General features: G+C 41.7%; 1 protein-coding gene across 8 annotated transcripts; it reads right to left on the reverse strand.

Moving 5' to 3' along the window:
- Positions 1-89,424: 89,424 nt before the first annotated feature.
- Positions 89,425-197,068, reverse strand: SLC6A1 (solute carrier family 6 member 1). Of its 8 annotated transcripts, XM_084632900.1 has the most exons (19): positions 196,057-196,316; positions 191,485-191,653; positions 190,695-191,013; positions 180,981-181,073; positions 168,096-168,162; positions 134,793-135,213; positions 133,989-134,120; positions 132,241-132,341; positions 125,553-125,662; positions 125,293-125,425; positions 122,358-122,492; positions 122,133-122,236; positions 121,638-121,762; positions 108,058-108,170; positions 105,524-105,655; positions 104,742-104,844; positions 103,199-103,299; positions 95,612-95,779; positions 89,425-91,888 (listed from the first exon to the last, which is right to left on the reverse strand). In XM_084632900.1, exons 6-19 carry the CDS (start codon positions 135,028-135,030, stop codon positions 91,784-91,786), a joined length of 1,800 nt encoding a protein of 599 aa, XP_084489026.1. In that variant the 5' UTR covers positions 135,031-135,213; positions 168,096-168,162; positions 180,981-181,073; positions 190,695-191,013; positions 191,485-191,653; positions 196,057-196,316; the 3' UTR covers positions 89,425-91,783. The 8 variants fall into 8 exon arrangements, with proteins under 8 accessions (XP_084489026.1, XP_084489030.1, XP_084489029.1 ...); XM_084632904.1 differs by lacking the exon at positions 191,485-191,653 and having other exon boundaries at positions 190,695-190,794; XM_084632903.1 differs by lacking the exon at positions 191,485-191,653.
- Between the last annotated feature and the right edge of the window lie 91,290 nt (positions 197,069-288,358).

Genomic DNA, 288,358 nt, shown 5'->3' on the forward strand with positions numbered 1-288,358 from the left:
TAGTCTTACTGAAGTCAATGGGAACTGTTTTGTGCTTAAAAGTTAGGCCCATGATTGAGTGCCTAGCTGAACTGGGGGTCTTTATGGGCTGCTCTAAATTACATTAGAGGAACTGGCCCCTGCAACCAGCAGCCTGAGGGTCAGAGCAGAAATATGAGTTTACGGCACATGCATAGCATAATCACACAGACCTCTTCAGGCTGCGCTGCATGCAATTATGCCAGACTGAATCTGGTGCTCTGTCTTTATAAAGTGACACATCAAGGAACAAAGCCATGACTACACCAGCTGATAAGTGCTGTCTGACAGAGTGATTGTAGTAATTCCTGGAAGTTATAGGGATTTGTGGAGGTGATATGTGTATGAATTAAGACAACCAAGATGGTATTTACCCACTGGTTCAGAGGCAGATCTGGTGGGAAAAATAGTTGATCTACTAAGAGAGTGGATACCCAGTTGGAAGCATTCAGAAGTATCCATTCTGAACTAACCCTCTTGTGATTCATCCCTAATGCATGAACATTAGTGTTGTGTAATTCTGGGTTTTTTCCAGGGTCAGGATGGGAGGGGATAATGTGTATTGTAAGGAAGGAATTTAACAGGTTAACTGAGATCCCAGCTGAATTAAATTACTTGTTCCGTAATGGTCAATTTGGATGCTTCATATAGGCAGAATGTGCAAGTTGCCTGTGGATACACTACAATATGTAAAGGCGATTTCACATGGAGGAAATGTAGAGAAATGAAATGATTCATGAGGAATAACACTGGCATTAGCAGTCTGAGGTTATAACCCAAGCAATCCATCATATTTTACTTTGACCCATTTCTTTTGTACTTCTCTTGCCCTGGGGTTTGTTTCTCATTGCAACGAAAGGTCAACATCCAGCACTAAGCAGAGCAGGAGTGGCACAGTTCAAGAAGATGCAAAGCAAAGAAAATGCCAGATGAGGGTTGATATGATAGTAACATTTAATACCTGCTAATAAATCTCGCACTGGCTGGAGTGAGATGATTAAAAAGCAGCATCTGGCATGTAACTTCCACGGCATCCATCAGCTTGAATGTCATGCATGGGGGGGCATCTAAATCCGTTTAACTTGCTCCATGGTATAAATGATTCTTCTAAAACCTGACAAGGTGTGAGCATTTTCCGTGACCCCTAGCTCTAGACAGAGCTGCTATAATTAGAGCTGAGATGTGAGCCTCAAGCCAGTGAAGACTGGAGGCAGCCTTTCACAGCCCACTGTGCTCACAGGTCATTCAAAGCTCATGCAGCTGCTGCCAAACGCTGGTTAAAATTAAGTAATAGACATTCTGAACAGTGCAGTGTGTGTGGTGCTCAGTTAAAGCACAGAGGAGCTTCAGAGCTGAGTTTCAAGCTAAGACATGCTATTTGTGATTTTTTTTAAATTGGTTTAGAATTGGAGTTGTGAACATGGGAAAAATCAAGCCAGTCTAAACTTAAAGGGAAGCCAGTGTCCTGTAATGATGAGGGATGTGTTCTACATTCATTGATGCTTACTGTACTGGAAATTACCATCATCAGGCACAACAATGTTGAGATTAAAATAATCACATCTGGAGGTGCACAAAGACGGGGGACCCAGTTTGATTGCACATCATGTGACCTGCAAGCAATTTTCTGTCAAATTAAATTACTGCTTAAATGCAACCGAAAAAGTTCACTTCCACCCATGGGTGCTTCTGTCATTTTATAACTCTGAATATATTATAGACAGTGGTTTGCTTGCACATATTCTGTATTTGCACATATTGCTGTATTCTATTCATAGTTTCCCATTTCAGTGCAAATATAAATGTAATTGATATGGGGGGGGGGAGCAGAACAGACAAATAAGATGAAATGAAGTGTCACTAGGCCTCCCTTTCCTTAAGCTGCCATGCTGCTTCTCTCTGCTGAATTTCCAGCCCTTCTGCTATGCTTCTCCTCAAAGCAGGCCACTTCTTGTATGCCTGTTGGAGCTGGGGCAGAACTGGAAGAGCCTTTTCTAGCTGACTGAAGGATTTAGACAAAATTGCCTTCTGCCTATGACCTTTGAAGTTTCTGGAGAAAGCCAAGACTGGGCATAATGCGTCATCACTGCACTGCCAACTACATATGTTACAACAAACGATCCATTGTGATGAATTTTATACTTTAACCTCTGATGGAAACACTTTGGTTGTTTACTTAGTGAACCTGACAGCATGTAAAACCCTGATTTATAGGTGATCCATCTAAATAATGAATATTTTTGTTTCTTATTAATTATCATTCCTCCTTTAGTTCCCCATAAAGCATGACCCGTCCCTGCAGCTATCACCTGTGTCCATTCCATCGCAACTATTCTGTCATCATTCTACCCACGGTGTGGTGTGATCCCTGCAGACAAAGATGCATAGAGCTATATTGCAGATGAGTGCAGAATGGATTTTGGCTTTTTTCTCTTGCTGTTGGTATATGATTGATTTTCTGGTCATTATTTTAATATAAAACAAAGCTTCCTGACATCATTATTTGGTGTAGTTCTGTGTGCCTCCATAACTGTACAAAACCACACATTCTCAGTGGGAATTTATGTGTAAATATACTTACCTTAAACCTTAGGTCTTCTTCATGTGCCTGTTCATGTTGATTCCATTCTAGGTGTGTGTGCCCACGTGCATGGTCATTGGAGATTTTTGCCCTAGCGGTAGCCGTAGGGCCAGCTGTGACACCCCTTGAGTGCTGCATTCATGCGTCAGTATATCAGGCGCCTCCGGCCCTATGCCCTCTCAGTTCCTTCTTACTGACCGTGTTAGTCAGAGCACCTTTCCTTGCATAGCAAGGGCTAGTGGTTTTGTCTCTGATTTCAAGCCTGAGGGCCTTGTAAATAGTTTGTTTATAGTAGTTAGTGTTAAGTAATTGTTAAGTGTATTGGGGCATGCCTCGGTCCTTGGGGTTTAAGCCCTGCGTGGACTGTAACAAGCCTATTCCTGTAAGTAACCTTCCTTTCAGCCGCCTTTCTTATTCCATGGTGGGGGTGCTGGTGAATGCCTTCCCACCAGTGCCGTTGATTCACAGGGTCCTTGTGAAAATCAAGCATGAAAGGGTGAGAGTTATCCTAATAGCCCCCACATGGCCTTGCCAGCACTGGTTTGGCACGTTGCTGAGCCTATCGGTAGCAGCCCTGCTGCAGCTGCCCTTCTGGCCAGATCTGCTGTCCCAGAACCACTGCAGTCTTTTGTATCCAAACCTGGCGTCACTGCACTTGATGGCTTGGCTACTGCATGGCTAAGCGTGGATGCTTGGGCACAGGCATGCTTGGCCCTTGTCCAGCGGGTCTTGCTGGGTAGCAGGAAACCCTTCACCAAAGTGACTTACCTAGCCAAATGGAAAAGGTTCACATGCTGGGTCTTGGAATGGCATATTCAGGCTGAGCAGGCCCCACTGCAGGAGATCCTGGATTATCTGCTGCACCTCAAACCCCAAGGTTTGTCCCTGTCATCTATCAAGATCCACCTGGCCACTATCTTGGCTTTCCATCCTTCATTCCAAGGCAGGTGGATCTTCACTTGTGACATGATGCACGGTTTTTGAAAGGTCTGGAGCGTCTCTACCCGCACGTCTAGGATCCTGTCCCCTCCTGGGACCTGAATCTCTCGCTCTCATGGCTCGTGGGGCCTCCCTTTGAGCCTCTGGCTTCTTGCTGTCTCCTGGAAGGTCTTGTTCTTGGTTGTGATAACATCAGCCTGCCAGATGGCCGAGATCAGGGCGCTTGCTTCGGAGCAGCCCTATATGGTATTCTACAAGGATAAGGTCCACCTGCGACTGCACCCAGCATTTCTGCCCAAAGTAGTTTCCCAGTTTCATACTGGCCAGGACATATACTTACCCGTCTTCTTTCCAAAGCCTCCTGTGTCAGATGAGGAGCACAGGCAACATACCCTGGATGTCAGGAGGGCACTGGCCTTCTACATCAGGGGTGGCAAACTTCTTGGCCTGAGGGACACATCTGGATATGGCAATTGTGTGGTGGGCCATGAATGCTCATGAAATTGGAGTGAGGGCTCTGACTGGGGGTTCGGGCTTTGTGGTGGGTCTGGGGATGATGGGTGTGGGGTGCAAGAGGGTGTTCTGGGCTGGGACCAAGGGGTTCAGAGGGCAGGAGGGGGATCAGGGCTGGGGCAGGGGGTTGGGGCGTGTGGGAGAGTGAGGGCTCTGGCTGGGGTGCAGGCTCTGGAGTGGGGCTGGGGATGAGAGGTTTGGGGTGTAGGAGGGTGCTCCGGGCTGGGATCGAGGGGTTTGGAAGGCAGGAGTGAGATCAGGGCTGGGGTAGGGGGTTGGGAGCTGGAGGGGGAACATGCCAGCTGCTTCCCAGGAGCCGCACGGAACAGGGCAAGCCTGCAACCCCGCTCCCTGGAGGGAGCTCCAGGGCCAGATTAAAAATTCTGATGGGCCGAGTGCGGGCCGTGGGCTGTAGTTTGCCCACATACGTGTCTTCTACATAGACAGAACAAAGCCATTTTCTAAGTCAATGCAGTTGTTCATTGTGATGACAGACAGAATGAAAGGTCGCGCAGTGTCTGCTGAGAGGATTTCATCCTGGATCATGGCCTGCATCTGCTACTGCTATCAGCTGGTGAAAGTGCCTCTCCCTGCGATTGTGACGGCACACTTGACTAGGGCACAAGAGTCATCAAAGTGGCCTTCCTGGCACAGGTACCAATCCAAGAGATCTGCAGAGTCACTACCTGGTCATCTGTCCACACGTTCACATCTCATTATGTGCTTAACCAGCAAGCACGAGACGATGCTGGCTTTGGCAGAGCAGTGCTGCATGCTGCAAGACGGTGAACTCTGAGCTTGCCTGCATTTATACTGCTTGTGAATCACCTAGAATGGAACTGACATGGGCAAAACGGTTACCCACTTTTTTCATAACTCTTGTTCTTTGAGATGTGTTGCTCATGTCCATTCCATTACTTGCCCACCTGCCCCTCTGTTGGAGCCGTTGGCAGGAAGGATCTGAGAGGGTGTAGGGCCGGCAGTGCCTGTTATACCGACACATGAGTGCGGCACTCAAGGGGACACAACTGACCCTACGGATATTGCTAAGGCAAAAATCTCCAATGACTGCGCACACACCTAGAATGGAATGGACATGAGGAACACATCTCGAAGAACAACAGTTATGAAAAAGGTGGGTAACCATTTTTTCTTTCTGTACTGCTGACACATCAGGTAGTCCATTTCCTCCATTGATTACAATTGCTCATTAGTTGTGATATGTCTTCCCAGGTAAAGTCAATGCAGTCAATATTTTCTGTCGCTGTCTTCTGCCAGTTCTTCCTTGGCCTTCCCTGCTTTCTCCAATTTAGTGCTTGTTTAGCATGTCTCCCATTTCCACCTGAACCTTCTTTCTTTGTTGCTATTTTCTAGCATGTCCTTCTCTTGGAGCTCACTGACTCTTACACTTGCCATTGTCTTTCCATTAAATATGTAGTATCTTCCTCAGCCATCTGTGATGGGCAGCTTCCAACCTCTTTGTTAGCTACCGGCCAGGTCTCTTCTCCAGACAGTAGTATGCTCAGTACAGTCACATGGTATAATCTGACCTTTAGTTTGGGGTGGAGACCTCTGTTTGACCAGAGATTGTTCATCCCTCCAAAAGGGATTTTTGCTTTTCCTCATCTCATAAGACTATATTTGTCACAGCCACCTTCAAACGTCACCACATTCCCAGATAGCAGAGCTCTTCTGCATGTTCAATTTCTTTTCCGTCCACATATTCCTTTGCATCTGTTGGGAAATTTCCTACCTTCATAATCTTGGTTTTTCTCTACATTTACTTTCAATCCAATTTTTGCTAATTCCTGTTCTACCTGTGATGTAAGGGCAATCATTCCGTTCCACATCATACTTAGTAAAGCAATGTCATTGGCAGAGTCCAAGTTGTGTAGCTTAATTCTGCTAAGCTATTGTATACCATCCAGGATGCCTTTTGTTGCTAGCTTCATCACCCAGTCTATTGCTAATGCATAGAGGGTTTGTGATAACATACACCCTGGTCTAACTCCAGTCACAATATCAAATCACTCACCTAGGCCTTTATTTGATCTTACTGCACATCTCCTTCCATCATATAAACTCCTTATTATGTTGTTCAGCTTGTCTGGTATTCCATAACTTCTAGTGTTATTCCTCAGGGTCACTATCAAACATTGTCTCAAAGTCAAGATGGGTTTTTGCCAAACAGTAGCTTTTTCAATGATTGGTTGAAGAGTGAATGCCTGTTCGCACAACATGATCTATCTGGATGGAACCCAGCTTGTTCTTCTCATAATTTTTAATCAAGGGGATCAATGAAGGGAAAGAAGGGAGCTCTCTGAAAGGAAATAAATAGATAAAAATAGCTAACACCATGCTCCTTAAAATTCCTGCATGTGTAGAAGCAGGACATGCTTTTGGTGAGAGGCTCCACTGCCTCGCCCCTTGTGTTGTCATTTACCCCTGTGTAAAGTGAATGGAAAGTGGGTGTAGTTTGCTGTCAACTCGTGGTGCTGTACACGTAGCCCTTTTAGTGAAGACGTTACTATGCCAACAGGAGAGCTTCTCCTGTCAACATAGTTAATCCATCTCTGCTAGAGGCAGTAGCTATGGCAACGGGAGAAGCCCTTCTGTAGACAGAACACCATCTACACAGGGGTTAGTTTGGTATAATTGTGTCACCCAGAGGTGTGGATTTTTTACACCCCTGAGCAATGTAGTTATACCAATGTAAGTGTGTCGTGTAGACCTGGCCTCAGATTCTCCATTCACTTCCACCGGTGACAGTGTTTTTTAAACACAGCTCTGCACAGTTGTAAATGACAACTGTACAAGGTGTACGGCAGAAGAGGATCAGGTCCTAGATACTGATTAGCAACAGTTAAATAATTTAAAAAAATCTGATGGATATTTTTTGTGAACACAAGTGCTGATTTAATCTTTAAGGTCCTGTTTTTTGTTCATAATGTTAAGACATCAGCTTGGTATTTATGAACATGTTTAGTTCTAAATGCTTCATAAACTTTAGCATGAATGATTATTAACCCAAAAATGCATGCAGTACTAGGAGTGTTAGCCATTATCTTTGAGCATCTAATATTTGGTATTTTCTCATTTAAAAAGACTGTCATCCAATAAGGGAGCCAAAACAATATCATGATTTTTAAGAGACCAATCACACAACACAAATAGTGAGCAGTGGAATATTTCATGAATAATCTTTAGGGTGGAAATTATTCATCCAGTCTATTTGGTGAATGCTTACGAATAACAAATATATCAGAAGAAATTCTTAAATAAGGAGGGGCTAAATCTGAAATACTAATAAATAGCGTGCCTAACTCTTAAGTATTCTAAATACAGATAAACCACCAGGGCCTAGGTTGGATATATAGGCTGTCCAATGCAAGTACATTTTCATTCTATAGAAAAAAATGCTATTTTTAAATAGTAGAATCCATTACCTACCACAGTTAGTGGCTCTTGTTTCTGGGTATTGTGAAGTTTGTCCAAAAGCCCTGATCCTGCAATTGATTTCATCAGGGCACCATTTGGGCACAGCAGTCTGTCTGCATGCTGTCAATGGCAAGATCAAAGCCCGAGAGTAGCAAGTAGACAGGCAGCGATAGGATTTCAGTGCTTAAAGGTCATGCCTGTTCTTTGTGTTACAACTCACAATGATAGAGTCTGTGACCCTTTAATGACACCCTTGCTACAATATGCACTGAAGTGTTTATAGCTGTTATTGGGTAAAAATTACATCAATGAATGATGGGAAGCCCTAACCCTTTAGGTATCACATCCTCATCACCCTCCCTTGGCTGAGAGGTACTAAGGGTATGTCTACACTACAAAATTAGGTCGAATTTACAGAAGTCGGTTTTGTAGAAAGTGTTTTTATACAGTTGATTGTGTGTGTCCCCACACAAATGCTCTAAGTGCGTGTAGTTGGCGGAGTGTGTCCACAGTACCGAGGCAACCGTCGACTTCTGGAGCGTTGCACTGTGGGTGGCTATCCCACAGTTCTCGCAGTCTCCGCCACCCATTTGAATTCTGGGTAGAAATCCCAGTGCCTGATGGGAGTAAAACATTGTCGCGGGTGGTTCTGGGTACATATCATCAGGCCCTCGTTCCCTCCCTCCCTCTGTGAAAGCAAGGGCAGACAATCGTTTTGCGCCTTTTTTCTTGAGTTACCTGTGCAGTCGCCATACCACGGCAAGCATGGAGCCCCCTCAGCTAACTGTCACCGTATGTCTCCTGGGTGCTGGCAGACGTGGTACTGCATTGCTACACAGCAGCAGTTAATTGCCTTTTGGCAGCAGACAGTGCAGTATGACTGGTAGCCATCATCGACGTAGTTCTGGGTGCTCTTTTAATCGGGCACCTGGGCAAACATGGGAGTGACTCAGCCAGGTCATTTCCCTTGTTTCGTCTCGTGGCGATTCAGTCCTACTGACACTGCACTGTCTTTTAACCTCCAGCCAGCAGAAGATGATGGCTAGTCGTCATACTGCACCATCTTCTGCTGAGCACCGAGGAGACGACGATGGCTAGCGGTCACACTGCACAGGCTGCTGCCAGCAAGATGTATAAAGATAGATGAAGTGGCTCAAAACAAGAAATAGACCAGATTTGTTTTGTATTCATTTTCTCCTCCCTCCCTCCTTCCCTCTGTGAAATCAACGGCCTGCTAAACCCAGTTTTGAGTTCTATCCTTGAGGTTTTGAGTTCTATCTATCCTTGAGGGGGACATTCAGTTTCTCGCAAAGCCACCCCCTTTGTTGATTTTAATTCCCTGTAAGCCAACCCTGTAAGCCATGTCGTCAGTCGCCCCTCCCTCCATCAGGGCAATGGCAGACAATTGTTCCGCGCCTTTTTTCTGTGCAGACGCCGTATCACGGCAAGCATGGAGCCCGTTCAGATCACTTTGGCAATTAGGAGCACATTATCCAGCAGTATATTCAGCACCAGAAACTGGCAAAGCGATACCGGGCTAGTAGGCGACATCAGGGTGGTGACGTGAGTGATGAGGACATAGATACAGACTTCTCTCAAAGCACGGGCCCTGGCAATGTGGGCATCATGGTGCTAATGGGGCAGCATTCATGCGGTGGAACGCCGATTCTGGACTCGGGAAACAAGCACAGACTGGTGGGACCGCATAGTGTTGCGGGTGTGGGATGATTCCCAGTGGTTGTGAAACTTTCGCATGCGTAAGGGCACTTTCATGGAACTTTGTGACTTGCTTTCCCCTGCTGTGAAGCACAAGAATACCAAGATGAGAGCAGCCCTCACAGTTAAAAAGTGAGTGGCAATAGCCCTGTGGAAGCTTGCATCGCCAGACAGCTACCGGTCAGTCAGGAATCAATTTGGAGTGGGCAAATCTAGTGTGGGGGCTGCTGTGATGCAAGTAGCCCACGCAATCAAAGATCTGCTGATATCAAGGGTAGTGACCCTGGGAAATGTGCAGGTCATAGTGGATGGCTTTGTTGCAATGGGATTCCCTAAGTGTGGTGAGGCCATAGAGGGGAACCCATATCCCTATCTTGGCACCGGAGCACCAAGCCGGCGAGTACATAAACCACAAGGGGTACTTTTCAATAGTGCTGCAAGCACTGGTGGATCACAAGGGACATTTCACCAACATCAACATGGGATGGCCGGGAAAGGTACATGACGCTCGCATCTTCAGGAACTCTGGTCTGTTTCAAAAGCTGCAGGAAGGGACTTTATTCCCAGACCAGAAAATAACCGTTGGGGATGTTGAAATGCCTATAGTTATCCTTGGGGACCCAGCCTACCCCTTAATGTCATGGCTCATGAAGCCATACACAGGCAGCCTGGACAGTAGTCAGGAGCTGTTCAACTACAGGCTGAGCAAGTGCAGAATGGTGGTAGAATGTGCATTTGGACGTTTAAAAGCGCGCTGGCGCAGTTTACTGACTCTTAGACCTCAGTGAAACCAATATTCCCACTGTTATTACTGCTTGCTGTGCGCTCCACAATATCTGTGAGAGCATATGTGTGTGTGTGTGTGTGTGTGTGTATGTGTAGATATATAATATCTGAGAGGGGAGACGTTTATGGCTGGGTGGGAGGTTGAGGCAAATCTCCTGGCTGCTGGTTTCACACAGCCAGACACCAGGGCGGTTAGACCACAGGAGGGTGCGATGCACATCAGAGAAGCTTTGAAAACCAGTTTCATGACTGACCAGGCTACGGTGTGAAAGTTCTGTTTGTTTCTCCTTGATGAAACCCCCTGCCCCTTGTTTCACTCTACTTCCCTGTAAGCTAAGCACCCTCCCCTCCTCCCTTCGATCATCGCTTGCAGAGGCAATAAAGTCATTGTTGCTTCACATTCATGCATTCTTTATTCATTCATCACACAAATAGGGGGATAACTACCAAGGTAGCCAGGAGTGGTGGTGGCGGAGAGAAGCACCAGGAGGGGTGGTGGAGGAGGGAAGGACAAGGCCACACAGCACTTTAAAAGTTTACAACTTTAAAACTTATTGAATGCCAGCCTTCTGTTGCTTGGGCAATCCTCTGGGGTGGAGTGCCGGGTGGCCGGAGACCCCCCACTGCGTTCTTGGGCGTCTGGGTGAGGAGGCTATGGAACTTGGGGAGGAGGGCAGTTGGTTACACAGGGGCTATATCGGTGGTCTGTGCTCCTGCTGCCTTTCCTGCAGCTCAAGCATACGCTGGAGCATATTGGTTTGATCCTCCAGCAGCCTCAGCATTGAATCCTGCCTCCTCTCATCATGCTGCTGCCACCTTTCAGCTTCAGCCCTCTCTTCAGCCCGCCATTTACTTTCTTCAGCCCGCCACTTCTCCTCCTGGTCGTATTGTGCTTTCCTGCACTCTGACATTGTCTGCCTCCATGCATTCATCTGTGCTATGTCAGTGTGGGAGGACAGCATGAGCTCAGAGAACATTTCATCACGAGTGTGGTTTTTTTCGCCTTCTAATCTTCACTAGCCTCTGGGAAGGAGAAGATCCTGTGATCCTTGAAACACATGCAGCTGGTGGAGAAAAAAAAGGCAGTGGTATTTAAAAAGACACACTTTCTAGAACAATGGCTACACTTTTTCACGGTAAACCTTGCTGTTAACATTACATACACAGCACATGTGCTTTCATTCCAAGGTCGCATTTTGCCTCCCCCCACAACATGGCTAGCCCCTCACCCCTCCACAGGCAAACAGCCCAGCAGGAACGGGCACCTCTGAATGTCCCCTTAAGAAAAGCACCCTATTTCAACCAGGTGACCATGAATGATATCACTCTCCTGAGGATAACACAGAGAGATAAAGAACGGATGTTGTTTGAATGCCAGCAAACATACACTGCAATGCTTTGTTGTACAATGATTCCCGAGTACGTGCTACTAGCCCGGTGTGGTAAAGTGTCCTGTGTGCCTTTTGCAAAGGCTTTGGGAGTACATCCAGGAGAGCCGCAAATGCCAGGGCAAATTAATCATTAAACATGCTTGCTTTTAAATCATGTATAGTATTTTAAAAGGAACACTCACCAGCGGTCCCTTTTCCTCCTGGCGGGTCCGGGAGGCAGCCTTGGGTGGGGTTGGGGGGGACTGCCTCCAGGTCCAGGGTGAGAAACAGTTCCTGGCTGTCGGGAAAACTGGTTTCTCTGCTTGCTTGCTGTCAGCTATCTACAACTTCATCATCATCATCATCTTCCTCGACCCCAAAACGTGCTTCTGTGTTGCCTCCATCTCCATTGAAGGAGTCAAACAACACGGCTGGGGTAGTGGTGGCTGAACCCCCTAAAATGGCATGCAGCTCATCATAGAAGCGGCATGTTTGGGGCTGTGACCTGGAGAGGCCGTTTGCCTCTCTGGTTTTCTGGTAGGCTTGCCTCAGCTCCTTAAGTTTCATGCGGCATTGCTTCGGATCCCTGTTATGGCCTCTGTCCTTTATGCCCTGGGAGATTTTGACAAATGTTTTGGCATTTTGAAAACTGGAACGGAGTTCTGATAGCACAGATTCCTCTCCCCATACAGCGATCAGATCCCATACTTCCCGTTCGGTCCATGCTGGAGCTCTTTTGCGATTCTGGGACTCCATCGTGATCATCTCTGCTGATGAGCTCTGGCCAGCGTGGCAAGCTGCTGGTGACCATGCAAACAGGAAATTTGAAATTCAAAAGTTTGCAGGCCTTTTCCTGTCTACCTGGCCAGTGCATCTGAGTTGAGAGTGCTGTCCAAAGCGGTCACAACAGAGCACTCTGGGATAGCTCCCGGAGGCCAATACCATCTAATTGTGTCCGCAGTACCCAAAATTCGACCCGGCAAGGCCAATTTAAGTGCTAATCCACTTGTCGGGGTGGAGTAAGGAAATCGATTTTAAGAGCCCTTTAAGTCGAAAAAAAGGGCTTCATCGTGTGGACGGGTGCATGTTTGCAGCGATTTAACGCTGCTAAATTTGACCTAAACTCCTAGTGTAGACCAGGGCTTTATGTACTGCAATGACCGTGACAATGACAATAGCAGTAACAGTCCCTGTTTGGGAGGGTATGGGTCACTTGTAAGCCAAAATTCCTTATTTGGGGTAAACAAATGAAACTAAGTTTATGGCTGGAGACTTGTTTTCTGGAAATTATTGTTTTTTCTTAATTGTCTTTTCACCCTCTTCCTCCCCCAGTTCCCCCTGTTAATGTTCCCTGGTCCCAGTCCAGGCCTGTGTTTGAGACATGAAATTCTTGAAAGAATGCTCAGCAGCCTCTAACGTTTTGTCTTGCCAGTAAACTGGGATGCCAGGGGTGGGTGGGAACATGAGATTGGCTCTGCTAGCACTGTCCTTTGGGGAATCATGGAGTGCTGTAGAAGCACGCACACCAGCCTTCCCTTCCCTGGCTCCCTGGCAGGAACACAGTCTGCTATCCTTGACATGTGCTGACTTTCTACTAGCTGAGAGAGAGAATCTGGAATCCATATCTGAGCCTGTGTATCTCTAAGGCCAGGAAAATGGCTGCTAAACTGCTTGGCCCCTCTTCCAAGCATTTTAATTCTTTTTGGGCAGCTTTTTTCTGGCCCTTTCCTTCTGCAATACATAAGCATTCATCTGTTAGCTAAATTTTGTGTGAGTGTGTGTGTGTTTTTTCCTTTGCATATATTTGTTACAAAGTTTACTGGCCTTTCTTGGGTTCGTATGAGATCGTATATATTCATATGATCCTGTGTTCCAGAACTGGTTACACCAATGATTATAACATTCATATGTATTGTAAGGAACTTGTTAGTTTGAGGGAAACGTTACAAATTGGAATCTCTAAACTAATGAAGACTGAAATTTTAAGAAAATATTTGAAATATTTGAGAAAAACATTTGAGGTCAAGCTTCTTCTGATTTCCTACAACATGTGTGTTCATCCCTTTTCCTAAGCACCACATCTTCCAGGCATGGTATTTCAATTCCTGCAAGACTGAGAAATCAGGAATTGCAGCTTTTGCATTTAGGCCCTGATTCAAAACTCATGGAAACCTTCCATTGATTTCGGATTGTGCCTTTAATAAGTAAACTATAGTAAAGTAAATAAATAAATAAACAAACCAGAAATATAATAAACAGAAATGTAAAACTCCAAGCTGAACAAGGGATGAGAGGAATTTTAAATCAATATGGCTTCTATAAAGGACAGTCATGCCCGGTTAATCTATTAGAATTCTTTGAGCACGTGAACAAAATGTCCATGAAGTGGCTGAGTTGCTAACAAAATTTTCAGTCTTATTAAGCGGCACTGGCCTGGGACAATCATGCCGTTCTGATCTCCTAGGATTCTGAGAGCAAGTGTCATCAACACATTGGATAATGGAGAACCAGTTGATATGACTGATTCAACTTCCAAGAGGCTTTTTCAAAAGTTCCTCATGAGAGGCTGTTAAAATTAAGCTGTCAATGGGGTAAGATGTAAAGTACTGTCATGGATTAGAAACCTATTAGGAGACAGAAAAATAGTAGTAATATATGGCTAACTTTCAATATGGCAGATGATTTACTTTGGGGACTGGCCAATGTTCTGTATTAAGACTGGCCTATAATGACCTAGAAAAGGGTGCAATGACATGGCAAAATTTGCAGATAATACTTAAAGAATAGAGAAGTCTATGAGAAATATGAGAGTCCCTAACCAAAGTAGGTGAATGGACAATACTTTGGCAGATAAAATTCAATGGCAATAAATACATAGTAATGGTGACTTGGCAGAAAGAATTTGAACTATTCAGATGCATTTCTGTGGAGAGCTCAGTGAAACCCTCCACTCACTGTGCTGGGCCAGTAAAAAAAAAAAGCATAACATGTTACAGTATTAAATAATGTGATAGAAAATAGCACAGAAAATATGATGATGTCATTCTATAAAACACTTCCTCATTTCCGGTCTGGTCTCGCTCTCTCAAAAAACATATTATATTATAAAATAGATGGGCAGCAAAACTAACTAGCAAACTGGAGAGGCTTCCCTAGGAGAGACTGAAAAGATGTTTTCAGTTTAGATTGATTAACAAGAGGCAACATGACAGAGGTAGAGAGAATAACTAATACTATGGAATCAGTTAATCAGTTGCTACTGTTTCCTTTTCTTTTAGAAGGTACAATCCCTCTATCATGTAGGGTGGGGTGAACAAAGGGTCCTTTGAATAGTGCAACCTGCTCCCTGTAAGGGGTGGGTGTGTTTGTGAGAGGAATCCACAGCACAAAAGAAGCCATGGAAGGGTTAATACAAGCTGCATGAGGGAAACAATTCATATCTTGCCAGCTTTCATCCTCCCACCCCTCCAGCTGTGGATGCCTGACCCCATGAACGGTGTTCTGGTGGGGCCTAGGCTTATTTCTTCCCTCCCCACACTGCCTCTAAATGGGAAGTGGTGGATCTGTACAGAGGTGAACTTATAAACAACCAGGGTTGATGTATGGGACCAATCCTGATCCCATTGAAGGCAGTGGCCAACTCCAGTGGAACCAGAATTTGGGCCTGAATGTGATGAAAAGGAGCAAACTCTTTACTGTATACACCAGAGCTAACAGAATCCCACAGCTTTTGTATGCATTGTCTTCTAGAGAGGCTACTGAAAGCATTGGTCAAAGAATTACAATGGTACTCCGTGTTTTCCACCTGACCTGCCAATACATCCAGGTGCTATAGAACTGGATGACACATGAACAAATGGTTAGAAGCAATTGTTCAACATCACAGGACACACGAGATCAAATTCTCTCCACACTTTATGAGCATGCAATCCCACCAATCAGTCAATGAGGTAATCGCATACAATAAGCAAGGGCAGAATTTGGTCTGTGGTTTTCATAAATTCAAGGTGAAAAAGAAGAAAGGAGGATGGAGACAACTATTTAGGGAGAGTTGGATTTTGAAATCCATGAACAGTTCCTCAGTGAAAGAAAATGGAGTCTAATTTATTCCTATTGTCACACTAATGAAGCCAATAAGAATTACTTTTGCTCAATAAGGGCTTAATCCTGCAAAGTCCCAAATCCTCTGGCCCCTATCCCACAAAGCACATGCATAGTTCCAACTTCTGATACTACACATGCACGTAAGTGATTTGCTGAATCAGTCAGAGTGTTCAGCACCTTGTGGGCTTGAACCCTAAATCTGGACTTGGAATCAGTGCAAGAGTGTCTCTCTAGAACTAAGCTGGCACACAGCACCCTAACAGTCTCTGTTGCTGCTGGCAGAAAAGGCTTCGGATGTTATTTCTCACACCGGCGCACTGATTTTAGAGTTACTTTCACGAGCTGCCCCCTTTTTCCCCTTAGAAAGCTATTTTAGATGTGCCATCAGCTCCTGTTCCCAAGGCCTTATGTAGCTTGCTGTCTGTGCTGCAGATGCTACTGTAAATACCCACACACTAATCAGATAGAGGCGCTGCTGCAGACATGTCTGCTCTTGTCCTTGTGCCTATGACAGTCCTGCTACCATTCCAAGTTCCTCCATGTTTTAGTTTCTGCTGCTTTTTGCAGCCATTTCTGTAGATGAAAATACAACATTGTCGTTTGGGGGTGCTCAGTTAGTACTAACTTTTATTTTTACCCAATTGGGGGGGGAGCTTAGTTTTTTTTTCTATTACAATTTATAGGATGTTTTTTTAAAAATATAAATGTTCTTTTGTTAAGTTATACGGGATATATTTATAAGAGGCACATTGCACTTTTTTTGTAAATTACAGTCCCCTCACCCTAATTCCTCTAATCATAAATTAGCTCTAAAACTCACTTCCCCACTGAGATTTTTTAACACTTAACAGCACTTCACAGGAGCACAGAATGGATTCCACCATTATTTTGAACGACTGGTTTCTGTGAATACTCATTTTCTCTGTGAGCACATCAGTTTCAACCCCTTGACTGTCAAATTAAGAACCTAGTCTCCTCCCAACTTATACAAAATTAATTTGTTACAATGTTCCTGAATGTTGAGGCAAAAGAGAATAGCTTTGATTCAAAGGGTGAGCATGACATCAGCTGATACTGTACTTTTGGATCCTCTCTTTTCACCTAGAGCTGGGAGTTCTGTATATAATTGAAAGGAAAATAAATAATTTTTATAACTGTAGGCAAAATGTCTTACATCTTTCCCCAGCCCCTGCTTTTTGTCTTTATATGGTTATATGAGGGTGAACAAAATGTCTACTATGATCCAGCCATTGCTGCTGTTGCGAGTTATCCGTTCAGATTGTTCCTTCAGTGTTGCTTAATTTTTATAATAATGTGCATTAAAACATTACTGTAGTTTACTCTGCTTTGGTGCATTTGTGCTGATATGTTTAATGATATAAAAACTGTGAACCAAATTGGAATGTTTTTGAACCAGCTAACTACTCAGTAAGTTTTGGAATGAAGGGATACTAAAATCCTAATGACTATTTAGACTAAAATTCTGTTATCAGATTTGCACAGCAGAGATGTAGTCCGATTTTATCCCTCCCTATATGCACACGCACCTGTGAGCTTTATACATGAAGGGAATTCTTATTTCTTTGAATAACAGTAGTGCCTACAGACACCAACTCAGATTTTGGCTACATTGAGCCAGATATTGACTGAACCTATAGTAAGTGCTGCTACTTGCCAGGAACACCGTACTATCTCACGAGATGAGACAGGTGAAATTGTGGCAAAAGAGAGGTTTGTTTCTATTTTACCAATGGAGAATTGAGGCCCAGAAACAGTAAGAGCCAAGTCATCAGCTGGAGCAAACTGGGGTAGCTCTCGTGAAGACAATGGGTGCTCTGCCAATGTATAGTACCTGAAGATGGTGCCCTAACTGATTAAAGTAAGGGAAAACCGAATGTTGGAGTTGATCTCTCCGAACAGCTCAAGGGGTAAGAATTTTGCCCTGGTTGAACCTAAGAATACCACCTACATATACAAGCCAAATTATAAATCTAAACATGTTGGAAATTTATTCTCAAGATCCCCAAAACTAATTGGGTTGCATTGTGTATCAATTACTGGACAAAATGGAAGTGGCTGGGGAAGTGGTACATCTTGTAAAATAATCTTGAAGCAGGATATTATTTTTTTATACTTGAAAAAAGACAAATGATTTTTTTATTTCCTCAAGATTTGGAAGATGTATTGGGGGGCAGAAGGAGTGCACATCAACACTGAGATCTTGGCTTGGAAATAAATTGCAGCCTGGAGCAACTATACTTTATGGTCAAGTTATAGACCTTTGATAATAGAGGTTGTAAAGAAAACAAATTCTACACCATTGCAGCATACAAATAATGCTGTATCAATAATTTACCCTATATTACATGGCATATGTGTGATTTAAATATTTGCAACAATAAAACTTCTTGTTTGTAAAGTCCTGCTATTTTGTCCATAAACCATATTTACTGTCTCTTCAGTTGAAAAGTATTATGGTTCACTAATGACAGGTTTCAGCGTAGCAGCCGTGTTAGTCTGTATTCGCAAAAAGAAAAGGAGTACTTGTGGCACCTTAGAGACTAACCAATTTATTTGAGCATGAGCTTTCGTGAGCTACAGCTCACTTCAGTGGATGCATATGCTGTAGCTTATGAAAGCTCATCTCAAATAAATTGGTTAGTCTCTAAGGTGCCACAAGTCCTCCTTTCCTTTTTATGGTTCATTAATTGATTCTCCTTTTTATACTCTAAGAGCCTTACCAGATGCACACTTTGGCTAAGCAAGGATAGTCCTCCTTGTTTTAGTGCAGAATGGAGAGATGAGATTTTATGTAGTCTGAAAGACACTGAGCACCAGAGAGAGAGAGAAAGTTTCTGCTCCATTCTTGACAGTGTAGTTTTTCCCTTTGAATATCTATTATTTTGCTGTGGACTAGAAGGACCTAGAGCCTGTGAAGCAGCCATGTTGCCTAGCAACTAGAGGTGAACAAACCTGTTTGGAGAAATAAAGGTGAGGGGGAGGGATCATTCACATACATTGACTTGAAATTTCCTGATTTCACTTTTCTGTATTGGAAATAAGACAATGATTTGCTGAGGCTCTTTCTATTAGTCTATTATTTTTTTCTCCACAGCAAACATCCTTTGTGCCTGTCTCGCTAAGCGGCATGCATAATATTGTGAATGTCATGTGGGAAGAAATTTGTTGGCCTGGAAACCACAGAAAAGAAGGCTCCCTGGAGTGAATAAGATGCAAAATATAGTAGGGAGGACTTGGATTCAGTCTGTTTCATTGTTTGAATGCAGAAAGCTAGATCCAGAACTAGCTCATCCCAGCTCTTTTGGCTGAGTTCTGCAAAGCCTGGAACGCAGGTGGGATAATGAAAGGGGAAAGGTAGAAAACACCTAGTTTGGAATTGGTCCTATTTGTTTGCAGATGCCAGAGGAGACTTAAACAGTTAGCAGAACCCTGCATGAGGTCCTTGGGCACTTGATGTATCTTATGCAGTGTTGCTGCAAATTGGACTCTTGCTCTGAATATATAGTAGCTGCAGTAGGAAAACTAAATGAAAGTGCTCCCTGTCCAAACTAGTCTTTCATTTTTCTAAAAAGAAACTGGAAAAATGATTTTATATAATATATAGAATACACAGACCCATGCAAGGATATACCCGTGTGGCCAACTCTTACAATTTTATTGCAGGTATTGTGGTATTTGATGTTTTTTTGTTTTTCTTTTCAAACCCCAGCTCATGGAATCGTGAATATGTAGGAATCTTGGTATGTCTTGTGGGAGGGAGGAAGTAATCTCTGCAGCCATAAAGGTTAGAAAATGATCTTGATCACATGAACCCAATGTACCTTAAAGGCTCAGAAATCAGAAAGGAAATAAAAAGATCCCAAAATGTGTTGTTTAAAAAAAATCTCATGAGTCTTTGGAGCCTGACTTACGATGTTTGAATGCTTGAAGTTGGCAGTATTGTATTACCTCCCTGTATGTCCCCAGCCTCTGCCACTATTGGATATTAAACAAAAATGTGCAAAGGCCGATTACTATTAAGATCAGCTGTAAGAAATGCCTCATTCAGTTTCCAGCTGAAAGAAAGTTAGTATGGCTCCTTCCAGCCGGACCAGAGGAAAACTTCTGGCTCATCTTTTAGGGATTAATGCAGGGGAAAAATGAGTAAGGAAGTCTGTTCCATGTTGTTTACCATGAGACATCTTTTGAGTCTAATAGCATGTCTGATGTGGTTTTAATGTAGGTAGTAAAGAGAGTAGAGTTGGAACAGCAAACTCATTCCACTTACACATTTTGCTGTATATGACCAGAATCACCCGAGTCACTCCAGTAAGGGTTGAATTGGCCTTTGGTATGAAAAGAGACCATTGTCTGTATGTAAACTTCCAAAGATAAAGACAGATCTTGTGTGAAACTGTCAAGGTTCCTTCCCCACTCTGAACTCTAGGGTACAGATGTGGGGACCTGCATGAAAACCTCCTAAGCTTACTTTTACCAGCTTAGGTTAAAACTTCCCCAAGGTACAAATTAATTTTATCTTTTGCCCTTGGAATTTCCACTACCACCACCAAACTTAACTGGGTTTACTGGGAAAACGTAGTTTGGACACGTCTTTCCCCCCAAAATCCTCCCAACCCTTGCACCCCACTTCCTGGGGAAGGTTTGGTAAAAATCCTCACCAATTTGCATAGGTGACCACAGACCCAAACCCTTGGATCTGAGAACAATGAAAAAGCATTCAGTTTTCTTACAAGAAGACTTTTAATAGAAGTAAAGGAATCACCTCTGTAAAATCAGGATGGTAGATACCTTACAGGGTAATTAGATTCAAAACATAGAGAACCCCTCTAGGCAAAACCTTAAGTTACAAAAAAGATACACAGACAAGAATAGTCATTCTATTCAGCACAGCTCTTTTCTCAGCCATTTAAAGAAATCATAATTAACACATACCTAGCTAGATTACTTACTAAAGTGCTAAGACTCCATTCCTGTTCTGATCCCAGCAAAAGCAGCATACAGACAGACACAGACCCTTTGTTTTTCTCCCTCCTCCCAGCTTTTGAAAGTATCTTGTCTCCTCATTGGTCATTTTGGTCAGGTGCCAGCGAGGTTACCTTTAGCTTCTTAACCCTTTACAGGTGAGAGGATTTTTCCTCTGGCCAGGAGGGATTTTAAAGGGGTTTACCCTTCCCTTTATATTTATGACAGAAACAATAAGGGCTACATTAATAAAAATGTGTAGGCAGGTCATTTTGCCCCTGCGGTAAAGTGGGTGGAATGCATGTGTGTTTAAGCATGTTAAAAAGCTGCTGGGCTTTTTGTGTGTAAAGGCAGAGAAGGGACATAAAGATAGTGGAGCACAAATAAAGTATTTTTTACTTTAAATTTTAGCTTATAGACTGAGTGTGAGGTGAATAATCAGTTATCTTTGAAAGCACATCTATAGAATAATTCAAACTGACCTAATGCTGAGACTGAAATACTGTTCAGCCCCCCAAACAGCCCTGGCATCTTATTCCACCTCCTTAGAAAATGTCAGGGTAAACAGAGAGTCATTGTAGTGAGCCTGGAAATTTAACAAGCGCACACAGTGTGGTATGTTGGGGAGGGAGTTAACTAGAGGTTATTAAAAGTACAGATTTCTATTCAAAATCAGAGCCATATACTAACGTGGAGTTACTTCACAACATACTCATAGATCAAAATATCCCTGTGACTAAATCCTGCTTCACTTACTCATGCCAGCAGTCCTATTTACTTCAGTAAGACCTACATTTATTTAGACCTGTCACAAACATAGGCCCTGATCCTGCAATTCAATTCAGTACTACAGACCTCTGTACAGAGGAATGGGGGTCCATTGTATGATCAAGACCAGAATTGATGCAGAAAACTTCAATGTGACCTAAAATAGTTGGGGCCAGATTGAGAGTCCTATGCAACAGCTGACATCGATGTGTGTCCCTCAGACTTTGCTTTATAGGATTTTTTCCTCACAAGGAAGACTTTCCTATATATTTGCTGCATCCCAGAGCTCAATCTATTTAGCTTAACAGAAAGAAGGTTTCTGGGTGACTTGAGCACAGCCTGTACGTATCTATATGGGGAACAGAAATTGCATAATGGAGAGCTCTTCAGTCTAGCAAGCAAAGATATAACAAGATCAAATGGCTGGAAATTGAAGCTAGACAATTTCAGACCAGAAATAAGGAGTAAATTTTTAACAGCAATGGTAATTATTGGAACAATTTACCAAGGATTGAAGTGGATGCATAACTGGCAGTTGCTGGCAATTTTAAAATAAAGATTGAATATTTTTAAAGATATGCTTTAGTTAAAAAGGAATCTCCTGGGAGAAGTTCTGTGGCCTGTGTTATTCAGGAGGCCAGACTAGATGATCACAATGGTCCCTTATGGCCTTGGAATCCATGATTTGCTGAGTCCCAGTGTCCTAACTCTGAGCTCATTTTTGCTTCCTCAACCGCTAAAGTTCTCTGGTAGTCTGGTGGGTCTCAAGATGATCCCGTTCTACAACTGTAAACTGCCACCACAGTATTCAGTTATCAGAGACTTTGGATGTAGGTATTGCCCTGGATAGTCCAAATGCCTGCTTATGGCTTCACTTGGCCTTTGCATAGAAAAACAATTGTGTGGTGGTGGTGGTTGGGTAGGGAATCTGCTACCTTCCCACCCAGTCCCTGTTCAGATTTGATTCATAGTTTGATTTGATTGTGAGACAGATGTTCATGTCTTGAAAACCTCTGGGTTGTGGTTCGCCCCCTTCCCCTTTAAGTGTTGGAGGGGGGAGGCTATTTGTACCTGAGTAGAACTCTAGCGAGTTTTCTCATCAATATTTGAATTTTTAACTATGTTTTCAAAGCCTGTTATCTTAGCACATAATTAATAAACAATCTGTGCATAGCGCTCAGTATGGTTAACACAGGATCACTTTACAGCTGGGGTGTGATTAAAATAGAGCCAAGAAAAGGGCTCATGTTTATATCTGTTGTTCTGATATCTTTCAGATTTACATACAAACAAATCATTTAACAAATGATTTCAGTAAATTAGGTTGATCCCCAATATGTTCCATTTAATAAGATAGTGTTTTAATGTTGAGGCTGACAGGATTAATCAACTTAGCAGAGCAACATCATGCTGCACTTTCATCCAAACTGTCTTTTTAATTGAAGATAATTTAAGCATGAGTTTTTGTAAATAAGACACATAAAATCACATGCTATCCTGATGTTTTTGTGTAGGTCTTTGAAACGTTCATCTAGAGTTAAACCTTTTAACAGGGGGAGCTTTGCTGGTGCTATGTTGTTCTTGACCTTGGTGTGTCCTCCAGAATTACTGAAAGCATAGCTGAATTGCTTTGAGGCTAATCTCAGTGAAGAATCCCATGTAGATATGATGTCAGTTACATGCCCCAAGGCTGGGAAGGTAGCCAGTGCAGAAGAAAAAATAATATTTTCTGCATTTTTGTTTCAAAATCTTCTCTATAAATGTTAGTTTGTGACAAGAACAACTTTTACCTCAGCCTTTTTTGTTGGGGAAATAGAGAGTGGGAGAAAGGAAACAGTCGGTGGGGGAGGGGAGAGAGAGCAGGGACTGTGACAAGGAAAGTCTCAGAGATAATATAGAATATTAACACTTCTAATATATCAACTGCTTAACAGAAGAGGGAATATAACAAACACACACAATTCTTGCAATAAGAGAGGGGAAGACTGCAAAAATCCAAGAACGTTACTGGTTCAGATTATACTGACTGATCCAGTGAAGGGAGTTAAGTTAATGTGGGCAGTTCTGTTCAGAAGCCTGAACTGGATGAATTGTGTCTGTAATTTTGTTTTAATATATATTACATTGCTGTTGCAAGGCTTCTACTTAGAAAAAAGAGTTGCTGGGGAAAAAAATGGAACATTTTGGTTTAAAAATAAAAATAAGATCTGATCTGTAATCCAGTAGATTTTAAAATTCCCAGCAAGAGTGGTGTTTGTTTATGAACAAATGGAAAATACCAGCCCTTCAAGGTCACTTGTATGGGCAGTGTTTTCATCCTCCTCTACGTATTCTAGGCAAATTGAGGGTTAAATATGTATTTCGTAGGTGAGAGTAGAGATGTTTATTATTTCATTCTGTGGCAACTACTCCTAATAAACAGCCAAAAAATAGCAGCGGTATTTTGCCTTCGGCATCAAACGGAACCTGTGAAAATACCAGAAAAGGATTTCTGATGAAAAACTGGGATTAGTCAGTGTTGTTTCAAAGTTGTGAAGACGAGAGTAGTGGATGTCTTCTCTCTTCCTGGGCAAGGCTGCAAATGACACAATGAAAAACATGAGAATAATTGTTCATATATTGTAAGAAATAAAAGCAACCTTTCCCCATTTTACTATAGTCTTGTTTCCATTTAGTAAGTCTGTAATTGTAAAGTATTTGCCAAATGAGGAAAGAATGGTTTAAAAATATCAAACAAGAGAATTATACTCTGGCAGGACTGGCTGTCCCAGGGAATGAGTAATGGAAGATAGGGTCTGTTGTTGCAAATCTTTACTAGTCCCAGGTTTCTAAAGAAACTTGGGCTTCATTCAAACCGGAAACCTTACTAGAAATGAAAGGCTACTGGCATAATGAAAGGTTTGCATGCCTATCTCTAGGTCAGCAATTTAAATCCAGTCAGAGTTAGTAACAGTGATTTGCCCTGATTGAGCAAGACTGGCTTGCTAGCTATCTGACAGATCTCAAAAAGTAGTTGTCAATGGGGGAATCATCACCAATTGGGAGTGTTTCTAGGGTTCTGCAGGAATCGATACCAACCATGATGCTAGCCAGCATTTTCATCACTTCTCTAGAATTAAATATAAAGTCACTACTTATAAAATTTGCAGATGACACAAAGATTGACAGAGGAGTAACGAATGATGAGACTATGCAGAGTGATCTGTATTTGCATGGTAAGTGGGCCCATTCAAACAAAATGCTTATTTAATAAAGCCAAATGCAAAGTTATGCATCTAGGAATGAGGCATGCAGGCCGTACCTAGAGAATGGGGGACTGCAGCCTGGAAAGCAGTGACTCTGAAAAGGATTAAGGAGTCACGCTGGGTAAGCAACTCAGCATGAGCTCCCGATGCAATGCTATGACAAAAAGGGCTAATGTCCTCTACAGTCAAGTGAGGAGGAGTAGGGAGGTGATTTTACCTCCTATATAGGGCATTGATAAGGCCTGTCCTGGAATCCTGCAGGTACCAACATTTGTGTATAAAAGAATGTGCCTAAAAAAGCCACAGAAATGATTTGAGGGTTGCAGAGAGTGCCTTAGAGTGGGGGACTCTAAAAACTTGACCAGTTTACCTTATCAGAAAGGAAATTGAGAGGTGACTTGATTACAGTGTGTAAGTGCCTTCATGGAGAGTAAATACTGGATACTGAAGGGCTCTTGAATTTAATGGAGAAAGGCGTAACGAGAACCAGTGGTGGAAAACTGAAGCCAGACAAACTCAAATTAGAAATCAGTCATTCTCACTGTTTAAAAAAAAAAATAAATTGCCTAATCTTTGGAACAAAATACCAAGGATTTGCCATCTCCGGAACTCTTCCAATCAAGACGGGATACCTTTCTCATAGGTAGGCTTTAGCCAAATACAAATTATGCTTTAGAAGACGGCACGCGAGCCAATTTTTAATGGCACGCTGCTGTCTGCGGGGGACGGCAGACAGCAGGATGTCATTAAAAATCCGGCCCGGCCCAGCCCAGCCCAGCCCGCTCTTCTCCGCCCCCCACCCACCACTCTCTCCTTGCAGGGCAGGCAAGCTTCCTCCTCCCCCCAGCATGCTGGTTCCTGCCCCTCCTCCGTTCCCTCCCTGCGGCCAATCAGCTGGCAGCTCTTGCTATGGAGCGGGAGAGGGAACAGTGGAGCCGCAGCACACTCTCTGCTCTGGGGACCTTGGGGAAGGGGGTGGAATTGGCATATCCCCTCCAGCCCCCCACCGTGAACCACTCAGGGCAGGGGGCTGGGAGCACCCCCACGACCCCAGCCCACACCCCCAGCCCTCTGCCCTAACCCCTGCACCCCCTCACACACACCCATCCCTCTGCCCTCACTCCTGCAACTCCCCACAACCCCAGCCCTGACTCCTGCACCCTCCTCACATACCCCGAGCCCCTTGCCCTGACTCCTGCACCCTCCTCACACACCCCAGCCCCCTGCCCTGACTCCTGCACCCCCCACACATACCCAGCCCCCCCATGCCCTGACTCTTGCACCCCCACATCACCATCCCCACCCTGAGCACCAAACTGGAGCTCCTGCACACACACACCCCCACATTCCCACCTGCACCCCTCGCACCAAATGGGAGCTGCCCACATAAGCGCTCCACACCCAAACCTCCTGAGCCCCCTCCCTCATTCTAGTTCCTGGCCAGACCCTGCACCCCAACCTCCAGCCTGCTCCTTCACCCCCAGCCCTGTGCTCAGCGCACTCCCACCCTCATCTCAGTGCAGAGAGAGGAAGAGAATGGCTAGAACCAGGGAGCAGGTAGGTACCCACTCTATGTGGACAGGCCCGGGACCCCAAACCGGCAGCAGGGCTGAGCGGGGCTGGCACCCAGGACCCTGGCTGGCAGGAGCTAGTGGATGGACCCCCAGGCCAGCAGCGGGCTGAGTGGCAGCAGGCTGAGCAGCGCAGCGCACTGCTGGCCTAGGATCCCGGCTGCCGGCCCCGCTCAGCCCACCGCCGGTCTGGGGTTCTGGCTGCCGGCCCCTTGCCAGCCGGGGTCCCAGCCGCAGGCCCCGCTCAGCCCGCTGCTGGCCTAGGTGAACGGTGGGCTGAGCGGGTCGGCGGCGTAAGATCAGCATTTTAATTTAATTTTAAATGAAGCTTCTTAAACATTTTGAAAACCTTGTTTACATACAACAATAGTTTAGTTATATAATATATAGACTTATAGAGAGAGACCTTCTAAAAAACATTAAAATGTATTATTGGCACGCGAAACCTTAAATTAGAGTGAACAAATGAAGACTCGGCACACCACTTCTAAAAGGTTGCCGACCCCTGCTTTAGTCAAACACAATTTATCAAGTTCAATACATGGGTAACTGGGTGAAATTTAATAGCCTGTGATATACAGGAGGTCAGATTAGATGGTTCCGTCTGGCCATAAGCTATATGAATATATATTTAACCACATGAGTAGTGTCATTGCAATCAGCTTGCTGGTTCAGGGCCTGAAAGTTGTTACTAGTCTGGTAGACTTATGAAAAAGTATTTGATGATGAATCCAATTCCTGCACTACAAAAGACAGAATTACAACTCACCTCTTTCTTGGCACTTTCAGTGGAGAGGCTGACAAATGACTGATGTGGAGACCACTCATAGGTGGTCCCTCCTGACTATAATTATGGTATATCTGTGGAGTACTGTTGGGAAGTACTGCTGTACTTTATTGCTACTTCTGAGGCCAAAAAAGTTTACCAGCAGTCATAAACGTGGAAGATGGGATTAGCTAGAAATTGGCTTACAAAATTTTAATTAATTGTGTCCAAAATCTGAGTTAAATGTTTCCTTAATTATTAAGTGCCTGCATACATTATTGCAGAAAATAGAGCAATCTGATTTTTTTTAAGCCAATCTGGATGCTCTGCTTTGCAGAGAAATGCTTGGGAGGCATTTGTGTGTGTGTGTGTGTGGGGGGGGTATACATGGATGAGGGAATCATAGTTGATTCTGGAGCAAATATTAAACAGAGAGATTCTTAGCTGATGTTTCTGGAATTGTGGGGTCACACCATCAGTGTGATAGGGTGGAGTCCCCACACTAGCCCTGCAAGAGGTGAATAGGGTCAGGTGGGCCCAATGAGCTAATTAGGCTACAAGCAGGAGCAATTTTGCCTGGAGGGAGATAATTAAGGACAGACTCACCTGTGTAGGACCAGAGAGAGCCTGTATAAAGCCAGGTAACTGAGTGTAGGGTTGGGAGCTGATGCTGGGAAAAGCTTTAGGGAAGTAGGCTGTAGTCACTCCCTGAACAGAGGGAGCTGGATGCTGGCAAACCTAGAGAGGCGGGAAGCCAGATATATAGGAAGAAGCCCTGGGAAACAGCAGGAAGAGGTTGGATTGTACAGGGACCATGGCTGCTTTTATAGGGTTTCTGGGCTGGAACCCAGTATAGAGGGTGGGTCTGGGCTCCCCTACCAGCCTCTGGGGAGTAGCAAGGATGTAGGAGGCACCAGCCAGCTAGAAGGTCTGGAAAGACGGTGAATTCCCCAAAAGGGGAGGACTTTAGTGATCTAGTACTTTACTGCCCAACTTACATTGGCATACAGCCACCACAGTTATTAAATTGCTTGTTTATGCACACTTGGCTCCTTGTATTGATAGTGGGTGTCCTCACTAGGAGTGCTTGTATCGATTGTACTGTCAATGTAGGGCATTTTGGGATGGCTCTTGAAAGCCAGCAACTGTCGAGGTAAGCAACACAGTGTCTGCAGTGACATTGCATCAACCTAATTACATTGACTGACTCTACCCAGCTTGGGGAGGTGGTGTTTCTAAATTAGCATAGAGAGGCACTTATGTCGGTGGGAGCCAAATGTAAGTGAAGACGCTTCCACAGCTGGGTCAATGCAAGGCAGCTTATGTTGACCTAACCATGTAGTGTAGATCAGTCCTTAGCATCCTGTTCAGTCCGTCAATTTCTCTTAGGGCTTTCAACTCCCAAAGAAGGGAGGGGGGAAATATTCAAGTCCCAGCTACCAGAGCAGCCTTCACAAAACTGTTTCCACTCCTGGCCCAGCTCTCAGCATCAGCCTTGCTTCTTGGTGCCACTTTCCCCACTTCTCCTGGACTACCAACATCCTTTTAAACTGTTCCTCCACTGAGAATATGCCTTCCAACTGTTGAGGGGCAGGGCATCCCTAGTCTATTATTGCTCTCTTCTCTGCACTGGTTCAGCATGGGGCCTTTGGACCCCATCACAGGAAGATAGTCAATGTGAAGAATGAGTGTCCTATGAATTAGAATTTCTGCATCCTAGTTGATCAGTGGACCCAGTTCTGCTGTAGAAATCTCTAAAGCAATATCATAAGCTTACTAGAATCTGTTGATACTGCAACAAATTGAAGGAAGGGAAATGCAGAAAATGCTCTGTATCTACTGTGTAGGTTATAAGTGCATTTGCAATCACCTCCTTAAGTAGATTAAGAATTTAATCTTCTATCCCTACAGCAAGCTCACAGTGAAACTTTTTCTCCTGGAAAATAAGGTTGCCAACTTTGGTAGGATGAATTCCTGGAGAATTCATCACATGACACAATCTTAATTAAAGATTAATCTTCAATTCCTGGAGACTCCAGGACAATCCTTCAGGGTTGGAAACCCTAGTGGGAAAAAAGCATTTCAGATCTCCAAAGTCCTAAAGCCTGTATGTACAGTTCAAGATACTGTTAATATCTCATTGCTGTGTCAACAGGTATTTTAATTCCAGATTCTTGTATGTGATCTATAGCAGAGCCTTTGAGTGAAAGAGTTGACTTTCCATGACTCTGGATAGTCATGTATGTAACAGATAAAAGCAAGTTTATTCTACGTCAGGAATTCTCAAACTCGGGTCAAGATGCCTCGAGGGTCCCAAGTTTACTACATGGGGGGTTGCAAGCTGTCAGCCTCCACCCCAAAACCCGCTTTGCATCCAACATTTATAATGGTGTTAAATATATTAAAAAGTGTTTTTAATTTATAAGGGTGGGGGGGTCGCACTCAGAGGCTAGCTATGTGCAAGGGGTCACCATTGGAAAAGTTTGAGAACCACTGTTCTGTGTGATTCCACAGACAGCACATATGGGATGAATGAACCTGTGTCTTCTTAGACACATGCAGAGGGGTGGTGAAGGGAAACAGTTGGAAAACAATCACTTTACAGTGGCAATTCTTCAGGCCTGTAACTCTGTTTTTAACACTCTAGGAGAAAATTGGTCTAGGCATGTACACTAAGCAGCATCTCTAGAGTTTGTTTTTCAAACCCAGCTGGTTCCCAAGCCCCCAGATTTGTGCCAGCTGCAAAGCTCATGTGATGTGGCTATTAGCTTGATTGGTAGGCAAAGCAAGATGGTTTAAAGACAGTTTAATGAGGTAAATTATTGTGTTGCTGGGCCTAGTTTTAAAGTACTTTGTGTGCAACAAATTCTCTTAGAACATTGGAAAGAACAGTCTATTCTTCCTTATAATTCATTTTCAGAATGGTCCTTAGTCTTGACCACGTATGAGTGGGCAGACTGTGCATATCCAAAGCGATGAAACCCCAAAGGATCCTATTAAAAAAGCTTATAGAACCTCATGGTTCACTGAAACTTTAGAAGGAGGGATGAGCATCGTGGGGAAACTCTTTTTCGCCCTTTTCTGCCTACTGTTAGTTGGGCAGAGGGGACTTTTTCATTTATCTTCAGGATATCTCAAGTCATGATGACCATCCTGCATTGAGAGCTGGGGATGTTTAAAGAGGCTCTGAACATATACTGTGATTGAGGGGTGGCCAAGAAGAGGCTGTATAGAGCACGATCCCTGGTGAACAGCTCTGGAATGATGTGAAGTAGTTTGTGTGACTTCAGGTGAATTATTTTTCCTGCCACACATGTAGTGTTATTGTTATTAGTATTACAGTAGAACCCAGAGGCCCAACTGAGAGTAGGTCCCCATTGTAATAGGTGCTGTACAAAAACATAGTGAAAGAGACAGCTCCTGTCATGAGGTCCTTAAAGTCTAAGTGGAAAGAGAGACAAAGGATGGAAGGGAATCAGGCAGAGAGGTGACTAGTGTACTTAGGTTTTCAGAAAGCCTTTGACAAGGTCCCTAACCAACGGCTCTTAAGCACAGTAAGCTGTCATGGGATAAGAGGGAAGGATTGGTAACTGGTTAAAAGATAGGAAACAAAGGGTAGGAATAAATGGTCAATTTTCAGAATGGAGAGAGGTAGATAGTGGTGTCCCCCGGGGGTCTGTACTGGGACCAGTCCTTTTCAACATATTCATAAATGATCTGGAAAAAGGGGTGAACAGTGAGGTGGCAAAATTTGCAGATGATACAAAACTACTCAAGATAGTTAAGACTCAGGCAGAGCGCAAAGAGCTACAAAAGGACCTCTCAAAACTGGGTGACTGGGCAACAAAATGGCAGATGAAATTAAATGTTGATAAATGCAAAGTAATGTACATTGGAAAATATAATCTCAACTATACATATAAAACAAGGGGGTCTAAATTAGCTGTTAACACTCAAGAAAGAGATCTTGGAGTCATTGTGGATAGTTCTCTGAAATCATCCACTGAATGTGCACCGGCAGTTAAAAAAGCAAACTGAACACTGGGAATCACTAAGAAAGGGATAGATAATAAGACAGAAAATATCATATCGCCTCAGTATAAATCCATGGTACGCCCACATCTTGAATATTGCGTGCAGATGTAGTCGTCCCATCTCAAAAAAAATATATTGGAATTGGAAAAGGTTCTGAAAAGGGCAACAAAATGATTAGGGATATGGAACAGCTGCCATATGAGGAGAGATTAATCAGACTGGGAATTTTCAGCTTGGAAAAAAGATGACTAAGGGGGGATGTGACTGAGGTCTATACAATCATGACTGATGTGGAGAAAGTAAATAAGGAAGTGTTATGTACTCCTTCTCATAACCCAAGAACTAGGGTCACCAAATGAAATTAATAGGCAGCAGGTTTAAAATGAGCAAAAGGAAGTATTTTTTCACACAATGCACAGTCAACCTGTGGAACTCTTGCCAGAGGATGTTGTGAAGGCCAAGATTATAACAGGGTGAAAAAAAAAAACTAGATAAATTTGTGGAGGATGGGTCCCTCAATGGCTATTAGCCAGAATGGGTAGGAATGGTGTCCCTAGCCTCTGTTTGCCAGAAGCTGGGAATGGGTAACAGGGGATGGATCACTTGATTACCTGTTCTGTTCATTCCCTCTGGGGCACTTGGCATTGGCTACTGTTGGAAGACAGGATACTGGGCTAGATGGACCTTTGGTCTCACCAAGTATGGCCATTCTTATGACTTACCCAAAGTGGCAGACATAGGAATAGAACACTGGTCTCTGTATTACCAGTATCATGCTCTCTCCACTGGGCAACATTCCCTCTCCCAGTCAACATTCACATGTGTCAGATATACCAAGTAAGGGCCTGCAAGCATGTGATGCATGGAAGTCCTGTTGAAGGCAATTGGCATTCTGCATGTAGAGCTCATGCAGGATTGAGTCCTGAAAGGGCAAAGTTGACATAAATTCATCTTGTCAACAATCTTTTTCTATTTGTAAAAGTCGAACATAGCGCTACAAGATACAAACGTGCCGTACAGCCCAGTATCTCTATTCTCTGGGCAAGGGAAAGGAAAACAGTGATGCCTCTGGGGATGACTAAAATGAATTCTACGGTTTCATGTTGAAGTATTTGCTCTGCAAACAGATCTGCAGAAGTGCATTGTGTGCATGTGTCTCATCTGAGCATGTGCAACTCAAAACGTGTGTGTGTGTGTGTGTGTGTGTGCGCAAATACACATACACTGGTTGGTGTTCTGGGTTGTGTGCATGCAAATTCAATATGTGTAAACTTTCACCTGTTAAAAATCTAGCTTAATATGAACTAGTGATGTAACTTCTGGTCAGTTATACTAGAGTTATAAGGGATAAATGAGTTGTATGTGGCCCAGGATCTTGGGAATTAGTGTCAAATGACATTTAGGGGGAACACTTAGCATATGTACAGTGAGATTGCCAATAGTAATAATGGGTGGTGTTTTCAACCTTCTGTTAGAATATGAATTTATATTTGGGGTAAAGGTGCTTTTGCAGGCAGTAAGACATGTTGGAGGTAAAGGTACCTTGACCTCACACATGCCATTGTAAAGATACACTTTTCTGTTGGTGTCAGTCAAATGAAGGGCCTGTACATAGTGGGACATCAAGAAGTCTGAAAAATAAGCAATACGGTAGGAGAAACATCCATTCAAGGACATTTTTCTGTTTCCCACCTCTACCGAGAGACTGATGTTGGCTAATATAAGAACACTTGAATCTACTGACCATGAGTTTGATCCAAATGAAACCTTTCCACTAACTTCAGTGGTCTTTTGACCAGGACATACATGTCATCATGTGTCCCTGAGCCTTACGTATAGAGGAAATAGGATAATGGAGAAGCTGATCACACAAACCAGTCCCTGGCTGTCTTTGGAAATTTTAAAAGAAAATCAATTAAAACAGTTTTCCAAGTTGTGTGTCTACTTCAGGCCACAATGCTGCAAGCCCTCTCGATTTGAAACTGTCACTGAAGTCAGTGGAAGTTCTGCATGCAGAGAGCTTGTACAAGGAAGCCCTCAGTGGGTGTCTCTGCTATGACTGCAATAGCAACTACAGTGATTATGATTACAATTTTGAGGGTACTTTCCATTTTTTGTTTTCTGTAGGAGCTTCAGAAAAGTTTAAAGTCCAACAAAGGCAGAAGCCAGATGCAGCCTTAGTTGTGTTGGAGTCACTATTGCTTCACCATACTATGTGGAAAATGCTCAGCTTTTGTCCCTACAACTGGAATGTAAATTAAAGTTTCAAACAGATTTATTGCTGGGTTGAGGTTTAGCTCTTTGACTTTCAGAATTCATTTCAGTGAGGACAGGGTACTCAAAAACCACTCACCGCTGGTCTGACTCTGCTCTCATTGACACCAGTGGGAGTTTTACTTTCTCCTGCAATAGACAGTGTTAGCTCAATGAGCGGTTTTGATATCCTTGCCCATAGTGTACAATATGATGAGATGGGAGAGAGACATCTTTTTTTTTTCTAGCCATATATACAATATTTCTTTAGCTTCATTTCAGCTTCAAAAGATATTGGCCCTGAGAATGTGACAGCAGTTTTTCATTTCACTTGTGGCAGGTTTGTTTCAGTCAGCAAGAGGGGTGAGGAGGGTGTCTCTTCCTTTTTAGAGCTGCAGGAAAATGTCTTTCTCTTCTGCAATTAGTAATATGTGATTGAAAAAGAGCAAAGGGGATGTTTTGGCCTTAGTTGAACATCATAAAAGCCCATGTGCTTTAATCGCTTATTTAAATGTTATTCCCTGATGCATTAATTGGGGAATGCTCTCTGGGCTCATACAGTCCTTCTTCTATCTACCTAGCTCCCATTCCACAGTGAGAGGAAACAAAGTCAAAATGAATGGTTGGTTTATTTCTGCTGTCTCACCTCCATTTAGAGTAAATATCTCTCTACAGGTCACGCTTTTAATGAAGGATCCTTAAAGTTACGATATCATTCAGATTGTAGTTATTGAATGGGATTTGGAAATTGGGGCTGATAAAATAGGATTACCTTAAACATCCTTCCTTAGCCTGAACTTTCTTAGGGTAAAAAGCTCTCTGAGTTACTTTGAAATTCTAATTTTTATTCACTTTCACATGCCTGCATGCTTCTGTGTGCCAGCTGGGAACAGCAGTGTTGTGGACTGGCTGTTTGCTCCAACCCTCTTTTCACCCCCTGAGTTTCTTCACCTCAGTCGCACTCCACACCTGCACCTCTTATCCTCTCTTCCCCTGCCCTGGCCCAATAACTCCTCCCCCCCCCCCCACACACACTTCCCTTCAGTGTCCCTGTCCCTTCACTTTTCTTTCCATTTATACTCCTGGGGGAATTCTGCGCCACTGCACATGCATAATTAATGAGCTGTGCATACTTTTATTTTTTGCACAGACAAAAGGTTCTGCTGAAAACTGGTTGCAGTTCTGCCTTTTGCCCACCAGAGGAGCTGTGGCAACAGAACACAGCAGCTGCTCCCAGCCAGGTAGGGTAGAGAAATAATATAGCCTTCTTCATAGCGCCTGTAGGGCCAGGTCAGGAGACGGGCTATGGGGAGATAGACAGGATGCTGGGGGGTCAGACGGGGGCTCATAAGGGTTAATGGGGGAAGACAGATTGGGGCAGGGGCTGAATGGGAGTGGAGGTGCAGGGCCATGGGCAGGGAGATGCAGGGCCACATGGGCAGAGGGGGAGTGGGTGTAGGGCCACTTAGGGATGGGGAAGTGGCTGAGTGGGGGCACAGAGACACATGGGGATGTGGAGAGGGTGCAAGGCAACATGGGGATGGGGAGTGGGTGTCTGAGTGGAGGTGGAGGGACACGTGGACATGGGGTGCAAGTCATATGGGGGTGCAGGGACACATGGGGGCATGGGCAAATGTGCCTGACTGAATGGGAGAGACTGAGGTCAGCCATGATCTGCATGGGGGTAGGTCCCTAACAGTCCTTCCCTGCCCCCTCCCCCCCCAAAAAAACCTGTCCTATACTTTTCCCAAGCATACCCAACAGCCTTCCAAGTTCACATGTGCGCTCCTTCCCAGCAATTATTTCTGTCTCTCTCAGCTCTTCTGTTACCCCTGACTCCCCCAGCCTTTGCACTGCTTCTGTGATATGTGGGAAATATGGTTCTGAATTGTAGTTTACATTAATTATTTCTCAAAGTTCTCTACTAAGGAATCTAGTAAGGAATGTATTGGTCAAAAAACATTTTCTGAATCTCTTTTGCTGTCTGTATTGTTACAGACAAATTTGCTGACAGGTATTTTGAAATAAATGACGAAAAATAATTGAAACTGGTGTGATTATATTGTGTTATTTTGCCAAATAAAATATGCAGAATTTTGCAGAATTTGAAAATATTGTGCACAGAATTTTTAATTTTGTGTTGTAGAATTTTTAAATTTTTGGCACAGAAGTCCTCCAGAAGTACATTTAGTTGATCCCCCTCCTAGTCGCACTCAAAACAAGTGCAATTAACATGACATTTGCTGTCACCATATTGTTCACTCTGCTTGTGTGTTCTACCCCTTCCCACACCTGTATCTGTCTTGTCTTGTCTTGTCTATTTAGATTTCAGAGTAGAGATTGTCTCCTACTGTTTGTGCAGTGCCTAGCACCCATTCTTGGGTTAGTCTTTAGGCACTACCTTCATAAACATCATTATTATGAATGAAATAGAAGAGTAATGCTGTTGAAAGACTGTTGGAAGCTGCAGGTCCTAAAAATGTCATAAGAGAACATGTTCTCACTCTAGTTCCAGCCCATGTGACTTGAAGAGTTGTGGTATCCATTAGGTCAGCACATAAAAGGTTGGGTGCTTATCTAAACCCAATTGAAGCTATTACTACTCGGGACCTATAGTTGGTAGTGCTTGAGAAACACTAATTAATTACAGTTGGCAACAGTCCAGTGAGGAGATCCCCAGTTAGGGGAATTTGTGCCCCTCAGATCCAAGTGTGGCAGAAGCCCTCTGCACGTGGATCTCCGAGTGCCCTAAGGAAGGGATGTTCAGCTGCCTCCATGGCTAGTGCCTCCTCATTGTTCCCTCACATTCCATGGCAGGTGGCTGTGGTGTGTGGAGGGCCAGCCAGGCCCAGTACTACGCCTGTTTTACAGTCATCAAGCAGACACAGGGAAAGGCCTATATTTTCAAAAATGTCGACTGCTGTCTCAAATTGGGCTGTCAACACTTAGGGCTTGGTTGTTTTCGGGCTGCTAAGTGCCCACACTCCAATTAGCTTCAATGGCGGGGTGGGTGCCTGGCACTCTTAAAAATAAAAGCTTTATGTGTCTCAATTTGGACACCCAAAAATGGGGAGACATGAAATTAACAGGCTCCTTTTTAAAAGTAGGCTTAGGTAATCACCTCAGGGCACACATCACACAGCTGCTTGGTAGAGACAGGATAAGAACTTGTGTGTGCCCCAGTTGCAATCTTTTGCTTACTTCTTTAGTTAGTACTGCTTCTTCCAACCTCTGACCCTTTCGAGGCTCACCATTGCTAGTCTTGACATCTCTCTAAGCATTGCAAGCCCCAAACTGATGGCCAATCTCTAGCTGCCACTGCTTCTTAAGTGTGCAACATGTGCAACTAGATATGATTGGTTCATAGGGAGTTTAGCAGAGCTTATTGTGCTAAGCAAAGCATGAAATGTGTGTTCTATGAGAGAGGCAATTCTAGCCCTGGCATTTTCATTTAATTATAAGAAAAATGGTAACGATTAACACCTGTGCTACCAACACAGGATATAAAAAAGATGGCAAAGCACTGTCAACAATCAGTAGGGTTCATTTGTGTGTGAAGTCATTTCTAACTTTCCAAGTGAGTGTGGCTTAAGAACACGTTTTAGTCTAGGTCTTCAAGAGAAACATGCATTGCTTAAGCCATTAATACAGCTGAAGAAATGTGTCATCCAGTATAATTTATTCTCAATTTTTTAAATTTTAATTAACTTCTTTCAAATGTTAGATTTGCAAGATATATTTGTGTTACAAAGTCCTTGTTGTTCTGGTTTGTTTAAAATAATAAAAATAAAACCAGCCATCCGTGATCTAAGAATGACTAAGAAATACAAAGAGATCTAATACCCATTCTTCTGTAGCAAACTGGCTTTCATTTTTAATCAGAAATGCTGCCATTCAGAGCCTTTGAATAATTACAATTTATATCAAACTGCCTAATAAATGTACTGTGCGCTGAATGAAGGGGACTAGATTATTTCTGTCTTCTGTTGAAGAGGGCTTGACCAAAGTATCAGAGTTCTGGTACTTCAGTAAGAAAAATAGGAACTTTATGCCCAGTATGTCCACAGCAGAACCACATTTCTTTCCTTTCCGTGACTGCTACTTTTCCTTTTGTGCTGATGACAAGTAAAGGCATAGTTATATACTATGGGACACTGATTAACACAGCAGAAAGATAGCCTTCCGCAAACTCCTTGCCAGAGCTCTGGCTTGAAGGCAAATAAATGAGACAAACATGGATTGACTTATGGATTGACTTATGAGGAGAGGCTGAGGGAGCTGGGATTGTTTAGCCTGCAGAAGAGAAGAATGAGGGGGGATTTGATAGCTGCTTTCAACTACCTGAAAGGGGGTTCCAAAGAGGATGGCTCTAGACTGTTCTCAATGGTAGCAGATGACAGAACGAGGAGTAATGGTCTCAAGTTGCAGTGGGGGAGGTTTAGATTGGATATTAGGAAAAACTTTTTCACTAAGAGGGTGGTGAAACACTGGAATGCGTTACCTAGGGAGGTGGTAGAATCTCCTTCCTTAGAGGTTTTTAAGGTCAGGCTTGACAAAGCCCTGGCTGGGATGATTTAACTGGGAATTGGTCCTGCTTCGAGCAGGGGGTTGGACTAGATGACCTTCTGGGGTCCCTTCCAACCCTGATATTCTATGATTCTATGATTCTGTCCATACCCTTTGAAACTAGGGGTACGTAAGGAGGACGCAATTGCTTTCAATATGTCCACACTACAGTTGCTACCATGTTTTAATGTATATTAATTAATCAAAAGGTTGATTACTACTGTTGACTTTAGTGAAGCAGGATTTAGTGCCAAAGTTAGGTGACAGCCTAATCTTGACCCCATATGAACTGATGGCCTAACTTACATTTGACTTCACTGGCACAAGGATTAAAACCTAGGTGACAAATATGGCTCATACACAATAGAGTGAAATGTGGTTGAGTTCCCCTGCTTCCCCATACCCCCACTTTCACTGCATATGCAACAGAGTATAAAGCACAGTCACTTTAAATTATCAAATGTTATCTCAGTTCTTGAGTTGAATCTTAGCCCTTAGGAAATAAAACAAGAATAAGCATTAAAAAATCCTTGTATCTAGCTGCACATATAGCAAGAATTTCCATAAGATGATTATTCCTGAATAATCACCATCTCATTTTGCTGCACATTAGAGCGATCACATTACCATAAATTTGCAAGGCAATTTCAGGTTTGTTTAAAAAACAAGCTTGACACATTTTTGAGAACAGCAACAAGTTAGTGATTGTTTATTTGTTGATCAAGGTGCTATTCCAAGGTTCCATATAGTGTGATGCCTTAGAGGTTAAGCCAATTACAAATAATCATTCAAAATGCCAACTGGATTAATAAAATTGCCCTATTTGAGGGTAACCTGCAGGCGGTAGAAATGGCTGGAGGATTTTATCACCAGTGAGTAGAGTTGGACACGAAATGGTTTTCCCATCCTGTCAATATTTTTGAGAAATTGACATTTTTTTCCTAGTCTTGAATTGGAACAAAAAAAAATCAAAATCTCAAAAATATTCATGAACTGAAAAAATGAATTTGTGTTAATATCAGGTCAATTGAAATGTTTTGATAAATTTGAAACATTTCATTTTGATTTTGACCTTTTTTTTCAGTCTAATCATCTTAAATTTCAAAACAAGTCATTTTAAAACTAAAAACCAGAATTTTTCTTATAAAAATGTCAAAATGGTTTTTACAATTCTGAAACTTTTTTCTCTACAAATGTTCAAGTTGGGAAATTCATCAAACCCAACGCTGTTCCATGAGCAGTTTCAGTTTTGAATGGTCATTTTTCAATGAAAAAAAATTGTTGAAAAATTCTGACCGGCTTGGCCTATGAGGTCTATTCCAGCTCTGGCTTTTGTGACGGAAACACCATCAAATATTCATTCTCCCCTGCCAGGTGCTTAGTATTTTAATTCATATTTTGCATTTGGTGGGTTATGTGTGTCCTGGCTGCCCTGCCTGTGCGCTCTAGATGTGGAAAGGGTGGATGGGGACTTCCCTCTCTCCCAGTCCACATGTGTAGGAAAAAGCCATAAGATGTGTGACTCCTTGACCTGAACACTCCTGTGGGTTTGTCCAGCTGTTGGTGGCTATGTAGCCATGCCCCTTCCTCTTCCACACTAACCAGCCCCAACAAGGCAGTTATAGGGGGCGAACATGCTGTGTGTGACATCATACCTGGAGGTCGTAATGAAGGGAAGCTCATCTTCATAGACTCTCCATGGTGTGCTGACTGCCATTCAGTGTCTGCGTATGCCTAGATTGCAATCACAGGCCGAGATTGCAGCTCGAGCTGACAGACCCAAGATAGCTTTAATATGGGTTTTGGGCAAGTTCATATAGCCCATGCTGAAGCTCATATTCCTGCAGCTTCAGTGGTTTCGTATCTGAGCTAGCTCGAGTAAAGCTAGGTTGGGTATGTCCTCCCGAGCTGCAATGACATGCCATGATTGCTGTGAGCTCTCATCCTGCAACATCCGGGCCTGTGGGGGTTTCACCATTGATTTGGATGGGAGCAGGAGCAGGATCTAGAAGTGAATATGTAGTGTCTTGATCTGAAGGTCAGTGACGTTCCTTTTGTCTTCATTGTGTTATAGCCTCAGGCGTTTTAATTTCCTTAGGGCTGTTTCTGACTCATATCCTGGAGCCAAATTTATTTCACAATTACATCAGTGCAAGCAGTGGGATAGGACCAGTGTATAGGAGAGGAGAACTTGGCATTGTGGGGTATGTGTGTGAGAGGGGGGAGAGATTGGCGTTTACAGGTTTGGGCAGGAAAGATGGGAGGAGAACACTCTGAACATGCTCATTATAGTCCCCTAATATGTATTCTACAATAACACGTCCACCACATAGTGCAAAAGCTGCACAGAGCAACCAGACAGAGGAATAATATAACTGGCTCCCTAGTGGGAATGGTTTTGAATAAAGCTGTCAAGCAGTTAAAAAAATTAATCGCAATTAATCGTGCTGTTAAGCAATAATAGAAAACCATTTATTTAAATATTTTTGATGTTTTCTACATTTTCAAATATATTGATTTCAATTTCAACAACACAGAATACAAAGTATATAGGGCTCACTTTATATTTATTTTTTATTACAAATATTTGCACAGTAAAAAACAAAATAAATAATATTTTTCTATTCACCTAATACAAGTACTGTAGTGCAATCTCTTTATCATGAAAATTGAACTTACAAATGTAGAGTTATTGCAAAAAAAAAGTATTCAAAAATAAAACAATGTAAAACTTTAGAGCCTACAAGTCCACTCAGTCCTACTTCAGCCAATCACTCAGACAAACAAGTTTGGTTACAATTTGCAGGAGATAAAGCTGCCCGCTTTTTGTTTACAATGTCACCTGAAAGTGAGAACAGTCGTTCGCATGGCACTGTTGTAGCCAGCATCCCAAGATATTTACGTGCCAGATGTGCTAAAGATTCATATGTCCCTTCATGCTTCAACCACCATTCCAGAGGACATGCGTCCATGCTGATGATGGGTTCTGCTTGATAACGATCCAAAGCAGTACAGACCAATGCATTTTCATTATCCGAATCAGATGCCACCAGCAGAAGGTTGATTTTCTTTTTCGCTGGTTCAGATTCTGTAGTTTCTGCATCTGAGTGTTGCTCTTTTTAAGACTTCGGAAAGCATGCTCCATACTCTGTCCTGATCAGATTTTGGAAGACACTTCAGATTCTTAAATCTTGAGTTGAGTGCTGTAGTTATCTTTAGAAATCTCACATTGGTATCTTCTTTGCGTTTTGTCAAATCTACAGTGAAAGTGTTCTTAAAACGAACAACATGTTGGGTCATTATCCGAGACTGCTATAACATGAAATATATGGCGGAATGTGGGTAAAACAGAACAGGAGAGATACAGTTCTCCCCCAAGGAGTTCAGTCACATATTTAATTAATGAGCTTCATCAGCATGGAAGCATGTCCTCTGGAATGGTGGCCAAAGCATGAAGGGGCATATGAACGTTTAGCATATCTGGCATGTAAATACCTTGCAATGCCAGCTACAAAAGTGCCATGTGAACGTCTGTTCTCACTTTCAGGTGACATTGTAAATAAGAAGCAGGCAGCAGTATCTCCTGTAAATGTAAATAAACTTGCTTCTCTTAGCGATTGGCTGAACAAGAAGTAGGACTGAGTGGACTTGTAGGCCCTAAAGTTTTACACTGTTTTATTTTTGAGTGCAGTTACATAACAAAAAAAAAATCTACATTTGGAAGTTGCGCTTTGATAATAAAGAGATTGCATTACAGTACTTGTATGAGGTGAATTGAAAAATACTATTTCTTTTGTTTGTCATTTTTACACTGCAAATATTTGTAATAAAAATAATATAAAGTGAGCACTGTATTTTGTGTTGTAAAAGAAATCAATATATTTGACAATGTAGTAAAACATCCAAAAATCTTTAATAAATTTCAATTGGTATTCTAATCACGATTAATTTTTTGAGTTAAGCATGTGAGTTAACTGCGATTAATCAGCAGTCCTAGTTTTGAATAATGATGTATTGGAAACCTTACAGCTACTGTGAGGTGGTTGCTTTAGTCAAGGGGATTGTCCGTTTTTGGGGTATAGTCCTGATGCTGGCTTCACTGGACAGCAATGGAGCAGAATGATGGATGGGTGATGGATGGGTGATGGGGCAGGGGAATGATGGTTTTTCTAGTAAGCTCCTGACATACCCTGTAATGTCAGAAATGTTATTAAAAAGCTGATAGGTGCTTCCGGAGTGAACAATCAGCTATGAGCTGAAGGAAATATTATCAAGCAGTGGAAGTCTTGGGACAGGCCAGTATTTCCCTATCTACCTATCTCTAATTATACTGCATGGACTCAGTAGATTTCACACCTGTTGTCTCCAGATAGTGTAGCTTGGTGGTGTTCGGGAATGGGCTATTATCTGTATCCTAGTACCAATGCAAAATGTTGTGCACAATGCCGGTATAAGTTTATACACCAACACAGTTTTGTTGAACCATTTGTTGATTATGCAGCTCTTGGTGAAGGTTTTTAGATGGTCCGTCTGTCAAAACCTTTCATGCAGCTTTACAGGTGTTTCTCAGCAATGTTTTCATCTGAAACAGTTACTGTTCTAGCAGTTTGCAAGATGCTACTTTTTGCTCCTGTTCTGATAGGCAGCTTTTCAAGGTGTATATGGAGAAACCTATTCAAGGGAGATATTTGAAAAATGGATATTGAAAGATGCTCATACTGTTCTCACTGAGTTCCCCTTGCTTTAAAGTAGAGGTTGTTACTTGCCAGTCATTTGGTTGCAAAATTAGCTCTTTGTCTGAAAGTTTGCTTGTGTCCTGGTCTTGATTCATATATGTATACATATATTCAGTATTCATAATTCACTGAACAGATTATGTCACCGTTTCAGCCGATGGGGTGTTTGTGTTCACTTAGAATATTCTATATTTACTGTTGGTTGCTTAAGTCACATGGTATTGTTTTGGAAATGTTTTCGCTAGAGGAATAGCATAGGAAGAATAGTAAATCACATGTTACTGGTGCAAGTGATGAATAATTTGACCACAGCAAATCAGACTCTGAGCTTTTATTCACAAAAATATCTATTGAACTATTATAATCTTCAACCAGCTCTACTTCAAAGAAGCAAATAGTGGAATGTATTTATTAAGGCACTGCTATGTCCACTTATGAGAAGATGGGCTGAGCTGCAATATTTTGCATTTACATAGGCAAGATCCTCAGCTGGTGTAAATCAGGCTAGTCCATTGACCGCAGTTGGAAAGCAAATGTAAGCTTGATCAAAGGAGAGAGGAGAAGTTTATTTATAGCAGTTTGGAGCTGAATACACCCTCTACCCCTTACTTTCTGTCACGTGACCACACTTCTTTCTTACCAGGACAAGTGAAGAATGATGTAATGATACCACATTTTCATTCAGAGCATTACTTTTTATTCCAGAATCTCCACTGACCAGGTTGTATTTCAGTGGTTCAGTTTTGGGGAGCCCTTATTAAAATCTGATCTTCCTCATGAGTGTAAGGGCTCACTCAGGCTCCTGACGAAGAACAATTGTGTAACGCAAACTTCAGACAACTTTAGTGGTCATTTGGGAATTTAATAAAGAGTTTGTTGCAGATCCAGTTAAAATGAATCACATGCTGGTCCCTGGTGCCACAATGTTATGGTACATGCTATACTCAGTAATTAAAACAAGTGATGAAGGCTCCCTCTCCTGTGTCTTTTAAAGATTTTGTTAGGTAATTTGAGAACCTTGGTTACTGACTGAAATCCTCTGCTAATGTATAGAGCAAATCCACTCACAAGGTAAACTTCTCCACAGTTCCCCAATACATTTGAACATCTGACTTGTGGTTGCAGCTGCTCACAACGGTGTCAATTAATATTGGTTATGAGGGTGGATTTTGTGCTGGGTGGACAGTTGTCAGCAAGAGACTGGGGTGATAACACCAACTCACAGTTCCCTCATTTATGTCCCTGTTCTTTATGTAGGCTGCCTCTCTCCTAAAGCCAGTATGCGGTGGGAGAGTTGCTAAATATTTTGATGATTCTGTCTTTTTTCCCCCTGATGTTTGTTTTTGACTTTTGTTCAAAAGACAGAAAACTTAAAACCTTTTCAGTTCTCAGTTGTTAAAAACTGAAACATTTTGGGCCTCAAAATGAAAATGTTTGGGTCTAAAACCAAGAATATGTTGGTTTTCTAACTTTTTTGAAGAAAGAAGACATTTTCATTTAGTCAGGAACACAAATGTTTAGATGGACATTTTTCAACTAGTCCTACTCTCTGTGTATCATTCCAATAGTTGAGATCTGCTGAGATGCTCCTGCTAATGGTCCCCATGCCACTTAGAGTTGGGGTATTTGTTTCCTCCTTGGGTCTTTTAACTCTTAGTGTGCACTGGAAATTAAAAACTAACACTTCTCTATTCACTCCAGTTTGTGGCTTGAGTGGCTATAACTTTGTGAATTGAAGAGAGGCTTCTTTGATTGACTTGTTGCCTATTCTCTGTTTTGTTACTTGGGGCTGTCATAAATATAAAGGGAAGGGTAAACCCCTTTGAAATCCCTCCTGGCCAGGGGAAAGCTCCTCTCACCTGTAAAGGGTTAAGAAGCTAAAGGTAACCTCGCTGGCACCTGACCAAAATGACCAATGAGGAGACAAGATACTTTCAAAAGCTGGGAGGAGGGAGAGAAACAAAGGGTCTGTGTCTGTCTGTAAGTCTTGGCCAGGGACAGAACAGGAATGGAGTCTTAGAACTTTTAGTAAGTAATCTAGCTAGGTATGTGTTAGATTATGATTTCTTTAAATGGCTGAGAAAAGAATTGTGCTGAATAGAATAACTATTTCTGTCTGTGTATCTTTTTTGTAACTTAAGGTTTTGCCTAGAGGGGTTCTCTATGTTTTGAATCTAATTACCCTGTAAGATATCTATCATCCTGATTTTACAGGGGGGGATTTCTTCATTTCTATTTACTTCTATTTTTTATTAAAAGTCTTCTTGTAAAACACTGAATGCTTTTTCATTGTTCTCAGATTCAAGGGTTTGGGTCTGTGGTCACCTATGCAAATTGGTGAGGCTTTTTATCCAACATTTCCCAGGAAAGGGGGGGTGCAAGTGTTGGGAGGATTGTTCATTGTTCTTAAGATCCAAGGGTCTGGATCTGTAGTCACCTAAGCAAATTGGTGAGGCTTTTTACCAAACCTTGTCCAGGAAGTGGGGTGCAAGGTTTTGGGAAGTATTTTGGGGGGAAGGACGCGTCCAAACAGCTCTTCCCCAGTAACCAGTATTAGTTTGGTGGTGGTAGCGGCCAGTCCAAGGTGTAATATTTTGTACCTTGGGGAAGTTTTGACCTAAGCTGGTAAAGATAAGCTTAGGAGGTTTTTCATGCAGGTCCCCACATCTGTACCCTAGAGTTCAGAGTGGGGGAGGAACCGTGACAGGGGCTCTATATTGATTGTATGTATATCTAGAGATCACAGTGGATTTAATATATTAAAAATAAATAAATCCACAGTAGGCAGCTGGTCACTGCTAATCTAGGCTAGATTCAAAGCAGTGACCTAAGGCAAAAGGCACCAGGTGGCGGAATCAGGAATCCATGCAAGAGCCATGACCAAGCTGGAAAGGACCAGGGCTTCTGTTAGTATCATCCTTTTCTTTTTGCGAATACAGACTAACACGGCTGCTACTATGAAACATATCAGACCTTGGACATTGTGTTGGGCTATTTAGAGACTTGGACACCTATATTCCTAATAACTGTATGTGTGAGTTCACACCACATAGAGGGAGCCATTTTATAAAGAAACATGTCAGATGCTTCAGAGGGAATGAACAGATCAGGGTGATTTATCAAGTGATCCATCCTCTGTCATCCAGCCTCAGCTTCTGGCAGTCAGAGGTTTAGGGACACTTGGAGCATGGGGTTATGTCTCTGGCCATCTTCATTAATAGCTGTTGTGGCACCTATCTTCCATGAACTTTTCCAATTCTTTTTTTTACCCAGTTATACTTTTCTGCGGCATCCATAACTCTCAGTACATTGCACTAACACATGCTTTTCCATGTCAAAAGTTAACAGGAGGGCCAAAGTTAGTTGTAAAAGGCTGTACAAGTTTTGTTTGTTTGTTTGCTTTGCTGACTCATTCCCCTGTAATAAGTAGAAGGCATGGGCCTCAAGCTCCATAGGTATACCAGGATCCACAGGGCAATCCTACAGGGCTTGGGCCACTTGCAGGATCCTACCTTCCCCAGAGTGCAGCTACGGCCCCTCAGGGCCACATGGAACCCAGAGGTCTGTTCTTCTGCAATGGGTCTGAAAAGACACTCTAGACATTCCTGTGGGTTTGCAGGGGGATTATGCTCCAGAGGGCACCTTGAGTCCTTGGGCCACAGCTAATTAGCCAGCCTAGCACCTCAGACAAAGAAGGCAGACTTCACATGGAGTGGGTGGAGCTGTGGAGACTGATGTGGATAATTCCACTTTGGCTTAGTCTTGCCCCGCCCAATCTGAGATATTTGACAAAACAAAGAGGACATCTTTCTGCTATTTTTCACTATATGTCTGTGGAATTATATGGCCCTTTGAGAATTTGTAAATGTTTAGAAAGAGAGTGTTTTCTTAAGGTTTTTTTTTTTTATTTGTTGAATTGTATCTATTTTGCCTTACATTCTGTGCTTTTCTGGTAAAACTCAGTTGATGCTATTCTATATGAGCAAATTCAAAAAACTCTAATCCTCTTGTCTCCAAAACTGTCAACTTACAGCAGTAGTGCTGTTTTCATTGAACTTCCAAAAGCATTGGTCATGGCGGATCATAGGATTGTACTATTTTAACCCAGGGGTGGGGTAGTGGCTGTTAGCTGTTAAGTTTGAGTTTTCAAATTTCTCCAGGCCAAAATAGATGATACATTTTTCCATAAGAGCTGGTATCAGACTTTTAGCTCGGGATCTATCTGATGTTCTTTGCAAGTGGAAGAAGTCTGTTCAGGAAGTGATAAGCACAGATATGATTTTCCTTGGGATTTTTAAATGATACCAGTCTAATAAATTTCTATTAAATGAGGAGAAAACACCATTGTGATCTTTGACTCCTATGAGCAGCAAACCAAGCATCTTCCCTTTGTCATTTTTTATTTAGAATAGCTCAATTGTGAACTATGAAAAGGGAAGGTAAAAAGGATAGAAGGAAAAGCTGTGATAGAAAAACATATTAGTAGTAGAACTTTTACATACACAAAAGCTTTTGACAAATGTGGGTTTTTTTAAAAATAGAACAAAATGAATATACTGGCTAGATCTGCTCAGAACAGATATAAGAGTTAGCATTCCAGATATGCAGCACATTACATTTGTTCATCATATGTGACAAAATAATAATGTGTCCTCAAATAAAAAATAACAAAAAATAATGTAGAGTTGTCTGAAATTAACAATTATTTTCACATAACTTTCAGGCACTTTTGTGCAAATAAAATCTTGATTTTGGGGGATCACAAAATTGGGGTTTTAACTCCTAAATGCAAAATTTGAGTTTTTGTTGATTTCAGTATAAAAATTAATCTTTGAAAAAATTGAGGTATTTGCAAAATATAGATCTTTTTTCAGAATGAAATAAAAATAGTATAAAAAGATCAAATTTCATTAGATCTTCATTAGTAAAATATGAAAATCTCCAGTTGCAAGGTTTTGCATTTGGTCATGACTGCTTTGCAAAGCCTGATTTCAGGGGATTGTTTTCTTTATTTTTTGGCTATTCCCCAGTGCTTCTCAGGACACAACACTCCCAAGTAACAGAGGGATTTTCAGAATCACTCTGTATTGATCTAACTCTGCTGTCAGTGAACTCACTGGAGTTTTACTGCTGGCTTAAGGGGAGCTCAGTTATATCAATGACAAGGATGTCTGAAAATCCCACCCAAAATAAACATACAAGGTAATATTTTCAAAAGCACTGGAGTGATTTAGGAGCGTATGTACGTACCGCTTTCAAAGGTGACTTTATCAGTTAGGTCTAAATCCTCAAAGAGACTTAGGCAGCTAATTGCCACTTCAGCTCAGCATTGCAATGCGCAAGTCCCTTTATGGTCTTGGAAGCCTATGTCCCACTGACTTTCAATGAGACTGAGGTGTCTAAGGCCAGTTTTTTAAAGGCATTTTGGTGCATAAAGATGCAGATAGGAGCCTAGTGGGATTTTCAAAAGTTCCTATGCAAGTTAAGCACAGAATCAATGGGAGTTATGCATCTAATTCTCAAAAATTCCTATCTGCTTCTTTAGGCACTTAAGTACCTTTAAAAATCTGGCCGTTAGTGCATAAGGGCCATTTTTAAAGGTGCTTAGGCAGTGCTGCTCTTAACGTTGCAACACGTAACTGATTTAAGAACCTAAATTTCATTTTCAAAAGGGATTTAATCACTTAGAAGTGCCTAAATCCCTTTTGAAAATTAAACTGAATTTCTTAAATCAGTGAGGCATGGTGACACTGAGCACTGCAATGCCTAAATAATTAAAAATCTGGGCCTCAGTCAATTTTGCAGATTGGACTTCAGGGCTTTTGAATATTTTATCCAAAAACAGAATTTTATACAGAAGTGTAAAGAGGGCCTAATACTCCACCCACACCATTTTTACACTTACCTGGAGTTACAGCTGATCTACAACAGTGTAAATGAGAAGGGAATTAAGATCATAACCCTTAGACCTCATGCATTGATATGTGCATTCATATCATTATAAGATGGTAGTCAGACATGCCGTATAGTGAGGGAATTGTAAACCTCAGGCAAGGGATGTCTCTTAACATGCGAAGTGCAGTACCTAGCACTAAGATCCTGATTGGAACCTCTGGGAGCTCCTGCAATTTGAATATTAAATCATAAGTCATTTTTCAAAATTCATAATGAAGATGAGTGAAGTTCCTATTCACCAGTTTCTTAATGGAGGTAGAGATGGATTTTCATATCAGTGCATGGGGAATATACCCACAGCAAGCACAGTAGCGCACAGAAAGATTATCCCCAGATATTGTTTTAAACTCTCAATAGGAGGGATTTTCTGTGGTTATAGGCAAGAGGTATTTTGCACGGACTAGGTAAGGATCTAGGAATAAATTTATCCCAGGCATGAGCAAGCAGTTTCCATGTAAATCAATTGAAAATGTTCTCAGTTGCATCAGAGCTAAATTTGGCCATGAGATATGAGCAGTTTTATAATAGTTGATTTCTTAAATGGCTTTCTCTGGGTCTACACCCAGCAGGAAAACAGTGTTTAAACCTTGTAAGCAGAAAGCATTATTAAGTCTGTGTTTAAAAATAGGGTGTTTTTTTTAAAATGGGTTTAAATAATAATAAATATTAATACCTAGCTCTTATGTAGCCATTTCCATCCATAGATCTCAAAGTTCTTTAAAAGGAGGACAGTATCATGACCCCTGTTTTACAGATGAGGAAAGTTGGGCACAGAGAGGGAAAGTGACTCACCCAAGGTCACCTAGCAGACCAGTGGCAGAGGAAGGGATAGAACTCAGCTCCCTGAGTCCCAGTCCAGTGCTTTCGCACAAGTATGGTTGGGTTCTGATATTAAAGGGAATTAGCACACATAAGCCGCCTGTGTTTCACTGAGGCTTTCTATGGGCAAAATTCAGACTTGTTGCTTTTCATCAGTGTAACCCCTTCAATTGCAGCAAAGGTGGAGGTGGTGGTGAAGACATTTTTATCGTTTCCTAACCCAACTTTGAGTAGATATATACATACACGTACACCCCATACAGCATTTCTTCTTTGTAACTTTATGTCCATAAAGCACCTTGTTACATGGGAAGTGCTGTAGCCCTCAGCTATTCAGAGCTAAGTTTTTTTGTTTGTTTTTTTTTATTATGTTGGGGGAATGTGTTTTACAAATTATTTCTATTCTGTGACTATGTTACGTGTACTCAGAATCACATGGCAGCATAGACATTATTTCCTAATGGAAATTATTTTAAAAGTTTTTGCTGTATTTGCATATCTTATAAGAGCATTCATTCACTCTGATAAAGTAGTCTCAATACTGGTTGTCATGGAAATTGTACCCGCTCTGAAGTCTCTTGCTTGATTTAGCTCTTCAAATTATACACTCTGTTTCTTTACTTTGCTCGCTCCAGAAACCAGTGTTTGTATGAGACAACAGAAGAAATCAGGTCTGTTGTTTTTCTTTGAGTATTGAATAACCCCTAGGCCTGAAAATGACACAAGTTTTTAAAAATAAGTTCTTAGGTGTATAATTACATTCTAATCACTATTTAAGAAGACAGTGCAGGCTAGCCATAGACACTGGAATCAAAAATCTTTTAAATACCTTTGCGGGAGGCGTGGGGAATTTCTCGTTTGAAGCCACTTTGTAATTAATCCTCTTTATCCAGTTAGCTGATGCTTATAAGAATATGAAAGGGGGTTTTAGACTAGGCTGACACCAGCTCTGCTGCTGATTAAAGGTAAAATCATCATAATAATTCTTACCTGCTTAAAACAAACAAACAATAAAAGCACCCCAACTTACCATTTTGTACTTGGTGGTTAAATAAAAAAATCTGCACAGCTCTTTGTTAGAGCAGGTTTATTTTGTTTTGCCTCAGGGAAGACACCAATTAATCAGCCATCCAAAATGTTTTTGGAGCTGAACAGAAAACGGCATGTTTTGCTCCAGTAGTCAAGTTGTATCCATTCCAGGACCATGCAGGCTATTGCAAGGTGCTCAGGAGTATGGGAGGAGGCAGGAGATATCACTGAAGTGAAAAAGGGTTTTTGTGCCCTGTGTTGCTGAGGGTGAGGGGGCACACAATTGGCTTCGAAGGCAAGGAAAACCTGGTGCTGGAATATCTTCCAGGACTGCATTCACTTGCGAGGACCTGCCTTCTGTTACTCCTCCCTCAGAGCTGGAGCATTTCTTCTTCCCTGTCCCTGTCGACTGGGTCAGAATCAGGAGCTCATCTCAAGACCTTCTCAGCCCCTAGCTACTCAGGCATTTCTTATCTCTCAATTCAGTTCCCATTTGGTCACTTCCAGCGGCCACGGATAAACCAGGCTCCAGCTCTCCATCGGTGCCAGTGGAGGCCAATGTCCATGTGGGTTGAGATGGTGTTTCCACTGCTGACCGCTTCCCTTCTGCGGGAGCTGTGCCAGAGGAGAAGCAGATTCAGTGTGCAGTGTGGGGTACTTTGGAGTCCTGGCAGTGGAGGTACCTGAGGAATGCCATGAACCAGCCTATCCTCTGGCTTCCTTGGCAATGTCCTCTTCCCTGTTGGGGTTCCTCACCTTTAGGATGCTGTTTGCTGACTGGAATCCTCATGGTAGAGCAGGGATTGAGGTTGTCGCGTATCACTGCAGTCCTTCTCTAGGTTGACTCTCTGCCACTGGGGGCTCTTTGTCCTGGCATAACCTGGAGCTGAATCAAACTCAGGATGGCAGTGACCAAAAACAGCATATGGAACCATAGTAGTAGTGAGTGATGTTTTGATTGTCTTCCACCTTCATCGTAATTCAAGTTGGTCTAAATATTTTGGCAACATATGCGGCTTTGTCAAAGCTAAGATGTTTCACAGATAAAGAACTGGTAAAACTATGAGTCATGATCGCATCTGGTGACTCCCACTGTAATAATAGCTTGGATTACTAATAATTACTTAACAATGGTATTTATAGCCCCTCTCCCATACACACACACACTCACACACACATACACAAAAGAGTATATGTAGCAACCATGACAAGCAAGGAATTTTGGGAAAACCCACTCAAATGTTACAGTGAAGAGGGCCATATAAGTAGGGCCCTAGCAAATTCACGGCCATGACAAATGCTTCACAGACCTTGAAATCTGGTGTCTTGTGTGCTTTTACCATATACTATGCAGATTTAATGGGGGAGACCAATGTTTCTCAAATTGGGGTCCTGACCCCAAAGGGGGGTCACAAGATTATTTTAGGGCAGTCGCGGTATTGCCACCCTTACTTCTGTGCTGCCGTCAGAGCTGGGTGGTCGGAAGGTGGCAGCTGTTGGCTGGGAGCCCAGCTCCGAAGGCAGCGCCTGCAAGCAGCAACGCAGAAGTAAGAGTGGCAATACCATGCCATGCCACCCTTACATCTGCGCTGCTGCTGGCAGTGGCTGTGCCTTCAGAGCTGGGCTTCTGGCCAGCAGCCGCCCGCTCTCCAGCTGCCCAGCTCTGAGGGCAGCCACTGCCAGCAGCAGCGCAGAAGTAAGGGTAGCAGTACCGCAACCCCCCTACAATAACCTTGCGACCCTCCCACAACTCCTTTTTGGGTCAGGACCCCTACAATTACAACACCATGAAATTTCAGATTTAAATAGCTGAAATCATGAAATTTACTATTTTTAAAATCCTATGACCGTGAAATTGACCAAAATGGATCCTGAATTTGGTGGGGCCCTACTTATAAGTAACCAAATAGGTAGAAAGTTAATGAATGTTGTACCTTTGGTGAAAATGAGCTGAATTTGATCTAAGCTAAACTGTAGCCTAGTGTCTCGATCTGTAAATCTTTCTGCTGCACTGGGGAATGGAGGAGCAATAACCACCAAGAAACCATTAAAGAAATACTGTTTACTGTAAGACAGGGGAAGTTATGTACCAAGAGCTTGATCCTGTTCAATGCAGGAGGAGGGCAATGCACACATAAGTGTAAAATAAAAAGTGATGAGGTCAGAGAGCATGGGGGGAGTCTGACCGTGCAGTAAGAAATGCTGCATGGATGCACAGTTGACTTCTAGCTGGTGTTGGTAAACAGGTATTGTGTCACTAGTAAGGAAATGGCGATACTAATGAATTTATGTAATGTCTCTCTGGAACTGACCATGCTAATGGTCATATTAAACCACTGAGTATGCCAGGGATCTAAATGCTTCTAGAAACCTGCATGTTCTTGGGCAATTGATGATAAATGCAGTGCATCCTCTTTTGATCATCTTGCTTCTGGAGTATTTCAATATTTCACCCTAACAAGAATTAAGAGAGTAAAGTGTAGCTTAGCACCTTTCTAGCACAACAAAGATCATGTCTCCTCAGCCCTGTGCAGGCTTCTCCCCATTTAATGGGAGCAAATGCTGAGGGGGCTCAGTGCAGATGATACCTTGCCATTAATCTTATTTATGCCTGGTGTCCTTACGTAGCCTCCACTTACATTTGTAGTAGAGCACAACAGCTGCGTATATCCTGTTGTATGTCACGCATGGGTCTGCAAGATCAAGGTCCAAGCAGCATTCCCCAGTCATACGTTTATTGGATTAAGGCAGGAAGGTACAAGGGGATTCATTTGAGGTTGAAGAGCAAAGGAAGAGACAGTACAAATACCTAAAAATAACTAGAGGAAACGCACTGAATTCTATCATTGCACAAGCTTTATTCAGAGTGGTCTGCACAGTTGCCTAATGCATTAATATTAACTTTACTCTGGGCACTCAGGAAAATGATCCCTAGCAAGAGCTTAAATTTAGTAAAGTCTTGACACTCCTTTGTGGTAATAGAATTTGCTGATGATCATTGTAAGAAACCTTGAAGAGATAACAGCAGCTGGGGCAGCGTGATTTATGCCATTTTCATTGATGTACAACAGGTATGCTGATTGGTTCACAAGGGATTTGTAAGCCAAAGAAAAAATGAAAACGGTAGGTTTAAAAGGGAACTTCTAACACTAAGCATCAGTTGCAGTGATAAATTGCTCAGAAGCAATGTCTGAAGGTTTCTCAAAGTTGACCGACCTCCTGGTTTGAAAATAACTTTACTGAAAAGAATGTAGCTATTACCAAGGCAACTAGTCTAGTGGTAACATTTTCAAAAGCATCTAACTCCAGTTTTCAAAAGTGACCAAGGCACAGCTTGTTTTTTTTTTAATTTTTCACACTTAATATTTTTGCCAAAAAATTTGTATTTTGGTTGTCAGAAACATTTCATGAATTCATGTAGAATTTGCTGAATTGTTTCATGTGGAAAACAAAATTCCAAAAGAGTCAAAACATTTAATTTTGATCTTATCAAACTGAAACATTTTATTCAAAATGACTTTTTGTTTCAATTTTTATTTCCATATTTTAAAAAGGTGTTAAAACCCCTTGAAAATAGAATACTTTGTTTTGGGTCAAACTGTGAGTTTGTCTACATGGGAAAAAAGAACAGGAGTACTTGTGGCACCTTAGAGACTAACTAAGTTATTAGAGCATAAACTTTCGTGGGCTACAGCCCACTTCATTGGATGTATAGAATGGAGCATATAGTAAGAAGATAGATAGATGTATATACATACCGAGAACATGAGAAGGTGGAGTAAGAGGCTGGTTAATTAAGATGAGCTATTATCAGCAGGAGAAAAAAACTTTTGTAGTGATAATCAAGATGGCCCATTTAGACAGTTGACAAGAGGGAGTGAGGATACTTAACATGGGGAAATAGATTCAATATGTGTAATGACCCAGCTATTCCCAGTCTCTGTTCAAACCCAAGTTAATGGTATCTAGTTTGCATATTAATTCAAGCTCAGCAGTTTCTCGTTGGAGTCTGTTTTTGTAGCTTCATCCGATGAAGTGATCTGTAGCTCACGAAAGCTTATGCTCAAATAAATTGGTTAGTCTCTAAGGTGCCACAAGTACTCCTTTTCTTTTTCTGTATGTGTGTGTGTGTGTATATGTATATATATCTATATATCTATCTATATATATATCCTTACTATATGTTCCATTCTATGCATCTGATGAAGTGGGCTGTAGCCCACGAAGCTTATGCTCTAATAAATTTGTTAGTCTCTAAGGTGCCACAAGTACTCCTGTTCTTTTTGCGGATACAGACTAACAATGCTACTTTGAAGTCTACATGGGAAGTTAGCATGCAGTAAGTGAGGGTATGAATGTACAGTGCAGAAGTTACTGTGCATTCCCTGTATGGATATTCTTACTGCACACTAAAAGCGTCTTTGTGTATGAAACTAACCCACCTGAGGACACTTTCAGTGCACACATAAGCGTGCTCACGTAAGGAGTTAGTGTTCACTAGCTTTTCTGTGTAGACAAGCCTTAAATGTTTCATTTGACCCTTTTTGTTTTGCTAACAAATTTTGTTTGGATTTGATTTCATTGAACTGAAAAACTGGTTATTCACATGGCTCTACTCAGGATCCATTATCTTACCTTAGGACTTAAGTCTCATGGAATGTCTACACAACAATTAAATACCTGCAGCTGGCTTGCGTCAGCTGACTGCTCGGAGGGCTTGGGCTGTAAAATTGCTATGTAGACATTTGGGTTTGGGCAGGAGCCCAAGCTTCCTAGAACTCAGGCTCCAGCCCGAGCCCAGACATCTATGCTGCAATTTTTAGCCCTGCAGCCTGAGCCCTGCAAGCCTGGGTCAGCCCTGGCTGTGCTGTGAGTCTTTATTCCAGCGTAGACGTACCCTAAGTCACTTAGGCACTTTGAAAATTTTACCCTACAGCTTGAAACCTTCAGCTACGTCATTTTGTCAAGCATTCTCCTGACCTAACTCAAGGTATTTTTGGAACAGCTAACTTGTATGTCCTGCCAAACTTTGTAGGGATATGTGGCTACTTTTCGTTGTGATGACTGTTTCCGGTCCCATCTGTTCAAAAAGATTTCTATGAGAGTTCTTACAGCATCATTGTTCTCTAGGGCTGTTTCATAGTGTGCTGTGTTGAAGCTGCAGGTATAGCTTTCTCTAGCTGGGGTGATGATCCATGGGGATACTGGAGAGAGACAGTAAGATGTATTGTGCTTTAGAATAGAGGTAGATATTCCATTGTTGAAGGATGTTAAGGCTAGGTAGGATAAAATAATATGTATTGCATTAATAACTGCATTAATATAAGGAATAATTTATTTAAATGTAGCCCCCCCCTCTTCCTGTGGATATTCTGCAAATACATCACTTCCTTATTCTGACTGAGTGGATTTATGGATTATAACAAATGCTTGAAAATGTAGCTGTGCTGCTTAGTTGTGATTGGTCAGATAAGTCCCATAGTGTCTGTCTTTCTTTCCTGACTGCATAAGCATGAAAGCATTTCCTGCACAAATTCTTGCTTGTGCAAATAAGCTAATATTTGGCTTCTGCATATATCTATGCACGTGGCTTTGAAATTTGCTTTCTATGGAGGTTTAGGCTGGTCGAATTTGGGCCCCCAAATGTGCCTCAGTTTCCCCTCTGTAAAATGGGGATAAATCAGGTTTCTCTACCTCATTAGGGGTGTGGTGCGGATAAATAAATTAACATTTGAGGTACTCGGGTACTATGGTGATGGGCACCATATAAGTACCTGTTGTGGTGTAAAGGGATGGGCCAGGATGAGGACTTCCATATGCAATAGTAGATTGTAAGCCCTGGGGGGCAAGGATCATCTTTTTGTTCTGTGTTTATACAGCGCTGAACAAATTGGGGTTCTGTTCCATGGCTGGGGTTCCTAGGCTCTACTGCAATATAAATAACAATAATAATAGTAATAATATCCAAGTGAGCTTACTTAGTTGTGATCGTTTGTGTTATCAAATACACTTTGTCTTCTTCAGTTCTGGAAAATATCAAATGACAAGTGAATAAATTATGGTAAAATGCTTGCACGGTTAAGCAAAATTACTGCCTGATTTTGCTGAAGAAGGGAACACAAATATGAATTAAGTGCCTTCTAACTATGAATAACCTTTCTTTGCTCCTTTAACTTTTTTAAATGACCCCATAATATTCCTTTATGCTTCATCATCTCTCCTTTGTCCTAAGGCAGTCATGTGGCTCAGGGTTCATGAGCAAAATTGACATATTCTAGTTTAACACATTAAAATCACATCTTAACCTTTCAAAGCTGTCCTCGCTCTAGTGTCTCGAGGATGTTGTAATGAAATGAAGTGATAGATTTACCAGGGGTGAAATTCACCTCTGAGCCGAGGATTATTTCAAGGCCCGTGTGTTATACACTGTTCTTTCCTATAGTGTGAGTCTGCCTTCATTTGTCCTACAACGAGAAATATTACTGTACATTTAAAGTTTGTGTGCAGTCATGTAATAGTGAATGTAATGATGACCTTCTGTTTGTAGTACATACAGTGCTGTATTTCAAAATGGATTCCAAAGCACTTTGCAAAGTCAGCAAGCTTGCATGTAAATGATGTGCCAGGATCATTTAATCAACTAAATGTGCCACCTCTGGGGTGGAATGTGCATGGGTGTGGTTTGCTGATCAGTATTATATAATGAAAATGGTGGGGGAAGATTGGTGTTTGCAAGGCTGACTCTATCATATGAAAAGATCAGGCAAGTGGCATCAAAGAGTCAGGCACTAGTTCCTTCTGTGCAGATATGCACTGGGGCAAGAGCTAGGAGTGTGAAGTGGGCATGTGGAGTGGCTGGAATCTCTCTGCTGGCAATCTGTGAATACAAAGGAGCTATTCTGCCTGCATGTGTTTTCCATACACTGCTGGGACAGGTGTGTCCCAACATGGCAGCATCTTTAAAAAACACCTTTAGCTGCTTCATAAGAAGGTGCAAAAGAAACCAGCAGTAGCCAGTAGAAAGATAATCTCCCCCCTCTACCCCACTTGGTAAGTTTCCTCCTGACCCTGAATAATCAGAGGTTGAGTTATGCCATGAAGTATGAGGGTGTATTATGTTGATTATAAAAATCCTGGATATTGTTGTTACCTTTATGAATGTCTAACCCTGTTTTGAATCCTGCTAGCCTCTTGGCCTCAGTCATGTCATGTGGCAATGGGTTCCACAGGCTAATTGTGCATTGGGTGAAAAAGTATTTCCTTTTATTAGTTTTAAATTTGCCATATCTTGATTTCAATGAACGTCCCCTCGTTCTTGTGTTATAAGAGAGGGTGAAAAAAGGTTCCTAATCTATGTCATCTGTACCATTCATTATTTTGGATACTCTTAAGCTCCATGTTATTTCTTTCCTTTCTCAGATAAAAAGTTCCAGACTTTCTTTATATGCACGTTTTTGCATATCCTTAATCGTTAAACATATTTATAATGCATAGATCTTAATACTTGTCAAGGCTAACAAGAGACTCTAACAGGCTGGACAAACCTGTGCATTAGTGGTGTTAGGGGGAGAATGGAATTAAGAAAGACATCTGCATTCTTTGTGCTGTATCTTTTCCATCAGCTAATTTAGAGTGACTTTTAATCCTAATTGCTTGATAGCTGCCAGGAGACTCCTCTGCAATCAAGAATTCCTTTTGAGAACATTCAAGAACTTTCTTTACTTGCTATAAAGTTCTCAGGAAGAACTCCACACTTCAGAGGCTGCACAATTTCCTGAGGCGCTTGCATTTCAGGGCAATTGAGAAGGGATTATTCAAAAATTAATTCCTCTTTATCAGTTGCCAGAATATGATGCTAAAAGATGGCTTTGGGAGAGAGCTGTTTCAGCTCTAATTCAGTTCCTTGACAAAGTGCTAGTGGAATGTGCTGGGTAAAAATATTTCCATTTCGCCAGTCTGCAGGCACAAGTGTGAGAATTTCTTATACAGATTAGGTAGGCAGTTGTAAACCCAGCTTCGAGCTGGTCAAAAAATTTCAGTTAGTATGGTTTTGGTAATTTGTCAAAATTGGCATGTTCCACAAGAATGTGTTGATTTGAAAATTTCATTTTAAAATAATAAAAACAATTTGAAATGGTTTTGGGTTTCTTCTGCATTCCCAATCCTATAATTCTTCTGTGAAGGAAACTCCCTTTGATTTCACACTGTCCCTAGCATATTGTCAGCAAGATCAGTAGGTCATTAATAAGAAGTTTTTAGTACATTTTACACTGATGCCAAAAGCTACAGGCAAGGTACTTGTATTGTATCTTGTACTCTACTGTATACTGAGAAGTCAGCACTTACTAACAGTTACTACACAGCAGTCATGTATTTCAGGGATGCCACATTATTTAGTTATACTTAGAATGATCAAACATCAGTTTCTTAAAAAGTTTGCCTGATTGGAGAATCATGTCGTTTAATCTAAATATAGTAACTTTGTTCATGATTTCTGGTACTTGAATTTTATACTGTAAGAAACACAAACAAAAAGTAATAATCAAATGCTCTTTAGCTGACAAAATGACAGCATTATGATTGCACCAGAAGATGCTGTCATGTGGTATTTTTCAGTGCATGAATGGATAGAGTACTTAGACCAGCCTTTGGTGCAAGGAGACATATTTAGCTATGTTATATAATCAATTGGACCTCCCACAGAGCAACATTCCTAGAAGATGACTGACAGTGTTTAATAAATACAAGCGTCTCCTGCTGTTTTCTTTGGCAGAATTACAGTTGCTCTTTTTAGAGCTTGTATTTTGCACATTATGAATACAGTGGAGTATGTATAACCACTTCGAATCCATGAAGTTAGGAGCCAGTTTTCTAGTAGCTTTCTAGCAGAAAACCCCATAGGTAGTCCTATTGTATGCAGTTGTTGTTCTCAACTAGTAAATAGATATTTTCTTCCAAGTGATAATGAACAGGAAGGAAGGGAACAAATTCCAGTTCAGTAAGAATAGTAATGTCTGTATTTTCAGAAGTCACCAATGATTTTGGGTGCCTCTGGTTTTGAGTGCCCAGCCTGAGTCACCCAAAAAAGGGCCTGTTGTTTTTTTTTTTTGACTGTAGGTGCACATCACTTGCTGAAAATCAAGCCCCTTTCAGATGTGTCTAGTTGAGCACTCATAACTCGAGGCACCCAAAATCACAAGTGATTTTTTTTGACATACATGCCATTTATCTTGTATTTATAATAGTGTAACCCACAGCAGAATGTGTGTTACAGGTCCCCCTTTTTAGTTGATACACCAAAGATGAGTTTTTACCCAGCGCCCTAGCCTTGGCTTTTTAGCTTAAGCTGTAACAGTTCATGCTGTTAGGTCTGTAGAGCCCCAACTCAGTTCCCAGTGTGTCAGGCAAGAGGGCAGCTATCACAATAGCACTAATTAAAGGCCTGCATCTGTGGCCGTTATTCACATTGGGTGGCATTTAACGTGAGTGAGTGTGACTACTTTTGTGAGTAACAACTACGCAGCATAAATATGGATTCAAGGATCAGGCCTGGGGTGCTTTTAGCCCAAGGCTGGCATTTTTAAAGGGTCTGAAGAGAGTTCAGTGCCAAATTGCTGCTCCGGCTTTCTTTACAAACATGAAGGCCCCTATTCAACACTGAAGTGTGTTAATTTACTTTGGCCATACTTTGACTTCATTGGGATTTAAGCATGTACTTAATTGCTTTGCTGATCAGGGATGGGATTACCTGTCTGCTTAAAGCTAAACATGTTGCTAAGTATTTTGCTGAATTGGGGCCTTTTATAGCAACTTGCATCAATAGAGTCCAATATGCTTCAAAAATTGTGCTTACAGCGAGGGTTACATTACTGTGCAAGAAGTCCCATTGGTATCAGGGATGGGCCCCTATATAAGAAGTGCATTCACCTCTTCTGGTGAAAGGTGGCACAGCCCAGTGATGCTAGACATCAAATGAAGAAAGGGAAGGATCTAGTTGAAGTCATAGGAAAAACATAAGTAGGCAGAACGGAATTACCTCAGCTGGGAATTTCACCAAAACTGGGGATTAGCGCCCCCTTGGATGAGACTTTCAAAGATTATCAAGAGATTTATCCACACACCCGCCATTGTCACAAATGGGAGCTGTGTGGTTAAAATCTCCTAGTCTGCTTTGAAAATCTTGATGCTAGTATATTCATTCATATGCAAAACTCAGCTCAACCTTAACTCAGCTGGTGCCTCTGTAACAAACACAGTATGGCAGTGAATGTGTGATGGACACTGGAGTAATGGGATGTTATATTTTAAAGGAATGGGTTTAGGGTTTTATATTTTAGGTTTGAATGGAAAGTTGGTTTCACAGTTAATTTGTATCTCTTAAATTGAAACATTACGCATCCTGATTAAGTTTACACAGTGGCTTTTTGAGTTTATTCCACAATTTACACTGTTTGTTGGTCTTGAGGGATAAAAAAATCATTACTTCTCAGCAGAGTGCTCTGGGAGATTGTCTGCCATGTGGTGTTGGACAGGTGAAGAAAATAACCACCAGAGCAACTCCTACAGAAAATTTAAATGACTGCTGGATCCATGGGGGACCGATCCCTAGAGATGCTGAGCACCTGAGAGATGCTGAGTGCTTCCCTCACCCTTCCCATTGCAGTCCAGACATAGAAGTTTATTGGGACTCTTTTCAGATGACAGGTGTATGTAGGTCAATGGTAGCTTTTTGAATAAGGCCCTGTAGCCTAGAAGGTTAGCTTGCTTGCTTGCTTGCTTGCCTATATATCTTTTCTTATGGTTTTGATTGTTTGTTTTATTATAATAGGTTTATAGATTTATACTAAAATAGTTTGGCTGTAATGAAAGAGACCTACAGGCCATATTCTGTATGTTAAGCTAAGGCAAAGTTAGCATACATATGTCTAGGACCTTTCACCTAGATAGATAGTGATAAGTTAAAGCATAAGGTCCATATATGGCAGTGACCTTTAACTTAGATAGATAAAGGATGCATTGAAGCAGGGGAGCATAGGGGCTTTCCAGAGTTCATGCTCTCTGTAAACAGGTACACCACAAGGAAAGAACCAAAATAACCGGGAGAACAAAAATAACAAATGTGTGAATGATCTAATGTCATTAATACGTATGTGTATGTCCTCAATATGTACAAACATACCAGCCTATGGAGTAAGTGTATCCCAACAGTTTGGTGGGTGAGGAAACTAAGTTTGGACATAGAAGGAGGGCTCAAGCACTCATGCCCTATAAGGGGGGTGACCCACCATGCCACAACTTACCTTTTATCCAGTCTAAGTGTCTATGTGTCTAAGAATCTAAGCTTCAAGCGTCTTTCTGAGTTTATTAGTTTGCTAGCTTAATTTTAAATTTTAAGTCAAAGTGAAATTCTAAGCCAGCTTCAATAGCTCTTAGCTCCAGCTTCTTCTAAACTCTGCACCTCCCACTCAAGAATTGAGGACCCTGAGGTGAGGCTGGTCCTTGGTCTCTTATAACCGGGTCATCAAGGAAGGGTGTGAGTATATTAATTAAAAGATTTATAGTATATAATATCATATATATCTTTAAAATAGTAGTATTGCATTTGTAACTCTGATTATTTTACCATTTGATTACTCTTTAATTATAATTCATTTTTATCTCAATAAAAATCTTTAATACTATATTGGTCTCAGTGTGAATGTCCTGTCATACCCCCCACAGTGTGCATATTCTGTGTAACCTGATTCTGGGACAAGAACCTTATCTTCTGATCAGATTGATTGGTGAGCCTATAACCCATACTACCCAAATTAATACTATTAACCTCCTAAATCAGGCAACTGCCCCATGCATTGGTTTGTGTTTAAGGTTTTCACCATCAATTTTCCTTCATATACCAGAAGCTAATGCTACTTTGTGCTAGGGTCAAATCTAGTGAGCCAAGTGGTACTGGATAAATTGTTTACGTACTTGGAGGTGTAAACAAGTGGCAAAGATTTGGAATTAACAACTTTATGCTCAAGATGAGATTCCATGGGAAAGACGGGACAGAACCGCCTCACTCATTATCTGGCTGTGCAAACTAACAAGGACAATAAGTTCAAACTTAAGTAGCATCTAACACTGATGAGCTTCTATTTTGAGAGAGGATCATTGAATTTAAATTAGTTTCCTTCTTTTATTGTAAAACAGCTGTGGCGGGGGAAGGTAATCCACCTGCTCTTCCTTTACAGCTTTGGCCCCAGTTTCAGTAAAGTTATGACTGCATGACACCTGCACAAAAGTGGAAACAAGAGGTTAGCATGTCTTGTAAGGGCAATCTATCTGAAGACTCTTTACTGTTGCTGAAAGTAGAGTTGAATGAACTCTTCACAGGGAACAATCTGAACTGTTGAACTTAACCCTTTCTCCCTGTTTGTGATCTGTGATGCTACACAAAGGACTGTTTTTTGCAGGATGGGGCTCTGATCTGGTTAAGCCTCTAGGTGTTGTGATACAAACAACAGCAAGTAGTAATAAAAACTGCAGGGAGAGACACAAACATTTGTGGAATGAGAAGTGATGGTGATGTTAGTATATGGATGATTAAAAGGGCTTCGGCAAAATAATACATGGTCTTTTATTAAGGTTCACCGGAATGTTGTCACGCCTCATTAAAGTAATATCTGCGAAATTGTTCTGAACACTCTCCACTAAGACTAAGCTGACATCATTACTCTCATGTCATTGAAGACATGAGCTGACTCTGAGTCATAAAGCTAGAGGTTGAGAGCCACTGAGCTCTCAAGCATATGCATATGCATTTATTAGTGAATTCTCCTCCTTCTTTGCCTTCCATTATTTGCATCAGTCACTAAAAAAATGTACGTGGTGTGTTTGAAGACTTAGCCAGTTTTGGCATTTGTACTTACAGTGACAAAATGCTACTCTATGCAGCGCATTGGAGGAACATTGTTCTGACAGCCCATTGAGTTGTGTATCTCCAAACTTTTCCTGGTTAATGTACCATGGAGCATGTTCTACTCCTACCCCTTCCTGACCCCCCCCCCCCCTTTCTTGTGCTGATGACACTGTTCTCTGAAGCACTATTTGTCATGGAACATGACAAAGAAACACGGCTTTCAGCTGGAAGCATCCCAGCACCCCTGTCTGAAATGCTTTCAGCTGCAAACAATGGGGGATGTATCTTCCCTTATGTTTATTTCACAATACTCCTCACCAGAATAAATCTGGGTACAGCAGTACATTATTTCATTTAATGTAAAAATGGTGGAGATTCTGCTGAAAAGATTTTAGAAAGAAATGCCATGGAGAAGGCAATAAAAATACCCCATTTAAGCAGCACCACTTGAATGTATAACAATTTGACATCAGTACAAGGCTGCAGTGGGCTTTGTTTTAATTTGTGTGCTTATGTTAATGGCACCTTCTAATTAGGGTATCCATTAAACCTCGAAAGTACTAATTTAACAGGGAAACTTTTCAATTAAACGTATCCAAATTGGGCTGCAATAAACCGGATTTTTTTTTTTTGCACAAAGTAACGCCAAGCCCATTATATTCAGTTGCACAGGATTGCACGGCTTCATTGTGTATGATAAACAGGTTATATAAAGCTGGGCTGCGTAGTAACATGCGTTCTTAACCTTAAAAAATACATTATCGAAAGCTTCTGAGGAAGCAAATGTTGCCATAGAAGCACAAAGGTGTATGGAATTCAAGCAACAAAACGTTAAATGCAAGTAACGTGGAGAATGTAAAGATCTAAAATGAAAGGTTGTTACTTGAGTATTACTATATTCTTAGGAATCCGTTGTTCTCCTGTTTTTGGTTTGTTTTATTACCATTTTATAAGAAATACTTCTAAATTCTGGGAAATGGAGCCCATAAAAGAGGAAGGCTTGAAAGCACGACAGCAGTGTGGTCATAATATCGTTTCTGAAAATGAAGACTTACTTCAGACCATTCAAGAAAATACATTTTAATTTTTTTGTATATGTCAAAAATGTATCTTTATGGCAGGAACCTGCAAGGTGCTGAGCATGTTGGCCCCAGTCCAGCATGTGTTTAAAATTAAGCACATGATTGATGAGGGTGAGTGTTTTTCTTTACTGGTACTCTCCCCTCCCCATTAGCACTTGAAGAATGGGTCTGGTCATAACTTCCATGGGACTTTGCATGTGCTTAGTTATACACATGCTTAATTTTGCTTTTCTAGGTTAAAGCCATGACAGTTGGCCACTTGCAGGACTGAGGCCACGAACCTGATCTGTCTAGGATACAAGAGAAGTAGAAATTTTAAGTTGATACTCTGCCATTCAGTTCACAAAACTCATGTAATCTATCATTGTCTGGCACAGCACAACGCAAATTCTATGATTCAACTTGTCATTTTGTTTACATGTTCTTAAACTGAAAAAATTAAAAGAGAGGACTTTTTATGTCAAAAGAAAATGACCATTTTTGTTTAATTTCAAAATGCCTATTTGAAATAAAAACTTCTAGTTCAACATTTCTTGATGTAACTTTGAAAATTTTCACTGGAATTGATACTTTCTCATCAAAACCCAAACCAAACAGATTAAATGAAACTGTACTTTTTGACAAGAAAACTTTCCAGATGAAAAATTTTAATCAATTCTATTGTTCTCTGCTATTAGTTTGCTCAGCCCTAGAAGGGATTAATCAAATCAAGGTAATTAGCCTACATCACAATGGGTTTATGTAACCTGGTGTGGAAAGGCAAGCGAATGAGGTTGTCATTTCAGTCATACCATTTTCCTGGTTAGTCGTCTCTGGCTGGTATTTAGCAATCCTTTTCAGTTTAGACTAATATAATATAATGTAATGGCTTGTGACTACATATATTTTTATTTTCTAAATGATGAAACATGGCAGACTTGTTCATATGCACATAGCAGCCCTCAATACCTGAAGTAGTGCGGACACACTTTTAGTTCACTTCCTGTTTTTCTGATGTTTACCATGAGTTATATCGCCAATATTATGTGTCTGTGATTGGGTAATTGTTATCTGTGAACATAAGTTTGCTGATTGAGGCCCAACTGTTGTATTGAGCTCCAAACTGCAGCTCATAGAAAATGAAAAAAATCATGAACATTTTGAATTTTTTTTTTCAAAACATGAAAAACACGTTATCTAGTTGTTTCTGAATAAAAGTTTCAGGGTTTTGTTGTTTTTTTTTTAAAGCATTTTATCAGTTTAGTTGTATGGTGGGATTTAAAAAAATTTAAGATTTCGAAAAGTCAGATGTCTTATTTGAAAAATTGAAAAATCTTGATTAGAAATTTGTGAAGTTTACAGAATTTCAGAACCATTTTTTGTGAAAAATGTCAATAAAGAGCATTTTTATTAAATATTTTTGTTAAAAATTAACCAGCTCTACTACAAACTACAGATACAGATTTTGCATACAAGTTAAGGATGAGATCTCTCTTAACTGGTCTGAGAAATGTACTAGTTGCATATTGATTTACCAGTCCCCTCTCTTGCAAGGTATGTTAAACTTGTTATACCAGCTATGTCTGGTGGAGTGTTTGGGTTTTTTTCAGTTTATTGGGTAGCTGAAAGTTGCAAGTTTTAGTCCTGATGTTACACATATTCACATTACTGAAGTAGGCTGTCCTGTTTGTACATGTGACCAAAGATTGTAATGGCTCTGACTCAGCAAGGTACTTAAACCCATGCCTAAACTTAAGGAAGTGAGTTGTCCTACTGAAGTATAATATAGTAATGCAAAGTATTGTGCTAATTGAAAGTTCTGTGTAGTAATTGATATTGATGGAGCAATTCATTGTGACCTTTCTCCTTTATTCCTCTTTTTCAATACGGACTATGTGTGTATTTACCATTTCCAGTTAGTAGCAGTCAGTGCCAATATTTTGTTTTCACATAGCCATTCATTTGATCAGAATTAGAAATAGTAAAGTTTTTTTTTTTTTCAACATGTAACTCTTGTAATACAAAATCACCTCTGGCTGGAATACAGCCAGAGTGTTTAGATAAAGTACTAATTTAATTTTGTTTTTTCCATGCCATTCACTATCAAAAAGAATATCCATGTGTTTCATGTTTTCCATTGTGTTGAGTATGTAAATATATGTGCATTTTTTGCTCTCAGCTATTTACTTGGCGTGTACAGGAGATTTTATCTGAGCAGATACATGTATTCACAAATAGGCTACCCTGGACTTTGATCTTGTTGGACAGATGAAATATTTTCATACCTGTTTTGTTTTGTTTTATTTATATTGTTTTGTCTTGTTTTCAATGCTATAAAAAGGAGTTAACCATGAGATATTTACCCTAGATCCTCATTCCTTTACATCTGGGAAATGGCACTAATTTCATGCAGAAATACCATCTTTTCCCAAGGGATTTAGCTGAACACACAATGTTTTCATTATCTGAACCTCTAGCCTTCAGTTACAAACATCATCTCTATATAGATTACCCTTACAAAGAAACAGCTTATCCTTGATACAAATCATCCAGTTTCCACAGTCCCTTTACCACAAAACTACATTATGACTGATGGAAGAGCTGGTAAAACAGCCATCAGCTCAGCCTGCCTTGCCACCACTTCAACGAACAGTTTAATGGACTTACTGCAACTTAGGAGGGGTCTCTTATTTTCAGTCAGCTACATGGTAGCTTTGCTACAGCCCCTGGTGTCAGGGAGCACGTGGAGGTACCACCCCAGGAGAAGCACAGGGACGTGTACCTCTTAGGTTTGTCCACACTGTAAAGCTGCGCAAAGGCTGGCCTGCCTGAACTAGCTTGAGTCCAGCCAGCACGGCTAACAATAGCAGTGAAGTCAGCACAGCATGGGCTTCTGGGCAGGTAGTCCAAGACTGGCACCGATGCTGGGTATATACTCAGCTTGCTAGCCTGCTCTGAAGCTTGCACTGCACTGTCTTTGCTGCTATTGTTACCCGAAGTAGCTGGATTCAAGCTAGCTCAGGTAGCTAGATCCTGCAGAGCTTTTGCAATGTAGACATAGGGTATGTCTACACTGTATACTAAGGCTGGACTTTGACTCTGGCCTGAGCCTCAGCCTGCTTCTGTCTACATGTAGATCAGTCTGGCTTGGGGAAGCAAGCACTCACGACTTGGATCCCAGAACCCTGCTGGGTGGGGTGGATCAGAGCCTGAGTTCCGCTGTGATGTGGGTCCAAGCCTGTCATTTTGCAGTGTGGACACAGCTCAAGCCACAGACCTGAGTCAGAAATATGGATGTGTTCACATGGCTGAAAGGCCCAGCAACTGTAAACCCAGGTTTACAGTGCAGTGTGGACACTCAAGAACTGATTGGGAAACATTGAGTCCACAAGCCCAAGTCCAACAGATCTGGGTTTAGTGAACAGTAATCACATGCCCAAGAGGCCCCAGTTCAGTGGTCCATCCCTATTCAAAGCACATAAGCACATGTTTAACTTTAGGCATATGCTTAAGTCATATTGACTTTGATAGAACATAACCATGGCTTTGCTGAATTGCAGCCCAAGGATGCCAAATTCTCAAAACAATGGGGAAAGGTGTCATTAGACAATGATGTTCATTCAGGCTGAGCCGACTCCTAAAGGTCACAGATTACATCCTATTATAGTGATGCAGGACAATGGACCTAATTAATCACTGTGCCCATCTTCTGTCTTTGATGGAATTAAGCCTGGGATTAATTTAATCTAATTGGTTTGGGAGGGTTTATCCTTAGCTGGGTTTCTACCCAAATTCAGTTAAAAGAAATCTAGATTTTAATTTAAGGATCCTGAAGCAGACATTGAAAAATAGAGCTTTGTTTTCCTTTAGGTACTAGCACAGTTCACTTTGTTGGAAAGTGGCAGTGATTGTCCTTTGTATGCTAAAGATGAGAGTTTTATTTATTGCTAATATATGACAATTGGTAAAGAGGGGATTCAAAATGCTGGGCTATGTCATTTTCGGGGCAAAGTTAGTGTTTCCTTCAGTGTAAATTGGTGTTTCTTCCACAATGTTTTGATTAATTATGTTGGTCACTCATTCAAGGAAACATTTTTGACACAGTGCAGTGAACTGAAATGACCTAGAAATAATTCCCTAACAGAACCTGACACTTCTGTTTATCACTAGATAGATATTTATTGTCTTGCTCACGGAAGATTTTTGGCAAAATACTACTGAGTTGCTCTCAGGGCAGTTGCATACCATCACCTGCAATACCAGATGGCATTAAACAAGCCAAGACATTTAATGACTTTCTGCACCAGAAGTTCTGGAGTTTGGGAATGAAAATTTGCTTGTAAAGATCCAGAGGCTGCCTGTTGTCTCGATGCTTGTAAACATACAGTGGCACCAACAAAAGATGCAGCATATTTTCAGGAATAGCTGTGGCAGCATCAGAATCTTCTGCGCAAATTGGTTGGACTAAATATTTTCCCTTTCTCTGTAATATAAAACCAATGCTGAGCATGAATGGAAGCAGCTCATTGCTGTTATGTGTATAAAGAGCTGTGCGGGTAAAACCTCATATAGTCAACAGAAAGAGAATCTCTCTGCTTGGACATGAAATCTGTGTTCTGTTTTCAATGAAGAGCCTCCATTGAATGCCCACAGCAGTCTAGTCACCACCTTGGTAGTTGCTGAACTCTTGGTAGCCAGTGTATCTGTCCAGTCCAGGAAAACAATCTATTAAAATGAAACATCTGGACAAGAAAAGTCAATTATTAGCAAATAAGTCACTTACCTGTTGACGTGTAACACACTGTACCACTGCTGTACTGTGCTCTTCCAGAGGATCTTTTCTCCAAGGATCTGAAGGCACTTTACAAGCATTAAGGAGGAAATCAAGAAACTGGGGTTAACAAGGGTGGGATCCTATATCTGAGGCTCTCAGCATATCATAATATCAGACCCCATGATGCAGGGAGAGGAGTGGAAATACTGTCTTGTTCACATGTACCATGGTCTCTTCTTTCTTCTCCGTGGACTGCTGTAATTGGCCTAGAAGTTTAGGTGAGTTGTGATGGTATAGGAATTGTGATTATTGCAAAGGCTTTTGAAAATCCTTTTTGGAAAATAAAACCAACCCCCCCAGGCCTTTCAAATTCACCTCTATTTGGCTTTTTTAGAAGTCATTGCTTTTCACTACAGTCCTTGTGTTGGACAGAAACTGTGCTTCTGCAATGTAGTAAACATGCCAGTCAGTTGATTGGGTTTTTACATGTACAGGTTGGGTATTACTTGATTTGCTCCAGTCTTGTTTGTGCAGAGAAAATTCCAGGCCCAAATGTAAAGGAGGTTGTTGTAAAATTTGGCCCTTTTCTATGCAGTGTTGCTTTAAAATGTTAAGTACCTGAGTGCTCCAGTTTTTATTCTATCCAAAGACAGATGATTAAGATATTCCATTATGACTAAAGCATCATTGCTGGCAAAACAAATTAATTTCTAGTTCTTGTGACACTGCCTCATCTGTCCAGTCCTTCTCTAAGGCAGTTTTGGCCATATTTAGCACCATCAAGTACTCATGACTCACAAATAATTCACCAGATTACTTCAGCCTTAACAATCAAAATAAGCATGAAGATCTGCTATTAACCCTAATATCAACCACTGAAGAGCTTGGAAAAATGACACCTGCTAGATGAGATCTTTATCTGGTGTAAATGGGTGCAGTTCCAAATTTAACTCAATGCTCCTTCACTGATTTCCACAGGCTCAGGATCTAGCCCATAGCAATAAGAAGTTTACTGGCAGGCCCTCTGGAGCTCTTCATGCTTAGAGTAGACTTGGCTCCAACACTAGATCTTACCTTGCCATTATCACTGACCAGTGGAGCACCCTTGTGAAACTCTAACCCTGAGGGCCAAATTCAACCATACTCTTTCAGTCTCATTTTGTTATTTGTTTAATTAGGAAACAAAGGGCCAGGACATGCTTGGCAACCTTCAAGCTGTTCTGAGGTAATATGCCACTTAATGTGCATCATCCAGGCAATGCCCTAATTAGGTCCAGGACAGCGGATTTTCAAAGGGAAGCTAGGAAAACAAGGAAACAAATCAGTTTTTCAGCCAGTAATGTGAACAGTAGTTACAATACACTACACATGTTCCCCTTCCCTGCAAGGAGCATTCTGGGTGATTGGCCATTTTGCATCTTAGGAGAGAAGTTGAATCTTTAAGCGCATTATGTTCTTAATTGATTGACATCAAGAATTTTGAGTGCTGCCTGCTCATATATTCATGTTGTTCATGGCTAGTGACAAGTCTTACTCCATTTGTGACCAGAGACTTAGGGGAAAATCCCTCCACAGCCACAATCAGGAATGTCCCTAAAATAGGAGGAGGAGGAAGGAGTCAGGATAGGACGATCCTATATTCCCTGCATAAACGTGGCTGTAGTCCACAGGGTTTCTTTTTGTCGCTGTGCACAGGAGGAATTTGGAAGGCGAAAGTAGCAGGGGCCACTGGGTCCATTGCTGTTGCTCTGCTATTCTTGTGATGTCTGGGGTGGAAAGGTTTCTTCCTTAATGAGTTTCACAGGACTCCAGTGTGACGGTGCCCTGCATAAGGCTTTATGGAAATAAACTTATGAATGTATATATGACATAACTAGAATGTGTTTTATGCTACATATATGGTGTAACATATCTCTGTAAAGGTTATGATCTACTGAATCTATTAATCCTGTTTGTATGCATGTATCATTTTTATATTCAAAGTTATGAATATTGGCTGCATACATGTTTTGATTCTGAGTAAGTTTTAGTGAAGCGGTTGGTCAGCTTCCTGAGAAAAGACTATTCTCAGTAAGTGCCCAATCAAGAAGCCCTTAAGCCAACAATGAACTTGGAGACAAGCAGTTCACATCTGAGCTTTCCCAGGAATGTGGCTTGGCTGGCAAGGAACTCAGTCATGCATGGACATGTGACTTGCCCAGGTGACGCCAAAACTCCATTTTGTAGCTGGACTTTGCATAGGGGAGAGGAGGGGGTCTCCACCCACAAGAGAGAGAGTCTATTTAAGCCCCTGGGAGACTCCTCCATTTTGTCTTCAGCTGGCTAAAGAGAGAGCCTCTCCACCCCCAAGGATACCTGAAAGAAACTGGAACAAAGGACAGTAACTACAGGGGGTGTGAGTGATTGCTGGACCCAGACTAGAAGGAGTCTAGTCTGTAAAAGGAAGCTTACTGGGTGAGGATTTTATCTGTATTCAGTTTTATTACTGTACTAGACTTAGACTTGCATGTTTTATTTTATTTTGCTTGGTAATTCACTTTGTTCTGTCTGTTAATACTTGGAACCACTTAAGCGTTATACAGGGTAAAGAGAGATTTCAGAGTAACAGCTGTGTTAGTCTGTATTCGCAAAAAGAAAAGGAGTACTTGTGGCACCTTAGAGACTAACCAATTTATTTGAGCATGAGCTTTACAATTTTACAGGGTAAAATTGATTTATTTAGGGTTTGGACCCCATTGGGAGTTGGGCATCTGAGTGCTAAAGGCAGGAACACTTCTTAACTTGCTTTCAGTTAAGACTGCAGCTTTGGGGCACGTGGTTCAGACCCTGTGTCTGTGTTAGAGCAGACTGGCGTGTCTGGCTCAGCAAGACAGGGTGCTGGAGTCCTAAGCTGGCAGGGAAAGCAGGGGCAGAAGTAGTCTTGGCACATCAGGTGGCAGCTCCCAGGGGGTTTCCGTCACATCCAGTTTATATGGACTGGGGACAGCATTCAGGATTTAGTCCTTGATCAGTTTTATCTTCTAGTGTTTCCAGAGCCAGAAACCTTTGTTTTTAATAGTGATAATATCTCCGTTTTTTACAGTGTAACGTCCTGCATCCACAAGGAGCCCCAAAACATTCTTCAAACCATGGGCCCAGTCCTGTAGTTTTTTCACAAAGAAAACTCCTCCTGATGTGAATGTGACATCTTGCTTGAGTAATGACTGCGGATGTGACCCCATAGACCAAACTTTCAAAACTAATTTCACCTTGCAAAATATGTTTGTGTTCAACACAAATGTCAACCAGTCTACAGCAGCGCTACACAACTAACCAGGATAGGAAATGAAGAAGAATCCTGCATTTATTTAGTATTTCTGTCCAACACAGATAGTGGCATGTAGAAAATAAAACATTTACTACATGGGGTTAATAAAACTCTGGTTTTGTTTGGGTTTTTGTCTATTGCCATCTAGTCTATGGCTGAGAGAGAACACTTCCATAAAATTATGTTGGGAGGTGGTGTGCTGGATTCAGAGCAAATATGTTTTCCTTTGGATTTTACAAATTTCTAGTCAATGTTAGTAACATATAGAAAGTGCTCTGTGTGCATCATTTTAAGCAATAAAAAAGTAAGTTGTTTTGAGTTGCTGTGATTTTTAGTTTTCATTATTCAGTGCAATTCATTTAGATTTGAATTTCAAAGCACTGATGGCCCTGGGATCATCCAGATAAAACCCTTAGTGTGTCTTCTCCAAACCAAGCCTGTCTGCAATGGCAGTGTGGTGTCTTTGAACATCTCTCTGGATATCAACTGGCACTTTGAAAAATAAATTATTTTAATCCTATGCAGTCAAATCTCGATCAAATCCGCTCCATTAAATTACTTTAAAATGCATGCCATTTTATTTTAAAAATTTCATTTTAAAATATGAACTGTCCAAACTCCGTGTGTGTGTGAGTGAGAGGTGGGGGGAACACACCACACATGAACTTTGCATTCTCTCTGCCCCATCTAAAAAGTATCTTAGTTAGTTAGTTCTATGGCACCCATTATCATAATATCTGAGAACCAGATTTTAAAGGTATTTAGGCACCTAACTCCGGTTGATTTCATTGGAAGTTAGTGGCAAATTTTTAAAAGTATTTAGGTGTCTGAGTGCCTAACAATCTTGAATGTATTTACCCCTGTAAACTAGGGATTTACTGCTTTCTCCATTTTACCGATGTGGAACTGAGGTTCAGAGAAACTAAACCCTGGATCCTCGAAGGATCCTAAGTGACTTGACCAAAATCACAGAGGCATTCTGTGGTGGAACAGGGACATAAGCCCCAGTTTCCCAAGTGATATACTAGTGTCCTAACCACTGGACCATCCTTCCATTCAAAGTATCTATATCTACCAAAAGCAGTGTCTACATGCACACTCCTTTCGGTGATGTGTAGAATACATACACTATACCTTCCCCAAGCATGGATATAAGTAGCAGTATAGTAGATGGGGAGGCACTACATAGGTGAGTAAAGACACACCTGAACCTTGTGGGTATGTACCCCGCACAGCTCTGTACTTGCCCAAGCAGTGACTCCCCTCATCTATACTACTGTTTTTAGCCATGTAATGTCCTCCCTCCACAGCTGCCTCCCTGCAGCAGGAGACTTTCCCTGCTGTGGGGACCTGCTGAAGCCTTTCTTCACTAAAGGGAAAGACTCTGGCAGGGGAAAGGCACCCGGAAAAGGCTCCATCAGCTCCCAGCTGCTTCCTCCCTCCCAGAACCTTTCACTGGCACATGTATACGCCACAGGGTGGACACAGCCTGTTTTCACTGTGGCATGTGGATACACATAGGCTAGATGCCACCACAAGTGGCATGCAGTGTAGGCGTATCCTCAGTCATCACTGAAAGACCACACCTTCTAACAAAATGCTCCAATAACATACAACTCTAAACTGAATGCTGGGGTTTTGCTCAATGTATTTGTTTTCTCCTACAGAATAAAGAATCAGACCCTGCAAAGTAAATGTAAAACATGAAAATATCAGTATCCGCTGTATCATGTTTAAACTAATTTTTGCACAGAAGACCAGCAATACAGACATGAATTAAATCTTCATGAAAAAATGTCAGCCCCTGAAAGGCTCAAACTCATCCCCTTTAGGCTAACAAAGGCCTTTTCAAATCAAATTGAGAATAGAAATTTCAACAAAGGGGGAAAACCGTTATTTTATAAAAATCAGTAAGTATTTTTATTTCGTCACAAGTCTTCTGCCTTTATGTCTGAAGAAAGGAAGAAATGTCTCATCTTATTGCATTCTAGGATTAGTTTGCTGGGTTGACTCCTGTATAGCTTAGAAGGGCAAAAGTAAGCCAGACAGGACAGAACTGACAAACATACAGTGCAAATGCTTAGAGGATTAGTCACTCTCATTCATGATTCATTTCATGATTCTAAGGAATGGAAGGAGTGAGAGCAGTAGAATGAAGACAGTGGACTTCAGAAAAGCAGACTTTAAGAAACTCAGAGAACTGGTAGGTAAGGCCCCATACGAAGAAAGGGATAAAGGAGTTAAGGAGAGCTGGCAGTTTCTCAAGGAAATAATATTAAAGGCAAAGCTGAAAACTAACCTAATATGAATGAAAAATAGGAAGAATAGTACGAGGTCAATATGATCCCATCAGGAGCTCTTTAATGACCTAAAAATCAAAAAGGCCTCCTACAGAAAGTGGAAACATGGATTCATTGCTACGGAGGAGTACAGTAGAATACTACAGCCATATAGGGACAAAATCAGAAAGGCTAAGGAAGAGAGTGAATTACACTAGCAAGGGACATAAAAGGCAACAAGAAGAGGTTCTTTAAATATATTAGGAGCAAGAGAAAGATGAAGGAATGTGTAGATCTGCTACGTACCAAGGAAGGAGAGCTAATAATGGACGATATCAAGACAACTGAGGTGTTTAATGATTATTTTGTTTCTGTCTTCACTAAAGAGGTTAATGGTGACCAGATACACAGCACAATTAGTATTAATAGAAAGGGAGAAGGATGCTAGCCAGAATAGGGAAAGAATATTTAAATAAGTCAGATGTATTCAAGTCAGCAGGGCCTTAGGAAATCATCCTCTGGTACTTAAGGAACTAACTGAAACAATTTCAGCATCATTAGCAATTATCTTTGAGAACTCCTGGAGGATGGGTGAGGTCCCAGAGGACTGGAGAAGGGCAAACATAGTATCTATCTTTAAAGAGGGGAACAAAAAGGACCCAGGGATTTATAGACTCTTCAGCTTAACTTCAATACCTGGAAAAATACTGGAACAAATTATTAAACAAAAACATCATATTCACCTTGAGGCTAAGAGGGTTATAAGGAATAGCCAGATGGATTTGTCAAGAACAGATCATGCCAAACAAATCTAATTGTCTTTGGCAGGATTAGTGGCCTAGTGAATGGGGGGAAAGCAGGAGACATGATATATCTTGATTTTTAGTAAGGCTTTTGCACAGTCCCACATGACATTCACATAAGGAACCTAGGGAAATGTGGTCCAGATGAAATTACTTTTAGGTGAATGTACAACTGGTTGAAATACCCTACTCAGAGTAGATATCAATGGTTTGCTGTCATACTGGGAGGGTGTATCTAATGAGATCCCATGGGGTCAGTCCTGGGTCTGGAACCATTCAATATTTTCATAAATTACTTGGAGTGGAGTGGAGCATATGCTTATAAAATTTCCAGATGCCACCAACCTTGGAGGGAGGAAGGGGCATCAGGCACTTTGAAAGACAGAATTAGAATTCAAAATGACCTTGACAAATTAGAGAACTGGTCTGAAATCAGCAAGGTCAAATTCAGTAAAGAAAAGTGCAAAATATGTTGTTTTATATTCAAGTAATCCACTAGTCTTAATATTAATTCATGGCTAGTAACTTAACAACAGTCTTTATTAGATATGTAGTGATAACCATCTTAACTCAATCAGTCTAACCTAAAACCAACTGCCTGGAGATTCTATCATTCTCTTAAAGCCACAATAACACCACATCTTCTTTCAACTTTTTAGCACAAATTTATTCTTTTATATATTTATCAGAATTATCTTAACTTTCTATAAGTCTTTTAACAGGTCTTATCTGAGGCAATGACTGTCTAATTTCTATATTTGCTGTGTTATTGAATTGGTTCTTATTGCTTAGTGGAATTATGTCATTTTCATTTTCTTGGTGCTCTTGTTGCTGTACTGTATCATTTCTTCTTTCAGCTGAGTGCGGTATTCCAGGTAACCATTGCAAATGTCTCCACTTTCGTCTATACACTTGACCATTATTAGTCATGATGACGTAAGATTGAGATGCTACCTCTTTTGTTATAGTAGCTTTCTAAACCCAATTTCTACCATTATAGCTTCATATTCTATCATTCGGTTTCTAATCCTCAATCATGCAATCCTCTATCATGGCTCCGGATGTCACATTCCTTTTTGAAATATTAACTAATGATTTATGCTCTGTTTCTGCCAGTACAGCTCTACTAAATATTAATATAAGTATGATTTTCTTTTGCCTGCAAAAGCTAATGCCAAAGCATTTTTTTCTGTTTGAGTATGCTGACATTCTGTTTTTGACATAGCTCTAGATTCATAAGCAACTGGTTTCCATGGATCACAATACTTTTGTAGTGGAACTGCTCCTATGCCTTGTTTGGAAGATAGTTTTGAACATATAAATAGAATTATACTGGCGCTATTTTTATTAGTTGCTTAAGCTGCTTAAATTCTTGTTGATGTTGACAGTCCCAGTTCCACTGATTATTTTTACAAAGTAGAACCATTAAATCTGTTGTTTTTTCTGATAGGCTAGGTATGTATTTTCCTATAAAATTAACTATACCCAAAATTTTCTGTAAAGTTTCCTTTTCTTTTGGGTAAACAACGTTATCAATGACTTGTATTCATTGTGGATCAATCTGTAATCCTTGACTGGTCAGTATTTCTCCTAAAAACTTTAATTCTTGCACTCTAATAACATTTATTTCTAATTCTGCTTCTTTTGCTCTAGATAATGCTTTAGTTAATCTTATATCACGCTTTTCTAAAGATCTTCCTCATTATTATATTATCCATGTACCCTTGTGTGACATCTATATTTTCAAAAATCTTTTGTAATTCTCTGTGAAATACCTTTGGAGATGAACATAATCCAAAAGGGAATCTTTTAAAACAGTAATGTCCAAAAGATGTGCTAAACGTACATAGCACGTGACTGTCTTGTGCCAGTGGTATTTGCCAAAATCCATTAAAAGCATGTAAAGAAGAAAAGTATTTTGCTCCTATTTGTCCAAATATTTTTTCCATATGAAATATTTTAAAATGTTCCTTTTTAACATACTACCTTAAGTCTTTTGGATCTAAACGTAACCGTAAGGATCCATCTTTCTTGTTACTATTATTAATGAATTCACCAACTCAGTCAGCTCTTCCACTCTTTTAGTTATATCTAAATTAACTAACCTTTCCAATTCCTTTTGTAGCCTATTTCTTAATAGCTAAGGGTATTTTTCTAGTTGCATGTATAACTGGTTTCTTTGCTTCATTTAACTGTATTTTATACATTGTATCCACTTCACCAATGCCAGGGCATAACTGTAAATTAACGTTCTGTTTCCAGTGTTTCAGAATTCTGAATAATCTGAAATCTACCAATTAGATTTAGTGATAAACCTAAAATAGAAATTCCTTGTCCCTTAACTACTACAAATCTTATGTTTTCTTAATTATCTTTAGCTTACACCTGTAATTCACAAATTACCTATAAGAGGAAGTTACTCACCTTGTGCAGTAACGGTCGTTCTTCGAGATGTGTGTCACTGTAGGTGTATGTGTGCCCCTGCGCCTCTAATCAGAGATTTTTGGTAGCAGTGTCCCATTGAGCCTGCGCATGTGCCCTCCCTCCCTCCTTGTCTGCCTCAAGGCTATTTAGCACTGCATGGGCGAACCCCCTTCACTTCCTTCTCTACCGCAGAGCCCTATAGAGAACTCCAAAATAGAGGGGAGGAGGGCGGGTGGTGGAGCACCTATAGGCACACACATCTCGAAGAACCATCGTTACTGCACAAGATGAGTAACTTCCTCTTCTTCTTTGAGTAGTGTCCCTATGGGTGCTCCACTGTAGGTGACTCCCAAGCAGTACCCACCACTGGAGGCTGGGACTTCAGAGTGGAGTCTTTTGCTACAGAGAGTACCATAGAGTCGAGGATGATGTCAGCGGCCAAATCTTCAGTGATCGCATAATGTTCTGTGAAAGTATGGGCAGAGGCCCAACTCGTTGCTCTATAGATTGCTGAGATAGGAGTATCCCTATGGAATGTGATTGAGGTAGAAACTGACCTCGTGGGGTGCGTATGGACTCTGGACTGGAAGCAAGTTGCTCCCTTGATAAGTGATTAATGCAACTAGAGACCCATTTGGATAGTCTTTGAGCCGATATCACAGAGCTTTTGGATCTTTCTGTGGACAAAAGGAAGAGTTTAGGGGATTTCCTGAAGTCCTTAGTCCTATCCAAGTAGAATGCTAATGTCCTTCTATTATCTAGCATATGCACAGTTATCTCCCAGTTGTCACAATGTGGTTTTGGGAAAAAACAGGGAGATGGATCTGTTGATTCATATGAAAAGTGCAGAGAAAGTAGGGAGAAACTTGGGATATGGCCTTAGAGTTACTTTGTCTTTAAAAAAAAAAAGAGGCCATGAACGATGGATGTGCCATCAGGGCTGCTATTTCTCCTATGTGCCTAGCTGAGGTGATGGCAATTAGTAATGCTGTCTTCATGGACAGGTGTAAGAGAGAACAAGGTGCCCTGGACTCAGAGGGAGGTCTAGTCAAAGCCCTGAGAACTAGGTTAAAGTCCCAGGCTGGAGTGGGTGGTGTCACATGCGGGAAGAGATTCCCAATGCCCTTAAAGAACCTACACATTAGTGGGTGAGTAAACACCAAGAAGGAAGCCGATTTCACCACGAGATGAACCTTAAGGGAGCTGAGTAAGAGTTTAAAATGTAGTGCAAAATCAGAGGGAGGAAAGATGAGGTTGGGTCTGTGTATTTGGAGTCGCTTGGAGTTGTTTCCATTTTGTAGATAAGTATGTCGAGTGGTCAACTTCTGGTTGTGTTACAACACATCTTTCAGCTTGTCAGAGCATTCTGCCTCTAAGCCTTGGAACTAAGAAGGAGCCAAGCCTGGAGGTGGAGGACCCGCAGGTTGGGGTGAAGGGTCAGCCCGCTGTTTTGAGAGAGTGGGTGAGGGATGGGCTGAAGAGAACCAGGAGGGCATATTGTATTCTGTGTCAGTAAGGTAGCCAGACTTGTCATGGTCAAGGGGGGCAATCAGAATAACTCTCGCTATGTCTCGTTGAATTTTCAACAGAATCTTGGATAGAGTAGGAAACTGGGAAAAGACATACAAGTAGGCCCTGTCCCATGGGAAGATGAGGGCAACTGCCAGTGAATGTTTCCCCAGGCCGGCCCTGGAGCAGTAACAAGGACCTTTCTTGTTCCATTAAGTAACAAAGAGATCGATAGTCAGGATTCCCCAAAGGGCGGATATATGTTGAAGCACCTCTGAATTCAGTACACACTCATTGTCATGAGAAAATTGCAACTGAGACTATCGGCTGTGATGTTCTGTATCCCTGGTAGATAGGCAGCTGAGATGAACACATTGTGATGGGTGCATCAATTCCAAAGTTTGAATGGTGTCTTATAGAGGGAGGGAGATCTGGCAGCTCCTTGGTGGTTTATACAAAACATACAGGTCACATTAAGTCCATCATGACCTTTGTGTGTTGATTTTGATGAAAGGCAGAAAGTGTGCACAGGCACTCCTGACAGCCCTTAGCCCCAAAAGAGTGATATGGAAGGTCATTTCTGTGGAAGGCCATTTGTCTTGAACCTTGTGGTTGTGTAGGTGATCTCCCCCGCATATTAGGGAGCCGTGTCCCAGGGTGGTGAATGTGGGTAGCAAGAGGAATGCTCTCGCTTGTACTGCATCAAGGTTGGTGCTGATAAAGTCTAGTCACTGTACCAGGGTTAGTATGCTGCTACAGTGAAGTGAACTTTGGAGACTACCCTGCGTGGAGCAGTCTGTACCTATAATAATCCTGCCCCAAAGGTAAGCAGTAGGAAATCTCCTGTACGGTGGTTGTATTGAGATATGGAAGTAGGTACCCGGTAGGTTCAGGGCTAGAAATCAATCTCCTTGCTTTAGAGCTGGTCCTAACTGCTGTGAAGTAGGGCAAGGTGATTTCTGAGTGGCGAGACAGGTATACAGATTGCTCCTGATGCTGTAAGGTATCACTGTTCAGGCCCTCGACCAGCTCATCAAAAATGCTTATAAGAGGCAGTCTGAGAAGTCACAGACTAGGATGCAGACTGTTCCCATTTTTGAGCCCTGGTCCTCTTACACTGTGGCTCATAACAGCACTTAGATGGTGGATATTGAGAAGATTGTGACTTGTCATGTGGTTGAGAGGTAGATCTTCTCTTCTGTCCCACAGGGTAGATTCTTAACGTGGTCCAAGAATCCTTCAGGATGTGGAGAGAAAATCTGTCTTCTCTGCAAAGAGTTTGGCCCTTCAAACTGGAAGTCTGTAGCTCTTTGGGTAATCTAGAGAGATGTAGCAAAAAAAAATTAAAAAAACCCAAAACCAACACAACCCTCCTCAGTACCACTGTCATGGAGACTGGGCGGGCAGCTGTAACAGCTACATCCAATGCTGTCTCTAGGACCAGTCTGGCTATTAACTGATCATCTCTAAGAATGGTCTGAATCTGTTCTTTTTGTGTTTCCCAGTAATGTTCCAGAAACACACTGGGTTTCCCATAATTAATAAAATTGTATTTGGTCATGACAGTTTGGTGATTTATGACTCTAAACAGTAATGTTGTCTATGATTACGTCATCTTGCCAAGCCTGATCATATGGAGTTGACTTGGCATCATGTTGCTTGCTTCGTGCATTAACCACATCCACTATGATGGAGTTGGGTTGTGGATGTTGAAAACAAAGTCTGCCTCTTTGGGTAGAGATGTAGGGGTTGGGTTTTTTGGGTTTTTTTATGTTTTGTTTTGTTTTTACACTCTGTTGCTGGATGGTGCGATGGAGGCTGGTGTCTGCCAGATGACTTTGGTAGGATCTAGAATTGCCTCATTAATTGGGAGGATAATTCTGGATGAGAATGTGGTATGCAGAATTTCCACTAACTTGTGATGTGAATCTGCCACCTCCTGTAGGGGAATCTGCAGCTCGTCTGCCACCCTCTTGGTAAGATGCAGAAAGTTCTTAAAATCTTCACCTAGTGATGAGGGGTGGGCAGCACAGCCTCATCTGGGAGAGATGAGGAGAAGTGTGCTGGAGGAGTAGCTCAGGTGCTCTGGACAGCCAGGCTGTAGCAAACCATCTGGCGGACTCTCCCTGAGAGACACCGGGGATAGTCACGACATGTGTGTGTACGTCGCCCAAGAATTACAATATGACCTTGGGGGGGGAGGGAGGAAGGCGGGTATGGGCAGTGGGCTTACCTCAGGGGGCCTATACCGCGATTGTAGGTTGGATTGATGGAATTTGGGAGGACCCTTGTAGTGTGACAGTGGGCCACAATGAGGGCTGGGGAAATGATCTCCTGGCCAGTGTCAGATTCGTCAGTGGGTAAGGGTGGTGCTGACTGGGGTATTGGCAGTATACAGCCCACTGCCAAGAGCGATTCTGGGTGCTGGGATGTGCTTGATACCGGGGTCCTGGTACCAAGTAATGGGGGTTGTGGTTCTTCCCCAATCATCAGGTCTCCAGGGTACCAGAGCTCATGCAGTACCATGGGTTCATTTGGTACCACAGAGGAGTGTCTGTGGTACATTGTCAGTACCGATAGCTGGGCAGAGCACTCCCTAAATGAGAGTTTTGTTGTGCAGAAAGTTTGTTGGTGCCACTATTTTAGAGATGGTATGGTAATTGGCTCTCCCTGGGTAATGAGGCCACAGGTCTCCAGAGTACCAGAGCAGGTGTGTTACCATGGGCTCAGGTGGTACCACAGAGGAGTGTCTGTAGTACGCTGTCAGTGTCGAAGGTTGGGAAGGTGCAGAACACTTCCTAGGTGGGAGTTTTGTTGCACCTGGTACCAAAGGGTTTTTCTGTGCCACTCTCCTTAGGGGGCGGTATCGTTGCCTGAGAGCCTGACTGTGGAAGCCCCTCGGTGCTGTGGGGACGGTGCGGCAGCAGAGCTCACAGCAGGGGGCCCCTTGTCAGTGCTTCAGAGCTGCCGGGGTCGTCCTACCGAGGTGGCCGCACTGGGGAACCCCCACTGGCTGGCCAGCTACTCGGAGCCCATGTGTGGGGATCGGTGCCGACATGGCCGCACTGGGGAACCCCTCTGGCTGGCCAGCTACTCGGAGGAGCTCTTTTTACAAGCCTTTCTGGGGGGGTGGGGGTCTGCTGTTTTCTCACCCCCCCCCCAAAAACACACACACACACACAAACTCACTCTCCTGCTGGTAATAGCTTATCCAAAGTGACCACTCTCCCTACAATGTGCATGATAACCAAAATGGCCCACCTTGATTATCATGCACATTGTAGGGAGAGTGGTCACTTTGGATAAGCTATTACCAGCAGGAGAGTGAGTTTGTGTGTGTGGTTTTTGGAGGGGGGGGGTGAGAGAACCTGGATTTGTGCTGGAAATGGCCCACCTTGCTTATCATACACATTGTAAGGAGAGTGGTCACTTTAGATAAGCTATTACCAGCAGGAGAGTGGGGTGGGAGGGGGTATTGTTTCATGGTCTCTGTGTATATAATGTCTTCTGCAGTTTCCACAGTATGCATCCGATGAAGTGAGCTGTCGGTCACGAAAGCTTATGCTCAAATAAATTGGTTAGTCTCTAAGGTGCCACAAGTACTCCTTTTCTTTTAGCCTAACTACTTTTAAGGAGAGCAAAGGTAACAAAACAAACAGTACTTATGCTAATGACACAGATAAGGAAGGGACAACTGCTCCTTCTGTCTGAGGCCAAAGGCTGTAGAGAAGGAAGTGGGGGGGGGTTCGCCCTAGCCTGGAGGCTGACCAGGAGGGAGGGTGGGCACATGCGCAGGCTCAATGGGACACTGCTACCAAAAATCTCCAATTAGAGGCATAGGGACACACCTACACTACACTAGTCGAAGAAGAACAGGATTTTTTTCGCCACTATACAATCATAAATTAGTATGTATTTGTTCCCTTACTAAAGGCTTTACTTTTCGGCATTTTATAATTTCTTCTGAAATTACATTAGTTTGTGCACGAAAACCTATTACATATTAAATAAATGTTCCATCAGTAGACAGTGAAACTGTCCAATCCTCCTGGTAGTTCAGAGTATTTCAAAATACCCAGAACTAAATTTTCTTCATCTGTAATGATAGCGCTGTTTTTCTTACTCAATATCTTCTCTGAAACTTTTGAATTTTGAACTAAAGGAATATTTCTAATTTTTTTCAGATGTCTCAGTTTACAGACAGATTTGAATATATGTTGACTATTATCTAGGTTGGTTTCTCCTTCCACATCTACAACATTCTTTCATATGCTCACATATTTTAACTTTCACTGGTTTCCTCTATAGATTTGTTTTTTAGTTTTTCTTATTAAGTTCATATTCACATCAGTTTGTTTTCTTTCTAAAATGTACAGTTGTTGTTGATTAAGTTCAGCAGATTGACAAATTCTTACTTTTTTGTCCCGGATTTAGATCTAGTTCTTCTAACAAAGTCTTTTTCTTACTCTGATATCTTTTTATACCCATCCCAATTTGATCTCTTATCGTTGACTCAGATTTTGGAAATTACGTGTCTGACTTCTTATCTTTAGAGCTGAAAAATTATTCAAAAGTCTCTTGATCCATTTGATTTCTGGAGTGAAACTGAAATATTTCCAATGTTTCATGTTTCATATTCCTCAAAATGTTTAGAGAGAAACTCATTGTCAGCTTTTTCTATAACAATTAAGCTCAAATGACTTATATAATAAAATTGCTATTTTAAAAAAATATTGCAGGTACTGAAGCAATCTTTTGTTCAACTTCCTCCTGAGTAGATCCTGATGCCCTCAAAATAAATCAAATTCTTGTTTAAACCTTTTCCAATTTTCTGCGGCATTTCTCGGCATTTTTAGAAGTGGAGGAACTCTTAATTGATCCATCTTATTCCATTCAAACTTGTTTTTCACTTCTGAGTAACTTTCACCTCAAGGTTTTTTGTTTTTAACTTCTGGTTCTTTTTATCACTTACCCTAGTTCTGGTACCATGTGTTGTTTTAATATGCAAGTAATTCATTGCTAGTAACTTAACCGTCTTTATTAACATATATACAGAGCATCTTAACTATCAGTTCAACCTAAAAGCAACCGCCTCCTCCCACTGTCAGCTCCCACACTCTGGAGATTCTATTCATTCTCTTAGAGCCACAGTAGCACCATAAAAAAGCACTACACTTGGGAGGGAAAAAAGGGGGCATGTTTAGTCTTGAGAAAAGAAGATTGACTGACATGAAAACAGTCTTTAAATAAGTTAAGGGCTCCTAGAAAGAGGTTGGCGATCAATTATCCTCTATGTCCACTGAATCTATGACAAGAATAAGGGAGATTTAGATTAGCTATTTGGAAAAACTTTCTAACTACAAAAGGTAGTTAAGTGCTGAAACAAGGGAGGGTGTGGAATCCTCATCATTGGAGGCGTTTAAGAACAGGTTGGACAAACACCTGTCAGGAATGGCATAGATATATTTGGTTCTACCTCAGTGCAGGGGGTTGGACTTGATGACTTCTTTAGGGCACTTCCAACCCTATATTTCTCTGATTCCATAGGACATATTTATTCTAGTTAAAATAGAAGTGTATTTCTCCCATTACCTACAGCAGTGTCTCTTAACCTTTCCATAATATTGTACCCCTTTCAAGAGTCTGATTTGTCTTGTGTACCCCCAAGTTTCACCTCACTTAAAAACTTACAAAATCAGACACAAAAGTCTCACAGCACACTATTACTGGAAAATTGTTTACTTTTTCATTTCTACCATAAAATTATAAAATAATTCAATTGGAATATAAATATTGTACTTACATTTCAGTGTATAGTATACAGAGCAGTATAAATAACTCATTGCCTATGAAACTTTAGTTTGTATTGACTTGACTAGTGCTTTTTATGTAGCCTGTTGTAAACTATGAAAATATCTAGATGAGTTGATGTAGCCCTTGGAAGAATTCTTAGTATCTCCAAGGGTACACATACCCCTGGTTGAGAACCACTGGCCTACAGGCTTACTCAAAAGGCATTCTCTTCTGTCTGTTTTATGCTTTCTTCAGATTAGTTGTAGGGAAACAAAGGATCATATTTTCAAAAATAGCCTCTAATTTTTCATACTTAATAATTGACATGTGCAGCCACAAATCAAATACATACGCATCAGAATTCTATTATTTAAGCATGGAAAACTACCAGAAGAAATCTAGTTGTGGCTTAACAGGCCAACAGTGAGGGATACTACTTAAAAAAATATTGGATTAGCATTTGCATTGGGTTGAGGAAAATTCGGTCATGGGATTTTTCTCTCTAGCCTGTCAAAAGCATTGATGTTCACACTGATCTTGTGTCAAGAGCTGGTGCAGCTGAGCATTGAGGGAAGGAGATTATTGGCATGCCTAAAGACTGAAAAATGGAAAAGGATAAAGGACTAATTTGATCCCAAGGTGAACTGTGTTTTCCTAAGGTGATATTCAAGCTTCTTTCTGGTAAATTTTGGCAGGGAAGAGAGCTGGCCTACTTGTTCTCTTTAGCACTGGTTGAAAAACTGAGATTGGGGAACCTTATTTAGCAATCTGAAGGTATGTTATTTACAGCGGTTTGGAAGACAAATGGTTTTTTTTTGTACACTTGTAATTTTTCATGAACATTACAATTTTTTTAACTCTAAGTTTTTTTCACTGTTGCTATATCTCAATTTCCCTGCCTTTCCCTCTGTTTTGCCTCCATTTTTTCCTTTTTTTATTTTGCCACAAAAAAGGAGGGGGGAGGGGAGGAGACAAGGGGGAAAACAATGAAAAATGGAAAATGGTGAAGAAACTTGGAGTAGAACTAGTTGTTTTCCTTCTTATCCTCTATCTTGGTGACCATTTTGTTCCTTTGGTGCCACCCAGGCACCACCAGTGTTTCAGAGACTTATTCTGGCTTGGTGAATGTCCCCTTTTGTGCCACTGTGCATACAATGGGAGAACAAGAATAGGTGTAAATATTTACTCATTGAACTACCCCCCTAAACTAATGATTAAATGTGTGTAAAAATTAACCACTTAACTTTTAGCTTACAGGTGAAAGGGTTCTTAGCTGCTTGTTAAAGAATAGGGGGGCTAGATTCTCCTTTTCACTTTGGTAAGCAAAGCAGAACTGAACTAAATGGAATGTGATTGGCGTGAGGTAGGTTAAAGGCCATCTGGCTCTGTGGCACGCTTCCTTGCACTCTGGGATGCTGTTGAAACCCCATGCCAGGGCTCCATAGGGTCCAGCCAAGGATGCCCATTCAGGAGCCTGCAGGCCTATGACAGAATCATAATCAAAAAGATTTGCAACATGCAATGGTGTCAAAGCCCAGCTACATCCAAAGTTGTGTCATGGCACAAAAGGGCAGGAGTAAACAAGTACATAGCACACAGCATTAGCCTCCAGCATCTGACAAGCCTTTGGTGCCTCTGAAAACTGAGTATAGCAGAACTAGAGTTTCTTTTGCGTGCTGTATTAATTATAGCAATGTAACTGAAAGGAAACCTGGCTAAAAGCACTGCAGCCACATTGGACTCGATCTTGACAATGCTAAACTGTCTTCACTCAGTGTTTAGCACATCTAAATAATTGTAGCTGTTGTACTAATTTTAAGGCATTGCATAGAGGGATCTTGTGTTCCCAACACAGCTTAGATTTTTTTTGTGGCGAATGATAAAACACCCAGCATTATTTTAGACTTAAAACACAAGCAGTTCAACGATACTCCTGATAAACAAAGATAAGAAGTTCCTAGGGGGCGTCCTGTAGAGAAGAAGTGACCTTATTTGCATTTTCTCATCTAGTTGCTGTCAGGACAGGGAGAGAAAGTTCCTCTGGAAGAACATGGAAATATCACTCTGCTAACTAGCTAGGCTTAATCTAGAATTGCTTCCCTTGCTCATGGGCAATGCAATGCAATCCAATCATTACTAAATAATCATAGAATATCAGGGTTGGAAGGGACCTAAGGAGGTCATCTAGTCCAACCCCCTGCTCAAAGCAGGACCAGTCCCCTCAAGGATTGAACTCACAACCCTGGGTTTAGCAGGCCAATGCTCAAACCACTGAGCTATCCCTCCCCCCAAAACAATGCTACCACCTGCCCGAAATGTAACCTTTGCCATGTGATGTTTAATTTAAAGACACTAGGCCACAAAATACCATGAATGAGAATTAGACTTGGTCAAAATTTTTCAAAAGAAACATGTTTTGGAAGGGGGGGGGGAGAGCCATGTTAGCTTGTATCTACAAAAACAACAAGGAGTCCAGTGGCACCTTAAAGACTAAGATTTATTTGGGCATAAGATTTTGTGGGGGGTTTTTTACCCACGAAAGCTTATGCCCAAATAAATCTGTTAGTCTTTAAGCTGCCACCAGACTCCTTGTTATGTATGTGTTTGGAAGTTGCCTCCACCCTCTCAAATAAGTTCCATGTTCTGATAAAATTGTAAAATAAAGTCATTTTCCTCCTAGTGTTTTTTTTTTTTTAAGTAAAAAGGTGAGGGGGAGAAGGCCATTGGAAAAGGGGGGGAAATTAATTTAAAAAAAAACCAACAGGAGCATGTTAAGACTCCAAAGCAGGGTTATGGTACACTCATAATGAAGCCAGCAGCAGCCTCGCTGTAGGCCTTGCTGGACTAGGATTAATTGGGGAAGTGCACCTTTGTCAGGGAAGGGAGTATATGCACCAGCTTTGAAGCAACTGTTTTTCAGAGACCCAGGCAATGGAGAAAAGCCAGGCCTGGGGTTAATCTTCTCCTGCTTCCAGTTTGGGGAGAGAGGTAGCTGCCAGGCCTCTGTGCATCCCAGACAGCATTTTAACATAAAGCGCATGATAGATTTCAGAGTAACAGCCGTGTTAGTCTGTATCCGCAAAAAGAACAGGAGTACTTGTGGCACCTTAGAGACTAACTAAATACATTTGTTAGTGTCTAAGGTGCCACAAGTACTCCTGTTCTTTTTGCTCATGATAGAATGCTTCATTCCATTACAAATGGCTTTCCCTTTGAAAATACACACAACGAGGATTGCATAGTAATCACAAGGGTTTAGCTTTTCAAAGCTGCCTAATTTTAGTGGAGCTTGGTTGTCTAAAGCAGCTTTGAAAATCTCAGTCAATATGTATATATTTAAGGCTTTTCCACAGTTTTTACTTGTGTGGCTTTTTTTAAATGCCTAAACAAGACTGATGCACTCAAACTGCTTTTTTTCACTGCCACGTTTTTCATTTGGATTTTTTTTTTCTCCCCCATGTTTCAACTTCCTAATGGATCAGCACCCACCATGAGTATTTTGTTGTTGGTTCATTGTCATCTCTGATGTGGTAAACTCCTGAAATGTTGTTGAAATTCACTGCTGCATCACAACTGGGAGCAATACATTGCTTTTTGTCAGCATCATAAAACATGATTTGGGTATTTTATTGCTTGGCAATGGAATAGTGTTTTATTTACAAAGAGGATCGGGTAATGCAAAACTGATTCTTACTTTGGTGAATAACTCTTATACAAGTATGTACCTTGGGCCAGATTCTCCATTGCCCTGTATTGTCTGTTGCTTAGGCCTTTATACAGCGAAACATGTGTTAAAGTCCCTCCCTAATCAGCAAAGCACTTCATCCCATTGCCTTCAGTGCTTTGCTGAATCAATGTCTTATGCCTGTCCACTGTGGATACAAAATGCTTCCTATACAAGTTGCAAGGCAGTGGGGATCAGGCCAACTACATTCCCTGAGAATACTTGGGGAAGGGTTATTTATGGTAGTGAGGATTCCACAACTGGTTTCTACTAACTACCAGTAAGGTCAGTTCAGATGATATACTTGAACGTCAATTTGTGTGGTTAGCTGTTGAGTATTAACTTAAAGTATTTATTCCAAATAAAAACCAATAATGGGGACAGTTGCGTGCTACTGCTGCTGAAAGAGACCTGAGATAAACGATTGGTTTGGGAGGGGTTATACAACACCTTTACTGCAAGCCTTGGTTATTGTGTAATTACAGGCAAATTATTGACTAATTTATAATTGCGCCAGACTGATGGATAAATACACATATACAGAATGTGGTAACACTAATTTCTTAAAAGTTTGGAATTTGCTTCATGAGATAAGAAAATAAAGGGACCTGAACAAAACTTGTTTTCACCTAGTGCAGGATATAAAAACAGCACATCATTTAATGTATAATATAGCCTTTATTTTTTTTCTAAACTCTTGGAAAGTTACATAACAACCGTGCTTTAATTATGACACCAAGTATAGACATTTAAAATGCATCTTAATTTATAAATATTTTACATTTGGTCCATAGAACAGGTTGCAATTTACTAAATAATACTGTACTCTTTTAAACAGGCTCTGTATATATTTTAGAATATGTATATATTACATATATATTTTTATATAGAGATAGATTTGCTTGGTGTTCAGAGAATTCCTTATTGCAAAAACATATATGATCATACAATAATTTTTCTTCTTTAGGGTAAATACTACAAAAAGATACAGCTATTCACAGTTTACACACAGTAGTTCTACAACACTATTTTTTGTGCTATATGAGATAATAGTTTGTACAGAGCTCTGCTAAAGAGCAGGTCTGCCAAACATCTGTCAAAATTGTTTACAATCAAACATTAAATACTGCATTTTTCTTAGAACAACATGGGACTTGATTACATTAAAGAGAAAGTTGGAATTTTTATCCTTTGTCTAATGAAAATCACAATTATCATGTGTATGTATGATGTATGGGGTTTTTTTTCCCCCTAAACCCTGAAAACTTACAAGACTTTTGCATTTAGGTATGAATTCAGCTATAGACATTTAGAATGTATCTTAGATTTCAGAATATTTTTACAGTTGACCTACTGTATGAAACAGTTTAGAAGTTACTAAACAATACTTTGTGATTTTATGACATAAGTTGAAATATATGTATATATATATTTTCTACAATTATGTGCTTGACATTCTGAGAATAATACCTTATTGCAAGAACATATGTTTGTCACCTTCAGACAAAAACAACAAAAAACCCAACGTTCACAGTTAGTTAATATGTTTTTCACATAGTAGTTCTACATAAATTGTGTGCTATCTAACATTGTACGTTGCACAAAAGTTTGCTGAAAAAGCATGTTTCATTGCACAGTTCTGTCACAGTCATTTACAATCAATCATCAAATACTGCATTTTCCATAACTCTTGCCATCCTCCTTTTATAGCTGCCAAATAAGAAACACTGAATAGGGCCTGATCTTGCATTCTCTACACAGGAAGAACTTTTATTAGCTTCAGTGGGAGTTTCAGCTGTGTGGGAAATTCAGAGTAATGGAGCTTTTTGTATTATAGCAATAACCTTGTGCCATCATCATCACCACGAATAATATATACATCAATGAAAAAAATCAAGAAAATAAAAAAATTGTCTTCAAAGTGCTAGAGCGGTCCACAACCTATAATTTACTTGTTAGTTACAAACTGTGTTGAAAGACCTTTAAACAGACTGAATACCACAGTCCATGATCTAAAGCCCTAAATTAGAATTATAGGGAGATGGTTCAATATTTAAACTATTGTTTTGGTTTCTATTTTGGTGGCAATACGATATTCTTGTTAATGGTGTAATATAAACAGAAACACTACCTGGCTTCAACTATGACTAGTCTGTACTGCTTTAACCTGGGAATCTTAGTAAGAGCTCATAATAGTTTCATATTATTATGTATTTTGCTAAAACATTATAATGAAACATTGTGCTTCTACAATGTGTATCTGAAATTTATAAATATAAAAATAAAATGTTTTTAAAAGATACAGTATAGTTCACTATAAGACTATATTATGAGTTTGTGGAAGTAAATGCAGAAAGCTGAAGTGTAGATAATGTATTTAGCTAGTATGTAAGAAATTGTTTATACTGTATTTCTATAAATATTAATCGAACATGTATCAGGAATGGTTTATAACATACCTAAACTTAAGTTGCCTGAAAAATAATTATAAGAACCAAAAAAAGAATAGTGTTTGCTAATACGAATTTCAGGGGCGAACTTTTCATTGGAAATCTATCTGTGTACAAAATTATTTGTCTTTAAAAAACAGCTTTCAAATTTAATTGTACTTCCTGCAAAGTCAGAAATAACAGTCTTGGGATTCCGCTGTAAGAAATATTATCATTAAACTACTAAAAATCATCAGCACAAAACATCAAATTGTTATGCTAAAAGATAGATTAAAAATATCCTGCACGTTAGTTTACAAATTCCAAGATAGTTAACTCTTATTGTGAAAGGATAAAAACATTAACAGTCTGTGGATTGCCAGAAAACATAACACTTCCAACATCTGAGCCCCCCAAATGGTTTGATCGTACCCCCATCAATTCCATTATAGTGGTGATGGTCTTTTTTTTTTCTTTTGGCCACTAGAGGTAGGTAATTATATTCTCAGACATAAATTTGTGGTCATATTCAACCATTTTGTTTTTTGTTTTTCCAGAGTAGCATGTGTACCTTTCCAATTCAGAAATTTAGATATATGCCTCTTTGTTTGCGGAGTTGCTTTGCTGGGCCTGGTCCGGACCATTTTCAGGATGAGTAATGTCTTCACTTGGCTGAATCATTACTTGGATGCGCTATTTAAAAAAAAAAAAGTGAGAAGAAGTCACTGAATATTTCTAAACATCTTTCTCTGGCCATTGCTGTTGAGAGACAATCCTGTCCATTCTACCTGCTAATGCAAAGGTTTAAATATCTATGCAGTCACATTTGCTAAACATCTTAGTAACAAACACCATTAAAAGTGAGTTTTTGGTCTCCTGTTAATCATGACAGGAATGGGAATTATTTGTAAATGGAATAAGGTGCATTAACACAAAAACTGAAGCACTCAGTTAAGGATCCTTCACTAAAGTGCTTTAGTGGAATTTGGCTTTATCAAGATGAAAAGGGTTTCTGCTACGCAAATCATACTTTTTTGGAAACAAATCTTGTTCCAATTATTGCATAAGATGCAGCCAGACATCAACGTACTTTGATGGTTTTGATTAGCTTTTGACATTGTGTTAAAGAAAACAATGTTTAATGTAGGTACGTGACAATGAAGATTTTATTCCCCCTGCCACAATGTATGGCTTTAGACCTAACTGAGCTTTAAACAATTTGTAACTTTAAACAATTTGGCTTACATTGTAGATGATTACTATACTTTTTTCCTCCCTTCATGTTTTTATTACTCATGACATATATAAAAAATAAGGTGTCAGATCCTCAGTCACTTCCTGTTGCTCACTTGAAATCATAATCCTGCACTGGTAATGTCAAAGGTCCTGAGTGAGAGTTCTTTAGCAAAAGCCTTGCAGGATTGAATCTGTGATCAGCAAGTAATTTTTAGAGCTGGTCAGAAAATGGAATTTCCATTCTGTGGGAAATCCCAACATTTAAACATTTGTTTTCGTTCTGCAAAAAAGTGAAAAATCTTGACTAGAAAATGTTGACCCTCTACAGAAGTTCACTTAGAGTTTCGGAGAAAGGTTAACATAGTTATAACTTTATCTGCATTGTTTGCCTATCTATAGTTAGCAGTCACACTCTATATTCAGTTACTACTTATAGTTTATAAAGGGTTAATAAATGTTTTAAAAATAGCTAATCAAATGTTATAGATTGTTTGTTTGAGTCCAATTTATAACTACATACAGTCTACTGCTATTCCTTTAAACATCTATAATGTCATGTCTGTAATCATTTATCAATCCTTTCTAAATAGAATTTTAAGATAAAGGGTAACCAAGTTGGTGAACTTCTGTCATGGTATCCTATAGCATGGCCGAAAAGCAGATCTGCTCCTAAGGTTCTATTTCCATGTACATATCCCAGTACTAATACTAATTAGGGAAGAGAGATTCCAAAAATATGACACACCACCATCACAGACTCAAAAAATAGAAAGTTTTTCATAGTCTTCCATGAAACATCAGTGAGGCTTTAAGGCTAAGTAAAGTCAAGTGTTTGGGCAGCAGATTTGAGCAATGTGTGAGTCATCACTAGTCAATTGAGCTTAGGGTCATCTGTCTTCTTGCAAGGATTGCTGTTTATAAACTGATTTAAGGAATATTCTAGAAAATCTGACATGAATCTGGTAAATTTTGGCCCCTACAGTCATGAGGGGAGGAAACATATATTCCTGCAATTTTGCTGAAGAAATCTTTCTCTGAAACAAGAATCACAATGTGTCTCAGCACAGGAAGATGTAAAGTATGTGCTCAGATAAAATCTATTTGGTGATGACGTTAATAGTTATATAATGAAATATATAACATTTTGCCGTTCTATAGCAGCATCTGTCTAATGATCTCAAACAGCTTTAGAAACATTAATGGCATAAGCCTCTCAACACCTCTGTTAAACTGGAAGTGCAGTGGTTAAGAATACACTTGCAGAATGGAAAAAAAGACCTTTATTCAAGTTGTTTAATTGAAAGACTAAACAGTGGTAAAGCATAATTGTATACAATGGTCCTGATTTGGGGGGCTATTTCCCTGCTGCCAGAATAACACTGTGGGGCACTGGGCAGACAAGCATAAATTAAAGCCGCCTCCAGGCTGCTCTAACTATGTCAGGGGCCAGAACAGCTCCAAGACTGGGAGAACAAAAAAATGGACTAAGGCTTCCTTTGCTGCCACCCCTGCCCCCGCACCTCCCATCCTACACCACAGCTTAACCACACCACTGGATCTGGGACAGTATGTATGGGGATACTTTTGGGTGGTCTCAAGACAGATTTCTCTCTCTCAGGTTCAGAGATTCAGGCCAAAAGGGACCATTATGATCATCTGATTTCCTTCATGGCACAAATGATGAAACCTCACCCAGTGATTTTTGCATCAAGCCCATAACTTCTGATTGAGCTATTGCATATCATTTAGAAAAATCTCCCATCTTGAGTTAAAAATCTTCAAGTGACTGAGAATCCATCACATCCCTAGGTCTTCACTTTCCTCACTGCTGGAGGATTTTGGCAAGATCTTTCAGGGTTCAAATAATGATATTGCACAAAGCTTCTCTCCCTCCCCTAGGGAGGGGCCCACTTCAAGAGGCAGAGCTGTCACTCAGATCATGGCCTCGTGTGACATCACTATCCCAGGGAAGTTAGGAGCCTATATATCTTTTGAAGATCTAGGCCTTTCTAAATACACATTTATGATGTCACCTTCATACATGCTAAAGAAGCTGGGACGGGCAAAACCAAACACTTTGCATTGGCTTATATGTCGCCGTTCAGTGACTTGCTCAAGACAGCAGGAACAGATCCCAGACCTCCTGGCGAGGGGTCCTGTGCAGCATGCACTGGCCTATCCTGTAGCCTTTGCTCATGAGAGTAGTCTCACAAAAATAATAGGGCTACAGCATGTGGACTCCAGTTACACCATGCGGGATTTCCAGTCTCATCAAGAGCAGGGATATAGGTAGGAGTGAGCAATTTTTAATTCCTTGTGGGAATCATTATCTGTATCAACTTCTGGGGTTTTTATGTTCTTCAGCAGCAGCCAAGTCCTTCATGCATTACACAGGGAGAATTCTTATTCAACCTCACTGGGAATTTCGCTTGAGGAGGGTCTGCAAGATAAGGCAGCAGAGCCCAGATTTTCCAGTCTGCTAAGGCCACTTTGTGCTATTACATCAATGGGGCAGGAGGGAAGGAGGTGGTGGGTTGGGGTGGGCTGGGGGCTGAGTGAAGCTGAGCTCCACTGCTGTAAGGGCCGTTATGCCAGCACCACAAGTTAGAGCAGGATCCTGCTCTACATTGTGCTGAGGGCAGGCAGCCACAACCATCTCGCTGTAGCCCAGAGCAGGTTGGATGCAGTGGAGAATTTGGGCCCAGGTCTTCAGTAACGTCACAGCCAGAGCCTCAGATGGTGTCCATTTGTCTAAAGCCACTAGAGTCAAGGGAGCTATACTGAATTGCTGCTGTGGATCTGGCCCCCCAGATCCCTAGAACTACGTCAGCCTTATCACTGACATATTGTGCTGCAGCTGCCTACCGTGTTAGGAGTAAATTGCACTTATTGGGCTAACGCTCAGCCATTTTGTTTGCCATCCTCGTACTTCGTAGCTGGCAGGCTTTCAGAGCCGACATTGTTATGGTAGCAAGCTATGTTAATATCTGATGTCTTCAGAAAGCCTAAACTCTGGACAGGAAGAGTAATCATGTTTTCCACGTTCTTCCATTTGCCGCAAAAGGACTGAGCTAAGACAACTGATGCCAAAGCAACTAAGGTCACCAGTCGCATGTCAAGTATCACGGCATGTATAGCTTATAAAATATAATCATGCACACATAAATAAAAAAGACTTACCTGTTTTAAGGAGCCTTTTAAGGTAAGAAACATGTATGCCATGTAACCTGGAATCAGCACCATAGACGAGAGAGCCATGAACCAGCCAACCCCTTGGCCCCATTTTGGGAAAACATAATTGCCCATCTTGAGAGGAGTCATTTGCACAGCACTGAAGATAAACACTCCCTGAAAAAAAAATGGAAAAAAATAGTGAGACGTCTCTGTGATCTACAGTTGTCTCTGTGTTTTCCAAACCACTCTGCTGGACTTACTGGGCTCAATCCTGAGCCTGCCTCCACCCTCATGGAGAGGAGAGGAAAGCAAGGTCGGCAAAAAGTGTCCCCTTACTTCCTGCATGAGCTGCCCGCATCACCAGACCCTGCTTGGGGATGGGGGCCAGAAGCCACTGCTGCAAGGTGGAAGAACCTTGGCTCGGCCTTCTCCACCCCACCCTGTGCCAGCCAGCACTGCTGAGCCACTGCAGAAGGGGCAGTGAACCGAGGCAGGGGAACAGCTGGCATAAGTCACTTCTCCCGTAGAGGTAGGGAGAATTAGGAACTGCATTCTGGCTGAGTCCCATTTTTGGCCCTGCTCTGTGCTTACTGGGGTTAGATTACAAAACTCCAGTCCACCCGTGAGATGCCAAGAAGCATTAGTTTGAGGAATGGGAGGCATTTAACTGCTTTAGACTTTTTACTGTAATACCCTGGAAAATGTTAAACAGTGTAACAGTTACTAAAAGAGATGTGAATCTGCGATGTCCATACTGGCTGCATTGGGCCAAAGTTTGACTTGTGATGACTACTAGCTCATGCCAGAAAACCAACAGCCACCTGTAGCAAGCTGATGCGGAAGTTGTCTGTCTTTGTTTAGTGTCCCTTCAAAAAACCTCCCAGGCAGGGTCCAAAGATGCTCCATGACCAGAGACCATGTTCTGGCCTAGGGGTTCAGCTTTGGTCTGCATGTTTCTGTGCGTAAACTCCTTGACCTTTTAGCATCCTCAATGCATATTCCCTAGGCAGGTTCTCTCTACTCTTAGGAATAGATCCTGGAAGGTATGCATGTGTGGAACTTAGCCAGAAGACAGAACAATGCTTTTGCAGTATATATGATGATATAATTTAAGAGCAAGGTGTTCTTTCTCTCAAATTTTATTAGGCCTTTTTCAAAGCACCTGTCAGAATTTGGCCTATAGGGTTTTAATTAAACACACTTGTTAAAAGAACAGAGCATCCTACAATTAAACAGCTTTGGCACATATTACAGCTGTCAGCCAGGTCAGCTATAACCATTCACTCAGGTCTAAAGCATGGTAGGTAGCATCTTAGTATACCTTCATTTTGGGGCTATGTTGACAGAAACTAACTGAAAAAGAACCAGAGCTTTGGGCCAGCTACTCGCTAGTATAAAATTTCATTGCTCCATTTAAGTTGACAGAGCTACACTGATTTATACCCACTGAGGATCTGGCCACTTATTGAAGCTATAATTGCCCATACAAAGAAAACAGGTTAGATTTTTCACAAGTATGGCCAAATTTTGGTGTTTGTGCCTGCAGGGAACTGCTCCTTCCCTCTTTTGAAAATTTGTCCCTAGTTCGTTCTTATTTCAGTTGCTATCTATTGTATGCATTGGATTTAGGGGATAGATATATTGCATGGGATTCTTGTCAAGATCTTACTCCTGTTCCGTTACAAGAACTGAGGCAAGAGAGCGCAGAGAGAAGAGATCGTGAGTGTGTGTGTGGCAGTTTGGGTGAATGTGCCAACTCAAAAATGTTTTGAAAGATACCATTTCAACATTTTGGCAATAGAAAGTTTGGGGGTTTTTTTGAGTTGCAATAACTTAGTCTAACTTTCTTTTAATCCTCTGTTTGTTTAAACAGGTCAAAATCAAAGCAAAAACATGTCAATTGACCTGAATTGAATGCTTTTTTGGTTTAGTGGTTCACAACAGTGACATTTTGACTCTCCATCCTAATTTGGGATGAGAGAATTTTTGAAATCTCCACTTCTCACTGGATGGGAAAACAGTTTTCTGTCCAGTTCTAGTAGGAGCACAATCTACTGCCACTTGAGGCTAAAGTGGAGTTGTTGCAGATTTTTGTCTATATCACAGAGCAAAGCATGGAATGGAAGGCCAGTACCTCCATTCACCAGGTACAATAGAACTGACTTTTGTTGGTAAGCCAGAGAAAATTTTTCAATATACTGTGTGTGGAATACCATTTGCTTTGTACCACCCTAATGCCATCTTGTACTAATTGAACTTGCACTATCAAGTGATGTCCATATAATCCCCCATTCATCTTGTTGAAAAAAATACCTTTTGATATTTAATGTAGTCATTTTTCTATAAATTCACCAAACACAAAGTCCTTTCTTTCCTAGCCTGCTGCAAGTGGCTAACACAGCATACCTCAGGGGCAACCTTGTTAACTGAATCAAGAAAGAAAGCAAAGCTCACTTTGCTCACAAGTTCAACCTTTATTTGCAAAGGCCACATGTAGAAAGTTTTACCAAAGAGGGAAATGTAAGCTGGCAGCTTTTAGATCACATTATCATCACCTGTGAACTCAACATGAATAATGGATTCCCAGAAATAAAGATTTTTACAATAAAAAGCAATTATGCTCCCCTCACTCCTTCCATTGCAATTTTTACAGTTTCCCAAACAATGTTTCTTTAATAATTATTTTCAGAGAATTGAGAAGTGGGTCACTGCATTTGGGGAATGGGTGAGTGCAAGGAACACTCAAAGTACTGTGTCAGTTCTCTTTAGTATTGTTGATTTGTTTGGCTGTGGCCTTCAGCTATTACAAATGATTGCTCATTAATCCTTTAATGAGAAAGGCACAAACTTTAACTGTACGCATGCCTTTATATATGATTCCAGAATCTGAATGCATGCATCTATATGTGTGCTGTGTCTTGCGCACAACCAAGAGCCAGTTTCGGATTCCCTCACTCACGGTGAGTGGTATCTAAGTAATCCCCCTGGTTTCAAATAGGACCACTGGTGAAGTAAGGTGTTTTTATTTCAATGTAAGGATAGCAGAATCTCCCTCTGAATATGTAATAAAGATCTTCTTTCTAAATAGGTTGTGTCCCTGTAGTGGTGGGGTCACCCGCTCCTGCCTGGAAGGGCTTAAAACAGCCCTGGGAGAGGGCTGGGGCAGGGGCAAAACCAGGCTGATTGGGAGGCAGCCTCAGCTGGGGCCATGTCCCAAACAGACCCAGCTGGCCCTATAAAAGCCAGGGAAGCCAGGAGCAGAAGGACTGTCTCTCCAGCCTGTTGAGAGGGAGGGACCTGACTGGTGGGAGCATGCCAAGGTACCTGAGGTGGAGCAGGGCTGGGGGAAGCCTAGAGGAGCTGGGGAGCTCCAGCCCGGAAACCCCCTAGGCTTCAGGCCTACTGGAAGGCCAAATAGGTACTGGGGTTGAAGAGGGCAGCCCAAGGGGTAGGCAGAGGCATCAAGTCCAAAGCCCCCCTTGCCTATGATGAGTGGTGCTTACACTGCAGTCGGCCCCAGGGAACGGGGGCTAGGTGATGACTGGCCGTGGCCATAGACTGAGGCAAGGTGGGGGTAGAGGGTTGGGGGCCCCCAGAGAGGGGAGACCCAGAGCTGTGCAGGGTACTACAGATGGCATCACCCTGGTGTGAAAGGGGGCACCGGGGACCAGGAGGGACTCGGGGCCCAGCGGCAAGCAGGACACCAGCCTGCAGAGGGCGCTCCGGAGGCTGGAACGCTAATTCCCCAGACAACCAGCAGGAGGTGCTGCAGGGGTGAGTCCCGCCCCGCCACACATGGTGGAGAATGCGGGCATAGTCGATCCGCCCCTGATACAAGGGGAAAGTGCAAGGACGGCAGGACTATTGCCCGGACATTAACAGTTGAAACAGGGGATGATGGATCCCGGATACACCAGGGTGTTCTATGGTGAGACCCCAGGTACTATCCCCTGGTGTCAGCCCCCTGGAGGAAGGGGGCTGATGACCTGTGGGGGGCCGGGATACTCAGAACAGACTATGAGAGGTGCAATGGGCTCTCCAGCAACTGATGGCCCAGCTCGCGGAGGAACAGCGGGCCTTGGTAAAGCTCCTCTGGAAGGAGTTCAGGAGGAACTGCTGAGGGAGGAGGCCAGTGCCGGGGTCAGGAGGCCTGGCACAGAACAAAGGGCTTGTTACGGCTGTGCCAGGCATAGACATATAAGACAGGACGGTCCCTACTGGGTTGGGGGCAGGGTGCCTCATCCAGACATGGGACCGCGGCAAGTCCCTCAGGCAGTCCGCTGGGTGAGGGAACCCAGGCAGCTGCGGGCCTGTGGGCTGAGGGGGCACCTATGGCGGGAGTGCTCTGCCCCAAGGAATACAGCCCAGGGCAACCCAGGGAGGGCTGGCCCAGTGAGGGACAAACCAAAGAAGCCGGGGCCTGGGGCAGGAAAGGGGCGGCAAGCCTGCCGGGAACCGGGCCACACGAAGAAGAACTGCCCCCTTGGAGGAGGGCAAACTCAGCTAGAGGCGGACGAGAGAGTGACTGACCAGCCAGTGGGCCACCCACGAGAAGTAGCAAAGGTCGCAGCCTGGATGGAAGGGACCCCACAGGAGGGCGGGACCCAGACCATCACCAGGGAGGTCTTCACTCAGGAAACCCAGACAGACTGGGCCAGGACCCAGCTGGGGGTAGAGTAGGTGGCAGCGGGAACCCAGACCTGAAGGAAGAGGGCCTGGGGGACCCTAACCTGCGTGCATGACTGGAGGCTGTGGCGGAGGCCCGAGCCTGGGAGGCCTTGGAGAAAAAGTGTGCGAGCCTGGAGGGGTGACCCTGGAGGGCTAATTTTGGGGAGCCAAGGCCAAGAGGCCCCCCTTATCCCCAGGTGTGGGGGTTTTGGGGGGTGTGTAGTGGGGTGGTCACCCACTCCTGCCTGGAAGGGCTTAAAACAGCCCTGGGAGGGGGCTGGAGCAGGAGAAAAGCTGGGCTGATTGAGAAGCAGCCGCAGCTGGGGCCATGCCCCAAACAGACCCAGCTGGCCCTATAAAAGGCAGGGAAGCCAGGAGCAGAAGGACTGTCTCTCTAGCGAGGGAGGGACCTGGCTGCTGGGAGCATGCCAAGGTACCTGAGGTGGAGCAGGGCTGGGGGGAGGCTAGAGGAACTGGGGAGCTCCAGCCCGGAAACCCCCAGGCTGCAGGCCTACTGGAAGGCCAAATAGGTACTGCGGTTGCAGAGGGCAGCCCAGGGGATAGTCAGAGGCAGCAGGTCCAAACCCCCCTTGCCTATGATGAGTGGTGCTTACACTGCAGTTGGCCCAGGGAATGGGGGCTAGGTGATGACTGGCTGTGGCCACAGCCTGAGGCAAGGTGGGGGGTAGAGGATTCCCCGGGGAGGAGAGACCCAGATCTGTGCAGGGTACTGCAAGTGGCAGCACCCCAGTGTGAAAGGGGGCACTGGGATCCAGGGCCCAGCAGCAAGCGGGACACTACCTTGCAGAGGGTGCTCCGGAGGCTGGAACGCTAATTCCCTGGACGACCAGCAGGAGGCACCACAGTCCCATAACCTCCAATTTATACAAGAAAACCAGATAGCAACATGTTTGTACAACAGGCATGGACTCCAATAGCAAACCATTAGCCTCCCAATTTGTAGACTTATTTCTCCATCTAGGCCTTTGATCCAGCTTCTGTGCACATACAGCCAAACACTTTATATTAAAGAATGACGTTAACATGACGCTATGCTGAAGCTTAAACCCCTCAGCCACCGGGAAATCCCATTTATTTGAAAAGTAACTTTAACTTCATCTTTTGTATTTATGCATTATGCAGTTGTTCACTACATGTTTACATAACATTGACCAATGTGAGCTAGAAGGCTTAAAAGTCTGATTTATATGTTTTTGTAATGAGTATAGTGACTTGTTATGAGCAAGCTAATGAAAAATCCTTTTGTAACTTGTAAAACTTTCAGTTTAATTGTTTTTATAACAATTGAAATGAAATGTAAATACATTTAAAATTAGTTTACTGTTTCTCCCTACTAAATATAATATATGATGCAATACAATTACATTTTTAGCTGTTATTAATAAAGTATTAGATAATTTTGTTAACATATTGGCCATAATCATAAACAAAAGTCATTAATTTGACCGGTAGAAAGGATTTTCTGAACTAAGTGAGACTGTTCCATCAAGTCTGCTTTTATCACTGGCTTCCATGCAGATTCACATTAGTATAACATCTAGCAGAATTTGGACCATTAACTTCAAATGGGACTTCCTGCATGATTCATGTGAAAATGATGTGACATTTGATTAACTATTTTTGCATCTCTACACATTCAACTCAAATTTTTAAATGTTCACTAAGATACTCAAGCATGTGTCTGATTTTAAGCATGAGAGTAGTTTCAATAAAGTCACAAGCTTAACCTCGGATACATGCTTCCATATCTTGCTGAAATGGAGGTCTAGGCATTTATTAGAGCTGATCAGAAAACATTTCCTTCCCTTACCTATGAGAAACATCGATAGAAACAAAATTATTTAAGTCAAAACTCTCAGCAGAAATTTTAAACTTTTCATTAAAAGAAGAAAACCCCTAATGCTGAAAGCTTTTGTTTTTTAGCTTTTTGGGTTTCTAATGAAAAATTCCTAAGAAAGTGGACACTCTTTGTCTAAAATTTTCATTTTAGTCAAAACCCCAATCTTCCATTGACCAGCCCTACTGATCATGCCAGGAAAGGTGATGATCATACACTCATACACACACAAGTGGGCAATGTTTCAAGGTTTTTCTGCCTTATTTTCATGGGTTCAAATCTCAAATTTAACACTGCATCAACATTATCATTGTGTTGAGTGCCCACAGAGACAATGAGCTTGGAGATGGGAAGGTTGAGCGAGGAACAGAAAAATGGAGGGCTGAGACACTTCTGATGTAAGGAGACACAGCAATGTTCTTTACATGTTTTCTCCTCAACGTAGCCCTCTATTTCCTCCAATTTGGTTTACTGAAACTCCTTCTAGTTAAAGAAATGCTGCAGTTTGCCTCTCTCTGTTTATGTATTTCTCTGAGAGAAACAAATATGGTTCAAGCTACATCTATAGTACATGATGCACAGAAACTTGTCTGGATTTGTCAGCAAAGCAGATACCAGCAGCTGATGACACAATCTGGTGGCACAGTCATCAGAGTTCCATGAAGGAAGTGACTCCGGCTTGCAGCACTTACACATTCTGTTGTCTCTACTTGTAACGCCCGTGAAGGAATATAGTTTACAGGAAGTGGGCACTTTTGGGGCATTCTAGACTAGGAACAGGACAGCTGTATCATGTTTAACTTTACAGGATTTGCCATCTCCACCATCAAGCTACTCACCACTTCTGAAAGCATAAACCCTAGAATTCTGCAAGTCATTCGTTTCTTAGACCGATTCCAAAAGATTGGCATTCCAGGGGCCTGATTCTCCTGTCTGTCTCCTCTCTCTTACATTAGTCTTAACTGTCAGGATTTGCATAAATGTGCTAAGATAGCATGACTATATTCTAGCACATATTGAAGTCATTTATATCCTTCATATCACAGTATAACAATTTTGTTCCTTACTGCCACAATGATAGGAGTAAAGAAAGACCAGCAAAGTTTCCACCAGATGCAGGGTCTGTATCCCACCATCTCCTGGATGTTGTCATAAAATCTGTTAACGCCTAGAACATAGAAATAAAAAGAAGAAAGAAATTTTTGTCTGACAGATGACGAAAGCACAACTGGTCTGAGATAATAAAGACCCTTTTAATGCACATTCAGTAATGTGGTCAAGGAGCATTTCTCTCAAAGTCTATATAGACTATGGCAAAACTTTGCAATTAACGGAACAGGAGAAAAAATGCATGCAAATGCCATGAAAAACAGGACTTTTATATATCGTTCTCATTGCACCACATTGAGAAAGGAGGCTATGGGTCAAATCAGTGATGTTGTACCCGTTGCTGCCAGCAGTCAATTTAGCTCCATGAGTATGTTGAAAAGTTCCTTAACATCATTAGGTTGCAATGACAACACTATCATTCAGGTTAGCAAAAACTCTTCAAGCTTTGTTAGAATATAAGAGATTTAGTCTGAGATTTTCTAAAGAAGCCTTCATAATCCCAGCCTCAACTAGTAGGAGAGGGAATGAGAGGGTTCTTTAATGCCTTGTACAGATGCATTAATTGCAAACAGCAGTTTTTGTTTACGTGTATGATCTACCACTATTCTGTCATCCTTCAAAAAGTGCAAACCTGCAGACCTGCACATTGTCCACATCTGGGATACCTAGTGTTACATTTCTTTCTTATTCATATGCTGGATTCATATGGTGCATTGTTCCTTTCCATCCAAACATGGTTTATTCCTATTAAAGACCTCATCCAAAGCTCATTACAAGCAATGGAAAGTCTCCCACTGACTTCTGCGGGTTTTTGATCAAGCCCACAATGCAAATCAAAGTTGCTAAATTGTTCCTGTCTGACACAGAAATGATGACTGTTGCCGTTCTGGCTTGGACATGAGGCATACGGTAGTCAGCAAAGCCCTTACATCAAGATTCATATATGGACATGACCATGCTTGGCATAAGCATGGAACTGGGGCCACAACCCAATATCAAGCTCGCAAACACCCCGGGCAGACTAGGGTGTACATTTTGTTGCCTTGCTTATGCACGGGCAGCAACTTTTTTTCGGCAAGGCTTTTAATCTTCAAAAGAAAAAAAATTGGGCCAATCTGTTCTGCATTCCTGTGTATCACTCCAGCAACGAAGAAGCAATTAGAGCTGGATCGGAAGAAAACTTCTTCATTCTAACACAGGATTACAAATAAATATGAAGACACACATGTAACACTTTCCTTCCCACAACTGCTGATATTATTCTCTGGGGTGTTTTAGAGAGTCATACACCATAGACCAAATTCTACACTAAGATGTGCATAACCTTCCGTGCCGTAAGGAGGTTGTACTCATGCAAATGAAAGCAAAATCTGGCCCCATATTTAGATAAACAGATTACTGAACAAAATGGGTCTTAATAAGTGAAACTGGCCCCTCTTTTTCACAAAATTTATAGTCTCACTACCCCATGCAGCATAAAGAGACGAACATATCACATACCATAGCACCAGGATATAGAGATACACTCAAAGAATACAAGAAACAATAGGCTCATTCCACTTGCAGAGTAGTAATCAAACAGCTTGAACACATAAATTCCACCCTATGAGATACAAGAAACAAATGACTGAAGTGAGCACATTTCACCTGATATTTGTTTTGAAGACAGGTTAAGATTTCTCATTAATATTTTTGTAGCTCTCTATTATTATTGGTTTATTTTTATTATGATTACTTTAAAATTGTAGTTTAATTTTCTGAAAAGCTATATAACGCTTAAGATTGTATTGATTGCCTTTTAAGAGATCAGTAGTTATTGAGAACTAGAATAATGTTAACCAATTAGCTTGCATATGTAAATTACAAACTCCTGATTGGCTATGCATTCAGTAATTTTTCTGAACTAATTTGCAACCAGTAAATTCATAATAATAATGATGATGATAATAATAATAATACATTTTTGTTTCATAGTGTTGTCACTTAAGGATTTCAAAGAGCCTTAGGAGCCTTGGGTGAGATTCCCAACTGCGGAAAATCAGCATAGCTCTATTGACTTCAATGTGCTAATCTTTGCATCTTGAGCAAATCTTCAGAGGGTAATGATAGTTTTTGTCCAGCTCCACTTTCTGCCCTCTTTAGTATATTTCCTTATAAATATATTAACCTTATAGTCACAGTGGAGGGTTTTTTCCATTCTTCAGCTTCTTAGTGAACTTGAACAAAATGATAAACATTGTAGGTAAGCTTTCAAAATAAAAATCCCTTTATATAAAACTTACCTGAGTAATATTGGACAGTCCTATCAGATAGGAAACAACGCACACAATAGCAATGAAGATTTCTCTTCGATTGCGTAATAACTTTGGAAATTCATCCACCAAAGCTGTTATGAATCCTTCCACAGTACAGAACTGCAAGTAGAGTTACAGGTTACACACAACACAATGAAGCTGCAGTGTTAGATTTAAAGCAACATTTTGAAAAGCATTCAGTGCTGCCCCCATTGATGTCAATGGAAAATTCAGTAGGTGCAACCATAGGCCGATGCTGAACACTTCTGAAAATCCCTTTTACTGGTTATTAAAATCTATGCAAAAAAATTATCCTTTTGGCACAACTCTTACAAATTACCATATGCTCCATTATGATCAAGTGTTGTTTCTTTTGTGATGGAAGAAGAAGTGCATACAGCCTAAGCAAACAATTGTGCATGTGCTTGATTGGCATTTCTTACATGAAGAACATTAAATATATGCATAAAAGCTTGCCAGACTGGGCACCTCAACTGGAAGGTGAAAAACTCAGGGTTGGATCCTTATTTGGTGTATATCACCGTAGCTCCATTCAGTCAATGGAATAATGCCAATCTACACCAGCTGAGGATCTGAAACCCCATGGGGAAACTTAAGAAAAATTACCAACAGAAAGTTATTTCCATGATGACAACTGAAATCATGCAAGCCTGCTGCATGTGCAGTTACAGTCATTTTTAGAAGTGAAATCATGACTTAGCCAATATTTGCAGTTCTTCTTATAGTGCATGAAATGTTTCATTAATAACTGATGGAGCAGTTAGACAGAAAAAAGAAGAAAGCCTGACAGCCTGTAGACATATCTTGTTTGTAATAATATTAGAGTATCTTCCTCAGCTGTTAAAATAGCCTAGAGACAAGCTCTCTCAAGAATATTTTTGACCCAATTAATTTCACAGTAGTTCCCCAGAGTGAATGTTGTGGTTTATAGTTTTTCAATGAACTCCAGGCTTGACAAAGGAAATAGCAAAAATAAGAATCTTTGGTTTCTTTTCATATCTCTTGGCAAAATGCCTTGCTTTTCTTTTTTGTTTTTTAAACACTTCTTGGCAAGGGCTGCAATCAATCAGTTTGGCTATCAGAAAAACACAGAATTTTGTTCTAATTAATTAAAGACTATTGCAGTACTAGTCATATGTAAGCAGTCCCACAGGTTATGTACCATCAATGCCATATGATTTAGTAATCAAATGGAGAATTGTTGTTTGCAAAGGTCCCTTACGCTGCAACTGTGTGTATGGATCCCTGCATCGATGATGAACTTCAGAATGGCTTTATACAGGACTCTTCATGCTCATGACCAGTGGCAGAATCATGGTCTACAAAGGTATTTTGTAAATTAATGGAATTTATAGAAAATGAAAATACTATCACTCCTTTGGCAATTAAAATATAAACCACCTAGTCCCTTTCTGTGATGGAAATATGTTCTTGAGGCTGTATGAAGTTTTCCAGTCTTTTTAAGCACTCCAAGTCCAGAAAAGATTTTCGCCAAAGTGATTCTTTCGCATCTTGTTTTTCAGTGCGGCAGACTGGCAGAACAGCTAAGCTCTATACTGACTATTCATTCCCAGGTGAAATTCAAGATTAAGGTTAACATGTATAAAGTTCTTCCTGGTTTAAGCCTCAGTATCTCAGAGACCTGCTTCCTTTCCACACGCTACCATGACAACTATGCTAGGCTGTCTCTCTTCTGTTTGTCCCTCAGGTGCCAGAAACAAGGTTTCTCAGTAGTAGCCATTTGCCTCTTGAATTCGCACCTATGGGTTATACTTCCAATCCTGCAATTTACTACATTTAGAATGAGATGCAAGATGGCCTCTTGGTCCATGCCTTCTGCTAGTTGTAGGTTCTCGAGTCTCCTTGCACTTGGTCTACTAGCTAGACTTTTCCAGTTATCAATTTAGCTGTTAAGTCAGGCGCTGCGGGGAGTCATAGCGTATATGATTCCTTTGTCAGGAAATATTTGTTGTGTCTAAACCTTTAAACTGTGTCCAAATATTGCCACAGTGATGGACACCTCAGAAATGTTTATAATCAACAATATAAAATTGTTATTAATTAAGGGGGAGGCCCTTTTGTTTGCAGAGTACACATCCTGCATACTGTACCTACTTTTGTTGCAGCCGCTGACTCTGAGGTTTGGAACTAGCAGTTCCTGTGGAAAGGAAAGTGGCTCAGTACCAGTTGCTGGCCTTCAGAAAATCCCAAACCCTTAGGTCCCCTCCCACAGCTGTCTACCCCATTCCACTAGAAGTGGTCCTGTACTCAATGATAGCTTACAGTGTGAAATGCACAGAAAGAGATACTGTGTGTCATTAGAAAGACAAGGTGAATCACCAATAAAAGATATTTACCTCACTCACCTTGCCTCTCCAATATCCTGGCGCCAACATGGCTACAACAACACTGCATGCTGTGTGTCATGTCATACATATGACAGAAAATAATTAGCCTTCCTTAGTAAGTATTTTAAAAGAATCAACAGTAAGCAACATTACCTGGCTGTCAATTCCAAGCATAAGCAACATGGAGAAGAACAGAATTGCCCACAATGGAGAGATAGGTAACTGTGTCACGGCTTCTGGATAAGCTAAAAATGCCAGTCCAGGACCTGGTAACAGAAACAAGAGATGGGTTATTAATTGTATATCTTTATTTTAGCTTTGATACAATGCAACAGGATGGTCAGGGTATTTGCACTCTATGGTACTTCTGTTTTAGATTTGTTTGCCAGTCTGAAGACTAATGAGGTGCAACTTGGGGTGGGATAGTGAGATCAGGGAAATAATAGAGAGAAAATAGACTCCTCTATAGAGAAAGAAGTAAGTGGTACCTCAGGTTCAAACGTTTTAAATTAGATGTAATTCAAAATGCTGCTCCTAAAAGGCTGCCTTTATGAGTTTCAATACTGCAAATATGCTTGCCTCTCTGGGATAGAATTTGCATCTTCAGTCTCCTTGGTGAACTCTCTCTGCCTTGAACCTACACTCAAACAGCTGGTGATAGCTGCAACAGCCAGAACAGTCCTTAGGAAATGTGGAGACACTTCCCCTCTGATGTATGCAGAACAATAGATAAAAGGAATATAAAAGATAGCTCTGATGGAGATGCAGATTCACTTTCCAGTATTAAGAATAGGACCATTTGCTATTTCATGGAATGATTTCTATTGCAATATACATTACTCTAACATAAGAAGTGTCTTCTGACAGTCATCAGGGCCAGATACTTCAGAGAGAATGAACAGAACAGGGCAATTTTGAATGATCCATCCCGTCGTCCAGCACCAGCTTCTGGCAGTTGGAGGTTTAGGGGCACCCGGAGCACAAGGTTGCATTCCTGGCCATGTGGGTAATAGCCACTGATGGACCTATCCTATATGAATTTATCTAATTATTGTTTGAACTCAGTTCACAACATCCCCTGGCAACGAGTTTCACAGGATGACTTCGCACTATGTGAATAAGTACTTCCTTTTGTTAAAATTAATAGGCAGAAGGTTTAAAACTATCTAGTGATGACTAGTTCTTGTGTTATATGAAGGGGTAAGTAGCATTTTCCTATTCACTTTCTCCAAACCATTCATGATTTTATCAACCTCTACCATATTCCCTCTTAAACATCGGTTTTCTAAGATGAATAGTCTGAGTCTTTTTAATCTTTCCTCATGTGGAAGGTGCTCCATGCCCCTTATCATTTTCTTTGACCTTCTCTGTACCTTTTCCAATTCTAATATATCTTTTTTGAGAGGAAGCAACCAGAACTGCACACTGTATTCAAGGTGTGGGCATACATTGGATTTATATAGTGGCATTAAGATATTTTCTGTTTTATTATCTATTCCTTTCCTAATGGTTCCGAACATTCTGCTCGCTTTTTTGACTGCTGCTGTACATTGAGCAGATGTATTCAGGGAACTATCCACGATCACTCAAAGATCTTCTTGAGTGGTAACAGCTAATTTAGAACCCACAATTTTGTATTTGTAGTTGTGATAATTGTTTCCAATGTGCATTACTTTGCATTTTTCAGCATTGAATTTCAGCTGCTCTTTTGTTGCCCAGTCACCTAGTTTAGGGAGATCCTTCTGTAATGTTTCACTTTCAGCTTTGGACTTAACTATCTTGAGTAATTTTGTGTCAACTGCAAATTTTGCCACGTCACTGTTCACTCCTTTGTCCAGATCATTTATGAATACGTAGAACAGCACTGGTCCCAGTATGCTTGGTCTTTTTACTATGAAACACAAGAAGTGGAAGGTGACGGGGGAAATGACCCTTATTAAAAAAGGAAAGAGTGTGTTTTTGTTGTCTCAGCACATTGGGAACTAGCTGTTCATAGGCTGATGGAGAAACTCATAGTAGTCTAAAGTAATCATAGAAATAAAATTGGAGTGCCTCTTCCTCAAGTGGACATCCTAGTTATTAACTGTAAATTCAATATAATCCTTATTCAGTTTTCACAGAAAATAACTACATTTGTGATAACTGGCAGGGACATACTGTAGCTTTTCGAACAGCGAAGCAGCAAACATTAGATATCTGAATGTTATCATCTTCCAAGATGCTTACCTTCCAATGTCCTCATTGCATATACTTCGACCTTTGCTGATCAGCATTATTAAATATGATTGGAATGCCTCCCACATGGCAAAAATCCCAGAAAGAGAAATATGCCCTTGCTTTTGCTGTGTTCATGTGCATCAATCAAACACAAAGCAAAGGTTGTGATGGTAGTGTCTTTAAAACTCTCACTTCATACTACTTTTTACAAAATGAAACTGGAGCATTTAGAGAAAATGATGTCAGGAATAAATATATTAAGACTCAAAGAGCAAATATTTCAGATGGCAATTTGCAACCCCGTCAAAAAAGATGTGATGAATTATCAAGCCTACATGTTTAAGAAGAATATTAGAGGTGGGCCCAACCCAATACAGCAGATCTGAATTGCTCCATAATTTTGGGTTGTGGATTCTGAACTAGGATCTGCATCCACATTTGGGGGTTGGTTCCTATCTCTGGACCAGACCAAAAATCCCAGCTTGAACTAATGCGCTTATAATTACTGTGTATGAAATCCACATGTGGACCCAAGCTCCTTTCTAATAATGATGATGCTCTATACCTAACAAAAGGGAGCAAATATTATTCATAGCTTAATCCAAATCACAGTCTGATTATATATATAAAGGAGGATATGAACCACATTTTTTCCAGTGTTGCTTCATGAGTTGAGGAGCAAAACAGAGTCTGCTTCCAAAATCAAATCCCAGCAGGAACATGGAACTGCCAAACCAGATCTGGCTATTGCACAGCATCTGTAGTGTAATTGTCAAATGAAATATACATAATATTCCAAAAGCCAGAGCCATAGCAAATATCATAAGATGCCTTTCCCAATTTATGTAGCCTATCTCCTGTTCGTAAAATCTAAGGAATGCCATCTGGCTGGTATTTTTCATTACTATTTGCATATTCTATTATACCAACAACACTGAGAGAAGTAGCATTACAGCACTATACAAACCAGAGAGTCATGTGCTCTCTGATTCTACAGAAAGGCTCTTTACAAGAGCAGCTGCTGATAATATTGACTAAAATCGAAGTCCAAAGACAGCCATATCATAGTTTCATGATACTGCATATTACTTTTTCAGAATCAAGGAGATGTGAAGCTCTGAATATGTGGAAGAAATTTTTTTGACAAATAATACATGGTACCTGTTTTGGATTTTAAGGACTATATCAACATTAGAAGAGTTTACTTCAAGATTAGAAACCAACACAGCTCTCTGAACTAGTCCACTTCTGCCTTAACTCTCTCTCCACTGTCCATACATCACTGGGTAAAGTAGTATTTTGGACCAAAAAAAAAAAAACCCAAACATAATTATGACACAAAACAAACATTACTAGCCCAGTCATAATCTCTTAGCAGATTAACTGTGATTTACTTAACATAGAGTCCTTTCTTTGTAAACTGGGCTGAAAGGGGGGGGGGAGGGGGCTAAATACAGGAAGGTCATTTAATAATTTCCCTGTAAGTGTACTGCTGTCATAACTACTCTGTAATTGTGGGTCACTCTGGTATTTGCCTGATATTTTAAAAATGTAAGAACCAAACTGTAAAGAGAGAATGACCCACTCTGAAACATTCTTGCTGTTTCTGTTTCCTTTCTGCTCATCTCACATCGTAAGGAAGAGCCCACGAGATTTTGCCAAGAGTTGCTAAGTGCACCTGTAAGAATACATATAGTAGCAGATGCACACTCCTATTTTTCAGCATGAAGCAGCTACAGCTGTTAGTTTATCAATCAAAACTTACTTTAATAAGTTAAAGTGACTAATTATCCTATATAATAAAATTGATGTAATATAGATATTGGACATATATGCATATTTGAGTCTACTGAACAAAAAGAATGAGCGAGCAGAAGTCAAAGAACATCATTGCTATTAGAGTTGTGCTCGTCTGGCTGCTTTTGCTTCCTAAAGGTATGAGAGAGCATTTTTGGTTTTAAGTCCTATGGATGTGTAACTTCCAAGTTTTGCTTTGAGATTGTTTGAATTCTTGAACCCATGTCTGTCAAAGCAAAGATCTCAGAAAGTGCACACACACACAAAGGTGAATACTGTAGTCAATTTTAACAGCTGCAGCTACTCAATGAACTGCTTCACTATTTTTTTTAAACCTTCAAGAACCTGACAATTTCAAAGCAAAATTCACTTGATTTTGAGTCAAAACTATGGAAAAACTGACTCATGCAGTTTCAGTACAAACCCATGAACTGACCCAGGTTTATTCCATAGAGCATCCAAGTCCACTTGAAACTGACAACTACATTCTTACGATCCTCAAAGAGCCTCTGAATTAACAGGGAGCTTGTGTGGCAAATTACTTATTACAAGAAAATTATTATTGAACTGGTGTTACGGCATACGCTCAGTACCACCTCTGAAGATACTACAGTTTGGACTAGGAGTGTGTGAATTGCAGTGTGCACCAAAATGCTGCAGAGTGTGAATGCTGTGAACATGAACTGTTTGAAGAGGAGTATGCTAATGCGAACTAGGAACCTTACAGTCACACCTGCAGTCTCCACATGCGGGAGTTAAAGTGCAGAGCTTTGTTGGACATGGCTTTTCACACCCCCATATTCCAAACTGTGGGGCACAGCAGACAAGCCCGAGGACTGCTCTTATTTTGCACTCGCAGTTTCTCTTTTCTATATCTCTGCATCAGAGATTTTTTCACACACACACACACACACACACTCACTAACCTCAAGCCAACCAAGTTTCATGAGGTTCCAGGTTTCCTTTCAAACATTTCACAGATATCTGAACAGTATGAGACAAAGCTGGTATTTCTGTTTAAAATAATTCAGTGCATATTAATTAGTATCCCCCCCAAAATAAAAAAATAAATAAAAAGCTAGATAGTAAACCATTTAACTTTGTATTAAAGTTTGATTTAGAAATGGTTTATAATGGGTTAATAAATGACTAATAGATTTTCTGAGCATGTTACAGACATGAATACTTTGTGTTACAGATCGCTATAAGCACATCAATAGAAGGTGTTAGTAATAAGCCATCTATTGACCTATTGGACTGTATGATGACGGATTAGCAATGTATTAAAACATCTATTAACCCTTTGTAAACTATAAATGGAAGTTGACTGCACAGCTTAACACATTAAACTCTCTTACATTTCCTTGACTGTAGAAATGGTAGCCATTTGAACAAAGCCTGGAAATTCAGCTGGCTATCATTTCCTGCTTCAATATTCTATATGTAATATCCATGCCAAATGGATCTGATCAGTGTTTTTCTTATCCCTCGTCTATAAAACCATTCTGTGATATTCCCAGAAGGGACAATTATAGGTGGAATAATCAGAACAGAAACAGTCTTCTCCTGTTATATTGTCTGAACTTCCTGCTGACACACCAACCCAGCCTCCTTTCAGGCTGCACTTAATAGAGTCATTGTTAGCTAGCAGCAGGAGTGCAGGAAAAGGATTATTGTGGACATCTTCGAACTCAGAGTCTGGTCTTCAGGTGCACTGAAAGCTGGTGTCTAACTTCACTCCTAAAACCCAGGTCTCTGGCATGGTAGCACCATGCACTGCTTCTGGACCACTCTGATAGCTATTACCAGAGTCCCAGAGCACATCTGCATAAATCAAGTCATGCTCTGCCAATTTGTCTTCAGCACATTATTAGCATTTTGATATAAACCATTACCTCAGTGAGCAAATTTTACAGTTTTCTCTACTATTTGTAAATGGTAACTTTAAACTAGGATGTTTCAAGTAATGGTCCAATAGGCTTAGTGAGAACAAGCAAAAATTCATGAATGGATTTTAGTGTGCAAAGGAGTTTCTCTTGCTATACCAAGCAGAAGGAAAGATATATTAACACTACGTGTGTGTGTCAGAGCTATGTTCATGTATTTAAAGATGACTTAGAAGATACTTCAAAGGACTTCTCATAAAATGAGCTCTATGGACCCATGGTGTCAAATACAGTTATGGGGAGAGTTAAGGTCACTGGGCTCTGGATTTTTCTCCCCCTGGAACACCAAGTCCAATATCATGGTAAGTTCCAGTCCAAGACCATTTCTGTTGCCAGAATTACATGAACAGCAGTAAAGTCATTTTTCAGAGTAGCAGCCATGTTAGTCTGTATCCGCAAAAAGAAAAGGAGGACTTGTGGCACCTTAGAGACTAACAAATTTATTTTGAGCATAAGCTTTCGTGAGCTACAGCTCACTTCATCAGATGCAAATCATTGCAATCCTATAATGACAAGGATGTGAAGACCAGATGACCATCTTCAGTTTCTAAGATTCTCTGGAAGGATACGGAAATAATACTGTGTTTGAAGAATTATCGAAAAAAGACATTTACAAACTTTAAAATTCCACCAATTGACATAAAGGCCTAAAGGTCAGCAAACCTAAATTACAATGTAAAAGAGATTGCAAGACAATACGTTGTTTTAGGATAGCTAAAAATCTAAGGAAAGTGCATTTTATATAAGTATTTATTTACTAGTTTGCTATGGACAAGCTAGGGTAATTACAATTAAGTTATTAAAGTAAATCCATATTTAGAGACCTAAATAAAATTGGCCTGTTTTTTAAATGCACTTAGGAACTGCAGCTACCACTGAAATGAATGACAGCAGCCGGTGCTGAGCACCTCTGAATAATCAAGCTATTTATTTAGGCCTGGATTCACAAAGGGACTTTAAGCATTGCAATGCTCAGTGTCACAATTTTTAGGTGTCTAGAAAACACAGGAACAACACTGCAATTCACAAAGCCTGAGTTAGACACCTAGGCTCCCTATACAATACATTGGGGGAGAGACATTTAAGCATGGTAGGTGGGTAACTACCTAAGTTAGCCAGTGGGAGATGCTGATGACAGGGGTATGTCTTAAGCCCTGCCCCCCTCATGGAGATCATAGAATCATAGAATATCAGGGTTGGAAGGGACCCCTGAAGGTCATCTAGTCCAACCCCCTGCTCGAAGCAGGACCAATTCCCAGTTAAATAAGTGCCAAGAAGCACTTATCTCTGTTTGCAATCCATGAACTCCTCCCCTGGAGTCAGGTGGCTTAGGCCTGTAAGCAGTTTCTTGTGAAAGTGGGTCAGGTCCCTGCCACGCTCCACAGAGAACAGCCAGAGAAGGTGGGGGTGATGCTGCCCATCTTAGAACCTTTAGTATAGTATTAATAGGACTCACCTGAGATTTGGGAGACTAAAGTTGAGTTCTCTCCACTACCTGAGGGGGAGAAAGGATTTGAACAGAGGTCTCCCACACCCCTAACAGAATGTTCTAACCACTGAGCCATGGGGATCTTCTGATGGAAAGTCATTGGAGTTGCGGGGACTGGATCCTGGGTCTTCCAAGGTGGGTGACCCAACCACCAGGCTTCACAGTGATGCTCACACACTCTCTAGCCCAAGGACAATTTAATTATTTATCCACAGTGGAACAGCTTCAACAGGAGAGTTTGAGAGAGCCCCTCCTAGCACAATGGGTAGAGCACTCACCTGAGAAAAAGACCCCTGTTCAAATCCTCTTGCCTCCTCAGACAGGGGAGAATTAAACCTGAGTCTCCCACATCCCAAGGCAGTGCTCTAACCACTGGGATAACAGTTATAAGCAGGATATGGCCACCACTACCTCTGGCCTGATTTTGAACAGGACCCGATCCAGTAGGTGGTGACTGAGCGTGAGTATTGGATCAGGCCCTGCACATGAGCGAGGCGGACAAATGCCTGTCTTCCCCTGCTCTGTGGATTGCTCTGGGACTTAGGCATGAGACAGACGACTGTATGCCTAGAGTGAGGCAGCAGTGCAGTTGCCCAAACACAGGAAGGAAGTCTTACTGCAAACACATAGGCACCAAGTGAGTTTAGAGATCTATACTGTTCATGGCAGCCTAGCAGGACTTTTGTGGACCACAGTGGAGCCTAAAATGTGGACTTGAGTGCCTACAGACCTTTGTGCTCTGAGCCTGAGGTGCCTTAGAATGCATTTAGGAGCCTAATGTTTGGCACCCAGGTTTGGAATCGTTGGCAGCTGTTCACAGGCGCCACTGGAAAACTTTACTCAGTCACATAGAAATCAAGTGCACAACTCAAGAAGGTTATTTCTCACACCACTGACTTTCACAGCCATCACATGGGAACTTTACATGTCCTTACAGGTTTCTGGCTTATTCCTCTGTACTTATATTCTGCTTAAGACAGTTAATGTTCTTGGGATTCAAGTTCTATTCATTAGAAGACCAGAAGGTATTTATAATTGGGTTATTCATAATAACATGGTAAGACATACTACTCTGGTGTCCCTCAACCAGTGACTTATAGTTATCAGCATGTTCCTCCTTGAGGTTACAGTTACTGTTTATCTGTATGGATATCTGGCATGGCAACTGAGTCATGGCAAGCATCAGCTCTAGTAAGCTAAGCTTTTTCACTTGAGGTCAAGTCAGTGAATTTCAAGCAAAATACAACAGATTCCTGCTAACCAGGATTCCCAGCTTATTATCCTAATAAAACAACTGTCCGGATAAGGGGCCCAATCCTGTTCCCACTGCTAATAGAAGTTTTGCCATTGACTTGGAGAGGCACAGGGTCGTGTCCCTAGAAAATAAGTCAGTAAGGAAAAACTAATGCTGGATTGGAAAGTCTGACAATAAAATAATGAATGAATGAGTAAAAACAGACAAATGGAACTGATTGTCACTGCATTTTCATCTGTATTTATTCTACTTTGGGAACCACCTCAGCAAAGGGTTGTTGCTCAGATTTTCACACCTGTTTAACACCCAGTTAAGCACCAGACTGCCTGAACGTGTCCCCATTTGTTAATACTGTCTCCTGTAAGTAGCAGTCCCTGTCATCCATTCTCCTTAGCACAAGCTGAATCCCTAGTAGGTGCCCTAAGAGCTGGGTTAGCTAGTAAGCGACTCAGTTAGGCAGTCATCCCATTCAATGTTAACTGCTTTAGGGGCCTATACTGGACTGGACTGCCTTGAGAGACTTGAAACAATTCATATTCATCTCTCTCTCTCTGTATAAGGTGCAACTGAGTTAACAAGGAGCTGAAGGGCCTAATGGGGAAATATTAAATATGTTGATAATCATTTGTGATCAAAAATTTGTCAATAATCAGTAACAAATTAATAAATAACCAATAATCAATAGAATTTTTCATTGCAATTACAAGTTCAATGAATAACATTCCCTCAAGTTCAGATTTGTTCAACAACAATTGACTTTGATTAATACATCCAATGAAAGCTGACTTATCCCAACAGTTAGTAAGACAGCACATGCACAGAGAGGCACATAATTAATAAAAGCTATGGAAGAACATCCCTGTAGTTTTTCATACAGAATCATAGAATATTAGGGTTGGAAGAGACCTCAGGAGGTCATCTAGTCCAATCCCCTGCTCAAAGCAGGACCAACACCAACTAAATCATCCCAGCCAGGGCTTTGTCACGCCAGGCCTTAAAAACCTCAAAGGATGGAGATTCCACCACCTCCCTAGGTAGGCCATTCCAGTGCTTCACCACCCCCCTAGTGAAACAGTGTTTCCTAATATCCAAACTAGACCTCCCCCACTGAAGCTTGAGACCATTGCTTCTTGTTCTGTCATTTGCCACCAGTGAGAACAACCTAGCTCCATCCTCTTTGGAACTCCCCTTCAGGTAGTTGAAGGCTGCTGTCAAATCCCCCCTCACTCTTCTCTTCTGCAGACTAAATAACCCCAGTTCCCTCAGCCTCCCCTCATAAGTCATGTGCCCCAGCCTCCTAATAATTTTCACTGCCCTCCGTTGACTCTCTCCAATTTGTCCAAATCCCTTCTGTAGTGGGAGGTGGGGCGCAAAACTGGATGCAATACTCCAGGTGTGGCCTCACCAGTGCCGAATAGAGGGGAATAATCATTTCCCTCGATCCGCTGGCAATGCTCCTACTAATGCAGCCCAATATGCCGTTAGCCTTCCTGGCAACAAGGGGTCACTGCTGACTCATATCCAGCTTCTCATCCACTGTAATCGCCAGGTCCTTTTCTGCAGCATTGCTGCTTAGCCAGTCAGTCCCCAGCCTGTAGCAGTGCATGGGATTCTTCCTTCCTAAGTGCACAACTATGCACTTGTCCTTGTTGAATCTCATCAGATTTCTTTTGGCCCAATCCTCCAATTTGTCTAGGTCACTCTGGACCCTATCCCTACCCTCAAGCTTATCTACCTCTCCCCCCAGTTTATTGTCATCTGCAAACTTGCTGAGGGTGCAATTAATCCCATCATCCAGATCATTAATAAAGATGAAGAAAACCAGCCCCAGGATCAACCACTGGGACATTCCGCTTGATACTGGTGCCAACTAGACATCGAGCTCTTGATCACTACCCGTTGAGTCTGACAATTGAGCCAGCTTTCTATCCACCTTATAGTCCATTCATCCAATCCATACTTGTTTAACTTGCTGGCAAGAATACTGTGGGACACTATCAAAAGCTTTGCTAAAGTCAAGATATATCACATCCACTGCTTTCCCCATATCCACAGAGCCAGTTATCTCATCATAGACGGTAATCAGGTTGGTCAGGCATGACTTGTCCTTGGTGAATCCATGTTGACTGTTCTTGATCACCTTCCTCTCCTCCAAGTGCTTCAAAATGGATTCCTTGAGGACCTGCTCCATGATTTTGCTGAGGACTGAAGTGAGGCTGACCGGTCTTTCTTCCCTTTTTAAAATATGGGCATTATATTTTCCTTTTTCCAATCATCCGGGACCTCCCCCAATCGCCACAAATTTTTAGAGATAATGGCCAATGGCTCTGCAATCACATCAGCCAACTTCCTCAGCACCCTTGCATTCATTAGCTCTGGACCAGCTTTTCTAAATAGTCCTTAACTGGTTCTTTCACCACTGAGGGCTGCTCACCTCCTCCCCATACTGTGTTGCCCGGTGCAGCAGTCTGGGAGCTGACCTTGTCTGTGAAGACCAAGGCAAAAAAAGCATTGAGTACTTCAGCTTTTTCCACATCATGTGTCACTAGGTTGCCTCCCCCATTCAGTAAGGGTCCCATACTTTCCCTGACCTTCTTCTTGTTGCTAACATACCTGTCAAAACCCTTCTTGTTACCCTTCACATCCCTTGCTAGCTGCAACTCCAATCGTTCCTTGGCCTTCCTGCTTACACCACTGCATGCTTGAGCAATATTTTTATACTCCTCCCTAGTCATTTGTCCATATTTCCACATATTGTAAGCTTCCTTTTTGAGTTTAAGCTCACCGAAGATTTCACTGTTAAGCCAAGTTGGTCGCCTCCCATATTTGCTATTCTTTCTGCACATCAGGATGGTTTGTTCCTGCACCCTCAATAAGGCTTCTTTAAAATACAGCCAGCTCTCCTGGACTCCTTTCCCTCTCATGTTAGCCTCCTTGGGGATCCTGCCCATCAGTTCCCTAAGAGAGTCAAAGTCTGCTTTTCTGAAGTTCGGGGTCTGTATTTTGCTACTCTCCTTTCTTCCTTTTGTGAGGAACCTGAACTCAACCATCTCATCGTCACTGCTCCCTAGGTTGCCACCCACTTCTACTTCTCCTACCAATTCTTCCTGGTTGTAAGCAGCAGGTCAAGAGGAGCATGGCCCCTAGTTGGTTCCTCCAGCATTTGTACCAGGAAGTTGTCCCCAGCACTCTCCAAAAACTTCCTGGATTGTCTGTGCATTGCTGTATTGCTCTCCCAGCAGATGTCAGGGTGATTGAAGTCCCCCATTAGAACCAGGGCCTGTGATCTGGAAACTTCAGTTAGTTGTCCAAAGAAAGCCTCGTCTACCTCATCCTTCTGAAACGGTGGTCTATAGCACACGCCCACCATGACATCACTCTTGTTGTACTCGCCTCTAAACTTAACCCAAAGACTCTCAACAAGCTTTTCTCCAGTTTCATACTGGAGCTCTGAGCAATCATACCGCTCTCTTACATAGAATGCAACTCCTCCACTTTTCCTCCCATATCTGTCCTTCCTGAACAGTTTATATCCACAGCACACGTCCAGTCTGAAGGATGGTCTTTCTTCCTAATAATTTCTTGGGAGTAATTATATCCTTGTTGCCCTTCATTCTTTATTATTCTGGCCAGGGCCATCGTTAGGCATATGCAGCATACGCCACTGCTAGGGCACCCAAAAATTTAGGGCACCCTTGGGTCTTAGTGTCCACCCACCCACCTGTTCCTATCCCTGTTCTGACCCTTCCTGCAGGCTCCCAACACAGCTGGCTGCTGCAGCCTGTTGAGTCTTCCTCCAGAGGGGATCTAGTACTTAAAAGGGAAAAAGCCTTCCAGCCTGCAAGACCTATTAGCACAACATTGAAAGTTTTCAGAGGAACAGCTGTGTTAGTCTGTATTCGCAAAAAGAAAAGGAGTACTTGTGGCACCTTAGAGACTAACCAATTTATTTGAGCATGAGCTTTCCTGAGCTACATTGAAAGTGTTAAAGGGCCATTCAAGTGGTAATGAAGCCCTTTAGTGGGCATTTGCCAACCCCCAGGTAGATACTGTCAGTTTCTTAATTTACTGACAAAAACAGTTGTGCATTACTGCAATATTTACTTTACTCAGAACATGTTAGTCTACAGGACCTTCGTTTAAAATTTGCTTTAAAAATATTTCATTAGTGTGTTGCTGAAGATTATAAAATCACATCTGTAAAAAATCCTTGCATAGATGTTTAGATGCCCAATCTAAGTATTCATCTTTAGCCTTAAATGCTTGGACCGTCAGACATAGTTTTTAAAATAAATCCTTTAAAAGACCACCCTTATCTAAAATACACATAGGAGCCCGGGTTGCCGTCGGGCATAGGGGCACCGGTTTAATAATACTGCATAGGGCACCATAAATCCTAAGGATGACCCTGATTCTGGCCCCTGATGATTGCCTCTTTTGGTACACACAGGTTGTGCAAATGTTTGGAACAAAAATGGTGAAACCAGCCTGATTTTGTTGGAAACTCAAAGTAGGATTGTGGAAAACTTTCTCAATATCACAAGTTTTCTGAGTGAACCTGAGATGATTCGTGGTTTAGCTCCAAACCAGGTGGAAACATGAATATTTCAACTAATCTTCACTTTTATTTTTAGTTCATTGAAATAAACTAAGCAAAATCTCAAAGGTATTTCCAAAGTTCCCTGTTCCATTGCAACTTTCCAACTGTCTCAACACCTGCTAGTTAGTCCTTTCATATGGCCTTTACTGGATAATGTAATCCGTTATAAATCTTGGTGTTAGTACATTGTAAAATTACATTTCAAAATAGGTTAAGGGTTACTACACAATGAAATTCCATTCTTCATTAGACATCTTTATCTTAACTGCAAAGCAGCATGGGAGTCTTGCGCTCCAGCAAGCCCTATAATCTTTCTTGGACTATCTTAAATGTGAACAAATAATTAAATGGAATTATTGGATAAAATATATATTGCTGCAAACAGACTAATGGATGCCACTGAATTGCTTAAAGAAATAGGTTGCCTACCTGATGCTGCAACATCTTCAAGAGGCCTCTTTGTGACATTAGCCATGAATCCAACAATAGAGAAGATGACAAAGCCAGCAAACATACTTGTGCATGAATTTATGCAGCACACTATGATGGAATCCCTGAAACAAAGAAAGAGGTACATTAGACTAATAAACAAAGTAATATTGATTACCTTCCAGGATTTCTATTATCCTCATTGAGAGATGGTCTTATGGTTAAGGCACTTGACTGGGGACTCAGCACTTCTGGATTCAGTTTTTTGACATACTTTCTCTGTGACCTTGGACAAGTCACATCATTTCTCTGGGTCTCAATTCCCTATTAGTAAAATGGAGATATTACTACTTTGGTCTTTTCTATTTAGATTCTTTGATCTTAGGACCCAGAAATGTTTCTTGCTACGTATTTGTACAGCCCCCAGCACAGTAAGGCCCTGATCTCAGTAGGGATGTCTAAGTCCTACTATAATACATATAACAATACATTTACCTGTAAACATTGTTGTGGAAAGGGTTGTAACTTCCAAGAGCAATCAGTGAACCAAGACCCAAACCATAGGAGAAAAAAATCTGAGTGGCAGCATCGAGCCAGACCTAATTGGAGAAAGCAAATTTTTTTACTATGTGTAGATGTACACTTTGGTGGCTGCTTAGGTACTTTGTTAATGGTGAGCAATTAGCATGGAACTTTGGTTTACAAGGATTAAATGTTTACCTCAGAATCAGAAAGCTTACTGAAGTTAGGAGTGATATAGAATAAAATGCCTTCCTTTGCCCCAGGCAGTGTCACTCCACGGAAGAACAGGATTACCAGCATGATGTATGGATAAGTAGCAGAGAAATATACCACCTAATAGAAAGAAACAAGGAATTGTAAGCATGGAGTTAGAATGGGCTCTTTGCATTAACTTTCAGTAGCTTTAGCTATTTGCTTCACAAAAATACAGTGATAGGAACCCAGATTTGTTTTTCAATCTGCAATACTAGGCAAGGGTCAAATATGGTGGGGAAGTGACGGTATACTGCTCTTTATTCCCATACACCAGGTCCAGAATCCTCTACTTACCAAATGTAAATAACATCCCCCTCCAACTGCTCTGCCACCTGCTCTTAGGGCCAGAGGCTGGGGAGAGGTCAGGGTTGCCCCTGAGGCACTGGTTCACACTGCTCTTGTCCTCATTGCTGGCAGTGTGAGCACCAGCACTGTCATGCAGAGCTCTGCCTGGAGGAGAGCACCATATGCCTCTGTTCTTCCCATCCCGTGAGCTCTATCCCTACATCAGGCAGAGGGGAGAGGTGGAAGACATTTGTTGGTGACAGAATTGCCCTGCAGTGGATCTTGACACCATCTGGCTTCCAAAAGCCCTGGGATAGATTGTTGGGAAGACAGGCCACAAAAATGGATTAGCTGCCTCCTTGGAAAGTATGAAAGGAGGAGGAGAAGGGAAATTCTGGATTGCAGCCATTTTCTTTGAACAAGCTAAATCCAACTATCAGCTTAACCTGAAAGTGGAGCATGGCTCTTACTGACCAGTAAGAAGGCCTTCAGTTGGCCACATCAAAGTTTATGTGCGAAGTTCACTTAAGTGCAGTATGGTAACATCACTAGAGTGGAGTCTGAATCTGACAACTATACTATGGCTATGTCTTCACTACCGCTGGATCAATGCACCAGGGGTTGATTTAGCAGGTCTAGCGAACACCCGCTAAATTGATGGCAGAGCGCTCTCCAGTCAACCCCGGTACTCCATCTAGAACAAGAAGAGTAAGGTAAGTCAATGGGAGAGTGTCTCCCGTTGACCCAGCGCTGTGTAGACACTGCAGTAAGTCAACCTAAGCTACGTCGACCTAGGTTGACTTACCACAGTAGCGTAGACATAGCCTTAGTTCTCTCTTCAGATAAGTGACAAATCGTCTGCATGTTGTCATCAGTCTATATGAAGGGAGCAGACATACACTTAGCAGTCACTAAATTGGCTCCTTTCAGTTATGTGTATTTTGCTGCCTAATGATAGTGTTTTATATCTTGTTGGTGTGCCAAATCCTGGTCCCCTGCAATGTCCAATGTGGGGACTGATGGTGTAGAATCCTGCACCCCAACCCAGCAGTAGGCTGCAGCTGCTCCTACAGACAATGAGCTGCAGCAGCACATACCTCCATGGCATTTCTTCCGAGGACTTGCTAATTTGGGGAGATGTTTTTTAGTCACAGAAGAGGTAGTGGGCACAACATAAGAACACGGTGAAGCCCAAGGGTCTATGTTAAATGCTGTTCCCAGTCCCAGGTCATCCCCAGGGAAGTAGGGAGGGAGTAGTCCTTACCTTCCCTGAAGCGCAATGACAGCAATTTTGACTGGCCCCAGCAAGGGCTGTGCAAGGGGGAAAGGCTCTTTGTACCTCTTCCAACCCAGCGTGCAGCTGCATAAAGGCCAGGCCTCAGAATTATACTGTAGCTACATTTCAAATTCATGTAGTTAATGTACAGTGAATGTAGTTTTTGGTAAATACACTGAAATTATATTACTATCACCAGCGGATATTCATAGTATAGGTACATAGTAATGAGAATACAGGAGTGTTGGAAAGTGTAAGTCCTTGTGGCAGAGTTAAGGTTTAACATAAGGCCTTAATTGTCTAGTATGGGATTTATAGGTATTAATGGTCACAGAAGACCCTGAATGAGAATTTCAAAACTGTTGCATGTTTCAGGGGTTTTTTTTTTTGCCTGATTCTCATGTATTCTAAGGCTGTTTTAGCTTGCCCTGGCAGGCTAAAGGGGCCTCAAACTGGATGTTACCAACCTGCTCCCCTTTAAACTGCCATTGTGGTGCAAGGAAGCCTTAGGGTAGCTAAGAATCAAGTCCTTAAACTATAACCTCCCCCCCACACACACACACACAGCTGCTTCATTAAGCAGGCACTTACTTGTTGATCCAAAGTATGAAGTTGTGAATTTCTTCTTATGCACAGGATTTTATGCAAAGTACAGGTGACAGGTACAGGTAGATTACTAAACATATTGGGCCAGATTCACCAACTGTGGTGCAGGGAGGTGTACATCACATCTACATCCATTTTACATGGTTTTAAATTGACGCATTTTTCGTGAAGCTTTCCATTATTTTTGTATGGACATTTTTAGTCATTGTTTGCAGTGTTGTAGCTGTGTTGGTTCCAGGAGATGAGTGGGCAACTGCCCACTTCATTTTAAGTGGAGTTCTACAACGTGTGTGAACTCTTATGCTGAACAGTCTGTCCCATTTTGTATTTAGCTGGGACACTCTAATTGCCTTCTCCAGAGCTGAGGAAGAGCTCTGTGAAGCTTGAAAGCTTGCCCCTTTCACCAATAGAGGTTGATGCTACAAAAGACATTCCCTCACCCATCTGGTGTCTCTCTCTCATTGTTAGTAATTATCAAGTAATTTTTGAATAATTATCAAAACCCTTCATACCCTGTTACAAAGAGATCCAAGGGTGAAAAAATAGAAGATTTTATACTTTATAGTAACGCAGCATTCAATATCTCAGAGGGATTTTCCAGCAAGTGGGCTGTCACTAGTACATCTTACCTTATGAATTTTCAGAATACTTGGTTGAGCAAACTAGGCACAGTTTCAGTGTAAGAGCGTGTACAACAGTTCTAAATCTTACCTTTCCTGTCCAGCCTACCCCCTTCCAGATGCAAAAATACACTAGAATCCAGGCAATTGCCAGTGTAATCGCTAATGGCCATCGGATTTGCCCTGGCTTTTCCAGTCCATCTGTCATTTGGTGCATGTTGCGTCTAGAATCAGCAAAAAGAATGGTGCATTTGACAACTGCTTATTCCAAAGTGAGTATGTATATGTATTATAACAAGCTGAACTATGCATATGCACACAAATGATGTATAGAGATTCTGCTCTGCTTACTCCCAAAATTCGACCACAGCACTTGTCATGTTGGTGGTATTTGCTATGCTGTAATTGGAGAAACAGCACTCTGTGTTCCATGAGTTTCCACAGTGTCTCCAAGGAAGAGTCTATTTAAAAAGAAAAAATATGAGTCAAACTACTGACAATGTTTTACAAGTAAGAATTACCTCAGTGATATCCTCTGACTAGGAATGACAGCTGACTCGAAAACTAATGTAGGTTGAGTTCTGCACTGCACGTATGTCCCTGGGAGAATGCCTGCCATAAAAGTTATTTTTCTTCTCTATTATATGAATCAAATGTAAAAATGTTTCCTCCTTTCTTCACCATATCAGCCAAAAATGTTTCAGAATCAGCTATGCCTCTCACAATGTGAGAGTGTATTGACAGTTCTTTAAGCTATGGCTGCCCTGGAGAGGACCTCAAGAGTCATTGTTACATTAAAGGTAATGAAATGTGACTATTGTTGAGCACGCCATTTCCAAAGGTTTCAGTTTTCCTCTCAGACTGAGGAGGAGAGATGTTTACAGGAACTTGAACTACAGCTGATATTTTCCAGTGGTATTTTATACAACAGTGTTCATTACTTTAAGAATTGATGTTTTGATAAAAACCAGAATCCAGTGACTGAATATCTATGCAAGTAATTTTGGACAATGTTGATCTCAATAAAATATATACCCTGTTGATAGTCATACTTTTGGAAGCCAGTGATTTTATATATTATTGCAGACTACTGCACATGTTACAGCATACAGAGTGACAGGTTTCAGAGTAACAGCCGTGTTAGTCTGTATTCGCAAAAAGAAAAGGAGTACTTGTGGCACCTTAGAGACTAACCAATTTATTTGAGCATGAGCTTTCGTGAGCTACAGCTCACTTCATCGGATGCATACCGTGGAAACTGCATACAGAGTGAGTTTTTCAGAGACTTCACGAGAATTGAAAATCAAAATACTCCAATTTAGACCCCAATCCTACACTCCCAGCATATACCAGACTACCAACAACTTTGTCTTATGAAGAACATGTTATGTAAAATCCAGAAAATGTTATGTGCAAATAGAATATAGTCACAAACAAATAAACTTGGTTCTTTATGAGGGCCAATTGCCCAGAGCTGAAAGCAATCTTGAGCAGAATTGAGTGGGAGGAAAAAATAAAAGTGTGAATGATACTTGGGAATTGTTTAAGAACACTTTAAGAAAATGTTTAAGAAAGCTGAAAGGTATCAATGACAAAAAAAAAATCTATGGCCAGTAAGGTTAAGGAAAATAGGAAGAAATTCTTTAAATGCATCATCAACAAACAAAATCCTAACATTGGTATTGAATCATAGTCTCACAGAACCATAGGGTTAAAAGTGACCGCAAGGGTCATCTAGTCTAACCCCCTGCCAAGACATAGGATTTGTTGTGTCTAAACCATCCAAGACAGATGGCTATCCAGCCTCCTTTTGAAAACCTCCAGTGAAGGAACTTCCATGACTTCCCTAGACAGTCTGTTCCATTGTCGTATTGGTTTTACAGTTAGGAAGTTTTTCCTGAGATTTAATCTAAATCTACAATGCTATAATTTGAACCCATTGCCTCTTGTCCTGCCCTCTGTAGTAAGAGAGAACAATTTTTCTCCATCTTTCTAATGGCAGCCTTTCAAGTATATTAAGATTGCTATCATGTCCCCTCTTAATCTCTTTTCCAAACTAACCATACCCAGTTCCTCCAGCCTTTGCCCATATGGCTTGCATTCCATCATTTTGATCATACTTGTCACTCACCTCTGGATCCTTTCCAGTTTCTCTAAGTCTTTTTTATACAGCGGTGGCCAAAACTGGACACACTACTCCAGCTGAGGCCTAACCAGCGCCAAGTAGAGTGGTACTATCACCTCTGGTGACTTGAATGTTATGCCTCTGTCACTGCAACCCAAAATTGCATTTGATTTTTTTTTGCCACAGCATTGCACTGATGACTCATGTTGAGGTTGTGACCTACCACAACTTCCAGTTATCCCACATTCTGTATTTGTGTATTTGGTTTATCTTCCCTAAGTGTAGCACCTGACATTTGTCTTTGTTGAATTTCATTTTGTTGTTTATAGCCCAGTTCTCCAATTTATCAAGATCCCTTTCAATTTTATTTCTATCCTCCAAAACATTTGCAACCTCCCCTAGCTTTGTGCCATTTGCAAATTTGATCAGTATACTCTCTATTCCTACATCCAGGTCATTAATAAAGATGTTAAATAATACTGGACCCAGAACAGATCTCTGCGGAACCCCACTTGAGACCTCCCTCCTATCTGACATCATTCCATTAATAGTTACTCTTTGTTTGTAGCTGTATAACCAATTATGTATCCACTTAATGGTAGTTCCACTGAGCCCCCATTTCTTCAGCTTACTTATGAGAATGTCACGTGGGACTGTGGCAAAAGTCTTGCTAAAGTCCAGGTATATTATGTCCACTGCATTCCCCCTATCACCAAACCAGTTACCTTGTCAAAGAAGGCAATCAAGCTGATTTGGCATGATTTGTTCTTGTTAAATCTATGCTGGCTGCTAGTGATCACCCCTTCATCCTCCAAGTGTTTGCAAATGGAATCTTTTATACATTGCTCTAGTAGGTTCCCAGGTATCAAGGTCAATATTATATTTGTTCAATATTAGATAATGATGGTACAATTGTCAATCATGAGTGAAAAAAGCAGAAGTTTTCAATAAATATTTACGTTCTGTATTTGTAAAGAAGCAGGATGATGTATTCATATCTTACAGCGATAAGGAAATACTTTCTATTCCATTAATAACTGGGAAGGACGTTAAACAGAAACTGTTAAAGTCAAACCTTTTAAAATCAACAGGACACCCACGAGTATTAAAAGAATTGGCTGAGGGGCTCTCTGAATCACTAAAATTGATTGTTAATAAATCTTGGAACACTGGGAAAGTTCCAGAGGACTGGAAAAAAACTTCATGTTGCACAAATATTTTAAAAGAGTTAATGGGATGACCTAGGACATTATAGGCTGGTTGGCCTGATATAAATGCTGGGCAAGATCATGAAAAGACTGATATGGGATGCAAGCAGTAAAGAAATAAAGGATGGTGAAGAAACAAATTTGATGCCTTTTTGAGATTACAGTTTTGATTGATAAAGGCTGCTGTATTGACTTAACAGACTTAGACTTTTGTGAAGCATTTGACTTAGTCCCATAAAAAATCAGCACTACACAAAATCAGTATAGTGCAAATTAAATTGCTCAACAACTGGTTAGCTAATAAAAAGAACAGGAGCATAAGCTTTCTTGGGCTACAGCCCACTTCATCGGATTCATAGAATGGAACATGTACTAAGATATACATATTCCATTCTATGCATCCGATGAAGTGGGCTGTAGCCCACAAAAGCTTGTGCTCTAATAAATTGGTTAGTCTCTAAGGTGCCACAAGTACTCCTGTTCTTTTTGCGGATACAGACTAACACGGCTGCTACTCTGAAACCTGGTTAGCTGATATATCTCAAAGTAATTACTGTATAAATAAATGGGGAATTATCCTATGGAGTGTTTCTAGTGGGATTCTACAGGAACCTGTTCTTGACTCAATGCTATTCAATATCTTTATCAATAATCTGGAAGAAAATATAAAATCATTTCTAGTAAAATTTGCAGATCACACAAAAAATGGTGGAGAGGTAAATAATGATGAGGACAGGTCAGTTACACATGCTGATCTGGACTGTTTGGTCAAGTACACCTTTGTCTGAAAAATGTGCACTTTAATACAGCTAAATGCCAGTCTTATATCTAGCAACAAAGAACTTGCGTCACACTTACAGGATGGGAGACAATATTCTGAAATGGAGTGACACTGAAAAGAACTTAGGGATAATGGTAGATAGCCAACTGGACAAGTAGGTAAGAGAACACACACAATCTCTGGATGCATAAGAGGAGGAATTTCAAGTAGGAGTAGAGAGGTCGTATTATCTCTGTATACAGCATTACCAAGGTCATTACTGAAATATCGTGTCCAGTTCTTAAGTCCCTATTTCAAAAATAATGTTGAAAAACTGGAAAGGGTTCAACAAAAGAGCTGCAAGAATTATTCAAGGTCTGGAAAATATGCCTCATAGTGAGACACTCAAGAACCTCATTTTATTTAGTTTATCCAAGAGAAGTTTAAGAGGTAATTTGATTATGGTCTACACGTACCTACATGGGGAAGACATTTCTGATATTAGATACAACAGAAAAAGCCTAACAAGATCCAGTGGTTGGAAGCTGAAGCTAGACCAATTCAGACTAATAATAAGGCCCAATTTTTTTTTTTAGTGGTGAGGGTAACTGACCATTGGAACAACTCACTTAGGAATGCTCAAATAAATTGGTTAGTCTCTAAGGTGCCACAAGGACTCCTTTTCTTTTTGGTGGATTCTCTGTCACTTGCAGTCTTTAAATCAAGACAAAAAGATATGGTATAGCTGAAACAGACATTATGAGTTTGATGCAGAAATTACTGAGTGACGTTCTATGGCCTGTGTTATACGGGAGCTCAGATTAGATGACCATAATTGTCCCATCTGGCCTTAAATCTATGAATCATGAAAACACCTTAAGTCCCTAACTAACGAGGTTGTCCAGAAACAAGATGCAAGTTCTGATGGAGTCTGTATTCATTTCAATTTAGTATGTTTGGAAAGTGGCTTTACCAAATTGTATTTTCTACCCATTTTTTAAAATTTATAGAAAACAAAAGTTTCTTAAATATGAACTATAGAAAATAATGAGAAGCAAAGTAAAGCTTCCTTAGAAAAGCCAAGTCAAAAGAGACTAATGAAAGCTGCATTCAGAATTTCCATTGTGGCATGCACAATACTGAACAACAACACATCAACAACCCGAGCCAGATTCTTGGCTCTGCCATGGCCCCTTTCAGACACTTCAGTGGCACAAATTAGTCATACAGCTGGTCTAACTGATCTCCTTAAGTTTCCCCCTATATAGATGATTCCTGGGTAGTACAGAACCATGCTTCCTGGGCCTCCGCATTGGTGGGGGGCATGGTTGGAGTACCACTGCACTTTGGCAATCCGTGGCTTCCAAAAGACCTCTCTGGAGTTACAAACTGCCTTGAGGCTGCTCTAAAGTGCACTGAGGGGAACTGAACCAGTCTCAGGATTGGAGAACCACAAAGGTGCAGAGAAGCTATCTTTGTCCTCCCCCATCCAGTTTTCTGCTGAACAGAGCTTGGCCAGCCCAGAGAATCTGGGCCTCTATCTTATAACAACATGGCAGCATAGAGAAAAATATTTCTAAAGAGGAGTTGTTGTTCTGTGCTGACCAAGTGCTACATTGTTGTTTGTATCTTTCTTTCTGTTTGGGGGAGGAGGGTGGAACATCTTTGTAAATAAGGAACACAAGATCAGACCTGTTTTACCCATACTTGCTCTCATGAGAACTAAATGGAAGGCATCTCATACAATCTATAGATCACACATATGGGTGAAATACCACTTAAATTTCTATGAAATTCCATTCAGCATATAGTGGAAGAGAATGAAGATTGATTTAGACTGCGCTCTACAAGAAGTATGTTATCCTCAGGCAAAACTCTCATTCATTTTAATAGGAGTTTTTATTGGGTAATAACTTCATAAAAACTGCCTGATTGGGTCCAGTTGTACAGCAATGGTGCTTAATACATTATTAATAATAAATATGAAATTAATAAGTCCAAAATGTCAACGTGCCAACTGTAGTTCCAGTTATAATAGACTTTTATTTTAGTGATATTGTTTGTTGACAAAAACAACACTCAACTTTAGAGCTCATTTAAATTTTTCAACTGCAATATTTTTCTGATGAAAAATAGGGTTTCGTTGAACACAATATTTTGACAACATTTTTGGTCTCTAGACAGCATTTTGACAACACTTTTGAAATTTTGAAATGAAACAAAAACTTATGTCAAACTGAAATTTGTTTTGTTTCAGTTTTTGAAAACCAAAAACATTTTGAATTTCCTTTTCCCCGATTTTTCTGCCTTCTTTTTCCCCACTAAGTGCAACAAAATGAATAATGTCTAAAGTTTTTTTCTCCATCACTTTTTCCACTGTATCTTTTCAAAACTTTGTTAACATTGGAAAAGTTACAGAATGGCAAAAGGAAAAATGAAACAATGCAACATTGTCACTTTAACTTTTCCAAAATGTGAGAAGTTTTGAGAAATTACAGAATAAAAAAGGAGAAAAGGGAAGAGAAAAAAAGAGGTGGGTGTCTAAGGGACGCTAGACTTCATTCATTCCATACAATCATGATTGAAAATAGAGAGAAAAAATCTAAAATTCCCATATTTTGGAAATTTTTGGCTTTTATTAAAACTGAATCCAAATGAAATTTTCACCGAGTTTCATTTTGTAATTTTTTTGAATGAAAAACTGTGAATAAATTTTTTTCATTCTAAATTTTTTTGGGGAAAAAGGGAGTTTTTGTGTACTTTGTTTATGTTTTTTAAACTTTCTCTACTTAAATAAAAGAGGTTCCATTCAATTTAGTTCTCAAAAAGATTATTTTTTAAATCCACAATGATGTTTACAAGGAGGTGGATTGGATTAAGCAGCTATCAGCTATCAGCAACAAGTTTTTGCTTCTTCTATTAAAACAAAAGTAAACACACACTTACAGTAGTAAATGAATTATATAGGTAATATATGGCCCAAGAAATAATCACAATGTAGTAAATATTTAGCCAAAAGGACAGGACAGCAGCTGCTAACCCCACACCTGCAGGAAAACAAAACAAAACACAGTGAATATTAAAGATTTTTCTACTATTCTTGGCAATGTTTTTAACAACATCAGCACTAATACAAATGGTGGCATACAAAGGGGAAACATCATACGCAGAACAATTACATTGTATTGATTTATTGATCATGCACCCAGTTGAAACTCTAGAATTAACATTATAACAAGTGGACACTAATTTTGGGTGATTCATGTTTTGGGTGCCCAAACTGAGACACCTGATTCCTGATTTTGTGACATGATAAACACTTGCAGCTTCTATTGACTTCCACTGGAGTTGTGGTGCTTAGCACTTCTGAAAATAACGAAAACAAACATCTCCTAGGTGCCTCTAATTGGCACCCAAAACTAGTGGGTAATTTTGAAAAAATGAGGCCTAGTTGTATGTGCAGTACTATGTTTCAATACATATGAAAAGACTTCCAACCCACAACCCCACACACTCTATCACACTGCTTCCTCAAGTAAGTCACCACACCTCAACCCTGGTACCTCAGAAAATGCCTGTGGACATAGAATGAGTATCCCGCAGTAGCCAGCAAACTCAGGCTGTGTCGGACCAAAGGCAGGGAGCAGAGTTGTGGGCTATCCACTGAGAATGCCCCACCCTCAGCTCCCCACGGGAACCCCTTGAGGGACTGTATGACATTCAAGCTGATCTCAGAGGTACATGGGACCCAAAGCATAAAAGACAGTTGACCAAAGTCAGTACTTTGAATTGTGCCTGGAGAAGATCTGGTGTACACTGTAGAGCACAGATGTAATGTGTTATCTGGGAAAGACCATTATGTAAGCTGTAACCTGCATCACCTGAATTTTCCAAGATGCTCTCCGGCTGTAGTCCTATTGCAGTAATCCAGACAAGAGGGGGACAAGGTGGGAGTAAGTACGGGGAAAGTCACACACATAGATGGCAATGCAGGAAAGCTAAAATGTATACTGTAGTGTGGAGCAGAACTAACTTTTGAATACATATTTGAAACTTGTTTCATTTCAGGTTTCACTACTAACCCAAAGCCTTCGCTCTGGGTGCTGTGGTTTCATTTACAACCAAGACAAAACTCACAGTTTCTCATTGTTGGCATCTCAAACCAGGAAAAACTAAGAAGTTTGGACTAAGTTTTGCTCTGAGGTTCAAACTTAAAGTTATTCTATTGGGGCCTCTAGGCATTATTGTAATGCAAGTAATAATATTAATAAATAATAGGGGCTGAAAACCCATATGAACCAGGATAAAAGGAGGTTGTCTGACACGGCTATGAACTGAAACCATTATGTTTTATACCTCCTCCACACAGTACTATTCAAAACAATCTTTACTATTCTATATTTTGTCAGAAATATAAAATTTATAAGACTAAGTAAAACATTTATTCTGAGATTTTCAGAACTACTCAAGAAATTTCGATGCCCAACTTCTATTAATTTTACTGGAATCAGTGTCTAAATCCTTTAGATGACTTTGAAAGTTTCAGCCCCACTTCAGAAAATCAGATGTTTCTTTAAAAAAATGAGCAAAGTAAAAATGAAGGAACATTGTATCTGCTCTGTAAGTGCTTTGAACAGCTTCTGTGACCTAGAAGTATCAGAACGGTAGATATTAATACAAATCTCATATTGTACCTTTAAACATTGGAGCAAGCTTCCAGACTCCAAGGCCTCCTACAGATGTGAACTGACCAAGGGAACATTCCAAAAGGAATAGTGGAACTCCAGCAAAAATTAAAGTAAGGAAATATGGAATCAGGAATGCTCCTAAAAGGAATACAGTAAGTGGTCCATTACAGTGAAAAGTCATCTTAAATCTACATTTTTATGAAGAGTCCAATACTTCCATAGCTATTATACAGCAGATTTTTTTTCATTTTTATTTTGATTATTCAAAATTGCTAACATGCATGAATGCCTTTCTGAACAACTAGTAGCCCAAAGAGGTAGAAAGCCAAGGAGAAAAGGACTTCACCTAATATAATTTGGATTGCTTGCTTTTAAAATAGTTCAGGTGGCACAAAGGGGAAGGAAAGTAGCTGGATCTGGCTGGATGAGAGTTACCCTGCCATGGGGAAGCTCACAGTTGGTGTAGCCAGCCCTCGCACCATCTCCCCACAAATTCAGCCCAGGTGTAGTGGCTGAGGAGGCGGCACTGCAATGTGCTCCAGCTATGATTAATTAAAGTTGCTGGGCCCCAGGCTGCTCTGACCTCCACAGGCCCCACAGCAGTGAAATCCACCCTGAGAATCAAGGAGCTATAACCAGTTCCTTGATGGCACCCTTCCTGCAACACCAAGCAAACAATTAATTTTCTTATTTTTATTGATGGAAAAAAGATTAGCAGCAACTTATACTTTAATGTTAAAATGAACATTTTGTGGGGCATTTTAGTCTAAATAGATACTGCAGGCTACAAGCATAAAATAAAATGTGTACCTCCACCATTCTTGCCACAAAGGTATGGAAATCGCCACACATTCCCCAAGCCAATGGCATAACCCACACAGGACATAAGAAAGTCAAATCTTCCTTTCCAGGTGTCTCGGTCTGGAATATCTGTTTTCTTCTTCTGTACTTTCACTACCAAGGTTTTAGGCTTGTCATTGGTGATGGAAGCATCACTAAGTTCAGTGGAGATTTGTCCATCTGCAACTTTCGTTCCATTCGTTGCCATGTCTCTGGGTTTAGCTGGAGAGGCTCTGGGAGGCAGACGAGAAATTTCAGCACCAGTCCACGTGGACAGCAGCTTTGCGGCTTTTGATTACCCAACTAGGGGGGTAAGAGTTTGGCAAAATAAAAAAATGCTGGAATAGTTTGTGATCCAATCAAAAATCCCAGAATCAGCTTCTTTATTAATCTGTAAGACATAAGATCAAAACAGAATTCAGAGGTGCTTCTACTGTAACCTCTTGTTTGAAGCCTGATCCAAAGCTGATGAGACGATGTCCATTGATTTAATAGCCTTTAAATTGAGGCCTTTCCTTATGAAAGCTACTTTTGCTGTATGTTTTATCTAAGGGCTTGATCCTGCCTTATGGGAGGTTTGGTGTTGACTCAATGGTAGCAGGATCAAAGGTAAAATAGTGAGAGAGAAAACGTGAAACTACATAGTCAGCTTCAGATCTCATGCTTCTCTAAACATGCATTAAACAATTCCAATAGCACAGCATAACATTTTTTCAGAAAGTGGTGGTACACACTGACTTTATCTTATGCTCCAAGAAAAGCAGCAGAGTGGTGGCAACAGTCATGAAAATTAAACAAAGGCTCTTCACACATCCCAAGTAATGCCCATGCTTTAATAAAGATTAGGAATATTTTTGTCAGCTAGAATTTGGAGCAGTTTCACCTGCAGAAAATAGGAGTTTAACATCAATTTACAGGTTGGTCAGGGACCCAGCATTTCCATATTCCAGTGCATAATTTTGCTCATAGGCATGACGTGTCAATAATGAAATTGCTGCTTTAAGAGTTTAAAAGAGGAATGTTTTCATTGTTCAAATTTTAACAAATCAGTGACATTGTACATTTACATGTTAAAGATTTATTCCCATGATAATTGCAGGTTCTCTTTATTTGCAGGGAGCCATCATGACTATCCCAGTGTTATTTTCTACAGATAATTGCGGCCCTCTTATTATTAAGACGATGCATTTATAACAGCACCTTTGATCCAGGAGACTCCCAAAGGAATTTGCAAATAGTAGGCTACATTGAACCACAAGGCTCAACCCTTAAAGGCTGAAGTAAAGTAAGGCACACACTTACATATTCTTACAATTAACGGCTAGCATACAGAGCGCAGATGATTCACTCCACCTTGTAATTTAAGGTAACTGGCTATAATGATCACACTATCCTTGCCCTGTATTTTCTGGTATGGGTTACACCCTTGGGCCTTTTAAACAGCATTTGCTAGTATTGAATTAATCATTTTGCACAGCTTTACCATGTCCATGTTACTCTTTTGTGGCCTCGGTACACACAAGACAAGCAGCAGAAAATAGGCATGACTGTACTATAAATAACTTGTGACATCTTCTGCAAAGTGCTAAGCATCTGCAATTCCTATTGACTTCAATGCACCAGTCTCCATTCATTTTCCATCCAGGTTCCCCCCCAGCCAACCCATGGCTTGGACCTTACCACCCACCCCCCTCGTAAGAGGGTTAAGGTGAGCTATAAGAATGAGGTGGGATTGGCTCTCTGCCATACCAATCATAGGTGTCCCCAACCCAGCTCCTCTGTTCCATTCCTTTATCCAGCACCTCCTTTTAAGTCCTTTACCAGGCTATTTATCTGGTCACTGGATGCCTTCCCTATGAAGTACCTGCACTGGACTTCCGCCCCACATTTACAAAATAAGTTGTGACATATAGCCTACCACCTTTTCTTTTTACCAGAAAAGGTCCTTCCTGACACCAGCTGTGGGGAAGGTGAAAAAGCCTCACTCCACCGCAGCCAATCTGGTGGTGTGAGAAAAATTCCTTCCCAGCCCCACCTAAAAAGGAGCGACTAGTACAATGCCCACAGGAGGTCCTAACCCAACCTGGTATTCACCACCTCTAGGGGAGGGAGGGTGGGTGCTGCCTTGCCTGCGTGCGGAAAAAGGGGCTTCCAACACCCAGGGCTTGCACCTTTATAGCCTTCTGACCTCACATTCCTGGGGGGTGGGGGGGAGGGGAAGTCAGCGCTGCAAAGCTGACCACCATTCACCTTTTGCAGCAGTTTCTGATCTCATTTCTCTCCTCTCCCCCCACACACACCATAAAGCAATGCTGCCTTCCCTTGACAAGCCCAGATAACGTTCCCCCCTCTTTAAGTGTCGTGGGCCATTTCTTCCATCACAAATTCACACAACTTTATCATTGCAGAATGACTGCTTGGGAGTGCGTGGCTTCTCAGATTCATTCTTTATGGTTTCCATGCACATGGTTTTTTGGGTTTTATTATCCACATATAGAAAGAAGAAAACTGCCTGTGCCAGTCAATAGAAAAAAAATCAGAAGAGACATTTTGGGCTTATCAACCTGAACATTTGTTTTAAAACTTTCACTTTAAAATAGCAATATCTGTGCTGTGGATACAATGGTCCAAATTCCCCCTTCGACAGCTCAAGTGAAGTCAGGGGAGTGATTCATTTGGCCCAGTATTCCCTGATTCTGGCAAAAAAGAATTGTTGGGGGCTAGTTAAATACACACAAATGGTAAAATATTCACCCTACTCCATTATTTTGTAGGATTAAGGTTGAGATTTTCCCAGGAGCCTTTATGGAGACAGGTGTCCAAATCTGTGCCCATCTCCCTTAGGCTGAAATTTTCAAAGGAACTCAAGTGAGTTGGAAAGTCTGTCTCAGGACAATGGGATGGTTTTCTGAATATGGGTGTGATTCTTATGACAATAAGGAATCAAAGTTCCAACTACAGTCAACCACAGTGTGGGAAGATGCTAAGCAACCTTAAGCTGAGCAAGCTTGGGAACCCAGTTCAACCAATGCACTTCAGTCCTGACCTATAACAACTTGTGTCATTGTTCCAGTCTGCGACCACAATGGCTGAGATGGGTGTGATTTGCCTTTTGTGCCCCCTCAAACAGTTCTTTGGATGCTATTTGAACGACCTGCATTGTGACCACATTCCTGAAGCATGGCTATTAGAGAGTTTAGCACAAACTGCAGCCAAGGTAATGTAAATAAATCGGGGAGGGGAGGGACAGGAAAGAGGGAGTGCACTATTTTGCCACTTAATTAACAAAGGCATTAAATCCCCTTCTCCCAAGCTGCAAAGAGCTGTATTTCAAGGGTGCAAGAACTGGCCTCATACAACTCAAGCACACAGTGATATCAGCAACATCTGTTACAAATAGTACTCAAAATCTAGACGGTAGGATATGGAACCAATATGCTCTAGGAATTATTTTGAGGAAGATCTGTAGCCGGTGTTATACAAGAATCAGATCAGATTATCACAATGGTTCCTTTTGACCTTGGAATCTATGAAACTGAAACACATACACTAGCATATAAAAAACCAAAACTTCCTTTTAATGAACGAGCCCTCTATGTCAAGGATTCCATTAGCTTCACCCCATACTGTCCACTGTGTCCCTCCCTGGAGTGTAACAGCTCCTAGGTCCCGGCTCAAGGCCATGTTCTAGCAGCTTAGCTCTATGAAATTCTAAAGAAACATTGCCTTACACACACGCATGCACACAGTTGGCCTGATCTAACTTTCATTGCCTCTTTCCATTGACTTGAGTGGTAGCCGAATTAAGCCTATTGTGAAAGCTTTTGCTAGAATTCTATTTCTACTGGTGAACTATGTTCAAAGGATAGGTTTCAGAGTAGCAGCACACCATGTGTAAGCAACATACCAAAGTAGACTTGGTGCATGAAACTGGGATTGCTGAATCTATTCAAATTGGTCACCTCCCATACCGTGATATCCACAAGCAAGCTCCTCTTAGGGCCAAAATATCATAGCATCATTTACTGCCTGCATAAGTGACCTCTTTACTATGCAATACACATATGCAAAATATGATGCTATACTGCATGTACTATTTTACCACACACATTCATTTGGGCCAGATTTTGAAAGGTCCTTAGGTGCCTAAAGATGAAGATAGGGACCTAGTGGGATTTTCAGGAGTCCTCGACTCCTATCAATAAGATAAGTAATAAGATAATAAGATAATAAGAAGTAAAACTAAGGTCCTGGGTGCTTATTGCATTATAAATCCCATGGAATGTTTCTGGTAGGGGTGATAACTTGGTACCCTAGCTCCACTTCAGTTGCCTAATTACTTTGTGCTTACCTAAAATTCCCCCTGCAGTTTCAGTTGGAGAACAGTCATGTGTTTAGTGTTTTGGATATCCTGATACTGAAACAAGCTTACATATAGGTCAGTCATTTTTATTTCTCTGATGATGCCAATGGCCATAGCTGCCTTATACATTTCTTTTTAGAATATGGCTTTTGCAAGCTCGTTGCCTGGTTCAGGAAGGCCCCTGCTTTAGTCATTGCAACCAGTGACTGCTGGAGGATAGAAGTGCTCTGTCCCAGGGGCAGTTCCTGGAAGGATTCTGGCTGACCCCACAGAGGCATATGCACTCATCCACCCACACAGCAGCAGACAGTACCCAAAAGCACAGCAAGCCCACTCTGCTAGGCAGACAGAAAGGGAGAGATGGTCCGAAGGCTCCAGCAGCAGCACCTCCAGTGGATGGAGGGAGAGGGAGCCCAGAGGACATCAGAGCAGCTGCTGTGCTGATCAGGGAGAGGCTGAGGAGAGAGAACCCCTAAGGCTTGGAAAGGAGAAGCTTCAAGCAAAGATTCCTTGCAGAATCAGAGTAGTTAGGGCAATTCCTGCAAGCCACTAGAGAGGGATTTGCTATACGGAGCTAGACTGCTGCATGCCAGCACTCCCTTTTGTTGAGTCCTTTTTTGAGTCTGCAGGGAGCCTGCAGTCTTCACAGCCTAGCAGATACAAGATGGGAAAGAACTGACCCATCCTGCAGCCTCTGTGGGAAACCAGCCCACCAGGCCATTGCCCTGTAGCTCAGTCTGGTACTGTAATAGTGATCACATTACAGCAATGAATGAGCTTAGAGTCACAATGCTAATAAAAACTGTGCACCATCTACTGCTGTGTGTGAATCTCCTAAATCCCGGATATAAAATACTGCCTTAAATTAAACTGAGATATAAAACACTCTGCCTCCTTTTCTCACAACACACTGATCAGACCTCCAGGTTTTTGGTTTGTTTGAGATCTAGGAGCGTTCCTCATTTGCCAAAGTGTAAAATTATTCTTTTTGCATCAGTTTATTGCTTTAGACAATAACCAGAATAATTAAAAAGACTGACTATTGTGTATCACTTATTTCTTTGATATAGTGTACTGTGTACAGTATATCACTGATGGATATGTTTTACATTGGAAAATGAACTGCTAGCAATTATCAATATTTTATGGAATGTAAGTTATTTTAGTGAAGATGATAAATTACTTGTATAAACAAGAATTCCTTTACCATTAATTACTACTTTTAATTACAAAAGAGTTGAAATTCTGAACACGCATATTATTTATAGGCAGGTTCGTAGGACCACCTATTAAGGTTTCCTGACAATTCCCATTATAAGACACTGTTTTCATTTGCTTATAATTTTGTTGATTTTAACCACTTAAGATGACTTTTTCTCCATACTAGGTGTCTGCTTGACTCCCTGTTCTCAGTGACAGTGCCTGGCTTAGAGCAGCTGAGATCAGCCATTATAAGGAAAGTCCTTCTGACTCTTTGTAGCCCCGAGCAGTTGCTCTGTGGGGATGGTGCATGTGTTTGTCTGGACTCACAAAGGAGCTGTGAGGGGATGGAGCATGCTCAATTGCTCTATGGGATGGCTTATGTGTAATCCCACCACACATAGTAGCTATGAGAGGATGGTCAGGTCAGCACTAGGGGCCGTGAGAGCCACAAGCATGCTCAGTGAGGACAGAATCTTCTGAGATTTTAGTTGCTAAGCTCCAACACATCTCTACTGAATTGCAACTTTTAAAAGGCTTCTGACTTGGCCAAATGTGGGCAGATTTTCATGGGCATGGCAAAAGGCACATCCCTGATACAAAGGCCACCTTCCTGCCAAATTTCAGCTCCCTTCTCCTGAGCACAGGGATGACAAAAGTCACCAGAATTTTTTATCATAGGCAAAATAATGTAATTTTTATTAGCCTCCTTCTTAGAAACATTTTAACTTAAATATTCCAAACAAATTTCATCTGCGCTCTCACTGACTCCTTTGCTAGCACCTCAGGGAGGAAGAGGAGGAAGCTGCCTGATTTGACTGCAGAGGGGACAGAAGCCAGACATGGGGAGGAGGAAAAGGAGTAGATTGGGACAAGAAGTCTGGTGAGATTGGAACTGAGATTGGGAGAGCAAGGGGAGATTGGGAGTCAGTTGGCTGAGAAGAGGGAAACACTGAAATCTAATGAGGAGGTGGAGGGGGGAGACTGGAACTGGCCGGACAAGGAGACTGGGACTAGGAACCAGTGGGAAGGGAACAGGGGTAGTGGGAGAAGGATTTGACAAGGAGTTTGGGTGCAGGGAGACAACAGTGGGTGGCTTGGCAAAGAGAATGGGACAAGGAGACAGCAAGGTGGGAGACTGGGACATGGTGCTGGGAAGGGAGTGATGGGGGCAGGAGACTGAGATTAGACAAGGAGCCCAGGGAGGGAGACTATGACTGGAAGCCAGTGTAGGGGAATAGAGAGACATTTTGCATGATGATCCCGGGGCGGGGAAACTGGGGCTAATTAGGTGAGGATACTGGCGGTAGGTATGGAGAGGGAGAGATTGGGACTCTGGCAACAAGCCCAGAATGGAAAACTAGGACTGGAACTGGGGTGAGAAGCCTGAAGAAGTGGAGACTGGGACTAGGTAGGCAAGGAGCATGGGATTGAGACAGGGAGCCTGGGGTGGCGAAGAGACAGGACTGACTCAGGAACAGGTTGGAGGGGATGGGACAGAGGGGTCAAGCTTGTGAGGAACAGGCAGAAGAATGTATGCTCACTAGAGCACACTCCCCTCTAGAACCTGGAATGGAACCATTCCTCTGTGCCAACCAAGTTGTGACACTCCCTGTCAAAGTGTCTCTCTCATCCCCCTCTGATGCTGGTCTACATAGAGGATGACAACCTACTACTGCTGTCAGTTACTCCGTTAGCTCAAGTGGCAGAATTCGGTGCAGTGGATCTAAAGAGTCCAGCTAGAGTTGGTTGGAAAAATTCCAACTAAAGATTTTTACATCAAACTTTGGTGATTTGTTAAAAATCGAAAGTGTTTCATGGAGATGGTTGGATTTTGACAAAGTTCTCACAGAAACTAGGCATTTTTCAAAACATACCTATCAGGTAGAAGATTGCGTAGTTACCTACCAGCTCACCCACCTGGATCCTTGGCATTATGTGTCTGCCTCTGAGTCAGGGACTGTAGGGCTTAAATGGTTTGTGGCAGCCTGCAAGGTGGACTGTCCCAGACCCATGGCTCCATTCCCTTTCACAAAGAATTTTGAAATTTGTAGTTTTTATTCCAAATCAGAATGAAACCACATCCCAAAATATTGAAATTCTCCACCAAACCAAATTACCATTCTCCACCCAGCTCTAGTTCCAACCCTGCTGATGAGTGTCATTATGATGAAATTTGTTTTTTTTCTGTTTGCTTTTTTAGAAACCAAGGAAATCACACACACACAAAACTTATGTTAAAAGAACATTGTTAAGGTTGCAAAGGCAAGCACAAAAAGTTAGGAAATGCCAGAATTAAGGTTGCCTGTGCAATCTTAATTCAGCCCTCTTGCTCTTATGCACTGTGACAGAGTCTTTAATTGCATTGTCACATACTATTTTTTCCACTGGGCCCCTACCACATTCAGTGCATGGAATGGAACTGCTATGGGGAATCAATCCAGGCTGCGTAGTAAAGGAAGTTGTTGCCCTGTAGTATCCCTGCCTCATTTGGTGCAAAAGTTGGAAGGTGTATGGTGAATGAGGCAGGGGACTGCAAGAAGCAAAAGGACAGTCTGATGGTTAAGGCATGTGAATGCTGCCCTGGAGAACTGGATTCTACCCCTGCCTCTAGCACAGAGTTCCTATGTGATGCTAGGCGAGTCACTTAAGCGTAGGTGCTGGAACTAGGGGTGCTGCCGCACCCGCAGTCTTGAAGCGGTTTCCATCATATACAGGGTTTACAGTTTGGTTCAATGGCTCTCAGCACCCCTGCACTTAAGCCAACATTTTCACAGCTGGTCACTGACTGCATGTTCCTCATTGCCTGGGTGATCAGTCTGATACCCTGAAGTGTGATGAGCTCAGTATTCTCGACTGTACCTGAAGACAGTGGGAGCTGGGCTCTGAACATGTGAAGTGCTATATAATGGTAAGTTCTCTGAAAAATCAGTCATAAGCATCTCAAGTTGGGCACCCAAAATTAGTGTGAACTTTTTACTGACGTGAGTTCTGCACCTGTAAAATGGGAATAATACCACCCTTCCCCTCATAGAGGTGTTGTGAAGATAAGGTAATTAACATTTGTGAAGCACTTGGAGACTGAGTGATGAGCACCATAGAAAAGCCCATGAGATAATGAATTCTGTCTTCCTAGTAGAGTGTGAATGGTGTGCAGTAAATAAGCTCTAGGGCCACACATCGAACAATGAGGACAGTACAAAATATTGAATAGCTGTTCATTTAGTGAGCACCATGCACCCTGTGTACTGAATGAAGCAGGGTGTTTGTGAAAAAATAGTATGTGATCACATAATTAAAGACTAATGCATACACAGGGCTGTGGGGGTATATTAAGGTTGCACATGCAACCTTAATTCTGGAACTTCCAGATCATGGCCTGGCCTGCATTTTGGCATAAGGGAGCGAAGGTGGTATAAGGTGAATGTGCAGAGAAACAGGCTCTGCAGAGCCACGATATTGTTGCATCATGGAAGTGAGTGAAAGGGGGCAGGAAGGGGTGGAGCCCTGCCTCCATCCCACCCCACCCAATGCACCTACTAGCAAAGTTATGCCATTGCATCAGCATCACATTGTATCAGCGTATGCAGAGATGGATATAGACCTGGTCACACTTTGCTCCCTCCCCAGAGCAGCTGAGAGATGAGGAGATTCTGACTTCCCGAGCAGCAGAACAACGCTAATTGGTGACCCAACCCTTCATTTTTATCTAGTCAATGTATTTCTTTTTAACGTACTGTAGCAGGGTAGACACCCGCTCCTGCCCTGAGGGGCTTAGAACAGCCCAGGAGAGGGCTGTGGCTGGGGCAAGCAGCCCAGGCTGAGTAGGGAAGTAGGCCCTCCTTACCAGTGATGAGTGGCTTTTACACTGTAGTCTGCCCCAGTGAGTGGGGGCTAGTTGGTGACTGGCAGTAGCCTTACACTGAGGCAAGGTGGGGATAGTGGGTGTAGGGTGGACCCGGAGAGACAGTGGATGTACTGCCAGGGGGCAGTCACCCAGGAGACAAGGGGCACTGGGTCTGGGAGGGACGCGGGGCCAGCGGTAAGGCAGACCGCCGGCCTGCAGAGGGTGCTCCAGAGCCTTGTAAGCTAATTCCCAACGCAGACCAGCAGGAGGCGCCGCAGGGGTGAGTCCACTCCCTTACATGTAGCTATCAGACTACTTTGCAGAGCTGTGTTCTGGATATGATTAGCAGGTCTTTAAGCATGAGCAGAGCTATAAAGCTGACAAGTTTTCACAGAGTAGTGCCAAAATGAAAATATATAGCACCATACCAATTCAATAACCTCCATCCTTCTAAATGCAATTCTGTTGTGTCAGAAGCACTTTGCAGAAACTGTCACTTTTCAGTGACTTACAGCTCTATGAATAAAATGTATTTTGTGCTGAAACTTGATGTTGTGCATCATTGCAAGGAGCAGCACATCCCGCTAATGGTGTAGCAGCAGTGGCTGCTATACATGCTCCTCTAGCACTCAAAGCCACAAGCTAGCCCTAGGGTTGCCAAGCATCCAGTTTTCAACTGGAATGGCAGGTCAAAAAGGGACCCTGGTGGCTCCGATTGGCACTGCCGACTGGGCCGTTAAAAGTGTGGTTGGTGGCACAGCAAGGGCCCGGGGCTGAGGCAGGCTCCCTGCCTGCCCTAGCTCCGCACGGCGCCTGGAAGCGGCCACCTGATCCCTGTGGCCCTTAGGTGCATGGGCAGCTCTGCACACTGCCCATGCCCCAAGTGCCGGCTCCGCAGCTCCCATTGGCCAGGAACCGCAACCTGTGTCCGCTTGCAGACACGAGGGCAGCCACAGCCTGCAGAGCCTCAGTGATGCCCTCCACATCCCAACCCTCTGCCACATCCCAACCCCCTGCCCCAGCCCAGAGCCCCCTCCTGTACCCCAAACCCTTCATCCCTGGCCCTACCCCAGAGCCCACAGCCCCAGCTAGAACCCTCATCCCCCTGCACACTAACCCCCTGTCCGGAGCCCTCTCCTGTACCCTGAACCCCTCATTTGTGGTCCCACACGGAGCCTGCACTTCCAGCCCAGAGCCCATAGCCCCCTGAACCCCAGCCTCATGCCTCAACCTCAGAGAAAGGGTGGGGCCTCATGGAAGGGGCGGGGCAGGTGTGTTCATTTTTGTGTGATTAGGAAATTGTCAATCCTATCTAGCCCATAGGATCTCATTCAAACTATTGTGCCCAACGGAAAATTCACAAGGTTCTCCCTGTGTGTCATCCTGTAAAAACTATGAATTACATTGAAATTACATGGGCCGAATTCAGACAGGTACAAGTGGACATAATGCAAATTTGGTGCTATATTTTCAGTATTGCCAATCCAGAGTTTAAAAATGAGTCAGGATTCAAAAATATCACGAGACTGACCTAAAAATTATGAGATTTTTTAAAACGGTATTTTGGGTTTTTACTTGCCTTCTCATTGTTGAGCCTTTAGGACCCACTTGGGCTACGTTTTCAAGATTCTCTGTAACTAGGAGGGCTAGAAACATACTTTTTCTAAAAACCTAAAGCTGAGCTTTTCCCTAATCACAGCACAGGAGTTCAGGCTTCAAGGAAAATACCAAATATCATGAGAACTGGCAATACTGCACTTCTGAGCCAAATGATGGGAGTAGCCATCTTGCTGAATGGTGTTATTATTTACAAGTTGAGATTCTGGCTGCACATTCATGCCTCCCTGGCCATTTCCAACTTTTAAACGTGGAGATATTTGGTTTTATAATTTTAATCTAAGAGAGTGACCTCAGATCACTTAAGGGAGAATGTTACCTTCATCATCGATTCCTTATTCATAAATATGCAGGTTTTCAGCCTCGTAATAACAGGGGTGGTATCAAATAGAACCTAACAACCTACTGCTGTCATCTGCTCAAAAGCCCTGGAAACACTATGGGCCCAAATCTTGCTACCATGCAGTTGAGTAACTTTTACTCCCCCATGAGCACTGATAGGGGAAGGATAGGCTAGTGGTTAGGGACCTAGCGTGGGAGAGCAGCTTTCAATTCCCTGTTCTGCCACAGACTTCCCATGTGACTTTGGGCAAGCCATTTAGTTTCACTGTGCCTCAGTTCCCATGTGCTAAATGGGAATAACAGCACTGCCCTACCTCATGGAGGTGTTAGGATAAATATATTAAAGTCTCCTGTGCTCAGATACTGTGGTAATGGAGTCTATACAATACAATAGATAGATTGCAGGAAATCCATGCTGAGCAGTATATGGAATAAGGTCATTTTCCTTGCAGAAAATATTTTGCCAGTAACACACTGCTAACTGTTACTGAACATGCACTTGTTCAAAATAAAACTGCCTTCAAGTAAATTCACTGTCTCTTAGTTGACAGGATCTAAAATTGTTTACAATGTGGTTGTAGCCATGCTGGTCCCAGATATTAGAGAGATAAAAGGGGGGTGAGGTAATATCTTTTCTTGTACCAATGTCTGTCGGTCAAAGAGACAAGCTTTCGAGCTTCACAGAGGTCACTTGGTCTCTCTCAGAATCTAACATTAGAATTTACATAATTACTTACCCTGATAAACATATCCGTGCACATTTTCTTGGCTAACATTTGAACTCTCAAGCACAGATGACCAGAGTTTCCCCACACCAGAGGCCCCATACTGAACATGACTGGTTTGTGGAAGAAATTAACACAAACATATCTAACTTTTACCCCACAATACACATGTAAAGGAACATGAAAATGAACGCATTGCTTAGTCAGCGAGCAACCAGCTATGCACATCTATTTTAGGTTATTTGATAAAGGCCCTGATCCAGCAAAGTATGTAAGTATAGGAGTAGTGACACTAAGTCAAAAGTTAAGCATGTGCTTGAGTGTTTTGCTGGACCAGTGCTGTTAAGGCTAGAGGGTCGTATGCTCAGCAGGTAAAACTGGAGTAGCTCCGTGAATTTCAACTGAGCTACATCAAATTACACCAACTGAAGATTTGGGCCATGAGTGATTTTATAATATAAAAAAGAGACAGCATGTGAAGAATGAAGACAAAAATCAAAAGGACTGGACAGGAGCAGAAAGTTCAAGGTTTACAGCTATCAAACTGTGCATTTGGTACAATGGTTTTGTACTTGCATTTTGGTTTGATTTTGTTCTTTGCATGTTTTTATTAAAAAGGGCTTTCCTGATTCAGTGGGGTGCAAATTGTGCATTCAATACCCAGAAACATAATTTTGTTCCTTAATATTAAGTGATATAGCTGGTAGGATTGAATGTGGTTTTTCAAGTTTGTGGCCCTGGTCCTGCAATGAGTTCTGTGGGGCTCCATCTGGGTGCAGGAGTCTGCTCATGCAGGGCTCCTTGCAAGAACAGGGTCCATCTCATTAGGTGCCGCCCACTGCTGGGTGAAAAGAATGGCAACCCTAGGAACAGACAAGTGGAAGAACCTTGTGGCCTATTGGGAAAAAGCTAATGTACTCAATGCTTTTTTTGCCTCTGTTTTCACTAACAAGGTCAGCTCCCAGACTGCTGCGCTGGGCATCACAAAATGCGGAAGAGATGGCCAGCCCTCTGTGGAGATAGAGGCGGTTAGGGACTATTTAGAAAAGCTGGACGTGCACAAGTCCATGGGGCCGGACGAGTTGCATCCGAGAGTGCTGAAGGAATTGGCGGCTGTGATTGCAGAGCCACTGGCCATTATCTTTGAAAACTTGTGGCGAACCGGGGAAGTTCCGGATGACTGGAAAAAGGCTAATGTAGTGCCAATCTTTAAAAAAGGGAAGAAGGAAGATCCTGGGAACTACAGGCCAGTCAGCCTCACCTCAGTCCCTGGAAAAATCATGGAGCAGGTCCTCAAAGAATCAATCCTGAAGCACTTGCATGAGAGGAAAGTGATCAGGAACAGCCAGCATGGATTCACCAAGGGAAGGTCATGCCTGACTAATCTAATCGCCTTTTATGATGAGATTACTGGTTCTGTGGATGAAGGGAAAGCAGTGGATGTATTGTTTCTTGACTTTAGCAAAGCTTTTGACACGGTCTCCCACAGTATTCTTGTCAGCAAGTTAAGGAAGTATGGGCTGGATGAATGCACTATAAGGTGGGTAGAAAGCTGGCTAGATTGTCGGGCTCAACGGGTAGTGATCAATGGCTCCATGTCTAGTTGGCAGCCGGTATCAAGTGGAGTGCCCCAAGGGTCGGTCCTGGGGCCGGTTTTATTCAATATCTTCATAAATGATCTGGAGGATGGTGTGGATTGCACTCTCAGCAAATTTGCGGATGATACTAAACTGGGAGGAGTGGTAGATACGCTGGAGGGGAGGGATAGGATACAGAAGGACCTAGACCAATTGGAAGATTGGGCCAAAAGGAATCTGATGAGGTTCAATAAGGATAAGTGCAGGGTCCTGCACTTAGGACGGAAGAACCCAATGCACAGCTACAGACTAGGGACCGAATGGCTAGGCAGCAGTTCTGCGGAAAAGGACCTAGGGGTGACAGTGGACGAGAAGCTGGATATGAGTCAACAGTGTGCCCTTGTTGCCAAGAAGGCCAATGGCATTTTGGGATGTATAAGTAGGGGCATAGCGAGCAGATCGAGGGACGTGATCGTTCCCCTCTATTCGACATTGGTGAGGCCTCATCTGGAGTACTGTGTCCAGTTTTGGGCCCCACACTTCAAGAAGGATGTGGATAAATTGGAGAGAGTCCAGCGAAGGGCAACAAAAATGATTAGGGGACTGGAACACATGAGTTATGAGGAGAGGCTGAGGGAGCTGGGATTGTTTAGCCTGCAGAAGAGAAGAATGAGGGGGGATTTGATAGCTGCTTTCAACTACCTGAAAGGGGGTTCCAAAGAGGATGGCTCTAGACTGTTCTCAATGGTAGCAGATGACAGAACGAGGAGTAATGGTCTCAAGTTGCAGTGGGGGAGGTTTAGATTGGATATTAGGAAAAACTTTTTCACTAAGAGGGTGGTGAAACACTGGAATGCGTTACCTAGGGAGGTGGTCGAATCTCCTTCCTTAGAGGTTTTTAAGGTCAGGCTTGACAAAGCCCTGGCTGCGATGATTTAACTGGGAATTGGTCCTGCTTTGAGCAGGGGGTTGGACTAGATGACCTTCTGGGGTCCCTTCCAACCCTGATATTCTATGATTCTATGATTCTATGATTTGGGCACAGTAATAATTCAAACCAGTCTATTTCTATGTGGTTTTCACATCTGCCAGCAGACGGCAGACAACAAAAGTGGTGATGAAATGGAGATTATGTACCATGAAAATGGGTACAGGTGAGTCACATCATATACGCATTTAACTTACGTGAATTCAACTACATGCGCCCGGCACAAAAAAAAAAGAAAAATAACAAGATACCCGTAAATAGTGTGGGCTATTCCATCCACCATTCCACTCAATGAGCGTATGCCCCAGAGTGAGCGCGAGATAGAAAACATGAATCTGCTGTTCCCTCAGTCGGTCTCAGTTCCTGCGTGCCTCTCATAGTGTGAGCATCTCACTGTGCTGAGTGTAATTCTAGTGTTTAAAGAGACGTATTTTGTGTTCAACATGGCCTCTAAACGCAAGCCAACTACTTCATCTGGTGCTCAACCAAAGAAACAGCGATCTGTTCCAACGCTGGAGGAAAAAGTGGCTGTGTTGGACTTACTGAGAGATGGTATGTCGGTCTCCAACGTGGAACGTAAATATGGCCGCAATGAATCTAGCATCTGTGCCATCAAGATTCAAGAGAGAGAAATTCATCAAGCCGTGGCATCAAGTGCTCCAATAACTGCGAAGGTGATGAGGCAAGTGCGTGATAAGACTTTAGTGAAGACTGAAAAGGCATTAAACTTATGGCTGGAAGACATGAACCGTAAACATATGCCTATCGATGGCAACACGTTGTGGGAAAAGGCTCTGAGCCTCTACGCGCTGTTCAAACCTCCCACTGAAGAGGGACAGCCTTCTGATGAGAAGGAATTCAAAGCCAGCCAAGGTTGGCTTAACAGTGTTAGGAACCGCTTCAACCTCAAAAATGTGCAGACTACTGGTGAAGCTGCATCTGCCAATGAAGAATGATTTAATTTCTGAATACGATCCCCCTATGGAACGAAGCCTCAAAATCACACGTAGTATTACGGACGATTTGAGACCATATCAAGAAGTGTTTGAGCAGCTCAGGAGCCAACAGCAACAGTTGCCGATCACCATGTTTTTCAAGGAAAAACAACCAGTAGCAGATGAGCCTACGCAATCAACTTCTCAAGCTGAACCAGAAACAACCACTTCGTCTACGACTCGCTCTCCATCACCCAAGCTCTCCGTCACCTCCGTCTCCTGGATCGACATCAAGCCCTGACGACACCCTGTAATTACCCCCCTGTAATTAAAAATACAATACTGTAAAATTATATTTTGCATATGTACTCTTTATTATATACTGTATATTATTGTATACATTATACATTTATACGTTTTACTGTACAGGGTTGTATACACAAAACCATGTACAGTATACTGTACTTTATGGGCGATTTAAGGGATTTTCAAGTGTAATTTTGACTATACATGATTTTAGCATTACACAATGACTTTAGAACCTAGCCCCTGCGTAAGATGAGACTTTTTAAAGACTGCCCACATTCCACCATGAACTCAATGGAGAGATCAAAGTGCAAATGCATCTCATACATCTCTATCATCCTACAGGGTGTTCTGCCCCTTCCACTTCTTACTCAAACTTCTCCCTTGTACCTTTTTAGGCTCTAAGCTTGTGGGCACAAAGGCAACGTCCTCCTCTCTACTTATACAGTGCCTAGCACACAGGAACCCCCCCCATTCTTGACTGGAGACTTTGGGTGCTACCAATATAAATAAGAAACAGTCTATATAAATGTTGAAACATTAATGTGTTTTAGCTGCCTGTAATTTATCTTTCATGCAATTGTGAGAGTCTGTTTCTGACCTTCCATCCATTCTTTACTGAGATGTGATTATCTGACGTTTTCCCCTTTCATTTAAACCACCACTTAGAAGAAATCCAGAACAGCTGAAATAATGATAGCATACTGTCAAGTCATTTTGGTTTCCATTTGACTCACTTCTACAGCTACTACTAACTACAACGTAAAAATCAATTGCAATGATTCATAAACAGGGATGCACTGGAATGGAGGCTTACAGGCCCAGTTCTGCAAAAATCTGTGTTCCCTCAACTCCCACTGAATTCAGTGTGCACTGGGTCAGCCCCTATGGGAGGAATGAATTTTCCTGGACAGGAAGTGGTAGTTCTCAACAGCTTTGGGGCTTGGTCCTATAATCCTTTTTTCAAGCCAGGCTTCCATTGGCTTTAGTGGGAGTTGAGGTAAGGGCTGGGCTTCGAGTTTGAGAAATGACATAGATTAAAAAGACTCCTTTTCTAATTTTATATGTCATATGGATGCAGATCGAAACTTCCTTGAAGCTGACAGATCAAAACTTCCCTGAAGCTGACAGCATTTAGAAAGGAGGGGGTGGGGTAGGCTTGGTTGATGATAATCTCTATTTCCTAGTCTATCAACTGACACCAGCTGCTGTTAAAGTAGTTTGTTCCAAATGCTTCTAATGTGTTATTTGGCATGTATAAATTTTAGATCTCAGCTTATCATTTTAAATAGCCCTATTTGCTGAACATTACGAAGACCAAGCCTTTGCATTATGCTCTCATGCTTCATCCACGTCATTATGTTTTATATTCCATATAAAAAGCAGGTTATAGGCACATATTACCACATATGGCTTCTTTTGGAGAAACCAGAAGGGATATGCCCTCAAACAAAATAAATTTTGATGGTTACCTTTTCAGCTACTACTTCAAGTTAAAGTCAAATTTCTTTCTATTTTATTTTCTTTGATCCTCAGGCTTCAATCCAGACCTCCAGCTTTAAATGGGATTTCGTTTTGAAATGAAAGCAGTTTAACTGGGAGCAAGAAATTCCCCATCCCCTGTCAAATCATGAATTTAAAACTACGTGCTACTGAAGTGTCTAGAAATCTATAAAACTTTCTGGCTTGAAGTGATAAGGACAAACAATCAGTAAGCTTGTTCTGGAAGTAAGAGATAAACTGAACAATTTACTTTCTTCTTGCTTCAGAAAGTAGAAGCTCAAGATAAGTTTACAAATTTTGAAAGTGGTCAATAGGTGAAAAGTGGTCATCTTTTTCTTTGAGTGGTGCCTGAATTTCATTACTCTACGGACAAAGCAAGGTATGTGTTTCTCCTCTTCTCAGTTATTAAAAGCCGGCAGCATACTTCTTGTGAAAGAAATTATGGGCCAAATTCTACTCTCAGTTACACCACTGTCACTCCAAAGTGACATTACATTACTGAGTATTTTATTGGGTGGCAGTACAGTCTGTATTATATCTCTTAAAGGAGATTATCTATCTCAGGTCAATTCCTCGAGGTGTTGCTCAGTTATTATTTGGGCAAACCTGCCATCGATATCAGTTTCATAGCTGTACAGTAGCCTCAGCAAAGTTTTTGTTAGTTGGGACATCAAATACTCCCCACCCCCCAAAGTAATTTGTCATTTTCATTAAGCAAAGAGTGTGGTGACTCCTTTAGTAAAAAGAACAAAGAATTGCTGACATACTACTTAGAATAAAAAGCAGTAATCTACAATATTTGCAAAATAAAATAAAACCACTTCATTTACTATTCTGTAGCTAGCAGGTAAAAGTTTTCCATCGTATGAGGGTATGAATGAAAAGTTATTTTATATATTTAATTTTATTTATTTTATACATTCCTTTATAAAATACCTCTGTGCAAATACAAGAATTAATATCATCACACATGGCAAACAGATATGGCCATAAAGTCCAATAACTCCAACTCCCACTTTTCCTTCTAAACCATCAATGAAACTGGTAGCAACAAAGAAACAAAGATAAGGACTTTATCCAGTGAGCACTGACACATCCATGAGAACACAACAGTTCTGAGCTGATGGCTTGAATGCGGCAACTCAATCAGCCACATTTTGTCAATTTAACTTGAATAAGCAACACTTGTTTGCATCCTGGTAGCCTCTGCAGCAGCCATACAAGTGCAGCTAGAGGCTGCATCCCCAAAACTAATCCCACACTTGCTGAGCACAGTCCCCAAACCCCAAGCTGGTGATGCTGCTCAGTACCATGTAGACCCAATGCCCACTTTGGGGGAAGATAATTTAGGCCCACAAACAGTCTATGGGGGTCAAAGTCAAAGGCTCATAACCCTAGGAAAACTAGATGTACTATCTGGGCAAGTGAAGTGTCAGGTTTCCTGTTCACCAGCCCAGGCCAACAAGGTTAACTGAATGACAATCATAGCAGCTTGAGTGGTCTCAGTGGTAAGTGGAGAAGGCCTGAGCACAGCACTGGAATGGAAATGCGATTCAGATGGGAAGGGGCAGGACAAGGGGAAGGGCCTAGGTCTGACTGAGGTCAGCTACATAAACAATGGCTTGGAGAAGATGGTGGGACTGGGGAGAAGTGCACTACAAAGCTTCAGTTTCAATGCACTATCCATCTGTGCTCTGATCTCAGGTCTGTCCATTCAAAGGCAGTATTTTTTGCCAGTAAGGTAAGCAGATGCTCCAAGAAACATTTTGATTTTTAAGAGGCAGAGTAATATTTGCAATTTACAGGCCAAAGTAGATGGTTTGAAGCAAGAGGGAGAAGGCTTTGTTTGGCCTTTTCTACATGGAAAAGGTTTTTTTGTATAATCCAGGGTATTAAGTTGAACCAACATAGTTATATTGGTATAATCCCTTTTGGCGCATTTTGATTCTAGTATAAGGCCAAGCCTACATGAAAAACTTTTGCTGGTATATCAACATTCGTTAGGGGTGTAATTTTTGTCACTTCTATACTGGAAAAAGCTCTAGTGTAGACACATAGCATAAAGTGCTTTTGATGGTATAGTTTACTGTATAAACTATGCTGGCAAAAATCACATTTTTGGCAGTACAAGCGTCATTGACACAAAGAGTGTGTCAGCATAGCCATGCCAGCAAACCTTTTCTAGCATAGACCTGGCCTAAGAGTCCCTTATAGTTTAGCTAATGTTGGTTGCTTTAAGCTAGCCCACAAAATAACCTCTCATGTCCATGCATCCCCACTGACTTTAGCCTGTAACTTGCAAAGAGTTATCTCGGTATTACTATATTGGTATAACTGGTAAAACTTTGCTGTGTAGACAAATCCTCACTTGCAGTTGTTGCATAACACAGTTTGATTTCATTTTGGGAAAGAGATGGCCTCTTCTTTGCTACTTTTTAACAACCTTGTAGTTGCAAGGTTAGCTGTGTTTGCCAAGGGCCAGGAAGTTTAATTTGCTAATTTGTCCTTGATTGGCAAGCTAACCATTTTAAATGCAGGTGTATGAAAACTACTCAAAAATATTTGAAAAATATCTGGAACACAGGGCACCCAGTTGGGTTTTCTGGATTAAAAATAAATAAATATATCCATCATCCTGAATCAAATGAAGTCTGATGAAATCAAATGATGGGGAAGTCTGCACATGTGTAGAGTCAAAAGCTGATCCCCTTCCGAGAGCGTGACTTTAATAACAATTAAATTAACAATAACAAAATACATCTCCTATCATCTCCCCAAGCAGAGGGTTCTTGAGAACCACTCAGCCCACACCCTAGATGCTCTTTCTTTAGATAGCTGCTCCAATTTCCCTTACATCTAGGTGGGGCTATAAACCACCCACCTCTGAATCAGCAGAACCTACTTAGCCCTTTTCCAGAAGGATCAATACCTGTCAGTGGTTACCTCTAAAATTACTCTTAAGTATCATGAAATCCACAACAAATGAGACTACAAATGTGGGTGGAATTTGCAGGAGAGCTTAGGTGACTTTCAGTGGGACTTGTGCTCCCAAATCACATAGGCACTTTTGAAAATCCCACCCTTAACCACCAGTGCATCTGCCTTTCAGGGTATGTTGCTCATGGTGGAAATACTATTCTCGTTATCCTTAGCACTGCAGTGGTACCAAGTGGATCTTAATCAAAACAAGCCCATGCCAATTTATATAGCAAAGCACACTCCAGGAGCTGGTGAAGAGGTATATGAGTGGTCCAAATGCAGATGCTTTCCATCCTTAATTAGCGCCTTGAAATGTGACCAAGGACATGTTTGGGAACACAGTCCCTTAGGAACCAGCAGCAACAGCAGGCAGCACTTAATTGACGATTGCTCTAGTGCTGCTTTGTAGGATTAGACTGAGGCTTCCGACCAGACGGCCATTATCCATAATGTTGCTCAGGTATTAGAATTTTCGCTTACATCTGAAATAAGTTATGACAGTCTCGATTCTGACTCACCCTCTCCGACTGGTGGCATTAGTGGCATTGTCATTTATATTAAACTAAATGGGCGATGGACGTACTGAAAAGAAGAGAATACAACTGAGAAACACTGGCACAATAATCTGTAACAGAACAAATGGAATGCCGAGAAATAAACGTCCTCAGGCAACCATGAAAGCAACAATATTCCATTTTAATTTACTTGAGAAAATGAGATCACAGTCTGGAAAGTGGGACAACCACATTTTCTTGCCAGGCAACCACATTTGTATTCTTAGCTGCCTGTGGATATTAGATGAGAAATATTATTCCTCAGCCTCCCTCCAGCACCTCAAAGTTATTTAACCTGTGGTTGCAGCTATTTCTCCTGCCCTCCTCCTGGCCAATCACAGCTTGATTTGGAGACATTCAAACACATTGTTAATTGAATCCTTCTGCAAGAGTGACTCATGACAAAATGCTACTAGTAATAGTTCACCCAGCAGGCTAGTGGCAAAGCCAAGAACGGAACCCAGTTCTTTTGAGTCTCAGGCCAGCACTCTATTCACTAGGCAATGTGGGTCTGCCTACCTTCAAGTAAAACTTCTTGATTGATTCTATTGGAAGTTTTGCCTAAGGACTACAGAACTGGGCCCTTTGCTTGCATCTGATGAGCTAGTGTATAATTGTGTTCAAGTACCTTACCTCTTCCTATTGCTTTATAAAATTACACGTGTTGTGTTGCTGGAAGATTAAACAATAATTCTGTTAAAGGGCTGGTTTTCTATCTGTGTACAAGTTGCATGTGTATTTATTATGTGCTATTAAGTCTGATGTTATTAAAAAGGTATAAAAATGTCATTTATGATGTACACTCTACAACCTTTGAGATTATTCATCTTTTCCTGCCAAATTAATATGTTTTGTCAATGGCTCATTTCATTTGTAGGGAACTAGCTCAGGGATCTGATCTTTAGACTTGGGATAATTCTGAAGAATTCAAGATCTCTGTGAAAGCCAAACAACTTGAACATCCCTCTTTTTATGAGCTTTCAGTTTTTGCCCAATGAAGGGCTACATAATTGCCTGCAATTGCAGTTCCAACTACAGCGAACCATATGCAGCAGCTCTCCCATGGAAACATTTAGAGCTAAAACTTAATTAGCCTCCCTGATTAAATGGCAGTTCATAACCATTACTTCTTTCAACTATGGAGTGCAGTTTCCCTTGAATACTCTTCTTTCCAGGATAAATGAAGACCATTCATCACGAAGAAGTTAGAAGAACAGATTCCCAGCCTCATTTAAAATCTTCTGCACAGAACTTCCATTCCTGAGCTTTGTCTCACTGACTCTCTGCAAGACAGTATACTACAGATCACAAACATCACTGTTATACCTTAATAGGGAACTTCAGTACTTGAAAAGGTCTCCCACAGACAACGCAATTTCAAATGGCTATTATGTAAAAAAATGAGTAACTAAACCCCAAAGTGTCTATGTTCCTGAAACCCAATGTACTCCCACTGTTTCCTATGCTTGCTTAGTACTGCTAAAATAATCATGACAAAGAAGATTATCTCTTTATTGGAACAACTGGGATTATGGCAGCCCTCAGGAACTCTGAATTGGAAGGATGAAGTTAAGCAAAAGTAGCAGTAACCTTAAGGGGTAAGACCAGATTTTTAAAAGTTTTTAGGCACTTAAAGATGCAAATAGGTGCCTTGTGCAATTTTTCAAAAGCATGTAAGCAGCTACCTCCCACCAGTGGGACCTCTCTGGAATACTTAACTCATAATGAGTTGGTGCTTTTGAAAATCCCACTAGGCATTTATCTGCATCTTTAGCATTTAAATACCTTTAAAGTTGGACCCAAAATCACCACTGCAAGGTTTTTGTTTGTGCCTTTATGACTCTTAAAGGGTATACAGATTAATTCTAATTTAGTATTAAGTGGATCATTCCAATAGCTAACCCTTATGGATATGGTGATAGCACTTTTCTAGATAATGCCTCTTCATGCGGTTTAACTGTTCTTATTTTCTAATTTAGCATTAAAATGTGAATTTTAATTTAAAATAAAAATATAGAAGGATTAATCTATGATCGCATGAGTGAATACTGTAAATGTGAACAAAATTTAAACTAAAAATCACTAACAGTAAAGCAATGGATAGGACATCACAACCTATTCAGTTCCATGATGCCATATTCCAGCTGGTGACACAAGAACATAAGAACAGCCATACTGTGTCAGACCAAAGGTCCATCTAGCCCAATATCCTGTCTTCCAATAGTGGCCAATGCCAGCTGTCCCAGAGGCAATGAACGGAACAGTAATCATCAAGTGATCCATTCTCTGTCGCCCATTCCCAGCTTCTGGCAAACAGAGGATAGGGACACCACCCCATCCATCCTGGCTAACAGCCTATCGTCCATGAATTTATCTAGTTCTTTTTTGAACCCTGTTATAGTCTTGGCCTTCACATCATCCTGTGGCAAACAGTTCCACAGGTTGACTGTGCATTGTGTGAAGAAATACTTCCTTTTGTTTGTTTTAAACCTGATGCCTATTAATTTCATTTGGTGACCTCTAGTTCTTATGTTATGAGGAGTAAAAACACTTCCTTATTTACTTTCTTCACATCAGTCATGATTTTATAGACCTCAATCATATCTCCCCTTAGTGGTCTCTTTACCAAGCTAAAAAGTCCCAGTCTTATTAATCTCTCCTCATATGGCAACTGTTCTATACCCCTAATAGTTTTTGTTGCCCTTTTCTGAACCTTTTCCAATTCCAATACATCTTTTTTGAGATGTGGCGACCACAACTGCATGCAGTGTTCAAGATGTGGGCATACCATGGATTTATATAGCGGCAATACGATATTGTCTGTATTATCATCTATCCCTTTCTTAATGATTCCCAACGTTCTGTTAGCTTTTTTGTCTGCCGCTGCACATTGAGTGGATGTTTTCAGAGAACTATCCACAATGACTCCAAGATCTCTTTCTTGAGTGGTAACAGCTAATTTAGACCCCACCATTTTATATATACCGTATATCATATGTACCTGCCAGCAAACCTTTAGACAGAGCTGCAATGTGGGCAGCAGCTCTCCTGATTTTAATCACCTACAGAAAGGCTGCTAAGCATTACAGTCCCATTCACATAGCTTGTTTGGAGTCCACAGATCTGATTGGCACTTTTAGAATCTCAGGTAGTGCAAACAGAACAATGATGACAGAACGAATCCCCAAGAATAGTTGACAACTCTCATGATATTTCGTGTTTTTCTTAAAACTTCAGCTCCTGTGATGACATTCAGCGGGGGGGAAAGGTAAGTTTCTAGCCATCATGGCTGCGGAGAAAAGCTTGGGGAATCATAAACCTTAAAGCTCCGATTTGAGAGAGCAAGTTTCTCAAACTCCTCTCCCCAACAGTAGGCGAGAGTAAATCTTGCTCAGAAGAGGGGGAAGGAGGAACAAAGAGAGTGGGACGAATGTGGTGCATCCACACAGAATTCCCCAGCAACAGTAAGACATCATCACATTCATAAGCAACATTCTGGTGAATCCTGGTGGGACGGGTTGTTGCGGAGGTCTTGGGGGCACAGGAGGAGAGGAGTACTGAGGTGGGGGTTGGAAGAAGGTGTTTATTTCTGAGGACATGTTGGAAGTTCAGAGGAGCCAAGGGGTTGGGGACAGGAAGAGGAATGAGCGTGTTATGGGGGACGAGGAAACATTCTGGCAGCTAGAGGAGGAACAGTTCTATAAGGACACAGTGCAGGAGGGCTATTACACAGTATACTGGGGCCAAACAGGAGTGTGCCAGGATATATGATAGAGGAGGAGGTATTATAGGAGGAGTGGGAGTTTTTTGGGGGGGCATAATGAAGCAGAGGGGCTCGTGAAGGATAGTTTTGTAGGGGGAGTTAAAGGATTTTTGGACAGCCAAGCAGAACGGCTACCTCTGTAGCTAGCTAGTGACTGGGACACCAGCTCAGGACAATTAAGTCCTTATGCATTTAAACTTTTAAGCACTCCATCAACTTAGCTCTGAGCTGCCTTCCCAGCCCCTGGCCAGGCACTGAATAAGCATCTCTGTCCAGGCTCCAAATTACAGCCAAGCAACAGAGCCTCAGTGGGGGACTCCAGGAGAGAGTTTCCCTGCCTTCTCCAGCCCACCCAGGCTTCCTATGTCTTTCTGGAGGGGAATGTTGAGAGCCAGAGAGGATTAGAGACTGCAGCAGGATCTCCCTTGCCTAGGAACAAGGCTGTACTTGAGGGCTGCAGCCTGGTCTATGAGGAAGAGGGAACCCCTATGCTATGCCAGAAGTCCAGCTGCAGTACAACTCTTTCAGTTTACACTACTTGAACTCCCCTCCTCCCTGCAGCCCCAACTCCTTCCTGATCTCAATTCTGCTAGTCAGCCCTTGTTCCCTATTGGGGAAGGGAGGTTCCAGGGAGAAGGAGATGAGGCATCTGGGTGTGTCAAGGAGGGAGCAGGAGAAGGCAGCAGAATCAGATGCATCTCTCAACATTCACACATTTGCCCTCCTCTCCCAGCCCATCATGCCTGCCCTCATCCCCACTGGACTCTCAAGAACAAGGGGTGTCACACATGCAGCTCTGCAAACCTTGACATCTCTGCGGCCGGATGGACTGAGGTGGGAGGCAGTGGAAGTGTTGTGGACAGCAGGGACAGAGGGTGTAGAGAAGATGGCAGGATATAAGAGGATTTAGGGGAGGAGCCAAATGCCCATGAGCAGGTGTCAAAGGGGAATCAGCTTTAGGGGTTGGTGGAAGTCTTCAAGTGTCAAGACCACACAGCTGACTCCTTAGCTTGCCTGCCCGCCCGCCCATGCAAGTGAATATCATTCAGTTTTCAAATCCTGATACCATAAGGAATTTTTGGTTTTGAAGTACAAGGCCGGGGGCGGGGGGGAGGTGTGTGTGTGTGTGTGTGTGTGGATTGGCCGTACAACAGGATTCTGGCTGCCACCCTAATAAGTGCAGCACATCTTTGAGTTTGCAGGCTTTTTGCTAACACAAAACAACAAAGGAAAATTATACTACGGCAATATTCTTTCATCATGCTGAAATATTATCCTGGGAGAAGTGAAATATCTGTGTGCCAAGGATGAATACTTCTTAATTTGACAATAGTCTAGAATACTAGCCAGAATGCTAGAATAGTGTCAGATGGGATGTAAAGGAGAGATAATTATGAAATTTAGCATTTAAAATCCCATCTGGATGGATTTTACAGTCAAAATGTCTTCTGGGATTTGGCCAGGCCTGCCCACATTGGGCCCGTAAAAGCCTGCAGGTCAAATTTACATAAGTGCAATTGCTTATTTACATAAATTTGAATATTCACTGCCTGTTGGGAACCAAAGTTCTTTTTTTCTCCACATCTTCAGGGGCAGATGGCCTGTTTCCCCTGCAGCAACTTCACAGCTAGCTCTGCTCCCTTCCCCACTCCCTCTCTTCCTCTTAGAGTCCCCATCACCGTCTCTCACCCCATTTCTCTCGCTGTTCCTCCTCCCCTGAGATCTCTGAGCCTCACTCAAAGCTCCCACTTGTGTCCCACTGTATTATATAAACAATCAAGAACAATGTGCTTCCTTACTATATTACTCTGAACAGCAGGGGGAGTCTCCTCTTCATAGCCTACATGAACAGGACTCATCTCTCTATTGCTCCCATTCTATTCAATGTCACTGTTTCTATTTGCATCCCTGAAGTCCTGATATTTTTTGGAGGGAGGCCTAAGGTATCTCACAAGAGCCTGAGGTTAAGAATGTGTGTGTTTGGATAGAAAATGTGCAATGCCTCATTTATGATTTTAGTATAATTTCAGCTACTTGGCAGTGGCACACAGGACTGCTTGCTTGATATTAGAACCTCTGGGACAACATAAAGTACTCATTACATAGCCTCATTGTTGATCAACTCTTTTGATTTTCAGACATAATTTATCCAAACTGCTTCAAAGCCAAACTGTCTAATATATTTCTCCCTAGGAATTCCTGCACACGCATTATTACACATAGATACTGCTTTATACGCTGGGTGGATTCTTTCTATGACCATATTCCTCACAAAAAGTCCATCTTTTGGATGAGATCCAAAAGTAACATCAGAATAATCTGTGGCCATAAAAGATCCCTTGGCATTTTTCTAGAGTTAACCCCAGACCCCTGGTTAATTCCAACTCAGGTAATTATATTCTGTCTACTTAAATTTACCCTGTGCTGTTAAGCAGCTGTTGTAATCTCAAGATATGACTGCTGTTGTATCCTGATTACTGGAAGCTCCTAAATCAAAGCACTGAGACTTAATATTGAGTAACATAACTATGAGCTTTATTGCTCATGTCTACACTACATAGGTATTCACAAAGCTCTTACTAAACTCTTTTCTGGCATCAGCTGGCTGGGTCTAGTAGAAATCATGGGATGAATTCTCTACAGCCACACTTTCCCCCCAAAACCTTGATCAGGAACCTTCAGGGCATGTCAGTAGTACATTACAATTGGCTTTCAGTGCTGCATAAAATCATCCTTATCTCCCTCTCTCACAAGGGTGTAGAATATTTAGTTACTATAGAAGTCCACGACAATAAACATATTTTATTACAAGAAATAATTCCAAAGAGAGGTAATTGTTCCAAACCAGGTAAGAATTTATTTTTTCTTTTCTTTTGTTTTCTGGTTCTATTGGGAAGTGGGTCACCACATTTGGGGGCAAAGGAAAAGCAAAATATTGAACTACACCAGAGATCAGGCTGCTTAGTTCTGCTTCATTACAAAGCAGCTTATTTTGCAAAGAAACAAACAAGAGAAATAAGGATCGACGACTACAAAGACAACTAGAAAATGTTTTGCAGATGACAAAATCATTCTGCATTTGTCTCACTACCCACTAACTCCATGCAGCTTGGAAATGAGGGATGCATTTATGCTTTGAAAAGTGACTCTAAAAATGGCATCTGGAATTCCATTTTCATTGTGCCTGATTTGCCTTTGCTCAGTTTACCAGTAAAAAAGAATGGTTTTCATACCATCAGCCTTGCAAATGCATCCTGGGATCTGAAAACAAAGCTGTGTTCATTCTGGCTCACGTATCCTCATCAAGGCTAGGAATCTGTTATACTGTCTGCATTTGTCATGGACTTTTGTGATTTTTGCAATTTAAAAGCAGATTGATGGATGTTCCATAGTGTGTAGAACTGCATTAGCTCACTTAAAAAAAAAAGTTTCCAGCCTATACGGCTATTTAGACAATCTTTCAAACATGAATCAAGTGTAAGTGATACAATGCTGTCTTCCCAAGTCCTACCAGTCTGCAAAGCTTCAGCAGAGCATTCCATAGTCTATGTGAAGTATGGATTTTCCCAATATGAATGAAGGTTTGTGCTAATTTTTATTAATTCTGAAACACAATTTTGTTTCTGATGCAGCAAAATACTTAAGCCCTAATTCAGGAAAGTGGCTAAGCACTTCTTTAAGTTAATTAAATTCAATTAGTCTTTGACTTAAAGTCAGCTTTGATTTAAACCAATAGGATTTAAGCACATTCTTAAAGTTCAGTAAATGCTTCAGGTTTTACTTTACTGAATGGGCCCAGACACCAGATGGCTGCTCTGGTGATTAAGGCACTGGACAGTGTCTCAAAACATCTTGGTTCAACAGATCTCCCTGTCACAGGCCTCCAAGCAGAGACTTGCTTTCTGGGCAGGTCACCATTTCTGTATCTGAGTTGCCATTTGTAAAATGGGGATAATAATTCGTCTTTATTATTTCTGGTACTGTAACCCCTAGGATCCTCAGCCATAGACCAGGACCCCACTGTACTAGGCACTGTATAAACACAAAGGCAATCATTGCTTCCCACCACCCTTTGTTGGTCTTATTTATAAGATACAAATACTGTAATAATATATATTTTTAATGCCCTGTGATTTGTTTTGTTCGGCTATGATTCTGATTTTTCCCAACTTTCTGCTATGACGCTGCTGTGCATCTTCCAATACTTTGACATGACAAACCACCTTATGTGTAATAATGGCACTGAAACCATGAAAGTCATAGGTTTGAAGCTGGGTTAGTTAATGATTCTGCAAATGATGTTCCAATCAAAAAATAATCCAGCTCACTCTCCCACATTTATATTAGCTCTGTAGTGAAAACAGGAGTAAAATAGTCAATAAAGCAAGCAATGTTGTTGTAGCTGTGTAGGTCCCAGGATATTAGCAGGACAAGATGGGTGAGGTAATATCTTTTATTGGACCAACTTTGGTTGGTGAAAGAGACAAGCTTTTGAGCTACACAGAGCTCTTCTTCAGGTAAAGCAAGCAGGCATGGTTCAGAATTCCCATGGGAAGCTGATCTGGTCAGTAAGAAAAGATCCTTTTTAAATCAGTTGCTTTTCTACCCATATTTTAACCATAGCTGCACTACAAAAAAGAAATATATATGAAAAAGGAAAAGCACACATGCTGTGCAATAAATGGACCTAGACTGAATCAGAACCCTTAACCTTCAGATTTCTCCCTTCTCTCTAATGGAGGGAACTAGATTAGCCCAGGAGCCTGGCAAAATCAAGAAATTGCTTAATTTCTGTGTGTGTGTAGTGGGGGGTGTTTAAAGGGTGATATTATAGAAGATCTCTAGCAGAATCATACATATTCAGAAACCAGAAATCAATTTAAAGGAAGAGACAGAGACTAGAAGGAGCAGTGTTCTGGTTACCTTCATAGTAAGTTGCACAAAGTTCTGAGGTGTTACAGTAACAATGAGTAGTCAGTGACAACATTTATGTCACAGTTTCATGTTAATTGCACATGTTTTCACCTTCCGTGGTCCACTAACACTCACTTAAAGAATTCCAGCTCCCAGATGTCACCTCTCCTGGACAGAGATCAATGTCACTCCCTTCTGACCAGGATCTTAAGGCTGCTCAGCTCCCTGGATTTACGCTCTGATATCCCCAGCAAGCCAGACTGCCTAAACAGGCCAGTACCTGCACTTTGTTAGCTCTTTGAAGCCTAGGACCAGTGTACTGCCTGCAATTACACATAACCACAAGTTTCTTCTAAACAAGCACATTTATTCTTAAGCATTACAGAGAAACATATTAAAACAATACAAATTCCTACACACATGCTATAAAGCTCACTAAAGGTCACCCTAACTCTAGCCTAGGGCTCTGGTAGGTGTTAGTCATTCAAAACTTGTTTTATCCCTGTGGTTACAAGTCCATCTGTCTTAGATCCAGAATGAGAACACAGGCTGAGCAGATCAGTCATTTCTTTAATCAGCTTGGGCCTTTGATCTTGGCCTTCTGCAGGTAACCAGCAGACAATGACCATCTCCCCAAGGCATAGCTTCAAAAGGCTGGGTTTTCACATAACCAGAGGTGAGGAATTTTCATTAACCACTCCCTAGGGAATCTTCTGGAAATCCATTTAACATTTATTGTCCCCCAAATCCATCTTGTCTGGCACATTTTCAATATAGTCTTTTGAAATCCCAGTTCTAACATTAGTCTCCTGTCCCCACCCCACCGAAAGATTGCCTACAATCCTAGCCCACAATAATACATAAACTTAACAAAATACGATCTTTCAATGATACTGCAGGAAATTGCCATATCGATCACATTATGGTAGCAATAAGCAGATCAGTGATAACATTTCCTGACAAAATCCCAGCACCCAGATACAACTAGGACAGGTGGCCCTACTTGGCATGCCTCAATTGAATTTTTATGAGTGTGAGGGCAGAAAGAGGATAGCTTATGTTCCAGCCCCAAAGAACTTACACTCTGAGCATTAGATGGGATGCTAGTGAGGGGAACAGGGGTGTAGCGATGAGTTGAGGAAGGATAAAGATTACAGAAATATGATGACATAGAAACTCAGTATATGCACATGCACATCTTCATGGGTCAGTAAATTTTGTTTGTTTTATAAAAATTATGAGAACAAAACTGTAATATAGTGAACATAATTGACTCACATATTGTGGGTATTTAATTAAGCCTTATAACAACACAGTGACGCAAGCAAGATAGCATTATTCTGTCTATATAATTGGAAAAATGAGAAACAGATTTTAAGTGATCTGACCAAAGACACACAGCAAGGCAATGTCAGAACCACCATAGTGCTTAAGTTTCCTGGTTTCCACAATTAAGGTAAACCCACTGGACCTACTCAAGAATCTTAATTCAATAGGTTTTTAAACCAACAAAAGCCATGACATTCAGTATTAAGCTATGATCCTGGCAGTCCAAGTGCCAGCTCATGCCAAGGCCCTGGGCCTTACTGAACACTGACCAATGCATAGCTGGAAACCACTCTAGTTCACATGTGTTAGTATTGGTGAAATAGATATTAGAGTTATAAGAACATATTTAATGTGTAGACTTTATGGAACGCTTATAGGATGCTGCATATATTAATCCTACTTATAATATCTGTATCCTGGGTTATAAAGTAGTGTTTAAATGTTTGCTCTGTAACTATAAAAATATTTGCTAAGAGTGTAAATTCCCCATAGTCAGGGGAAAAGCATTACCAAGTGTGAGATGCTAGTTTACAAGAGGTGTTGTCTCCTCCCCAACAAAAGAAGCTCTACAGACATCAGATCAGCCATTGTGGACAAAAGACTTTTCTGATTGCTTCTCCCACACTCCTGAAGAAAGTAAGTGCGCAAGCCCATGTCCCCTCACAGCTTGAATGCTGAGGGAAGGGAACAAAAATGTCTGTTAAGGGGAAATTGTTATCTTTATGCTGTCTGCACTCTGAGGAGCAAAGATTCCTAAACATAAACAAGAGATTCCCAAGCTGCTTGGCTTGAGTTAGCCATAAAGGACATAAAACTTGCTTATTATAGAAGCTTCTATTACCTTTTGAACGTAAGATTGTAACTCACTTCTGTGTATGTTTACTTGCTTTAACCATGCAAATAACTTCTCATTTCTTTTTCCTAGTTAATAAACCTTTAGTTAGTTTGTCACAGGGCTGGTTACAAGTGCTGTCTTTGGTCTGAGATCAGAGTACAATTGACCTGGGGTAAGTAACTGGTCCTTTGGGACTGGGAGTAACCTGAATAATATTGTCATTTTTGGTGTGAGGAACCATCTATCACAGAGGCAGGCTTGCCTGGGTGGCATGATAGATCAGAGTACCCCAGGGAAATGTCTGTGGCTTCCTATTAAGGCTGCTATGGTGCTTTAGGAGTTCACATTTGTTACTTGGTTGGTGAAATCTAAGTATAGAACACACAACCAGTTTGTGGTTCATGCTGTGTTTCTTGACCGTCCGCCCTGAGGTTGGCACTCATGGTCATGAGCCACTCCAGACCGCGTGACATAAGGTTTCCAGCAAGATTTTACCCCTCCCACATATATATTACACATACACTGAAGCCTAAATTCATGTGTTAGTGTACAACCCAGCACAGAAACAGAGGGGAGGTGGCTAGCAACTCTGATCCTGGAGTTGCTGTATAATAGCCAGGGCATAGGAATGCCCTATAAATGCCACCTTCTATTCCCTTCTATCCTTGGCATGCCCCCTGCATGAGATGTGGGCAGAGAACCAGACAGCAGGCAGAAGTATTCCTCTTTAGGGCCATTTTGCATCCATTATTCCAGTGCAGAGGTGAATTCCTCCCGTACAGCAAAACTAGAAATGTTCCACTTAATAGAGAAAGTGATAACCTAGACTCAGGAAGCCTGGATTCTGCTCTCAGTTATATATCCACATCCTCAATTCATACTGATGGCCTAACCAATGATTCTGGATGCCTTGCATGGCCTAACCAAGGGAAAAATTTAGTCCAGTGAGTCTGTAATTTATAAAGTGACCTATTCTGAATCCCAGTATTGCTCCTGCAAATCCTCCAGCCCAAGCCATCTGAAGGAAATATGATTTCTTCTTTGGAAGTGAAATTAATGCTGGAAGGGAAAGGATTTTTAAGCCTAATACTTGTCCCAAGATGACAATGTCCCACACTAAAGTGCTGGGCCCATGTTCATTGGTGGCATGAGCAGATGCAACTCCTTTGATTTCAATGAAGAGACTCAAAACCACAGATACCAATGGAATTACACCTGCTTATGCCACTGGGAAGCTTGGCTCCTTGCCAAACAATTAACGTTTTAAAAGCAATTGCTGCACCTGCGCATCCCTGTGAATATAGGACATAAAAGATAAAAAGGAATCCATTTCTTCCTTTCATTTTCTTTGGTCTTTTCCTCATTCCAATCTCAAGGTTGATCCAAGCTACAGAATTAAGAATGTTACATTGATACCTATTTATCTGTATTTACTTTTTCACCAGTGATTTACTTTCTGAAATATATCCTTCCCCACACCCAAGTAAAAATTCTACCTCTGAACATCTGTTTGGTTGTGATTGATTTCCTGTGTCTTCTCTTCAGAGGGAAGCTCTTATCACACTGTAAAATATTGCAAGCAGGAAAGATACATTAGCTTTTACGAGGCAGTGCCTTCCCAAGACAGCAAACATTAAGCCTGAGATAAAGATACCCTTGAATTAATGCATAGAAAGCATTATATAAAAGTGGTCCCAAATGGCTATACATGGTAAAAAATATAAATGGAGAAAACAAGCAGATTTGCTTGGCTAATGCGTATCAGCTACTTTGTGTGCAGTGCATGTTACACATCTTATATGACTGTTCTTTCCTTCCCTAATTTATCATCTGACTAAAGCCATCAATCAGTATAACAGAACCAGCGAAGATTCACTACCATCCATTAAAATTAATTGTGCAAATTAAGGGCCTGATCCTATTAAGGGCAGTGCATCCACAAATTCCATTGAGGGCACTCAGCACGTTGCAAGATTGACTTGGAACGGACACTGACTGATCAGAACAAGTTTTTATAAAACCTAAGACCAAAGGAAATGTTTCCGTGATAGATCTACTTATTTAAATCCATTAAAAATGTAAACAAGTAATGTACTCCTGACGGAATTCTGCACACACAAAAATAAAAAATTGTGCACATGATATTTAAAAATTCTGCAAAATTCTGCATATTTTATTTGTCAATAAATAAACATGGAAAAGCAGGCAAATAATAAAATCAGCTCAGGCATTACTTGTAACAGAGGGGCTCATGCTGCCCTCCACTTCTCTGAATGGAGTGTAGCAAAACAGTGCTGATGTATCCTGAGGAGAAGGGACAAGGGCCAGGCTCACTGCATGCTCTCTCCTTCTCTCTACCTCACAATAGCCCTTACATCTTTACTTAATGACAGGTTTCAGAGTAGCCGCCATGTTAGTCTGTATCCGCAAAAAGAACAGGAGTACTTGTGGCACCTTGTGGATACAGACTAACATGGCTGCTACTCGGAAACGTGTCATTCTGCAAGGCACTGAATTTAGCTGTATGGAATGGAAATCCATCAACTTCATGAAAATACTTGTACAGATACAGACAAACATCATCTTCCTTTCCAAATGCAAACAGACGGACATCATACCAAAAGGACTAAAGGTATAAATTTGTTAGTCTCTAAGGTGCCACAAGTTCTCCTGTTCTTTTTATCCTTACTTAAGTAGTTTTAACAGTCCTAGAATGACAAGGGAAGAAGCCACTGTCAGCAGTTTTGTGCCCTTCCCCCGGTGTCTCCAGGCAATGGCTAGCACAGTAGTTATCTATGCCTACTTCACTACTGGCTGAACAAGTAGTAATTCAAGACCTAACTTACATTTTCCCCATTCTGAAGGGAACTTTGCTCAGGTATAAGGTGTCAGGAGAGAGCAGTGGCCAGAGGAGGCCAAGTGGGGATGAGGATTCTCCTCCCAGTGGATTCCCATGATATATGGTGTGGGGAAGCCGTACACCCTGTTTCTTTTGCATTCTCAATAGTCCCTCTCACCTGAAGGGATTTCAAGGGAACTATGATGTGTGTTATGGAGTTTGAGCCCCCCAAACCCTCTCCCATGGATATAATCTGGCCATGGCTAAGTGAATCTGTTGTTCACATCTGTGTGTTTTAACCTGACACTCTCTCTGGGAATTTCTTTAGTGCACCTTAGGCTTTAGTAACCAGTGCCATCTTGGGGAGAGGTGTGGGACATGCACTGGTGCAAGTGGTTGGAGATATTCTGCCCAAATGCTTCCTGGTCCCTAAAAAGGTTGTAAGCCAGTGGGCAAAATCACCAGTTAGAAAAGTAGAACAAAGCTCCCAGCTCAAGACCCTTTCCTCCACAGTGGCTTTATTTTCCAACACAGGAGTTCCATAATAAGAGCAAATAAATGGAAAATAACCACCTATGGTTTTCCAAGCTTCCACTAGCTGGAAGAGGAGAGACCCACACTACACATCGCCGACTAGGGACCTCTGCTACCACTGCCTCAGAAGCAGAAAACCTTGTATCTAGTTTCCTGCAGTGTATGTGATTAGGCGCATGTGATCGACCTACGACTACAGCTCCCAGTTTAAAGGGCCCAAGGGCCATTAACAGGTGCACTGGCATATGTGTATTTCCCACCCAGCCCCCCAAAAAATCAAATGCCCTGTTACCAGAGTATGTGCAAGAGCAGAATCTGCTACACACTTTAACAAGGTCTAGGTTGACTCCCCGCAGTATCAGCCTAAGACTACTGGTTAGTATAGAAGATTATGAGGCGAGGGGCTCATCCAGCCACACTCCCTCCAGTATTCCTTGTAGTGCTGGTACTCCCACAACTTTCTCTTAGGGAGCTCACTCAGGGACTCTGGCTGTTTTCTGCACAGCTGCCCCTACTCCTCCCTGATGCAACCAAGCAAAACAAGTAAAAATATGGCCTTCTGTAGGATTGTACTACATAGGGAGAGCCCAGTGCTGCATTCTTTGCACACACAAACAACCAAAGAATTTTCAGCTATGATGGGGACACAGGTCCATTAAGAAAATAATTGCAAGCAGTAACTCATATCACAAAGGCCAATGAGCTTCCATCACGTGGTGGTAAATCAGGATCAGACAGGAATCAGTAACTACACATGAAAAGGTTCTATCTCCCATTACCAATCCTTGAAAACAGTCTCTCTCTTCTCCCAGTCTCTCTCTTCTCGGATTTTAAAAACAAATCCCCGCGTCTTGTCTGCTTGGTCTCAGGAAATTTTCAAGACTGACATCTCTCGTTTAGACACACGACAACTTTTCAGATCCTGAGTTTGAACAGGGCCTCAACTTGACCTCCAGTTTTGCACCTTCCATTTTGCAGATACAAACGACAGACACAGATTTGTGTCTGCAGTTTTATGAATGCTTAAGTGAAGCCTTTTGGATATAACTACTTGACTGTTCCTCCACAGAGATGCTGGGGCAACCAGGTAGTTTCAAAAAACAAAACAAAACAAAAAAGCCCTAAAAGTGAAAAACATAAATTTTACTGAAAGTGTCACAGTGCTGAAAAATATAAATTTAATGCCAAGTAATGTTCTTTTTGCTCACGATTAACTCTTTGTTTCAGAAAGTCACCCATCAACATTTCTGATGAATTCCCAATACATTCTACAGCAGTACTAGGTGTTGAGAAAACCCTACTCATTGCACCACAGACCTATAAAGGCCTACCTACTTATATGGATCCCCATTCTACCTTGATCTCGGTTTTATCATGTTGTTGGAAAAGGACACTCATTACTAAGCAATATTCCTCTGTGAGGACACTAACATTAGTGCAATGATCCTCCCACTTTATGTTGAGGATTTTCTGAAGAAAGAGCTGGTGCTGGTGTTCCAAGTTTTTCAGGTATTTTCTATGTGTCACCCAAGTCTCACAACCATAGAGGAGAGTTGGGATTACCACCGCTTTATAAACTAAAAGTCTAATATGTGTTCTGATATTGTGGTTGTTGAACACCCGGTGAGACAGTCTGCCAAAGCCAAGGCTAGCACAGCAAATTCTGTGCTGGATTTCAACCTCTATGTCTCCCCTCTGTGAAAGATGACTGCCAAGACAGGCAAAGTGTTCTACATTTTCCAGTTCTTTTTTGTTGATGTAGATCTTCCTTGCTGGGTCTGATGATTGACTGGGGACTGGCTGGTGGAGAACTTTTGTTTTGCCGATTTTCAGAGTTAGCCCTAGGCTTTTGTAAGCTTCAGAGAAGCAATTACGGGATCTTTGTAGATCCTCCTTTGAGTGTGCAACTACAGCACAATCATCTGCATATTGAAGTTCAGTTATTGTTGCCGATATTAATATCTGCTGTCATACACAACCTCCTTCACAAACAGATGTAGGATGGAAATCTGAGCCTCAATTTTAAATACTAAGGAAGAGAAAGAAGGAGCTCTGTAATATGTTCCATTAGCCATGTCTCAGCCTCCTCTTCCTGTTCTGGGAACAAATCAGATAATTGAAAGGTCTGAAGGTTTGTCTAAATTGTGTTTCAATTTTGTCCGTGTATCTCCAAATATTTTTTATTTATGTCAAACCAGACGTCCACTGAGATTGTGATAAATTATCATCATTTGTTAAGTCCCTCTGAATCCCTCTTCGATTGTTTTGTAAACTTAATTCCACTCTGGAATCTCTCGTGTAAAATAATCTTCAATAGTCTTCATGGTAAGTGCAAATTTTAATATACTTGTAGTAATCAAAAGCAAAGACACAGCCTTCCTTTAGAGTTCCACTGAGGCCACTGTAAAGCGAAGCAATAATCCTCTTTCAGTCAACCAACCAAGAAGAGAAGATGAAGTTCCACTAGGTGCTCTGCACACTCTTTAAATCCCAAGGAGAAAGCAACAATACCTAACACACTCAGATACCAGGGGCCTTAGATTATTGACCTAAGTAGTATTCTTAGCTCTTCCTTTTATTTATGTTTGAGAAAATGGCAAAACAAAACAAACAAAAAACCACGACACACCTGACATACTTTTTGACTGTATTTTTAGATGGCTTCTTCAGTAACTTGGACACAGTGGCCCAGATTCTCAGCTGGTGAAAATCAGTGTTGCTCCATTGATTTGCGTGGAACAATGCTACCTTACAGCAGCTAAGAATCTGGCCTACTGTTCTGTGGTTTTCTCTTCAGATGGATGAATGCATTTTTCCATGTTTGGTTGTTTGTACCTATTGTCAGGTCATTCTTTTGTGTTCAACCAACAGTTTTGCTTCTGATTCTCTTCGTTCTTTCTTTAATTTTCCTTCAACTCCATCATTTGGAGCATCCAGCAGTGGAACTGCAAGTTTAAATCTGTCTGGGAACAGTGTCAATCATTTCTTTAAATTGCTCATTTTGTGCTACATTGACAATGTTGTTAGTATAAAAGAAGATTGCAACTTTTTTATCTTTGCCTTTCACTTGTTTTCATGGCATAATCTCCTGCCCATCCTTGTCTTTTTTTTCCCGGGGTCTTGACAACAAATGGAGTGTACTCCTGAATGAAGCTGACATTGAAGTATGGCTGGCAGGCCTGGAAGAAGCATTTAAATTATCACTGGGGCTACATTTCAATAACAACAATGGCTTGAAAATGTCTAACTTTTGGGATGATCGAACTCAAAGCTCTTGAACATCACTAGAAAAGTTTCATTCAGTGACACATTTGATCTTGAAGAATGCAAAGACACTGATTTTCTGCATCTTTTGAGAGGATCACCTGTACTTTTTAGCTTTTTACTTAACTCTTGACAGTGTTTACATTTTACTTCAGAAAGTGCATGTTTGTATTGGTTCAGTTCTGTCACTTGATTCTTAAAACTTTAGGTATGTTACGCAAATGTATACATAGATGTATGGGAATCCCTAAACTCTGATCTCCCTTCTTGTGGTATTTATTAGCAACTTTCACATTCACTACCATTAGACTGACAAACAACCACTGTGGATTCATCACAGTGAAGACTGAAAAACAAGATGGTCAGATAAGCTTTACAAAGACCTGCAAGATCAGATGTCAACCCTACTTTCCACAAGTTTCTAGATTTTAGCCCCCTCAATAGTTTACAATTGCAGGGCTCTGCAGTATACTCACAATACGCAGCTTCTGTGGTTATCAAGTGCATCTGGCTCTCTTCAACATTTAATCAGCCATAAGGACCACTTATTGCTTCATATATTTCAATATTGTAAATGTCACCCCTATGACATAATAAATATACTAATGGCCAGTTTGTGTCTGGCCCCAGTGCTGGTGAGCATGGTAGGATGAAGAGGACACAAAGATCAAAGACAACAGCAGTCCCCATTCTCAAGGTAGTGCAGAGAGTACTCCCTCCTAACAGTAAGGGGGCAGGGTGGAAGCAGGCTTATGGCCTCACATCTCTTCCCACCAGGCTATGGAGCTGGGTGTCAGCACATCAGGGAGAAGGCTGCCAACTGTGCCAAAAATACTGGTGTATACGATGTCAAGATCCTCCATGTATTCCATAAATGCATAGGGGGGAATTCACCCTTCTGACCCCAGTTGGCTGTGCTGATTTTCTGTAGTTTTGAGAGAGAGAGTGCACACACATACACACCACAAGCAAAGGCCTTCCTAGAGCATGTTGTTGTATTTCATACCAGTTGAAGTAAACAGCTCAGTCTTCAAATTATTCAGGTTTTCTCATTCGACATCATTAGACTGGGTACTAGGTGAGCTGCTAGAATACAGTTGGAATGACTCTGCCCCAAATGAATATATGGCTTTCATTTGCAATGTTAGCTGCAAATCTTGGGAAGGAATGGCCTATAAAGGGTGGATCAAGCAAGAAAGCAACATCAGGAAACAGAAAAACGTGCTGCTAACTTAGCACTGTCACTAATTCAGATACAGATGCTAAATGAACAATAGTGGCCATTCTCTAGAGATGATAAGGAAGTGACAAGAGTTAACTGTGCCATTACCACATGTCAATGCGAAGCTAATAAGACATGGTACTGTGTCGTTCCTATGACTGACCCCTATTTCCATTTGGGTTCACAGCCTTTGTTAAGCTATATATCACAAATGCCATCTTATTTCAGCCTGTTAGTTTGTTTTCCTCCTGGCAAAGGAATCATTTGTCTTCTGGGCCTTGAACCAAAGAATCTAGTTGCTGGACCCACTGCTAAATGGAAAGCCAATGACTCTTTTAGCAATTTTTATCTTATGGATGCCTAAACTTTCTAATCAAAGCAACCAGCAGTGTAAAACGCAGTGTAAAACGGAATATTGGGAAAATATCTAAAGGTAAGAAAAGATACAAACTACACTGTGTGTTCACTGAAAATTATACAGATATGTGGTTAAGAGCCGGACTTCTTACACGGGGCCTGATTCTCCACTCACTGACACAAGCGGTCTCATTAACTTTAATGAGACTGCTTATGTGAGTAAGTACTCCTCAAAATGAATATGAGATGTAGGTCTTGGCCAATATGTGTATAATTGTGAATGCATTAGAAACTTGGTTTTTACTCAAGCAGAACATCCATGGACTTCAATGGTTCTAATTTCAACATAAATTCTGCATAAGAAGAGACAATCAGAATTTGGCCCTTAGTGGGATATACAGTCATAGATACATGACAACCATCAGTTCCAATGGTTGTGAACTCTGCAAAAGGAATGGTAATTGTAATGGTTCTACTTAAACACAGTAGGTTCTGAAAGCATCAGATCCTTGTAAGTCTTTGAAATAGAGTACAAACACAAAAGGTTATCCTTCACGAGAATATCTTATGATGGGTCACAGGATCCAAAACAATGCAACAGTGCCTCAAACTATGGTCTCTTCATTCAGTATTAAACAATAGAAAGAATTTGATCAGACATTTAATATCAAGCAAAAACAAATTCTAGGTGTGTGAAAATATTGCTGCCCAAAATCCAACAACTTCAAATAGACTTAAAAAAAAACCCGCTTGGTATCTTTTATAAGTTTAATCCATTTTATTAGGAGTTTCATAAGTCAGCAATGAAATTAACTAGGCACTTTGCTAGTTAGCAATGGAAGGATTTAAGAACAGGGATAATAGCAAAAGGAAGAATTGAATTCACAGAGTCTGAGCACTGCATTTTAAATTACTTGTACTAATGAACTAAGTTACACAACCCAGCAAGTAATTATTGGAGATAACTAATATTTCCAAATCTATCCTCTCCAGCAATCATCTCAAACTGATAATATTCAATAAGTAATCAAAACAAAGAACCCCAATATTCATATCTGTGCAGGGTTGATGCCATAAACCATAAATTCAATTTCAACGTTATAGCTATACTTCTGAGAGTGAAAAATTACATTCAAACAATGCCAGAGTCCCTAAACTGCATGCAACTGACCCAAAAGATTTATAAGATGCACAGTGTCAAATGCTGCCTTAAAAAGTCAAGCTATAAAGAACAAGGTAATGTTTAATTCAAATCTATGACTGGTAAAGGCAAGTAAGTGTATAGTTTACCACACTCTCCCAGGGGTTCAGCACTGGGAGGGCAGATTAATTTGCATTCAGATTCCCTAGGATGCCCTGAATCAGTCAATGTCCTGAACAAGACCAGTCCCTGGCAAGTACTACCCAATCTTGGGCAACAGTGGACCCCCTGATAGAACGAGGCTTAAAGGCACATTGTGGTGTTGTGACTCCCATGGGGAAGATTTTATTCCTCCAGGGTCGTGAGTCTGAGTTACTGCCAGGGAACGAATCTGACCAACTGAGCTCATGGGCCCAATTCTCATCTGATGTAACTAAGTGTAGCTTCAGTGACTCCAATGGAGCCTTGCTGATTTACACCTCCAGAGGAGCTGGTCCTACGTGTCTTTTTTTGGCCAGCTATTACCTTTTCTTAATTTAGGACCCAGAAATTGCTGAACATGGAACTTTTAGTGAAACAAGTCATTTTTTAAAATAAAATTCAGACACTTTTTGATAAAATAATCAATATTGTGAAAAAGGGCCACTGACGAATTCTTTCCTGAGTGAATGATCCATCTGGGCAAAGGCCTTTCGATATTGTGATAAATGTGAATGTCAAGCATTAAACGAACAAAATTTAAAAAAGACTAAAACAAAACTAAACTTGGCCAAACAGGATTTGTTAAACCAGAAGTTCCATTGATTTTGGCTCCCTCTTTAGCTTTTGAATCATTTGTGAACCTGTCCTGTTAGCTGTGAATGTTTTCATTGTGTGTGCAAATGTTCACCAAATATATTGAATGAATATAGTAACATGTCAAACAAATTCTAATCTGGCCAAGCCTAGACGAGAGTACACCAATAATGATACAAAGAGGAGGAACACTGAGGAATGAGGACAAGGTAGAACACATCTGGATGACAAGATGCTTTGCTAAATATCATGGGCCTGATCACACACCCACAGAAGACAATGGCAGAATTATCATTGGCTTCAGTTGCACAGAATCAGCCTAGAAGTGCCACCTGAAGTGGCTTCCTGGGGGCTAAGGCTCATATCCACAATAGTACTTAGGCACCTAACTCCCACCTGAATTAAATATCTTTGAGGATCTGGTCTAGGTGTACAGGTTAATGATTTTAGTTTATTTCACCACTGAATACCTGGGCCAAATTCTGATCTGTTGGAGCTCACAGACAAAGTGGAGTTTGGTGGTCTCAGCCTAGTTTTCATTTGTGCACCTCAGAAACCACCACATAATTTGGTATCTCTAGGGATCTGCTCAAAAGAAGCCCAGGACTCTAAGTGTAGGGTTAATCCAGATCAAGAGCCATGTGGGGAAGCAGGCACAGTCCTGCTAATAGTGGGTGAAATTTATACTCGCTCACAAGGCCTATGCACCACTTACATCCCGCTTGAGCCCCATTTTGAGGATTTAAATGGGACAGAAGTGCCTTGTGCTGTCACTCGGCACACAGGAGAATGTCCTTCAGTAGATGCGTTGTTTTAGCCAACACTGTTAGCCCTTTGTTTTCAGGAGTATTTGAAAAATAGTGTGGGAATACAATGTGAATTAGAGGACTAAAAAGAGTCACTGTGAATACTGATGATGAAATATCATTTAACTCAATTAGAAAAAGCCCACAGTAATTATAGGATCATATCTGGTATAAACTACCCTTATAATAATGCCCAACGAAAACAAAAAAAAATCAAACCAAAACAAAATACAGTTAGTTTTCAAGGTACTCTAGATTCAGAGATGTTTTGGATGCAGTTAGTCTGCTTAGTAAACCACAATTACTTCGTAGCTGGAACATGCATTATAAAATACAACATTTATATGAATACTCAAAACTCTTGCAATCAATATGCAGCACAGATCTCTTCACTATAGCAGGTACATTATCTTGTATGGCACATGCCCGGTTACCAAGGCAACCAGTATCCTTCAACCAACTCTATTATTATGGCTATTACAGACTTTTAGAATCTCTGGTGTCGAAGCCATCACTGAGGGCTACTTTGTGTTAATAACCCTCAAGGATAGATGCAAGTGGAAAAGGAAAAAATACAGAAAACTCTACTTTGCTGATAAACAGTATTAGAAGCCAGAGGTGGCCTGGGAAATTAAATTCAATCAGCTAAGGGGAAGCAACTCTTATATAACAATCTTTATTAAGTCAGACAAATGTAGTGACAGTTCATTGCAGACATTCAATGCTGAAGATGAATCACTGTCTCAGTAAATCTGATGGTGGAGAATGGCTATGGTACGAATTATATGAAAGATAAAAATCTTTCTGCTAATCTGTAGCATTGCAATATTAACTTCTCATTACTGCAGATATCAAACATGCCTATGAAAAAGGATTGAAGTAAGCTATAAATGTATCAACAAAATGAAGGAAGAAAATTATTTTGATTTTACCTTTTCATGTTGTCTATTGAATTTGGAGAGTTTTGATGTGCTACTATCAAATTTATTATCTTTACAGTATAATCTGAATTTGATTAATATAAATTGTCCCAGAATACTTTGGGAAAGCATTCTATATCAATAATTGCCCAGGCCATTTTCGTATATAAGCATTTCCACATCAAAGCATTCCTGCAACCTCATTATGCTCTGTACAGCTTAATACAAAGCCTCCCTGAGCCACCAACCGGGGAATTTCAGGCAGAAAATAAGTAACCTAATTTATTAAAACAACCCTTGCCAAATCATCCAATAAGTTGCTAGCTAGAAAATGTGAACTACATGCTGGGCAGGGTAGGAAGGATGATGCTTTGAAAGCAGTGTTTTGTGGGCTCTATGAAAAGCTCAGACGCCCTCTACACTAGGAAATTTACTGATTGCTGACAAAAAGGTTTCTGACCTTGTGCAGAATATTTCTGATCCCTACTTACCCTTAACTTTTGCTAGCACTGTTTCCGAAACCATGGGTATACTGAACTAGTTCTGAACATAATTTGTCCTTGACTATGCTGTCTACATCTAGCACCAGTTGTCAGCAAGAGGCAAAATGCCTACTGTGAGCCACAGTCATTCTGCAGAGTTAACACATCATTGAGATGAACAGAATCATTCCACACCTCTCTCAAGACCCATTACCCCCATAGGGCCATAGAAGAACCAGGGTGGTTCCTGGAGAGTGTGGGGACAGGACTTGGAAAGCTCACTCATCAGATGCACAAGCATAGTGCCCTGTGGAGTCCAGCTCCATATGGGATCCCTGTGCACTCCTTGAGTAGCAGCTGGGTAGTGGCTCCACTCATGCAATATGGACTATTGTGTGCTCAGGCTGGAATTACAATTTGGACTTTAAGCAGTTCACGACTGCCTACTGTTTGAGGCTGGTTGGCTGCAGATACATGAAGACAGCACTACACTGGGGTCACATTTGGAAGGTTTTCTTTCCATTGCCTACATGAAAATTCAAATACTCCAGAGGTTGACGTGAAACTTGCCTATGCACCCTTGGCCAGTGAGTTTGTTAAGCACTGAGAAAAGTCAACAGAAAAATCACTTCATATGTTCACCAAAAACATTAACATCATACATTTCTGACCCAATTATCAGTTTCAGACTTGAGCTTGGCCTCCCTTGCTGCCCATATTTTTTGCTGTCCATATTTTAGTTAACAGGAGGCAATCTACTGCTTAGTCTGCTAAGCACCCAGTTTCAGGCACAAATCTGGTACATAGCTGTCCAAGTGCTAGATATGTGGCAACAATTAACTGCAGGCAAAATGTCTGCATTGCAACAGGAATTAGGCCATCATGTGAGCCATATAAACTTAAAACATCTTTAAAGTTTGCACTGAAAGCTCACCCTGTCCTTCGATTTTAGGGCCAGATTCCAAACTCCATACTCATACAAAACTCCTAGTGAAATCAACAGGCCAAAGCTTGCTCTTAAGTTACACCAATATAGTCCAGAGCAAAATTTGGCCTGGAGTAAGAACTTAGGGCAATATTGTACCTAACCCTTACAAAAGTAAACAATGAGAGGTAGAGGTTACAAAGAGCTTCCCAATCACCCTTACACAGGCCATGTAAGAGCTGAGCAAAATTCCAGCCTCTGTGCCAGTGGGGATACTCGGAATGCTCCCTCTCTGTGCTATTGGGGGAGCAAAGTATTGCTAAGGGGTTGGGGAAGGGTTGCACCAGATGGCTAGCCACCCAAAGGGGAGTAAACTAGTATACTGTACTCCACAAAGAGACAATAATGGTTGCACAGGCTTTGTGCATTCAGAAGTGCCCCCAAAGAAGAATGACTCGTGAGTTATCCTTTACTGTGGGATGTGTGCACTCTGAACAGTCAAGCCCTTAAAGAATCTGGCCTGAGTAAATACTGCTATCATTCATTTAAAAAATTTAAATATTTAAAAACATTAATAGCTGTAGCTTGTTTATTTTGTTGAACTAATAGTGGCTTTATACATAAGATTAGCATTAACAACAGCATTAATACTAAACTAAATTAGGATTCAGAATATCTTAACCTTTTTCACTCTACTGAAAAGGAGGAACATATCAAGTGAATAACACACACATACTACTTGAGGGTCCATCCCCCCACTATCCTTCTAGTTATATAAACAAATAATTTAGATAATAAAATGTTCATTTTAGTTTCCGCAGGTTTTGGGATTATACATATTTTCCCCAGAAGCAACCCCCCCTGGTCATTCGGAATTATTTAAATTATAATTAAAAGCATTCATCTGATTGTATTTACCCCTTGCTGGTGTTTATAACATTTACTCTTACACAAGGCTGCAAAGCCTCTGCATGTTTTCAGTAATGTCTGTGCTGATCATCAGTACAGTAGGAGGAATCTGTGCATCTCTGCCATGCTGAATGTCTCCTTAGGCTTTCAATGGCCTGAAAAGAAATTCACGAAAAGAAAAACATACCCAACAGTGTTCTCTTGCTGTTGACCAAAGATGGAGGCCATGCTTTTAAACCCTAAAATGTTTCCAACGTCCAGGATTAGCATCTCAACTTCACTATAAACATTCGGAAAGAAAATAAAGTCACTTGGTGGAAAAATGAGATTATAGTAGTGAAAAATTTAAAAGACATGCCAGACAGATACCATCCCCCTGTAGGCAGCATATCATTTATGAGACTGATGCTATACGCCCACTTTAGCCAGAAAAATCTAGTTAGCTAATAACAGTCCCAAGATTCTGATTCGTAAGGACATCTTACTACATCTCTCTGACCCGGCAAGTATCAATTCTGAGTTCTAAAGACACTTAAATTGCAATAGAAATATAACAATTCCACACACCACATAAAAACAGTACACTTTTACATGGCATATATCAAGGTTCCTTCCCCACTCTGAACTCTAGGGTACAGATGTGGGGACCTGCATGAAAACCCCCTAAGCTTATTTTTACCAGCTTAGGTTAAAACTTCCCCAGGGTACAAACTAGTTTTCCTTTTGTCCCTGGACTTTATTGCTGTCACCACCAAGCGTCTCACAAATATAACCGGGAAAGAGCCCACTTGGAAACGTCTTTCCCCCCAAAATCCCCCCAAGCCATACATCCCCTTTCCTGGGGAAGGCTTGATAAAAATCCTCACCAATTTGCATAGGTGAACACAGACCCAGACCCTTGGATCTTAAGAACAATGAAAAAGCAATCAGGTTTTTAAAAGAAGAATTTTAATTGAAGAAAAAGTAAAAGAATCACCTCTGTAAAATCAGGATGGTAAATACCTTACAGGGTAATCAGATTCAAAACATAGAGAATCCCTCGAGGCAAAACCTTAAGTTACAAAAAGACACAAAAACCGGAATATACATTCCATTCAGCACAACTTATTTTATCAGCCATTTAAACAAAACAGAATCGAACGCACATCTAACTAGATTGCTTATTAATCCTTTACAGGACTTCTGACCTGCATTCCTGCTCTAGTCCCAGAGAAAGAAAAACACAGACAGAGAGAACCCTTTGTTTTCCCCTCTCCCCAGCTTTGAAAGTATCTTGTCTCCTCATTGGTCATTTTGGTCAGGTGCCAGCGAGGTTATCTTTAGCTTCTTAACCCTTTACAGGTGAAAGGTTTTTTTCCCCTGGCCAGGAGGGATTTAAAGGTGGTTAGCCTTCCCTTTATATTTATGACATGCCCCCCAAATCACAGATAGGGTGAAACGCTGGCTGTGATTCTTCCTGGAGCTCTAGGAGAAAACAGAGTTAATAAGACACATGCACCTCTAAATATACTACCAAGTATATAAAGACTAACAATATTTTCCACATCTCAAGGACGATTTTAACCAGTTGATTCTGGGAAACTTTCATGGGAGAGTGCATCAGTCACTTTGTTAGAAGCTCCTGAGATGTGTTGTATGTCGAAATCAAAATCTTGGAGAACTAAACTCCACCGAATAAGTTTTTTGTTATTTCCCGTGGCTGTACGAAGCCACTATAGCGCAGCATGGTCGGTTTGCAGGTGGAAACGCCGTCCCCAAATGTATGGGCGTAGCTTTTTCAGAGCATAGACAATAGTGTAACATTCTTTTTCACTGACTGACCAGTTGCTTTCCCTCTCAGACAGCTTCTTGCTGAGAAACCCTATAGGGTGGAATTCTTGATCCGGTCCTTCCTGCATTAAAACTGCTCCTACACCACGCTTGGATGCATCTGTGATTACTAGGAACGGTTTGTCAAAGTCTGGGGCCCTTAGTACAGGGTCAGACATGAGTGTCGCTTTAAGCTGGTTAAAGGCTTTCTGATACTCTTCGGTCCACTGAACGACATTTGGCTGTTTCTTTTTGGTTAGGTCTGTCAGTGGGGCGGCGATTTGGTTGTATTGTGGTACAAATCGCCTGTAATATCCGGCCAAACCAAAGAAGGATTGGACCTGTTTCTCTGACTTTGGGACAGGCCACTTTTGGATAGCATCCACTTTGGCCTGTAGGGGGTTGATAGTTCCTTGACCCACCTGGTATCCAAGGTAAGTCACTCTGCTTAGGCCTATTTGACACTTCTTAGCCTTAACAATTAGTCCTGCCTCCCTTATGTGCTCAAAGACTTTTTGTAGATGTTCCAGGTGTTCTGCCCAGGAATCCGAAAATATGGCCACATTGTCAAGGTAGGCGACTGCATATTCACCTAATCCCGCTAGGAGACCATCTACAAGTCTTTGGAAGGTGGCAGGTGCATTCCGCAGCCCAAAAGGGAGTACATTAAATTCATACAGCCCGACATGTGTGGTGAAGTCTGAACTTTCCTTGGCGGATTCATCTAGTGGTACCTGCCAGTACCCCTTGGTTAAGTCCAAGGTAGAGATGAACTGGGCCCGTCCCAGTTTCTCTAACAGTTCATCTGTGCGTGACATTGGATAGTTGTCTGTGCGAGTTACAGCATTTAGCTTACGGTAGTCCACGCAAAAACGTATCTCCCCATCTGGTTTCGGAACTAGAACCACTGGAGATGCCCATGCACTGCCAGAGGGGCAGACTACACCCATCTGTAACATATCCTGGATCTCCCGTTCTATAGCAGTTTTAGTTTGAGGAGACACCTGGTAAAGTTGAACTTTAATTGGGCGAGCATTACCTGTGTCAATGGAGTGGTATGCCCATTCAGTCAGTCCTGGGGTAGCTGAGAATGTCGTCGCGTAGCTAGCGCACAGCTCCTTGATCTGCTGTCGCTGCATACGCCCAAGGGTCATGGAGAGGTTCACCTTTTCCACGCCACCAGCACTTTTCCCTTCATAGTAGACACGTTCAGGCCACTTAGCGTCATCTCCTCCCTGGGCTGTAAACTGACAAACCTTTAAATTCTCTGGAATAAAAGAGCTTTAGAGAATTAATATGGTACACCTTAGGCTTTCGGTTTGAGGTGGGGAATGCTATGAGATAATTAACACCTCCCAGGCGCTCCTGGACAGTGAATGGCCCTTCCCATGACGTTTCCATTTTATGGGCCTCGAGTGCCTTTAAGACCATGACCTGGTCCCCTACTTTGAAGGGACGCTCTCTGGCATGTTTATCATACCAGGCTTTTTGCTCTTTTTGAGCATCATTTAGGTTTTCTTTAGCAAGGACTAAAGAGGTTCGGTGGGTGTTTTGAAGGTTGGTTACAAAGTCCAGAATGTTAGTTCCTGGAGAAGGTGTAAACCCCTCCCATTGCTGCTTCACAAATTGTAATGGCCCCTTAACCTCGCAGCCATATACAAGTTCAAATGGTGAATACCCTAAACTGGGATGTGGTAAAGCTCTGTAGGCAAGAGCAACTGCTGCAACACTAGGTCCCAATCATTGGAGTGCTCATTTACGAATTTACGTATCATGGCCCCCAAAGTCCCATTAAATTTCTCCACCAGGCCATTTGTTTGATGATGGTAAGGGGTGCCAACTCAGTGATTCACCCCATGAGCTTCCCAAAGGCTTTCCATAGTTCCTGCCAGGAAATTAGTTCCTGCATCTGTGAGGATGTCGGAGGGCCAACCTACCCTGGCAAAAATGTCTGCTAGTGCCTGGCACACACTTTTAGCCCTGGTGTAGCTCAGAGCTACTGCTTCTGGCCATCGGGTGGCAAAATCCATGAAAGTCAGTATGTACTGCTTTCCTCTGGGTGTCTTTTTCGGAAAAGGACCCAGAATATCCACAGCTACTCGCAGAAATGGAACTTCAATGATGGGGAGTGGCTGGAGAGGGGCTTTGACCTGGTTTTGGGGTTTTCCCACTCTTTGGCATACTTCACAAGACCGGACATAGGTAGAAACATCCACTGGGAGGGAATGGGCAAGGAATGACCCCCCCAAACGGTCTTTGGTCCTGTTCACCCCAGCATGGCCACTAGGATGATCGTGGGCTAAGCACAAGAGCTTGACCCGGTACTTAGTTGGAACTACCAACTGTCTCTGAGGATGCCAGTCTTCCTGGTGTCCACCAGAAAGAGTTTCCTTGTACAAAAGTCCTCTTTCTACAACAAACCTGGATCGATTAGAAGAGCTGAGAGGCGGTGGGTTGCTCCGTGCCACCGTCCAAGCTCTCTGGAGGCATTCATCTGCTTCCTGTTCGGTCTGGAACTCTTCCCTTGATGCTGGAGACATCAGTTCCTCATTGGATTGTGGACCTAGGCTTGGTCCCTCTGGAAGCGATGTAGGGGATGGGGCTGTTTCTGTTGACTGTGAACCGCTCTCCGCTGGTGCACTATGTTGGGTTTCAGGCTCGGGCTGAGCCTCTTGTGTAGGGTTATCTGCTGCTGCTGGTACAGGTTCGGTGGGGCCCTCTGGTGTTGGGGTTGCAAGTACTGGATTCAGTGTTGGCAATGGGTCTGGTGCTGGTTGTTCCGCCAGTTCCAGTTCTGGGACTGGCTCTGTCTGGGTCTCTGGGACTGGATCCACTACTGCTGTTACAGATGCTGGCATGGGGTCCAGTTCCATCACCTCTGACCAGGTCCTGGTAGAAGTTTCCGGAACAGAGCTAGGCGTGACGGCTTGCTTAGCCTTGCTGTGGGTGACCATTCCCACCCTCTTGGCTAGCTTCACATGATTGGCCAAGTCTTCCCCCAACAGCATGGGGATGGGATAATCATCATATACTGCAAAAGACCACATTCCTGACCAGCCCTTGTACTGGACAGGCAACTTGGCTGTAGGCAAATTGAAAGAGTTAGACTTGAAGGGTTGAATTGTCACTTGGATCTCTGGGTTGATTAAATTGGGGTCCACTAAGGAAGCATGGATAGCCGACACTTGCACTCTGGTGTCCCTCACGTGGTAACCTTCTTCCCGCCCACACTCACAGTTTCCCTATGCTCCAAGGGTATCTGGGAGGTATCTGGACCTGAAGACCTCTGGTGTGATTCCGGTGCAATGAACTGTAATCTGTTGGCGTTCTTGGGGTAGTTGGCCTATACGTGCCCCGGCTCACTACATTTAAAACATCATCCAGTTGACGGATCACTGGGGCAAGGTGGGTTGCTGGAGAACAGTGAGGCAGGACGACAAGGTGTCTGGAGTATTCCTTGGTGCGTAGTTGGGGCCTCGGGCTGCCCCGGTCTGAGGGTTTCCCTTCGGGTATCCGCTCCAAGTGCGACCAGGGTTGTTCCTCTCTCCTCCCTCCACCCGTTTTGTTCCGGCTTGCCCCACCTCTCTGGCAGTCTGGGACTACTCATATTGATCAGCATAAGAAGCAAGACTTTCTGCAGAGTCTATTTCCTTATCCCATAAACACCTTTATTTCCTCCTTGGACATATTCAGGAATTGCTCCTGAGCTATCAAATCATGCATTCCGTTAAAGCTAGTGACACCCCTTCCTTGGATCCATTTATCTAACAGATCCTTCATCTGGTTTAGTTAAGCCACATTACTTAGTCGAGGCCCTCTCTTAAGGGTTCAAAATTTTACTCTGTATGTTTCAGATGTAATTTGAAATTGCTTTAAAACCAAATCCTTGAACTTATTATAGTCAGAAGCCTCATCAATAGGCATCTTATTGAATATGTCCAGAGCTCTTCCAGTCAATTTTGCGACCAATGTGGTCATCTTGTGAGCTTCAGGAATTTTATGGAGAATGCACAGTCTCTCAAAGGTGAGAAAATATTCAGCAATATCACTGGATTCATTATACTGTGGACACAGTCGCTCCCATTTGTGGATTGTTGGGGAAGGATTGTTAGGGTTATCCAATAGATTCTGCTCAGCCCTTACCTTCTCCATCTCCAGTGCATGCTTCCTCTCTTTTTCCTTCTCCTCCTTTTTCCCTTGCCTCCATAGCACTCCTGTGAGCAGTCTCTAGGGCTTTTTCTGCCTCTTTCGCTGCCTCCAGTCTGGTTAACTCCAATTTGTGTTGTGCCTTGGTTTCTGTCATGTTAGCCTCTCTGTTTTTAACTAACTTTACACCCGAGAGTTAGAAATAAAACAAAACAAACAAAAAATCTTGGCTTGTCAAATATATATATATATATATATATATATATATATATATATATATGTTGTGCTGTAACCGGATACCTATGTTCTCTGATAGTGATTGCCAGCCTACAGAAAAATCCTAAAAAAAAAAACCCAAAACCAACACCTTTGTCTCCAGGCAAATAGACAGAAAACCCCTCTAGTTGCTCTTAGGTTAAAAAGAAATCAACTTCAGGTCTGTGAAGACTTGTGAATTTCCCTGCAGGAGGTTAACTACCCTGCCTATAAGTAGAGAAAACTCCAGTTCACAAAAGACAATTCCCTTTTGTCTATGCTCTGCCTCCCAAGCAGAGACAAAAAAAAAAAAACCTCTAACTGCTTTCAGCTTAAAACCTGCTTTCCAGCAGCCCAAAGGAAAAAAAATATTTTCCTTTAAAAAAATCCATGCTTCTGGTTCAAAAAATCTCAAATTGATGTCAAAATTATTTCAAGTTAATCCCACCACTCTGCCACCATGTCAAGGTTCCTTCCCCACTCTGAACTCTAGGGTACAGATGTGGGGACCTGCATGAAAACCCCCTAAGCTTATTTTTACCAGCTTAGGTTAAAACCTCCCCAGGGTACAAACTAGTTTTCCTTTTGTCCCTGTATTTTATTGCTGCCACCACCAAGCGTCTCACAAATATAACCGGGAAAGAGTCTGCTTGGAAACGTCTTTCCCCACCAAAATCCTCCCAAACCCTACACTCCCTTTCCTGGGAAAGGCTTGATAAAAATCCTCACCAATTTGCATAGGTGAACACAGACCCAAACCCTTGGATCTAAAGAACAATGAAAAAGCAATCAGGTTCTTAAAAGAAGAATTTTAATTGAAGAAAAAGTAAAAGAATCACCTCTGTAAAATCAGGATGGTAAATACGTTACCGGGTAATCAGATTCAAAACACAGAGAATCCCTCGAGGCAAAACCTTAAGTTACAAAAAGACACAAAAACTGGAATATACATTCCATTCAGCACAACTTATTTTATCAGCCATTTAAACAAAACAGAATCGAACGCACATCTAACTAGATTGCTTATTAATCCTTTACAGGACTTCTGACCTGCATTCCTGCTCTGGTCCCAGCAAAAGAAAAACACAGACAGAGAGAACCCTTTGTTTCCCCCTCTCCCCAGCTTTGAAAGTATCTTGTCTCCTCATTGGTCATTTTGGTCAGGTGCCAGCAAGGTTATCTTTAGCTTCTTAACCCTTTACAGGTGAAAGGTTTTTTTCCTCTGGCCAGGAGGGATTTAAAGGTGGTTAGCCTTTCCTTTATATTTATGACAGCATATATTCAGAAAACACATATCTGAAAAGAGGTTCACATCTTGGGGTCAGTTGTGTCACTTTACTTAATGAAGAGAGATGAATAAGTAAATGGAAGTTTTGCTTGCAGAAGGAATGCAGGATCAGCCCTTGTGATAGAAAATCTTATATTTCTATTCTCTCCCTTAAATGCAACAAAGATATGGAATGTAACAGACATACAGTCTGTCTGAAAAGGTATATTTACTTTTTAAAATGAAACTTCCCAAGCAAATAGGTTTCTGACATGTACTCTTGCCTCCAATTCAATATTCAACCATTCCAAAAGAGGCTCTTCTTCCTTTTTACTGTGCACAGTTTTGCTTTTGTCACTTAGTTTATGGAGCTATATAATTAACTATTATATATAGACTGGTCAGACACTGCAAAGGCAAAATATTCCAATATCAAAAGGAAATTAATATTTTTTTCTATTTAAAAAAAAATCTTTACTCCCTTCCTTATGTATCCTTCTTATAATATTTGCTGTGTTTTTAAGAAGTGGTGTAAAAAAAGAAAGGTAAAAACTTGACCAGATTTCCCCATATATTAAATATTTTTCATAAAATATGATAATAAAAATCATATAGCTTAAAAGTACAGATGTCGGGCTTGATTTGACTTATGGTATATCTTTAGATCTGATGGATCATTCAAATTTATATTCATTAACCTATTTTTAAACAAGGATAATTCCATAGCTTAGGTTACAGTCAGGCTTAAGTAACAGTGTGAAGGCTATAATAAATAAATAAATAACTGGATTTCTTGCTAATAAAATTGTGAGAGTAAAAGTTAAACATTTATTCACTATTTGAAGTGACTAAAAATGTATTGTAGTCAAACATTGTAGTGTTTTTAATTCATTGTCCAGCAACAGATATTCTTTTTGAGATGCAATTCGGTGCCTGGAAATGATTTCAGAACAATAAACATGGAAATGAGTCTCTGGCTTATTGAGATTTAAATCTTAAAGTTAGATTGTCAAAACCTACATCTGAATCTATGTAGTGGATAATGCCTACTTCAAGTCAGGTAGAAATACGGTTTTGATTTATTTACTCTATTTCCATGAACAACATTTGCACATCTGGATTTCTTAAGAGCAAGACAAATATTCCATTTACAAAATGCTGAAGTGAATACTGTAAGTGATTTAGTAGCTAGTGTGCAACATTTGCCTTTTACCACAGAATCTACACCTTCTGTGCATTCCAGGTTTCCAAATGAAAATACATCTGACGGGTTTTGTATTGCAGAACTATGAGTGAACCAATATGAAAGCAGAATTATAGCTAAAACCTGCAGTGTCTCTTCATGTTAAAAGCTGATCACACTGGCAGTGTGAGAAATTGGAACAGAAACATAAAGAGATCAGAATTTAAATTGTCTGACTATGTTGGGCCTATTACCCTGGGCTAAATCCAAAGTATTGACACGAAAGCTAATGAAGTTACTCCAGGTATTACTGTTATTGAGCGGTATTTAGTCCCTGGCTTGCAGATTACACAGTTACCACTGCCGATACTGTCAGCATCCTCATTTTCACAAGCTTGTGTATTTGCCTAATTTTAAATAATTGTTAAAATCATTACAAATTCATTTTGCATAGCCACAGAATATCCCTACAAAATGCTAGTGTTTCTTTGCAATCTCACACATTTCGTTGCTAACACTACTATTTACAAATTGATGTTTGAACTTCTTGGTACTTTGAATTTGTGAAGGAAAAAACCGAAAATAATTTTTAAATCATTTTCAGCACTAGTAAATTTAGGACCAAATCCTGAAAGAAAACGTCCCCTGAAGTTAACAGAAGTTTTGCATCAATTAGTCAAGTTGATTTGCTCCCTTATCTAAGGAGACATAAGAACTTTTGGTTTATCTGAAAGAACACACTTCTAAAGTGTGGCTATACATTTTGTTCCTATTAAGTGAACCAGTAAAAACAGTGTGAAGAAGTCTCATGTTCTATGATTAATTCCTTTATAAAATAAACATGGAAAAATACTAAAAGATGTTTTAGAAACAGTAGTAACCAATTCAATGTCTAAATTTATTCTGATTTAGAGCCTAAAACAAAAATGGAAAACAAACATAAAATTTGCTGCCTATTCATATCCTTTGCAGATTAAGATAATTCTTTAGAGAGCAAATGGAACAGAATATTTCAGTCACTGTGCTGTTTTTACTTTTGAAATGTATTAATTTGTGTTAACTATCAGACATAACATAGATACGGTAACTGTTGATTTGCATCAAGTTCTGCTTTACATCCTTTTGTATTTTTACATAATATAATACAAAAACTGCACATCTTGTTTACTATCATTAAATCAGTACAATGACAAGACATGACTGCCTCATTTTCATTTTCTTCAACAATTGCCACAACTGACCTTGTTTTTCCAAAATGAAAATGTTCATTGTTCTTCTCTGTTTGGCCAAGTCGGTGCGGTCATCTCATGTTCAAGAAGGTCATTATTGCAGTAACAGTCTCTAGTAGAAAGCATTCAGAAAAGGTTCTGAGATGCTTGGCTTTCCATATTTTATATAACCAAATATGTCACTGCATTACAGCACAACCATGTAAATGTCATTGGTGATCATCTAAAATTCAGTCAGAAGGCATAGATGTTTCACAAAGTCCAAACCCATCTTTTGTTTTCAATGTACAATGCAGGCACAAGCTAGAAGATTCACAGCATGTGGCCAATCCTGAGAGGAGAGTGAAAAGAAATTTCCATGGAATATTATCAAATCAGGATTCTCTCTAACACTAGGGTTCTATCGTTTGTTTGTCATACCTGAGTCATTCTAGAACAGGTTTACAGCTCATGAAAATTCATTATTTCATGCAAGATGGGTGCAGACAGGCTTATGGGATTTATTTAGAAATGTATCTGGCACCAATAACGTGTGGGTGCCTATCATTTATGGATTCAATTATAAAACAACCATCCCCCTTGCTTGTTAACAATGCCCATGCCCAATCACTACTCAACAGTTCCTAATACAACACTGGTGAACTACCGAAGTTGACAGGCCTGATGATGTAAGATTTCTGTGTCTTAAGTAAATAAGTTGATATCATTAATTCAACTCAACACCAGCTCTTGCATTGAGATTAGCCTGCCCATGGTTATTAAATCATTGGCTTCTTTTGAAATGTAGTTCCAGGATATTCACCGAACTTGGTGGTTGTCTTTGAGAATCAAAGTTGAGAGCAGTAACTGCAATCGCCAGGATGGTGCTTGTAAGAGGTTGGCTTCATTCTTTAACTCCTTCCAAACCCCAATAAAGAACCAACAGCAACATGAAGATCACCTCTTTTCCCTGTCTTTCATCATGCGCAATACTTTATAAAGAGAGAGATAAAGCAAAATTTACGCGCACACACACACACAAATGAAATAAAAGCCTTCCAAGTTTATTAAGAACAGTTCACTTAACCTGATGGCTGAATCTCAGAATTATTTCAAATTTATCATATACAATTAATGATTAAGATAAAAGAGTGTATAAAATAAGCTGCATGTGATTTATCTTATACTTATAGAATTCTATAAATATTCATAGATCTGTGCAAAAATACCCAAGCTGCTCTATAAACCAGCAGCCTACCCCAGCCATCATTTAAATGACATGTCTTTCCTTTTAAAACCCTTGCTTTAGTGTAATAAATATGATACCAAAATTTTGTACTAAAAATTAAAAATTGTAGCAGATTACCTTATGAAAAACAATGAAGTTTTCTTACAAGAATTTAAATTAAAGAACAATTCCATTATAAACGGGGCTTACTATAATCAGAATTACAGTGTTCACACAATAATGCACTGAAAGAGTTTAGGATTTTGCTCTGCTTCTCAATAAACCGAGTTTCATTAAATCTAAGCTTATGATAGGAGAATTCTGCTGTATTAATACAACTGTATCAGAGTTTCAACTATTTTAATTAGAGTTTATAGTCATCAACATAGAAAACTAACATTGCAATTATCATCAGATTATACCCAGTTACAGTTATGGCTAATATTTTGGTTTGATTGGTATTTTTTGGGGGGGAAAAAGCTTTCAAATATATTTGTGCTTAATGATCAACATTTGCCAATCTGGGTGCCTAAACTTAGGTATCCAAACATAAATAAAAGTGGCCTGATTTTCAGAAGTGCTGAACTTCCACAAATCCAAGTGAAGTGAGTGTAAACTGAATATGCTCAGCACCTTTGAAAATCAAGTCACCTTTGCTTAGGTGCCTAAACATGGATTTAGCAGCACCAAGTTTGAAAATATTGGTCAATGTCTCCACTTCTAGATACATGATTAAACTTCAAATGGGGAGAATGTAAGTCCTTAAATTCTAAGTCGATCAGGATCAGTCCATTGCTCCTTCATGTCCCACCCTGGCTTCCAAAAAGGAATGTCTTTTTTGCTGGAACTCAGTGTTATTCACTGGAATTTGCCATGCAGGTCAGGCAATCCCCTGAAGGGAAGGGAGAATTTTAAGACATGCATATCAAATCTCATTACTGTTCTTTTATGAGAATCAATCAAATGAAGGATGTGATGATGTCATTATGACATCATCTACTTAGGGATTAAAAATTCATCGCTTCTTAGCAATTGAATCTGTCCAATAGAGAACAAAGAAAGCACTGGAAGAGGTTATGATCTGCTCCATTTACTGTAGGATAAACTAATCATTTCCTTCAATTGTGAAGTCCTGAAAAACAAGGCATGTGGTAGTTTAATTCTACCTGTTGTTTCAAATAATAAGATAGTTCTATTTTTTCCTATACCTTATGTCAATACAACTGCTTTCTTATTAGCTATTTGAGAAAAAACAAGTAACAAATTTGTTCCTTTCCTGGTATTTTCTTTTGGTTTTTTTTTTGTCAATTTCCAAACATCTAATGCCCCCAAACCTTTTTCTACAGATGAGCGGCATCTGCCTCTAAGGAAAAAGCTCATGAGCTGCATACAAAGATAATCTTTTTTTTTTTTAAGAAAAATCTTTATTTTAAAATAAACCCCAATAATCTCATACTTCTGAAGTCAAGTGGCCCTAAGTCCAACAGCAGAAAAGTAGAAATTACACTAGCTATATTAATTCTAATAAAATAAGCTAGAAACATCCATTCTACAAGGCTCTGATATCTGTAGAGAGATTCTATGAAGCTTCTTTCTTCCTTAAAAGAAAAGAAAAAAAGCTTTGTTCATGAAAAAGAAATTTGTCATGCTATTTCTGGTGGCTATTTCTGGGCATCCAAAAAGGGTTACATGCCTGGAATCTATGCCTGACCTGATTTTCTTTAAAGTTCACTCATCTCTATTGAGAACATAGATTTAAATAAGTTCAAATGCAGCTAAGCAAAGAAAATAAGTGAATTGAAATTACAAGTCTTGGATACACACTAACAAGCTATAAATATGTTACTAAGCTCTCTCTATGTTTTCAAATCAGTGTGTTTTTTAATTACAGACCAAAACTGAAGCACAATCACATTGATTTAAAATGTTATTTCATCTTCTGCAAAAATACTTTTAGTAAGACACTGGAAAATTTAATGTCAGCATATCTAGAGTGTCATAGGGTGAGGGTTGCATGTTTTCCAGATACAAATGATTCAGATAATATCCAAAGAATGCTCAACTTACTCTTGAAAAAAACTTTGCTCTTCATTTTTGTTCAATAGATTTCTTTATAAAACAGTGCAATGTTTTGTAGCTTGTTAAACAGTTCTAAACAATGACTAATTAATTTTTTAAATGAACATAGTTCACCTATTTTTGTCCAAGAACTGTTTCATACATAACAAAGGACTGACAATACACAAGTTACATTTAACAGACAAGAAAACATCTAGAGATATAATTTTGTAAAACAAAATCTTATTTCCAGCACTTTCACTGTACATATTGTTAAACAGACACAGTTCACTCTTTTCAAACATTAACACCATCAACTGAAGTTCATGAACATATTGAGCTGAATGAACAATCTCTTTAAAATCCAGATGCAGACTGCTCTGTCAACCATTCCCATAGCATCTCATTTGAAATGTGTGTCTTCATAGAACATTTGTCACATCCCAATGCATTGTTTAGAGAAAAATATTCCAACCACCACTATCTAAGTCTCCAATACCGCCTCACCATCCTTTCTCAAACAATAAAAAAACAACTCAAACAAAAATAAAAAGGTGAAGAGCATCAGAACCATCAATGCCTATTTTTTTGTAAACAGGTGAACTATCATGTTCATTAAATAAAAGTGATATAAACAGTAGTTCTTTAGTGTAAGAGTCTGATATTTTAGTCATTCAAGTTAACAACACTTATTTGTTTCATGTTGACACTTTTTTTCTCTTTTCACCCTGTCTACTTCAATAGAACAAAGATTTCATGTTAACAAGAAATCAGTGTTTAGCTCAGTGAATAACAAAATGAGGAACAGAGAGAACTGATTCAGTTCTTCCTAGGGCCTTAAGAGTGCCTGTACCTAATTACTTCTGCAATCCAAAATGTGTAGGTAAAATCAAGTTAGGCTGGGGTTAACCACCTTCAAGCAGTCACCCTCTGGGGAGAAAACTGGGAACAGGAATGACTTTATACTGGCATTAGGCAAATTCCTGTTCATTGACCTTCATTACCAAAGCTCTTGGCATCTAGGAGCATCTCAAGCATTCTGTGCCACTGTTGATAACATTGTGGAGGAAAACAACATGACAGGGTGCAAATAGGGAGAAAATAGGAAATGTTCAGCAAATAGCTCAGCAAGAAGACAAATCTATGTGATAGACTGACATGCAGTATTCTTAACAGGTGTTTGGTGGTTGCTTTACATACATATAATAAATAATTTATGCATGTGCAGCAAAGGTAGTTATTAACTCTAAATCTATAACCTGGTCTTTTAAATGAGGGAATAGTCCCCTAAGATTTGATATAATGAAATCTAAGATTATAGCTACTAACAGGATTACAGTGTCAATTCCACCTTAGTTGCCTTTTTATAGTAGCCAATAGTCTTAGATTCCCTTTTTGCAACTGTCCACAATTTGATATTGTTGGATATAAGCCCCTCTCTCTCTCTAAGATGTAGCTACCTGCAGTTACATTATAAGTGTTATTTATAGATGGGAATAGAAACTGAGCTTGATATTTAGTTCACCCTGTAGAAAATCCTAAATTTTAAGCAAAGCCATTTTTTTGCACATCTCACAAAGCATTAAAATAGCTTGTGAACCAAACTTTTAGAAACATCTCACCCCTTACATGCTAGAAACACTGGATGTGTTTTCAAAAATTCTGCATTTTCAGAACTGCACAAGCAAACAAAGATCATTCCCAAGATATCATACGCCCCACAAGGTACCACAGGGCGTAAAGAAACTTCAGGCAAGTGGCACAGACATAGAGATCTCGCTCCAGCCTCGCTGACACAGAGCTGGCCTGAGAGCAGGTTCAAGCGAGAGGCATGAGCAGGACAGGTAGATGCCACAGGTAGAGGCTATTCTCGGGGCAGGACCGCCGGGTCCCCATGCATTACAAAGTGCCAGTAACGGGCTCGCTGGGGGTTTGTCCTCACCGGAGAGACCCGTGAGTGTAACCGACCCAACCAACACCCCAAAGCCCGACGCTTCTCCGTCCACCCGCCCCCGGCGCCAGCCAAGCACCCCGGGACGGCTGGGCGCGGAGAAAGCGCCAAGCAGCAGCTCTCGGTGGGGCAGCTGCTGCGGGACCGCACGCACCTACCTGCCGGGCTCCCGAGGAGGCTGCTGCCGCGGCCGCCGCTGCTGGCGGAGGTGCCGGAGCCCGCCCGCGCTGCTCGCCCTGCCCGACAGGACTGTTCATGGAAAGCTCGGCGCCGGCTGCACACTCCGGGCTCTGGCTCGCCCTCCCCGCGCAGCACGCGCGAGCCCACCCGGAGGAGGGGAGCCGGGCCGAGCGGCCCCGCCCCCACCGCCTGGGTCCTACACCTGGGTGCGGGGGCCGGCCCCCGTCACCTCGCCCGGGGGCCCCGCGCCGCAGCTTGGGCCCCTTCCGAGAACCGGGGGCGGGTCTCCAGGACAGCCCCCGGCCCGGCCGGGACCCTGCGCCAGGCACGCGCCCAGCGGGGCGGCCTCGACGGGCGTGTGCCCCGGGACAGCGGGCCCCGGCGCAGGACTGCGGGGACAGGGGCAGCGGCGCTGTGGGGGGAGGGGCGCTGGGCGGGGTGCTGCGGGCGAGGTGAGAAGGAGACTCAGCAGGTGCAGATCAGAGACAGCAGCAAAGCGGGGGCAGGCGCTGGGGGTGATTGTGGGAGCGGGGCAAAGGAGCAGCTCAGGGGGCAGCGGGGGAGTGCCCCCCCCCCAAACGCACTGAGGAGGTGACGGGCCAAGTGGAGGACAGACCGGCGGGGGAGGAGTGTAGGCTAGACTGGACGCAGGGGAAAAGGTTCTGCTATGGTTTGAGAGATGTCCCCCTTTCCACCAGGAGAGACCATGGGCAGTATGGAGATTTGCTGTCTCCCCAGCAGACTCTTCCCAGGCAAGAGCAGCTCTGGAGAGGCGGCTGGTAGCCTGAGGGGGTTCTAGCTGGTGGCGGGATCCAGGTCTAGCTCGCTGGGAGGGTCTGGAGCACAGCTACCTCTGACCCCCTCCTGTATTTGTCTAGATGCCAACAAGCCCAGAGCAATCATGTTTTTATGTTTATTCCCACCCCCCCCCCCCGCCCGTTCCTCAGACTTTGTCAACTGCTGGAAATGGCCCACCTTGGTTATCACGACGAAAGGTCCCCCGCTCTCCTGGTGGTAATAGCTCACCTTGACTGATCACTCTCCTTACAGTGTGTATGGTAACACCCCTTGTTTCATGTTCTCTCTGTATATAAATCTCCCCCCTGTATTTTCCACAGCATACATCCAATGAAGTGAGCTGTAGCTCACAAAAGCTTATGCTCAGATAAAGTGGTTAGTCTCTAAGGTGCCACAAGTACTCCTTTTCTTTTTGTGAATACAGACTAATACAGCTGCTACTCTGAAACCTGTCATATTTTTCATGGCAGCCATATAGTTATAACTAGCATTGTTTACTTTGTACTGAGAATTTAAAAAAAAAAAAAAAACCCCAAAACCCCCTTCCTGTTATTCATGCTCTGCAGTCCCCCTGCCACAGGCCTTTACACAGATGTTCCAGAAATGGTTTTTCCAGCTCATGAAAATTTCCTAATTTCAAATTTTTCCCCCCATCCTGCATTAGGACAAAAAGATGAATTCTTGAAAAATTTGTAAGAAATTGTGATTCATTAAAGTCGTTTTGATCAATTGAAACATTAGTAAAAAAACCCAAATTGTTTTAACAGTTAGCTTAAATTTCTAAATGAAAAGTTGGTCCAAACCCACAACCAAAATTTTATTTAAAAATATCAAAAGACCTCTCCACAATTTAAAAAAAAATTCTTTCCAACCTTTTTTAGAGTTGAAAAATTCATTGAAGCTGACAGTTTTCACAAAAAGTTTCAGTTTCAACAAATCAGCATTTCCCAATGATAAAACGTTTTACTGAAAAATTCCTAACCAGCTCTATTTATAAGGCATGTATAAATGCATAAAGTGGTGGTAAGTCACTGATGTAGTACCTGATAGTATCAAAAACACTCTTCCTTGTCAGAAATGTCTGAGTTAAAAGCCAAAATGTTCTGCTATGTAACTGAATTTCACAAACAACAGTTAGACTATAGCTATTTGTGAGAAGTGACATCTAGAAAAAAAGTGTGTTGACTCCCGAAGGGTCCATTTGAAATGAGTGGAAGATGTGACAACTAATAACAGGATTTCAGCAAGAGAAATGGAGGACATCTTCCAGGGGTTTTTCCGAGATAAGTCAGTTTATGTTATTTCAGATAAGGTCCTAGTTTTGCTAATCTTTGGGAAAGCTGCTTTCTTTTTGCAGCTGTGTCAGCTTTGTTTTTGACCAAGCTGCCAAAATAGGCACATTTTAATGAGTACCTCAACCATGATTTCTCTATTCTGCTGATCCTTCAAAAAGGAAGCAAGCAAGCAATTGAAGTGTGTGTCTAAACATCATAGAGGTGTTTACTCACCATTTACTATATGATGGTATTTTCTGATCCTCTGAATTCAGCACTAAGAAAATGTAGGGTAAATAGCATACCAGATTAATGCCATAGTGCTGGAAGAAGTTACTAACGTGGTAGCCTCTTTCAATAGGTTTAATCACTGGTGCTGAATGTTTCTTGTGTTGCAACCTGTCAAAAGAGATGAAGGTTTGGGAAACTAGTCAAAATGCAGTGATGGAGATACAACCAACCATGGGGCCATATACACTAAAGTTCTTACAGTGGGCCAAAATCTGCCTTGAAGTATGTATGAGTAATTCTTATTGATTTCAGAAAGCATCACCTGCAACTATCTGAGGACAGACTACTGAACGATAAGACCATGGGAGTTTTGCATGAATAAGTACTGAGTAAGGACTTCAGTATATGGCCCTAATCCCTTTTTCCCCTCCCTATACACATTTCTACAGCGACATAAAATGAATTTTTAGTTTCTTGAGCAAGTAGTTTTACTACCCCCCCCAAAAAAAAAGTATGTCAGATAGTGTGTTTGTAAAGTATTTAGCGTGTCCAGGGCAGCAACCTTCTTTTACTGGGCTTACACACTGGATCCCTGATCCTGACTGTGTCCTCTTGGCACAACCATCATACACCTAACTTGTTATGGATGCTACTGGGAAAAATAATGTTAATATGCTTTGGAAGGACTTCTAAGGAGGAAGACATTCATGCATGTCAGTTCTAGTCATGACCTTTCTTGACATTTGCTGGAAAGGACAGCAAATGTATCCATACATTAGCTTGGCTCTTCAAGACCATATAGCTGGAAGATTGGATTATTATTGCTAATTTAGGCCATTGATTGAGGTGGAGTCAGCTGCTTCTTACCTTAGAACAATAGTGAATTAGTCTCCATTTTTATAGGTTTACATTCCACAGCCTTCTCAGTACATTTACTGGAGGAAGGTGGGGGAAGTAAAAGAGAAATTTGATCTGGAGGTGGTGTCTTCGCAAAATGTTTTGTCCATATCTATCGGATTCCAATAGCAATTCAGAGGGCTGATTAGACCTACAAGGTAGACAGGTCTCAAACCATTAAGACTTTAGATACCTTTGGGCATATCAGCCGGGCAACTGCTTCCCTCTATGGGTCCTTTAAGGAGACACAAAGGCCAAATTCTCTGCTCATATGAATTGGTGCAACTGCATTGAAGCCAGTGGAGAAATGCCTGTTTACACCAGAAGAGATTGTGGTCCAGAACATTTAATTCAGTTTTTCCAGAGCAGATCTCTCCTTTTATAGGAGTTCGTGGGAGATTCAGCCCACATGAATTCTTACCACCACTCAGCACCCTTCAGTCTCAAAAGTGAAATATCCCTTGATCTTATTACAGCCTATCCAAAAGACAGACATGAAGATGGCATGCTCAAGCTAGCCTCAGTGGAACAGTGGTTGGCTGCTGTCTGGAGGAGCCTTTTGTATGTCAAGAGTAATACCTTCAACATTGCTCTGTCTAAACTGTTAACATTCAAAATTGAGACCTTTGTTTCTAGCAGTCAGCCTAGGAGAAAGGTGGACCAGGGATATGTGAAGCTCTCTTAAGAGGGTTAGTGTTTGAGCTCTACAACAGTGTTTCTTCACTACAGAGCTTCTCCATCTTTCTCCACAACACAGGAGGGGATTGCTTGGGCTGTAATTAGATGGCATGTAGGGCCCTATTCTCCTGAGGGATTAAAGTAATTCCCATTGCAGTGGAAGAGTAAGTCCCATATGTTATATGCTGATGCTCAGGGCATCATTGCAATGTTCTGAAGGTCAAACAATGTTCAGTGCCTTCTAACATTAATGAATCAGTGATATACAATCTGTAACAGCTGAAGAGAAACTAATATCCATTGCATTGTTGTTTTGTCAGTAAAAGGAAGACTGCATGCCTTTTTCCTATATTCTTGTTCCTTAATGGATTCCCCAAAGCAGAAGGCATAGGTGGGTGGATTGATAGGCTATTGTTTGTCCTATCCCTGGGCAACAAATCCACCCAGCATTTGTGAACCATCTGGCCATAATCTATCTTCTGAACATTTTTTCCCTCTCCATAGACTCTCAAGACTTTTGGAGAATCAGTGTTTAAAACATGTTCAAGACTAGGGAAAGTAGATAGAGGGGCTCTCATAAAATTGCCTAGTTATTATGATACACAAGTAGTTATGCATGGGCTGACAGGTTGCTCAGAATCATCAGTGACTTGCTTAGGAGTTTTGATCTAGTAACTATGTTAACTGAATTTTTAATATTGTTGCCCATTAATTGTGGGTGTTCATGTTGTGAGTAATAATCGGATTGTCCTGTTATTCTCCAATAGGCTGTTTTCCTTTCTATGTGGTCTCACATATTTTAGTTGATGTCTACTTCTTCTACTTACTATACCAGGGAACTAACACTGGTTTGATGACATATTTGTTACTTCAGGGGCATATAGGGTCAGATTCTTCCATGGATCAGAACCTTACTCCATGGCTAGCCCAATTGCCTTGTGTGGTTCTAGGCTGTATTCAAGCTATTCTGGTTGACTTAGTTTTTTTTTATTAATTTGGGAGCATATTCTGATAATCTTACTCAAGTCTAGTGGTCCTTTACTCCTTGAACAGTTTTAACAGCCAATAGCTGAATTCTAGTTATTCTCAGCAGATCCCCTGCAGAAACCTTCAGAATATGCAAGGCACAAAGGTGGCTATAACAGTGTAAATGTCTCCACCACCACCCCTCATGACCCAGGGTGGTGCTGCAGGCACTCTCCCTCAGTTTCTCTGAGGTTCCTGGAAAGAGTCTACTCACAGCAAAAGTCTAATAGAATATTGTCCCTCAGTGGAGAGAGAATTTATTCAACAGTTAAGCTCCCAGAGTGAGCCCCCTTTCACTCAGCTGTAAATTCAAGTTAAACAGCCCTTCTTCCTGGGACTATGTAGTTCCAGTCCTGCCTTCCCCGATAGCAAGTTCCCCCCCTTAGACCAGAGTTTCAGTCCTCCTTCTGGGACTGCCTCCTTTCAGTCCTGGCCTTCCTTGGCTTACAAATTCACTGCTTTACACCACGGTTTCACAGCTGTCCTCCTAGGGACTATGGCCTGGACCCACAAAGGACGTAGGCATTGAAACAAAGTGTCATAGCTCCTAACTTTTAGGACACTTAAAAAATCATCACAGAAACACTGATCCACAAAGCCTGAGTTAGGCACCAAGGCTCACTATACAATGAATAGGGAGAGACCGGTGATTTAGAATGCGAGCCACAAAGCCAGCACGCTAGGCAGGGAGCCATCTAAGCTAACCATTGGGAGATGCTGACAAGAAGAGTGTGTCTTAAGTCCCTCCCCTCTCACAGAGATAGGCAGGGAGGCACCTGGTGTTACAAGCCGTGAACAGGAACCCATTACGTGGAGTCAGCCAACTTAGGCACCTAGGCAGTGTCTTGTGGGACTGATCTCATTAATGATCTGGAGGATGGTATGGACTGCACCCTCAGCAAGTTTGCATAGGGCATTAAACTGGGAGGAGTGGTAGATATGCTGGAGGGTAGGGATAGGATACAGAGGGACCTCGACAATTAGAGGACTGGGCCAAAAGAAATCTGATGAGGTTCAACAAAGACAAGTGCAGAGTCCTGCACTTAAGACGGAAGAATCCCATGCACCGCTACAGGCTGGGAACCGAATGGCTAGGCAGCAGTTCTGCAGAAAAGGACCTAGGGGTTACAGTGGACAAGAAGATGGATATAAGTCAGTGTGCCCTTGTTGCCAAGAAGGCTAACGGCATTTTGGGATGTATAAGTAGGGGCATTGCCAGTAGACTGAGGGACGTGATCGTTCCCCTCTGTTCGACATTGGTGAGGTACTCCTCATCTGGAGTACCGTGTCCAGTTTTGGGCCCCAGGCTACAAGAAGGTTGTGGAAAAATTGGAAAGTGTCCGGGGGGTGGGGGGGAGCAAAACAAAATGATTAGGGGGCTGGAACACATGACTTATGAGGAGAGGCTGAGGGAACTGGGATTGTTTAGTCTGAAGAGAAGAATGAGGGGGGATTTGATAGCTGCTTTCAACTCCCTGAAAGGGGATTCCAAAAAGGATGGATCTAGATTGTTCAGTGGTAGTAGATGACAGAACAAGGAGTAATGGTCTCAAGTTGCAGTGGGGGAGGTTTAGGTTGGATATTAGGAAAAACTTTCACTAGAAGGATGGTGTAGCACTGGAATGCATTACCTAGGGAGGTGGTGGAATCTCCTTCCTTTGAGGTTTTTAAGGCCAGGCTTGACAAAGCCCCGGCTGAGATGATTTAGTTGGAGATTGGTCCTGCTTTGAGCAGGGGGTTGGACTAGATGACCTCCTGAGGTTCCTTCCAACCCTAATATTCTATGATTCTATGAATGGGTCAGGTGCCAGCCTCACACTACACAAAATGGCTGGACGAGGAGGAAGAGGAAGAGATGGCAGTGGCAACCACCCTATAAAACTTTTAGCCCAGAGATAGGAGCACTCACCTGGAATATAGGAGAGACAGATTCAATTCTCCCCTCTGCCTGGAACAGATTCAACAGGAGAGAGTGAGGGAGCCCCTCATCAGAATATTCCATAGTTCAGTAGTGAGAGCACTGCCATGAAGGGTGTGGGAGACATGTTCAAATCCTCTCCCTTCCTCTGGCAGATAATGAAAACTCTTACTTAGAGACCTTGAAAGAAATTATATTGCAGCAAAACAAGAAATAAGTATCTGTTACATAGGGTTGCAAAAAAAGAGCTCACAGCAATCATCCAGGGAGAAGACAGTCCTCACCCATTGAAACACCCAAGAGTTATGCGGGAGGAAAACTGAGTTTTTATCTCCTTGCTGAGCTTTCCTGAATGATGTAGGAATGCAGCAGGGTTCATCCTCATGCAGAACACCTGATGGTTCCATCCCAGAAACCATAGCTCTCACAGGATCTGCTGGAGGCACAGGGTCTTTGCACTGGTTCCCTACTCCAGCTCCTTAGAAGAGCAGCTCTATTGGAACTGCATTGCCAGGAACTTTCCATCTGGTTGCTGATCCAGAATCTCCATATAAGCAGCAGAGTTAGGATGGATTTCCCAGGGTAGGGTAGGAGGCATGAGAAAGCTAATATGACAGGAAGCTGCATGAACTTTTCTGCACTGATCCCAGAGAGGGAACCACAGATCTCACCCACTCCTGTCCCTGGATGATGCCAAGATGATGGCTAACCTCCTTTTCCCTGTGGGACAAGGGTGATTTGGATATGGATAAGACTCAGTCTTCACTCCCCAGGGATTTATTTTCACTCTGTTCATTTAAACAGAGTATGCAGTAACGTGCATTTAACGTAAAATGTCCCTGGGCACTAAGCAATACAAAGAGGGAAATATGTTAGAATGCTCTTTGCCCCAACACTATTGATACTCTCAAGACCTGTGACAGTTCCATTGTGGAAGCTGAAAATCGATTTAAACTGGAAGCTGTTAGCTGTAGGCCTACAGGAAAAAAAAAAAGACAGTTGTTTTGTTACGTACAAAGCAAACTAGTACTTGTGAATACAGTGACATCAAGGGTTTTGATAGCAGCCAACACACCACTTAATACTGTTAAACACTACAAGCTACAGCATTACATTTTTAACAGTTCTCTACACAACATGATTGAATGATCAAAGCAACAATCTGTTTCCCCTAATTGTGAACTGTGCAAACAGTGCCAGCATGCAGTTTGACACAAAATAAACTGCTGGAAACAGAAAACTAACTCCTTTGACAAACAGATGGGAATCATGCTTCCATAAACAACTGAATATTTGGATCAGGCCTCTGTGGCTGTATTTCTAGAAACAACATAGTTTCATGTCAAGGCTTTGAGCCACAACGATTTGGACTATACCTCAATAGATCTCAGCTCAGCAGAATTAAATCTGGTCAGTACTAGGACAGAAACTATGAAAACACAGGTGCTATACTAGGTGGTGCTAATAATTCAACAGGTGGTCCTGAATCCCTACCCCAGGCTGAGGGGAGGTGTGCCAGCTGAGTCAAGATCCTGACCACCTGCATTCATTCAAAATCCCATGGCAATTCTTTTCCCAAGCATGGGGGTGCTATCTCATGTCCTCCTGCCCAATGTGGGTTATAGTATTCCACCTGTCTAAATATCCCATCATTTCTACTGGATTTGGCATTTTTCACCTGCTGCCCTACCTTGCTGCATAGTTTATTCTGTTCTGATAAGCAGCTGCTGTGTACCTTCCCAGAGGTGTGTGCATTTCAGTGATTGAAGAAAGGAGACACAGATTTGAACATGATTGTATGAATATAATTAAGAGCAACATTTGGCCAAATTTTTGTAAAGAGCTTTTTGAACCCTTGGGATGAAAGACACTATTATAAGTAATTTGTTTTTAATTATCTTGTGATTAAAAACAGCATGAATATGGGTCACCCTTGTAGCTATTGTCTTTCCCCCTCTGAAGCACAGTAACACAGGGTCACACTGTAAAGAAATCTTTACATCAGTTAAACTTGGTTTTTGACTTGGAAATATTGAGAAGTTATACTTTAATGTGGTGTTTCCTAGGCCTTATTTTATTCAAGCACAAAATGGGAAAGCTGGAAAAATACCCAGCGGCCCCTATCCCCATTACTCATTCAATTGGTGCCAAAGGTGGTTGCAGTACATTACTGGCTCAGTAACTGAATAGAGATTGAACTGAAATTAGACTTTGGTCAGAGGATTCTTAAAGCATAAATCATGATGTGATGACCGACCAGCTTCATCTCAGCAGCACTTTATATTATTTGACCTCTTTTCCCCACTCTACACCATAGGCTGAATTTGTAAGGGACACAGTGCATAAAAGTATGGGAACAGGGCAGGAAGAGTGCTAATTGGGAGGACAGCTGGATGAACCTCCCCTCCCTTTGAACCCACTGGAGTTTTGAGTATTACTGCAGCCCTAAGTGCCTCCTGAAAGTTCCTCATTCGGACCACCTGTGCTGTAAAGCCTAGCTTTGGTGGACACTACTGGAACCCAGGTTTGGTTTGAATAGATTAACAAATATTTGGGGCCTGAGCAAATCCCACTGAAGTCAATAGAAAGCCACCCACCAACTTCAGTGGTCTTTGGATCAGGTCCCTAATGATAATTGCATTGGAGCCCAACAATGATGGATGTTATTGGAGCCAGCATTTGGCCTTAATAGATTATAACAAATAATCTAATGATTATCACAATAGCTGTTTTTGCATTTCTAGAGCATAAAAGTGCATTCATAATGTTCCATTACATTTTCATATCCCAGAAAGAGATTTGGCTAGTTTTAAAAAATAAATCACAACAGTCTTGGCTCTCCCTTAAGCAGAGCTATTTGACTTTAATATGTGGAAGGGAAAGAGAAATTATTATATATAGAAATGTATGAGCAATGCTAACTATAGCAGAGACAAGAAGAGATTCAAGAATATCATCATCATGAGATCAGAGTCTCAAACAATGGCGACTAGAGAGTATCCAGGGACTATTAAGAGATTTGCATGCTGAGGAAGCAGCAAGAGACTGCTCTGTCAAGCGCACTGGCTAGGAACTGATGGCAAAGCTAAAATTAGCAGTTTATCTATTTCCTGTCTGTCATCAAAATAGGTTCTCAAAGCAGACGATCCCTTTCCCAACTCCACTCTGGTGAAAACCATCCAGATGTGCTTACCACAAAAACAGACCTTTGCGGATAGGGAAAATCAAGCCATAAGAATTGGATAAAGAAATTATCGTCAAAAGCAAATATTACCATTTACAATCACTATGTAAAAACCCAGTGCCAAATTCACCCCAGGGTCAACTGCAGCTTTGTGGAACAGTGTTTAGTGCTTCCACTCTTCCAGAAGATCAGTAACAAAATGTGACTCAAAGGTTCCCCCATTCCAAAGGGGACATAACCTCTGCCAGCCATATACATATGGGACATACATCCCCCAGCATAACTACGCAGATGTCACAGAGAAGGCACTCAGATGCTACAGTGACAGGGAGCAGTATAAAGCCCCCAGATAGATGTACTGGCTGGCACAGAGACAAGGGTCCACCCATTCCCCACTCCTTCACCTGCAGTCCCTGTCCACCTGCACAGGGAGGGGTGTAGCAGCTCCCCAAAAGCCATTCCCTCTCCATACTGCTATTCGACTTCTGGATGGTCAGTACAAAAGGAATAATAGGGGGCACCTTTTGCTTTACTCGGCTTCCTAGACACACAGGATGGGCTGCTATCTGCTCCACAGAGCATACCTCCATTGACTGAAGTGGAGTTACCCCAGAATTTCATTTGGCCCATTGTGACAGGCATGTTCCATTCCCACCCCCACTCCTTGCAGCCCAGTGGTGGCACTATAGTGGTGTCCCACCATGTCTTCCACCCCTCTCCCCAACTGGGGTATCAGTAAGTTCACTTTGAAGGATCTGTGAAGGGAAGTCAAAATAAACCAAATAGCAGGTCCCTTTAACAAGGTCTCAGAGAAGGTGCATTTGTCATGCATTCATAAGGCCCTTACCTCAGGATCCTGGTTCAGAGCTTTCAAACTTAGAGAGGGCTGAAATCAAAGATTCCAATCTCCTCAGCATTGCCAACCCCAGGTGTTCAAAAATCATGAGCCAGGCTCACCAAAAATCATGTGACTGGCTTTAAAATGATGAGATTATGTACAAATAACAGATTTGGTGTTTTTTTATTTCCCTTCTACTTTTTGAACTGGTAGAGTGCACTGGGGTCACATTTTGACACTTTCTCTACAGTCACAAGGGCTAGAAACTTACCTTTTCTTCAGGAATGAAAGCTGAAATCATTACATCTCCACTTGACTTCAGGAGCTGGGGCCTTAACAATAATTATCATGAGACTCATAACAAAATAATGAGAGTTAGCAACACTGTCTCCTCAAGCTAATCGCCTAGCACCTGAAGGCTCACCACCCCCCTTATAGCCTGCATAGCTACTAGTCTCCTCTCTTGCACAACTGCTTGTTCCTATTTAAATAGCCCGAGGGCAGGGAAGGGGTTGATTGCCCTTGATTACATCAGGCTGTCTAGATTGTAAGCACCAGTCAGTCCATTAAAGGGGTAGCACACTCCTTCAAACCCATGTACTGTACTTCATTCAACTGTATTGCAAATTCTCCTATTTCCCTTTTTCAAAAGGTCAGCTTTGTAATTGATTATTTCACTTTCTAATAGCTTGGAAAAAAACCCCGGGAGAAGCTGGTTTTGGTTCATTGATCATTGTGCTCTTGGGTGTTATTGGATCATGCTAATGGCAGATCTGCTGAAAAATCCACTCCCTCAATTTACGAGGATTCTTATACTGTTTAACTGAATAAAACCCATTTATGTCTTGCTGTTTTGAATCTATATGAGTATATGTGAGTCTATATGAATTCAGGTTTCAGAGTAACAGCTGTGTTAGTCTGTATTAGCAAAAAGAAAAGGAGTACTTGTGGCACCTTAGAGACTAACCAATTTATTTGAGCATAAGCTTTCGTGAGCTACAGCTCACTTCATCGGATGCATACAGTAAGAATATCCAGAACTGTAACAGTTAATACAAAAAAAAGTTTTGGAAGGTACAAAAAACTCAGAATTCAGGGTTTACACTGACCTTGAATATTAGGCAATAAAATTAGTCCTTCTTGGGAGGCAGATTATCCCACTGTGGCACCAGGGTACAATCTAGACTAATGAGTAGCTATGTCACCCCTACACTGTGACCTGGGGTGCCCTTTACAATGCCTTCCTGTTCACAGACAGCCTCTAGCATGTCTGTGTGTGTGCGCTGCAGCCAGCCAGCCACACTGTGGCTCTTACCAGCCTTAAAATTACTGCCGTGTGACCCCAATTCACTCCCAATCCTAGATTTTCCCCCAGAAACGTATGTCCTGTACTGCCCAGCCCTCTCAGTGACAGTACAAATACATTGTCTCTTATTCCTTGAATGGAATAATATGCACACAACTTGTTACCCAAAATTGAATTACCCAGACACTTCAACTTGAACACATTGATTATAGTTAATAAACTTGTTTTATCTAAAGAGAGAGATTTGAAGTCACTTCAAGTAATGAGGCATAAGTCAGAAATGGTTACAAGAAAAATAAAAAGTAAATGCTTACTGGTGCCTAATTTAACAAATGATATTAGATTCACAGCTAAGTTTTCTCACCACATGCTTCCAGCAGTCTTACTGACCAAGCTCTTTAGGTCAGGGCCCCTCCCACAGAGTTCATTGTCTGCTTCCTTTGTCTCTTCAGGCACAGGGAATGTGATGGGCAGAGATAGAGAGGGGTGCTTTGGGGTGTTTCTCCCTCCTTTTTATACTTTCAGTCCCTCTCTTGAGAAACATTTCCAGGTGAGAACCAGAAGCCAAAGATTCTATGTGGAAGGATATTTCCTGAGGTTTTTTTCACCTGTTTGAACTTTCTTTGTCTTCCCTTCCTGCTTAATGACTCTGTTTACTGCTTAAATGTAAATTAAGGCAAGCACACATTCCTTTGTTTAGGATAGACCTTGTCATCCATATAAAGGAAAGGGTAAACCCCTTTAAAATCCCTCCTGGCCAGAGGAAAAATCCTCTCACTTGTAAAGGGTTAAGAAGCTAAAGGTAACCTCGCTGGCACCTGACCAAAATGACCAATGAGGAGACAAGATACTTTCAAAAGCTGGGAGGAGGGAGAGAAACAAAGGGTCTGTGTCTGTTTGTATGCTGCTTTTGCTGGGGATAGACCAGGAATGGATTCTTAGAACTTTAGTAAGCTAGGTATGTGTTAGATTATGATTTCTTTAAATGGCTGAGAAAAGAACTGTGCTGAATAGAATGACTATTCCTGTCTGTGTGTCTTTTTTGTAACTTAAGGTTTTGCCTAGAGGGTTTCTCTATGTTTTGAATCTAATTACCCTGTAAGATATCTACCATCCTGATTTTACAGGGGGGATTTCTTTACTTCTATTAAAAGTCTTCTTGTAAGAAAACTGAATGCTTTTTCATTGTTCTCAGACCCAAGGGTTTGGGTCTGTGGTCACCTATGCAAATTGGTGAGGATTTTTACCAAACCTTCCCCAGGAAGTGGGGTGCAAGGTTTGGGAGGATTTTGGGGGGAAAGATGTGTCCAAACTATGTTTCCCAGTAAACCCAGTTAGAGTTTGGTGGTGGTAGTGGAGATCCAGGGACAAAGGATAAAATTAATTTGTACCTTGGAGAAGTTTTAACCTAAGCTAGTGAAAGTAAGCTTAGGAGGTTTTCATGCAGGTCCCCACATCTGTACCCTAGAGTTCAGATTGGGGGACGAACCTTGACAGACCTGTTTACCAGAAGCTGGGAATGGGCGACAGGGGATCACTTGATGATTACCTGTTCTGTTCATTCCCTCTAAAGCACATCGCATTGGCCACTGTCAGAAGACAGGATACTGGCCTAGATGGACCATTGGTCTGATGCAGTATGGCCGTTCTTATGTTCTTTGTATGCCAACTTTTATTTCGGCAGCTCTGTGGGGTTTGGAACATGTATTAACACCACCATACAGGAGAATCTTACAACTTCACATGCAATGTTGCCAAATGTACTTGATTACTGACCAGCAAATTATGAGTTTTCAAATGATACTTTACAAGACATAATTTGTACAAAGATTCTTACAATAGTGTGTACAGCATGAACACAGGGGTATACTGTCACACTCACATCTGCCTATTATAGGGTTCTTGCACCTTTCTCTGAAGCATCTGGTACTGGCCACTTTCCTTAACTTCTTTCCTTAACTTCTTCGCTTATTAAAACAAAACCTGTTGGTGTAGTTAACACCATTTTGCTCTTTGTTAGCATTTTGTTTCCTTGCCAGGTTTTTCTGCACTAGTGCAGTGCTGCAATGTTGAGGCTGCAAATGCTGCAAGGGAGCATTCAAAGACAAATAATATGGTTTTCAGTATTTTTTAAAAAAATACCCTGACACCCTTTTAATATTTGTTTTTCTGATATATTTAATCTGAAAAAAATGTAAATTACATCAGAGGGTAAACACCAGAGAGGGAGAAGAGCTATGGTAGCTGAAGGATAAGTTGGCACAAGAACAAAGCGGGGTAAATTGGTCATGAATAAATTTAGGTTGGAAATTAGAAGAAGGTTTCTAACCATCCGAGGAGTGAGGATGTGCAAGAACCTCTCAGTTGGAGTAATGAGGGCAAACTTAACTAGTTTTAAGATGTAACTTGCTAAATTTACAAATGGGATTATAAAACAGGATTGCTGAGAGCAGGGGACTGGACTGGGTGACCCCATGTAGTCCCATTCACTAGAGGGCTCATCTAGGGGGTCCCAGCTAGACCCATGTCCTGTGTAACATACATTTTGGATTGATAGACTATTTTCAAAACCTCCTGAGGGATTTGAAATCCTAATTCCCATTAATTTCAATGGGCACTGAGCTTTGCAAATCTCATTCATACGCTCTGACATTGTCCTTCTTTAAATCACCCAGAAGGCTTACATTTCATGGCTGAGCATGTCTTGCTCATTTCTCAGCCTTAGCACCCTAACACGGTAAATGTCGAAAGGCGGTGTGGAATGCCTCCTTCTGAGCCAGTACTGAGCCAATACCCAGCATTGTGTTTTGGGAACTCTGCTGTGGGAGGTGTCATTCACATACAACAAAGACTAAGAACCTGACCAATTATGGTCAGTGTGTTTTCCTTTCCATTGCTCTTTTCACCAGAGAAAGAATGTTAAGCTCCAGCATTCTGGCCAGACTCCAGTTTGGGTAATTACATGCGGTCTACCTATATATTCCCTGAAGCTGTGATTGTTCTTCAGTTCCTGCCCTAAAATCTTGTGTGGTCAGGAGCTTTGCTAGCTATAGGCACATGAGGCAGCTGCTACAGCAGCAGCTGCCCAAGGTGGCGGATTTCTGGGAGAAGCAATTTTTTTAAAATGCTCAACCAACAAAAATTATTATTGTCTACATGGCTCTGCAGATGGGTCTATGGGGGTATGAATTGCAGGTCACACTAACTGCTCCATGTAGTCCCCTGCTGGCGTGAACTAAAAAGTACCTAGTTCACACTGATGTAGTCCACAGGACTGTGTTAACGTACAGTAGGTACCCTTTAGTTTGCACCAGCAAGGTCTACATGGAGCATTGAGAATGCTCCACAGTAGAGTGCTCTGCAGTTCAGAGCCCTGTAGACAGCCTGTGGCACTAATGGGAGTGTGATGGGGAGGTAACACAGTGAAGTTTTGCCTGGAGCAGCAGATTGCCTTGAGTGGCCTCTGTGCATAGGGTTGCTTTATCATATTGAATAGTTGTTTCATTTCACCCCCAGGTTTGGCTGTCTTGCTGCAGCGGATAAAGTGATTCATATATGTATTGGAAGTAGATTGTAAACCACTGTGGGATTCTTCAAGATGAGAAGTCTTATCGATAAGATATTCATTACTCAGGGCTGGATTGCTCCCTCTTGAGTAAAATCCCAGAAGAGAAGGCTACAAGAGAGTAAATAGCCTGGCAGATCTCAGATCTGTATATTCCATGCACCTAGTTTATTATGCCTGGGTGCCAAACAATGACCAGTTAGTTACTAATACATGTGTTAAATTGGAAAATATTCTTCATGCAACATAGGAGCTATGTCCAGGGCCTTTCATCAGAGGAGCATGAAACTAATGAACAGATTAGCCACACCTGCACAGATGAATTTTGACATTATCAGAGCAGCGCATGCCTTTAGTCCTTTAGCGCTAATACAGTATTGCTCTATTTCAATCTAAGGTTGTCAATACTATCAGAAACTGCATTCCAATATGGCACACCATGAAAAAACTATGCATGTAGTTTTAGTAAAACAACAACATATAAGACAGACTCCCTCAATGTAAGTCTTTAGAAATGACTCACCAAGCTGATCTGCATTATGAACTGATTCTGGGAAACAGGCAATACAAAAAGAAAAGGAGTACTTGTGGCACCTTAGAGACTAACCAATTTATTAGAGCATAAGTTTTCGTGAGCTACAGCTCACTTCATCAGATGCATATCGTGGAAACTGCAGCAGACTTTATATATACACAGAGAATATGAAACAATACCTCCTCCCACCCTACTGTCCTGCTGGTAATAGCTTATCTAAAGTGATCATCAGGTGGGCCATTTCCAGCACAAATCCAGGTTTTCTCACCCTCCACCCCCCCACACACAAATTCACTCTCCTGCTGGTGATAGCCCATCCAAAGTGACAACTCTTTACACAATACAAAGTAAATCTGAACAAATACACCCACCAATTAAGACCTATTAATGTGATTAAGTTGCAATATGAATGAGACGAAAATAGTATCTTGCCCCTAGAAAATATCACACAGATTGATGGATAAGACTGACATGAGAGGAAGTCCTGCCCTGTCAGTGCCATTAGAAAGCTCCCCCACCCCCTTTAACTGGCAATGATGAAGTCACAGGAAATGACACTACTTATTAGATACTGAAGAAGGGATTTGGGCCATATACTAAATCCTATTGACTCCCTTCTTGGGTAAGGCAGGCCTTCTTATTGGGGGTCGGAGGTCAAAAGGTGATAAGCCACTCCCCAGAGGGTAAAATTTTAGAGCATAACACCATTTCCTGTGACATCATCATTGCCAGTTAAGGTGGGACTTCTGATGGCACTGAGGGGGGTGGGACTTCTTGTTAAAGGGGAACTTTCTTTGAACACTTCCAGTGAAGGGCAGGATTGCCTGTCATCCTTATCTCACCCATCAATCTTCATGACATTTGCTGGTTGCAAGATAGTGCTGATCAAAAGGGATTATACAAAAACAATAATTTCATCAAGTTATCATTCCCAGCTAGTCAAAGGGAGAAGGCTAGAACCGATAAGGAAATGCTTTCTATACAGCTTAATTCACAACACTAATTACATTCCTTTAAGCTTTGCTGAGTTGCTGTGAATTTAGTCAATACTTATTTTTAAATACCTTTTTTTAAATCAACATCTCCTAAAAAATACCTTTTTTTAAAATCAACATCAACTAAACAAACATGCTAAACCAGTGCAAGAGGAAGGATTATCTCGTGGTTAGAAACAGTAGCATTAGCAATTCCATATGGACTCCATGAAGCTGGACCAAAATCCTGAAGCAAAGACCGTGGATTAAGCTTTATAATTAACTAGATAGGAAAAATTAATAATACAATCAGTACAATAGTCCCAGTGTTATTTTGAAAAGCAAGCCAATGGTTTTCACACTGCCTCTACATTTTCATTGTTTAATGTATCATGGTGTAACTGGGTTCACTCACCACTTTAGCGCCTTCTTGTGGCCGATATGGGAATTAGCTTTGGTAGCCAGTGCACCCCCTCCAATGGTGCTCTGCCCATCACCTCTTCTGCTCCTGGACTCATGTCCCTCCAAGGACCATGGTATCCTCTTCAGTGACACAGCCCTCTGGCTGTGCCATACTTGATGTTCCACAGGTGTAGCTAATTATCTGAGGTGCAAGGCCCCTAGTGCTCACTAAAGGGAAGGACAAATAGCACGATCTTAATGTTCGATCCTGAGAGCAGTAAGACTCTTCATGGACAGTTGGGATGCCCAGGAGGAGCTCACTGCAGGATCAGGAGCTCACTGCAGGAGCTCACCTTAGGCAGGTGTAGTGTTGGCAGATATCAAGTAAGCCTCCTCCCCACAGCTGTCATACATGTCACACTCCTGTTATTCTAATTCTCATTCCATTTTACGAATAGGGAGGTTTCATCTTATGTACAAAAGGGGCATTGGGATGAGAGTAAGTCAATTTTCTCTTAAGACCTAATGTGGACATGGACTTCAGACTAGGATACGTATTTTGTAAGATCAGTTGATACTAGGTGAAGGAAGTGTGTTAACAGTAGACTACTAGATCTTGCTGCAGTATGCTGCTCTGTGTTAAAAAACTGTTTTTACCATTCAGCTGAGGCAGAGAAAAAAATATCCAAAAACATTTTAAATGTTAAAAGAAAAAATAAGTTACAGTAGATGTTAAATTGCACTGCCTTCCAATGGTGTTTCCCATGCACTTGCTAATACAAGGAATGGGGGAAATCAACGGGGGATCCTTACCCTGTAATTTACTAATGGCTGCACACCGGAGTACTGCAGCATTCTGGAAAAGAAAGAACAACCTGCTTTGACATCCTGACTCAGGAGCAAGTTGGTGGTACAGAAAATGTATACACACAGAACAAGAAGTCAAGGATACAGAGAGTTGGTATGAAATCTTAGAAAAGCCAGGCACAAAGCAGCTGTAATATCTCAGACTAACTTCCTTTTCTGGGCATGGAGCACAGTTTAATTTGCTAAGCAATCAGCACAAATGCACAGTAGACATCTCCGGGGGTGGTAGCACCTGCCTTTTCCTGGCTCTTTTGACTTCACTCTGCTTAGCCATCTGTAGAAATGCACCTTCCAGGTCTACCAACTTTTTTGTCCTGTATAAACCTATAATATATCTAAACACATCACTAAACACCTTGGTTGTGCTCCTGTGCAATGGAATATGCAAGTACTATCTAAGCAACTTTATCGGCACCCCCCACTATTAGAGTTCAAGTCCCACGCAAGCACCTCCAAGCTAGTGTCCAAGTCTCATGTGAGCAACACATGGCAGCATTCAGGTCTAAAGAAAACACGCAGCACATTGTAGCGTCTGACTTTTTGACTGGCTTAAGGGATAACACCAGCCATACAGCTAGTCAGCTTGGGTGTAAAGGTGCATCCTAACTTATCTCCTGCCACCAGGATCAGTTGAACAGGAGTCAGCTCTTCCCCCGTCCTCCAGACACTATTTCCTTAACTGTCTCCACAAACACATGCACCAATTCAGAATGCATTGCTTATTCTCTCCCTCACCCACTGCAGGGCTCAGTCCCAAGAAATTTACAGGGCATAGGAGTTTGTGACAGATGGAGGAGAGAGGTCAGTAACTGAATCTAGGGGCCCCAAACAATTGTTTTCACAGGCATCCCCACGTTTGTCTAAACTGGTCTTGATCATGGCTGCGCTTTATACTCGACTTGTCCCTGCAGCTGGCCATGTCTCCCTGTATTGTGGTGTTCTCTACTTGGGTGAATACAGAGGATCATTCTTTCATCACCAGGGAGTATTTGGCCTCATCTAAACTACTCATGTGACACTACATGATAGTAAGAGAAATGTGGCAGTGGGCAGATATTTTAACATATGCCAATTATTTTGCTGTACTGAATATATAGTAAATTCAAGTGTTAAACACTATTATAATCCTTAATTAATCAATAAACGACCTAGCAACTTAATCTGCATCCATTCTTCTTCTTATCTGAACCACATTAATAGTACACTAGTTATGATGCAAATTGTCTTAGTATGATGCATAACAGTAGGCCAAGACTTTTGAAAGTGACTCAAGATTTTTGGTGCCCAACTTTAGAAAACTTAAAGTGGCCTGATTTTCAGAAAGTGCTGAGCACCAACTTTCTGAAATTCAGGCCCCTTTAAAGCATCTCAAGTTGAACACCCAAAGTCACTATTCACTTGTGAAAATCTTGGCCATGGTATTTTAGAAAAGGCAGCAAAAAGACAGTTGATCTATGTAGCATATGGTTTTGAAATAATGCTTCTAAAATTTCCTATTACTGGTCTGATGGCCTTTTAAAGGTTTAGATTCAAAACTGGTCTTGCAAATTATTTGGAGAAGTCAAAAGAGCTGCTTGTTAGAAATGGTGCATGTTTGGGAAATCCACATGAAATTCTATAAATCAATAATTTGAAAATAGTGCTCATTAAGGCATCTGCCCATATGAAGATAATCTCTCACTTGCTGTCATAAGAGAAATAGTTTTTTTTAAAATGCCCCTAATGTCCTGAAGATATGACCTAGCTTGAAACAGAGGGCTGATAATATTTACTAGCTGTTTACATGAAGGAAAATAAACCAAAAAATAAGCACAGAAATTTGCTTTGGATTCCAAACTCAGATTCAGATTCAGCCTTTGTGGATTTGGAACTAAATTTCTCACACACTACCACTTTCTTTGAACAACAATGAAAACAAAACTAAAAGTGAACAGTGTGATCCTATTCTATAATCCTAGTCCTGGAAGCCAAATATTTGAGGACTAAACCTGTCCTCAGATATGCACATGTGTATCTCAAACAATAATTAATTGTATTTTTTTTTAAAGGAGGAACAGGAATGCACAGAAGCCAATGGTACATATCCACTGTCACACAGACCTTGCAACTACACTTGCTTCTTTGAAAGAACGAGGGGGTGGGACTGGAGGCCTGATTCTCATTGATGCTAAGGGCCCTTTACTCCAGGAATGCAAAGGGATCTCAAAGTGGGTTGTAAAGTAGGTAATAATTTATTGATACCTAGCTTTTCTACAGTGCATGTCATCAATAGATCTCAAGGCACTTTACAATCTATATGTAATGTTCTAGCTTCTGGGAGTTTTGTAGGTAGAAGAATTGTAGGTGTGGTTCCTAAATCTCTTGTTTCTATTGCTATATTCATTTTTCCAGTAGCTTCCCCCGGTTATTCTGCTCTTCATCAGTCTCAAAAGCAACAGTTGGCAAATTTTACTGCTTTCTGACAAGATTAAATAATGCTAAGCACCTGCTCCTCTTGTTTACTGTCTGCAGGAGTTTATTACCACTTCATGAATGGACTCAGGATCTGTATTGCATGATTAATGGATGATGTCTAACACACACCACTCAGATTCCTAGTCCAATAAAATAAAAATGAAGGATCATATTTAATATCCTATTTAAAAAACCCCCAAACCAGCCATCTTTGTCTCATTTTTGCATATTAACAGAAACTAATTCAGAGAGGGATGAGTTTATGTCACAGGCGATAGGAATTCATGGTATTTTTTCTCTCTCTTTTGGGGGGTGATTTTCAAAAGCACTCAGCACTCACCACACACTTTTCATGTCGATGGGAGTTTTAGCATTATCTTCAATGGGAGCAGCATTAGGCCAAAGAGTGCTTTTGAAAACGATTCTTGGGTTTGGCATTCCTCCCTAGTAGAGCAGTGTGAAATCTCCTTCCCTTTGCACAACCAGGACTCATGGTCCTCAGTACAGCTGGTTGGGAATTTTTCTCTGAACCATTTATTCACCAAAAATGCCTATTCGTCAAAAATGAAACTGTTCATGAAACAAGCAACAAAACTTCCAACTCAAATTTTCCAACTCACAGTTTATTCGATGAGGAACATATTAATTTTCCACACTACCAAAAGTAGAGGGTGATCTTTGGAAACCCTAAAGACACTTGAAGAAGGAAAGTGTTTGGGAGACGTATGTAGGTAAGCTGGAAATGTTTCCAAATCCCAGTTAGCGCAAGATGCTGAAATAAATATTTTCCCTTGTGCCTAAGTGTGTACTGTTTATATTGTGGATCACGGCAATTTGAAGTGTCAAAATGGGATTTTTAGGTTTAATAGTTAAGAAGCATGAAAAGCTATTTTCCATCATAATGAAACATGCAGCCATTCTCAGAGCTGTGTTGGGCATGGACCCATGTCAGGTGGCTGTTACTGCTGGAGATAAACTGTGGTGGTGGGACCATGAGGCATCTGGAGTCACCAAAGATTGTGAAATACTCCTCGACTGTATGAGTAGGGCTGTATATCACCCCTAGTGCCACCCAAGATCCCCTGTGGAGTAGCCCATGAAGGAGAGTTATTCCCCGGAGGCTCAGCGAGTGAAGCCTGCTAAGAATGGCCTAGATATTAATTCCACAGCCACAAAGCATCAAAGCAATGCACCTGCTATTTTATCATTATCCATATTAGCTACCTTCTACTTGCCTCCATATTGATTAGCTATCTTTGGGAAACGAGGCTGGTGCTGGAGGGGCTTGGCTAGAACTGTTTATTATTGCTTTTTTCTTCCATTTGGACAGAAATGTGTGTGAGGAAAAAACCGAACAAATGCTTTTTGAAAAAATATGGTCATGGTTGATAGTATCTGCGCTGCTTGTCAGATGCCTGTGATTACATGTCCAGGTGACTTAGAGCTTAGAAACAAGGATGTAAATTAGCTGGCAGATAAGGAATGTTTAAAGCAAAGCAAAATGTCAGAACAGCAAGCCACGAGGACAGTAGCAGAAAGAAAAGGGTTATGGTATGTGCTGCTAACATGTCATGAGGGAAAGCAGCAAACAAAAACTGGGGAATATTAAAATACTTAAAATTATCATAGTAAGGAAATATCATTTGGAGGAGTGGAGACAGAATCATAAGACAATAATAAAGAGTGATTATACAGAACTGACAGGCACTGTCATAGGAAACAATAGCAATCAGAAGCATTGCTGCAGAGATGTTTTAATAATGCAAAGGTCATGGTTATATTAGAGGTACATTATGTACTACACTGGCCAACTGGTCTTGGAAAACTTCCTAACAATGTTGTTTTGGCAATATTATCAAAGTCAGGATGAATGCACAAGCTCGTCCGATGCCTGCACTTACCTGATCCTGAGGATAGGCTACTTCTGATTATAATGAATATTGTATAGAGATGCTTCATGTTCCAGATGCTTCATACAACAGCATTGCATTGCTTCCTTTGAGGGACCTCCTCTTTATTAGCATACCCTGGAAAATTTACAAGAATACAGCTGAATAATATATACCTAAATGCTGGGTGAAAACAGTTTACAAGGGTGAAAATCCCTAATGGAGCAAGCACAGATACATTAATTTGCTGCAAATTACATTTTTTTTTTGAGCTTTTCACTTAAAACATATGCTGAAGACAAAGGTGGGATTTTTCAAAGCCCCTGAGAGGTCCTGATGCCCAATTCCTACTAAAATTAATGGAAACTATTATGCAAATCCCCTATACAGTTTTGAAAATCTCAGCCAAAGTCGATCACATCATAAAGTAATGAAGTTAGCAATATTTCTTATTTTTCTCTGTTTTCTTGTTTACTCCTTGATTCGTCCTTTTTAATATTTGTTTAGGTGTCTATATGCCACTGGCATTCCAGGAGTTTGAAAAGAATTCAGATCTCCATTCATATATCATATTTAAACCATGCTATTAAAATACTAAAAGCAGCTCAATGAGCAGGGAGGAAGTATTTCTGAAATAGGAGGCTTTTAAAGCTCTGTTTCAAACAGGGCAGGTCTGGGGTCCTTACATCTCAAGGTCAGCATTCCTCAGGCTCAGTGCTATGGAGGTGTAGATCTGAATGAAACTCTCAGTTCTCAGGGTCCTAGGACTTCCAATATTAGGAAGTGAAGCAGTACATACCAGCAGGGGCCAAAACTCTTGAAGGTGTTTACCACTCAGAACCTTCCCCAGTGCTGACAGTCTTCCAAACCAGTACTTCCATTAAAGTTGATAAGAGTGCCGAGTGCAACACTATGGCAGGATCAGGCATAATTATAAGCTGCTCAGTTAGTAACTAAACTACAACAAGCTGGGCTACAGCAAGCTAGACCAGCAGGAACCTGCCAGTCACCACTTTTCCAATGACTCGTTTTGAGCTATCATTTTCCTTCAGATGTTTCTCTCCCTATGGGCTGTTCTTCTGAAAAAGTGTAGCTTCTTCCTTACATGCTAAGAGTGGGTAAGCCCTTGGCAGGCACTAGATTTACATTACCAGACCTGATTGCCTATGCTGTACTGGGAACGAACATGGAATACTACACAGAGGGGAACTGGCTTCTCAGAATGCCATGGCTGACCTATCATTAGACATGCAGAGCTGCCAGGAAGCAGCCAACAAATCACGACCAATAGCCCCTCTCAGAGTGTGAGCAGTCCATTGAAACCACCACGGACAAAATTGCCCTTCGGGGAGGGAGAATGGATATGTGTGAGCTGCAAAACTCATTTTTAGTTTTAACAAGCATTTTAAAAAGTTCTGACAAGGAAGAGAATGTAGACTCTTCCCCCAGAGACGGGCACCATATATGCACTAATTATAGATAAAACTAAAAAATGAACTTTCATGTTATTCTTGTTAACTACTTCATATAATCAGTATTTATGTCTGCAACCACTGGGCCAAGTTTATCTGGCAGCAGGAGATCTGCTTGAGAGGACAGTGGAATTTGGCTCTTAAAGATGGGATTTATGAACCTGTAGAAAGAAGGATTTTAAATCAGTATGCATCTTTGTTTCATGTTTGTGTACCAGGGCTTTTCCTTAATAACCTTAATAAAGGGGGAGGCTTTAGAGCATCTACACCAGAAATTCTTTCAGTTTTCCTACATCAGACCAACTTGGGACATTCCTAGAAGACATTATTTTCTTCTGAAATTTTTTTCTTATAATACAAATCATATCTAATATCTAGTATCTCATGAAAACACCTAATCTTAATTTTGGGCTGGTATTCTTTCTATTACTGTTCTACTAGAAGCGGTTAGCAGGATGTTCAATAGTGCTCTAGAGAGTTTTATTGGTTCATTTCCTTTTCTAAACCTAGTCTGATGTTGTCAGCATTGCCTTGCAGTTCTTCAGAAAAATGTGCATACAGCGTACCAGGTATTTGGGTTTTTTTGAGCGAGAGATCTGATTCTCTTAATTTCCTTATACAGTCAACATTAAGAGATAATGAAAGACATGATCCCTGTATTAGATTAACAATTGAACTATTTCAGGAAAGGTGGAGGAAGCAGGAGTAAGTGACTGAAATGAAATCTTCGAGCTATATGCTTACTGTAACCACTATGCTCTACTGTCTCATCTGGGTTCTCATTTCTTCTCTTGGGGGGGTCTATAATGCCCTAATTCATTGCCTATGTAAGGGAATAATTGGATATGTCAACTCTTATGCATACCTTCACTTACAGTGCAGGGGTAGAGCATGCTTGCCCTTGTGTGGCCATTTGAGGCCTCTCTGCATGGCCCAGGTAAGGATTGCCCAGAATCTCAGCCTCTGCATTTGGGGAACAAACAGCTGCTGCTAGTGAGTAGGGCTGCCTTCCCCACCCTCACACACATCCTTAGAAGCAACTGGTCAGACCATATCTCCAACCCATTCCCTAGGAGCAGGCTCCCAGAGCTGGCCCGTCACACAGGAGGAGGAGAGGAGAGTACACTCTACCTTTTAAATGGCTTTAGTAAGTTATTCTCCCCCTCAACGCAATGGGGACATCCATCCAGCAAAGCCCACATGGCTCCTGATGCTGCCTCTGGAGTGCTCTGCCTCAGGGAAAATTATTTGGTGGCCTCAGTGTGGCCACCAACTCTAGCTGGTGGCTGCTCGCATATTTTTTCCTAAAATACTTCATTAGCTTCAGGAAAAACAAATAAATATGCACACATACACATCCAAATCATATTTATTTATTGCTAGCTAGTAAGTGTGCTGAGAAAAGTAATATTAACAAACATACAAGTATAACTTTTCACAGCAGACTTACTCAGCTCTGGCAAGCCTGGGGGCAAATTAAGCCCTGGATGGGTGGTCAGGGGAGGCACCAGGGGGCCGGAGCCTGAAGCCTCATGGCCTGGGGATGGGTCCTGAATCCACGTGGATGGAGCCCGGTGCTGGAGCCAAAAGCCCCGTTGCCAGAGCCTGCCACCCCAGAGGTGAAGCCCAGAGACTGAGCCCTGTTAGGATATAGATATTCAGGCCTGTCTGTTAAGGCCTGTACTCTAAGAATTTAGGTGTATTCTTATCACTTGGCTAGTTAGGGGTATAAAAGAAAGAATCAAAATCACTGTCTGCCGGTGTAAGGGCCTTCTCTCACTGTGACAGGCTCAGGCCCTGGTCTTAGGCTAAGGCCTCTGGCTAAGCAGCAGAGGCAGCCATAAGCTGGGAAGCAACCGGTCACAGCCTCCCATTCCAAACTGGTCACACTGAAAGAAGGTGCTATTGGGCTGTTAGGAATACAATCCTGTCCTGATAATGCGTATCGCCTCCAGAGAAAGGGAAGTGCCTAGAAAATGTAAAAGGAAACTTAGTTTGATAGCATCCTGTCTGGCAAGAACTAACTTATCAATACTGGGATGTGAAATCCTCACTTCTGTATTGTTTTGTCATTATAGTTCCCACTTTGCTATTGTTTGTCTGTATAATCTCTGTCTGGTTCTGTGATTGTTCCTGTCTGCTGTATAATTAATTTTGCTGGGTGTAAACTAATTAAGGTGGTGGGATATAATTAGTTACATAATCATGTTACAATATGTGAGGATTGGTTAGTTAAATTTCAGAAAAATGATTGGTTAAGGTATAGTAAGCAGAACTCAAGTTTTACTATATAGTCTGCAGTCAATCGGGAAGTGGGTGGGTGAAATGGGAACAGGGAATGGGGGTAAGCAAATTGGAATCATGTTTTGCTAAAGGGGGAAATGGGAACAGGGAATGGGAGTGGGGAAATTGGAATTATGTTTGGCTAAGGGCAGGAATGGGAACAGGGACACCGGTGTAAGGCTCTGTGGTGTCAGAGCTGGGAAGGGGGACACTAAGGAAGGAAACTGGAATCATGCTTGCTGGAAGTTCACCCCAATAAATATCGAATTGTTTGCACCTTTGGACTTTGGGTATTGTTGCTCCCTGTTCATGTGAGAAGGACCAGGGAAGTAAGTGGGTGAAGGAATAAGCCCCCTAACAAGCCCCACCGCCTCTGGGAAGGTGGGGAACTCCCCGGCTGCCTGCTCCTCCAGTTGTGCCCCAGGTGTCTCCAGAGGGGGGCAGGGCCCAACACCTGCTGGCAGCCTCAGCAACCAACACCAAGGTGGTGCATCCAGGAGCAACAGGGAAGGGAGGGGCCGCTGCTTTGCTCCCCTCTTCCCCCCCCCAGCCCAGGAGGCTGTGGCCGCAAGAAAAGACCCTGGTGGTCGCATGCGGCCATGATGGCCACATTTGAGAAACACTGCTCTACGCCGTCCTTTACAACAGACTGTACCTAACGGGATTAGTGACTAACACAGCTCGTTGAGCTTTAATTAGACTGGGACAAAATTTAACTTTCACTGAATCTAAATAAAAGTTTCACCACCGTTCAATTGGATGATGTTTCTGAAAACCCCCCTCCCCCACTTAATCTAAAAGAAAGCACCCCCTTTAGGATGGGAGAACATGTGAGCACTGAGAATGCGTATAACTGTAAATGCAGTACAGCTGGGAGGAACAAGGAAAGAAGCCCAGGAAGGCCAACAAGAGAGGCAGCACTCAAGTCAGTACCAACATAGGACGGTAAAGCATAGCCTCCAGCCAAGCTAGAATCACAGTACCTTGGCCATATCATTATTGCACAATGCAGTGAAGTAGCACAACAGACAGAACAACACCTTTATTATCTCTTTAGCACCTGGTTCTGAGAGATGTTGAGTATTCACAAATCCCATTGAACTCAACAGGATTTGAGGGTGCCCAGAACCTTTCAGGACCTAGTTTTTAGCATGGCAGGTAATGGCAGCTACTGCAGGAATCAGCAGCAGTGCCCAAAATGACAATGCTGTTGCAGGAGCCAGACTAACCAGGGAGGAATGAAGAATGCCAGGGCCCCTTACAGCTTCCAAGAAAAGAGCAATTCCTACAGCAGTCAGAGTAACAGCCGTGTTAGTCTGTATTCGCAAAAAGAAAAGGAGTACTTGTGGCACCTTAGAGACTAACCAATTTATTTGAGCATAAGCTTTCGTGAGCTACAGCTCACTTCATCGGATGCTTCACTTCACATCGATGAAGTGAGCTGTAGCTCACGAAAGCTTATGCTCAAATAAACTGGTTAGTCTCTAATGTGCCACAAGTCCTCCTTTTCTTCTTCCTACAGCAGTGTAATATATATGGTAATGTTGGGTGAACAATAAGGGAAAGTCAGATGACAGTCTCACAGCTTTAGTAAGCAGGAAGACAAACTGAATGCCCACTCTCTTGACAGTCTATTAACACGGGAAAAAATTGTAAACACAATGGAATTGAAGAAAACCAACCAATCAGAGTATAGATAAGTTACATGCTGAGGTGAGCTATCAGGTCTTGGGCAGCGGCACAGACTGCTGTTATAGTATGCAGAATCAAAAACAAAGTAAAAACAAACAGGTTTCGGTTTGGGTCCCTTCCAGTGCACAATTAGAAGCTGAATAAGTAGGTATTTTGGTCCCTTTGAAGGCTTGAGGTATCAGACCCCAGGAAAAAAATAAAATGACCTTAGAATTTTCTATAATCTTTAGTCACAAAATCATAATCCAACATACAAATGGACTGAGCTGAAAAAAAGCCTGTAACAGCCTCCACTTTGCCAGTGGAAGCCTGCAGCTGACAGATGAGATGATGAGACACAAAGCCTCATTCCCACTCTAAGTTTTGTCTATTAAAGAAATTTGGGTTGCATTTCTTTCACGCTTAGCAACGTGCAACAATAGAACTACACGGTCAAGTGTCCTTACGATAACCAATGCTGGGTACTTCGGAAGAAAGGGTAAAAGCCCCATAAATGAAACCAATAGTGCATCTTTGTATCTGACCCCAGCTGATGATTAGTCTATCTTCTAAAATTCATTGATAGCCCTTTTAATTTTTATCCTGCCAGGATGTTTTCCGTGTTCACTAATTATAAATCCTTATCTGAAAGCATTTGTCTCCATAATATCCTGTGGCTGTAAGGATTTCCCACACTAATGCCTCTGCCATATCTACTTTTTTTCTTCATTCCAAACTGAAAAGTCCTAGTCCGTTTAGTCTCTCCCTTTATGGGAGCTAACATGCCTCTCTAATCATTTGGGTACCTTTTTTCTGGACCTCCCCCATTTTTGCTAATGAAGTGGCCTAAATTACAATGCAGTACTCCAAAGACATGCTGCTGATTTATATAATGAAACTGAAATATTTTTCATCCCCTTCTTAATGTAGCCTACCCTCTAATCTGTTTCTTTGACCATTACTGCACATTGCGTAAACATCTTCACTGAGTTATCCACAACAACTTTTTCCAGAGTTGACAGCAAATTCAGATTGTCTTTAGCCTAGTGCGCATTCACCATGCTCCTCCTATTTAAGAATGACCTGTTGGTGCACAAGTTAGATGAGCCAGTACTTGATACAGGAAAATAACTGACAAAAGGAAAGCGTTTGCTGAAGATTCCATTTTCCTCACTCATCTCCTTTAAGGAGGTTCTTGTGGTGAGTGTGTTAAGAACTTGATCCAAAGCCTTTCCATTTGATCCAAAATTGTTATCATTACTAGAGTTGGTTGGAGACAGATCAACAAAACCATTTTCTGCTGGAATATGCAGTTCAGTTGAAATCAAAATGCTTTGAGAACTGGGTCAATTTTTCAATTTTGTTTTGGAAGAAGAGTGGGGGAAAACATTTGGTCAGTGTTGAAGTGTCCCATTTTGACACGTTCAGAACAAAACATTTCCATTTTGAAATGACTTTTCATTTTGAATGTTTAAATTTTTGTTATGTTTTATAATGCAAAATACAAGAAGTCAGAATTGAAAGAAAACATTTCAATCAACCCAAAACAGAATTTATATATACATTTTTTGAATGTTCCTTTTTGGAGAATTTTGAAATTTTTGGTTTTTGCTCAGATTGAGAATAAAGCCAAATGTCAGTAGTCATGTGAGCCTTCGTGAAACACGACTTCCATCCACCGCACAGCTCTAATCGTTCCCTTCTCTCTCAGTGGGAGAGTCTCTTGTCACTGTCTCTTCGGGCATGTCTACACTCGCCATTTAAAGCAGAAAATGTCCCTTTTTTGCGCAAAAAATGTGGGAATGTCTACACTTGCCAACGACTTTTTGCAGTGAAACTCAGAAGTTTCACTGCAAAAAGAAAATCACCTCCACGAGAGGCGTACCGCTCTTACCGGTGATGCTTTTGCAGTGATGTGCAAGTAAACACATGTTCTTCCTGTTTACAGCTTTTAGCATCTGCAGGATATCCCATAGTGCCTAGGTGACCACTCTGGCCAGCAGCTCTGCTATTCTGATGCCAGATAAACAGACATCCACCCCTCCCCCTGTAAAGCCCAGAAACTCTGAAACTCCCCTTCCTGTTTTCTTGGCAAGTGCTCACTTATCATCAGGTGACAATGCCTGCTCCAGGGAGCAAATGATCCCTTGCCCTCTGCAGCAATGCTGAGCTACTGGAGTTGATCAGTGTTTGGAGAGAGGAGGCTGTGCAGGTACCCAGGATGCCCCACGATCACCCCCCCTTTGCACAAGACCTATAGTCAAAATGGAGAGAGCTGCACTGTGGGATAGCTGCCCTCAGTGTGATGGAAGTGCTGCAAATGTAAACACACCCTGATGCCTGTGGAAGTGAGTGAGTACACAAACCAGTGCTTTTCTTTCACTGGTTCACTATCACCGTTGAAACTGACAGTGGGAAAACTCTGCAAGTGTAGCCTTAGGCTATGCCTACACTACTGTGGTAAGTCGACCTGCGCTATGCAACTCCAGCTATGTGAATAACGTAGCTGGAATCGACGTACCTTAGGTTGAGTCACCGTGGGGTCTACACCATGGGGGGTTGACAGGAGAAACTCTCCCGTCAACTTACCTTACTCTTCTCATTAGGGGGTAGAGTACAGAGGTAGACTGGAGAGCAATATGCTATTGATCTGGTGGGTCTTCACTAGACCTGCTAAATTGACTGCTGGTGGATTGAACTCAGAGCATCAATCCCGGCTGTAACGTAGATGTAGCCTTAGACTTAAACTCCTTTATACATACCCCTTTGCTGAACACTGTAATGGAATACACAAACCAGGGCCAAGCTTAAGGTGAATAACACTGGCTCTTCTAATGGGAGGAGGGGGCGGTGACCAAAGTGGCACTTTGGGAGTAATAATCCTCACCAGTCTGTAATGCAGGACCCATACAGGGAGATCAGAATGACCTTGGAGAGACTCACCCTACAGATGAAAATGAAACATTAAGCCTTGAATTTTGACATTACCAACGTCTCTGTTAACAGTTTTTGACACAATGAACCAGATTAATCTCTGCTGTAACTCCACGAAATGGAGACAATCAGGTATCCACCTGGCCTCTTTGTGCTTTGAAGATATTGAAAGACAGCAGGAAGACAAAGGAAGTCATAAGTAGACAAAAGGAAAGGATACCTAGCAGGCCTGTTTGTTTCTTGTTTAGTTCAGTAACACTTATTTGAACTTACCATTCAAAGAAAGAGAGAGAAGAGGGTTGTTGTAATGCTGAGCTGTCCTGCAGTAGTGGATGCTGTGTTTGAAATGGTACTGGGAAGTGAGGGGATGTTTACACTGTAGCAGGATGCTGTTTATACTGTGGCAGGACAGTGGGGATGCTGTTTTTATAGTGGCAGGATGCTGCCTTTGTAGCGGTGTGACACTCTTGGTAACAGGCACGTGCTGAGAGTTGGCACCAGCTGAGACATCCCAGCTGCCAAGTGGTTTTGTTGTTGTTCTTATTCTTTGCAGTGAGCCATGGAGGGAGAAGGCCTAACCTTTTGTTCCAGTTATATATCTTGCATTTCATGTTGTTTTGTTTTATGGTTAACAAATTGCTGGCATCTGGAGTCACAGCAGTCCTTGGTCCTGGAGTGATGTTTCCATCAGTGCTCCTCTTCCTGTTTGCATAATAATACAAGACCCAAATTCTGCATCCCTAAATGCTGTGTCTTATAGTCATAAACTGTGATTATTTTATGTCCTAGCCAGTCCTCTGCTTCTTTAATTTATTTTGCCATATGTATGAAATATAGATCAGTTATTCTACTAAGTTCTATCACTTCAGAAACTTTGTTTCAGTTTTGTCTGCAAAAGTATGTTATCGGAGAGTTCAAAAGCACAGAAGGAAGACATCCACTTTGCCCATGTTGAGTCATTATATTACTACATAGCACCCACCAAGCTTAAGCCATTCTGTACCATTCATTATATCAAGACATATGATGGCCTTTTCTTGGTACTCATCAGTACAGTAACCTCTGTGAGCTAGGAAAATATAATCCATATTGAACAGATGGGGAAACTGAGGCACAGAGTGATTAAGAGATATGTCCAAGGTCAGTCAGAACATCTGTGGCAGAGGTAGGAATTGACTGTAAGTTTTCTGAGTCCCCGTTCAGTGTCTTACTCACAAGACCATCCATCTGTCCCCACTAGCATCAGCTCACAATGAGTTATTTTACTTGATCCACTGTGACATTCAAGGCAGAATCATCACTTAGTAACATGAGCCCACTAACACCTAGCTATGTACTCATTCTCTTTATTTTCTCATCTATCTGGCTCAAAACCTTCACACAGGAGAAATGACCACATAATTCATTTTAAAATAATGAGCTCCTCCGTTCAGATAGAGTGCATGTGTATTTTCAGAATGTAATTAACATTTTTAGTATCATGGAATTAGATTTAAAAAGACAGAAAACTATTCATTACATTTACATTGTTTAGAGCCAGAGAGTTGGCTGCAAACACTAAGTGCTGAGCATACCTGGGAAAGGAGAACAAGGAAACCTCTTCGTCTCCCCACTTCCAGAACCCTTTTTATGCAAGACTGGCCTTGGCAAAGTATAGCATGGCCTTAGTGGCACTGTAAATTGTGCTGGCTAATAAGGCTCACAGTGGATGTTCTGGTAGTCAGGGATTGCCAAAGTATAGGGATGCCCTGGCTATGCTCTCTTTCTCCCAGCCATGCTGGGGGTAAAAAGGAGGTGGTGACCATGTGCCACTGGAGACTCACCTCCATGGGTAGCATCCTCCACTGGCCAGATCTTCTGGGCTCAAGTGTTCTTTGTGCCAATGGACCTGCCCATTGCAGACAAAACAGACCTGAGACCCAGGTCAATAACCACCAGGAAGTGAATTTATCCTTCTCCTGACACCTATTGTACCTAGTCCCAGAGTGTGTCAAAGCATTGGGGCTGATTGAAAGAAGAGGCTAACTAAGCAAAGTAATGATTTTTAATTTCACTGAGAACATGTAAAATACAGGCCCTTGGAGCTAAATTTTCCTTGCAGCTGACCTGGTGCAATGGAGAGAAGGATTTTGCCCTCAGTAATGAAGGGAAGGTATTAGTTCTGCCCATTAATTCCTTTGGAAAGAAGAACTCATCAGACCTTTCACATTGACAAACTGATACATGACAACTTTATGCCTTTAGCAGTTAGAGCTGTGTTTTAATAAGGAAATCCAGCACTTTGATTTTTCTTTATTTTAATAGCAGGTATTAATTTCAGTTTGAGGGATTGGGGGGGTATGTGCAGTATTTACAGTACACAGTAAATCAAATCTGTTCTAAATATGAGACAAAGAGGTGGAGCTTAGCTACTACTGTCCCCAGTTTGGTACTGGTCGCAGAGACAGCTAATCCAGGTGGCTCCAACCAGTGGAACATTTTCCAGTGAGAGATCAGGCAGCATGCACTACACCTAGACCCTGTCAGTGGTATTTACAGGTGTGCTCTCCTAAAGGCACCGTCCACTACAGATATTTCCAAACCCAAAACTGTTCATCAAAGAGATTAGGCCACAGGACTCTGCTGCTTCTTACTCCATTTCCCTCCCCTTTACATTTCACCTGCAATTCTGAATCAGCTCTTCCACTCGCCACCTGTCACTCTCAGTGATACAATTAGAGCTGTGTGAATAATGCATTTTTCAGTTCACTAGCAATTCCAAATCATAAATAAATAGAATTCATTTCAGGTCAACTCAAAACCTGAGTCATAGAGTTACTCTGTGGCAGAGTCAGGAAAGGAATCCAACTAGGAATCCATTTGCCAAAATTGACACAAATTCGCAAAATGTTTTGAGGGACCCAAATCTGCATTTTTCATTAAAAATAAAAGGTTTGGTCGTAAAATTTTGCCCAGCACAATTTACTGGCAGAAATGCTTGCAAAGTGAATTTCATACCAAAGCATTTGAACGTTTTCTGTGTCAGGAAACAAATATAATACCATGAGATTTAGGATACTGGTTAAGTGGTAACTAGACCATTGTCTACACTCTACAAGTATCTATATGGGAAGAACTTTCTGATAATGGAGGGCTCTGTAATACAGCAAAGGCAAAGCAAGAACCAAAGACTGGATCTAAAGCTAGACAAAGTTATGATAGAAATAAGATGCAATTTTTTTTTTAACCATTGGAGCAATTTATCTAGCTCTGTGGCACATTTTCTGTAAACTGAAGTTTTTAAATTGAGACAGGATGTTTTTCTAAAAGACGTGCTCTAGTTCAGATAAAAGTTATGGGCTTGATGCAAGAAATTATGGTGTGAATGTCTCTGGCCTATGGTATGCAGGACTTCAGACTGGAAGCACAATGGAGTCCTGGTCCATAACTAAGTGCTACCGTAATACAAATAAACCATCATAATGGTCCATACTGTTCATAAAATCTATTACTACAATAATGTAACACCGCTCATTAGAATTTTCACAATCAATCCATAGAACAAAAAAGTGAAAAGATATTTGTCAAATTCTGAAAACAAGAAATTGTGATCTGCTCATGATTGCATCAAGTCTATTCAATGATGCACATACACGCCACCCCAAAAATGGCAGACACAGAACTTAACTCCTTCCCCTCCCAAACAAACAAACAAACAAACAAAAAACGGATAATGCACCAGGGCCAATGGGGCAAATTTTCAGCCATGGTTTGTTTGTGTGACCATTTTTGTGCGTTCATTTTGGCAACAATCTGTTCACAACACATGGTCACCCATTTCTGCAAAATAGATGTGCGTCCACAAGCAGTTTTGTTCACAGAAACACAAACCAGAGCTGCAACTGTGGCCATAACTTTATCAAGCAAGTCTTCAAACAGAATTTCCCCAAACTGGGTCTTTATCATTTGTAATTTTTTTTTTAAATTGCACCTTATAATGAATGCCTTGGGTTTGGGATAGCAAGTCTTTTCTGGTTTCATCGGCTTATGAATGACAAGCATTTTTGCCAGAATACTGAAATAGTGACAGATGGCAAGTAAATGAGGGATAAACTAACCTGCTAAATAATATGACATGAAATTTAGCGATTAAATTCCCATCTGGAATGCCTTTACACTTAACTTCGGGGGGTTGGGTCTGACTTTACACAATGTGCTGCACATTTCAGAGTCTGCAATGTGATTTCAAGCACTTAGCAATGGACTAAGGCGCACATGACTGCTCGCCTGATATTAGAACCTCAGGGACCACATAAGGTAGCAATTACATATCCTCACAGGGTGCTCATTGCTTTTGGGTTTTAGGCACTATTACTGCAGGAAGCTGAACAGCCATGCTGCCTAAGAGATGTCTCCTGAAGAATATCAACACTAGTATTATTCTTCCATCCTGATTCCAGTGTTTCTTGGCATTTCACATCTTGATTACATTTTCATTTACTGTAGGTGATTTAAATCTATTTTATGACCATCTTAAAACTGCACAGGTTCTAGTTAGTTTTCTCATGAATCTGTAATACAGCATGCGGATGCTAATAAACCTGATAGACACAAAGGTTGACATATGCACTTGTGTTTTATAGCTTGTAAGAAGATCAACATCCAGTGCTGTTTATTTCAAGGAGAAGCAGCATCCTCCAGTGGTTAGGGCAGGTAATTGGATTCCTAGTTGGATTCCTTTCCTGACTCTGCCACAGAGTAACTCTATGACTGCAGACATGTCACTTGACCTCTCTGTGCCACCATTCCCCACCTCTAAAATGTCGTTTATAAAACCCAGTTTTGTAAAGCATCATGTATATGCAAGACGATAACCACTGCGTGTATTCTGGCCGTAACCAACAACATACAGAATTTCCTAAAACAAACAGCATTGGCCAGCTTCCTTGTGCAACCATGCAGCAAGCACACAGCTGTGAGAAAAAGCAGAGTCTGTCAAGAAGCAGGTGAAATGGGAGCCAAGATAAAAATCACTATAAAGGTAAATGGAGTGATATAGCAAAAGTCATGCATTGTAGGGTTCTCCTAAACTGGAATCCTGGTTTAAAAGTCTTGTACCTTAAAGCAAATATTAATAATCACTAATGGGTTTGGACTTTGCCAGTATCATCATATATTAGACTTCTTCTGACTTCTTCATCTGTAACCACATCCTAATATGTGTGCTGCTTCAACTCACCAGTTAAAGATTCTTGCCACTGAAGTTGCAACATATTTTGGCCCAGGCCTTCTGGGAGCACTCATTTTTGTAGTCTCTGCAGTGGTGGGAAAGAGTACAAAGCATGTAGGAGCACTGATTCAGAACCACTTTAAAGAGGCTTGTGTGGTTGACTGTGCTCCTTTTCTTATGGTCCAGTGCTGCAGGCAAAACTTCTGTTGAAGCCTGGTGGAGAGTCGCAAGGAGCTACTGACACATAAAAAGTTTGGCAGGAGAAGGGAGAGAGTTGGAGCTGATAGCTGAATGTATCCAAATTTTAGGAGATGTGAGGATTTGTATTAAAGGATGAACAGAGATTCAAGCTAGTTTTATTTTTCAGGCTGCTCTGCCATATCTAGTAAATATAGTAATAATAGAATAAGACATACATAAATCAGCCATGATTAAGGTGGCCTGAAAAATTTCTTACAAAATTCCCATGTTAGCAACATGTACTGAATATACCCAATAGCCAGGATCAGAGGGGTCACTCAATACTCCAGTCATTGGCTCGGACCCAGGTCTGGTTTCTTTGCATGCAATGTGATAGGAACAGCCAACAGTGCTGGTGCTGGAAAACTGAATCAGACTTATAGACCAGTAAAGTCAATGGGAGCCTTTTCATGGACTTCAGTGAACTTTGGATCAGACAACAGGACCCTGATCTATCAATCAAATGAAACCATGGGACTACTCATGGTAGTAAAGTTTAGTATGTGCATAAGTGTTTGCAGGATGAGAGTCTATGTGATGGACACAGTTTGAGCACAGGACTGGGAGCCAGGAACTCCTGAGTTTCTAAATCCAGCATTGACATGGTCCCCAATCTGTGCCTCATTTTTGTCATTTGCACAATGAGGGTAACATCATCTAACATACATCAGCAGGGCTTTGTGAAGACTGAGCTTATGAGGCCTCTGACTCACACAGTGTGCATTAGGAGTAAGTCCACTGAAATCAGTGGAGTTAAATGAGCATACAATATGTGAAGGCAAGAAGAGAAACACTCCCTGAGCTTTTAAAGCAAGTAAAAAATATTTTTATATTTAAGGTATTACCCCTGCAATTGCTAATTACTAGTGCTACTATTGAGGGGCAGGATGATTTGTTTTAGAGAATTTTGAAGTTCTAAATATTTTATATATCAACATTTGATTGCTCAGCTCCTTCACATTCTTATAAACTAGTATGGGTCTTCTGATGGGAACGGTATGGAGCCATTGTGTTTAGATCCCCCAGTATTTTCATTAACCAATGACACTAGCTTTTCCACGAGCACTTTACTTGTCATAGGGGCACACTGTTTAGAGAATGATCTTGGTATGTGTTATTTAACACACCTTGTGTCTCACTAATGCTTAGCTTAGACAGCTGTCCTTGCAACTAAAAGGTTGAAAAATCAAACAATACGTATTGTGGACTGGAATCCAATGAAGAAAAGTGTGTTTTAATAACTGAATTATATTACTCCAATCAGCCCGTAAATAGTGTTTATTTTCCAGGGTGTAAATTTATGTAGTACTCAAAAAGGTTGCTTTTCATATTGACATAGTTGGTTCAGAAGAACCAAAACTATTTTGTTAAACATTAGCTCAAATACAACTGTTAGGAAAGGTATTATAGGATCCTATTATAAGTCAAGAATGTGCTTTAGAAATAATTTATTTTCTAAATATAATTGGCTTAACACTAGTTTATACCCAAAATGTTACATGATCAATTATTACAGATAAGTGCATTATCTTAAATAGGATTTTGTCTTGCACCATTGAACCATATGTTTCCAATGTGGCCTTGTACACAGATAGATACATTTGCACCTAATCTGGAAACTCTTGACAAGATGTAGAATTATCTTAATTGTTATTAATAATAGTGAGGGGCTAACAAGTGGTGAGCAGCTCCAACAAGATAACACGGCACCTCCTCTTACACAGTAATTTTATATACAATACTGTGATCATGAAAATGAAACTCTACCGCACACTTAAGCTGGCTATTGTGTGATCACCCAGCAGAGGATTCCACTGAAGAGCTAATGGCCATAAACCTCATTACCTGCTTGTATCTCAGGTAACCCTCAAAAACAGAACTCATGCCCTCCAAGTACAACCACAATGGAATATCTGTATTTGCCACAGCATGCCCAGAAGTGTCACTATCAGCAGAAAGAGCATCCAAAAGCCTGGTTATGCAAATTGTTACTTTTGATTAGTTCTTACTCAGGTGAATACTCCCAGTCATTGGATCTACCAGCCTGATTAAAAACTAAGTGTGAGAGCAAGTGTTTGCAGGGTCCGGCCCCTTGTCAGATGTTTTCTTTAATAAGGTCAGTAATTCATAACTGTCTCTGAAAAGATATAGGCTCTAGGTTCTCCTCTGCTCAGTGCATGTGCGGGGAGGGGGTGCCAGACTGCCAGCTCCCTGATTTGGGTTGCTAGTTTGCAGCAGCCTCAGCATAAGGGCAAACAGCCTAGAGGCTGATCTAACATACACCATGCCTTCTACTCACACTCTTCTTCCCTGAACATGCCCCCACCCCACAAGACACTCAGCAAGGGTGATTGGTGCAGGAGATAGCTCTACCATCTTTGTTGGCTAAGAACTCCCTTGTGCCAATGGCATTCTGTGCTGACCCCTGGGGGCAGAACTTGGTTCTCTATTTGCTTAGAAATACTTACTTTGTCCGCGGTAGTAAATGGAAATCTAATGTTTCTTTTCCACAAATCAATATATTTTACTAATAATTTTAGGATAATAAAGCTGCTCTGTTGAGTGAATACAGCAGACTCCTTCACATCATGGAGTTCAAATTATTGACAAGTAGAGTCCTACACCATTAGGTAATGTCTGCACAGCAAAAGCTGTGCACGGGCTAGCCTACCTAGCCACCTTGAATCCAGCTGGCCCAGGTAACAATAGCAATGAAGAGATCTCGGCACAGGCTTCGCTGTGTGCTGTACAAGCCCAGCACAGCTTGCTAATTTGCTCTGATGCCTGTGCTGTGCTGTCTTCACTGCTCCTGTTTCCTGAGCCAGCTGGCGTTTGCTAGTCCAAGCACAGACCCATAGAGAGGCAGTGTAGTCCAATGTATTGAACACAGGACTGGAAGTCAGGAGCTATTCAGGCTCAGCTAATTGCATCTAGCCACACAAGCAAGTCTTTGAGACTCAGCTTTATAACTGTAAAATAAGGGTTATAATACTTGTTTTCCTCTCTCCTGCCACGAGCGGGGAGACTGAGGAGTACAGGCCTTCATTAGTTAAATGTCTGTAAAGTGCTTCAAAGCTGCAAAAAGGTGCTTCCTAAGTGCTAAGTCTTATTGTTATAAATGGAGATGAATAAAGTTATTAATGGGATGTTTGATTTCCTCAGTCAGCTCCAATAGCGAGCGTAACATAAGATTAATAAGCTCCCGCAAAACAACTGACTAAGTGTCCCATCCTAATTAACTCCAATGTACACCTGCTGCTGAGCCCCAGGAAAGGGTCACACACAGTTCCTTGCTGTGGAGAATGTAGCCTGCTTTGCTCATGCATCAAATAAGCCCCATTGATTCCTGTTTATTCTCACTGGGGACATTTGGTGATTTGTGCTGCATGTAATTGTCTAATCACTATTAAATACTTTGGGTGTCAACTGGCATGGATCCAATGACTCCAAGAGTCCTGGGTCAGTTTACAGAAGCCAAGGAGCTAGCCCTGGATCTCAAAGCCTAAAACACAAAAGTTTATTCAAATGTTGTTTCTTTCGGGGGAAATTCCTCCCGTGCAGAAAGCCAGTGAAAGGTCTGTGCACAACTAAGGCACTTAATTCCACCCATAAGAAGCCTCATCCTCCATCTAATTCCTGACTGCTCTAAATAAGTGAGTCAGTAGCAGTGCACTGCTTTCACCTACGTGTCCTCCAGCAAGTCACTTTGCTTGTCTATTTCTTCCCACCCACCCCCTTTAAAATGGGAGTAATATTGTGACTATTGCACAGAGCAGTTGAGAGGGTTAATCAGTTAATACTTTATAGAGCACGGTGAGATCCCCAAATAAAAGTGGGGTTGTTTGTATTATAATTAGCAGCATGTGCTCCATTTTGAAACAAAGAGTTGATTGGCTGGTGCCTCACTGTGGTGAAAAAAGCAAATTGCCACTTTGTAACTGTTTATGGGCTGGTACCTTCTGTTCGCTCCTTCAGTGGCTTCCAGAAATTCTGTTAAAATGAAACAAGCCACATTTCCATTTATATCACTATTTTACCACACAAGTTCAACAAGGAAAATAACTACATCAATTGACAATAAGCAGAGATTTAATTGCTGTGAGCACTGGTTTCTTAATAGATATAACTGGCCTTCCATTTGCTGTTTAGGTGACAGGACTGTGGAATTCAAGTTGACCTACTAAATGTAAGTGAAATCAGAACATTAACACTTTCATAGAATTATAACACTTTTGCCCAATGACTTGCAGCCTGATACATTGTTTGATTAGCTGAAAATTCCAGGACAATTTTTTTAAGGAGAGAGACTATATGTTTAAATGAAAATTGTTTTTTTTCCCTAAAAGATATGCTCTGGGAATTATTTTGGGGAAGTTCTATGGCCTGTGTAATGCAGGAGATCAGACTTCTGGCCTTAGAATTTATGGGGAAAATGTCATTGTTATCTTGGTCATAAATTGAAGCTCTTTTCAGTAATGCATACAGTTACAAGGAGGACTTCAGAGTATAAAATAATGTGTTAGATAGAATAAGTGGAAAAAAATGCCATGGAATTCATATAACTTGCTTATTAGTAAGCAAATGCCCATCTAGCGTACAGCATATTGTATACAAAGAAGAATAAAGGAGACAGATCATCATCAAGAGGACTCAGAATATGGATTTTGCCACTTGCAGAGAACCCGTGACTGAATGGTAGATGAACATAATTAAACGATTCTTTTAGAAATGTAGTTACATATTTAATTTACTGCTTACCCTAGATATGTGTTTTTGTCCCACAGAGGAAACATGCTTGTAGAGTTTGGTAATATAGCACCACTCACATAAAACATTTCCCCAATTGTTTCAGAATGGAACTACTATTTTAAAATAAAAGTGCAGGGCAAGGAGGAAAAATGTAATATTATAAAGAAGTCCAATTACAGATCAAACAACAGACAAGATTCCAAAGGCAGCTGCAGTGGGGTCACTATACCACTGAAGATGTGTTCAGTATTTATTAACACATACAGCTGTTGGTAACATCTTGCCTCTTTGAATTTCACTATTCTTGGATTTATTTGGGCTGTGCTTTTGGGCCTTCTTCTTGACTCCAGGATCTGATTTCAGGCCTCAGTTTAGCAAGCGACTTAAGTACATGTCAGTCTTTAATGGACTACTCATATGCTCAAAAGTAGGTAAGTACTTAAGCATCTTCCTGAATCGGGGCCTCAATTATTTAAATGATCTTGTTTCAGGATGTTATTGACACAAGTGAGCACTGGTCAGCGGGCCACCTGAAAGAGTTAATTCGTGCATTACCTTTCAAGTCACCCTGGGGTACTTCAGTACTATACAAAATCTTTCTCTCTTTTGTCTGCTGGTGTTTGTCACTGAACTCTAGAGCATGTGAGCAGCACATATCATAAACTTGTATGATTAGTCTTACATTTCTTTTTCCCTTGCCCAATTTCATAACTTTCTCAGTGGAAGTTTCCTTCTATTTTCAGAGGGGCGGCTGACTGCTGTCTGTAAGCTTAAGTATTTTTTTATTCTTATGGTACTCAGAACTGAGACAGACACCATGCTTCCTGTTCCTACTTGTGTCATTAGCTATCACACACAGTTTTCAGATTGCATGAAGTATACAATACAGTGCTGCAGTGAATGCTGGGGTTTGTTACGGAGTTTCCAACAGTGCCTAAGTGACTTAGGAGCATAACGTTCTTTAAAAGTCATATGTGTCCCTAAGTCACTTCTAATAATAGCTATTATATTAGCTTTTATAATAGCATAATAGGGCAAATCCACACCCCAGCACTAGTATCTTGGCTGGGTGCTAGGGAGATCCATGGGGGAGGGGGGTCAATTATTACAATGATGAGAGCTACAGAAATCCCTCAGATAGACACCATGAGAAAAAGAAGGAATTCTCCTCCTGATACCTCAGTCTGGCAGAGGAGCTACTATGCTGAGGCTTCTCCATCCCACTGACTAGCACAGACCTAACTCATTCCTGCCCCTCTCCAAATATGCCGTCTGATGAATTTACTGCTCAGCGAACCCGCACTGAACCGAGCTCTGTGCCGCATTGGGATGTACACCACCAACACTGTTTGGGTAAATCACATTCCCAGCTTGTGCAGGGGAAAGACCCCTGCACACACCTCCTAGGTTGCAGTGCAGGATTTACCCCAATGTGCACAATTAACAGAATGCATCCCAATCTGAATCAAACAGGGCAACTGCTTGCATTGGGTCTAGCTATTTGGATTTGAGTTAGGAATTTCCTTAACAAAAACCTAGTCCTGGAATTATTATTTAAATAAAAAGCTCTAATCCTTCAATATGAAAACATTCCCCCCTTCCCCCCACTGGTTTCTCCATCGCCAGAATCAATATGAAGGCAACGATTTTTGTGGCTTTGTTGTCATGGAAACCATTTCTCCAGTCTGATGTGCCTTAAAGGGTTTTCAGACCTCTTCTTGTCAGCAATTATCATTCTGTCCTACATGCCGAATATTCTGCCTTTTAATTTCATGCTGTGAACCTTACTCCATTTGTGAATGAAGTCTGCCCGAATACAGCCAAAACAAAATGCCAGACCGCTCTAGTCAGACCACTGAAATAAAAGGTACACACACTCCTTCCTCTGAGTAAATACTGAACCAAATGGCCCAGAACGGTGGCAAGGGGCCTCCTGCTGCTGCAGGTGCTGTCTTCCAGATAAGATGTAAAACTGCAGACCCTGACATACTTGGAGTACTGTGAGTAAAGAACATTTGTTAGCTATTACTTCTACTTGCATTTTCTTTCTCTTCCTGTCCTATGGTTTTTTGTTGTTATTGTAGTACAGAGAAAGGCTGGTTTTGAGTTTAAGGCACAGGATTAGGGTCCCGAGCCAGCAAGGATTACGCACATAAACAAAGGCAGCAGGATCTGGCCCAGGAGTCGGGAGATCTGCATTCTGGGAAAAAGACTTCTTGGGTGACCTTGGGTAAGTCTCTGATCTTCTCTGTGCCTCAGTTTCTCCCCATATCACCTGGGGATAATACTTTACATAGCTACCTAACAGAGATGGTAAGAGTAGAGCTGGACAAATAATGGCTTTTTTTGGTTTGTTGACTATTTAGAAAAGTAAAGAAAAATATCATTTCAGGGCAATTAAAACATTTAGTTTTGAATAAATCCACGTTGACCATTTTCAGACATGTTTGGTTTTGTTAAAAATAAATCGAAAGAAATTTTGAAATGAAAAGTTCTTTCAAACTGAAAAAATCAAAATATTTTGATTTTTGTAAGCATTGGTTTTTGCTTGTTTGTTTTCTAAACAAACAAATCAGTGACACTGACGTGAATTCGTTAAACATTTCAATGTTACTGAATTTGCATTTTTGCCAAAATTTGCCCAAAATAACTTCAGCCAAAAAATCCACTCAGTTCTAGTTGAGAGGCTGAGACAGTGTGAAACACTGTGACATCAGATGGAACGTTTTATTTAGATGTCAGTGTGTTATTAGCTATTATTGGTATTATAATATTGCAGTGCATTAAGCAGCTGTCATGTCAGAGGTAACTGTACATTTTATTGGTAGTTGGTATGATTCCTTTTTAAGTCATAGAGCCAAATTCAGAGGTAATGTGGCAGCTGCCTAAAGGATTTAGGAGCACAAGTGTCATTGAAAGTGTCAATAGGACTTTTGCAAGTTTCCCTATAAATGGCAGTAAACATCAGAAAGGCAGCTCACAGCAGTGTAAGTCAATGTAAGCGGGTATTAGTTACATATCAAGAGGGCAAAAATAAGAGTTATTACTAGAAAAAGTAACCAGCAGGAGGATATAAGAAGTTGCCAGATGTTGTAAGATGAAATGGGGAAGGGGGAAGAGGGCTGCTTTATCTTTTAGTCTCCCTTGGTTTCTTTTCATGCTAATGCCCCACTTTCCTTCAAGACTAACCTACTAATTATCAATACTAATTTACATACAGATGAATCTGGTAAAATGCATTATCTTCCAACATGACAGGTGCCATATACATGTAATATAAATGCAAGAAGATTCCTTTATTGCCTCATTAGTAATGTGTGCCTGACAGGTTGTGGATTCAAAGAGCTTGTTTGATAGAAAAATATATTGTGTGCATTGCATATTACACTGAGAACTTTGTTGTACAGCAGTGACCATACAAGAAAATGAACAGTTACTTTTAATTCTTTCCCTTTTTGCTTAGATTGCATAATTGTCAATTACATTTTTCTATAGATTGTCCAGTAATTGGCAGAATACACCAGTCTAAACTTATGTGTTCCTGTGAACAGAACTGATGTTTGAGGAACAAAATACCTGATTATTCAATGTGCTTTTGCTCCACACTCCCGGAGGAAACTCATACACACATTGGTAGTTTCTGTGTAATTAAAAGTCAGCTAATAAGGCCAACTCTGTAATTTGTGTCTCCTTTTTTAAGTTGAAGTCAAACTGTCAAAAATGCCTAATTGATTTAGGAGCCTAAATCTCACTGAAGGTCAATTACATAAGTAACTTTTGAAAATAGGTCTTAGGGGTTTTGAAAAATTTATCCTGGCTCTTTGCTATACAGTACAAGTTAATCAAACAGGCATGGCTAACCAAAGGGAGGGTAGCAGGGTGTGAACAGGGAATGAGCAAGCTAGCATTTCTACTGAATAGACACTATTTCATTTCACCAGGATGTCTTTTAAAGCTCCCAATGATGCTTTTTAATTTTAAAATGTCAGATTAGGCACCTCTCTTTTTTCCAATGAGTGCCTTGATTTACAGAATGGTTTTATAATCAGAAATCCTATGCTTTTATATAAACATTGATCACTGTACATCCCCAAAACTGGATTCCCATTGAAGAACCTTTTACAGTCCCATGTTACTATTTGGTATCATGAAGATGCCTATTCTCCTAGGCCTGGGAGGCCATTTACCACAGTAAGTGATGGCCCTAGCTGCTAAGTCCCAATTCAGCAAACCATCCTTATCCAGAAAAGCACGTAACCATGTGTTTGTCTTGAAGTACATGCTTAACTCCCACTGAGGTGCTTAAGTTCATTCCTGAATGGGGATGGATTGAAGCATGTGCCTAAGTGCTTTGCTGAATCAGTGCCCTAGTGACTAGAGCCCTACAAGAGGATGCTACTACAGTATTCCTATTACTGTCCCACAGCAAATGCTGCTTTTAAAATGATTACTAGTGCTCAGTTCCTGTCCCACCAAGAAGCAGGTTTCTCATAAATTCCCATGTAATTAAACAGTGTTTTTAATTTAACAGAAAAGAAAATTAGCTTTTCCTTAAAGGTAATTGCCAATGAGTAATTGCTGGTTTGAAAGCTATCTAAGCTGCAATGTTTCTCATGGATGAAAGAGTGGCACCGATAGCATTCCACACACCTGGTCCCTAGCAGCACTGAGCAAAAGCCATGGGGCTTCACAAAACTGGGCAGCTATGGCTAATGTCGGTGAATGCTGGGATGATTGGGGATTCTGGGTTACATGGGTGGGTGCTAGGTTGGTGCTAGAAGGTGGTTGGGGTGGATGGTTAGGTGGCTGGGTGCCAGGATATCTGGGGTACTGTTGCTGGGTGCCTAGGAGGATGAGAAAGAAGATGGCAATCAGCTGGGCACAGGACAGGTAGAGGAGCTTAAGGCCAGTACTGTGCCCCCTTCTGCCCTGCTTCCATCAGCTGCCTCTGCCTGCTCTGCTCTGCTGCTGTCTCCTCCTCCCCTGGCTGCCTGCAGAGCAGGCACTGCAATGGGGAGAAGTAGCCACAGGGCCATTCTTGCAGCCCAGCCTGATGCAGGAGGATTCAGCTGGGCTGTGGGGAGGCAAGACGCATTGTCAGATGAATGAGTGTCAGGCAAGATTCATGAAACTCGGCTGCTGTGAAACCATCCTAGAGAGAAGCCTACAGCACTCCCTGAGCAGCAGCTGGAATCCTTCCTATCATATCCTTCTCCTGGGGATGAGATAGACACATACCACTGTAATTTACAGACAACAAGGACTCAGGAAACCTTGTTGTTAGGACAATTCACCATTTGGTGAGTGCCTCAGATATACCTGCAGTGCAGGATGTGGGACATAATAATGCGCACCTTAATGTGAAAGATTCATTTGCTTGCTAATCCACCATTTCATGCTTATGTTGGGAGTATCGTACATCTGCTCTCCATGAATTTCAGATAACTACATGCAGCAGATGGATTTTGGAAGTTCATCCCTACAGGATGAATTCCACTGGGTATTCAAATTCCTTCAACAAATACTAAGTCCAAGGCTCCAGGAATGTAATTTGAGAGTTCCAGAGGGGGAGTATTACACTGCACTACATACCAGGTACAGATAACCGAAGCCTGATTCCCTTTAGCCTGCATTCACACCACTGCACAGGGAGGGCATTCTGAGTGAGTAGCATTTGCATTGGTGTAAACAATTGCCTGAAATGCAACTGAATGGGGAACTGGGCCCATGAATGCAGTACTCCAGCAGAGCAATGTTGGTGGAGGGGGATGGTAGTTTTGATTTTTTGCAGAGGCTGCTGCTAGCATCTAAAAACATACGTTATTCCACTTAGGACCCAGTAACTAGAGTCGATGGGAGTTTCACCCATGTTGGATGCATGATAGGCCCTTATTTATGCTATGCATGTGGCCTTCAGATAGCAGGGCAAATAGAATAGCTCAGTTAAAGCATTGACTGCAACAACAGTCCCTAAGGTGATGACAGAAACACTCGCAAGCCACGATCTTTCGGAGTTATTGGCAAGTGCTAGTTAGTCTTTTTTAATTTTTTGGCTGTTGGTGCCTTTTTCTCCCATTTGTTTAAAAAATAGTGTTACTTGTGGAAAACTCATAGGCCCCGGTCCTACAAACGCTTTGTGCCTGTACTTCTCTTTACAGACAGGAACAGTGCCCTTGACTTCAACAGAACTCACTGCATCCATGCATGTGCATTGGTGTTTGCAAGAGCAGGGCTTGAGTTTCTTTAAAGTGAAATCTCTCTCTGTACTTTTATTAATGTTGTTCATTTCTTATGTTTCTTATGACACAAAAATCAACAAAGCTTTTCCAGTGTACTATGTCACTCAGTGAGCTTGTTCCCCTCCTGCTGTGGGATGGCCTGCCTTTGCAGCAGAAGAGGTCCAGTGCTGACAGTACATATATCACAAGTTTCCTCATGGAAGAGACCAGGCGGCGGAGGTAATATCTTTCATTGTACCAACATCTGTTGAGAGACAAGCTTTCAAGCTTACCCAGAGCTATTAACTCACCCTCCTGGTCTTGCTAATACCCTGACACCAACAGAGTTACAACAACTGCGCATATAATTTTTCTCACTGACAGTCTGATGGCTTTTGTGTACCATGCCTTTAGGGAATTACATTCTGCCTTCCCAAATTTCTGCTGTGCTTTCAGCTACATTGGAAGTTTTTCCCTCCTGCTCTTAAAACAGTTGCTTGACATTGATAGGCATTATTAAATAGCTGCTGTATTCCATCCCGGTCATGGGTGAAGTATTCCCTTTTCATATCATCATTATTTATAGTGCCTAAGGTATGCATAATCCCTCCGTAAAATTGTAAAAAAGCCTTGAGGCCTGCTAAAAGGTGTATCATCAATGTCTATTTAAAACAATAAGAAGTCACTCTGGAGGACATTTGTATCCAAGACTGATACCTTTTTAAAGGAGGTCATTTTGGGCCAAAACTACATGATAATCCCCTAATTAATGCTTTGATAGGAAAGAAAAGATCCTTGAAGTTGCTATGAGCTGGACAGTACTTTAATTGTATAAAAAACATGGCCCCAAAATATAGAAAATCAGGAATTTTCCATTAATTAATTTATTTATTATAATAAATAAGGTTGACGTTCTCCCCTATGTTTTTTTCTCTGAATGCTTAAAACACATTTCATGTCCCCTTGCATGGAACTAATTATAGGAATGGGGCTTTAATTATGCACAAGAGTTTGGGGTTTCTTTGATTTCAAACTCTGATTTATTTTCAATCTAATTTCTTCGTACTTCGCTTGAGAGAATGGGCCTGATTGGATCTCCCTTACAGTGATATAAATGAGGAATTACTCCATTGAAGTTCATAGAGATACACTGGTATAAAACCAGTGTGAGATCTACATTGGGCCCATTAACTTTCCCACTAGCTTCATCTCTCTGAGACTTATAGACAATGAGAGCATGAAAACTTAGGATAGATGAAAGGTTAGCCTCTGGATCAGCACATGACCGCTAGGTTATGGAATGCTTTGAAATACAAACACTGTCATGAGAGATATAAAACATGCCACTTCCCAGGAGGAAAAGGAGAGGAGATGGCAAACATAGGTGGCTAGTGCTCCACAGAGAAGATAAAGTCTGTGTGGCTCACATCCCCTGTTATTTTCAGGGAGAGGATGATTACAATTTGCATTCTGCTCAGCCAACATCTGCTGCCAGCACTGCTCAACAGTCCTTGTATTTACTTTGTATTTTACCTCTGAATGTTGCTTGATGACATTTCCTTCCCAAAGCCTTGCAGTAGCGAATCCATTCCCAAGCCAAGAAGTATGCTGACTTGCAGCTTTTGAATCTACCCTTCACACAGCTAGTGTCCAATCATTTCCTTGGGCAGGCACCCTTGCATCATCATGCTCATGGAACCCATACCTCTGCCTATGTGGGGTTCTCTAGGTCAGAAAATATATTCACCTGGGTGTCATGCTGACCGGAGTAGTTCATGACCGAGAATGCCAGCCTCAGGGCAGACTGTGAAGAAGCAGGGCAGAGAACCCAAACTGATGGTGTGTTCTATAATTAGATGTCATCAACCCAAATACACATGTGAACTCCTAAATTAGATGGTGAAGGAACAGGCCTAGAGGCAGCGGGACCAGCACTGTCCATCAAGCTGGTCAGGAAAAGGAAGGCACATTTGGAAATCAACCTAGCAATGTCCTGGCCAAGGGCCCATTTCCCCTCTTTCCCCAGCCTTCTCCTCCAAAGGGCTCCCTGTCCCAGGATTGGGCCTCACCCCTGGAGGGCATCAGCCCTTGGGGAACACTGTGGCCACTGGCTGCTCCCCCTAAACTAGGTTGTGCATGTGGGATTCCATTGCATTTGGCTGGAGGCTGCTCCAGGGAACCAACACCAGTGACGGTGCCCAGACACAGGGCTCTCTTAAGCCTCTGAACTAAGGGGAAAGCACAAGTGCTGGGTCCCCCATGCTCAGTTTCTCTTGTTAGGAACAAAAGGATTCCTAGAAAGGGTGTTGGTCCACTACTAAATGGAAATGGCAGAACTGTCAATAAAATGCAGATAAGGCAGATGTGTTGAATAAATATTTCTGTCTTGTATTTGGAGAAAAGCCAGCTGATGAAAAAGTTTCAATTCCAACAATCCCTCAGGAGGTTGTTAAACAAGAGCTACTCTAAGTTAGACATTTTAAAATAAGCATCCAAAAGTTTTAAAAGAGCCAGCTGGGGAACTCTCTGGACCATTCATGCCAATTCCCAATAAGTCTTTGAAGACTTGAAAATTCCAGAGGACTGGAGGAAAGCCAATATTGGTCCAATATTTAAAAAGGGTAAACAAGGTGACCTGGGTCATCATGGGCCTGTCAGTCTGACATTGATCCAGGGGAAAATAATGAAATGGCTGATAACAGACTCTATTAAAAAGGAATTAAAGAAAGTGATATAATTAATGCCAAATCACATGGCTTTATAGAACACAGATCTTGTCAAACTATTTTTTTGGCTGATAGAGGTAATATTGTTTATTTAATATAGTGAGACTCCTGTAAGATATTTGACTTGGTACCACTTGACATTTTGATTAAGAAACTAGAATGATAGAAAAATCAACACCGTGCATATTATGTGGATTAAAAACTGATTAATCGAAAGGCCTTAAGATGTAATTACAAACAAATGCCATGAAGCCCCTCTCTTCCCCCTCTTCCACACTTCCTGACTAGCGCATGGTAACACCTTCAGTTAGTGGAGAAGAGCACATATTGTAGGCTTACATGAATAAAATACTTTGAGATCCTCCAGGACATAAAGGTGTTCTATAGATTCAAGGCTGTGTGTTTTGTTGTTCTTTTAAATGGTGATTGATATATTTCCATTGAAATAGTCTTATTTCCATTCAAACTGCATTTTTGTTGGACTAATCTGTGGACATAAATTTTGAATTTTCTGTCTGCAGCTGAAGACATGTTCCGGGGGACTAATCTATGTTCTTCCCTCATTTACTTAAACTAGCAGCAAATTCTGGAATGTTGAGATCAAATCACTGTTTCTAGGGCAAGGGGCCGAGAAGCCAGGCAAGGCTGCTGGAGCTTTTGTTTTTGTGCATTGTTTTCCATACCCACCCTTAATACTTCTTGCTTGCATAGGGTAATTAGATACAGATGTTGTTTGTTTATCCATTTGCCTTTTATTTTTGCTCAGTATGTTCTGATGAACTTCCTTTTGTTAGTCATATTTTCTCAGTCATTAAGCATCAGTTTCCAGGCTAGCCTGGAATTTATTTACTTATACACTCAAACTCAAATGAAGAAATGTAGAAAGAACTTCCTCGCACACCTTTCCAGGAGTGCAAGTGATTTCACCTTATGATTGTTTGGTATTTATGCTGCTGCCGAGAACCGAGATATTGAGGTTACCCAGGAGCACACTGCTACTGAAATGCCCAGTGACCTCTGTTCCTCAGACATTTTCAATCACAGGGCATCACAATGGATAGGAAAGTTAGGTCAGTCGAAGTATACAACAAAAATCAATAATGAATAATGCTCTGGGATTACTGGACTAGTGTCTGGCCAACCACTCCAGTTGCACTGCATGGCTCATGAAGTGCAAAGAAGCCAAAAAGACTCCCTAATGTGGCAGCGGAGGATTTGTCCACATTAGGGAGCTCTCAGCTGCTGCACAACCAGTGTAGATGACTGTACACAAACACCCTCCTTACTCCACTCAAGCATAGGGGGCATGTCAGGGAAGGAAGGGATTGTAGACAACAGAGCAAACTGTCCCCTGGTAATCCATGGCTGACATACTAGTCCCTGGGTGGCAGGTACAAGCAGGGGTGTCTTAGAGCAGCCCTGAGGGCTTGGGGTGAGTCTAGATACCATGCCTCTCACAGGACAAGTTTTACAAGCACTAAGGGTTGATACAAAGCTTACGGAATTCTATGCAAATCAATGGGCACCAGATCAAGCCCTTAGCAACTCTATTAGAAAAAGGGCACCATCAAATTACTACAAACACTGGAAGCTGAACAGAGGAGATGTAATGTAATCTATGTGTATATGTTGTAGATCTCTATTGGTGACTGGGTTTTGTTCCTCACACCACAAAGCAAGTGGTCATCCAACAAATATAAGCTGGGAGACCATCCTTGCAGTCATTGGTTACAGGCAGTACTGAAAAAGAGTGATGGGTGTACAAACACTGGAACATCGTAGATAAACTAGCTGCAAACATTTAATATCATGTGAGTGTTTGATTTCCTTTACGAACAGTGGCTGGAAATGGGAAGACTACAAAGGTTCTACCCACTCAAAGGAAATCAGCTGGCAGGCAAATATTGTGATACTCGAAAGGAAGAGCGGAAAAAAGCAGGAGGCTGCATTTCAGAAAGAATGATAACTGGTTGAAAAGGCCGCATTTTTTTTTTTTTGGCTAATGTAAACAGCACACTGTGTATGAAGAAGATAGTAGGAATCTGCACGCAAACCTGCAGCATGGCTAAGTGCAAGCACATGTAGTAACAGATTCAATTTAACTATGGCTGCCCCGCTTTGGCAGCAGCAGGCAACTATGTGGAATGCTAAATAGCAAAGCAAAGAGTTTATGAAACGGAAAATTCAAAAGGACAGAACAAATTGCAGCTTGATGAGGAAGGACATGATGGGGTAAACTTTCCATTAGCAAAAATGGGAACTGCTTGTCTAAATCCGCACACACTGAGCCAGAAGTGTCGAAGGAAAGAAATGCTACTTATAATCGTGTTTTCCCAGAAGAGGTAAATACACTGAGGTGGGAAAAAACAGTTAAAAAGAAAAGTCAAAAGAGAACCTGCTTAATTTCCTGTGTGACATATTCTTCCAAAAGAAGAGAGAGCCTCAAAAGACGGGAGAAGAATCTTGAACTGTAAATCTAAGTAAGGAAAACTTGTTAGCCTAATGATTCAAATCATCCACTTGCTGGAAAATTTTGATGTATAAAACAAAACAAAAAAGACTTCACTCTTATGAAACAGAACTTACTTTAAACATGTTTCAACTGGATAGTGCGCCAACAGCACACCCCATTTGTGAGCTAGCATATCATTTGGCTTGCAAATGGTTCATTAGAGTAGTGGCAAAGAGATACAAAAGAAGTGGCATTCAGCACTGTGCAATGGTTTAAAGCTATACTAAGAATAGCTAGAACCCTATGTTGCTAAAACAAAGCTCAACAAGGGCACTTGAAGTCCTGTTTAAGGCCCTGATTCAGGAAAGCATCTCTATTCAGCACAGTGCTTAAGCACATGCTTAAAGTTAAGCATATGTTTAAGTACTATCCTGAATCTGGGCCTAATTCTACCACAATGGGGTAGCACACTGGCAAAAGCACACTGTAGATGGAGCAAAACTGGGTTAGACTATGGCTTTAATTTCTCCAATAAAGTTACATATATAGAATCATTGAATTCCTTTGTGAAATCTGACTTGGTCTTTGTTTCTTTCAGTACACAAGAATCTATGGCTTTGTCTCTATTTGCTTATCTCTATGCATGTTCCTGTTGGAGATTCCCCAAACTATTATATCTCCTTTCTTCATCCCTTATCCCAGGGTGGTTCAAATACGGTGTATTTATAAAGAGTGAATAATAGGTTAATGTGCTACTTTGTGTTCCCTTTAGTGTCACTCACTATTACATGTGACTGTTAGTACTGTTAGCAACCTAATACAGTTCAGGTCAATGAGCCATTTAGTGAAAGCCAGTTTTCCCATTTGCTGAATTGATGAATTAGTCTCCACTATTTAGCGCTCCTTGTTTGCGTTGGAAGCATGCCAGTTTGGGATCCAGGTCCTGATAGTTTCTTTGGCATATGTATTTTATGGCTTAGAAAACATATTCCAGTGAGAAGTGCATTTAAGATGTCCAGGCAAGCACTGTTATAACTGTCAAATACCATTCAGTATCCTGGGAAATTTTGCTTGCTGATCCAAGCTGGTTCTCCATCTAGAAAACTTCTCAAACTACCATGCAAAGTCATTTTATAATTAATATCCAATATATGCCTTCTCCTCAATTCAACTCTTCTCCATTTTTGCCCCTTGCGCTTCTCCTTTCCCTAGGACACTCCTTCCCTTTCTTCTGCTTCTCTGCCTCACCAGTGGAAATACAACTCCCTTTGGGGGGAGGGAGGGGAAGAACATTCCTTAATATCAGTTTTAGAAGAAATCTTCAAAAATGTTTTGGTTTTTTTTAAAAGGGCTCTTACTAATAAATTATCAAAAGAATTCTCCACACTGAAGGTTAATACCAGCTTGGTGTCAAGGGGAAGGAGAAAAGTCTATTATATTAAATAAACTCTTGGGAAATATCGAACAGCCAAATTGCCACACATGAATTTTTTTTCCAAGCTAGACAGAAGCTGATATTTGAGAATTCTGAAGTGGCATTACTGGACTCCCAACTGGAATCAGATTTAAAAATTTTGAATCATCTCTCTCTCTCTCTCTCTCATAAAGACATCAAACACTTACAAAATGTTTTGACCTACAGGCTGGAGCTGTAGTGACCCCAGTGTCCTACCAACCCATCCAGTCACAGGGTGTATTATTGGTGTGACCTTTTTATTAAAATAATTTGTTTTCATTGCCAAAAAACCTGACCTTTATTTTAAGTGGTTTAAATTCACCAAGTCTAAAGGTAATCTCCCTGAATTCTTCTTTAATTCCCAGTTAAACATTATGGACTAATAGCAGTAAGGTAGAGAGTATATATCTGCAATTGAGAGTAAAACACATTACAGAGCTGTGATAATTATCAAAAAATCAAGCATATTAATTTAGTCAGAGTTAAGGTCAAAATTAAAATAAATCTAAACATGTTAGGGTATGAAAATGCTATATTAAGGCACCCAAACATCTTTAACTTCACCCTATATCTTTTAAGTCATATTAGCTTTGCTTTTTGGTTCTCTTTTCATATTTCCCTTCCCTCCTCACTACAGGACCAACCATCTGCATATTCATCTTCCCAGTAATTTTAATACAAGGAGAGGTACCAAAAGTGAAACAATTTCAAGCTAACTTAAATAAACAAGACTAACACCAACTCTCTGCCCTCCCCCTCCATTTCCCCCTCCCCCGAAAAAAACCCAAAACAAAAAAACCACCATGAGTGTCTTTATCCTCTGGGGTATGAATAAGATTTTGTCTGATCCATTATCCTGAAAGACATAAAAATTTGGCCCTATATGTCTTAACATGCTTATTTTGTCTACATTTAATGCCAAATTTGTAAATTATTTTTAAAAGGTATTTAGGTATCTAGTGGGATTTTCACAAATGCCTAGGTGCCTAACTGCCATTGAAATCTGTCTTATTCTTCTTTATGCTTAATTCTGGAGAATGAGAAATGAGATAAGAAGTCAAAGAAATGGGACACTGCCCTAAACTTTCCCTGGGTTTGGTTTCTATCTTTCACAAAAAGCTTCCCATTCTGTATTTGTAACTCACTGTAACTTGTCAGAAATCCTACTGCATGTACCCAAGAAGCAGTGAAATGTAGATTGAGTGAAACAAAACAATTTGTTTCATATGCATTGACTTATACTCAGAGTTTCATGGATTACATTCACCTATCCATCCTGCATATCACTGCACTGCAGACATATGGACCTCTGTCTCCTCTCCACATATACTTCTAGTTCCAGACCTTCCACACACCCACACACTTGTTCTGCATACCCTACAGACTCACTGTGGCACCCCATGCCATCTATAGACCCCGGAGCTAAAGAGGACAGGAATGGAGGGGTAAAAGAGAAGAGAAAACAGATTCCCCCTTCTCTGGTAAAAGCCTTGGCTGCTGTGGTATGAAACCCACCCCTCCTCCTGCTTTAAACTCTGGACAAACCCTATACCCATCCCCATGTTTTCTGGACCATGTATTCCATACCCCTCTTCAGATCCTCTCTGCAAATGACCTATGCATGAAAATGGCAAGGGGAAATGTCCTGCCTGTCCCATGTCACCATGTCAAATCTCTGCTAAAGGCCTGTTTCTTATCATAGAATCATAGAATATCAGGGTTGGAAGGAGGTGATCATCGAGTCCAACCCCCTGCTCAAAGCAGGACCAATTCCCAACTAAATCATCCCAGCCAGAGCTTTGTCAAGCCTGACCTTAAAAATATCTAAGGAAGGAGATTCCACCACCTCCCTAGGTAACGCATTCCAGTGTTTCACCACCCTCCTGGTGAAAAAGTTTCTCCTAATATCCAACCTAAACCTCCCCCACTGCAACATGAGACCATTACTCCTCGTTCTGTCATCTGCTACCACTGAGAACAGTCTAGATCCATCCTCTTTGGAACCCCCTTTCAGGTAGTTGAAAGCAGCTATCAAATCCCCCCTCATTCTTCTCTTCCGCAGACTAAACAATCCCAGTTCCCTCAGCTTCTCCTCATAAGTCAGGTGTTCCAGTCCCCTAATTATTTTTGTTTCCCTCCGCTGGACTCTTTCCAATTTTTCCACATCCTTCTTGTAGTGTGGGGCCGAAAACTAGACACAGTACTCTAGATGAGGCCTCACCAATGTCGAATAGAGGGGAACGATCACGTCCCTCGATCTGCTGGCAATGCCCCTATATATACATCCCAAAATGCCATTGGCCTTCTTGGCAACAAGGGCACACCGTTATGTGATATCCATAAGAAGGCAACTGGGTATAAATTATGGGGGAGAATTATAACAAACAAAGGGTGGGGGCAAAACCCAAAGCTTTTGCCATTCTGCATTTTCCTGTATATCCTATCTACAGCTGGTTGGAAAACACTCATTTCTTCCACAGAAAATTGAGAGGAAAAAAATCCTAAAACATTTTTCATTTTGGTTGAAACATACAGTGAAAAACGTTAAATTTTTCAGCTGAAAAACAAAACATTTTCAATTTTCTGTCAAAATTCAGTTTTCTGACAAAAAAGTGACTTTTTTCAAGCAAAGCAGGTATTTTCTATAATTTTGATTTTGCTGAAAGCCCAACTTTCTGCCAAGAAAAAAAGTTGATGAAAAAACAGCCCTAATCTTGTCTTCTGTGTCTTTTACGTACATTTTCTGGAGCAAGGCTATGTTTATTCTGTAGCATTGTAGAGCACTACCCCAATGATGCTAAGCAAACGCTTAATCCTTAAGACAAAAATTATCCTCTATCATGTATATCCCTCTCTGCAGACCCTGCGGCTACCCACAGACTTCTTCACCCATTTGCAAATCAAGAACCTACGTGCCACTTTGAAGATGCTATCATGTGTCAAAATGTTAAGTCTAGTGCAAGGGTAGAGAAAAAATGATGGCACTCATCTGACATAAGAACAAGCTTTGGGACACAGATACATCAGCTATTAGCAGCTGCCATTTCTTATTGGAGGGTACTCACACACACACACACCCTTAAACAATGTTTGTGTTTTTGACTTATCTGTGGATTCACTGAGTTACTTGCTTCATTATTTCCAACATCATACCAGTTAAAGGTTGTGTGCCCACTTGATTTAGAAAGTGGATATTGGCAAGTTCTGTGAGACTCTCCCCCCACAAACAATCTAGCCAGGAGTTACCCTTCCCACCACTATGATGGTAGTTAGAGGGGCTAAATTAGCACTGAGCTGGAATGGACTATCACTGCTTCCAGCAGCAGGACTGAGGCAGGCCTTGAAAGCTCTACGCATGACTACCAATCTTTTCTGGATATAATGTATTGTTGGTACAAAAAAAATCACTGTAAATTACTCAAGAGATAGAAAAATTCCTGCTTTCTTATGGCTATTATTTTCTTACCATTACCTATGCTCTATCCGGAGGTTTGTATGGGGTAGGGATGTGGAGAAGTAAGCAAGAAATGACTACACATTTCCCATTATTTAGATGCAAGACAGAAACAGGGTGCCCAAGTAAAATGAAGGGTTTGGGCTCCCCATGCACAAGGCTATATCGTCTGACCATTGTGCCCCCCACCCCACAACGTGGGATGCCATATTGAAATGTCTGCACAAAGGGAGTATGTGTACATTTAGCTCAAGTCACTGTGTGTCTCCAAAGCCCTGTGCTACTATAAGCAGTTACCTTTCATTTAATCCTAGAAACTGCTGTCCTAGATGTACTCTTGTTCAGCCAGTGTGTGTCTGGGGTGGGGAGGCAGGAATTCACACTGGCGAATAACGTCCCCTTCGTTGTTTTTGTTTTAAATGTTTGTTCCATATTTCATCCAGTTTTTGAGTTACACGTAGAATCAACATCCTGGCCACCTGCTGTCTGCAAACATCCCTGGGAACTTTTAGTAAGTGCAGGTTCCAAACTGACTGTGGTAGCCCAAATGCCAGCATAGGGTCCCAGTGCTGCAACGGGCTCCACAGAATGGACACCTGGCACCCACACAGACCCCTCCCCTTCTAAAAGGCTCTGTGCGGGTGCAGGGATCCATCCATGTGGAATCCATTGAAGGGTGAGGACCTTTATTAGCGATGACTGAAATCCTGATTCCATTGCATGGGCCTATCTAGCTTCCCCCTGAAGTTTCAGTGCAATATAGTATTCTTCTGCACATCTTGTCCCAAATGATCAAGCAGTGTTTCTGTGCACTGAAAACCATCTGCTGCTATGGACCTGGATGCATTTCAGCAGAAAGTGAAATGTCATGTATAGATGTCATAGTAACATCTATCACACAGCTGGGTGCCTTAATACCCCAAGCTAACATTTGTAATGAATGCACATTGAGAGGCTCAGATAAAAGGTGGGGTGGAAATGTAAAGTATTAGTTGTTATATTCAAACCAGCTTTTAAAATTAGATCAATTTTAGTAATTAAAAAGTTACAAATCAGACTGGAATCTAATTTCGCAATAAAAAAAAAAGATGAACTTGGACTGAGGGCTTTTACTCTAATTTTCATAGCTGAGCTAAAAACCCTTGTTTATGAAGGAAAGTCTGGCAGTCGGAATGTGTGCATGTGTGTGGCACCAAAAATGAATTTGATTTGACACTTGCTTTAAGTTGTTGAATGTCCCTAACTGGCACTGAATTCAAGAGGGGATTAAAAATGCTCAGCAGCACCATGCAGAATGCAGCCCTCTGCCACTACACCACAGAGCTAGAAGCCCCATTGCTCATACACAGAGCTCTCACATTTTCTTCTTCAAAGTGGTGAGAGATTAAATCCTAGACCAAAAGGGCCAGTGGCACTGGGGTGAGATGAGATGCGACTGGCAGAGTGACAGTGACCACTAATGGGCAGCCAAGTGGAAGAGTAAAAGCACACAGGAATATTAGAAGCACGAGACTTTGGTTTTAATTGGGAGGGGAAGCAAAGGGCAATTCTGATGCTCAAGGCAGCCTCTGTTGATGAATACAACTAAGCCTGCAAATGTAAGTTCTAGTTTAAAGCCAAAACATGCATTTTTGCAGGGTTTATTGTATCTAATATGGTGCCACAGAAACGTTGGACTGGGATTTCCAGTGACACTAGGCTGCTAAATCAAGGGGCAGGGGAAGAGGCAGCAGGGAAATATTACTCTTCTTTTTTGTGGTGAGGATGCTCTGTTTGATGTCTGGTGCTTCTGCTCCTCACCAGTATGTTTCATAGGATCTGCCCATCATTTGTGCTCTTCAATACAATAATATTGTACGTCCCAGCCCACTCTTAAAACCAAACCAAAAACACTTAAAGTGTTAGGCTTCCTCTCTCCATCTCCACAACCATTTGTGTGTGTACTCTGCTGAGGACTGAAAGGGTTATTAATGGAGTTAGGATGTAGAGCTGGGACCTAGAACTCATGAGTAAAATTCCCATCCCCACAGGTGGCTTTCTATATGAACTTCGCTGCCCCCATTTGTAAAATGTATAGTCTACTGCTTCACCAGAGGGACATAGAATCATAGAATATCAGGGTTGGAAGGGACCTCAGGAGGTCATCTAGTCCAACCCCCTGCTCAAAGCAGGACCAATTCCCAGTTAAATCATCCCAGCCAGGGCTTTGTCAAGCCTGACCTTAAAAACCTCTAAGGAAGGAGATTCTACCACCTCCCTAGGTAATGCATTCCAGTGTTTCACCACCCTCTTAGTGAAAAAGTTTTTCCTAATATCCAATCTAAACCTCCCCCACTGCAACTTGAGACCATTACTCCTCGTTCTGTCATCTGCTACCATTGAGAACAGCCTAGAGCCATCCTCTTTGGAACCCCCTTTCAGGTAGTTGAAAGCAGCTATCAAATCCCCCCTCATTCTTCTCTTCTGCAGGCTAAACATTCCCAGCTTCCTCAGCCTCTCCTCATAACTCATGTGTTCCAGTCCCCTAATCATTTTTGTTGCCCTAAATGTATGTATGTAAGGTGCTTTGGCTGAAAAAAAGAATCACTCCATAATTGTAAATTATTGTGAGAATTAGAATGAAAGTATTTAGAAATCACGTGAGTTCAAAACTTTCTTCTTCTCTAGGATCTGCCCAGTGAGAGCCAACCCAGGAAAGAGAGTGGGAGACAAAGACACAACTAACTCATAAGAGACAGTAACTTCTATACGCCAACCAAAGTATTAAGCAGCAGCAAGCTAGGGCAAGAGACAAATATTCTACCCTGTGTGGTAGAAAGTTATCCATCATGCTTGAGATACCATACCTTGGTTAGCTGAGATCAGAATAAGGGAGTAGGAACTAGACCATTATGGATACAAGATAGGAAGTGCTGGGAGCAAGCCAGCACTGGTTAGAGCAGGGCAGCCAGAGGTTGGAACAAGCTTTGGAAGCAAGTTCTATTAGCTCTTACAGTGCGAGCAATGGCCCTTTGCATAGATGTGAGAGATGGCCAATGCCTCTTAAGTCACCCCAAGGTGACTCTCTACAGCAATGCTCTCAAGTCTATTTCAAACATGTCAAATGATGTCCGATTCCACCACCACATGTGACTCCCATGGAGCCAGTTAGTCTAGAGAGACTCCGAAAAGTCCTGTACTGATTTAGTACAGAAGAGATGTTCTGTGAGTAACCATTGCTTGTTGTGGTAAGACAATCAGCAACATATCTAGAGCTTCTTGCCTCCATGAGATGTACTATCCTACAGAGGTCCCCAGTCACAGTAGAGAGCTTGGTAGGTCTGCTATCAAAAGGGAAACATCTGAGAATCCCAAATATATTTTAGATCTGGGCCAAATATTGAATTTGCCACACACCACAGCGGAGCTACGGTTTCATGCAAGTGTGCCCAGTGATATTACTAAGATGTATGGCACAGCTGACACTCATCAGTTAAAGGGTCATCAGAAGATCCTAGATAGTTCCATGAATTACCTAGATTCACCTGTGATGCTCAAAAGTTACATACATCATTTCCAGTAAAAGGAGTAACTTCCAGCAACTCTAGTTCACAATTTCACTTATTAACTGCCTGGCATTATCTATGGATAAAAGACTTCTAACCAAAGTCAGTTCTTCATGTGTTCCAGGCTTGGTAGTTCATTGCCTCGGTGTCTCTGGGCTTGGGGCGTCAATTATGAAAGTAAAAAAATTTGCTTCAGCCCCGGTACCTCTTTCATCTCTCAAGAGAAAGAGGACTATTTTATACAGTATGGGCCCAATCCAGTTCCTAATCAAGGATTCCCATTGACTTCAGTGGAATAGAATTGGTCCCTATAAGCCATATGTACATCAGTAAGTTAAACTTTTCAGACTGTCAACTTCTAAAGAGTGGATCCAAGTGCAAATTCTTTTCCAATAGTACTGCTGGTGGTTTGTTCCATACTACTGGGATTGCATCCACACTGAGAATGGGGCTCATGTTTCCTCTGGAGACATAGGAAGTACTGAACACATGCTTGTGGAAGATGGAGGCGTGGAGGCGAGGTCTAAGTACAGAGGTGATTTCTGTAATGATGATTGTGATGTTACACTCCATATTCTTTATGGAAATATGCTTATAATATGAATATGGCATAACAGATATACTTTATGCAAGATGGGTCTTGTAAGGTATCATTGGAAAGGTTATGATTTACTGAATGTGATTATCCAATTTGTATGCATGTATCATTTCTGTATCTAAAGTTAGGAATATGGACTATGTAACAATTACAACTGGGTGTGTATAGGGAAGACACCCACCAGACGATAGGCCATCAGATTTGATGGACCATCAGGAAGGATCAACAAGACCATGAATCTCTCTCCCTCCTCGGAGGCATCCGGGGACATAACCGTGACACTACTAGGTCAGGTGGTCTTGTCACCTGATACTAAACATTATCTGGGACTTCTTGTAACTTTCCACTGAAGGGAAGAGGGGGGTCAAGTTTGGAAAACAAAAGATTTACATAAGGTGGGAATCCTATTTAAGGGTGTGGAGAAAGGAAAACAGGACTCCTCCTCTCCATGGCCTGTCTGCCCAAGAAGAAAGGCTGCAAAAGACACCTGAAGGGATGGCAAGCGGGGAGTCCAGACTGAGACAGGGGTCCAGTCTGAAAAGAAATATAACTGGAACTCTAAACCACAGAAAATTTGCAACCTATCTAAAATAACATTTAGGGTAAGAAATTATATTTCGGAACCTGTTTCTTAAGTATATTGAGCTTAGCTTGTGTATTTTGTTTTGTTTGCTCAGTAATCTGCTTTGTTCTGTCCTTTATCACTTATACTCACTTAAAATTCACCTTTTATAGTTAATAAACTTATTTCTTGTTTATAACATAACCCCGTGTGTACAATTCATAATTGGGGGTGAGTGGGTAAGAGGCTGTGTGTACCTTCCTCCACATTGAGGGAGGAGGCGGATTTCATAATATATCTTTGGGTCTGCACTCCAAGAGAGGTGGGCACCTGTGTATTGGGGCAAGTCCCTTAAGCTGAGCCTTCCCAGAACTGATCTCAGTGTCTGTTTTGTTCTGCAGTTGGGTGTGACCCTGCCTGTGTGTGTGCGTGCACTGGAGAAGGCTTAATAGCTTGGCTCAGCAAGACAGGTAAAAAGGGTGCCCAGGCTGGCATAACTGACAGGGTCAGTGGTATCTCAGCACATCAGGTGACATCCTAAGGGGGGCAATTTGTTACAATGATGATTATTAAGTACTTGTAATTTGGTAGTGGTCCAAGAGCCCAAAGACTGCACCCCGCTGTACAAACATAAATCAATGAGGAGGGAGACATTAGCAAGGTTAATGTTTGGGATGGACTGATATAAGCTCCTTTCAGCAGGGCAAATAGTGGTGAAAAGGCCACCCACAAGAAACTAAGTCCCAGTTGGAGGGCTATCACCTAGAAGTAAAAGTAGAGCCCCAGTAAAAGTGGGGTAGGGTTGAGTCTACTACTATACACACAGCATAAGGCAAAAGGGCAAAGAAAAAGAGCTGAGCATTAAGTAGATACACAGGTGTAACGGCATGAAATATTAACAACATGCATCAACTTCACACATATTAAAGCATACCTCCAGGTGCATACCCCAGTTCAACAGTGATGCCACTCAGGCACAGCCCTGCACTGGGTGCTGTGAGGAGCTGCAGTCCTGCCTGGCACACGGGGAGCATATCCATCGGTACACCCTTAACCGTGCGTGACTTAATTCCTGCTGTACCTTGGCTGCTCCACAGGTGGGTGCTGAGAGGGGCTGAGCAAGATTATACCTACTCACCACCCCCGAGGTGGCACTGCCCGCTGCAAGGATAGTAGGAAAGGGGCAGCCTCTGTGCTGCCTTGTGCACAGGAACTGCAATTGCGCCTGCCCCTCATGTAAGCTGTACAAGGATTACGTAAGAGCCGTGTACACTCTGATCCCTTAGTAAAATGGAGTTACTATATAAAACAGCAAATACGGTAACTTCTGAAAATCACTAGAGTCAGCACCATGTATGCTTCATGAAGGGTAAGTGGATATTTTCTTGCCCACTCACAGGCAAGCTATGATTTTAGAACCTATGAAGTGTGTTTATGCCAAATATTATTGAGTAATTCTTGCTTTTCTTTACCACATGCTTGTAATGCTGTGCTCCCTCGTCCTTCGACCCAGGATTGCACAGATTGGGAATGCTTGGGAGAGGTGGGAAGTCTGGAGGCATGTGTATGTGTTTAAGTTAAATAGCAGGGCACCTAACAAATCCAGTCTCGTGTTATTGGAAAACCACCACAGGAAACTCCAAGTGTGACTGGAATTTACATACTCAGAAGGAGAGCTAGTAATGTAGGTGCAGAAAAGAAGTTATTCAAAAAATCCCCCGGTGACATTTTTCTTTTTTTGCAAAGAGCGGGTGTTCACCCCAGTGTCCTACCCAACTTCCAGCCTGAATAATTACATTCCTACCCAGCTAAGTCTCCTCCTGCTATTTCAACTGGATGGTGTAAGTGTTACTCTGTTCTGAATGGTTCTCAGCAGACCTCTGGATGAATGGGGATATGTACATATCAATTATTACTGCTGTGGTTATCAGAGGGCTTGTTCTGAGGCTAAAGACTCTGCAGGGTAATGGACTGTTAATAAGCGAGTGGGTGCACATAATTTGAAGCAGAGAGTTGCAGGGCTCTGGGGATAAAATAAGGTGGATGTGGAGCTGTATAATCCAAACAGAAGTCAAGCGAAATGTTACTGCTCTCTGCTGAAGGCCTCCTTGAATGGCCAGGTTTTCAGTAAGTGCTCACCGTGGAGAATGGGATAATCCTAAATGGTCTCTCTCTTCAGCAGTGACTGAATTTGGTAGCTCACAGAGGAGAAAGTCAGCAATGTGAACATAGCCATGGATTATAGCACATAAAGTACAAAGGAAGGACTGGGCTAGGAAGATAAATCAGGGTGTTATAAAACTTGGATAATGCTTTTTAAAGTAGTGGTCTGGAACTCCATTAAGGCTCGGACAGCTGAGAAGTCACCTGATTAAATTGTCAAATGGTCACACTATTAAAGAACAAGGGGCTTGATTGCCAAGTTAGTTTGTGTACAATTTGACAGTTTCCATGACAGTGCATGTAAATTGGGGAATGATACATGCAGATACCTAGTCAGACATTTACATCTCACCTATGTCATCTTAACTTCTCCAGCAAAGCTGCCTCCTATTGGTAGTTTGAAGAGAAAGGTGGATAGGTATAAAAGATGAGCCACCATCTCACCCATAGACACTCTCTAGGCACACTGTGTGAAGCTGACGGGGTTCTGTGAGTGTTCTGTGGCTAAAGAGAAATAGGCTGCAGAACTGACAGTAATGTGAATGCTTAGTACTGATATAGCTTGTTTCCTCCAAAGATCTCAAAACACATTAACGAAGAGGGCAAGGACTATCGCTATTTTAGGATGGGTAAACTGAGGCACAAGCAAGTGAGGCGGTCTCCCCAATGTCTCACAGCAAGTCAGTGGCTGAGCCAAGAATAGAACCAAGTCTTCTGATGCCTAGTCCCACTGCCATGTGCACTGGACTCCACTGCCTCCAAGGGCTCTTTTATAGATAATGACAAAAGATGAATCCTTGCTAAGATTTCAGTCAATCACCATGACTCTCTGAGATCTGGACCAAACACAAACTGGGACAAAAGGTCCTATTAAGCCAGTACTGATAGTAAAACGGGAAATGGCTCCAATTCTTATTTTCCCTGGAGCTGTAATTGTACCATTGCCATGTGGAAATCTAAATTAGCCACTGGACCAAATTACACTCATATGCACAATTACACTGACTGCAGTGAGATTTCAAGTGTGTAACAGTGAACAGAATTTCTTGTTTTCTCTCCCTCCCCAGCTTAGACCATAGTGCATGCTTAGCTAGCTATTTGCACTTGCTGACAGAGTGATGCCTGCTTGGAAATCACTCTAAGAGAAAAGAAACCTGGAGATTTCCATGTTAAACTATGCTTTAAATTAGGAATACAGCTAGTTGTCCAAGAGACCACAAAGGCGACGACAGACCCAAATATTACCTTGTCCTGGCCAGCTAACCTCTCTCAGCCATAGTAACTGTTCTGTAATATATTGGTCTGAATGGTGCACACAGCTGTACTAGCAACAAGGACAAATGTCTGAAAAAAGAAAACAAACACAACATGATCGTGCTGGATAAAAATGCAACTGACACCACATGAAGCTAATCACTGACTGCAGCTGTTGTGCCTTGGAAGAAAACCAAATGAAGAGTTCTCTTAACAGGCCTTTTGTTGTCATTTTCCTTCTAATGTTAACCTGCTTTTGAAAGCAGGGGGCATTTTCGATCAATCACATTAGAAAAGTCCTGAACGTGGTTTGACACAAAAAAAATTGCCAACTACATTTTGAGTGAACTAAGAATGGGCCTGTTAAAAAAATCAGGCATGCAAGTGTGTGTGCAAGATGGGTACCTAATTTGCAGGCATAATTGTGATTGCACATGCAAATTGAGTCATTGCTGCTGCAGATAGCTGATTTTAGCTGTAGGCATGCACAGCTGCCTGGTTTGTGCAGTCACAATAACTGTATTGATATTTTGAACAAAACCTGTGCACCTCCAACTCCCACACAGCTGCACACCCATGCCCTGAATCTCTTCTTGCTTCTACATTTTACTCCACTGACTTCACTGTAAATACTCCTGATTTACAACTAAGTCAGTGAGAGGAGAATCAGGTCCCTGAAATTAAAAACAAAACCCCCACATCACAGAAACAAGCCTGCAATATAGGAGCAGTTTGAAAAAAAAAATGGAGGCTAGGACAATTCACCAGGAAAATAAAGCCCTTTTTCTTGATCTACCTAAGATCCATATAGTTTGGATCCTATGGATCCATAAGATCCATCCAGTAGTTTTCTTTACCAAAATTAAAAAGAGCAAATAGGCAGCCAGTTCTTACAAAGGGTGATGCTCATTCTATTTCTAGAGTGACCCTTTAAAACAGTGCAGTCTCAGGACCATAGGCATGAACTTTGTGATATGGTCACATACGCACTTCTGTTTTGCACAGAGATTGTGCCCTCTACTAATGCCATAGCAATGATATTTGTTTTTTGATGGTATGAGTTATACGATGATACTGTGTTGCTCTTAAGTTGGATTTCTCTGGAGTCATTAGGAATCTCCCGTAGCACCACTGTTAGAGAAATCCATTCTGCAACATAGTTCAAGTGATATCAACACTAAAATTCCTCTTACTCTCCATTAGGAGCACTGATGGGAGGAAACAGAACACACTATATTATTTAATACCTTTCAGACCCAAACTGCTAATTAGTGGAGGGCAGATTAATAGTTCTCATGAATACTGAATTACTGTAAAGTTGCTTTGGGTCAGCAAATTCTCTAGTTAACCTGACACAGAAAACCAGACTTCAATACCAGTAGATTAGACTTTAACAGAATCCATTTCTATGGCATCAGCTTAATACTCCTCCTCCTCCAATAAAACTTTTTATATTTGCTGTTTTGTAGGTAAAATGAATTTGTTTACATTAAATTCAAGAAATTATCTCGGGTGGGGGAGGAGAAAAACAAACTTTCCTTCAGTGGTGTTATCTGGTGGTTAAAAGTTTAGGAGTCAGATTTTTCTGAGGCCACTTCATGTCTTCTGGGCATAATTTCATATCGATCAATAATTCTATCCATGTTTTTGCATCCAGTGTAAATTGTGGGTTCAAGTAGTAGGGAGATATGTAACTGCCTAATGCACAAGTTAGGTACCTTTAGGAATCAAGTATGGATGGGATATAGGCTTCCACAGATCACCATGAGCACCATAATTGCACCTGCAACACTACACAGCAAGATGAAAACTTTTCTTGTTTTTATTGACAATTTTCTGAGCACTCAGATGATAGAGCAAAGGGTGCTGATAAATGCAGGGATCAGTGAGACAGCTAAGATTGGATAAAACTGTGACCCCGTAGTTTGGTAGTGACTTCCTTAGATAGTATCTCCCATCTAATAGATGTGTGGACTGAGTTTTGAAGAACTTCAGTCATTTGCCCAGTTCAATCAATCAAGGAAGTCATCATCTAAGGTGGGATTAGTTCCCGCCTCCTAGCACTGTGCCTAACCCATTAGACCACATTGTCTGTCATATTTCCAATGGTCAGATCCCCATCTAACAATCCAGCCTGAGGATGGGGCAGTGCATATCTGGGCTGCCCCAAGAGAGGTGTTGCTCCCTTGCTTTAGAGGGGTAGTGAACTGGGTAAGGCTGTTCACTTCCCTGATCATCGTGCCAGCTCTAGGGGGCGAGTTGGCACATTTTGGTGGAAGGGGAGGGAGGCAGAACAGAAAATGTGCTTGCTCCCTACCCCAACCCTGTCCGTCAGAGCAGCAGCTGTTCTCCCCTCCTATGCAGGTTCTGGCGATGAGGGTAAGCTGTGCAGGCTAGGAAGGAGATGCTGACAGCCCTTGCCTCCCCAGTCAGGGCTCACAATTGAGCCCATTGCAGTTAGGAAAGATCCACATGAAATCATGCTGTGGCTTTATGGATTTTTGCCTTCAAGTTACTCAGTAGATATAGGATGTAGCAGAGGAAAAATCCACAAAGTCAAACCGAGTAACCAACAGGACTCATGTTGGAAATGTAAAATCATTTCTATTTGCACCTATCTAACAGATGCACCCAGGGCAGCGTGTTAGCAGGTCTTCAGATACTGATCATGACGTTAAATCACACACAGTGCACAGGTTACAGACACATTCAGCCACACTGGTTAACACCACAGTTGGAATTGCTGCTGCTTTGCAAGTAGTTTGTTAAATTCTGTCCACCCAGGTCTGAGAGAGAGAGAGATTTGCATCTGTTTAGTAGAGGCAGTACCTCACAGAAGCTGACTCATGGGTGGGGTAAAATGTACAGGGGGAAGAGGAGGAGGAGGAAAGCAACAGTGTAGGTGCGTGAACCAGGTGCCCATGTTGCAGGTTTTATTGCACAGAGGAGACCAGCTAGTGTAGGCTTGAAACTCAGCTTGTTTGCAGGGTCAGATGTAAAGAACAAGAGGACTGTGTGGGCTTCTCTCCCCTGTGAAAATTATGCAGATGACAGTCGATTTGAAAATGAAAACACAAGCAAACCTAGAAGACAGATTAAACCCCCAGCTCCCCCAACAACCCACATGCAGTTTAACAAATCAAACTGCCAGCTAGCTCTGGAGCTGCCTTTTCTGGGGTTAATTGCTTGCCCCCTAACAAAACTTTTATTAGCTGCTGTTAACTAAGCACTGAAGAATCACTTATTTCCTAGACAGACTCAGCTAACCAGTGATGGCTGGTCAGCGACCTGTGTGAAGTGAACTGGTGATGGCAGTCGCATGCCAAACAGACATCACTGCTGGATTTATGAACTGGCACCCTGGCTAGCAGTCTGCGTAGAGAAGCCAGAGACAGAGAGGCCTGAGGGGGCATACAGATGAGCTATTCCAACACCCTTAATACATGGCTCAAGTTGAGGCATGCTGGGTGGGGTACGTCCCAAGATCTTGTTGCACTTCTTGGACTAAATACAGGCAATCCTGAAGTCCTGTCTCAGATAAAATTTACTGAAGCCAGTGGAAGTTCTCCCTCGAGTAAGGACTAAGTCCCAGATCCTGCAGTTAGTTCTGCATGGGCAGACTCCTATGCCCCACATGGAGCCCCACTGAGTTCACTGGGGCTCTGCCTGAATGCAGGGACGAATCTGTGCAGTGTCAATGCCAAGTGTGGAGCTTTGTCCCAATACTGTTAGTTATTTCTACTGTGCCATGTGAGCTCAGTGGATAAACACAAGGACTTCAGCCTGCTGGGCTGTTGTTCCAGGACTTTCCCTAAACACTCCATTCACTGTTAAAGAGGAAGAGGGGCTATTTCCTGAAACCTTGTCAACTGATACATGAAAACTAATTTTTATAAAAAACTTAGTGACTTATAAATTAACTGAAAACAACGTAAGTCCAGCACAAATCATTCTGTAGAATGGATGGGAGTGATTGGTATAAATTGATCTATGAATTGGGGAGAGTGGCATAAATCAGAGACAACATCAAACCCTGCTACTAGTAGAAAGTAACCATTCAACCCACATAGAAAGTAGAAGAGAAAACAGACATCGTTCCTTACTTCATTCCATGTAGCTAAATACCGTTAACTTCTGACATACTGGTATTTCACTCAGAAGTGTCACAGTGAGATCAGTATTTCAGGTACTCACGTATTTCTGGTTTTGGCTAACAAATAGCATTTTGTAATAACACAGTAGGATTCAGTTTTGCAGGTTACCTGGATATTCTCATTAATAAGGGGAAAATATCCTCTGAAAACATTCAACAATGCTCCTGAATACAAATTATTTCATGAATATGTAAATCCTGCCTCAGTGTGACACTTTGCTTGCCTGGAAAACACTGATAGACTAAAGAAATTAAACTCCATCAAAGATGATGAAAATTTAATTTAATATTTTTCTAGCATTAAAGAGGGAAGCCTGAATTTTAATAGCCATATAACATGCTTCAATACATAATTCAACCAAAATATCCATAATGTTCAAACAAACTTGGACAAATACTTTGCAAAATAAAACGAAGCAGCTGAGGGTATGTCTACACTACGAAATTAGGTTGAATTTATAGAAGTCGTTTTTTTAGAAATCGTTTTTATATATTCGATTGTGTGTGTCCCCATGGAAAATGCTCTAAGTGCATTAAGTGCATTAACTTGGTGGAGTGCTTCCACAGTACCGAGGCAAGCGTCGACTTCCGGAGTGTTGCACTGTGGGTAGCTATCCCACAGTTCTCGCAGTCTCCGCTGCCCATTGGAATTCTGGGTTGAGATCCCAATGCCTGATGGGGTAAAAAACATTGTCGCGGGTGGCTCTGGGTACATGTAATCAGGCCCTCCCTCCCTCCCTCCTGCTGTGAAAGCAACGGCAGACAATCATTTTGTGCCTTTTTTCCTGAGTTACGTGTGCAGACGCCATACCACGGCAAGCATGGAACCCGCTCAGCTCACGGTCACCGTATGTCTCCTGGGTGCTGGCAGACACGGTACTGCATTGCTACACAGCAGCAGCAACCCATTGCTTTGTGGCAGCAGACTGTGCAATAAGACTGGTAGCCATCATCGTCATGTCCGAGGTGCTCCTGGTCGCCTCTGTGTGGTCGATCAGGAGCGCCTGGGCAGACATGGGCGCAGGGACTAAATTTGGAGTGACTCAACCAGGTCATTCTCTTTAGTCCTGCTGTCAGTCCTATTGAACCATCTTATGGTGAGCAGGCAGGTGATTCAGATGGCTAGCAGTCCTATTGCACCATCTTATGCTGGGCAGGCAAGAGATAAGGATGGCTACTAGTCCTATTGCACCATCTTCTGCCGAGCAGCCATGAGATGCACCATCTGCTGCCAGCCAAAGATGTAAAAGATAGATGGAGTGGATCAAAACAAGAAATAGACTAGATTTGTTTTGTACTTATTTGCTTCCCCCCCCACCCCATCTAGGGGACTCATTCCACTGGGTCACACTGCAGTCACTCACAGAGAAGGTGCAGCAAGGTAAATCTAGCCATGTATCAATCAGAGGCCAGACAAACCTGTTTGTTCCAAAAAGAACAATTACTTAGGTGCACCCTTTCTTATTGGAACAATCCGTGAAGTCCTGCCTGAAATACTCCTTGATGTTAAGCCACCCCCTTTGTTGATTTTAATTCCCTGTATGACAACCCTGTAAGCCATGTCGTCAGTCGCCCCTCCCTCCATCGGAGCAATGGCAAACAATCGTTCTGCGCCTTTTTTCTGTGTGGACACCATACCACAGCAAGCATGGAGCCCATTCAGCTCACTTTGGCAATTAGGAGCACATTAAACACCACACGCATTATCCAGCAGTATATGCAGCACCAGAACCTGGCAAAGCGATACCGGACGAGTAGGTGACGTCAGTGTGGTGACGCGAGTGATGAGGACATGGACACAGACTTCTCTGAAAGCATGGGCCCTGCCAATGCAGGCATCATGGTGCTAATGGGGCAGGTTCATTCAGTGGAACACTGATTCTGGGCTCGGGAAACAAGCGCAGAGTGGTGGGACCACATAGTGTTGCAGGTCTGGGACGATTCCCAGTGGCTGCGAAACTTTCGCATGCATAAGGGCACTTTCATGGAACTTTGTGACTTCCTTTCCCCTGCCCTGAAGTGCATGAATACCAAGATGAGAGCAGCCCTCACAGTTGAGAAGCGAGTGGCAATAGCCCTGTGGAAGCTTGCAAAGTCAGACTGCTACCGATCAGTCAGGAATCAATTTGGAGTAGGCAAATCTACTCTGGGGGCTGCTGTGATGCAAGTAGCCCACGCAATCAAAGATCTGCTGATATCAAGGGTAGTGACCCTGAGAAATGTTCAGGTCATAGTGGATGGCTTTGCTGCAATGGGATTCCCTAACTGTGGTGGGGTCATAGACGGAACCCATATCCCTATCTTGGCACCGGAGCACCAAGCTGGCGAGCACATAAACCGCAAGGGGTACTTTTCAAGAGTGCTGCAAGCTCTGGTGGATCACAAGGGACATTTCACCAACATCAACGTGGGATGGCCGGGAAAGGTACATGACGCTCGCATCTTCAGGAACTCTGGTCTGTTTCAAAAGCTGCAGGAAGGGACTTTATTCCCAGACCAGAAAATAACTGTTGGGGATGTTGAAATGCCTATAGTTATCCTTGGGGACCCAACCTACCCCTTAATGCCATGGCTCATGAAGCCGTACACAGGCAGCCTGGACAGAAGTCAGGAGGTGTTCAACTACAGGCTGAGCAAGTGCAGAATGGTGGTAGAATGTGCATTTGGACGTTTAAAAGTGCGCTGGAGCAGTTTACTGACTCGGTTAGACCTCAGTGAAACCAATATTCCCACTGTTATTACTACTTCCTGTGTGCTCCATAATATCTGTGAGAGTAAGGGGGAGACATTTATGGCGGGGTGGGAGCTTGAGACAAATCACCTGGCTGCTGGTTAGGCTTAGCCAGACACCAGGGTGGTTAGAAGAGCACAGGAGGGCACGGTGCACATCAGAGAAGCTTTGAAAACCAGTTTCATGAGTGGACAGGCTACGGTGTGAAAGTTCTGTTTGTTTCTCCTTGATGAAACCCCCCGCCCCTTGGTTCAGTCTACTTCTCTGTAAGCTAACTACCCTCCCCTCCTCCCTTCGATCACCGCTTGCAGAGGCAATAAAGTCATTGTTGCTTCACATTCATGCATTCTTTATTCATTCATCACACAAATAGGGGGATGACTACCAAGGTAGCCCAGGAGGGGTGGTGGAGGAAGGAAGAACAATGCCACACAGCACTTTAAAATTTACAACTTTAAAACTTATTGAATGCCAGCCTTCTGGTTTTTGGGCAATCCTCTGTGGTAGAGTGGCTGGGTGGCCAGAGGCCCCCCCGCCATGTTCTTGGGCATCTGGGTGAGAAGGCTATGGAACTTGGAGAGGAGGGTGGTTGGTTACACAGGGGCTGTAGCGGCAGTCTGTGCTCCAGCTGCCTTTGCTACAGCTCAACCATACACTGGCGCATATTGGTTTGATGCTTCAGCAGCCTCAGCATTGAATCCTGCCTCCTCTCATCATGCTGCAGCCACATTTGAGCTTCAGCCATGTCTTCAGCCCATCACTTACTCTCTTCAGCCCACCACCTCTCCTCCCGGTCATTTTGTGCTTTCCTGCACTTTGACATTGTCTGCCTCCACGCATTCGTCTGTGCTCTGTCAGTGTGGGAGGACAGCATGAGCTCAGAGAACATTTCATCACAAGTGCATTTTTTTTCTCTTTCTAATCTTCACTAGCCTCTGGAAAGGAGAAGATCCTGTGATCATTGAAACACATGCAGCTGGTGGAGAAAAAAAAAGGGACAGTGTTATTTAAAAAGACACATTTTATAGAACAATGGGTACACTCTTTCATGGTAAACCTTGCTGTTAACATTACATACATAGCACATGTGCCTTTGTTACAAGGTCGCATTTTGCCTCCCCCCACCGCATGGCTTACCCCTCCCCCCTCCCCGTGGCTAATAGTGGGGAACATTTCTGTTCAGCCACAGGCAAACAGCCCAGCGGGAACGGGCACCTCTGAGTGTCCCCTTAAGAAAAGCACCCTATTTCAACCAGGTGACCATGAATGATATCACTCTCCTGAGGATAACACAGAGAGATAAAGAACGGATGTTGTTTGAACGCCAGCAAACATACACTGCAATGCTTTGTTATACAATGATTCCCGAGTACGTGCTACTGGCCTGGAGTGGTAAAGTGTCCTACCATGGTGGATGGAATAAGGCTGCCCTCCCCAGAAATCTTTTGCAAAGGCTTTGGGAGTACATCCAGGAGAGCCCAAATGCCAGGGCAAATTATTCATGACACATGCTTGCTTTTAAACCATGTATAGTATTTTAAAAGGTACACTCACCGGAAGTCCCTTCTCTCCCTGCCAGGTCCAGGAGGCAGCCTTGGGTGGGTTCGGGGGGTACTGGCTCCAGGTCCAGGGTGAGAAACAGTTCCTGGCTGTCGGGAAAACCAGTTTCTCCACTTGCTTGCTGTCAGCTATCTACAACCTCATCATCATCATCTTCCTCGTCCCCAAAACCTGCTTCCGTGTTGCCTCCATCTCCATTGAAGGAGTCAAACAACACGGCTGGGGTAGTGGTGGCTGAACCCTCTAAAATGGCATGCAGCTCATCATAGAAGCGGCATATTTGGGGCTCTGACCCGGAGCAGCCATTTGCCTCTCTGGTTTTCTGGTAGGCTTGCCTTAACTCCTTAAGTTTCATGCGGCACTGCTTCAGGGCCCTGTTATGGCCTCTGTCCTTCATGCCCTGGGAGATTCTGACAGATGTTTTGGCATTTCGAAAACTGGAATGGACTTCTGATAGCACGGATTCCTCTCCCCTCATACAGCGATCAGATCCCGTACCTCCCGTTCGGTCCATGCTGGAGCTCTTTTGCGATTCTGGGACTCCATCATGCTCACCTCTGCTGATGAGCTCTGCTTGGTCATCTGCAGCTTGCCACGCTGGCCAAACAGGAAATGGAAATTCAAAAGTTCGCAGGCCTTTTCCTGTCTACCTGGCCGGTGCATCTGAGTTGAGAGTGCTGTCCAGAGCAGTCACAATGGAGCACTCTGGGATAGCTTTTGGAGGCCAATACAGTCTAATTGTGTCCTCCACAGTACCCCAAATTCGACCTGGCAAGGCCGATTTAAGCACTAATCCACTTGTCAGGGGTGGAGTAAGGAAATGGATTTTAAGAGCCCTTTAAGTCGAAAAAAAGGGCTTCATCGTGTGGATGGGTGCAGGTTTACATCGATTTAACGCTGCTAAATTCAACCTAAACTCCTAGTGTAGACCAGGGCTGAGTGAACTTTGCCAGTTTCGCTCCACACACAGATACTGACTAACAGGAGACAGTTCGGCCTAGAGTTTGAAGCAATTGCCTTTGATCCTGCAGTACACCTAGTACTTTGTCAGGCATCCAGCACCCAGGGCAACCCCATTTGGGTAGGCTCAGTCATAGCCTGAATCACATGGCTCTACAGAGCTGTTCCACTTTAAGCAGACTGAAATTCCACCACACTGTTTGAACTCCTTGTTCACTCCCTCTTGTAGATGCTTTAACTGTTGGCAGGGAAGACCATTCGGCTCCCGCATATGCTTCAGGACCTTTAGGAGCAGCTAATGTGGCCCCAGATTATACAGGTATTATAATCAGTACCCTGCCTCCCGTCTCATTCTTTCCTCACATAATTACAATCAGGTAGCTTGCAAAGCACAAGACAGGGATAAACTGCACAATTATCCAATGGAGAAAGAGAAGCTAAATTCCTAACTGGTCTATGTACTTGTGGATTATTTCTGACCTCACAGATGTTTGCATCTCCTTCCAGTTTAGTGCCATCTGCAGATTTCTTTAACTCCTTGTTCACTCCCTCTTGTAGATAATTAATGAAGATATTGAACAGCAAATAGAAATGGTTGCTAGAATTGGAAGGAACTTCAGATAATGCCCATCACAAAGTCCGTGACTGATAAAGCAAAGGGATGGATTTCTTAATCTGCTGCAAACCAAGTTGAGCCTTGCCTACAATGGAAAATTAATCCAGATTAACTAAAACGTATGAATTTAAACCAGATTTTGCCCCTATGTAGACACTCATTCATAATAAAAGTGGCTGTTGTTCTGTTTAGTTTAATCCTAAATGAATTAAGATAAATCAATCAATTCAGACAAGGGCTTAATCTTGTTTAACTAATCCAGTATAATTATTCTGGTATAGTAAAGCTGGTACATTTCCTCACATCAACAAGGCCTGAGAAAGGTAGTCTAAACTACCTAAACCTTCAGTGGAAAATAGATGATTAGGTAGTAACATGGTTGCCCTATCTATGGGTGAGCAGGTAATTCTAATCATATCACATTTTTTCATAACTATATTAACCTCTGTAGATTAGGAATTTGTCACACAAAGTGAATGCTGTGAAATCAGGGGAAGTGATACTGAAGCACCACTGACCTAGGAATAGGCCTGAGACAATAGTCTGCAGCAAAAACTTTTCAGTATCTGGAGAATAAACACACATTAACATTTTCAGAGTAGCAGCCATGTTAGTCTCTGTCGTGGCACCTTAGAGACTAAGGTGCCACAAGCACTCCTTTTCTTTTTGCAGACATTAACATTGTTGTTTTTATTTCAAGGAATGTGTTATTAGAGAGAGTGCTCAACTGATGGGAGCAAAATAGATGATTTACGTTACTGTAAATGCCTTGAAGCATTTGCCACTCTTGTGCTCAGAGCTTGCTGTAGGTCATGGGAAAGTAATGCACCACAAAGCATAATGTTAGCATGAAAGGAAAGGCCTCTGCATGCAAGACATTTTTTTTTAAATATGATTTTTTTTCTTTTCTGTTTTTTCTCACTATAAATTACTGGGTGGTTTTCCTAGATTAAAATGTAACTATATTGTGAGCACAAATGTTCTGGAGAAAAAGCTAGCAAGCTAGGGGTGGTACTGTGATCAAGCTAATTAATTAAGCAGGATGCACCACTGCTGCCACATTTCTTGCAAAACAGAAACTCCTAATGGCATAAAGGCAGTTTCTTACACACAAATCTCCGAACCATGCAAGATTGTCACTGATGGGCATGTGCCCCCTAATGTCAGGGAATTCTGGCTAGTCCTCTTTTAACTTTAAAATTAATGGTAACTGACTGGTGATCTATCACAACAGCTTTCCTCTTGCGTCTACTTCCAGCTTTTGTGATGGCTTGCCTACCTTACCTCTAGCCTGGGCCCTAGGCTACCTGCATTATAGTCAGGTGTGTATGTGCTAATCTACAGCAGTGTTTGGAGGCGCTGTAAACTCCATAGTTGCTGGCAATAGGTGCTCGTAAAGAAGAGTCTAGTGGGATTTTCCCAAGTGCCTAGGTGCCTAACTCCCAAGGGAGTTTAATGAGATTTAGGGAGAATGGCACCTGGGTGCTTTTGAAATTCCTACCAGGCTCCTAGCTGCATCTTTAGGCACCTAAATACCTTAGTAAAGCCAGCCCTAAATCTCTCGAATCCTGTGAAGTTGATAGCAGAGAATGAAAGGCTGCTATGCTGCTGTGTGAAGTTAAAGTCGGGGGAGGAACCCTCCTACAGCTCCTGTGCACTTGCCCCTTTGCTCTCAAGGGAACAGACTGCAGGTGCGCTGGAAGCTGGGTGGAGAACAGGCATGCCAGAGGAGACAGGGCCTTCAGGGCAAAACTCATCGTGTGAAGCAGTGGTAAGCTACATGCTCCAGGACCTATTCCACCTAGGAGACAGAGGGGACGTGGTGACCAAACAGCAGGGTTCCTATTAATACAGAATCAGGTCCCCTGGGATCCTGTGGCCTGCTCATTACTTTTTATCTTATGTTTCTACATGTGCAACATCCCATACTTGAATGGTGGAGGATAAAGTCCCAAGTGGTTCAGCAGAGGACTTAGTCTGCATATTGGTACCACCGCTTGAGAACAGTAGCATTTATAGCCATTGCACTAGCAAAGCATGAAAATTCAACTTCAGCATATGTGGTAGATCACAAAACCTCTCTTTTGAGGGCATGTTATATTGAATTATTTTAAAATTCTAAAACAAGAATGCATTTGCCTAGAAATCATGTGGCACTAGAGATTTTCAAAAAGCTCAGCATGCAGCACCTGCCAGGAGACAAGTATGGCCAATGTACTAACTTTTTCAAAAACTTGCTCATTATTTACATGCCTTTATAGGAGCAGCATTCCTTTGGAAATCTAGCCCTAATGTGAGTGCTGAGCTTGTTTGCAAAGCTGGAGCCTAGGGCTCAATTCTCCATTACTCTGTACTGTATGCAGTCCACTACCACTATGAAGAGTAGGTGTCAAACACTACCCTTCTGCTATAGCAATGTATTACACTCACCTTGCACCAGTGTAAGTCACTGTATGAGGTGCAGAGCAACAATGAATCAGTCCCATATTGTACATGCAGGATGCAGCACGGGCTAGACCGTTACATTAGACTATTACATAAGTCACAGGTGATTTAACATTCTGAAGATCTCATAGAACATTGTAATGCTGCTAATTAGAGAGGGCAATTGTTAATGTTCCTTGTCTTGTCTTGAATGGTCAACAGGTTTTCATGTGGCTGCTGGAAAGTGGAAATTCAGTTTATCAATGAAATCTTCACACTGGAACTCTTCATTTAAGCTGTGGTAATTCATCACCTTAGTACAACAGCCTTCCTGGGGATGGCTAGGACTCAAACTGCAGGCAACAGTAGTGCCAAGAGAGTCAATAACAGTCCCTTTATACTTGCTATTTCAAGCTTTAATTTTTGACAGGGTTAACAGTATTTCCCTCTTCCTGGCAGCATTTGAACCTGGTTTGTTGTTAGACTGAAGATGAACAGATGTTCTTGTTTCTGTCCCATCCTGTTTGTTTTAACTATAAACTCTGTTTATTGAGGTTTGTGTGATACACTAAGCATGGGGCGCGGACAAAGTTTAAAGTGCTAAGTTAAAAATACAAAGTGTAATGGCACGGTTTCCCTTTAATAATATACAAGTTGTTTATAATGAGAGAGAGAACTTTAAAGCCAAAACATCTGGAACAATGAACAGAGTTAACATCATAGCATGGGACTTTCTTAATCAAATAAGCTCTTCCTGCTTCAAGAACGTTTCAACTACAGTTCATGTGTGTTCAGGGGGGAATGAATCCTGCTGATTAAATCTGAAATCAGAGCAACGTAATGTCAGGGCAGGAGGGATTTGTGTCAGAAAATCCCTACGGGAAAAGTAGTCGCAGCTTCTCAGCACCTCCTACAGGGGGAATTTTATTGTGCCCCTTTTTGCTACATTGCAATAAGTAAAGCAGCCTCTTAGAAAGTAAGACCTCAGATCCCAATCCAGCAAAGCTTGTGCATAAATTTAAGCATGCACATAGCCCCATTGGAGTTGAGCACTTTGCTAGGTCAGGGCTGCAGTGCAAGGTTTCTACAGGTAGGCCACGTAAGGTGAAGCCTCCGTATAATACGTCGTGACAAATGTTAAACAAAATCATCATAAGTATGCCCTGGAAGGCAGGGGGATATTTTTCATCTTTAGAGCCCTACGTGCAGTACCTGTAATTTTTCTTTGCAAACCTGTATGATGTCACTTGCAAACTGACTTGGCCCGTTATGCATCCTATTAATTCCATAGGATCGGCAATTGTATTTTTCACTTTCTATAATCAAAAGCACAGATAGGGCACTGAAAATTAATACAAGAGCTACGTATTTATATATATATATATATATATATATATATATATATATATATATATATACATACACACACACACACACATACATATATATACACACATACATATGTATACACACACATACATATATATACACACATACATATGTATACACACACACACATATATATACACACACACACACACACACACACACATATATACTTGCTATTCTCAGCTGGCTTCAGTCATATGGTAATTTTACTTTTTGTGAAAAGATTGGGCCAGGAGCCTTAAAGGCCAATTGAAATAGAAGATTTTTCCAGTTGATAAATTACCACAGAAATTTTCTTTTACATTCATTTAAATTAAAGTGTAATAGGAAAAGAATTTTGTATGGTTTGTTTTCTTAATCTTGCTGACCAGAAAGGTCACTTTGATGAAAGCTCTTTGCATAAATCTTGTAGTTCAGTAGCGTCGTATGATGTATATGTGGATTTGTTGCATTGTGTTTAGTTTAGCTCTCTCTTTGGCCTGCTTTTAGCCTTGCAATGCAACATCTTAAAAGAAAAGAAAATGTAAATGTCGTCTCTAAATTACACAGCGTCACCGGTGACCCTTGTTGATGTTGATAGAAATTATTTATGAAGCAGTTAAGATGAGAAGTCAATCATGATAACTTCTATTGATGCACAAAAGGTTAAAACAGCAAGCAAAAATGCAGAGGCATGAGACAAGTGGACATGCCATATTTGTAGTGAAAGCCATATTGAGGGCATATGTGCAACAATCCAAACCATCTCTGGGATGAAGAAATTACTGCCTTCACTTGGGCACAAAAAGCCCTTCCAGAGCTGGATAAAAATGAACTGGAGAAATAGAAAAATGTAAATTTCCAGGATCAATACAATTAGGCATAAAAACCAGCATTCAGAACAGAGTTGTTTGTTTCATAGCCATGCATATTAATCAACTGGTGAGATACTGCAAAGAGCTAGTCACTTGATGTGACAAGCTGCTGTAGACCAAACCAAACAGGCCAAATTCTCTGCCAGGCAGAAGAATATGACTACTGCTACTTTTAGGAGATTGAGATATCTGTTTTGGAAGAGCTACTAAGAGTGTATTAGTCAAAACGCTTATGCATCATATTTTCTTTAAACTTTAGTAGTAAAGAAAACCTTTAAGAACCAAAATTCCTTGTGACTGGATACTTTTGCTTCATCTCTGAATGGCTGTAAAACTTTCATGTATATTTAAAAAATATACTGCACTGATTACTAGCTCTAAAACCCCTATCAATGCGTGACCCTCAAAAAGGTATAATAAGGAACCCCAAAGCTTATTAAAAGCATTTCCAAATTTTCCTGGAGCTCTTTGGTCTGCATATCTCATAGGAACAGACTTATGGTGTTTGGTTTGGTTCTTGTTCTGGGGGGAAGATCCTAGCTGCTGTACATTTCATCCAAAATGGTTTACTTGGACCAGATTTTCATTCATTTACAGTAGTACAAATATGGGGTAACTGACTTCAATTGAGTTTGTCTGCAATTACATCCATGTGTTAGCAACACCAGAATCTGGCACTTACTATTTAGTGAGTTTAGTTCTATATCAAATAATATTTTGCAGTCCTAATTACATTGAAAATTATACAACTACACAGTAGTTTAGAATTACTAATACAGCATTTCATGGTAAATTGGTATATATAATTTGAGTCACCAAATTATAGTGTTGATAAAATAGACTAAGTTCTGTGCAAGGTATATTAAATATCAGCCAACTTTCAGTCCAAAGTGAAGTTTTCTTAGTCATCCATGCAGCATCTTGCACCATTCAATGAGGCAAAAGGCTGCATAAATAGCCTCAGAAAAAACAGCAAAGTGAGGTCTAAAGCAGTGGTTTTCAACCAGGGATACACGTATCTCTGGGGGCAGGTAGAGGTTGTCCAGCGGGTATATTAACTCATCTAGCTATTTGCCTAGTTTTACAACAGGCTACATAAAAAGCACTAGCGAAGTCAGTACAAACTAAAATTTGATACTGTGTGGTGTTTAGATGTTGCTTGTAATTATTAGAATTGGGAGCACTGGCTGTTGGGAGTCTGAAAGGACAGGAAACAGGAAGGAGGGGGGAGGAGTTGAAGAGGCTGGGGGAGAGCTACTGAGGGTGCAGCAGCAGCTTGGAAAAGAGCATATTTAAAAAATAAAGTCCTGTTGAAGTTTGTTAGTACCTTGCCTGGTCACTACAACATTTTGGCAACGAGGATGGATCTTCTGCCTCTGAACCCACCTGCACCCTTTCTACAAAGCCCAGGTGAGCCTCCAATTGCTTTTACTGCCTGGATCCATATGTTTGAGACTTATCTGCTTGCAATCAGTGCTACAGAGATTTCTGAAGTAAGAAAGCATGCTCTGCTAATCCACTGCCTTGGAGCAGAAGGACAGCATATATTTTACACTTTTCCCCTTGCAGACAATAAATATGAGACTGCACTCACTGCATTAAAGAACCTTTTCGTACCAAAAGTCAATGTACTAGCTAATTGCTACAGATTTCGCCAGCGTGAGCAGAAACCAGGGGAGGCTATAATGTAGTATATGGCTTCCCTGAGGAGTCTGATTGTAACTTGTGATTTTGGGAATATGGCAGATGAGATGATTAGAGACCAGCTCATTGAGAAAACAACCATGCTTCATGTAAGAAAATGTTTACTTCTAGAACCACAACTTACACTAGAAAAAGCAATAACCATTGCTACCCAGATTGAGTCAGCTACAGCTGAAGCCAAAATAATGAGCATGGATACAAGAGGTACAGTCCAAGCTGTGACTCCTTTGCAGAAAAGTTTCAGAGTAGCAGCCATGTTAGTCTGTATCCGCAAAAAGAAAAGGAGTACTTGTTGCACCTTAGAGACTAACAAATTTATTTGAGCATAAGTTTTCGTGAGCTACAGCTCACTTCTTCGGATGCATGCAGTGGAAAATAAAGTGGAAAGATTTTATATACACAGAGAACATGAAACAATAGGTGTTACCATACAGACTGTAACAAGAGTGATCAGGTAAGCTATTGCCAGCAGGAGAGCGGGGGGACCTTTTGTAGTGATGATCAAGGTGGGCCATTTCCAGCAGTTGACAAGAACGTGTGAGGAACAGTAGGGGGGGGAAATAAACAAGGGGAAATAGTTTTACTTTGTGTAATGACACATCCACTCCCAGTCTTTATTCAAGCCTAAGTTAATTGTATCCAGTTTGCAAACTAATTCCAATTCAGCAGTCGCTCATTGGAGTCTGTTTTTGAAGTTTTTTTGTTGAAGAATTGCCACTTTTAGGTCTCTTTGGTCACTCAATTTCAGACCTAAAATCACTACTGCACATATTCCAGAACAGATAAAGTGCATGGTAAATGTTTCCGCCATACCCTCAGGCAAACCACACTCTATTCAGCTAATGCTGGACACTGGCTCAGCAGTATCTATACTACCTGATTCCATCTATCTGCATTACTTTAAAGATGTGCCTCTTACTGAACCCAAGCTTCACTTGGTGTGCTATTTGAAAAACCATATTCCAGTACATGGCTGCCTGCCAGTAATAGTTACTTTTGGTGATTACTGTGTAACTGCAGAGTTCTACACTGTTCACAAAGGCACTCCTATCCTTGGCAGAGATTTATTGGCTGCTTTAAATCTCAGGGTAGTTAATGGACGAATTGATCTTCCTTAGCAAAGCACTCTTGCAGTACACACACCTGTTTCAGCTAGGACCCAACACCAGGTTGAGGAGAAACTTGGCTGTGCTTATGGGTTTCTGCATAAAGTTAAAATGCAGAATAATGTGATGCCTGTACAACAGAAATTACAGTGCTGACCATTTTCAGTCAGGGAAGCTGTTTCAGAGGAACTTAGAAAACTTGTTCAAAAAGGACATTATTGAAGAGATCGACTCCTCGGAATCGGTTTCACCTATAGTAATGACGCAGAAGAAGGTTGGAGGCATTCGCCCTTGTGTGGACGTAAGGGAGCCAAATAAAGCTATTGTGATTGACAGCCATCCTCTTCCTCACATAGAAGAAGTATTTGCAGAACTCCATGGAGCAAAGATGTTTTCTACTCTTGATTTGCAGAGCGCATACCACCAGGTTATGTTGCATGAAGATAGCAGAGACCTCACAGCTTTTATTACACATGAGGGATTATTCCGTTTTAAATGTGTTCCATACGGTCTCACATCAGCCCCAAGTGCCTTCCAAAAATGATGTAATTGATTTTGAAGAATTAACATGGAGTTCAGTGCTATTTGGATGATATTATCGTGTTTGGAAATACTTCTGAGGAGCATGACAATAACCTGCAGTCTGTACTAACTGCATCACCACAGCAGGCCTCCAGCTCAATAGGTCCAAATGCAAATGTAGACAAACTGAACTCTCCTTTCTGGGGCATACAATTTCACAGGCTGGACTAAAACCTGATCTGGCTCATATCCTGGCAATTTCAAATGCTCCTCCTCCAATGATTTGCAAACCTTATGTTCCTTCTTGGGTCTTACCTCCTGGTATGCAAAATTCATTCCCAATTATGCTTCTGTCATTGAACCATTATGAGAATTACTACGGGGAAGTTCAACCTTAGTGTAGACAATGGATGCACAAGCTAGTTTCGAAACGGTGGAAGACATAATCCAGTACTTGCACTATTCAGTCCTGCATTGCCCAGTTGTAACTACTGATGCTTCTGATTAAGGAGTTGTGGCTGTCCACACACAACTTCATGAGGACAACACAGAGAGGATTGTTGCATTTACTTCAAGGACACTAAGTAATGCCGAGAGAAAATATTCTACAGTCAAAAAAGAAGCACTTGCTTGTGTCTGGGCTACTGAAAAATGGACAACTTACCTGTGGGGCCGCACGTTCAAGTTGCACACAGACCACAGCCCTTTTGACGACGTTGCTTACCATGAAAGGACTGGGAAGAGCAGGATATCGTATTGTTAGATGGTCTGCAAGACTACTCTCTTTCAATTATGAACTGGAATATAAGCCTGGAAACCAAAATGTGGTAGCAGATTGCCTCTCTCGCCTGCCTTTGCCTTCACCAGATGGTCCACCGGAGGATGAGGATGTAGTAGTTGCGCTTATTACAAGCGCTCTCACTTCAGTTACAAGAGAACAATGTCAAGCTGCTTGTTCAGCGAGTACAATTCAATAAAAACTACAGGAATTTCTGGCAAAGAGATGGCCCAGTAACCCTAAAAATCTTGACCCAATTTTGCTGCCTTATTTTAGAGTTCGGGATGCACTTTTTTTGCTCGATGGCTGTGTGCTACGAGGTAAACACCGGCTACTTGTGACAGAATTACAGTCAAAACTCATACACCTGGCACACAATACTCATCAAGCAATTGTCTGAACCAAACAACGACTACGGGATCTGTATTGGTGGCCAGGGATGGACTCTCAAACTGAAGCACTCATAAAATCCTGTGTCACTTGCCAAATGCATGATAAGACAGCAGTGACATATACCCCGCCATTACAGCCTGTTCCTCTTCCTGAATCTGCATGGGAAAAAGTGGCAATTGACATTGTAGGACCCTTTAATACTGCTCCAATTGACTGTCGTTATGCCATCACCTTAATAGACTATTTCAGTAAATGGCCTGAAGTAGCGTTTACATCACAAATCTCTTCTGCTATAGTAATTAAGTTCCTCTCCAGTTTTTAGCAGGGAAGGTAACCCCAAAGAACTGGTTTCAGATAATGGTAGTCAATTTACTTCCCTGGAGTTTGAAACTTTTCTAGCAGAGAGGAACATTTTACACAGAAGGTCATCCCTTTAAAGGTTTGCACTTTAAAAAATAAATTCCTGTTGAAGTTTATTAGTACCTTGCCTGGCCACAACAACATACAGACAATGACTTGTTTATTATTTCTCTATATACTATACACTGAAATGTAAGTACAATATTTATATTCCAATAGATTTTTTATAATTATATAGTAAAAATGAGAAAGTAAAAAAAAAATTCAGTAATAGAGGACTATGACACTTCTGTATTTTTATGTCTGATTTGATATGCAAGTAGTTTTTAAGTGAGGTGAAAGTTGGGGTAAACAAGAAAAAGAAGACTCCTGAAAGAGGTACAGTAGTCTGGAAAGGTTGAGAACCACTGTCTAGAGACACTGGCAGAGCAATTACAAGCATGATATTTACATAAAGCGTGTGGTCATATAGCTCAGGCTTTGATCCTGCAATGAACTCCATCTTTGCAGAGCTCTGAACATTGCAACACTGGGACTTGAGAGAGTTCTGTGTGTACTTGAAATTTTACACTTTGAAAGTGATCCTGTCATAAATATAAAGGGAAGGCTAATCACCTTTAAAATCCCTCCAGGCCAGAGGAAAAATCCTTTCACCTGTAAAGGGTTAAGAAGCTAAAGGTAACCTCACTGGCACCTGACCAAAATGACCAATGAGAAGACAAGATACTTTCAGAAGCTGGGAGGAGGGAGAAAAACAAAGGGTCTGTGTCTGTCTGTGTGATGCTTTTGCGGTGGACAGAAAAGGAATGGAGCCTTAGAACTTTTAGTAAGTAATCTAGCTAGGTATGTGTTAGATTATAATTTCTTTAAATGGCTGAGAAAATAGCTGTGCTGCATAGAATGAATATTCCTGTCTGTGTGTCTTTTTGTAACCTAAGGTTTTGCCTAGAGGGATTCTCTGTGTTTTGAATCTAATTACCCTGTAAGGTATTTACCATCCTGATTTTACATAGGTGATTCTTTTTACTGTTTCTTCTATTAAAATGTTTCTTTTCAAGAACTGAATGTTTTTTCATTGTTCTAAGATCCAAGGGTTTGGGTCTGTGGTCACCTATGCAAATTGGTGAGGATTTTTACCAAACCTTCCCGAGGAAGTGGAGTGCAAGGGTTGGGAGGATTTTGGGGGGAAAGACGTTTCCAAACAACGCTTTCCTAATAAAAATAAACCCAGATAAATGTTTGCTTGTGGCAGTGGAAGTCCAAGGGCAAAGGGTAAAATAGTTTGTACCTTGGGGAAGTTTTAACCTAAGCTGGTAAAAGTAAGTTTAGGAGGTTTTCATGCAGGTCCCCACATCTGTACCCTAGAGTTCAGAGTGGGGAAGAAACCTTGACAGATCCTAATTTCAGTTCAAACAAAATACAGGTGATCAAAGAAACAATAAAATACAAACAGCACTCAAATATTAATGCAAACAGATACTTTATCCAGTGATTTCAAGGGGAATAAATATATGATCTCACTATGTTTAAAGTGGTTCATTTGGAAATATGGTGTTTTTCAGAATGAATATACAGTGGAATATATCCACCTTTCCCCTTTAAATCTTCAGATATTACAAATGGGTAATCTGCACACGCTGGATAATGCTTACAAAGGGCCTTGACTTCCTCAACTCGAATCCAAACTCTTAAGGAAATGAATTATATAAAATATCCTATGAAAGTGGTCAGAGATGATAGCTTAGTGGTACTTGAGGGATATTTATAGAATATAAATAGAATTTATAGAATGCTTCCTATTCAGCAATTTACAGAGATGGTTCTTGTAGAGAGTTTGGTTTCATTTGTAGTCATGCCAGGTTGTTATCCTAGTAGAAACAATGCCTCATATGTCTAGCTTAGCTGCCCCAATAATAAAACTTAAAATTTGTTGCAAACAATAATGCTTCTGTAAAATGTTGCATTTAAACTTCAGAGGTGACCTTGGGAGCACAGCCTCCCTCTTTGTTATCGGCAGCAGAATGGCTGTGCAGAATTAGAAAGCGTCCAAGAAGAACTAAGGAGGACTTTATGTGTGAGGATAAAGGGCCTTAGGATCAGGGGCATACACACAGATGTGTCTCTTTCCTCACTCTTGACCAGCAGCAGCAGGATTCTGACCACTACAGTTGGCCATGTGGACCTATTCTTCTGAGGCAAATTTTCACATAGTAAATGAAGCTCTAAGACCACGTGCGACTTTCATTGAAGGCCCAATATCTAATTTGTAAGAATGAAGGAATTTGATTGCGGGCAGCTATGACAACAAAGCTATGATGCACTCCACCACCAAGAAATAGAAGAATTGAAGGAGTGGCAGGACAGCAAGAAGAGAGACCGAAAAGAGAACATGGCGCGCACCAGAAAGAAGCCATGGAGCAGCTCTTAACAGTTATGGAGCGCCAAGCGGGCACGCTGCAGGCGATACCAGCACTTCAAACCTAGCAGCTCTGTGCCCACCCTCCCCTGCAGCCTCTGCTGCAAAACATTTTCCCATGTGTTCCCCCCTCACACCGCCAACACACTTATCAACCTCCTGGCTCCAGTCTCTACTCGCAGCATTCCACTCCTCCCTCCCCACAGTCCAGCAGTGTGGACTCCCACTACCCACTGCACTCAACACCCATCCCTCTGCAGTTTGGCCCTGCTGAAGTCCAGCATCCGCTGCATCGTACTCCCAAGGAGAAAGTTGGGTATGATCCCTGGACATACACAAATCTGTAGCTGTCCCGGGACCTCTCCTTCTTTGATACCTTCCCTTCCCCCATACTCCTCCCTGCTGATGATTTTTTTTTTGTTTGACTCTCTCCTCTGGTTGTTGTCTTTCAATAAAAGAATTGTGTTTGTTTGAAAGCAATCTTTATTCTATTAAATGAAAACAAAAAGGAGCACTGCAAAGCAACATACAATTATGTTAAGGTCCCTTCTTGCATCATGTGCACCAATCACCTCCTAGCATTATCTCTGAAAACTCATGGCGATCGGGGGAAGTCCCAGACAACTGGAAAAAGGCTAATGTAGTGCCCATCTTTAAAAAAGGGAAGGAGGAGGATCCTGGGAACTAAGGCCAGTCAGCCTCATCTCAGTCCCTGGAAAAATCATGGAGCAGGTCCTCAAGGAATCAATTCTGAAGCACTTAGACGAGAGGAAAGTGATCAGGAACAGTCAGCATGGATTCACCAAGGGCAAGTCATGCCTGACTAATCTAATTGCCTTCTATGACGAGATAACTGGTTCTGTGGATGAAGGGAAAGCAGTGGACGTGTTGTTCCTTGACTTTAGCAAAGCTTTTGACACTGTCTCCCACAGTATTCTTGCCAGCAGTTAAAGTAGTATGGGCTGGATGAATGGACTATAAGGTAGATAGAAAGCTGGCTAGATTGTTGGGCTCAATGGGTAGTGATCAATGGCTCCATGTCTAGTTGGCAGCCGGTATCAAGTGGAGTGCCCCAAGGGTCGGTCCTGGGGCCGGTTTTGTTCAATATCTTCAATATCAATATCAAATGATCTGGAGGATGGTGTGGATTGCACCCTCAGCAAGGTTGCAGATGACACTAAACTGGGAGGAGAGGTAGATACGCTGGAGGGTAGGGATAGGATACAGAGGGACCTAGACAAATTGGAGGATTGGGCCAAAAGAAATCTGATGAGGTTCAACAAGGACAAGTGCAGAGTCCTGCACTTAGGACGGAAGAATCCCATGCAGCGCTACAGACTAGGGACCAAATGACTCGGCAGCAGTTCTGCAGAAAAGGACCTAGGGGTTACAGTGGACGAGAAGCTGGATATGAGTCAACAGTGTGCCCTTGTTGCCAAGAAGGCCAATGACATTTTGGGATGTATAAGTAGGGGCACTGCCAGCAGATCGAGGGACGTGATCGTTCCCCTCTTTTCGACACTAGTGAGGCCTCATCTGGAGTACTGTGTCCAGTTTTGGGCCCCACACTATAAGAAGGGTGTGGAAAAATTGGAAAGAGTCCACCAGAGCGCAACAAAAATGATTAGGGGGCTGGAACACATAACTTATGAGGAGAGGCTGAGGGAACTGGGGATGTTTAGTCTACGGAAGAGAAGAATGAGGGGGGATTTGATAGCTGCTTTCAACTACCTGAAAGGGGGTTCCAAAGAGGATGGCTCTAGACTGTTCTCAGTGGTAGCAGATGACAGAACAAGGAGTAATGGTCTCAAGTTGCAGTGGGGGAGATTTAGGTTGGATATTAGGAAAAACTTTTTCACTAGAAGGGTGGTGAGACACTGGAATGCGTTACCTAAGGAGGTGGTGGAATCTCCTTCCTTAGAAGTTTTTAAGGTCAGGCTTGACAAAGCCCTGGCTGGGATGATTTAGTTGGGGATCAGTCCTGCTTTGAGGAGGGGGTTGGACTAGATGCCCTCCTGAGGTCCCTTCCAACCCTGATATTCTATGAAGCATTGAAACAAATATTAGTGGCTTTCAGCTTCAAATTGCTGCTTCAAAGCATCCCTGATTCTTTTGGCCCCGCGCTGTGCCCCTCTAATAGTCCTGGTCTCTGACTGTTCAAACTCAGTCTCCAGGTGCTGAGCCTCTGCGGTCCAGCCCTGAGTGAAGCTTTCACCCTTCCCTTCACAAATATTATGGAGTGTAAAGCACGCAGCTATAAGCATAGGAATATTGTCATCGGGCAAGTCCAGCTTCCCATACAGGCATCCCCAGTGGGCTTTTAAATGGCCAAATGCACACTCCAGTCATTCTGCACTTGCTCAGCTTGCTGTTGTCAAGTTTCCCCGTGTATGGCTTCATGAGCCATGGCATTAAGGGGCAGGCGAGGTCTCCCAGGATCACAATGGGCATTTCTACTTCCCCTATGGTGGTCTTCTGGTCAGGGAAGAAAGTCCCTGCTTGCAGCTTCTTGAACAGGCCACTGTTGTGAATGATGCACGCATCATTCACCTTTCCCGACCAGCCTGCGTTAATGTCTGTGAAACGCCTACAGTGATCCACAAGTGCCTGGAGAACCATTGAGAAATACCCCCTTGCGATTAATGTACTCGGTGACTAAGTGATCTGGTGCCAGAGTTGGAATGTGCGTGCCATCGGTCGCCCCTCCACAGTTAAGGAAACCCAATCGTGCAAAGCCATCCACAATGTCACACACATTGCCCAGAGTCACGGTCTTTCGGAAAAGGATGCGATTAATGGCCCTGCACACTTTCATCAGCACAACTCCAACGGTTGACTTTCCCACTCTGAACTGGTTAGTGACCGATCGGTAGCAGTCTGGAGTAGCCAGCTTCCACAGTGCAATCGCCAAGCGCTTGTCCAGCAACAGGGCAGCTCTCATTCTCGTGTCCTTGCGCCATAGGGCTGGGGCGAGCTCATCACACAGTCCCATGAATGTGACTTTCCTCATGCGAAAGTTCTGCAGTCACTGCTTGTCATCCCAGACATGCATCACAATGTGATCCCACCACTCAGTGCTTGTTTCTTGAGCCCAAAAGTGGCGTTCCACTGTGGTTAGCACCTCCATGAATGCCACAGGCAGTCTCGTGTCATAGCTACTACGTGCGGCGAGATCAACATCGCACTTCTCTTGACTTTGTAGTTTAAGGAATAACTCCACTGCCGCTCACATAAGTCACATAGCTTGCTTTGTTCAGAGGTGGTGGAATAAGCTATACCAATAAAAACACAGGTTTGCCAATATAAGCTACCTCCACATCCCAAGCACTTTGCCGGTATAGAATACTGATTTTCCTATACTGGCAAAGCACTCCTAGTGTACGCATGGCCTCAGCGGAGCGCTGTAGGTGCTACCATAATAATAATTACTACAAATTAATCATACTATTGCTTCCAGGAGCTGAGCCTCTCTGCCCCTTGTGCAATGCAGAGACCCCTAGCCATAACTGCTTTAAAGGGAAGACAGAGAGCTGAGTGACGGTGAGGATACTACAGCCACCTTTCCTCTCCCTAAGCCAAGTTGTGAGGTTTGCTATGGGCATACAGCAGAAGGGATTGTTTGTTCCATACACTTAGGACATTTTCTACACAGCACCCACATTTCAAGTTTAAATACTCTAACATTTCTCTCTGTCTCTTTTTTCTTTTAATTAAATAAAGAGGGAGATTGTTTCTCAGTGAGAGAAGGACAGCATGGCCTGGAGCAGATGCTCTCCAAGGAGCCCTGTCAATACACTTCAGCCCTGACTCGCAACACACCTGCTCCATGTGTTTCTTTCCTTCCATTTGGCTTTTCCAGAAATTAATTGCAGAAAGAAATTGCAAAGATTATGAGAACATTGGCAAATGGACAGCAAATGAACTCAAAAAACTTGAACAAAGGACTACTCACAGGAAGTTTGTGATTAAATCTGTAAAACTGAAGGCCAAAGTTATAACTAAATTAGATAAGTTAACAGAAGGTAGGTCCATCAATGGCTGTTAGCCAAGATGGCCGGAGATGCAACCCCATGTTGGAGGTTTACTTTCCCTAAATCTCCAACTGCCAGAAGCTGGGACAGGACGACAGGGGATGGATCACTTGAAATTGTCCTGTTCATTCCCTCTGAAGCATCTGGCACTGGCCACTATGAGAAAAAAAAAAAAACCAGGGCTGGATGGACCATTGGTCTGATCCAGTATAGTCATTCCTATGTCATGACAACTCATATGCTCTTAAAGAGAGTCACTATCACTTTAGCATCTTTCCATTGCTCTGTTTTATGCACTGTGGAAGTGACAACTTGGTAGTTTACAGATGTCCTAGCTCAGGTGCTAATATTGCAGATGCTATTTAGAGCATCTTGTAGATCTACACATTCCTATACAATGCCCTGCTATACCCTTATGTCCTTGAATAATTAGTTTTGTATAATAGCATGAAGGACCAAGC

This window comes from Lepidochelys olivacea (assembly GCF_965140295.1).
Source record: "Lepidochelys olivacea isolate rLepOli2 genome assembly, chromosome: 7".
Lineage (NCBI taxonomy): Eukaryota > Metazoa > Chordata > Testudines > Cheloniidae > Lepidochelys > Lepidochelys olivacea.

What these genes read in the sequence shown, in the direction of transcription:
- SLC6A1 (XM_084632907.1), bottom strand. Translation starts at nt 135,030, where the DNA reads ATGGCAACGAATGGAACGAAAGTTGCAGATGGACAAATCTCCACTGAA. An exon ending in GACTGTCCAATATTACTCAG is followed by an intron (nt 104,845 to 105,523) that starts GTAAGTTTTATA and finishes TGTATCTCATAG; the next exon opens with GGTGGAATTTATGTGTTCAA. An exon ending in TTACTCCTATCATTGTGGCA is followed by an intron (nt 95,780 to 103,198) that starts GTAAGGAACAAA and finishes TTTTTTTTTCAG; the next exon opens with GGAGTGTTTATCTTCAGTGC.